Raw genomic sequence first — 261,679 nt, forward strand, 5'->3', positions numbered from 1 at the left:
AGTTAAAAGCTTCAACCCACTAAACACATGGATTGGTTTTTCTGGCAACCAGCCCCACCCTTTGAGGATCACTTTGGTTGGGGAAACTCGGGTATGATTAAAAGGGGTTGGTCATGAACAACAAATGCTCCTTTCTCCTCTACCACTTAGGAAATTACAAGGGATTTAGGAGTTCTGTGCCAGGAACATATAGTTCTTATTAAATCACAGTATCCCAGAGCATAAGTAAGGTTTCCTCACTTTGGGGAAGAAGTCACAATGCCTGCCTCACCTGAGGGTTCAAGTGGGAAAGGACTGGGGTTCAAAAGAGAGGGACAGGATTGCTACATGAGATCATGAAGGCTCCACTTTTGCTTGCATTTGAGACAATGGAAAATTCAGTGGGGCTGTCTCACCAGGTGGGGGTGGGGGACTTTGCTGACACTGAGAGAGTCAGTCACTGGTGTGCTGAAAAGTGAATGTTCTCATGGACTCAGACATCATCTTCAGATAGGTATGTAGGCCTTGGAGATGACCAGTCAAAGCAATGTTTCCAACCGGGAGCAACGTAGCTGCCAATACCTACTGGTCAGTCACTTCACACTGGAGGTTTCAGTGATAGATTTTCTGAAGCAAATAATTTGTGGGGTCTGAGAAATATTCACTAAGTTACATTATTAAAGGGGTTGAACTACTAATCACTGCCTTAATAATTTATTCGACACTGCTTTGACACTATACACTTTATATCTCAGTAATTTTGTATGAATAGCAAAAAACCCTTAAACCTGTGTTGGAACATTGTGTTCAAATAGAGAGGTTGTTTTCCTGTGTGGGACCAGCCCATGTTCCTGCAATGGTCCTGGAGCTCCTGTGAGTGTGACATTGTTCTCTTATGTGACATTGTTCTCTTAAGGTATGTAGGGTTCTTCTTTTTTTTTTTTTTTAATATATTTTATTGATTTTTAACAGAGAGAAAGGAAGAGAGATAGAGAGCTAGAAATGTCGATGAGAAACATCGACCAGCTGCCTCTTGCACACCCCCTACCGGGGATGTGCCTGCAACCAAGGTACATGTCCTTGACCGGAATCGAACCTGGGACCTTTCAGTCCACAGACTGATGCTCTACCACTGAGCCAAACCAGCTTCGGCGGTATGTAGGGTTCTTAATGGCATCAGCTTTAATATGTCAGAATTTGTCATAAAGGAGAGAATTTGTGTTGCATTTGCCAAGACCACTTATTTGAATAATTGAGCTCATTAACAAAAGGACAAATAAGGTCCATGTTTATTCTTCAATATAAGACATGTATATGACTGTGATACATTTTATAATACAATGAAATAGAGCTGAATGAAATGATATTCAGAAATAAAAATACACATGGTACACATAATCACCACATTATGAATCCATTTTTATTTGTTATCTACCTAGGTGCACCTCAGGACTCACTGACATCTACCAGCGGAGACAACTACAAACACATGTAGTCAGCATATAAACACTCAGATATCTGACATTTCCTGCTCTTCTGAATAAGTAGTATTATAGTTGAGTTATAAGCCTTCATGGACGGTGAAATTGCTTTTATAAAAACTTATTGTAAAAAACATTACCCTACTAAAATGGAGCTAGGAGAAATATCTAGAACTTTTAGTATGAGAAACTTCAGACTCATGCTATGCAAGGAAGTAATATTAGCCTAGACATTGAACATCTAGTAAGCCCAGCAGTAAGTTTTCTTTAATACAGAAATTAATTTGCCTGTGGGAAATATAATTTTTATCCTAAAAAGGCTTTTAGGGGAGCATGATGATGGATGAGAAGAAGGACTTTAACACTAAATTAAGAAAAAAAGAAAGAAGTGAAAAAATAAAAAAGAGCAAAAGCAAGCCTGGGAGCATTGTGACTCTGAGAACTGAGACGTGTGGTGATGTGCCCTAAACCCAAGACTGGATTGCCAGAGAGCTGGACTGAGTCTACAGACCAGGTTCAAATGAGGCTCCCTCACCTGGCCTACAACCAACTGAACAAGCACATGGATGCATGCTGGCTCCCTTGCCTAATCGCTGTGGTAGGGTAGTGGGGCAGGCGAGATAAGAAAAGAATGAAATATAGAACAAGACCCTCATTTCTCTAATATCAAATCCATATTTTTATTCTAAAACAAGAAAAAAATGCTATATTTATTGATTTTTATAAAAATGGTGAAAATATAAGTATTCACACATCTTTCAAAACACTCTCACACCAAAGTATGTGGTGACAATGGCAGCATGCCTAGTTACATCTTTGAGGAAAGAAAGCAAAATAATATAGTCAGACAAAAAAATAAACAACTTAAAAGAAACCCATGGTACTCAACAAACATGAGAATTAATCTGATTTTAATCTAGAAATCTATTCCCCAGATTAGCTCAGGTGAAAATCCATTTCAGGGATTTTTGTGCTACAAACTGGTGCATGAGCTCGTTCTCCCTGATTTTTAAATAGCAACAGGTTCTGTGTAAGTGATGGTATCTTATAAATTACAAATGTGGACATGCTTTTTCCTTAACAGTTTGTGAGATTTATTTCTCTCTAGGCAGTGGGAAGGGCCACATCCATGCTTAATTTCCTCCATTTACTAAAGGAATGGCAACTGCCTAATTCAAGTGAGCGAAGCCATATCACGTCATTAAGAGGGTGGAGAAGAAATACAGGCTCTCAAGTCCTAATGACTTCTTGGAAAAATCTATCACAATAGCCGCAGTCTAGCCAGACTTAGCTTCCATGGGTCATGCTGGTTGACTCCTTCGCTGTACAAAGCCTCTTTTCCAATCGGCAATCTGCCCATCAGGGCTCTGGCTGGAACAGCCTCACAGGGGTGCGGAGGAAGGCAACAGGATGAGCAGGGGGCTGAAATGCCCCCCTTTCATGTAACTCTAGACTGTGATCATCAATTGGACCATGCAAACTGCCCTCAGCTCTCCTGTGAAAGGTGCCTGCTGGCATGTGGAGGCTTCCTCATGCAAATGTGGAAATTTAATTACAAATTCAAAGGAGATCCAGTTTCAAAGGAGATTACCCTCTCTAAACCTTTTCTGGGGGAAAAAAAATCATACCCACTAAGTGCAGGGTCATCAGTGGATTAATTTTGCAAAAAATTTGGCCTATGCGTGCTCTTGCATGTGCGGTAGGGCCTGGGGAAAGTTTATCTGCCAACACAAGGCAGGGAGTGAATGCAAACTGTGCATCATGCAGAAGACCTCTGCTCTGCCTGGGACAGAACGCACACTACAGGACAGAAAAGCCTTCCATGCAGGCTTTCAAATCAGACCCTTGTGTCTTATTTAGCATTTGAGTAAAGGCCAGCTCTCTGTGGTCTGAGTATTAATGCCTGCACTGGCTTGTATTTTTCCAGACTCTATGAATACCATCAGCTAAAGATAGCACAGCAATATAACACTTCAGTCACGGGGCTTTTTTTCTAAGGAAACTAAATTAAACATTTTAAGCATAGTCACATATCAGGAACTGGAGAAGCCAACCTTAGGTAAATGCATGGGCCAAAGGAAAGAAAAAATGCAGCGTGGTGTAGGAGCCATGGGTAGGGAAGGTCTATTTTCTAGTACAACCACTAAATCGTCATGTGGTCTTAACTAAATTAAACATTTTCTTCTTTCTCTACTTCTTTGTTACCTTAAATGTGAAAACAAGGGCATTGCTCAAATAGTCATTCTTGGCATGCTATAAGGATTCACTGGGTGGATATGAGAAATAATAGAGAAAAACCAATGCAAGTTAAAACTGCCCTCCGTGATGCGGCCATCAAGTTATTCTTAGTTCATTCCATTGCTTTTGTGACAGCAAATGCCTAGAACAATTTACAGCCAACAATGAAGACATTTTCCTAGCTAATCTCAGCAGAGCAAATATTTGGACATGGAAAGTGTGAGGAAAGTGTAAGAAGCTGATGGTGAGCTCGGTGTTGGGTGTGTAACAAGAGTTAGTGTGGCTCCGCACCGCCTCTTCTTCATGATGAAACTGCGCCAGCTCATTCCTGAGAGGTCGTGGGCCTTTCTGTGCTGAAGGCAGTTGGTCTCATGACCCTTATTCAGCATCCATGATGAAATGGTGCAGGAGCTCAGGAACAAGAAGCGTCCACTGAAAATCATTCTCGTGTCCAAAAAATGAGGACTTTTGACTTCTGAATGCTTTTTCTTCCCAACCACTGAGCCTTGTGAGACTCCATGTAAGTGAGATCATGAGGATTTGAAAGTGTTTGTGTTACTTGAATACCATTTCCCAGTCTCTTCAACATGGCAAAGCACAGCATTGTTCTTCCACAGGCTGCCCAAGACCTATCTTTCCTTGTTGACAAGTGTAGCATGAGAAGAGCTCTCATCACTGTTGACATCATTCCAAAGGTTTGTAAGCACCACCCATAAACAGATGTCTCCTTCACCACCTCTCAAAACCGGCGGGCTGCATGCAGATGAATGTTCAATCAGAGGAAAGCGGGGAATGCACTAGGAAACTGTGTGTCACTCATTTGAAATAGAATCAGTTACTTGGGAGAAACTGATGCAATTGGGGGAAATGCAGATTAAACAGAAGATAGGATGTCTGAGGCCTCGTGCTGCAGGATTCAAAGAAAGCTTATGTTCCAAAATGCAAACTATTTATCAATTGCATTCACCTGATTTCAGAACAAATCAAAATAATAAAAACTAAGTGTTCAAGGGCACAAAAGACTTTGCATTTTTTTCTGGCCATATGATCATCCCTTTGAAAGGCATCATTTAATGATTAGAAGCAGTTTTCTTCCTCTAAATTCATCCTCCAGGTTTTAAAAGAAATCTCTAGTATGATGGTGTCAGTAAATTGATAAGGAGCAGACATAATGCATTTAGTCCATGACTAAAATCAAGAAATAAAAATAAAACATAAAAAATTCCAGATAACAGGGAAATAGCTTCCCAAGTGTGCACTACCAAAGGGCATGGGGAAGCGAGAGAGGAGTGTGAGGCTTGCCTGTGCCCCCTGGGCCAGAGTGCTGGGAGGCCCCTGGAACCAGTGGCTCTGAGTTCAAATGCAGTGGCCCCCACGTCCCCAAGGCCGCCAGTCATCATAGGGGTCAAGGTATCAGAACTGCTGATTTTTCAAAAAATCTCAAAGCTGCAGCAACCCCAGCAGTTTTCCTGCAAAGCAAACAAAATATGACTCTTGTTAATTCAACAGAGCTTTAAAATTGTAATTAGTTGGTTGTGCCCTTAGGAAAACCACACACGATTTTTTATAATATATGTGTGTATGTGAGAGGGAAAAAAAGGAACCCTTTGAAGGAGTCCAAATGCTTAGCAGAGTGGGGTTAGGTTTTTGGGTTTTTTTTTCAGTTTATGCAAGATATTTCAGTACTATGTGCCATATAGAAGGACAAGGCCTCTTTGTTCCTTCAGAAGCACAGCCAGCTCCCAAGGCTGCTGCCATCGTCCACTCTATCAGCTCAATCTGGCATCAAAGTGAGACTGCGGGTTGCTAGTAGGGAGACCTCCACTCACTCTAGGCCTGCGTCTGACCTGGCCCACACACCGTTTGCTGCCCTCCATCATTCCTATAGACCTGGGGTGTCCCAAATTTATGTCTCACAGCTCCAAAGAATGCAGTGGGAACAGTGAAATGCCGCTGTTTCTAGAGAGATTTTTAGGGTGTTTCCTCAATGCATCAAAAAACCTCTAACAAATTGCAGGAGATTTATATGCCACAATTTACGTTGTGGATTATGCCTTATTCATAGGGCCTGGAAGTCATACTTTTTCCACAGAAATAATCTCCAACCACCAGATTTCTAAAATCAATATTATCTCAAAGTTGGTTTTACTCATAATAGATCTTGCCAAAAACCCCATCTTAGCCTAGCAGGAAATACTGTGAAGAATGAGCTATTTTTTAAAAAACATGAGGCTGCTCCCAGAGTCCATATCTTAAGTTTACATTTTAATCTGAAAACAAAAAGTAAAAAAATAAACTTGGAAGTGACCACATTGTGTGGACCTGACACACTCGTCCTGCACCGACAGGGGCTAAGGTGACCTCTGTGGCCAGACAGAGCGGCGGGACCCAGGAAGGGATGATAAACAGCCCAAGTGACTGTCAGGAAGCAGACCAAGTACAGGGAGAGGGCTCCTCGAGCTGTTCCAGCAAAGATGGTTCTACATAACTGCGACAGTGTGACCGGTTCAGTGCTTTAGTCTTTGTCCCTGTGACTGTTCACAGATTTCAGGATAAGTGGTAGACTCCTAAGTAAGTGACATTTACTCCAAAGGCTAAAGACATTTCTAACACTGTTTTGTGAATTTTATTATGGCGTATTGATTTATTTCTACTCGGTCTTACTCTATAAAAGATTCAAGTCAGCTTACAAGAATATACTCAGTCCAATAGACGAACAAAAACCTCAAGAGCAGAATAAATACAAATCTGAATAACAGATTAAGAGCCCATGGATCTCTTTGGACTGGAGCAGTTGCCAGCAGCCTGGGAGGAACGGGGCAGTCCTTGGGCCACTTTGGGAGCTTGTGAGGTGCTGGGGCATCTGCCAGGCTGGCCTTGGTAGTCACCGAATTCCCAACCCCAGGCCAATCTGAAGCACTTGCAATCTTCTGCATACCCCACAATTTGCTAATTGCTGGAAATCCCAAGGACAGGATAGCCACATTTGTTTACAGGATAAAAGATTAATACCAGAAGACAGCAATAATGCAGGTTCACAAATTTTAAGTCCTACATAGTTATTTAAATTCAGCTACAAAAATACCTTGGACTCATTGCCCTAGGACTTATCCCCCAACAAGAACATAAATATTGGGGTTTCTATGAGCCTTCTATAATATAAAGTACTCTTGCTTGGGCTTCTCCTTTAGGGCACAAATTGGGCTAGCTTACTGATATAACAGAAGATATTCATATATAAAACTATCTCTTAAGAATTCCAACAAAATTCTAAAAAAGCACATGGCTGGGAGGAGGTAAGATAGCGGAAGAATAGATGGGCGGATTCTGAGCCCTCTCCCTAATCAGAAAGAGAGAGCAACTGAGGGTCTTGTGCTGTGAGTGTTTATCGGCAAGCTGAGAGACAGTGAACACCAGAAGAAACTGCTGGGGGGCTGCTGACAGAGGTGCCCCTCACAGGGAAGCACCCACGAGGGCTGTGTCCCTGCCCGGAGCTACCTACTGGCTTGGACAGGGAAACCTCGCCATCTTGAGAGGAAGATAGGATCGTGTTAGAGGCCTGAATATCCACAGCCGCAGCGACCACCAAGCACCTGTGACCCCCAGAACGCGGATCCCAGGCGGCGCGAACACCTGCCCTCACAGGATTGCCCCACTGCTCAGCGAAAAGGTCAGATTTCACGGGGAGAGGGTGGAGAGCACTCGCCATGAAAACAAAAAGCCTGCGCACACAGAGCGCGCTCGCAGAAGCTGGAGGACAAGGGCGGTGATTACAAGTAGGAGCCCCCCGCTGTTGGGCTGTTGTCACCCTTGAAAGTGGACGGGGCTCCTAACAGGGGAGATATCTAAAGAGCAACACATTTGGATCTGGCTCGGAGGGATATCGGAGAGTTGCGGGAGATTCCAGTTGCTCGGACCTGCCCCCTCCCCACCTCCCTAGTTCCAGCTTCAGAGAGGACAGGGAAAAAAAAAAAAAAAAAAAAAAAAAAAAAAGCTGGAGAGGCTCTAGACCAGCGTTTTTCAACTGCTGTTCCACGGCATGTTGCCTGGTGTGCCGTAGGTGCAGACAAGACAAGAATTTTATAATTTTTCACCATTTTGTTTACTTAATATTTCATAATAAAGTAATTATAAAATACTTTCTTTGTGTTTATTTGATTCCTATTCAAGAGAATTACTTTATATATAGTCAATATAGGCACAGAGTTAAATTTGTTAACATTTTCTAATGGTGGTGTGCCTCGTGATTTTTTTCATGAAACAAGTGTGCCTTTGCCCAAAAAAGGTTGAAAAACACTGCTCTAGACTGAGTCTGGAAGGCAACCTAGAAACACGGCCCCCAGAGGCTAATTCACAAATTGACTCTAGTGTAATAAAAACAAAGCAAAACCTGCCTAAAAATCAGGACTGGATCATAACAATAGAGGAAGCGAATGACCTTCATTACTGCAAATTTTAATTAATTTTTTTTAATTTTATTATTATTTTTTTAATTTTTTAATTTTTGTTTTTTATTTTTGTTTTCATTATTTGCAACGTTTACTAAGAAACTATTTTTTTTCTTTTCCCTCACTTGATTTTATCTTGATAATTATTACATTGTATATGTAATCAACATTATTACTACTACTAATTTACCTTTTTCATCGTATTTTCTTTTTTTATTTTTATTATTTTTATTTCATTTGATTATATATATATATTTTTTTTTAATTTCAGGATTACTGTTCTACAGTCTTTATCTATCCTTCTTTCTCCAACACTTTATTCTATCTCAACCCTACCTTTATGCCTTCACCCTCTTTCCAATCTTTTCCTTTGATACCCTGTTTATCTTAACCCTTTCCTGCTCTAGATTTCCCCCATTCCTTCTGTCTACCCCCTCCTAAAATTTCACCCTACTTGTATATATCTAATTTCCAACTACCTGCTCCAAACCCATTCACACCTCCCTCGCAGTTGTCCTAAAAACAAAACAAAACAAAAAAAAAACAAAACAGTCTTTCTCTGTAACTCTTTGAAGTTGTATGTTGAATGTTAACTTTACTGAAGTTGTATGCTTTTTTTTTATAAGATTGATTTGCCTATGCTTTTTGTTTGATTGTATGTTTTTGTTAGCTGGGTTCTAGTCACCCTTATTGGTGGTTATTAATATCGCAAACACATTTCTATTCAGTGCCTTGTGTGTTGTACCTGGTTGTGTTGTATTTTGTGCCTTTAAATCAAAGCAGGAGAGAGAGAACTACACAACCAGACATCCTAGATCATGGGGAGACCAAAAAACAGCCCGCATATGAAAGAAAAGCAGGCTTCACCAGAAAAGGAAGTAAACAATATAGAGGCAAGCAACCTACCAGAGCAAGAATTCAGAGTAACGATCTTAAGATGGCTAAAAAGAATGGAAGACAAATTTGACAATATGAGTAAGACCCAAGAGGAAATGAAAAGAACCCAAGAGGAAATGAAGATGACTCAAGATGAAATGAAAAATGACATCGCTACTATGAAGAACTCAATAGAAAGCATCAAGAGCAGACTAGAAGAAGCAGAGGATCGCATCAGTGAGCTAGAAGACAAGATGGAAAAAAATACCCAATTAGAGCAGCTTCTAGAAAAAAAAATAAAAAAGCAGGAGAGCCTACGGGAGCTTTGGGACAATGCAAAACAAAACAATATCCGAATAATAGGGGTTCCGGAAGGAAAGAAAACGGAGGTAGATATGGAAAACGTATTTCAAGAAATAATGTCAGAAAATTTTCCTGAGATAGAGAAAAACCCACACAAATCCAAGATGTTCGCAGAGTCCCAAGCAAAATGGATCCCAGAAGACTGACGCCAAGACATATTATAATTAAATTGGCAAACACCAATGACAAAGTTAGAATCTTAAAAGCAGCCAGAGAGAGACAGAAAGTTACATATAAAGGAACCCCCATCAGACTAACAACTGATTTCTCAACAGAAACTTATCAGGCCAGAAGGGAATGGGATGAAATATACAAAGTCATGCAAAGAAAGGGTCTGAATCCAAGAATACTATACCCAGCAAGTCTATCAATCAAAATTGAAGGGGAAATCAGGAGCTTCACAGACAAAAAAAGACCAAAGGAATTTATCTCCACCAAACCAGCAATGCAAGAAATGCTGAAGGGTCTACTGTAAAAATAAAGAAATAGGAAGCGAAGAAGGAACACAGAGGTATAGAACAAAAATGGCATCAAATGAGTACCTATCATTAATAACATTAAATGTAAATGGTTTAAATGCTCCAATCAAAAGACATAGGGTAACAGATTGGATAAGAAAACAAGACCAATACATCTGTTGTCTACAAGAAACCCACCTCAGAAAAAGAGATGCACACAGACTGAGGGTGAAGGATGGAAAAAGGTTTTCCAGGCAAATGGAAATGAAAAGAAAGCTGAGGTAGCAATACATATATCTGACAAATTAGATCTCAGAGTGAAGGACATAACAAGAGACAATGAAGGCCACTTCATAATACTAAAGGGAGCAATCAAACAAGAAGAAATAACCCTGGTAAATATATATGCACCCAATACGGGAGCACCCAAATACATAAAAAAAAAAAAACTGCCAGAGGACATTAAGGGAGAGATTAACAGCAATACAATCATAGTAGGAGATTTTAATACCCCACTGTCACCCTTCAACAAATCATCTAAACAAAAAATCAGCAAAGAAATATCAATCCTAAGTGACTCACTAGACCAGATGGAATTAATTGACATCTTCAGAACATTCCAACCCAAAGCCACAGAATATACATTCTTCTCAAATGCACATGGGACATTCTCAAAGATAGACCACATTTTGGGACATAGGCAAAGTCTCTTCAAATTCAAGAAGATAGAAATCATATCAAGCATCTTCTCAGACCATAATGGCATAAAACTGGAAATTAAATACAATAAAAATAATCCAAAGAAATCAAACACATGGAGACTAAACAACATGCTATTAAATGAGGACTGGGTTACCAGAAAAATCAAGGAAGAAATTAAAAACATCCTGGAAACAAATGACAATGAAAACACTACAATCCAAAATCTATGGGACACAGCAAAAGCAGTTTTGAGAGGGAAGTTCATACCCTTACAAGCCTATTGCAAAAAACTAGAAAAAAGTGTAACAAATGATCTAACTCTACAACTCAAAAAGTTAGAAAAAGAGCAACAAGAAAAGCCCAGTGTAAGTAGAAGGAAGGAAATAACAAAAATCAGAGCACAGATAAACGACATAGAGACCAAAGAAACAATACATAAGATCAACAAAACCAAGAGCTGGTTCTTTGAAAGGATAAACAAGATAGATGGACCTTTAGCCAGACTAACCAAGAAACAAAGAGAGAGGACCCAAATAAACAAAATCAGAAATGAAAGAGGTGAAATAACAACAGACCCCACCGAAATACAACAGATTGTTACGAAATACTATGAACAACTCTACTCCAACAAACTGAACAACCTGGAGGAAATGGACATATTCCTAGAAAAATATAATCTTCCAAAACTCAATCAGGAAGAATCTAAAAATCTCAATAAACCAGTGACTTGGGAAGAAATTGAAACAGTCATCCAAAAGCTTCCAGCAAACAAAAGCCCAGGGCCAGATGGCTTCACAGGAGAGTTTTACCAAACATTCAAGGAAGAACTAAAAACTATCCTCCTCAGACTATTCCAAAAAATCCAAGAGGAAGGAACACTTCCAAATTCCTTCTATGAAGCCGGCATCACCCTAATACCAAAACCAGATAAAGACAACTCAATGAAAGAGAATTACAGGCCAATATCCCTCATGAACATAGATGCCAAAATCCTCAACAAAATTCTAGCAAATCGACTCCAGAAGAACATCACAAAGATCATACACCACGACCAAGTAGGATTTATTCCAGGAATGCAAGGATGGTACAATATCCGCAAATCAATAAACATGATACATCACATAAACAAATTGAAAGATAAAAATCATATAGTCATATCAATTGATGCAGAAAAAGCATTCGATAAAATCCAACACCCTTTTCTGATAAAAACTCTTAACAAGGTGGGAGTACAAGGATCATACCTCAACATAATAAAAGCTATATATGATAAACCCACAACCAACATTATACTCAATGGGCAAAAACTAAAACCATTCCCTCTAAGAACAGGAATAAGACAGGGATGCCCACTCTCGCCACTCCTGTTTGACATAGTACTGGAAGTACTAGCCATTGCAATTAGACAAGAGGAGGAAATAAAAGGCATCCAAATTGGAAAAGAAGAAATAAAGTTATCCTTATTTGCAGATGACATGATATTGTACATAAAAAACCCAAAAGACTCCATTAAAAAACTAATTGACTTAATAAATGAATTTGGCAATGCAGCAGGATACAAAATTAATGCCAAGAAATCCATGGCTTTTCTATACACCAACAGAGAAACTGCAGAAACAGAGACTAAAAAAGCAATTCCATTTACCATCGCACCAAAAAAATTAAGATACCTAGGAATAAATTTAACTAAGGAAGTAAAGGACCTATTTGCGGAAAACTACACGACACTGAAAAAAGAGATAGAGGAAGATGTAAGGAGATGGAAGAACATACCATGTTCATGGATTGGTAGGATCAACATCATCAAAATGTCCATACTTCCTAAAGCAATCTATAGGTTCAATGCACTCCCCATTAAAATACCAACGACATATTTCACCAACCTAGAAAGAACTCTCCAAAAGTTCATTTGGAACAATAAAAGACCCCGAATAGCCACAGCAATCCTGAGAAAGAAGAGTAAGGTAGGAGGGATCTCAATACCAGACTTCAAACTATATTACAAAGCCACTGTTCTCAAAACAGCCTGGTACTGGCACAAGAACAGACATATAGGTCAATGGAATCGAATCGAGAACCCAGATATCAACCCAAATCACTATGCTCAATTAATATTTGACAAAGGAGGCACGAATATACAATGGAGTCAAGACAGTTTCTTCAATAAATGGTGTTGGGAAAATTGGACAGACACATGCAAAAGAATGAAACTAGATTACCAACTTACACCATTCACAAAAATAAACTCAAAATGGATGCAGGACTTAAACATCAGACGGGAAACCATAAAAATACTAGAAGCATCCACAGACAGCAAAATCTCAGACGTATGCCAAAAGAACTTCTTCACTGATACTACCCCTAGGGCAATGGAAGCAAAAGAGAAAATAAACAAATGGGACTACATCAAAATAAAAAGCTTTTTTACAGCAAAAGAAACCATCAACAAAACAACAAGAAAGCCCACGGTGTGGGAGAACATATTTGCAAATGATACCACTGATAAAGGTTTAAGCTCCAACATCTACAAACAGCTTATACAACTAAATAAAAGGAAGATAAATAATCCAATTAAAAAATGGGCAATGGACCTAAATAGAACATTTTCAAAAGAAGGCAGAAGGAAGGCCAAAAGGCACATGAAAACATGCTCAAAGTCACTAATTGTCTGAGAGATGCAAACCAAAACAACAATGCGGTACCATCTCACACCTGTCAGAATGGCCAACATCAACAAATCAACAAAAGACAAGTGTTGGCGAGGTTGCGGAGAAAAAGGAACCCGCGTGCACTGCTGGTGGGAATGCAGACTGGTGCAACCACTGTGGAGAACAGTGTGGAATTTCCTCAAAAAATTGAAAATGGAACTCCCATTTGACCCAGTAATCCCACTTCTAGGAATATATCCCAAGAAACTAGAAACACCAATCAGAAAGGATATATGCACCCCTATGTTCATAGCAGCACAATCTACAATAGCCAGAATTTGGAAACAGCCTAAGTGTCCGTCAGCAGATGATTGGATCCAAAAACCATGGTACATCTACACAATGGAATACTATGCTGCCATAAAAAAGAAGGAATTCTCATCATTTGCAGCAACCTGGATGGAATTGGAGAACATCATGCTGAGTGAAATAAGCCAATCAATGAAAGAGAAACACCACATGACCTCACTCATTTGTGGATAATAAAGAGCATTATAAACTGATGAACCAAAAGATAGATATAGAGACAGTATATCAACAAGTAGACTGTCAAATTACAGCGGGGAGGGGAGGAAGATCTGGGGGAGATAATAGATCAACCGAAGGACTTTTATACATGCATATAAGTACAACCAATGGACACAAAACTCTGGGGAGGGAGGGGATGTGTGGGAGGGAGGGTGGGGGGCAAAAAAAATCAATAAAATATATTTTAAATAAATAAATAAATAAATAAATAAATAAATAAATAAATAAAAGATTGCAAGGAAGAAAAAAAAAGAATTCCAACAAAATTCTAAGCAGGGTAGAGTCCATGGGGTCCAAGATTGGGTGACGACCAGGAAGCAGCTTAGGAGAGGAAAACAATGTGAATTTTAGATTCAGAGACCCTAAGAGGATGACATTCTACTACTGACCAGCTGTTCGGCTTTGGGTGAGTTACTGAGTCTTTGAGTCTCTAAGGCTTAGTTTACCTGTCTAGGTAAAAAAGTATATTACTTCCTCTGATCTAACACAGCTGTCGTAAGGACCACCAGAGGCAGTTTCTGTTCCATTACGGGCACCTATTGAGCACCTACTATGTGCCAGGCACTGGTCTCGAGATGTTGTTTGAATTATCTCAGTGGAGCCTTTTAGAAACTTAGGAAGTAAGACTCTTCCCAACTCCAAACCAGGAAACTGAGGTTTCTCAGCTAGAAAATGGCAGAGTCCAGGTGCAAATACTACAATCTTTGTCTCCCAGCCCACCTCAGCCAAAACCACCACTCTGCTTCCCACATAATGCAACAAACACTGGATTTCTCTTAAGGACTGCACACAGCTTTTCAGGAAAAGGACTACACACAGCTCAGCATTGAGACCAACCTTTCAAATGGGCCTCTTCTGGAGACTATTGGGTCACAAGGTCTTGAGCATCAGAGCAGCAATTTTTCTCCTAGGAAAACCAGAAGACATTTGGGGAAGGATAAGAACTTTTTTGCATCAGTTCCTGACTTATGAAAACACTTGAGTCAATTATTTTCTGCTGAGTAGAAAGTTCTTGAAACCTTGATGCTAATGATCCTTTGACAGATATGAGTCCAGCTCAGGCACAACCCCACTCTGCCCTGGAGCTCTTTTCATCACTACCCTCCCTCAGAGTCAGGGTCAAAGAACTCGGCACCTAACAACACCTAAATTTCACACATGTGTGTGCTGCCAAAACTTCCTTGGACATTCACTTAGACAAAGCACAAGAGTCAGAACTGAGACTTGGGTTGCAGTGACTACAAAGATGTGCTGGACACAGAAACTGCTTCATCCAAAAGTTTTCAAATCCAGTGGACAAGAGTCAAGTGCTACAAAAGAGGCTCAGGAAAACAGAGAAAGCACCTCCAATTGGGGGTTGAGAAGAGCCATCTTAAAGGAGGTGGCATTTAAAATAGGCCTTAGACAATTGCCATGATTTGGCCTGATCTGGAGGAATGAGAGGAAACAAGACTGGACCCGACCGAGGTCAGGGCATCTTGGAAGAGACCTGGACTGTTGGCTGTGCCTGCTGTGCACAATGGGAAGCACCTGAAACTATTTGATCAGAGTAATATGATCAGAGTTGTAATTAAAGAAATTATGATTGGTGAATTAGCGAAGAGAGCCAATGGAGGTTGAAAATCGGCTCATGGGTTGTTTTATTAGCTCCGTGAATCGGATGAATGTGCTAAGGAAGTAGTGTGGGAATGAAAAGGAAGGTAGAAGGCACTGGGAGATAAGGAAATGGCTCACATTGATTCACAGTTTTTCTTCCTTTGGTCCCAAAGCATGTACTGTCTGTAGTAGGTGCTGGTTGAGTTCTAATATACTTGTAGTTTGGGAATGCTTTGTTCCTACCCACAGAAAGCTATGTCTGATGCAGGATGGGTTATATATAGATGGTTGGGTCATAAGAAAAGCTTATGCCATCTCTTCAGCTTCCTCATCCACAGACTAAGGAGAACAGTGCCTGTTCCAGAGGATTGGTGTGAGGATTAAATGAGTTAATATTTGTATAGCAATTAGAAGAGTGCCAATAACTATAATTTTTATAATAATGAACTAGCTTTATCAATGGAATTTTTTAATCCTCACCATTCATGAAATATCTACCCACTTTAGGTACCAGCAGATAGAATAACAAAAAGTTGATTTTGTTGCTGTTACATCATTTAAAAAATATTTTTAAACACTTTCCAAATTGTATAATGTCATTAATTATCCACTGTGGTTTCCATATTGTCCTACCATGTCAAAGTGTATTTAGACACCAATAAGCTTGGATAAAAATACATTGGTGGAAAATTGGCCCAAAATAGGTTGGTAACTCTAATAAGCAGTTTATGTAGACTGAGTAAGGTACAGAATAGGTAATATGTCTATTTTTGCTTGCCATCAGTACCAATTATCAAGGAAAGGTATATTCAGACACAAATAAAATTGAGTACTGATGCTGAATTTAGAAGCAAAGCTAATTTCAATACAAACTGAATGTGGAAAAAATGAATACCTGAAGCATAGTCATTCCAAGGTTTGCTGGTCAGTGGAAAAGCTCCATTCTGAACCCCATGGAGTGGGTAGGATGAGGAGCAGAGATGGAAGAAGTGAAAGTGTGTCAGAGTCATGCTACCCAGGGGCCAGATGCTCACGTGACACCAATCCTCAGTGAGCCCGAAGACTTAGACTGCTGATTGTTCTGAATGTATCTTGTTCAGTTAAAAATTCTTAATGTTTAGTAAATTTATTTAAATGCTACACATCTGCTTCCATGTCATTGACTTGAATGGAGATAATCTAGAGGAGACTATCATGGTCGTTCAGATGAGGGTTGACCTGGACCAGAATAACTATGCCGTTAGAGAGGAGACAGATTCCAGAAGTAACTAGGGAAATAATGTGCAGAACTTGGGAATAAATTAAGCATGAAATGAGGGGATTGAGAAAGAAAGAGGTAAAAATGAAGATGTCCTTTAAGGTCATTAAGTGAAGTCACTCTGGGAGGGGTTGGGGATGGGGTGAGGTGGGGGGAGATGAGTTCAATTTAGGAGAAGATCCAAGTGGAAATGTCAGTACACATGTGGATTGTGTACCTGAAGTTCAGGAAACAAATCTGTGCTGAAGAGACAGATGGGTGAGTCAGAATATAAATGGTAATTAAGGCCATAAGAGTAGATAAGGAATTTATGACTTAATTATTACTTATTTATTAATAAGGGAGTGGGCTCAATTATTCACACTAAATCCTTCTGTCATCTTCATTTTGTCTCTGGTAAGAGTATCCTTTACATATATTTACATTAATAAATGCACCAAGATGAGTATAATAGTTTTTTGTGCCAAAGAAGACTAAACCAGGTAAGCATAGAAGTTAGAAACTGAGTTCTGTTTTAAGGAGACATAACATACAATGATATAGTCTCCCAAACTTTATATGTTCATTTGACCTACATTATATGTGTGTTTGTGTAAAGTATGCATAAGTACATATGCATAGCATAGTTTATAATAGATACAAATATTTAATAATAAACATAACACAACATTTATTTTAAAATCAAAAACTGCTCAATAAAAGCATTTTAAGCAATTTAACACTAGCATAGATTTGAAGGCTATGAGAAAAGGAATTAAATAGAACCTCTCTTAAGGCTAAAATTCTTCAAGCATCTGATCATCAAAAAAACTGAGGCTAAACAAAGAAGAGCCTTGGTTACCTGTGTTTTGAGTCTTGAGTGGAGCTTGTGGTCTGATAACCAAGGGTGCTTGAGAGCCTCACTTGCACTTATTCGCCAACTAAAGGGAAATTCAGAAGGTTATTAGAGGGAACATGCCCAATGAGGCCTGAACCTGCCATTCAAGCTCATCTCTGGCCACTGCCTTTGGGAGACGAATGCAGATGGTGAAGTTCCCAGGCCATTCTGACTGCTCTGAAAATGTCAGTGTCATGTAAGTTACCATCTAATTCAACCAGGGTAATAACATGGGTAAGACAAAGCAAGGCAACAATTCCAATGTCTTATTAATAAACGGACATCTACTTTCAAATAGTAGGCTAGAGGCCCGGTGCATGAATTGGTGCATAAGTGGAGTCCTGCCAGCCTGCCCCAATAGGGGTCAATCGGGTGGGGCCAGCTGGGAGGAGGGGCCACAGACAGTTGACTAGCCAGCTCCACCCCTTATCAAGCTCCTGGTCCAGAGGACAATTTGTATATTAGCCTTTTATTATACACTAGAAGACCAATGCATGAAATTTGTGCACAGGTAGAGTCCCTAGCAGCTGCCAGCCAGAAACTCCCTTTATTTTGTGCTGCCCTCTGGTGGTCAGCGCATGTCATAGTGAACAATCAAACTCCTGAGGGGACACTTTGCATATTAGGCTTTTATATAGAGAGAGGGTATTATATTCTTGATGTACTGTCTGAGCTTCATAAACTGTGCTCTTAGTCAATTGAAGAATAAACATACGTTTATTATTGTAAGGACAAAATGCTACAATGATTCTTGATTCTTGCAAAAGCAATTAATATATTAAAACTTTAATTATATGCATTACTAACTTTTTAATTAAAAAGTTTCAAAGAGTTAAGTAGAAAAATAAGTGAAAAGTTAATGTAAGTATTAAAAGAGAGTATTTTATATTCTGTCATGATAATATTTAACGTTGGCCTAGGTTTCATCAGGTATTGACATGAATACTTAACTAGTTGTCATTTTGCCCAAATGTGTATCTGCTGCTCCTTCAGTGTTAAAGAAACCAGCAGACAAAGGGAGCAGCAGAAACAGGGCTGAAGTGCAAAAGGCCCGGCTCAGAATCTGCCTTGAGGAGTCCTGACTGCTTCACTGCTCCCAGTAATAATATGATGGTGATGATAGCCACACACCTCAGGATCTCCATGTGGTCAAACCAGAGAACAGGTAAATGGATACAACAGGTCCTCAAATAATGTCATTTAGTTCAATGTCATTTCCTTATACGTTGATGAGGGGGGAAAAATCAATTTTAGCTGGGGACACTGTTTGTGCATGCGTACTCTGTCCTTTCTGCAAGGGTTTCTTTCCTCTGGACACTCCAGTTTCCTCCCACAACCCAGAGATATTCACGTGCATGCATTGGAGTGTCTGCACTGTCCTGTAGTGTGCCCTGCAATGGAAGGGCATCCTGACCAGCATGGGTTCCACCTTTGCCCTGAGCCACTTTCAAGCCTGAACTAAAATAAGTACGGCATGTCCTTGTTTTTAATTAATCTTTCTTAATGTATATTAGCTCACCTTCATTTTTTTTGGTGTTTTGGTCATTATTTAGAAGTTTGTTGGTGCTTTTGTGACCAGAAATATGCCATTTTTAATTGATAAAAGCAATGATATATCTTGCTTTTATCAATTAGCGCATAGTAAAATTGGTTTTGGTATGTCATTCGACTTAAAGTCAAGTTTCCAAGTGTCCAGGTTTTCTATGAACAACATTAAGTGAAGACTTACTATATCTCTAAATAGGTTTTCAGTAAATTTGTATTTCTCATCTATCAAAGATTTGATAGAGTTGATGTTTTCCCTTTGTTTACTGCTTGGCATTCAGTGTTATAAATAATGATAATAACATCAGCTTTTCATGAATGTGCCTTTCCATTCAAGATAGGGCCATATGACCAGTGACTATTCATTACCTCTCCTCTCAGACTGAGACCCCAGCCTGGCCAAGTCCTCCTCCCCTTTAGGACTTAGCTCTGGCCCTTGTCAATACACTCTATCTTTGCATTAGTCACATCCATTTTTTTTTTAATACCTATGGTATCTCTTCTACTAGATCATTAGTTACCTAAAGGCAGGGGCTGGGCTTTATACATCTGCCCTCAATGCCCAAGACACATTCCCTGGAAGACTATAGGCAATTCCCTACTTGTTTCAGGAAAAGAGCCTTCTGTGTGGCAGGCATTGTACCAGATCCTTTCCCATGTTGTGTGTTACCAGCCCCTCCACTGCTCCCTCCTCTGTATTGGTTCATAGTCATGCTTATTAATAACTTAAAAGCCAAAACTAAAATGAAACAATAAAGCAAGTATTGTTGGCCCTGAGAATCTTAAAAACTACCCACTGTACTGTGTTTTAGATATAAAACCATTTAAAACTGTGTTTGCAGAGTAATGACAATGTCCTTCCCCTGTCCATCATTCTAAAAGGCCAGCCTCCTCTTCTTCACAAACTGAAACTTACACGAATGTTGTCTCAGCATGGCAGGAAATAGAAGGCCATGGAGTACAATGGTTAAGTGTCTGGCCTTGGGGTAAGGTAAGCTTGTGTTTTATTATAAATTCTACCACACTAGCTGTATGATCTTGGGAAAACTCCTGAGAGTCTTATCCATAAAACAGTAATGATAATTTCCACTTCATGGAACTGAGTGGGGGTTGAAAGAGATAATGCCCTGGCACAGCCTGGCCCATTATAGGTTCTCAAATGAAATAATAGTTAAGTGTTCATCTACACAGAGCTGTATTTGTGCTTCATAAATGTGAAAGGTGTCATGGAAATAACTCATCCCAAAGCCTTCATTTGGAGGGTGAGTCACTGAGGTCCAGTGAGAACCTTTTATTTCAAGAGCCTCATTGCAAAAGACAAAGACTGAAGTTTTTGCAGCTCCATTCAAACGTCATGACCAAAGCAGTCATATATGTCAGTAAATTGGGTCAAGAGCATCAACTCTTCCTATTTACAACTTGGTGCAAGAATCGGTAAATATTTGAATTTACTTCTTTCACCCACAGCATGCAACAGAGCCTAGATATATTTTTATCTGTCATTAATTCTAATAGTCCTGGTGACATACTGATCCTCTATAGCCCCAACTTCTTCCAGAACCCTGGATGAGCTGGGGTTACCTTTTCTCCTTAATGAGAAGCTTAGAGATGAACTCCTTGGCCTCTTCTGAGATGTTTTGAAATTCTTCCTCCTCTAAGTCCCACCTGCAGGCCAGGATGTTGTTCAGGGTCTCAGCATCATTATCACCCAGGAAGGGGGACAAGCCACTAAGTCTACAAGACACAGGGTCCAGAGTGAGTATTTTTTTCAACTGCTTCAAACTCCTCATAAATAGGTTGCTTTTCGTGGTTCTCTCATTTTAAAAAATGAAAGAAAGCAAACAAACTAATACTTAAACATAATTTAAACATAAAAATATACATTTTACCTCCCCCAACCCATTTCTGTTAAAGAACTGCAGGGACCCAAGTGGCAGCCGCACCTAACTGTGCATCTCACAGACCAGCACAACCTCCTCTTACAGCACTTATGGCTGAGATGGTCTGTCACATGGCAAACACGGGGAGTGTCACCTCTAGGGAGTAAAGATAGTTTTTAAAATTATTTTTAAGGCATTGGGTGGTGTCTGAGGAGTTGAAATGACCAGCAAAGAAGATACCATTACTTTTTCAGATGATGGTCAGGGAAGGAATTTACTTTTTTCACCCACAGCATTCAACAGAGTCTATAAAGTAGTTGACTGTGTCATGGTGTTATTTATTCTTAAGATAGCTAAATTAAAGCTTTCATTCAAAATAGCAAAACCTCATAGAATAAGCATAATGACTGAGAATAAGTGTCAGGGAGATTAGTGATCTGCTTACAGCATATAGGCGATGACCCCCACACTCCACATGTCAGTGGGAAAGGAAACAAAATCATAGTTCACGACTTCAGGGGCAAGAAACTCTGGGGTTCCAAAGTTCACCTTCAGCTTATCTCTGGGTTTGTATCTGAAATTTAGAAGACAAGTGGAGAGATGGTGAGTGGCAATCAAAGATCATGGAAATTGAAAAGACACAGTCTATAAACAAAATTACTTCAGCCACACAACAAATTTAGAATAAACAGACTTTAAAGGAAATCACTTTAAAGTGTCAAAAACTTGTGAAGAAGTTCTAAGAGCTTTAAGTCATAATTCATACAATAAAACTTTAATAATCTAATAATCTAAAACAGTTATGAGAAAAGCTACTAGAATAATTAGAACACCTGAATTATAGAATATATATATTCAGGGAAGGGATTTATTTTTTTCACCCACAGCATCCAACAGAGCCTAGAAAGTAGTTGACTATGGCATGGTATATATATTTATATATATATATATATATATATATATATATATATATATATATATGTGTGTGTGTGTGTGTGTGTGTGTGTGTGTGTGTACCCCAACAGGAGCTCCAGAATGACTGAATGACTGGTTGCTATGATGTGCACTGCAGCAGCCAACCAGTCCAACTGGGGCACCCGATTGGCTTCCCAACCTCCTGTGGCCCCTCCCCCAGCCAGCTCCATCTCTGATCAGCCCCCTTCTGATTGGGGGCAGGGGTGGCCAACCTCCTGTGGTGGGCCCGGCCCTGATGGCCCCCATTGGGGCCTGGCTGGCCAGATGCCACCCATGCACAAATTTGTGCACCAGGCGTCTAGTGACCAAATAAAAACTTATGTGATTCTTGACATGTAGATGGATTCAATAAACCTTTATTAATTAATTAGGAGCCAGGTTCACAAATTCATGCACCAGTGGGGTCCCTCAGCCTGGCTTGCAGAATCAGGCTGAAGCTGGCTCTCCGACATCCCCTGAGGGGTCCTGAATTGCAAGAGGGCACAGGCGAGGCCAAGGGACCCCACCAGTGCACAAACAGGGCCAGGAAGGGACAATGGAAAGATTTCAGGGCATGTCCAGCCCATCTCACTCAGTCCTGATTGGCCAGACCCCAGCAGCAAACTAAACTACTGGTTGAAGCCTCTTGGTGGTCAGTGCATATCATAGTGAGCAGTTGAGTGGCCTTAGCATATCTTTAGCATATTACACTTTTATTGGTTGAACAGATGATTAAATGACTGGACACTTAACATATTAGGCTTTTATTATATAGAATACATTAATTGCAATAATTTACAACATCTATTTTATTTCTTTGTTAATGTGTTGAAGTGCATGTAAATTCTTTGTTCCCTTCAGAACCTTAGATGTTCCAGAACCTTGCTATCTTGTTTATACAACTATTTTTTTAAAGTAAATCTCATTACAGATGGAACAAATATAAAAAACAGACAAACTCTTACAAATTCTGAATTAATGTTTTTAAATTTAATAACTTCACTGTACAGGAGGTCCTCAGGTTACATCGAGATGTTCCTATGGTGCGATGTAATGCGAGTTTCACTGTAAGTCGGATCCCACCTCCATAAGCATCTACATCGCTACATGGAGCACATGCACAGCAGTAATGAAGTGAAACAGTAAAATAAAACTTAAAAGAAAGGTAACAAGCCGAAACGGTTTGGCTCAGTGGATAGAGCATCAGCCTGCGGACTGAAAGGTCCCACGTTCGATTCTGGTCAAGGGCATGTACCTGGGTTGTGGGCACATCCCCAGTCGGGGGTGTTCAAGAGGCAGCTGATCGATGTTTCTCTCTCATCGATGTTTCTAACTCTCTGTCCCTCTCCCTTCCTCTCTATAAAAAATCAATAAAATATATATTTTTTAAAGGAAAGATAACAATTTATGACCTTCACTTGTGGTAAGTAAATAATAAAAACATAAAGCACATGTGTACATACGTCGAAATGATGGAACTTTTCTTTTACATAAATAAATGGGAGATGGCGATGTAACCACAAAACAATGTACGTCATGTCCGACTTAACCCAAAGACTGCCTGTATTGGGTTTTAATTGTTTACCTTTTTCTTGCATGCACTGTAGAAAGTTCTAAACATTCAAATCCCAAAGTCAGCAAGGTAAAACTGAAACATAATTTTTGTTAAGGTAAATTTAAATAAGGGTATGAAGCTAAGGGATGTATCTATTAGATTTGTCTTTACAAAGAGCACTCATCGTGCTCCCTAACTCCATTCATACACCTATGTTCAAATAGACGTACCTTCTGGCCAATCCAAAATCAATAATTTTTATTTGTTTAGTATCCCGATTCACACACAGGATATTCTCAGGCTGCCAGGAGAAAGAGACACATTAGCAATGAAAACAACCATCATTCACTCAAATTGTCCTTGAACCACGACTAAAAATACAACGATGCTCAGGAAAAACATAACAGGCCTTTCACTTTGGGGCTGGCTTGTCTGTGTGGATATTTTCTCCTTTAATTATGTGGTAGACGAGGTTTTGGGTACCATGCCAAACTTGCATTACCCCGCCTGTTCTCTCCCCTGCTCCTGCAGTTTACCATGATGTGTGAGGTCAGGCAGGAGGCCTCCATGAGGGAAGGAAAAAGGGGACTGCTTCAGTACTTTCCAAATGTACTGTGGGGGCTGTCTCAGACCTGACATCTGCCCCCCCTAAAATTATGAAGTATGAATTTCCCTTTTTGGAGGAATATTTTACCCAAGGATTTATGAATTCTAAGAGAAATGGCCTGATTCATTTAAACAACCCCCCTGAATATGCAATAGAATATGAATCCTCCAACCTCCAGATTTTCCTTTATGCTTTGGTCTATGAGAAAGTCATGTGTCAAAGGAAGGCTTCCCCCATTTCATTCTTCATTCTCTGTAATTCCAAAGTTTTGCTGAGTTGGGTCTCAATGCCTAACACCTTTGACTAAGTGTTCCCTTGGAGTTTGATTCTGGGAACACTTAGCCCTGCTAATCCAACAGTCTTAGGGTGAAGAGGGAGAAACATAGATAGTAGCACTGTAATGGTTTACAGAATGTCTTACACATGTTAGGACAGAAAAGCTTAGGTCAAAGAAATATGAGAGATCTAATTTAAAGTTAAGGTTATCCATAAAAGAGAAAATTTTCAACAAATTGCCTGGATTCTCAAGTTCTAATCCATCCCAACTCTTTCCTTATTGCTGGAGGGGGGGGGGGGAGGAGGGGAGCATGAGCTGAATAATTGAATACTTAAGATCCCATGTCCAATCCTTTAGGAGGGATCCTGTCTGGGTGGAGAGGAGATTCAGATGAGATCAGAAACTCAGAAAACACATTATAAAATAACATAGTCCATAGATATTCCAATAACAATGTCTTTGGAAGATCTTTTCTAACATATTTCTAAAACAGATGTTTCTGAGAAAAAAACTTTTGAGAAGTGGGTGCCATCTAAGAACATGTGGTTTTATGCTTAAATAACTGATTGATCATGTATAAAGCTATCTAGTTGTCAGCCTACTATGACACCACACACAAAATTCTTGCAGAATGTAAAGAAGCAGTTTCAAGGGCACTTCAAAAGTTATTTTTTTTCTAATTATGGAATTAAAGCATATTCATTAAAATTTGTAAAACAGATTTATAAAAATATAAAGAAGAGCATTTTTTTAAGTCACCTCAAAACTCCTCTACACATGATAAGCACTCAATATTTTTGGCCTTTTTCCTTCCAAGGAGCTTTTTGAATGGATGACTGGTCTCTAATGGCCTGTCCAGCTGCTGCCTTTATTATATCTTTACGTATAAGTCGTAGACTAAATTATTCACTGCAAGTCCTCAGTCAACATTATGGAGCCACATATAAAGCCGCTTATGATAGGTCGGGTCCTAGTTCCAGTTGCCAATCAAATCCCTTTATGGATATCTGCAGAATATCCTACTCAATGAAATGCTCCGTGAAAATACACATTCTCAAACTCAGCTCATAACTGAGGGCTTTGTTAATGATTTTTAACCTTTGACTTTCCCATTTTTATATGCCACTTACTTCTGCCCTGTGAATGGGAGAGGTAGAGCACATAAATCAAAACACCGAGGGAAGACAAGATATAGGAGAGAGGCCCATGGGAAACTATTTAAGCAACTTAAGTGTATTTACTTCTACAAGCCTGGTGACTTACCATAAATGGCATGTTATATAGAATACTTTATCTCACTGCTAAGCTGTGTAAACAGGACAATGAGAAAAATGTGCCTCACAGAAGATACATTTCATGATGTTCAGTTGGAATATTAGAGCTGGTCAATTACTGGCCCTGGGTCTTTCATTGGTTGTAACTAGTTACAACCTAGGGACTTCATAATGGGAGAGAAATCAAAAGGGAAAGTTCATTGTCTGGACAGTGTTGCTCAATGGTTGAGCATCAATCTATGAACCAGGAGATTCTCAGTCAGGCCACATGCAGGAGGCAGCCGATCAATGATTCTCTCTCAACATTGATATTTCTATCTCTCTCTCCTTTTTCCTTCCTCTCTCTGAAATCAGTAAAAACATATTAAGAAAACAAAAACAAAAATGGAGGGGTCATTGAATAAGAGAAGTAAGGGAGGTATCTTAGATTCCTACTGCTTACAGAAACTTTCCACCATTTTCAGCATTTTTTCACTATTCTTCTGGCTGCCGTATCCCATCCTGCCATTGGCTTCTCTTTCAGTGCCCTAGCATGCCCGTCAAAAAACAAAGCCCTAAAGTCAAGAGCTGCCTGAGTGAATTTCAAAAGAATGCTAGAGACTCTTGTAGAGCTGAAAGACTTGGCTACTACAAGGGTATGTTGACCTAATAAAATCCTCCCACCTACTTAGCACATAATGATAGGAACACAACAAGGGCACCATGTTGGTGATGGTGGTGGTGGTTTTAATTCTAAACTTTTAAGAAAATGATTTCCATGTGGATTTCTTTAACACAGATAAGTTGCAAGAATCTAAATAGTAGTCTCTAAAGAATGAGAATGCAAATATTAGCAGGTGACAGAAGTTGGAAATGGAAAGGTAAGGTTAAGAATCTGAATTTTTATTAATTACTTAATATGTACTTAGTGAAAGTCTCAGAGTCCCAAGCTGGTATATAGTGTCTGACGGGGCCCTCTGATTCACACGAGAGGAAAGGTCAGGATACAAAACATGTTCTACCTTCAGGTCAAGATGAAGAATGTACATCTGATGCATGTGTCGTATTCCCTCACATATCTGCTTGATGAACAGGATGGTGTCCAACTCAGTCAGATTGTAGTTGTTGTCAATGATCCGATCAAACAGCTCCCCTCCGTCCACACTGCAGAAGGGAGAGGAGTGAAGTCCTGAGTCTTAATTCCTTCATGAACATGTTTCTCTTGCAGCAGGTTGGTGCATACACTCCTATAGCTCTTTCAATAAAGGTGCACACACAGTTCTTTCTTTGCTTTCTTTGCTATCTCAGTTAGATGACTCTTAGGTTGAAGGACTTTGTCTTACCTGTTTTACAAAGTTGCAAAGTCCCTTTCATGCAGTGGCTGCCACTCTGGAATAAGTCTACATCTACCATTTTCTAACAAACATGGAAAATAAAGAGGCCTCTAAGAAGGCAGGGAGTGAAATTATAAACACCAACTGAGGGTATGATAGAGTCTCCTCAGATTAATTTCAGTGATAAAGTGCTTTTATGTGGCTGATGATAAATATTTAGTATTCAAAATTTCTTATTAAACAATGATAAAGAAAATTTCAAATGAGGAGAAAATGAAGTGAAGAATGACTCATGAACAATACCGATTCACTTTCTAACTAAACACTAAGTTTTAGAAAGCTGATTTTAAATGGAAGTTTCTTAGCCCTAATTATTAAGAGTTTTACATGGACAGTAAAGTGTAGTTCAAACATCACTATTCTCCAGGTCAACCAGAATAATATTTAAGCTGGATTTTTTACAGTATAGCTTGCATATAAAGTTAGATCTATATTGCTTTTCTACTTCTTATTAATTAAATCATATATGGAAATAGCTATTTCTAATTAATGTCCTTTCTGAAACCGATGAGATTATCAGAACTAGTGGTACACTAAGCACCAAGCATAGATCTGGAAACTTCAGCAATAGGACAGAGCACCATGGTCACAGGTGTTGCAGGTCTCTCTCCACAGGGTGCACAGCTTTCCAGGGGAATGGAAGAGGAAGCAGAAAGGAACACATACTACTCCATGACCAGGACGATATCATTCTTAGACTCGAAGGCATCGTAGAGCTGAATGAGGTTCACGTGATCCAGCTGGTTCATGACAGTGATCTCATTCTTCACTTCATCCTGAGAAGAGGGACAGGCACTCAGTGAAGTGAGGATAACAGTAAGGAAACACCCACATGGCACAGCCTTTACCTTATCCTTCAGGCCTCTAGTCTTGATTATCTTGGCCGCCAGCTTTAAACCTGTTGCTTTCTCTTCACACTTGTGAACCTGGCCAAAGCGCCCCCTGCCAAAGAAGAGGACAAGATTGAGACTCTGTCCCCACCAGAACCTGGCTTTTGTCACTGCCAACAAGATGAGGCAGTTGCCCCAAGCATTTCTCCTTTTGAGTTGAACGAGCAAACCTGTTAGTGCATCTTTAGTAGCCAACAAACTTCTACAACAGTGTCAAGGGGTGGTTTGTGGGTCACTGGATCAGAATCCTCTGGGGGTAGAAATATGTTTCACAGCTCTATCCCAGACCTACTGAGACAGGAATTTGAGATGAGGCCTCAGGATCTGCATTTCACATTTCATGGGTAATTCATATGCACCCTAAAATTTGAGAACCTCTGTTATAGAGAAATTAAAATTGTTCTGAATTCATAGAAATATAATAAGCTAGGCTTTGTAAGAATGTGAACAATACAAGTTATGAACAGGCACATCATTGTTGTTGTTTTTGGAAATGCATATAAATAAAAAAGAAGTAATAACAATATTACATATAAACACATATACATATACATAATTGTTTCTGAGCTTTTTTAAAATATATTTTTCAGTTATTTTATAGAGGAAGAGAGAGAGAGAGAGAGATAGAAACATCAATGATGAGAGAGAATCATTGATTGATTGCTTCCTGCATGCCCCCTACTGGGGATGATCAAGCACACAACCTAGGCATGTGTCCTGATCAGTAATCAAACCGTGATCTCCTGGTTCATAGGTTGATGCTCAACCACTGAGCCACGCCAGCCAGAGCAGCATCTCTGAGCTTTTTGACACTTTAGCTTGGATATAAATATATATACTTTGTAAAACAGCTTCTTACAAAGGTAATAACAGACAGCAATGTACCCTCATGAATAATTTTCTAGTCTGACTTGCTTACTGTGATTCCTGATTTAGTAAAACAGACAGAACCCCAGTGCCTGCCTCTGCAATGATGGCTCTCACAGCAGGGCCACAGGAAGCTTCTTCCCTTACAGCATCGGGAGCCTAACGTCACTGCACTCTTAGAGGCCTGCAGAGGTGAGAGTCTTGGCAACAACCAAAAGAGGGAGGGTGATGACTATCACCACACCTCATGCAACTCAGCTACACAACCCTGGCAGAAGCATATGGGTCCATAAACAGCGAAGTGATAACTTGAATTCTAAGTGGCTGCTGATTATTAAAAAAAAAAAAATTTTCTCCTTCCCTAGATTAACAAAAGCCCCCAGGACTGCCTGGCTTAGCAGATGTGCCACATCACTTTTAACCTCAGAACTACTTCAACTTTCACATGATTTACTCTGCAAGTGCCTTGAATGGTGAGGCTGCCTTCAAGTACTCCTGCTGGCCCACGCACTGATTAACTCATGCTAGCTGAATATGCTAAATTGGAATTATAAATACTCTTATATTCTGAGATGAACCCCAGGAAAATTCAGGGGCCTGCCACCACCAGCATAGTGGGTGGGGGTGGGATTCAGTGATCCTCTACTAAAGGTGAAAAATAAATAAATATCTGCATCTGGAACCTTTAATTACCAAAAAGGAGATACAGCCATTGATTATCTCTGCACTTTGAGGCAACAATATACAACTGACTGTGGTCCTCTAACTTATTTGCCAAGTGAGATCTGACAGCCAGTTTTGAGTGAAGCCCAGACAATAGGTGACCAGCAGCTGGTGTAGATTGCAGAAACCAAGAAGATCCAATGAACTTATCAAGGAGCCATTGACAGCCTTCACCAGAAACATGACCCTGGGGATTGTTTCAAAGCCTCTTCTGCCCAATAATTCCTCTCCTTTAGAGAAGCAGTTGCTAGCTTGCTGCTAAAGACCCAGGCAAGCTGCTGCAGGCTCCAAGGCACCTACTCATGTTTCAGAACCCCTGCTCCTCCCTCAGCCCATCCTCACAGTCCTGAGGGGAGTTCTCCAGGATCAGGTTGCTGAGGAGGAAAGTTCAGGTGGTTTTGTGTAGTAGAGGGGAAAGAAAAAAGAAAAAAAAACAAAAAACAGAATGGGAAGAGAAAGAAGCGGCTTTATAAATGTCAATAATACCTCCAATGGCCAGTCACAGAAACATAAATTACAGTAGCTATAGTTATTTTCCAGTGTGCTGATAAGTAAATTTTGTATGTATTTGCACACATTTTCTGTTTTCCTCTTCCTATTTTATATAGATATGTTAATGATATTAAATTTTAGAATTTAGGCTTTAAATAACAAGATACCATAGGGGATTGTGACTGAAGTAGAAGAGGAAGGAAAGAATAATGACCTCGGGTCCCTGGTGGACTCCACTCTACCTTCTTCAGGGAAAGACTGTGCATTTAGATGTCCTTCCAACAAGTTATTCAGTGAAGAAAGTAATTGATTGAAATGGAGAAGAGTGGAAAACCAACAGCAAGCATAAATGGAAAAGCAACAGCAAGCATCAAAACGATTTAACACACATTGTTAAGAAATACAGTGTTCACTCATTTTCACCATTTGTTTCTCAGTTTTCACACTTTGGACAGCTTCTCAATCTTCTGGTGACTCACAGTGGCTCTCTCTCTTCTCCTCTCAGACAATGCAATATGGGAAGCAAAGTGGATAATTGATGTGGAATTTAATCCCCACATCAATGTCTGGCATCCGTGATGCTTAAAATCTCTTAAAATGTTTGTTGATGACATTTCTGATTCTCAGGTCAAGACTGGCAAATATTTAGAAACCCTCCGGATCTTTGAAAGTTCTCTTTTTTGTTGAAAGTGTGTTAAGATAGAGCATGACTTACCCTCCTAAAATTTCTGTTCTGCTCACAGTATAGAGACTATTGACTGCTGTCTGTTTGGCTGTTACAATCCGGTGATGAAAGGGTGCAGGAGGAGCCGGGCCGTCATCTAGAAGGTGAGAGGGAAAGGAGGGCCATCTGTTAAGCAGTCAGACTCTTTATAGCACCAAGCATTGGGCCTCAGAGTGAAATTTTGCTCATTTAATAATAAAATACAGCAGGCCATCTGTTTTATTCCTAATGACCCAGGGAGTACAACTTTTCATTTCATATTATGATCTGTGATTCATGAAGGTGACACCTGACATCTTTGAGAAAGAATGTCAGGACCACTAACCTCTGGTTCAAACCATCTTCAGGACAACTTTTAGAAATATCAACATAGTTGTAAATCTCCAATCCCAAGACAGTTCAAATAGGTTAGACTTCCAAGCCTATGGTCATTTAAGTTCAAACATGAGATATTGTTTGTTCCATTTTTTTTAATACCACAAATTTATTTTAATTATAGCAGGGAGGGGGAAAAGTGAAAAGTTTCTTCATATCATTAAAATATTTGAGATTATTACATATTACTTTCCAAAATATTTTAGCCTTTACTTAAGATACTTAAGGCACAAATATGAGTTTTTTCTGGCTGGAAATAAAATGCCTAGTAAAACTGGTTAAGTATATATTCCACAGCTCTCAAATTTCTCCAGCTTTCTAACTTCTAGCCTAAGGGTTTAAACTCTAGTCCACCTCAAGATTGATTCTGAAATACAAAATTTTATTTTCCCAATATTCTTTTCACTTTTCCATGATTGCTGCTGATAAAGCTTTCTTGCTACAAACCTATTCATTTCCTCATTTATTTATCTACTGCACTAACATGCTTACATGCATGCAAAATATACAAAAGAGGTAAATAGATAATAACTTTGCTTTCAAATATTTACATGTCTCAACAAATAATTCTTAAGTATTTATCTTGTTTTAGGCACTTTTCCAAGTATTAATATTTTAATTGAGATAATATAAGTCTGGGACTTTGATTTGAAATGGACATTTATCTCTCACACCATAAATATGCATAAAAAGTCATGAAAAAATTATCTGAATGGCATTCTTCTCTTCAGACTAGAAAAAGTGATAGAGTTACAAACATAAATGGCATCAACACAGCCTAATGTCTCCTTCAGGATGTTGGGCTAAATTAAATTTATTCGGAAATGCTTGCTAAAAAGGTTTAAAAAAGTTTAGAGGTTGAAACAAAAGTCGTTTCATACTGAGTGGAGTCACCAGATCTTGCTATGTGGAGGTCTTAAATCCAGGGGACTCCAAGTTCCCCTGGACTGGTCTCGTTTCCTGTGTCCTTCTCAGTGTGTATCCTTCACCTGACCCACTACATCTACTCTGCTCTTTTTATTGTCCTCTTCGCTGACGTGCTCCTCCACCACTTTCTGCTTCCTACTGCCACTGTGCTCTGTCTGCTCAGCACTCTGAAAAACAGGTCCTAGATTTTTTGAGGATTTGTACTGTGGAAATGGCTTTTACACTGCTGACACACTTGGAAAATAAAACTTAGCTGCAACTCTCAAAGTTTTGGGAAGGAAATTTTTAGGTAGCCAAATTTCTTAGAACTAAAGCTTCCTCAGAGTGGTGTTTTGGTGAAGAGACCTAAGCTTTGTGACAGATAGGCTGTGATGTCAGTTTTGGGGGTTAAAATGGAGCAATGTGCTTCTCCATCGTATCTGGGTGCCAGGATGATAGATTTAGGCAACTAGGATCCCAGAGAACCTCCCCAATTATTGGGACCCAACTTATTCCATTGAACCTTTACAAAATCAGTCATTTCATAAATATGTAACTAACTTGATCTTTATTTTTTCACTTCCTTCTTTTATAAAAGAGAGAAATGACTGAATTGAAGCATAATAAAATAAATAATAATCTTTGTGGACATTCACAGCAATGAGAGTAAACCCTTTATGGTGAAGGAATTGACCCAATTTCTATTTGCAACAGCTCCAGATCTTAAGAAGCACACCTTCCCAGCAATGGACTTTCTTAGTAAACATAACTATTTATGTTTAATTCTTGGAAAATTAGACTTCTCCATGATTAGATTTCAAATACAGTGTTTAAAATAAAATAAGAATTATATTTTAAACCAATTTTTTTAAAAAGACCACAGATGTTTGGATTCTTTTTGTTCCAAATAGATTCTGTGGGTGATTATAACACTAGAGGCCTAGTGCACAAAATTCGTGCTTAGGGGGGCGGTGTCCCTCAGCCCAGCCTGCACTCTCTCCAATATGGGACCCCTTGAGGGGATGTCCAACTGCCTGTTTAGGCCCGATCCTTCTGGGCAGTTGGACATCCCTCTCACAATTCAGGACTGCTGGCTCTCAACTGCTCACCTGCCTAGTGCCTAATTGCCCCTAACCACTTCTGCCTGCCAGACTGATCACCCCCTAACCACTCCCTGCCAGCCCGATCAACATCTAACTGCTCCCCTGCTGGCTCCATTGCCCCTAAACTGCCCTCCCCTGCCAGCCTGGTTGCCCCTAACTGCCCTCCCCTATAGGCTTGGTCCCCAACAACTGCCCTCCTCTGCTGGCCTAGTCACCCCTAACTGCCCTCCCCTGCTGGCCTGATTGCCCACAACTGCCCTCCCCTGAAGGCCATCTTGTGGTGACCATCTTGTGTCTACACGGGGGCAGCCATCTTTCACCACACTGGGGCGACCATCTTGTGTGTTGGAGTGATGGTCAATTTGTATATTATCTTTTGTTAGATAGGATAGGATAATTAATTGTAATTGGCTACATAGTGACCTGCATTTATTTGCAAAACTTTGCAGTTGAAGAGTGATTCAGTAATCTTATTTATTATTCAATCCTCATAATATTTGGAGGGAAATAGGCAACTTCTCAGATGTAAATGGCTAGGTAAACTTTTTGAGAATTAGATTTAACTTACAAATAAATCTGATCTTTATTCAATTCTTGATCTTAGGAAGGATGTGCTCTATATTGCTAAAAATAAGAAAATTTTACTTGAACTTTAAAAGATATTGATTGATGTGAGTGCTATTAATCATTATTTTGTCTTTCCATTGGCAGGAGACTTAGAAAATAACACAATGCATGAACATATCACAGTCATGAAGAAAGATTAATGGCAAAAAAAAGTGGCAAAAAAAATCTGCACAGGTGAATACTGGTTTTTAAACCATTGCTTTAAACTTATTTCAGCTATCCTTTTGCTATGGCCATAATTTACAATGGCACATGTATCTACAAAGAACATCAGAATATCAGAATAGATGTATAATGTTTTTACCCCTACCTTTCACAGAACTGATCATCATTAGTTTTGTCAACACGTGGCTTTTTATTTGAACACTTGTCCATCACTATCTCACTTGCAATAGATGATCCCCCTTTTTTTCTCAGGGTCTCTTTCATTAGTCTCTTTCTTATAATAAATTTCATTTTCCTCCCTTTTGAACACTAGACATTCACTTTTATTCACAGGGGCTTACTTATCACCTCCAGCACTGTTCTTTGCTTGTCGACACAATCTCTCTGTGTATAAAATGTCTCTTCCACCTGTATTTTCTCTTGGTTCTATGGACTTGCTTAGAGCAAACTCTTCTATCTTGTCTTGTGGTCTTTTTGCATGAAATGTGGACAAACTTCTCAGCATTTTCTCTGTGGGGTTTATTAACCTTTTCTTTGTCAGAGGAAGGCTGGCTCTTCTGAGAAGATCTTTCTAAAAGCCACCACAGGACACAAATACTTTAATGGAGGATGTATATGATCAGCATCAATTTGTCTTCCTATAATGGCATCTCTATTCAGCTTTGTCTTTATCAGCAGATAAGAGTTTTTGAAAAGCAAAAGTATACGTGACCATGACCAACTGACTAACCATTGGGTTCCCCAAGATTTTCTAGTTGGTAGCTAGTACCCAAAGCCAATCAAATAAAGGTATTCAATTGCACTTCTCCATGTGGCTTTATGAATGTGTAACTTCCTCTGAATAAGAACAACAGCAACCTGACGTTTATATCAGAACTTTCTTTATCCATAGATATCTGGTCTTCTGAAGCTGTTACCTGTGGGGACCAATGTCCTCTTGGCTTTGACAGGTGCCATTTCTTTCAGGTTGGGATATGACCACACCTTCTCCTTAGCCTGTGGGTACACAATTGAGTAATTGAGATTACACATCACATCAGGGTTTCTCAGCCTCAGCAGTACTGACATGTGGGCTGGATAATTCATTATGGGGAATGCCATGAGCATTGGAGGACATTCAGCAGCATCTCTGGCTTCTACACCACATGTCCATAGTATCCTTCCTCCCAGTTTCAACATTCAAAATGTCTTTAAAAATTGATAAATATACCTGGGGGTGAAATCACCCGATTGAGTACCATATATTATGTGATTAAAACACAGGAAAAAAATTAATAGTATTTAGAGGGCAGAACAGTCTGAATTAATAAAACTCTATCTAGACTGTAGTGTTAGAAGACTAATGAACTCCCTATTTTAAAAGAAATCCTGTAAAACTCTAGCACTGTTTATAGAAGAAGGCCAATTTTTGTGAACAGATTAAAGGATATTGATAATATTCAAGTCACCCTCGACCTCTGTTTATATTGTCTTGATGTGGTTCATATTTCAATCAAATAAAAAATGAGAGGACCTATGTGATTGGTTTTGTAAACCAGAAAGTAGAAGACTAAAGTAAGCTTTTATAAATGGACCTTTTACATTGCTTAGAACAGATGGCCCTTTTCCTAAGCAGATAAACATTCTTCTCACAGTCCTGGCTTCTCTGAATTAGCTTAGCAAACCCTTTTTAAATACCACATAAAAGGTAAACCAATCCATCCAAATTATCCCAAATTCTAAAGTTATACATTATAAATTAATGAAGTTGTACAGATATCCAAAGAACCAGTCTTTTTCCTTTGGGAAGAGAACAAGCTTTGCCTCAGGGTGAATTGAATGCACGAAACGCCATGTAAGTGCAGTTCACAGACATCGAGACAAACTGCAAATGCGCTTTTAAACAACCCAAAGGGCAACTCCGCAGGTCGAGCACCTCCATCTTTCTGACAGGGACATTGAAACACAGAGGCGTGCTTAGTAAATCTATTCTGAAACAAAATTAGACATTTCAGCCTAAATTGTAACTTTCTCTTTTAAGTCAAAGTGTAGAGATGATAGACGCATATTTCTTTCTTTGCACAAAAAATGCCCTTCAGCTTGCACAGCACTCAGCACCCCCCTCCCTCCCTAAGCCCCCAAGCCTGGTATCTCTTGCAGCATTTTATTAAACTTTTTTTTTTTCCTTTTTGACTCAAATGTGCAAAAAGACTGGTGTATCTTTGAATTCCTGATGTTTACCCCAGAGATTAAAACATAGTGATAATAATGATGCTAGTGGTGACTAATATAAACAATGATTGCATAACACGTGCTTTTTTACACTTATTAAATTATTTACTTGGTCCTCATAGAAACCTTTGGGATAGATACTATTAACTCTATTGCATAATTAAATTAGGTAATTCCCCAGGGTCATATAGTTCAGAAGTGGTATAACCAGGGTTCTAACTCAGTTATCTGCTCAATCTGTGTTCTCAAATACTAAATTGTCAAGGTAGATACCGTTAATATTTATTGAATATCCACCAAACAGCCAACACTACTGGAGATAAAAAAAAAAAAAAATAAGATTAAGAGAGAAGGGTACAAACAAAAACAAATTAGTAGAGTGAAGAAAAATTGATCAAATGATTAGAATTAACATGGAAGAGAGGCAAGAGAGAGAGAATTTAAGTCTAATTTTGAAAATATGTCCAAATTAGTAAAAATGGATAGTTTTAAAAAATTTTCTCTTAAGCTACTTTATAACTTTGCCTTCAAATGCTTCTCTTTTAAATTGAAAACTCCTGGTGGACAGGCTTTGTGCTTCTGGGTTTGTTCTGGATGGCAGGCACATGATTGCCAATGTCTAAGTGGACTCTAATGACAACCATTGTGTTTCAGTTCCTTTTGATCCATTCATGTGTAAAATTTAGAATTTGTTTGTAAGACCAGAGTGATGAGAGATCAGTGTTTGCCTCTGAGGCTGTCTACTGTGTCCGTGGCAAATGTCCACAAACTGGGCTAGCATTCTTGGGGTCCAGCAGCCTGACTCGAGTCACAGGAGAACCTAACATTCAATCCTGAGGAATATAAGCAACCAACTTCCAAATGAGGTTGGTTTTTCCACCAATTATATATCACATGTGTTTTACCATTTGAATAATGTAGGTCTTTATCCATTGCCTCTGCCTATTATACTTTCATTTCCCTATGTAATACTGACATCTAGAGGAACTTTCAACTGAAAAGAATCCACAAAAACAGGCTACATTTCTCCTTTTCTGTCTCTGGAAAACAACTTCAATATGAAGAGTTTTTACTTTGTGTTTCCCAGTTAGATGTGGAAGTCACTAAAATAGGAAGCACATCTGTGGATCCATCTTGTTAGTTGTCAAAAATTGAACCTATTTTCTACTGATTGCAGAGGACAGGATGATGCCGTTAAACATGATGTTTCTGCCAGCCTCTGTTCAATGATAAAAACCACGTCAGACTCAGTTTCCTCTGTTAAGTTCACACTGATAACCCAGACCAGCAGGGGGATCACAGTTCACTAAACTCACTCATTATTCACTCAGTCATCACAAATAGATTTGCATATGGATTCCTTTTGTAATCATTGATCCGTTCCTCTTACATATGTCTTACTATTTGAATAATCAGTGAATTTAGAATGACATGGAAAGGTGACTTGGCTCAAATGCCCAAGTATTTGAAATACAGTTCTGCTCCTTGCAGTCTATGCAGTTCCTTAGACTGGGATTCTCAGTGGGCTATATGTAGACAGAGTGTTCCAGGTCGGCTTTAGGGAGTGTGAAGGAAATGTTTGAAAACTTCTCTTCACCTTTGCCCCACCAGCTCCACACAGGGGCTCAGAGTTCTGAAATGCTTGCTGAACTCAAGAAGGGGAGAAGTGCTTTCCAAGTGGTGCCCTCATTGTGAGAGCACCTTTCAGCAGCTGCATCACAGAAAAGCTGCATTGGAAAAGCAGGGCTACCCAGGCACCATTAGACATGCATCCCTGTCACCGTCACCAGTGCTCACATTCTTTGTAACCACATCTCTTCATTGTGGGATTCTAGTTGCTGCAGAAATGTTTTCTTGACATCAGAACGGGACTTAATTAAAGTAACTACCTACCCTGAGCAGAGGGCTTTCCATGTGACTGTTTATGAAGATGCCAAGATGATCACCTCTTGGCTATTTCAGCCTAATGTCTATAAGTATGAACACAATTGTAACATTTTATAATGAGTTTGTTCAACTTTGATTAGGCTTCTCATGGGGAAGAGGAAAGCATAGAGCCTAAAACAATGCAAAGAGGAATTTTCATAAGAAATATTAAAACTACATTTCCTTGCCTGAGCAGGAAAGATAATTTTAGAGCTCACTTATAAAATAAAAACCTATGTCTCTTAATCTTCAGGACACACTCAAATTCTGTGTCAGTCCCTTTCTGAGGAAAGCAATTCTCACGCAGCATAAGCTGTGCTTTGGCCTGTGGGGACTGGCTTGGAAAGAGGCAGGACAGGAACCGCCTGACTGAATCCAGAAAGGGACAGGGTTAACCTTGACCTCCGACCTCAGTAAGTGGACCCTCCCCAGCTGCTGAAAGCAGAGAATAATCAAACAACCATTTTAGGAAAATAACCCTGGGGTGGGGGGGGCAAATGAAAGCCTTGGATGCCCCCACTATGACCCAGACCAGTGGTTGGCAAACTCATTAGTCAACAGAACCAAATATCAACAGCACAATGATTGAAATTTCCTTTTTTTTCTTTTTTTTTTCTTTTTAATTTGATCATTCCATTTTATTACTTTTTTTCATCATTGTTCTCTTAAAATATAAGAATCAAGTCATTCAGAAATATTACCATTTGAAGAAATATTCACATTAGGTAATTTTTTTTTAAAGATAGCTTCTTAAGAATACAATTTAATTAGTTGTTTACATTATTATGTAAAATTTATTTTCATGGGGATATTGAATAGGTTTCTTATGCCCAGGGTCTGTGAAATAAATTTTACCTGTTTGGAGCATTTCTAGAATATTGTCCTTCATATCTGAATCTTCATCATATATTTTCTCTGATTCTATTATATTCACCAGTTAATATTGTTCATCAGATTTTTTTTTAATTCCCTTGGTTTTTAGATTCACTTGTTGATAGTTACGTATTTGTTGTTCATAGTTTTTATCTTTATTTACTTTCTCTTCCGAAAGAACCCCCTTCAGCAATTCATATAATTCTGGTTTGATGGTGATGAACTCCTTTAGCTTTTTTTTTATTAGTGAAGCTCTTTATCTGGCCTTCGATTCTGAGTGATAGCTTTGCTGGGTAGATTATTTTTGGCTGTAGGTTCCTGCTATTCATCACCTTGAATATTTCTTGCCATTCCCGTCTGGCCTGCATGGTTTCTGTTGAGAAATCAGCTGACAATTGTATGGGTGCTCCTTTATAGGTAACTACCTGCTTTGCTCTTGCTGCTTTTAATACTCTCTTTGTCTTTTGCTCTTGGAATTTTAATTATGATGTGTCTTGGTGTGATCTTCTTTGGATTCCTTTTGTTAAGAGTTCTGTGTGCTTCCTGGACTTGTAAGTCTAATTCCTTCACGGGGGGGGGGGGGGGGGGGGGAGTTTTCTGTCACTATTTCTTTCAGTATGTTTTCGATATCTTGCTCTCTCTCATCTTCTGGGACCCCCATAATTCTGATGTTGGTTCGCTTGAAGTTGTCCCAGAGGTTTCTTACATTATCTTCCACTTTCTGGATTCTCTTGCCTTCTTGCTTCTGCGGAGGAGTGTCTTCTGGCTCACTATGCTCCAAATCTTTGACTTGATTCTTGCGATCTTCCATTCTGTTTTTAGGACTCTGTATAATATTTTTTATTTCAGACAATATAGTCTTTATTTCTTGTTGATCCCTTATTAGTTCTTGTTGATCCCTTTTCATCTCCTCATAGGTCTTGTCGACCTTTTCTAGGAAATTCTTGAAAAATCTTATAAGCGTGGTTTTGAACTCTATATCCAGTCTCTTCTTTTCCTCCATTTCTTTTGTTTGTGCTCTATTTCCTTGTCTTGGCATTTTCACAGCTTCCCTTAGTTGGTAGGGTGGCTTTGTGTGCTAAGGTGTCCTATATGTTTCAGTGATTCAGCCTCCCAGTTACCTGAGGTGGACAGTCTTGGTGTAGCCCTTTGTGGGCTGTGTGTGCAGTCTTGTTGTTAAGCCTTGCTTGTTGTTGGTATCACTGGGAAGCATTGATCTCCAAGCCAACTGGCCTGAAATTTCTTTTGAGAGCCAAATTTTTTAAACTTAAACTTCTTCTAACACCACTTCTTCAAAATAGACTAGTTCAGGCCGTGGTATTTTGCGGAAGAGCCACACTCAAGGGCCAAAGATCCACAGTTTGAATATGGCTTGAGAGCCACAGTTTGCCAATTACTGACCCAGACAGTTCATTCACGTACCAGGAAAATGGGATTCCTTAAGGAGACAGCACATCAAGGAAGGGCCTGAAACTGAAGGTATTGGTTCAGAAGAGCCTAATTTGACAATCTGCCAAGTGCAGACACATGGATAATTTTACTTTTATTTGATTATAAGAAGTATTGAACAGTACCATGAACAAAGCCTCCCCTAGCAAAACCAAAACAAACAGACAAAGAAACAAACAAAAAACACTGGGAAAGCAGTTCTGGTCAAATGGACTCTATCAGGTTATTTCTAACTGACTACAGACGTTTCTTCATTTAAATACATGTTTGGGTTTTCTTGTCCCGATAGCCTCCTGTTATAACCCACACCATTCAGGCTACAGGTTCTGTTCTGAGGAGGTGTGCGCGAGCTGAGAGTTATGGGAGTGACAGGATCCTAATGTTTGCCTGCCACCATCAGGGGACAGGCTGTGGAGCAGAACTACAAATATTTACAATACATGTTCTCCTCCATTCTTCTATCAAGCCTATCTTTGTTGATTTTAAAAATAACAAGTTAGAAATAACTTGGAACCAATTAAGAATCTTCACCTAAATATTTAGTCACATTAGGTCCTTTTATAATATCATACAGGTTTTATTTTTTTCCTCATCCTATGCTCATTGGATGAGCTTACATCAGACATCTACTAATGGATTCATATTTTTTTAAAATTTCCTTCTCACTATCACCTTTCCTATCTTCCTCAAAAAAAACACACACAAAAAAAAACCTCTGAGCCCTCTGCTGTGTAACCCTTCATTTTCCCACTCAAGCTGCCAATGTGACTGCTTGGCCTGCAGGCTTGTGCGCCAGGCACCTACCTTCCCTCAGACTCTCCTTTGCTCCAATTCAGGGTTCTTGGCACCTGGGAGGCAGCCGAGAACTGGTGATGCCTGAGTCCTTTCCTTAAAGATAGGGTGAGCTGGACGCTGGTATTTTTACTCTCTCTCCCTCTCCCCCCAAAGCCCTGCACAAACACCCTACTGACTCCAATGTGCTGCAAGGTTTGAGAGCCACTGCCCCTGTCAGCTACAGTTTCTATCATTCTTTTTTTTTCTTTTTTAGTCCTTACCACCCAGGCTGCTCTGTGGGCCACAGTTTTAAATGGTAGTGCTAACATTAGAGACTCTGTGTTTCTCTTAATCCCTGCTCCCCTCCCCCCAACCAGCAAGGGTCTTTAATCCGCTCCCAGATGGATTAACCACTGCCTCTTCCTCACTATCACCCAGGGACACCTATGTGGAATGAATCTGGGATACACTGGTATACTGCCCTAAAACACATGCCTCCCTTCTAAGGGATCTCAAGGGCATCCAGGGAGAGTAAGCCAATCAAAGAGCCAGCCTGGCTCAGCCTTAACTCCTTGGCTTTGCTTCCTGGTCAAATCTAGGAATTGAGCCCTGGCCAGGTCGCTCAGCTGGTTGGAGCATCCTCCCCTACACCAAAAGATCGCGGGTTCCATTCTGGTCAGGCACATGCCCAGGTTTCGAGCCTGATCCAGTTGAGGCATTTGCCCAGGTAGAGGGTCCAATTCCCATCAAGGTATGTGTGGAGGCAACCTATTGATGTACTCGGGAGGAGGATTAGAAACAAACTCTGATCACTGGAAATGGTTTAATTTAAGGTGACTCTTTCCAAAAATCGGGACTTTTTTAAACCCCGAGGGACGCGGGACAAATTGTTAAAAATCAGGACTGTCCCACCAAAAGCAGGACGTCTGGTCACCTTAGTTTAATTCCTCCACCAAAATGGAGGTGAGCAGATGAAGAGGACTCAAGAGCATCGCGTTATTTACAGCACCATGTGTCCTGGAAAGCTTTTGTCTTCTTGGGATTTGTCACCAGAATAGCACCTAAGGACTTCAAAAATTACGTGGAGGTTACTAAGAAAGTGCAGTGCGTGTGTGTGTGTGTGTGTGTGTGTGTGTGTGTGTGTGTGTAAACGCACGCGAATGTGCCTTAATAACAAATTTCATATGAAAGTATAAATAGGATTATAGCTCCTTGATGTTCATTTGATTAAAATGAATCTTACTTAGTAAAATTCCTCTTTTATGCTATACAACACCAAACCTTGGAATGTTTTCACAAGAAGTTTACAGTGGTTTTCATCACTTAATAAAACTGATTTCTTCCCACGGTGGCAGTTTAATGAGCATTCATTGCACTTGGTGTTCTCAGTGTGCTTTTTAATGTTTACATTAGGTTCCCTTTATTCCTCCATCTCCTTTTTCCTGCTCTAGTAACCAGTCAGCTCTCAGCTCCCTCCCCTTGCCTCGCCACACACACACACACACACACACACACACACACACACACTGAGGGTTGGTTCAGGAGCTGGCACAAGCTGGCTCAGGTTCACAGCTCAGTGTTCCCCAAGTGAGGTGAGGGGCAGTCTCGGGGGTTGTAAGGCGAGTTCAGAGATCTGAACTTAGATTCACTGAGCAAAACACTGAACTTCTTAATGGTTTACAGCTTCCCCTGCACAGCAAATTCCACAAACACACTACAAAGGGGTTTTAAAACGCTTTCTGAAAAGCCGTGAGAAGCTGCAAACCTCTTAAAAAGTCTCTGAATTGGAATATGTGATACAAACTTTGTAGCTCTAAAACAATTAGTTATGACTATGCCCAAACATTTAGTTGTCTAGTCCCTTCTTCTCAAAGTAGGTCCTTGAACAGCACAGTAGCATCCCCTGGGAGCTTGTTGGAAACTTTGCTCTCTCAGCCCCTCCCCCACTGACCACACCCTGAGTCTGAGCTTTAACCGATCCCTGGGGGTTCCCATGCACATGAAATGTTGAGAAGCATTGGCCTTGATAACATAACTAATGACTTGATATGAAAACTATATTTGACAAAATACTTGTCCTGGCCTAATATAGTTATTTAAATCTTGCTTCCATCAATGAAGAATTAATAATGTCATACTTGGGTAAGCTCAGAGGGAGGACAGTGGAGAAAGAAGGAAGGAGACGAGATGATGCTCAGCTGGCCTGGATGTCAGTTGCCTTCAGAAGAGTAGCCAGTGGAAGTCCAGCATCATGATATTAGTGAGCTTTAAAGAATGTCCAGAATCCTGACACTAACCTGGGAGACTTAGCAGGAGCTCAAAAGAGAAAGCAAGAATTATTATCATGTGCCTGGACTCTCCTAGTCTCTAGGTCTACTGAATGCCTGAGTTCAGGCCTCGGAGAAAAGCAATATCAAGGTATAAAGGCTCTGTTATGAACTGAATGTTTGTGTCCCTCCACAATTCACATATTGAAGCTTTAACTCCCAATATGATAGAATTAGGAGGTGGGGCCTTTGGGAGGTAATTAGGTTTAGATGAAGTCATGAGGTAGAGTTCTTAAGATGACATGAGTGTCTTTATAAGAGTCAGACCGAAGCTCGCTGTCTCTCTCTCTCTCTCTCTCTCTCTCTCTCTCTCTCTCTCTCTCTCTCTCTCTCTCTCTATTTCTCTCCCCCCCCACACATTCCTCTATTCCCCACCTCTGCCCCCCACCATGGGAGGACATGAGAAGTCTCCATCTGCAACTCAGGAAGAGGGTTTACACCAGAAACACACCATGGTGGCACCCTAATCTTGGACTTCAAGTTTCCAGAACTGTGAGAAAGAAACTGTTATTTAAGCTGCACAGCCTATGGTATTTTGTTATAGCAGCACGAACTAAGAAATGTTCAATGAAAACTGTGCCAATGGGCTCTAGCTGATTTGGCTCAGGGGATAAAGCATTCACCTATAGACCAAAGGGTCCTGGGTTTGATTCTAGTCAAGGGCACATACCGTGATTGCAGTCTCCAGGGTCTGTGCAGAAGGCAACCAATCAATATGTTTCTCTCACATCCATGTTTCTGTCTTTCCCTCTCTCTTCCACTATCCCTAAAAATCAGTGGAAAAATATCCTTGGGTGAGGATTAAACAACAACAACAAAACTGTGCCAACAGTAAGCTCTAGAGAATTAGAAATAAATTCTGATCAATGCCAAAATCAAAGAATACAGTTCATATTATTAATATAAGTGCTATAACATGGTTGCTATAAAGGTGACTATCAACTTTAAAGGGAACAAAAGTATTTTTATTTAGTCCAGTTCTTATGAACCAAAAATTTTAAAGTAAACCTCTAATGCCAAAGTACAAACATTTGTATAAAAGTATGTATATATTTTTGGGACACCTTATAGTTGTCTGTGCTTTTTTTCTTAAGATATTGTTAAATCCTTAGTTAATGGAGAACATAAACATCTACTGAACTCTTTGTATTTCTGTCTCATAGTCTTCTATTTTATTGTGTACATACAGGAAAATATTCAGCTGGTACACTGGTCCTATACCAATTATCAAAATAGAGTAGTACTTCATACTGCTGGTAAGTAGTAGGTGTCCTGAAACTTCCAGGAGCCTCATTTCCAATCCCTGGCCTAGCCACCCTGTCCAGCCTAAGGACCTTCATTAGATTCAGTAACTAAAGGGCCAGTGGTTAGCTTGGTGGGGGCCCCAGGACCCTGCTCCAATTCAGTCCATTCTGATAGGTGAGTGACTGTGGATACCCAGCTATTGAATTCTGTATTGTACCAGGGAACATTAATATAATATGAATGTACCTGGCCACAATATTAGGTTCCTGGCTGAGTAGTTTTTAACATTTGCTTAAAATCCTTTTATTTTACTTATACTATCCCTATGATGTAATTATGAGCAAGAAATTGGAAAATATACCTTCACAGTCAAAGAGAGAGCCATGGCTGATGAATGGAAAAGAGGCAGGGAGTTACTACCAGCCTTCGCCTACTTAGACTTAGGACAATGGTCCAGAAGTTTATCTTGCCTCAGAGACTTAATCAGTAGGTCTTAGTCTGAGCCCAAGAACTTTTTTCACAAGTTCTGGAAGTAGTCACAATGTAGGTAGTCCTAGGATCTTACATTGATAAAATGTATGGAATTCCTACTCATTATACAAGAACCTACTTAAGAATTTTTTCTACATGAATTCTTCCTTGGAACACTCCCTACCACCCCCATTCTTATACCAAAAGAGCAATCAATCTTTCCTCCACCTTCCTTAACCATTCATCTGCCAGGTAGTTTTCATAATGGGTTGGAATCATTTGCTTGCAAGTTTGACCCTCCTACACAAACACTGATTGATTGATTGATTGAGTGAGTGAGTGAATGCGTAAGGATTCGAGGAAGCTGATGCCAAGCAGAATTTACTGAGCATTTTAACCATCGATCCTCACATATAAAAAGCCAGGCCATCACAACCAAAACAACCCGATGGATGACTGAACAGCAAGCTGCGTGGGGTGACAAGGCCAGCAGGGGGGTTAGTGAGGGACAACCAAACAACTGAACAGCAGGCTGCATGGGGCAACCAGGCTGGAAGGGGGTGTTAGTGACAGATGACCAAATGATTGAATGGCAGGCTGTGTGAGTGACCAGGCCAGCAGGGGGTCAGTTGGGGGTGACAAGGTTGGCAAGGGGTATGTATAGTTGGAATTGACCAGGCTGGCAGGAGAGGGCAGTTAGGAGAGACCAGTCCAGCAGAGGGGGGCAGTTGGGGGAAACCAGGCCAGCAGAAGGGAGCAGGTGGGGGTGACCAGGCCAGCAAGGGGGGCAGTTGGGGGCAATCAGGGAAGCAGGCAGGGGAGACACGGGGGGGCGGGGAGAAGGGGGAGAGTTAAGGGCAATCAGGCTAGCAGGCAGGACAGTTAGAGGTGATAAGGCTAGTGGGAGTGGGACAGTTAGGGGCAATCAGGCAGGCAGGCAGGTGAGCAGTTAGGACCCAGCAGTCCCAGATTGTGAGAGGGATGTCCGGCAGTCAGACATCAGCCAAGGGGTCCTGGATTGGAGAGGATGCAGGCTTGGCTGAGGATTTCATGTATAGGGCCTCTAGTATAAAATATTTTCTTAAATGATGTCATAGTGTGTCCTTTACTATATCCTCTTCAATATCAGCCTTGATAGCTAGCATCCTGGCTTCTGTGGCACCTAAGAGTCCTCATTGTTATGAACAGCAATTTGTTGGTCTGGCCTAGGAAAAAGCCCATTGTCTTCTGAGACCTTTTCATAATTCAAATGTTTGTATTGTCCTGACTGGTTTGGCTCAGTGAATAGAGTGTTGGCCTGCGGACTGAAAGGACACAGGTTCAATTCCGGTCAAGGGCATGTACCTCGGTTGTGGGCACATCCCCAGTCAGGGGTGTGCAGAAAGCAGCTGATCAATGTTTCTGATTCTCTCCCTCTCCCTTCCTCTCTGTAAAAAATTGATAAGATACATTTTTAAAAAAATTTTGTGTCCCCAGTAACATTCAGCATGAATTATTGAAGTAATTTAGCACTTAACCACCTCTCAACATGTCTTATACTTAGTGAAAATCAGAACATATACTAGGAACATTCATTTGCTTAATGTATAATACATATTTAAGATCTTCCATTCATATATCTGCATTGATCATACAGTACCTTCTTTAACACGCTTTAACATATTAGCATGGAGAGATACTTAATGAATACTTTTGATTGTGGAAAATTAGAAGTTGAGTTAGGTTTTCTCGCTACCACATTTTACTTTATCATGATTCTGGAACTTAATTTTGACAAAAGGCAAGAACAAGCAGTAGCTATCTCCTTAAAAAGTCTGATTAAACTTATTTGGTACATCACCTAAAACAGGTACTAAATAAATGTCTTTGCATTTAACTGGTAAAGTCCTTTACAGTATTCCTAACAGTGATTAAGCAGTCAGTCTCACCATACATCAAATTCATTACTTAATTTTCTTTCAGCCCTAAGTTCTATGATGCCACAGAATCCAGAAGAACGCTTGGCACCATTAAAGAGCATGCTGTGAGGCTTTGTATGCCAGCAAGAAACCACCTCTCATGTGCTTTTCCAAGTAGCTTCCCCCAGAATCAATTTTCTATTGTGGTGATGACTTAGTAGTAACCAGATGCCTAGGTACAAACATCTCTATGGCAGATCTTAGGAAGAAGTGGTGTGCTTGTTGTTTCATTCTGTGCTGTTTATTTACCACTTCTCAGCAGGCAAGGACTTTGCTTCAGTACAATCATTATGGTCTCCCTACTGCATTTGTCCCTGTCAAAGAGGAAGGAGGTCTCTGGGGGACGTGGTCAACAAAGTTTCCCATTTGCCTCTTTCTGCAGAGAAGGGAGTGTGATGGGAGTAGCTCTGGGGATCTTCTAATATTTCTTTTCAAACACTGCTCAGGGGCAGCTCCCAGTGGTCTGGGGATGGGCTTCCAAGGTGTGTTCCTCCAGCTTCTTTCTCAACCCCTGGTTTCAGACAGCCATGGCAAAGAACCCTACCTCCCTGTTGAAACAGGGAGCTTCATTTGTTGATTCAAATAGAAATAACAATCTCCAAGATTATTTTCCAAGACAAGGTGAATTATCTCCCTCCTGTCGCCCCCCCCTCCCAGTTTACCCAACAACGCCTTAAACCACACCCTGGCCACACTCCCTAAGGGCACCTCAGCTTTGCTCAGAGCCTCTTCCACAATCTGGAGTGCCTGTGCCATAACTAGGCCCTACCCCTGCCCTCCGCCTGGGTTCAAACCTCCTTTTAGGACTTTCTCTGCAATGCCTCTAAGGCAGCAAAGCTACTCCCTATGGGCGGGTGCACTCTCACATTCAGGGTATGTATGTCCTTGAGTACACTATTCTGTGGTCCCTCCTCTCTATCGGTTCACCTCGTTCTGCTGAATCCACCTCTGTCCCTTGTGCCCATGTTCCTGCTTTTAATTCTAGTAATTCCTGTGCCTGAGTTTACCCCTATGGCAATCTCCTGGCTAGGCCAAGGCTATGCCCCACTCACCGGGCCAGCACCTGGGCTCCTTCCCATGGTTCCAGGCTCTGCCACTCCGATCTGAGTTCTGGAATGCCACCCCAATGTGGCCCGTTTGGCCTGTGTAGTGCAGGACACCCCTGAGTCCTGGAATGCCACCCCAATGCCCTGCCTCTGGGCAAATAGGGTCATGGAAGCCCCAGCAGAAACTGCACAAAACGGATGCCAGGACCCCTGTGGGGCCACAGGAACCCCGGCAGAATCTGTGCACTGGTAGCTCTCTGGGGACCTGGCCAGTCTTCACCCACTGCCCAGAGACTCTCCGCAGCCCAGAGGCATTCTGCCAAGTGGCTCATGCTGTCCACTCTCAGCAGCTGCCCTCCCCCTCAGACTGGGGAACTCCAGCAGGGCTGAGAGGACTGGGCATCACTATCTTGTGGCTATAGGTGCTGCCATCTTTGTAATGGAGTGATGGTTAATTTGGATAGTACCCTTTTATTAGATAGGATTGGCTGAAGACAGAATAAGAAAAAAAAATCTAAAATATCAGCTTAGATTAACATCACAGATTTCAAATGGATTTTAGAAAGAAATGAACAATGGTATAAGTTTGCCTCACAATCCAGTGGGTTATATATGTAAGTGTTCTGTATTCTCAACTCTACAATTTACCCCAAAAGAACACAATATTCTAAAGGTTCAAATCAAACTCTTTCTAAATCGTAAAATCTACTTTGAATTGAAGAGACCTTAAAGAGTATGTAGCCTTGCCAAGACCAGTTTGGTTCAATGGATAGAGCGTAGGCTTGGAGACTGAAGGGTCCCGGGTTTGATTCCGGTCAAGGGCATGTACCTTGGTTGTGGGCATACCCCCAGTAGGGGGTGTGCAAGAGGCAGCTGATCGATGACTCTCTCTCATCCATGTTTCTAACTCTCTATCTCTCTCCCTTCCTCTCTGTACAAAATCAATAAAATATATATTTTTTTAAAAAGAGTATGTAGCCTAGTCAGCTCAGCTGGAGATAACAAATGATATTCTACCCAATTTTACCTAATTATAGAAGGTTTTAGTAATTCTTAAAATGTTTCACTAAAAGGAATAGTTACTCCAAACACTGGTAATTTTCCCCACAACACCTTCATCTTTAAAAATGTAGTAATACATTGTGGCAGACAGTCTCAGTCTTTCTTTTCTCTCATCAGACCTCCACCAACCACAATGCAGCTTTCAAATGTACACATAGTTTTCAGCATGCCATTTCTCATTATGCCTCAGTTTTCTACAATGTTTAGAAAAAGTAGACAACTATAGATTGATTTATATTAGGGATTGGTATAAACATTGGATTGCTATAGTGTAGAGTACATAGTTAGGCCAAGTAAACTTTAAAGTCACTATTTTTATTTGAAGAAAAAACAATATCCTTCTGAAATAAGAGATAATAGACAGGATTAAATAAACCATTAGCACCTGCAGTAAGTATTGAACATGAATCTGTACTCTTAGGCTGGAAGGCACTGAGAACTAGGAGGGGTGGGCATGCTTTCCTTGGCTCGTGGAGAGCTCCATTTGGAATTCCCTGTGGGAAGAAAGGAAGCAATGCCATGCATGACATGCGTTCATTTCCATAGGAAGAAAAAATAGTGCAGACTTGTTCTTCTGCCTTTCTGTAAACTTTGCTAGCCTACAGCCAGAATAGCAATAAATGAAATGTCTACAATATGGTATTCCAAGAGCAGTATTAAAGCCTGTTTTCAGTTAGGAGCCTCCTATAAAACTGCTCCATCTGTGTTTACCACGTGCAGCTGCGCCTCTCCCGGAGTGCTTAATGAACTTTCCCTTTTTTGTGAATGCTGACCTACACACAAAGGTAGCACGCTTAAGTAAATATTTTGAGCAAAATACTTGTGTAAAGCAACATAGGATGATATATGTTTCCTTTTATTCTGTTAACTGAGACCTCATATTCATGTACTAAGCTATTTCATTAGATTAAAAAAATAAATAAATAAATCTAAACCGTGAATTGAGAAACAGAGAGAGAGAGAGAGAGAGAGAGAGAGAGAGGCAACTTTTTCAATTATTGTGATCATATCTCATTATTTTCATGTATTAAAATTTAGGCAGTAGGTTAAATATACTTGAATTTTGTATTTAATGAAATCAGTTCAATTTGGCACTTAACAATCACTATAACATTTTTCATTTTGATTTAATTCAGTCATAAGCAATATATTTTTCAAACTGACCTCATTATTGGTGGAGTACGTTTACACAAATATAAAATTTACTATATAGCAACATCAGTCAAATCTGAACATGAAAAGTTCTTCGTGTACTTTGCTGTTGCTCATTTTCTATTCATTTCCACAAAATTACGCATATTGCAAAAATTTTCCCATCTAATAGAGAACTAGTGTTATTTAAAAATAGTTCAGTTTTCAGGTAGATGTTATAAAAAGTGTTAAGTACATATTATGAATTCTACTTTAGTTATAATCACCTAAAATTTTTCTCTACTAAAGGTTGTTACACTAAGTATCAAAGTCCCATGCAGTTTTTCTTTTGAATTTTAAGGCAAATTAACCAGATGAGGATTACAACTTCTATGAAAAGTCACATTCTATAAAATGAGACTCCAGCTGCAAAAATTCCTCACCTAAAAATACTTAATTCTGTATTTTTCTTCAAGTAATTAAATAACTGAGACTAGTTTATTATATAACATAGGTGTATATTTTTAATGACATGGCAAACTATTCAGACATATTTTATAACCATCCATATTTTATTCAATAATGCCCCATCATTGCTAATTTAACCAAATCCATGTCTTCAGACTGTATATATTTTACCTTGGTGATCTAATAGCTTTAATAAATTTAAAAATATGAATTTTTATAAAATTAATCACAATCTTATATCTAAATATACTTGCTCTAAACAATTTTATTTTAATAATTAACTTATTATAATAAGTTTCCTCACAAAATTCAAGTTCTAATAAAAACACCAGCTCAGGGATTAAAAAATACAAATTTCTGGTTATAAAAGCAGTCATAGTGCCACACCTGAAACCTATATGTTTATTGACCAATGTTACCCCAATAAATTTAATTAATGAATTAATTAATTATTTAAAAAATTAGTCACAGAGGTATAAAGTACAGCATAAGAAATATAGTCAATAATATTGTAAATACAATGATTGGTTTCAGATGGAGACTAGACTTATCAGAGTGATCACTTAGAAGGCATATAAATGTCTAATCACTAGATTGTACACCTGAAACTTGTACAATGTTGTTTGTACACTGTAATTGGAAAATACGGTTAATTTTTTTAAAAACAGACCACCAGCTCCAAAATAAAAGTTGGAAAAGTGACAGTGAACCTATTTACATATCTGTATGTAGAAATAATAGAAATGTGTGCTTATATTCTTTTCATGAAAACACCGTTTTTAAAAAATTGCCATTAAGCCTTATATGTCATATTCTCCTTCAATGGTTTTGTGAATTATTTTTGTAGAAAATACCAAAGAACTGATCTTTACTTATCAAAGTTTAACTTCACAAATTTGCCATATGATGTCATCATTATCATGAATTTTGGCTTTGGGGAAAAAATTATGGCTTACCTTTCTATTTTCTCTGCTAACAAAACAGAAGGAATTGTTCAATCTCAAAAACTGTATTTGCTTTGACTTAAGCCATTAATCTCATAAGTCTTAGATAACCCAGGAGTAAATTGACTATTACTAATATGCTAGGGATTCTGTCAGCTCTCATCTTCTCATAAGAGTTGTTGTTGTGCTTATATCCAGGACTATATGTTCTAGTCCACTTAATCCTTTGGCTTATTACTTTGTACTTCAACTCATAACTAAATTCTGTTCTCCTGCCTACATGGCTCCTCGGTGCAAAAGGAAAGCCTGGGTTCATCTTCTGGCTTCTATACCTTAGTATATTTTCCAACACAAGTCATATCCTTGAAAACACTATCTGGTTTCTTTCTAAATGAGCAACTCTCATATGGCACTTTTAGAAATACCAAAAATGTTTGACCTCCCTTTATAATCCATGTACCTATCAGATTTCAGATGGTCTCATTCTCTTAAAAGATCCTTTGATGTCTTCAGCTTAGACCTAATCCCAATAGTGGTAGTCATTATTTATGCATAATCAGAAACTGATAGCTGTGTGACATTTCTTCCTCTTTGGCCATAATAACATTCTACCAGCTTCCTCATTTACTATGTATTTGACATCTATGAACACTGAGTCAAGATTTATTCCATTTAGAGAGCTTAGCAACCCTTTCAACTAAACTCTGTACAAATGAACTAAAAATTCTGTCTTTATTTTCATAATTCCAATGATGACTAGATCTTAACATTCAGTCATACTATAAGAATTTTGAACACATCTAAAGTAAAACGCAACATCTTACACCCCCACTGGCTTGCCTTTCTGTTGCTCCAGATTTTGTCTGGAGCCATGATGCTTGTGTCTATTTGTAGATCTTCCCATGGAGCACAGGATCCCATCCAAAGCAAGACAGGAAGGACTGGGCCTCTCACTAGAGTTCTTATCTTCCCATCGGGCATAGTTTACAAATGGGGTTCACTCACCTGAAGCCACAGCAAGCAACAGTGCCCAACTAAGTTTAAGTTTTAGATAAGCAACAAATACTTTTTTAGTATAAACATACCCATACAATATATGGGCCATTCATTATTTATCTCAAATTTCATTTTAACTGGTGCCTGTGCCTCAGGGTTGGCTGGCTAAGGTACCATCCCTCTAATTTGCAACTTATCTTAAGTGAAAAGTGAATTCTATTGCCCCAGTCAAGACCCCTCTTTCAGATTTGGTTTATAATACTAAGGTTTAGTTCACCAAAATTTAATAGTATGTGCTGAAGACACATTAGGATTTGACAACAAAGAAATAAACAAGATTTTTCCTGTCCTCAAGAAACTAAGTCTAAAGATGAAATCAAATAAAATCTTCCTGCCCTGGCCAGTTTTTATTAATGGTTAGAATGTCAGCCCAAGGACTGTAGGCTTGATTCCTGGTCAAGGGCACGAACCTCAGTTGCAGGTTCCTGGGCCCTTGTAGGGGCACATGCAGGAGGCAGACAATTGGTGTGACTCTCTCATGTTGATGTTTATCTCTCTCTCTCCCTTCCTCCCTACCTTCCACTCTCTCTAGAAATCAAAGGAAAAAACATCCTCGGGTGAGGATTTAAATAATAATAATATTATCTTCCATAGTTGAACATATATTTTATTAAAATAAGAAATAAGTTAATTAAACTATTTACCTAAACAGTAATTGATCATGTTGATATTTTTGTTTATAAGAGATGGTCGTTTGGAACAAGACTTAGAGAAATAAAACCTCTTTAAATGGAGATATCCAGAGTACAGTCTTAGAAAATTAACTTTTAAATACTGGTTACCGCTTCCCTAGTCTAGAGGTTTTCTGGCACTAAAAAGCACCTTCAGTTCTGAAAGTGCCTTCCTTGCTCTGAGGCTGCTTTTTGCTTCGGAGTTAGAAGCTCTTAAGCCACAAGGTTACTTAGGAGATTTGAAGCACAGTTTTCAGTGCTCTTTAAAGTTGGTTTTTAAAATGTTGAACAGGTGAGACTGAGCGACAAAGGGCTGAGTCACAGCTATATCTTATAGTGTCACAAATATTTGTTAATAATAATGTCCAAGGCACCAAAATTTGCAAGCCTTTCCTTTTCCAAATCACAGTGGTAAGTTTATTCTCCTAATGTCTCTTGCACTAACTCATGTCCAGGTGTGTTTTCTCGAGTGAAAGAAACAGAGTGGACCTTGGCCAGTCTGCTAGACTGTGCATAACTCTGCATACAACCATTGACACGAGTCTAGGATTAAAACTCACCATCCAATGGAGCCACACAGAAAATGTGTTGAAGCCTACAGGTCTAGGTTCATATTAATCCATCCATTACCACATATTGAATATGGCTCTTTAATTAACCATAACTTCACCAAGCTCATCTGTTATCCAGTTTACATGCCTCTGAATTTCCCACAAGACCTGGTAAGAAAATCAGGTGCAGTAATTAAACTAAATCATGGCATTCCCACATCAACTAGTTTAGTAACCCAGGAGAAGAGGGGGAGCAATGACTGTAGCATGACATTTTCTGGATGAATGCAAGTTACACAGTTTTGTTAGTGCTTTTGATGTGTTAGAAGCCCCTTAACTTTACCCCCAGATGGTTCTATAACCTAAAAATTGTTAGCTACCAGTTGCTTTCAAATTTTCTCATGAAAAAATAGTAAGGATGGTAAATGTTATGTACATTTTACCACAATTTTTAAGGAGTAATAAAAGCTAGTTTCATATGTTTTGTTTTTTTGTAAAGTGTCTGAGCAGAGAGTGTGCTGACGCAGACAATGGTGGGCAGAGAGCATGCTGCGCTGAGGTTCCTGGCTACATCACCGGAGCTTCACTTACCAAGGGGAAGGCGTGTGTCCCTGGTAGCCCCTGAATCAGAGCTCTCTGCTGACTTCCACGAATAAGCTAGACATACTTAAATGTTTGGTCTGTGGCTGAGGATCAAAATCATGAAATAATATGTTCCTCTCATGCTCATCTTTGCAGAAATTCTTGCTCTCCCTGAGCTAAGTACATATTTGTCTCATGTAAAAAAAATAAAGGTGTTTTCCCTGCTAGAGAAGGAGATGAAGTGTATGGATAGTAGAACTCAGAACATGTGTGTAACTAAAGTCCCTTGGAAAGTCCAAGGCTCCTGGAGCCTTTCTGTGCTGGTTGGGGGCGTGGTCGGTGATGCACCCCTACTGCGCAGGCAGGCGCCCAAGCCTGCAGCGCGTGGATTTTAGAGCCTTCTAGCTCTGCTCAGAGCCTCTGCACCCAGCTCCTTTATAAAAAATTAGTGAGGACTTCTGTATAAAACAAAAAGATTCTGAGCGAGAGATGCTGACTAGGACCTTGGCTAAAAAGTAAATAAATATAAGATAAATAATTATCTCTTTTCTTCTTTCCCTCATTCCCAACGGATTGAGGTGACTGCCATGTTGTTAGAACCTTTTAAAACTTAGAACTGGAACTATATGATCAGTCATTTTAAATGAGCACAGTTTTTAAGGTCAGAAAAACAATGTACAAGCAAGGGACATAGAGTGTTTAAGTGAGACCCTATTTGGACAAATCCTGCAAAGCATGTACATATATGCTGGTATGTGCATAAAAACTTCTAGGTTAAACCACAAGAGTATTGACACTGCTTACTGTGAAGAAAGAAACATGAATTAGGACCACTGAATAATCTCTCCGTTTAGAGTTTCTGCACAATTTAAATTTGCTACTCCACACTAGTATGTATGTACACATTCATTCATTCATCCACTCATTCAAGATAAAATTCTGGGTACACTCAGAGAAATAAGACAAAGCAGATGACAGAAATGTCCTCACAATCTAGTAAGGAAAACTGATAAGTACATTATTAAAATAATTTATATTTTCTGTAATTGTTTAAGAACTTGGGTTCAAATACTGACTTGGCCACTTTCCAGCTGTGTAATCTTGGGCAAAATGCTTAACCTCTTTGTGCCTCAATTGTCATCTGTAAAATGAGGATGAATAAGCAGATGTAAAGCACTTAGAACAGTGTCTGGTACATAGTAAGTTCTCAATAAGTGTGTGATATTATTACAGTAAAGATACAAGAAAGGTATTATAACAACATAGAAAAGAGAGAGATTTATTTCTTCTGCCTGGGTCCTGGGTTAACAAGGCTTTGAAGTGGAGATGTTCCGTAAGCCAGACCTTCAAGATAAATAGGTTTTTGCCAGATGAATAGGAGGAAAGGGGCATTTAGGGAAACAGAAACGTACAAGAAAAGGCAGGGAGGTAGGACTTTCTGGACAGCAGCCCAAAACAGGCAATGTGAACTCCTGAACTTTCCTTCCAGGAGTGTGTCAAGAAAGTGAAAAAGAAAGGGCAACTTTGTACATTTTTTAAAGTCCAGTACATAATTTGTATGAAGTCTGACCCTTCATATGGCATTTCAGACTCACTTGTTAAATTGCTTTTTATAGTCTTCTTGTTAGAAGTTCACACCTGATCAAACATCTATAAATAAGCTAGTATTAAAAAATTAAAATCCTAAAATATAGAACAGATACCTATGCAGACCTTCAGAGCATAGACACGCAGCATGGAGCTGGTTTTCAGCCTCCTGCAATCCAATTTACACCTGCTTCTGGTGTTAAGTTATTTACAATATGCTGGAGTTTAGTTATTTACAATATGCTGCTTGGCATCAAGAGATGACTTTATGACAGATCCATCAGCACCCACAGTTCTTTGGCTGTCCCCACATTTAAGGTTGACCATGATCTTGGGTTCCCCAACTTAAAGTCGCATTGAGGAAGCAATCATGTGTTTTGAGACTCTGCACTCAGAGGCTTTTGCAAACCTCATCTCATCCAGTTCTCACCAGGAACCTATGGGTAGACATTACTTCCTCCTTGAGGGGGGGTGGAGATTTAGATTCTGAGAAGTTAAGCAATTTTCCCAAGTTCCTGACCAATAGTCCAGGATTTATATCATGTCTTCTAACTACACGTGTGATACTCTTTTTTCACTGTTACATGCTGACTCCTCTGGGAAATGCCTTACAGCACCCAAGATGTCAGTGTCATAAAACAATAGCGTGTTAGAAATGTAAGAAATCCTGAATGTCTAGCCCTGCCTTCTCCAAACCACAAACTCATTGCCCGTGATTCCAAATACACTCTCAGCATCATCTACAGATGGCCCATGCTGGAGACTGCTATTCAATGCCCTTCTCCCTCCTTCTCTTCTAACACACACCTGGATCATGTGCTCTGCTGAAAACCATATTCTTCACCTCCTTCACAGATGAGATGGCCTCTGAGACATAATAATAAAAGAATAAAACTTTAAGGAAAACTCCTTGCTTTTCCATCGCCCTCCCCTCTTCAAGCTGCCGGGAAAGAGCAGTTCCAGCAACCACTGTGAGACCATGAGGAAAAGGTGAAACAGTTTCAGAGATCTTGGCTATCCACCAGCACCTCGAATTTCTTTCTCTTAAACCTTTATGGATTTAAACCACCGGAACTGGAATTCTGTTTCTAGACAACTCTGAGTGATGCACTTGCTGGACATTAGCATGTGCTGTTCAAATTATTATTTATCCTGGTGTAGTTAGTCAACTTCATACTTATTTGAAAGAGCCCAGCCAGTGTTGCTCAGTGGTTGAGCATTGACCTATGAACCAGGAAGTCATGGTTTGACTCTTGGTCAGGATGCATGCCCAGGTTACGAGCTCAATCCCCAGGGAGGGGGGGAGAAGGGGTCATGCAGGAGGCAGCTGATCAGTGATTCTCATCATTGATGTTTTTATCTCTCTCCCTCTCCCTTCCTCTCTGAAATCAATTAAAATATATTTTTAAAAAACGCCAACTGATTGGCACTGAAGTATATATGTAATCAGTATCCAACTTGCCTCTCTGATCTTGGAACATGTTTTCCCTGTCATTAAACAAAGTTTTAACAAAAAGAAAAAAAAAACTTACTTGAAAAAGTTGTTGAATAAAAATAGCTTTTAGTCCTAGCTGTTTAGCTCAGTGGTTAGAGAATTGGCCTGTGGACCTAAGGGTCCCAGATTCAGTTCTGGTCAAAGACACATACCTTGGGTTGCAGGTTCATCCCTAGCCCAGGCCCTGATTGGAGCACATGTAGGATGGGACAAATTTATTTATTTCTCTCACAAAGATATTTCTCTCTGATTTTCCCTCACTCTTCCACTCTCTCTAAAAATCAATTGGAAAATATCCTTGGGTGAGGATTTAAAAAAAATAATAACTTTTAGTTATATATTTTCTCAACAGGAAGTGACAGCAGTGTAGCTGCTAATATAAAGGAGAGTGGATGTTTGTTTTTGTTTCTTGGGGGGGGGGGGGGCGGGCAGGTACTTGGCTGGAAGTCACTAGTCTAATTTAATCCTTAAAGTGACTTCTTCAGGTGAGTTCTCTGGTCTCGTGATGTAGTTCTCTTGCTAGCATCCAGCTGACATTTTGTTGCAGACAGACCCTCTAGCAAGGACTGATCAAAACTGGGGGGCTTTTCTTAAAGAAAGTCAACATTCTTCCCAAAAACCAAATGCTTCAAAGTGCAGACTGAGCGGCTAAAGCTTGGGGTACATCCTTGAGTTATATCCAATCACAGTCACACATTGGAGAAAACACTTCAGTCAACTTCTTGCATAAAGACCAGCATATTGAATGTTTATCTATGATGGGAGAAGGAAAGCGGGGGGGGGGGGGGGGGGGGGGGGGGGGGAAGGAGGGAAGGAGGGAGAAGAGGGAGAAAGAGAAGGAAGAAAGGAAGGAAGGGGGGAGGGAGGGGGGAAGGGAGGAAGGGAGGGAAGAAGGGAGGGAGAGAGGGAGGGAGGGAAGAGTAATGGGTGTAATCAAAAGAGACAAACCAACAACACTTCTATAAACTAGAAGTCTGAGGCAAAATTTCCCTCATGTTTTATAATTTTCCCTGAGACTGGAAAGGACTGTCCATTTCACAGGTAAAATTGTAAATTTGAAAGCAATTAAATATAGTAATTTCTCACCTAGCCACAGAATTAAATGTTCAAATAATTTAGTATTAATTGACTGTGAAAATGTATGGCATTTTATAGGCCTTGAATTTTTTGCTTGTGTTTAATGATTTATTAATTATAAATGACATGTTATATTTCACAGTTTGTCTTTCTGTTATTTTCATTAGGGTAAGCCCTCAACAATTTCAAGTTCAGATAGATGGCAAGTCTGTAAAAAAAATAAATAAATAAATAAATATATATATATAAAATTCCATATATATATATATATATGGAATTTGCTAAAAAAAAAAAAAAGCACAACTTTTATTCCAGTTTTGTTAATTCAGTAATACAAATTAATAGCTAATAAAATGAGGTTCAAGTGTGTGTCATATCAAATTCATTTAAAGAAGCAGCATTTGTAATCTGAAGGACTAGTTTGTTCTACTACATATAAGCTCTATAATATCCTTGAATATTTTCTTTTTTTATTCAGGTTACCAATCTAAAATTTCATTTACACTAGTATTTTTCATATGTTTTTATTGATTTCAGAAAAAGGAAAGAAGAAGGAGGGAGAGATAGAAACATCAATGATGAGAGAGAATCATCAATCAGCTGCTTCCTACAGGACCCCTACTAGGGACAGAGCCCACAATCCAGGCATGTGCCTGGATAGAGAATCAAACTGTGACCTCCTGGCTCATGGGTTGACCTTCAACCACTGAGCCACACCAACTGAGCTACACTAGTATTTTTAATTGAATCCTCTCCCTGCCAAATAGAACAATGATAAACCTTTAAAAATACTATTATTGCTGCCGAAACAGGTTTGGCTCAATGGATATAGCATCGGCCTGCGGGCTGAAGGGTCCTGGGTCAAGGGCATGTACCTTGGTTGCGGACACATCCCCAGTAGGGGGTATGCAGGAGGCAGCTGATCAATGTTTCTCTCTCATTGATGTTTCTGACTTTCTGTGAAAAAGCAATAAAAAATAAATAAATAAATAAATAAATAGTTATCTTTAAAAAAATACTATTATTGATAATTATTATTTAGTAAAATAATTATAAATTAGGGAAGCTTGACTACATGAGGCTTTACTTTTTAAATGACCAGGATGCTAGTGTTTTCATATTTAAAGAAAATTTAAATTGTTCTTTTTGAATAAATAAAGTCAAAATTATTGCTGATATTTGTTTGTAGGTCAATAGGACCCTTTAAGTTCAAAACTCACCTCCTCAAAGTATCCTTTCTTACCTATTTGCACTCTCCACTCTCCACTCTGCTCTTTCTGTAAAGCCCATTAAAAATAACTGTAGAGGGACTTATGAAATGGCCAGGTACACACAAACACACAAGTAAGCATATGCAGGGTCAAAAACAAGAGAAAGTCCCAGCGAAGGAGATGAGTCGCAGCAGGGGAGGGCAGTTGGGGATGATCAGACTGGCAGGCAGAAGTGGTTAGGGGCAATCAGGCAAGCAGGCAGGTGAGTGGTTAGGAGCCAGTGGTCCCAGATTGTGAGAGGGATGTCCCAGATTGGAGAGGGTACAGGCCAGGCTGAGGGACCACCACCCCCACCACCCTATGCATGAATTTTGTGCACCAGGCCATTAGTTTTATATATATAATGGTTTAATTATCAGTTAATTGACTGCCCCAATTTTTAGCATGACAATTTGCGACCTTTTTATATCTCCTTAATGATTCACTTTAAAGGATCCAAGATGGCTGCGCCCACCTAGCCGCAGCACACACAACAATTTCAATAAAATACAACTAAAATATAAAATGGAGATTACCCAGAACTACAGGAAAGTCGACTGACTGGAAATTCTACAACGAGAAGCAAGGAGAAAACCAGAAGGAAGCGCGGAGGAGCTGGAAAAGCCAAAGGTAGGAGACACACGGCGCCCACAGAGAGGACAGAGCCGGAGAGGAGGGCGGCTGAGTGCCTGGTGGCGTTCACTAGCGGGAAGGAGATAAATGCTCTGACTGTATTGGGCCCCAGTTCTGACTGCTCTGAACCCCAGTTCTAGGCCAGACCCCGGGGACCCAGGCTCACACAGCGGGAGCTGGGCTGTAAGGCGGAACCCCAGGGGAGCGGCGAAAGGAGGTCCCAGCAGTGCGCACATTGCGTGCAGAGAAGGGACGGTCGGCTGTGCCGAGGAATTGTCCTGGGGGGAGGGAGACAGGGGCTCCAGACTGCTCTGAACGCCACCTCCAACTCCACTTCCAACTGAACTGAACCCCAATACCGGGCTCATTGGGGAGAGCATAGACTGTTTGGTAGCAGGCGAAAATCGAGGGCACCTTTCTCTCAGAGGTGCTGGCAGCGAGTACTGAAGGACCCGCATAGGGTGTGGCTGACGGAAGCCAAGGCTGTAGGCTCCATCCTGAAACCCCGCCCCATCTGTAGCTGCGAAATGCGACAATGAAATAGATCACAAACGGAAGAAATGGAGGACAAAAAGCGACTCGATATAGAGTTCAAATCTACGCTTATAAGGTTTTTCAAGAATTTCCTAGAAAAGATTGATAAGACCTATGAGGATATGAAAAGGGATCAACTAGAATTAATAAGGAATCAACAAGAAATGATAACGGATCTACAAGAAATAAAGAATACATTCTCTGAAATAAAAAATATTATACAGAGTCCTAAAAACAGAATGGAAGATCGCAAGAATCAAGTCAAAGATTTGGAACATAAAGAGCCAGAAGACACTCCTCCACAGAAGCTAGAAGGCAAGAGAATCCAAAAAATTGAAGATAATATAAGAAACCTCTGGGACAACTTCAAGCGAACCAAGATCAGAATTATGGGGGTCCCAGAAGATGAGAGAGAGCAAGATATCGAAAACATACTGAAAGAAATAGTGACAGAAAACTTTCCCCCACCTGGTGAAAGAATTAGACTTACAAGTCCAGGAAGCGCACAGAACTCCAAACAAAAGGAATCCAAAGAGGATCACACCAAGACAAATCATAATTAAAATTCCAAGAGCAAAAGACAAAGAGAAAATATTAAAAGCAGCAAGAGCAAAGAAGGTAGCTACCTATAAAGGAGCACCTATACGGTTGTCAGCTGAATTCTCAACAGAAACCATGCAGGCCAGATGGGAATCGCAAGAAATATTCAAGGTGATGAATAGTAAGAACCTACAGCCAAAGATAATCTATCCAGCAAAGCTATCACTCAGAATCGAAGGTCAGATAAAGAGCTTCACTAATAAAAAAAAAGCTAAAGGAGTTCAACACCAAACCAGAATTATATGAATTGCTGAAGGGGGTTCTTTCAGAAGAGAAAGTAAATAAAGATAAAAATTATGAACAACAAATACGTAACTATCAACAAGTGAATCTAAAAACCAAGGAAATTAAAAAAAAATCTGATGAACAATATTGACTGTTGAATATAATAGAATCAGAGGTATGGAAGGGGAGTGAACTGACGATTCTTGGGGAAAAGGGGAGAGGGGGATGGGGGAAGAGACTGAACATAAACTGTGCACCTATGGATGAGGACAATGGAGAGTGGGGAAAGGGCAGAGGGTGGGGTGGGAACCTGGTGGAGGAGAGCAATGGTGGGGGGGGGGGGAAAGGAACATTTGTAATAATATGAACAATAAAAACTTATTTAAAAAAAAAAAATCACACTCAAGGGGCCAAAGAGCCGCATGTGGCTCTCAAGCTGCAGTTTGCCAACCACGGTCCTAGGGTATAACACTTAAGTTTAATTTTATGGTTTTCCTTACCTAGACAAAATTTAGTGACCTTGAATGTCTATGACTTTTTTTTTTTTTTTTACTGAGAATCAGAAATCTGAGGATTTGGCTAAGCCAAGAAAGAAACAATAGGGAGAAAATCAGTAATAAATTTACTCTTATGATTAGAAAGAAAGAAAGAAAGAAAGAAAGAAAGAAAGAAAGAAAGAAATGATTCACTTTACATTTAAAAAATCACATTGTCAGTGATACACACTCTCATATTTTTACTTTTTTAATTGAAAGTTAGGTGGAGCTCTGATAATGATTAAGATGAAGTTTTAAATGTAACCTTTCCCACCCCAATGGAATATCAGAAAGCTGATTTTAAAAGCTTAAAGTTGAAACAAATATGCTCGAGCAGTTCATCGCTCAAGTATTTGGAAGTACACAAGATACAAAGGTCTATCAAAAAACAACCAACTGCCCTCATACTGGCCTCTCTGAAACTCTCTAGAGCTCACTGGCACCTCATGGTCTGCATTTGCCCTTTCATTTCGAATCCATTTTCCATGTTTTTTTCTCTTCACTTGTGCCCTCTTCAATTTGGGGGTCCCAACTGTCCTCCCCTGGGAATCCCAGATTGGAGGGGGTACAGGCTGGGCTGAGAGATCCCTCTGCCCTGTGCATGAATTTTGTGCACCAGGCCACTAGTTTTATAAATAAAATGGTTTAATTATCAGTTAATTGACTGCCCCAATTTTAACATGAAAAATGCTAAAAATTGAGCTTCTCATAAAGTTATGGTTTTGGCTTTTGCATCCTCAGTAAAAGCTCAGATGGAAGTGGTTGGGCTGTGGGTTGCTCGGGCTCCAGGCATTCCTGGCTAGACATGTTAGCACTTACAGCAGCCTTATCATTTCCAGGCTCTGAGACAACTTGATTGTCTCCTACACAGAGTTATTTTGTTGATTTCTGATACCCTTCATACTGGCTCTATGACTAATCATTTTGCAGATGCCCTTGTCCTTCTTCAGTCTCCCTGTAGCCAAGAATGTCCAGAACCTATTTGCATGAGCTAGACACGTAAAGGACATTCCAGTGGCTGCTTAGTCATCATCACCAAGACCCTGGACCCTGCTGTTCCTGCTTCTGAGGGTCACTCAGGGATGTGTTCTCAGTGGGGGAATATTAGGGAAAAAACAACAGGAATCCTGGAGGGTTCATATCCATAGGAGCTATGAAAGGGGTGCCCCAACTTTGATCAAGCTGAGAAGCCATGCTCTAATTCAAGCAGAAAGTCAGGCATGTAGAGTAGGGGTGTCGAACTCAATCAGAGAAGGGGCCAAAATCTAAAATCCAGCCTAAATCGCGGGCCGAATGGTTTACTGAACAGTCATAAACTGTCATTGTGATGGAAACGCAGCGGAGTGCAGTGATAACAGCGCGGTGCGGGCCACATTGCAAGGCCTGGCGGGACGGATTTGGCCCGCGGGCCTTGTGTTTGACACATGTGATGTAGAGACTCCTTGTCCCCCTGTCTAAGGGAATGAAAGTGTGGAGGGTCAGTGAGAGCTGTGGGGAAAATAGAGGAGGAAAGAAAAGAATACAGCCTTTTATTTTATTTTATTTTTTTTTTTTTTGCCAAGTGAAAATAACACTATGAAAATTCATCTTTTAGAACTTTATAGTCAGTTGCTAAATAGTCCAAAACATTTGAACCTACAGCTCATTGTTTCCTGGGTATCTGGGGGAGTCTGTTCCATTGTGATGGTGAACATGGAGAGCACAGCCTGGTGAGCACAGCCTGGTGAGTCTGTTCCATTGTGATGGTGAACATGGAGAGCGCAGCACAGCACCACACAGATGAAAAGCTGAAAATGCCTTTATGATGATAAAGAACATCTGACTGGGGGAACCGTAAGGAGATCCTCATGTTCTATTAACTCAAGAAAAAATTTCTCCATGAAAGCTCCTAAAGCAAACAACTCAAGCTCACTAAAACAATACATAATCAAGAATATGTTGTGTAGCTAAGTAGGAAGTTGGACTTAACACCTTTAAAATTAAATCTTGATATGCAGAGCATTGTTAAAAATAACCTCAAAGATACTGGGGGAATATGCCTCAGAATTCAGCATACACCAGGACTCAAGCATTTAAAAAATCAAGTTTGTAGAGTCCCAGGAGTTCATCTCCTTCAAACCCATGTATGATATCCTGACAAGTGGTCACCCAGCTTCAAGCTGATGACTGCAAGTATTAGGAAGGTCTGTTCTTATTTACCAATGTTAGTGCTCCTGGTCCCTTATCTTTAAGATGCTGACTTTGAGGAGTTTACCAAGGAGCAAGGGGTGGCCACTAGCACTGAGCTGTCTCTTCCCTTGGCAGTCTTCTCTCATTTTCAGTTGTGCACATTACCAAATGTCTCATGCTATTAAGAAGCCATTTCTAAACCATTTCTAAAAATGCTAGGAAATAATCAGCATCATCAATGAATTTATGGAATGAATACTGTTTGCAAGTCAAAAAATTGTGCTGCAACTCTGTCTGCAGAATTTAAAAAAAAAAAAAAGTAAACTGTGTCAAGTTACAGACTCACTCTTGTAATAAAGAGCAGAGAAGATGTAGTAGGTGAGAGAAAGGAAGGAATTCTGGGCACACAAAGCCTACCCATTTGCCAGGAAATGGTTTTATGTTTTGAGAATGTAGGTGAGTAATTTGCATGAAACCAGATCTCAGTGTGAGGTATCTGCTTAAGTAAATCCTATCCTTGATGCACTCTTCTCTTAGCCATTACTCTCCTCAAGTCAGAGAAGACAGAAGCCGAAAAGCCATGTTCCGAGTTGGTAGGCCATCACAATTCGTTTATACTAGTATTTTTCATAGGTTTCTATTGATTTCAGAAAAAGGAAAGAAGAGAGAAGGAGAGATAGAAACATCAATGATGAGAGAGAATTATCAAAACCATCACAAGAAAGGAGAATGCACAGGGAAGTGTAGGAGTAGTTCAGAGAAGGCCCAGACCAAACAGCCTCCAATTCCCTGGCTGAGTTACTGTACAATTAACCATGTGATACTCAGGCTCAAACAAATTTCTGGGTGATTACCTTACAGCAGGAAAAGACTGGCTTTGTGGTATGTCAGATTCTGTTATTATTTAAAAGGTGGTCGTAGGAAAGTTAACCATGGGGTGTCAGAGAATACAGATGCAGGTAGTTGAGCAGAAATGATGCAGGCATGGGAAATTTGCTTTTTTTCTGATCTCATTATCTTCACGAATCTTAAAGAACTGGCTCCATGAACTAAATTAAAGTCAAAAGCAGCTACCCTTTAAAACAGAATAGAACTCCTCCCTTCCTCAAACACAAAACTTTGGCTGCTTCTACTCTAAGATTCCATCTACAAGGAAGAAGAGAGACACTGGAATTTCAGGGTAAAAGTGGACTTTTAGAAGAGTGGAGGCAGGTCAGGCAGAGGGAGAATAGGAGCCTCCCGGAGTCTCAGCGGGACAACCTCCCCTCATAAGTGGGCAGGAAGTCCCCCAAGAATGGTTGTTCTAGGAAAGCTAAGGTTCGTGTTTCCAAAATTTCAGAAAGCCTAAGAATCACTGGGGGTTGTATTTAAACCTGAGGATCATAAATTTGATCTAATGGATCTGGAGGTAGCTCAGAAGTCAAATAAATAGTAACATGGTTGGTTCATATCTGTTGTTGTCATTGTTGTTGTTGTTGTTATTTATTATTATTATTATTATTATTATTATTATTATTATTATCTAGCACTTTCTGAGGACTTACAATGGCCTGGCACTACCCTCATTTAATCCTCCACCTTAGAAAGGTTCATTTTCCCTCCATTCTACACACAAGTAAATCAAGGCGTGGAAAGGTTAAGAAATGAGTCCAACCCTAACCGGTCTGGCTCAGTGGATACAGCGTCGGCCTGTGGACTAAAGGGTCCCAGGTTTGATTCCGGTCAAGGGCATGTACCTTGGTTGTGGGCACATCCCCAGTAGGTGTGTGCAGGAGGCAGCTGATTAATGGTTCTCCCTCATCAATGTTTCTAACTCTCTATCCCTCTCCCTTCCTCTCTGTAAAAAAAAAAAAAAAAAACAATAAAATATATTGGGGGGAAAAAAGAATTATAAGTCCAAGGTCACTTGAGTAGTAAGTGACAGAGCAGATATCTCAGTTTGTAAAGGTGACCCATGTTTCCACAGTTTGCAAAACAAAATCCCAAAAAGTCAGACACTGGGTAGCAAAACAGTTGGGGTAGTGAAAACTTACTGTTTCTGCAGAGCAAGACGTTGGCACCTCACCCTCTGGAGGTACCGCTTCTGCGTCTTTAACTATTATGTATTCCTTGAAGAAATAGTTTTTGTTGTTGTTGTTTTAAGTTTGATACTGCCCCACCTTCAGGAGATTCCACCTCTTCTATTGGCCTTGTGGTGGTCTTGAGCCTAACTACTGCTCCATCCTTCTGCCACTTCCCTTTTACTTCTGCCTGCTGGGCCCTGCTCACCAGTGCACTCTCTTCTAGTTGTGACTTTCCTCACTGCCCCCATGCCATTGGCTTCCTCACTGTCTGGTTCTACTGAGACTCAGGCCTGGTTCTACTAAGACTCCAGCTGAGGCTGACGCTGGGAACCAACTCAGGGTCCACAGAATGCATTTCTCTTCTGTTGTGGTTATCACCATGGCCAAAAGTCCTCTGTACCTGGCAAGTTTCTCTTTGCCAATGCAGAAATACGGTCAATTCATGTCTGCTTTCACCTGGTTTTCAAATTAACTCCTCATACCCTCACCTCCCAATCAGATCCCACTTCCTCCATCGAGAAGAGGAAGCTGGACAGTGCCCACTATCTGTGGTCTCATGTTTCTGCTGCTCTGCCCTCTGCTGCTGCCTCCCCAGTGGGCCACTACACTGCCTGGCACTACAAGGACATCTTTGCAGGACTTTACTGGTGTGCTCAAGCAATGGGTCACCTGTGCTCCCACTCCCTTCTGTGGGATAGCCCTACTGCACTCACACCTGCTTCCCCACTTTCTAGCTCATAGCCCTGGCCACAAAACACCTTCTGGGCAGTAACTCACAGGCCACTTTCTATTTCTGCACAAATAAAAATGCAGGACAGCCCTAGCCTGTTTGGTTTAGTGGATGGAGCATCTGCCTGAAGACTGAAGGTCCCAGGTTTGATTCGGGTCAAGGGCACATGCCTAGGTTGTGCTCTCAGTTCCCAGTGTGGCGTGTGCAGGAGACAGCCAATCAAAGATTCTCTCCCAGCATTGATGTTTCTATCTCTCTCCCTCTCTTCCTCTCTGAAATCAATAAAAATATATTAAAAATAAAACAAACAACAACAACAAAAACACAGGTTGCCCAGTAAAATTTGAATATCAAAAAGCAATGAGTACACCAAAGCCGGTTTGGCTCAGTGGTAGAGTGTCAGTCTGCAGACTGAAAGATCCCGGGTTCGATTCCGGTCAAGGGCATGTACATTGGTTGCGGGCACATCCCCAGTAGGGGGTGTGCAAGAGGCAGCTGATCGATGGCTCTCTCTCATCGATCTTTCTAACTCTCTATCTCTCTCCCTTCCTCTCTGTAAAAAATCAATAAAATATATTTTTTAAAAAAAGCAATGAGTAACTTTCTAATATAAGTATCTCCCAAGTATTACATGAACATATTTATACTAAAAATGATCCATTGTTTATCTGCAATTCACATTTTACTTGGCAGCTCTTCCCATGCCTGCCCCTCTGCAGCCAGGGTAGACACCTTGGGCCTCTGGCTGTGATTTCCAGACCAGATTTCAGCTCATAGATTCATTTAATGTCATTGAACCTCACTGGGGAGAAAGTGAAGGCCTCATTTTTTTTTCTTTCCAGAAGGCTCCTCCTCAAGGGCATTTTTCAACATTTACATAGCAAAACTGTTGTGAAAGGAGTTTTCAACAAAATACAGGATCATGTTAAAAATTAGATCCTAGAAGCAGTTTCTGTGATATTTTTCATGTATGTAACCCAAAAGGGTCAATGGAGCAATTTCTCTCAGCAGAAACACTGGGCTCAAGACCACTTTTTACCTCCGCCTAGAGGGATGTACAGTTGGCAGTCTGCAAATGCTACTGTAGCTTTTCTCCTCTCTAAAGCACCACCTCACTCAAAAACCCACTGCTCTTCTGCTACAAATGCATTATCTGGAGTCTTCTTAACCGATGGCAGCAGTTTGACAAGGAGAAATGGCAGCTCCCTAAGGAAAAGGGTCTGCATTCCCACAAGACACCCACATTTGGTGTATGGCCCACACACTGAATGCAAAAGCTCTTCCGGGGCAAATGGGCCGCAAGCCACTTGTGCTCCCTGGACCAACCCAAGGAAGGGATGTTGTTTCCTTCCCCTCGGAGCAGTCAGGATGTCAGCCCAAAGGGCATTCAGAAGGATGTCCCCACAAACCCACAGCCCTAGAGAGGACACTTTTGTAAACCGTGCACAAAGCTACCTTGCCAGCTTGGAGAGACCCTCTCACCCGAGGAGGATTGTACATGGGAAGAAAGGATGGGGAAACAGAGCCAAGAGCCAAGTCTCAAAACCCAGCTTTCCTTATCTGCAGCATTGAATAAAGAGCTCTAAATAGCCACCAGAGCAGGTCCCTCTGTGGGTAAAGGCTCTGGGTTCACTTAGGAGACTAATTTTCAGGCTACATTCTCTTACTCAGCACTTTAAGTCAAAATAATCAGTCCAGTGTCTGAAGAGAGAGAGGGAATGAATGGGGGCAGTGTAAGAACCCCTTGCTGCTAATTAAATATTTAGAAATCTGGGACTGGGATGTCCTATACCTCTTGTACAGAGAAGATGCTTACCATGACCCCCGCACCCAGGGTGCTTTTTATTTTATTTGCAAGAAGAAGAAAAAATAGAATTTATGTACCTTAAAAAAATATAAAGTGAAAAATTATTCATTAGCACAGCAAAGACCTATTTCCAGGAAACAGGTTTTAAAAGAAAATTCTTGACGTCCTGAGGTTAAACCAGGAGGTGTCGTGACTTTGGAAGTGAGCAATGAAAGGGCCTCTGTGTCCAGGTGCGGGGTCGGCTGGCCTCGCTTCATATGTGAAAGGAGGCTGGTTAAAGTCCTGGTCGTAGTCCAAAAATACCCTGGCAGTTAGCATCCTGCATTAAAATTTATAACCCATGAAAGGCCTTTTCTTACAGAAAAGTTAATTCAGGCTGGATAGCTTGGAAAAGAAACACACACACACACACACACACACACACACACACACACACCAGTATTTAAAAGGGGTAGTCATCAGAAGTGGTTATATGGAAAACTAGAGGTAAGTAATGTTTTTTGCTCTCCCAAAACATACTAAAAATATAGCAATAGTAATTTCAGAAGGAAAGGAAACAGCGCCATTTCTAAGACGTCCCAGGAATGAGCCCTGGAACTACCAGAATCAACTTTTAGGGGTGACAAAATAAAGGTAGGAATATTAGCAAGAAATCAGACCTGTCAAAGCGATGTAAGCAGGCTGCCCTTCCATATCTCCACTCAGGGGCAGCTATGAGGTGCTACTCTCTTCATTTGTAGCCAGACAGGTCTGAAAGGGCACGCAACCTAAGCCATGGCCATAGCCCCTGGCTGCTCTGGCCCTCTCTCTCTGCCTTGCCCCTCCTTCACTGCCCTGGTGATGAAACCTCATTGAGCATGTGCCCCCTCTGCTGCTCTGACTCTATTCCTGCTCATCCTTCAGGTGCAAACAGAAACATCACTGGTTCAAAGAGGCCCTTCTTAATCCCTACACATTAGGTGCACCCCTGCATCTGTTCTTCTCTTAACCTTCGGCACTCTTTTCCATTGCCTGGCTTCTCTGTAAGATGGGGGAGGGGGGGGGGGAGAGATTGCTGTTTCTTTTATTCATCACTGTATCCAACCTCTCCTACACACCCATTGGGTGCTCAACAAATATTGATGAAATAAATAAATGCCAGACTTTGTGATTCCACTTTCATATACCTATTTTATCTTTTATTCTAAAGGACTTGGAGACTTGACTCCAAAGTTAGAATTATAAGGTAATTGGTGGGGGAGAGTGAGAGAGAAAGAGGCAGAGAGAGAGAGAGAGAGAGAGAGAGAGAGAGAGAGAGAGAGGGAGGGGGAGGGAGAGAGAGAGAGAGAATGTCAGCAAGCAGAAAGGTTACACTAAAATAGATGGTCAAAGCATTATCCCTCCTACACGGCAGTGAGGTTATCTACAGGCAACCTGGCTGAGGGCCTGGGGGATGACTCCATTTGCACATAAACTTGAGTGAGAGAAGAAAAAGCACTAAACAGCATCCTCTGCAGGCCTGTCCCAGGAATTCAGCCTGGAGTAGGCTGCTGTATGCTCTTTGAAAGTCATAGCCCATAAGAATCACACTTGAATGTACTTGCTTTCTTTCTGATTCATATAATTAGACATTTTAACCTCGACTAAATGATAAGCTTCTAGAGCAGTGGTTCTCAACCTTTCTAATGCCACGACCCTTTAATACAGTTCCTCATGTTTTGGTGACCCTCAACCATAAAATTATTTTCATTGCTACTTCATAAGTGTAATTTTGCTACTGTTATGAATCATAATGTAAATATCTGTGTTTTATGATGGTCTTAGGCAACACTGCTAGCAGTTCTCAACCTTAGTAGGATAGCCTAAGATCATCAGAAAACACAGATATTTACATTACAATTCATAACAGACATTATGATTAATAACAGTAGCAAAATTACAGTTATGAAGTAGCAATGAAATTAATTTTATGGTTGAGGGGGTCACCACAACATGAGGAACTGTATTAAAGGGTCGTGGCATTAGAAAGGTTGAGAACCACTGTTCTAGAGAAACAGTAGCAATCATTTACTGCTAATGGTAGCTCCTGTTTATTGAGTCCTTACTTTGTACTAAGAGTAGTGCTAAGCATTTGATATATAGTCTCTATGGATTCTGTACTGCAGCCCACATGTCAGTGATATTATGCATCCCATCTTTCAAATACCTTTTTAGCAAGCCACAGGAATTGATGTAGGTCCTACAGCTAATCATAACAGGCACTGTAAATTCCATTTCTTTGGCCACATCTATATATCCTATCAGATACCTGGGCATTCAGAAAGAACCTAATAAATCTTTTCCATTTGGCCTGAGCAGAATGATGCAAGTCCTTATATTTCTAGTCACCACAGTTCTCACCTTGGCCCACATGGACAGCCCAAGTCTCTGACCCGGACCCTGATCTCGACAGAGTGATCCCAGGAATGCTGTGCTGTGCCAGGCCTTGCTGAGTAAACCCTGAAGCCACTGCAGACTAGGGAGAGTATGAGATCAGCATTCTGGGAGGTTAGCTGAGTCTCTTGTGAATACAGTAAAACTGAAACTCTACAAGATTTTGCAAGAATGACCAAAGGGACTGTGCTGGTGCCTCATCTGTGCTGAGAGCAACTCACATTGCAGAGAATTTTGGGCTCCACTCCATCTACTCTTGGCTGTTCCTCCAAAACATTCTTTCACGTCCAACCTTCCTTGACCCTCTGTCCCCAGCTATTTGTGGAAATATTTAGGGCTAAGAACACTGGGGTTGGATTTCAATCAATTTCACAAGTAGATTCAAGGAAGGTTTACTTTACTATAATTGTTCAGACAGAGGCAGATCCTTCTACTTTGGGCTTGCAAAACGATGCTCAGCTCAATTCTTCTTTGAATCTCTGTACTCTGTCCTACTTCTTTTAAAAGTATTTAAAGCTACTTATTTTATTCTGCATAAATCCTCTTTGGCTACTTCAACTAACATATCACATCTCTTCTACCAAAGTGTGAAAGAAGTCAGCCTTCTTTCTGGGAAAGTTTTTTGACTCTACCAAGTATGAGAGAACAAATATTAAATTCCACAAAGCATTTTTTTATTTTAATCTTGATGCAACTGATGCAAAAATAAAAGAGTTATGGCAGAAAATGAAGTATACACATAAAAACTATAGTTACCACCATTTTTTATGACTTACTTGAGGAGTGAGTAAGTTCCCCCTAATTAGGTTCCCCCAATCTCTAAAGATCAAAGAAACCTCAATGACAAAACAAGCAACAGAAGAGAAAATAAACTCAATAATATCAGTTGATTCATGTAGCAGTGACACAAAACAATATATGTGTGTTATTATATCAGCTAATATGTGTGTGTTATTATCAGCTTTATTGTATAGACAAGAAACCCCAAGTGGCCACAAGACAAACTTACTAACTTAACTATCGGGGGTAATGATATTCATCCTCTAAAGAAAGCAAATATTTCAAATTTTCATGTATTTTTTAATAGTCTAACCAAACCCCAGCACTGTTATTAATATCACATTCTTAGTTGCCAATTTTCATCTCCTTATATGAGCATATTTAAGGACAGAAGAAGGAAAATGAGCTGGATAGTAATCAAATGGCTTTATTAGAACAGTGCTAACCATACTTCTGATGAGAATCCCCTGGGACTGGCAGTCAAGATGGCAGAGTAGGTAAACACTGTGCTCACCTCCTCCTATGACCTGCCTGGACTCATGCTGCTAACTTTCCTCAAAGGTTCACAAACCCCAAATAAGCAGCCCCATAGCTCTTCCTAAGTGGCCCCAACCCAGGCACTAGTGACAGCCAGCCTCGGTTCCCAGTCTGGCCTCTACCTGATGCCCCCAAGCCTAGCACAGGTGACTTCTATCTTCAGATCATTCTGTAGCTCCTACCAGGTGGCTCCAGGCCAGGCAAAGGCAGCAACCTAATTTGATCAGCACCAGAATGCCACCCAAGAAGCCCCAGAACTAACATATCTAGTGGCTAGCTTCAGACTAAACTAGAGCACCACCCAACCAAGACTACAAACAATATACCCAAAGGATAGAGTCAGCAAGCACCAGAGCAGCACTAAAATAAATCCTGCCGAGCAAGACCAGCCTCTGCACAACAGCTCATTCTCTGTAGTCAAGGCTACTTCTCATAACCAGTCAGACTGAGAGTCAGTCTCTCACATGACATTACAATAGGAATCAAGGCTCAACTACAACCAAAAGGCACATACAACCCACACAAGAAACACAAGAGAGGACTCAGTTTAGGTGACCAGGGAGACTGCACCACTGGGACCCACTGGATAACTATGCTGCCAAGATGGGGAGACATACAGATTTACATAATATATAGAAACATACACAACCAAAATGAAGAGACAAAGACACACATCCCAAATAAAAGACTAGGACAAAACTTAAGAAAAAGAACTAAACAAAACTGAGACAAACAAGTACTTAAATGCAGAGTTCAAAACACTGGTTAAAAGGATGCTCAATAAATTTAGAGGAAGAGTAGATGATCTTTATGAGAACTTCAACAAACAGATAGGAAAGTTTAAGCATAACAAACATAGGATCTAATCAGTGGTTTGAAATACAAGGTAGCATAAAACACTCATTTTGAACAGCAAAAAGAAAAACTAATTTTAAAAATTAGGATAGTTTAAAGGACCTCTGGGATAGCATCAAGCATAACAACACTCACATCATAGGGGTGTCAGAAGGAAAAGAAAGAGAACGAAGGATTGAAAACCTATTTGAAAAAATACAGAAAATTTCCCTAACCTGGCCAAGGACATACACATAGAAGTCCCAGGAAGCACAGAGAGTCCCAAACGAGATGAACCCAAAAAGACCACAGCAAGACACATAATAATTAAAATGCCAGAAGTTAAAGACAAAGATAAAATCTTAAAAGCAATAAGAGAAAAGCAGTTTCTTACCTATAAGGGAGCTCCCAGAAGACTGTCGGATAATTTCTTAGCAGAAACTTTGCAGGCCAGAAGGGATTGACTGATGGTAAGTAAGGACTTACCATTAAGATTACTATACCCAGAAAGACAAGCATTTAGAATCAAAGGAGAGATTAAAGCCTTCCCAGACAAGAAAAAGCTAAAGGAGTTCATCACCACCAAACCGCTATTATAAGAAATGTCAAAAAGACTTTTTAAAAAATGTTCAAAAATATGAATGAGAAAATATTGCAAAAAAAATTCTCACTGACAAAAGGCAGACACAGAATAGAAGCAGTGGATACACTAACACTGTAACTAGTCAAAGGTTAAAAGGCAAAAATATGAAGATCATGTGTAATTGCAACAGTAAATTAAGGGATACACACAGACAAAAAGAAATAAAAAATAACAACAAAAACATAAATGTGGAGGGAGTGGTAAAATGGTAATGATTCTAGAATGTGTTCAATCTAAGAGACCATCTGCTTTAAAAGACTGCAAAACCATCGCTTGGTAAATATAAAGCACATGGCAACCATAAACAAAAAATCTACAAGAAATAAAGAGAAAGGAATTCAAACTCAACATTACAGAAAGTCATCAACATACAAGAGAAGAGAGCAAGAGTATAATGAATAAGAAACAACCTCAAAAACAACCAGAAAGCAATTCATAAAATGGCAAGATCTATCTATCTACCAATGATTACTTTAAATGTAAATGGGTTAAATATTCCAATCAAAAGACAAATGGGTAAAGAAGTGGTACATACATACAATGGAATACTACTTGGTCTTAAAAAAGAATGAAATCTTACCATTTGCAACAGCATGGGTGAACACAAAAAGTATTGAGCTAAGTGAAATAAGTCACACAGAGAAAGACAAATGCCTTATAATTTCACTTATATGTGGAATCTAAAAAAACAGAATAAACAAATAAATGAAACAGAAACAGACTCATAGATATAGAGAACAAACTGATGGTTACCAGATGGTAGGTAAGTAGAGAGCTGGGTGAAAAAGATGAAGGTGTTAATAAGTACTAATTGTTAATTACAAAATAGTCATGGGGATGTAAAGTACAAATCTTAGGACAAATCTTATATATAATAATAAAAGCCTAATATGCTAAGTGTCTGATCATCCATTCAACTAATCAAAGCATAATATGCTAAGGGTATGCTAAGGCCACTCAGCCACTAGCTATGACATGCACTAACCACCAGGGGCAGACACTCCAACCGGCAGGTTAGCTTGCTGCTGGGGTCCAGCTGATTGAGACTGAGCAAGACAGGCCAGACTTGCCCTGGAGCCCTCCCACAGTCCCTCCCCAGCTGGCCAACCTCCTGTGTCCCTCTCCAGTCCAGATTGTGTACCAATGAGTCCCTTGACCTGGCCTGCACCCTCTTGCAATCTGGGACTCCTCAGGGGATGTTGGAGAGTCAGAGTCAGTGTGGGCCCAATCCTGCAGTCCAGGCTTGAGGGACCCCCATTGGTGCAAGAATTTGTGTATCAGGCCTCTAGTAGTCAATAACGTTGTAATAACTATGTGTGATGTCAGGAAGGTGTAAGACTTATTGGAGGATCACTTCATAAGTTATAAAATGTCTAACCACTATGCTATGCACCTGAACTAATATAATATTGAATGTCAACTTTAATTGTAACATGAAAAATAAAATTAAAAAGAACAATAAAATAAAAGCTATCATTAATCCTCCCCCAAAAAATAAAGGAAATAAGTGAAACAAACAAAAAAGAAATAAACTCTTAGATACAGAGAACATTTTGGTGATTGCCAGGTAAGAGGAGACCTGGGGGGATGAATGAAAAGAGGAAAGGATTAAGATATACAAATTTCCAATTATAAAAACAGTTACAGAGATGCAAAGTACAACATAGAAAATTTAGTCAATAATACATGGTAAGGCAAAAGTAGGTTTACAGTTGTGAGTATATGAAACAGTTTATTCTTATGTTGATAGTTATTAATTTTTGTATTGTTTTCCATACAAATAACTAAAAACCTACTTTTGCCCCACCCTATATTGTACTGCATATGATTTTGGGTGGTTATTAGACTTATGTAATGATTATTAATATCTAATGACTATATTAATATCTAATGAGATTATTAATAATTAATGACTATGTTGTATTTCTGAAACTAATATAATATTGTATGTCAACTGTAATTGAAAACTAAAAGAAAATTTTTTTAGTGAATCCCCTGGAGGTTATTAAAAACAGATTCCTGGGCTCCATTCATGGAGATTCTGCTTTCGTAGTTTATTGGGTCTAGGGGGCCTCCCCTCATGATTCTCAACTTCAGGAGAGTTTGAGAAACACCGCCTTAGCACAGTAGTTCCCATCCCAGATAAACAAAGATCAGAGTCACATACAAAGTCAAGGTCATTTAACCAATGTGAGTGGCAAACTCACAGGTACCAGTGATCTTCCCACTTGACCCTGGGACCTTCTGAATTTAAAGTAATCCTAAAACTAGCAAGAATAGAATGCAAAGGATTCAGTCACTCTGCAAGGTATGTTCTCATTTTTACATACTAGAAAGCACCTGCAGAAGTAACTGAGTTGCGAGTTAGATTCTTACATACTATATTCCTTTACTCAGTACATATGTGGCTTTCATATGAACTGCCTTCTGCCATGTCGACAAGAGCAGACCAAGGAATTTCTATGACATAGCATCTCAACACAGGGCCACCACCTTCAGATGGGTGAGAATCTGCATGGCCAACATATCTCTGAGAATCAATGTGGCCCTCACAAGGAAGGCAGGTCATGCCCAGCTTTTCACGTGTTCTCTCACCCTTCTTATCTCACTGGCCACAGTGCAAGTTCTGCATTTTGTCTGCCTGGGAAATCTAATGGAAAGAACTATTATTAGACATATTTATTTTATCAAGGAAAATATGCTCTGAAAATGTTCAAGAAAGGATTTGGGATATTGTCTGGTTCCCAAGGATCAGCCTGAGAGACCCATGGGAGAACACACACACACACACACACACACACACACACACACACACACACACACATATATATATATATATATATATATATATATATATATATATATATATATATTATGGATATGGCTATACACACACACACATACTTAGGTAAACATTCACAATTGTAGTAGTAAATGTCTAGTTCTCTTTCAGCAATTTTTTTATAGCAAGCTTTAATTGACTTTCATCTTTCAATTGCAGAAGATAACGAATATTCTAGTGTTTCTCAAACTTTAATGTGCACATTAACCATCCAGGAATCTTATGAAAATGCAGGTTCCTATTCTGTAGATCTGGGTGGGACCAGGTGGTGCTGATGAGTCACTGACCACTCTCAGTGTAAGAGATTCTTATTGTTAGTGAATGACCACCATCATCACACATAAAATAGCAACTGTAAAAGATTAGAACATAAAAAAAGCAAGCAGACATATAAAAACTGTGTTAAAATTATCTCATTCTTTCTTGGATAACTCATTTCAAAAAGGGACTTCAGAATCTATGAATGCCCCTTGGCTATTCATTCAATTTTATTAGAGCTATTTCAGAGTGCAAGTTGATAGGCAAATTTTGACTTGAAAGAAAGAGGTAGCAGCTCGCCTTGTTCTTCAGAAGGGAGCAGAAAGCACCCAGAACTATATGCAGGTATCTCTTATTGAGAACAATTTAATCTGTGGGTAAATTGAGAAAGATGCTGAACACCAGATCACATCAACTTCTTTAAATTGATTCTGCCAGTCTAGAAATGATTACGATTTCATTCAAGTCAGCCTCCTGGAACTCTGGGGGAAAATGTTCAACACCAATATTACTCCAAATAACTATTTGGAGATTGCCCCTACTCATTACTTTGTTTAAATATTTGAAACAAGTATGTTAATAATTATGTTCACTTCTAAGACTAAAATATGAGATATTTTAGTAATAACTAGAACACACATGAAAATTTACTTTCATAGAACAGTTGTTACAAGGATACAAAGGACACAAGCAGTGATCCTCAGCTTTTTAGGGGGAGGCCCAACCATGAAATAAGAACACCAAATCCATCCCTACAAATGGTACATGGTATTTAAACAGGGTACTTAAAGGATGATGTAGTCAATGCAAACTCAGATGTCAGATTAGGATCAGCTGTGGAGGGACTTAAAATTGACCTTGAAGAATAGAAAGGATTTCTAAAGGCATAGAACTGGAGCAAGAGTGAGGACAAGGGTGGTGAAAAGTAAAAAGTGAGAACAGAAATTAAATTTGGGGTCACACTATTTGCTAACAGATAGGTCAACTAATTCAATCTTCCCAATTATCCTGAAAGGTTGCACTTTTACACCATTTTTGTGAACACAATACTGAGGCTCAGGTTAAATGATGAAGGCCACACAGCTGGTAATGGCTCCTACAGAGACTTGAATCTGGGTCTGTTTGATACCAAAGTCAATAACTGGTCATCTATCAACAAACCAGCATTCCCCAGGGCATATCGTAGGCACCCTAAGATGTGAATATAAATCAGGAAACAGAAGAGTTCAGTGGTCAAGTAAATTTTGAAAGTTCTTATGATAAAAACCAATGCTAACAATTTTTCAAGTAAATGTAATAAGTTAACATTTATTAAATGTTTCTCATGTGTGTGGTTTAAAATGGTTTTGCTTTTGTCACTTGAACAGGGGGACCTCTCAGAGCTTTTAATTTTTTTAAATATTTTTATTGATTTTTGAGAGAGAGAGAGAGAGAGAGAGAGAGAGAGAGGGAGAGAGAGAGAGAGAGAGAGAGAGAGAGAGAGACTCTGATGTGAGAGAAACATTGATTGGTTGCTTCCCATATGTTCCCCTGACCAAGGATCAAACCTGAAACCTAGGTATGTGCCCTGACCAGGAATCAAACCCTCAGCCTTTCAGTGTGCAGGACAATGTTCCAACCAACTGAGCCACACACGACAGGGCAGAGCTTTTAATATTTTAACATGCATTGAGAAGTTCCAATATTATGTGTTGAACAATAATATTAATAATCCCATATAAGATGTTACTGATCATGCATGCACATGATATTAAAGTAGAATAATTAGAAATGGATCAATAAGTTTCAACTATAAGTCATTATCTTCTGGTGGGCAAGCTTAAGTGTTAGACATTATGCCTGGTAACTTCCCATTCTTTCCTTTATCCCTAGTTAATTTTATTAGAATATACAATTCTGTAATAAATTGTGTGTGGCCATTTGAGCTCAGATCTAGGAATGGTTCTCAGGGAATGAGGACAGGAAGTTGGAGGTGGGAATGTAGCTTCTCCTATGGTATCCAACAGCTGGGAAAGTCAGTTCTGATTGTCCACCACTTGAAGTATTGAGACAAAGTATCTGGGCAGAACACCAGTGGAATTTCTCCCACCCGCTTTGTCATGACAGTGATAGCAATTGTTGCAATTTGTGAGTTTATAAATCTTTGTAAGCTGCACCACGCTTGAACAAACCACTCATTGTCCAATTCCCATGGCATGTTGGGTAATGTGTTCAATAAAATAATAGTCTCTGCCTTCTCTCATGTTCTACTAAGATCATGTGGCCAAATCCTCTGTATATTAAATAAGATGATCCCACCATTAAGCATTTCAACCTTTTTATTTTTAAAGTTATGTTCCCATTATCTTGTATGTAGTTGTACATCTTGAATGAGCATTGGTGCTGAACTGGATGCAGTGCCTTTCTCCCTCTGAAGAGAAGATAACTCATCTTATCTGTACACATCCTTAAGTGCCAGTGGGAGAAACAAACCCATTTTGCCATCATCCCAGTGGGAATGAAAAGGAGACACCTGAGAAAACTTGCAAGGTGTCACATACAGAATTTGTGTCTGATGTCCAATAGGATGTGACAGGGAACACAAAGGGTCAATATTGCAGGATGGCCAAGTGCCAAGATCACTAAAGTTTCCAGTCTAGTCGCTGTAAAATAGGGGAGGAAATTCAGGGTGGAAAGATGTTAAAGAAGAAGAGTCCTTCAGGAAACTAGACCTGTGGGACACACAGCAGGGCATCAAAAGATGCCCAGTGTTAATAAAGCTTCCTATTTGGTTTACGGAGCACTTTCTCCATGCCAAGCACGATGTTAACTGGATTATACAACAATCCTATGGAGTCAGTATCATTAAACCCAGATGAGGAGAAGGGTTGAGAGAGGCTCGATACTATGCTCAGTGTCCTAAAGATAGCAGGAGGCAGAAATGAAATTCAATTTGTAGTCTCACACTGAACATACCAGAAAGTAAACAATGTCTCATGTTGTAACTTCTAATTATTATGCAAACCACCCAAACATATTATCTATCTTTAGTGAAAAGGCAATTCCATTTAATAATCAAGACATAATTATGGTTAATAAAGTATGGGAAATATAAAAACTGTATAACAAAAAAAAAGTAAGTTTTTTTGAGCATGCTGACAAACAGCATTTAGTTTATAATCTCCCAAATGTATTATATGTTTTAAATAATCATCAGTCCCAGTGTATTCTTCCTGTGTTCATGAACCAACAGCTGAAAGAGGGTGCTGACTGCAGATCCATGACACCAATTCCAACAATTAGGTTCTCTGAAGTGCTTTGATTTCTCCACGGGGCTGCAGAAACTTTTGTAACTTTTGCCCACTAGAGGTCACTGTTACCTCATGGTCTCAGAGCCAAGCTCCGGTTTGTCAGTTTGCCTTGAAAAATGAACTAGCTCCTGTTACCCATTGGTCTGCCTGTATTTACATCTTTGTGCCTGTAGTATCTATTAAATTACCCGATAAAGAATTGAAACAAAAAGCCAAAACAATCATCAAATGTGAACTATGTTTCAGATCACGTGAAGATAATACAAACTGTCCTTAGAAAATTCATCAGAGATAATTTGTCTTCAAATTTGAATTTAAAACATCTTGTTTTAAAAAATACATTCTAGTTAAATCTTCTATAGAGAAGCTGAATTATCTGTATCATAATTCAAAATAGTGTTGGGCAAACTAATCCATTCAAAAAGAAATAACAGTATATAATTGCATAACTTTGGGCAAGTTCCTGACATCACTAAGCCTCAGTTTACTTATCTATAAAAAAAAAAGAGGTGATGATTATACCGAATTAATGGGGCCATTATGAGGATTAACTGAAGTGCTTGCTGTGTGCAAAGTGCTTGTCACAGTGCCTGGAACACAAGCAACACAACATAAATGTCAGAAATTGTTTGTATTATCTACAGAGCCCAGCAAGGTAGTGCCTGCAAGGTTTAGACGAGTTCATATTTGTAAAATGCTTAGTACAGGATCTGGCACACAGCAAAAACTATTTACATGTTTGCTAAATAAGTAAATAGATCTCTGTTTAAATCATAAATAGGTAAAATGCAAAAACAGCCTTAAGAATGTAGAAACTTACTCATATCATAATATCAATTCAACATGCTCATTCTAGAAGGTTGGGAAGAAGTGAGACCTAACACTTGTAATTATCCATTTTTAAATTGTTAAGCAACAAGAATTTTCCAAGGAGTTTAAAGAAAGACCTTAACATAAAACACCTCTATAAATACATTGAGCTGCAGACTGAAAGAGCCTTTTGCAATCCAAATGCATCTTCTATGCTTATCCTTAGCAAATGATCACGTTTTATCAGATTCTACCTCTTTTTGTAAATGAAATGCTTTGCATCTTTGAGTTCCAAGCATCTGCCCTGCAACCTGTGTCATATTTCGCAGTAATTATGGGAGAACCCCAGCAGGGCCAATGCTGTGCTTTGTGCAGCAGGGGGCTCAGCAATTCTTTATTGAGTAAATTAACCCAGAATCTAGGCACAAAGATCAAAATGAATATTTATACTGATATAGTCTAATTAAGTACATTTTTGTTCCTGCTTTATCAAAGACATTCTTAAGCAAGTCTGGCTTTTTATTTTTTTTATTTTTTTTAATATATTTTATTGATTTTTTTTTGCCCCCCTCCTTCCCTCCCACATATCCCCTCCCTCCCCAGAGTTTTGTGTCCATTGGTTGTACTTATATGCATGTATAAAAGTCCTTCGGTTGATCTGTTATCTCTCCCAGATCTTCCTCCCCTCCACGCTGTAATTTGACAGTCTACTTGTTGATATACTGTCTCTATATCTATCTTTTGGTTCATCAGTTTATAATGTTCTTTATCATCCACAAATGAGTGAGGTCATGTGGTGTTTCTCTTTCACTGATTGGCTTATTTAACTCAGCATGATGTTCTCCAATTCCATCCAGGTTGCTGCAAATGATGAGAATTCCCTCTTTTTTATGACAGTATAGTATTCCATTGTGTAGATGTACCAAAGTTTTTTGATCCAATCATCTGCTGACGGGCACCTAGGCTGTTTCCAAATTCTGGCTATTGTAGATTGTGCTGCTATGAACATAGGGGTGCATATATCCTTTCTGATTGATGTTTCTAGTTTCTTGGGATATATTCCTAGAAGTGGGATTACTGGGTCAAATGGGAGTTCCATTTTCAGTTTTTTGAGGAAACTCCACACTGTTCTCCACAGTGGTTGCACCAGTCTGCATTCCCACCAGCAATGCAAGAGGGTTCGTTTTTCTTCGCAACCTCACCAACACTTGTCGTTTGTTGACTTGTTGATGTTGGCCATTCTGACAGGTGTGAGATGGTACCGCATTGTTGTTTTGATTTGCATCTCTCGGACAATTAGTGACTTTGAGCATGTTTTCATGTGCCTTTTGACCTTTCTTCTGTCTTCTTTTAAAAATGTTCTATTTAGGTCCATTGCCCATTTTTTAATTGGATTATTCATCTTCCTTTTATTTAGTTGTATAAGCTGTTTGTAGATGTTAGAGATTAAACCTTTATCAGTGGTATCATTTGCAAATATGTTCTCCCACACCGTGGGCTTTCTTGTTGTTTTGTTGATGGTTTCTTTTGCTGTAAAAAAGCTTTTTATTTTGATGTAGTCCCATTTGTTTATTTTCTCTTTAGCTTCCATTGCCCTAGGGGTAGTATCAGTGAAGAAGTTCTTTTGGCATACGTCTGAGATTTTGCTGCCTGTGGATGCTTCTAGTGTTTTTATGGTTTCCCGTCTGATGTTTAAGTCCTGTATCCATTTTGAGTTTATTTTTGTGAATGGTGTAAGTTGGTAAACTAGTTTCATTCTTTTGCAAGTGTCTGTCCAATTTTCCCAACACCATTTATTGAAGAAACTGTCTTGACTCCATTGTATATTCGTGCCTCCTTTGTCAAATATTAATTGAGCATAGTGATTTGGGTTGATATCTGGGTTCTCAGTTCTATTCCATTGATCTATATGTCTGTTCTTGTGCCAGCACCAGGCTGTTTTGAGAACAGTGGCTTTGTAATATAGTTTGAAGTCTGGTATTGAGATCCCTCCTACCTTACTCTTCTTTCTCAGGATTGCTGTGGCTATTCGGGGTCTTTTATTGTTCCAAATGAACTTTTGGAGAGTTCTTTCTAGGTCGGTGAAATATGTCGTTGGTATTTTAATGGGGAGTGCATTGAACCTATAGATTGCTTTAGGAAGTATGGACATTTTGATGATGTTGATTCTACCAATCCATGAACATGGTATGTTCTTCCATCTCCTTACATCTTCCTCTATCTCTTTTTTCAGTGTCGTGTAGTTTTCCGCAAATAGGTCCTTTACTTCCTTAGTTAAATTTATTCGTAGGTATCTTAATTTTTTTGGTGCGATGGTAAATGGAATTGCTTTTTTAGTCTCTCTGCAGTTTCACTGTTGGTGTATAGAAATGCCATGGATTTCTTGGCATTAATTTTGTATCCTGCTACATTGCCAAAGTCATTTATTAAGTCAATTAGTTTTTTAATGGAGTCTTTTGGGTTTTTTATGTACAATATCATGTCATCTGCAAATAAGGATAACTTTACTTCTTCTTTTCCAATTTGGATGCTTTTTATTTCCTCCTCTTGTCTAATTGCAATGGCTAGTACTTCCAGTACTATGTCAAACAGGAGTGGTGAGAGTGGGCATCCCTGTCTTGTTCCTGTTCTTAAAGGGAATGGTTTTAGTTTTTGCCCATTGAGTATAATGTTGGCTGTGGGTTTATCATATATAGCTTTTATTATGTTGAGGTATGATCCTTGTACTCCCACCTTGTTAAGAGTTTTTATCAGAAAAGGGTGTTGGATTTTATCAAATGCTTTTCTGCATCAATTGATATGACTATATGATTTTTATCTTTCAATTTGTTTATGTGATGTATCACGTTTATTGATTTGCGGATATTGTACCATCCTTGCATTCCTGGAATAAATCCTACTTGGTCGTGGTGTATGATCTTTGTGATGTTCTTCTGGAGTCGATTTGCTAGAATTTTGTTGAGGATTTTGGCATCTATGTTCATGAGGGATATTGGCCTGTAATTCTCTTTCATTGAGTTGTCTTTATCTGGTTTTGGTATTAGGGTGATGCTGGCTTCATAGAAGGAGTTTGGAAGTGTTCCTTCCTCTTGGATTTTTTGGAATAGTCTGAGGAGGATAGGTTTTAGTTCTTCCTTGAATGTTTGGTAAAACTCTCCTGTGAAGCCATCTGGCCCTGGGCTTTTGTTTGCTGGAAGCTTTTGGATGACTGTTTCAATTTCTTCCCACGTCACTGGTCTATTGAGGTTTTTAGATTCTTCCTGATTGAGTTTTGGCAGTTTGTATTTTTCTAGGAATATGTCCATTTCCTCCAGGTTATTCAGTTTGTTGGAACAGAGTTGTTCGTAGTATTTTGTAACAATCCGTTGTATTTCGGTGGGGTCTGTTGTTATTTCACCTCTTTCATTTCTGATTTTGTTTATTTGGGTCCTCTCTCTTTGTTTCTTGGTCAGCCTGGCTAGAGGTCCATCTATCTTGTTTATCCTTTCAAAGAACCAGCTCTTGGTTTTGTTGATCTTACGTATTGTTTCTTTGGTCTCTATGTCGTTTATCTGTGCTCTGATTTTTGTTATTTCCTTCCTTCTGCTTACACTGGGCTTTTTTTGTTGCTCTTTTTCTAACTCTTTGAGTTGTAGAGTTAGATCATCTGTTACCATTTTTTCTAGTTTTTTGCAATAGGCTTGTAAGGATATGAACTTCCCTCTCAAAATTGCTTTTGCTGTGTCCCATAGATTTTGGATTGTTGTGTTTTCATTGTCATTTGTTTCCAGGATGTTTTTAATTTCTTCCTTGATTTCTCTGGTAACCCAGTCCTTGTTTAATAGCATGTTGTTTAGTCTCCATGTGTTTGATTTCTTTGGATTATTTTTATTGTAGTTAATTTCCAGTTTTATGCCATTATGATCTGAGAAGATGCTTGATATGATTTCTATCTTCTTGAATTTGAAAAGACTTTGCCTATGTCCCAAAATGTGGTCTATCTTTGAGAATGTCCCATGTGCACTTGAGAAGAATGTATATTCTGTGGCTTTGGGGTAGAATATTCTGAAGATGACCCTGGCATACCAAAAAACAATGGAGCAAAAGTTCCACTTATATTATTGTATATGGCTGGCAGTGAGAGGATGCTAATTTTTATATATCTTTTTATTGATTTCAGAAAGGAAAGGAAATGAAGTGAGAGAGAAACAATAATGACATGAGAGAACCATTGAGTAGCTGCCTCCTGCACTTCCCCCTACTGGAGATTAAGCCCAAAACCCATGAAACCCAGGCATGTGCCCCGACGGGGAATTGAACCCATGACCACCTGATTCATAGGTCACCTGGTTCAGGTAAAACACTGAACCATGCTGGCCAGGCAAGAGAGTGCTATTATCTAACATTTATATTATACAGAAGGTAAAGTCCTTTCCCAAGAACACACACAGACACACACACACAAATACATTATGAATTAAAATCTTATATTTATAACTAATTCTTATAGTTACCCTTTATCTTAAGTTAGCTCAGATAAGCATTGAATTGTATAAAAAGTGTAAGAACAGAACTTTACATCCTTGTTCACTGCTCACATTTGGAATGCAAAAACTAGAGGCTAACGGTCAACTAGACAAGCCAGAGGCTTGGCTCTCACACCTCTCATTTCTAGCCTGCTCACTGCCTTTTTTTAGGTTTCCTGACACCTGGTCTCTGACAAGAGCATTAAACATGAGCCTTGCCAGCTCCCAGAATGAAGCCTTGGGGAAATTATTCTTAGAAGAGGAGCCTGGGTCCAATGAAGAAATAGGATGTTCATACCTAGAAAGAGGTGGTGCCAAGGCAGGAGGTCAACAGGCCTGGCTGGTGGTCAGCCACCCTGCAAGGTGGGCTGGCTGGTCTGGAGTCTGCCTGATCTGTGCTGGGCCCCCATGGGAAAGGCCAATGGGGAACCTTGGCAGTGACCAGGCCAAGTACTGCCAACCTTTTTGTGAAGGAGCCTGGCTCTAACCAAAGAAAACATGGAAAGAGCATCAGAAAATGTGGTTGGAAGACAATTCTCATTTTAGGATAGTCCCTTGATGACACAAATAGTGAGCAAGTCCATTTGATCTCTTGGCCTTTAAGTCTCCCCTACAGAAAAGGATTTAGCTAAATTGACCTCTACAGTCTCTCAAGGCTGTGCTCCTAACGTACCTGACCTTTGAGTCACAGCCTACATGCAGAGCACAGGCCAGTGGTGTCCACTCATTATGGAAATACCACAACAGCTATGCCCATGAGAATCTCTGGCTGCATGAAGCCACGAGCCATGGATTATAAGCTAGTTTGTGCTAGTATCCAAATGAGCACCTGTCATTTTTACACAATCAGTGGATGGTAAATCAAATATTCTTCCCTAATTAAAAGTCGTAAATGAGGTGTAAGTACTACTGGGACCCCAATGGGAGCCAGCACTTACCCATAAACCACTGAAAATTCCCGGGGACAGCCCTCAACCAGTGGGGATGGTGCCAGCTGGATCAGAACCCCAATGGGTGAACAGCTCTGAGGTCACCAGCCAGCAGTGGTCAGCTTGGCAATGTGACTTCACTGGATCTTCTCTCCTTCCCTACTTCACACTCCTCAGGCCCTCACTCTATGCCCTACAGTCAATTCCCAAAACGATACATCGACAATACATGCTCTTGTCTCAGCTCTGCTTTCTGATGGGACCTCAAGACCACATGGAGAACTCTGGTCTAAGCACATAAAAAGCACTAAACAAACTTTACCTGCTCTTGATTTTCTAAATGTCTGCTATTTAGAAGCAAGACTTCAGTTCTCTCTTCTCTCCGCTGCTGACTGCTTCTCAATTTCTCTGGTCTTTGTTATTGTCGCTACAGGGCAGGCAGAAAATGAGAAACGAAGCTGGAAGTGCCAAATGGCACACACAGGGCAGAGACCTGGAAACTGCTTCCACAAGCTAACTTGGGAAAACCTCATTGCTAGGGATCCAGGGTTAACTCACACCATTTTTAAAATTCACGTGTTATTGCATATTTGAACATTTAGAATAAGCATATCAAAACCATGGCTTCACTCTGTTATTGATTCTGCTCATTTTTTAAATGACTTGGTATATGAAAATAATCAATAGGAGTAAAATGGGTATGCAAATTAGCAAAAGTCATGGAGGTGGTATGTGAAAAATGAATGTCTGGGAAACACTTAGAGATGAATGTGCTCTTTACAGCCATTGTGTTTAGGTAAGCCAATAGGAACATTCGGGAACTTTGTTCTCACGTATATTATACATTTTCTTATTTACAATAGAAACATAGACTTGATTTGCAATATTTTATATTTTGTATTATAATGCTTTAACTTGTAGAAAGAGTAAATAAAATATGTTTTCTTATATTACCCCCAAATAACAGAACTAGCAAGAATTTTAATTATTCTGAGAACCTGAATTGACACAAATATAAATATGACTTATCGCCATGTTTGGGACAGCACACCCAGATGACACGGGCAGGGATCTTACCCCGTATATTGAATAAACCTTTCAGCTGTTTCGTGTTCTAAACAGATACAGAGCACATTAATATTACAAAGAGGATTCTCTGATGGCCCTATAAACAACTTTTTAAAACTGCTATGCTTATAGAAATGTCTAAGCCCGCATTTCTGAATAATTGTTAGCAAAGGGGAAAAGTGCAAGGATATGTTGTAGAATCTGATTACAAAGACATTTTTTAACAGTTAAAATTTTCCAAAACTTTTTAAAATCCACACCAACAGCACTCATAACTAGGCCATATATCTTGCCAACCTTTTCACTGGGAAATAGTTTGAGGGCTACATTCTCATAGCTTAGGTGAATAACATTCTAGCATTTCCCACAGGAGATATGTTAAACAGCCAAAAATTATGACTGCTTGGACACCAGTGACCAAGTCTGAAAACACAATCCTAATCATGATGTTAGGTCAGATCTAAAGAGATTTACAATGTTTTATGATGTCTTATTTAAATAAAAGAAATCCATTCATGTCTATCCATTATTTTCCCATCTCTCTTACTTTGTCCCCAAGGACGACAGACCAGGTGATAAACCATCCCAAGGTTTGGCATTTCTCCTGAAAGTGTACATAGGATCCCAGAAATGCTTACTGTGTCAGGGTCCCCGGCAAATCTGAGGCATTCAGAAAGCCTGAATCCAGGGCCCTCAATCTTCTAAACACGACCAAGATGCTGAGTTAGTAGTTTCTTGTTAAATAAGATGTAAGTAAAGCATTTATATACAAGGAGGAGCAAAAAGTTTACATAGAAAAAATACAATAATTAGTAAGTAAAATTACAAGAATAAACTCTGTGTTTCCCATACTCATAACTGTAAATCTACTTTTGCCCCCCTATATAGTCATAGGAAAATATTACTCAACTGCTTGGGGGAGGGAAAAATTTTTAATTAAATCATGCATTCTCAGTGGGGGTAACATCACCCCCCAAGAGGTAAAAAAAAAAAAATGTATCCTTTTTATATATAAAACACAGATATATCTTTAAAACCTAACAGATATACAGTCTATCTATGGTATTAAGATTTCATAGAAAGCGTTCGATTAGGGGAAAAAGCCAAAACTCTCTGGATGTGAGGTATATGACAATGGGAAAAGCTCAGGACCACCACTATAAATTCACTTCCTGTAGGAACAGTGATTCAGACTGTCTTCTGTAGCATCTTCTAAACTCTTACATTGTTCTAAAAATAACTTATTCTGTGTTAACTGATTAAAATGAATTAAATATGTGGAAAGGGCTGCTTTTCCAGATGCAATACCATCTCTTGGAAAGTGCTAATATCCTTAGAATCTGAGTTATTTTTCTTTTTTCTGAGTCCTACTCTTTTCCTGGCTGGATTCCATTCCTGGAATTGCTATGGTATCAAATGAAAGGCATCATGGGGCCAGGGTTCAAGGGAATAGCACAGAAGACCGTGCTGAAGAGCGTCCTCAGCACAGCGGTCACTCTTTAGAGACTGCTTTTGCCAGAGACTTCTTAACAAGGGAAAGGGAGTTTTGCTTTTGTGCCATTTTATTTTCTAATTGCCATATAAGTAGGAGAATGAAGAAATGCTGACTTAATTTTTAGCTCCCACAGGCAAAAACAGGTCGCCAACTTTAACATGCCCCAGGAATAGCTGCTTTGAGGTTCCCAAAAGGCGGTGCAAGTGTTGGAAACTTCGAAATGTAGCACCTGCCTCTATTACGGTATCACTGAGAGGGCAGTCTGGGGCATGCACTCCTTCCCCTCTGGCAAGCACCGCTCCCTGATTGAAAACATTTAGACAAGAGAAAAATGGATCTGTCTTAATTAAAAGTGGCAATACTACCTGTGTGTCCTCAGGAGCAGGAGCCTGTCTGTGACCTCCCTGTGTCATCCCGGACCGCAGCACACGCCAGAGTAAGGGAGATGAGATGAGGCACACACTACCTACAATCCAGACGTCTTTCCTTCTAAGTGGTAGGTCCATTCTCTGGGAGCGGCTATAAAGAAGTCACTTGGCTTATATGTTTCTTCCCTTTCCCACTCTAACACCAGCACATGTCCCAGCACTGGTTTGTTAGCACTCTGCTCTGAGGAGTAGGCAGTCAGTGTGAGATCACAGAGAGTGCTTGCAGGGCCCTGCAATAGATGTTCCAGTTACACAATCCACAGATAATCGCCTCTTTAAAAGGAAAAATATGATGGTTTGTGTAACAGATCTGAAACAGGTGCAGGGTCAGAGAGAGACCTGTAGTGGCAACTGATACCAAGGAGAAGGAGCTTGTGCCCAGTTCAAAGAGATTAGCAAGGCAGAAACTGGCATTCGCCTGGATGTCTCTGCCACCCCTAGGCAGCTTCCTCCTGCCCCATAGGTGAGAAGTAAAGAAGTGGGGTTGGGAAATGTAACTTTGAAAAATTATAAAACTTCCACCCTCATTGACATTACTTGAGATCTAAGTTTTAATCTTTATGAATGCCACTGATGGTACATTTTCATAGCAGTTAGTCAGGAAATGCCACCTACTATTAAAAGCACCAACTGCAATCCAAATAGGCAGATCCAGGTTTTGCTCCAACCCACTCTATCCTATTCACATTCTGTTAATAAAAGTTTTTTCCTGTTTGATCTTTGGAGCATTTGTACCAAGCATTTAAATATTCCCAAGGCTGTGACAGCCTACCTCTGTTAGGGTCATCCTTATTTCATGCTCCCACCGCCACCACCCCCCACCCCCCAATACCTTACTTTCCTGAAAAGGACCATGCCATTTAGATGGAGGATAAGTAACTAGGGGTGTACAGGAAGGTGGGAGAAATCAAAGAACGAGGAGGTGAGTGTGGATAGCCTTGGGCATAAAATGTAGGGGTATGTATAGCAAACAGGGGAAGAAGACAGAACCCAATGGGAAAATGGAACTCTGGCTGCCTAAAAAAATAATTTGGCTCTTTTGTCTTTTATTAAGCAAACTAGAGGCCCAGTGCATGAAATTTGTGCACTTGGGGGGGAGTGGGGAGGTCCCCTCAGCCTGGCTTTTGCCCTCTCACAGTTTTTGGAGCCCTCCACCATCCCCCAAGGGGTCCCAAATTTGAGAGGGTGTAGGCCAGGCCAAGGGACCCTACAGGTGCATGAATGGGGCCAGGGAGGGATGCAGGAAGTTGGCTAGCTGGAGAGGGACCTGGAGGGCTCCAGGGAGTGTCCGGCCTGTCTTGCTCAGTCCTGATCGGCCAGACCCCAGCAGCAAGAGCTAACCTACAAGTCAGAATGTCTGCCCCCTGGTGGTCAGTGCACATGATAGCAATTGGTCAACTGCTCCCTGGTGGTCAGTAGATGTTATAGCAAGCGGTTGAACAGCCTTAGCATAATATTAGCATACTAGAGGCCCAGTGCATAAAATTCCTGTGCTTGCAGGCTTTGGGGAGGGGGAGGAGCGTCCCCTCAGACCAGCCTGCACCCTGTCACAGTTCGGGAACCCTTGGGGGATGTCTGCCTGCTGGATATTCTCGTGGTGGGGGCAACCGCTGCGCCCACCAGCTGTGAACCTGGCTTCTGGCTGAGCAGTGCTCCCTCTGTGGGAGTACACTGACCACAAGAGGGAAGCTCCTGCATTGAGAGTCTGCCCCTGGTGGTCAGTGCACATCATAGCAACCGGTCATTCCACTGTTTGGGCAATTTGTATATTGGCTTCTTATTATATAAAATTTATTATATAGGATTGTGCTTTGATTGGTTGAATGGATGACCAGACAACCAGACACTTAGCTTTTATTATATAGAATAGTGTGTGCCTGTATTTGTATTAAACAGTTAATTAAATCTGAGGGAAATGCAGAATGGGGCTATTTATACAAGATATAGAGAAGTAAGAGAAGGAGAAACCCTGGGTTTGATTGCACAAAAGTAATACTAATTAGCATTATGAGTCATTTATCATTTATGAATTCATGGTATATACACACAGTTATGAAACTCATCACTCATATGTGGCAGATTAATTTCCTTTAGGTTTTACTTGATAGTACATTTAGATCTAATTTATTATGGTATATCTGTTAAAAGTTTTTAAAATTCTACACTATTTAGGTGATTTTTGAACATCTTTTAAATATCATAGAATGAGAAAAGTCATTAGAAAACAGGATAAAAAGGAACATAGGAAAATAAAATGAACAAAACATGCTATAAAGATGAATATGTAGTATTTAATAAATTCAACAAAACATAGAGAATTTGAAAGAAAATAGTTTAAAATAAATCCAGTGGAGGAAATATAAATGGAATAGAAAAACCTGGTTAAGATCAGGAAAAGAAAAATAATCTGAACTTTACTAAACCATGTTAACAAATATACGTTGTTAAATTCACAGATAATTTGTTCTATTGAGACTGGAGAGTAAAGACTTTTCTACAGTAGGTATGTTCCTGAGTGGACACCTGCCACCTTTTGGTGCACAGGACAATGCTCCAACCAACTAAGCCACCTGGCTAGGGCTATGATATTTTTGAGGGAAAGACTAAGAATGTCATTCTTCAGAAACCCTAAGAGAACATCCTTCACAATTAATCTGATGTCCTTTGTGTAACCTGGGCCTCCTGGCTGGGTCCTGCAGTCAGTGCTATGCAGAAGGTGTGGAGGAATGGCGAGTAGCTCCATATGTCCCATTCAGCTTCTTCTTTGTAAATGGCGAGGGGCCCAGAAATGTCAGCAGTAAATTTCCCTGTCTCTCTTGCCTGATGGAGGACAGAAGGGCACACGAATGTGAAGCTCAGAGCTTTTCTCCTTTCTGTGGCTGCCAAGGCCCCTGTACTGGAGGCTCCTGCCTCCCGAGCCAGTGGGTGCCAGGGTAGCCAGGGGCCTTGACAGTGGGTGGATGGAGAAGGGCATTCCAGCAGCTCAGATGTCTTTGGGTATGCAGACAGAGCTAGATTGACATGTTTCCATATTCTGCTGGGGTCACAGTAAAGAACACTCTTTTCTCTCCAGGGATTATTTTTTTTTAAGCCATAATTTTCTCCACTTATTCTCCTTTCTCTTTTATCCCTTCTCTCTTTGAGAAGATTAGCACTGCTAATCATAGTAAAAATCTTCACTGTGGTGCACTGGAAAGAATGTACTCTGGCTTTCAGACACTGTGATGTGGAAGCTGTGCTTTGGAAAGTTTGGAGTACAATTCTTTCTATTGTAGATTGCAGGTTTGATTCCCAGTTAGGGAGCATTCGGGAGACAACCAATCAATGTTTCTCTATCATATCAATGTTTTTCTCTCTCTCCTTTCCTCTCTCTCAAGTCAATAAAATTATGCCCTTGAGTGAGGAGCAAATATGTATATTTGAAGTATTTGACTACCAAATCATTTGATTTCTAATATTCTGAAGAATTTCATCATAAAACAATTCTTCCTTAAAATGTCCATGTTTTAACTTAGCACCATCTCCCTCTGAAGACATTGCCTACACATAGAAATTTTATCAGAATGTGGGGGGGGGGGGGGGGAGAAAGTACTGTTAAAGTAATTAAATTCATATAAATTACTAAGACAGTTGGTAATTTCAAAGTTATCTGAGAAGAATATTTTGTCTTCTCTGTCTACAGAAATGAATGAACAGAGAAAGAAATCCTTCTGTTTGTTTGGCTATAAACAGCCCTCACGAGGAAGCCCTTCACATTTGACTGAAATTTCACCTGTGGAAATTTTTTCTTAGTGTATACTGAACAAGATATGAGCTCATAGTTTCAAGTAGAGATCTCAGAAAACCTAAGTTTTGACTTCATTCACTTCTCTTCAGTACATTTTACCATTCTGTATTCACTTACAGTTAAGACTCCTCTGCCCTTTACACCTAACAGATCTATTTCATTCTGTTGCTCATTAAAAATGCCCTTCCTGTCTGAAGAGTGTTTTGCAGAAAGTAGCTGGACAAAGAAAGAGGTTTCCCGAACCTGCTTAATAAGAGTCAGTTGCTCTGATTTTTAAGAACAATAACTTCTAGCCTCAGCCAAAAAGCGGATTGCACTTAAATAGAGCTGTTCCTCCCACGAACATTTTTGGTGCCTATTATGTGCCAGTTACTGGGAAAGCACTTGAAAAGCAAAGTGATATGAGTTCCCTACCTTGAGGAGTGACACTAGAGAACGATGACAAACACATTCAGAACAATTGTTTGTGCAGGAACTGCCTGTCTATGGATGGATGACTGGGAACTAACTGAGCTAAGCTAGGGGATGGGATTGTTGCTAGCTAACATGTAGTATATGCTTAGCATGGTGGCAGATAATATGCTAAGTGCTTTTACCTATTATCACACTTATTTCCACAACCACTATTATCCCATTACCCAGATAAGGTAGAGTTTAGTAACTTGCCGAAGATCAAGCAGCCACAATGGGCCCAGGGCCCATGTACTGCACAGATGAGGACACAATGTGCCATTGGGCAGGGCCTGCTTATCCCTGCCGCTGACCACCAGTGTCAACAGCTTTATCACCTATCTTGGGAGATTAATGTCTTGAGGAAATTGGCAACTTCTGCACAGCAATTGTACCCTTTGCGGCACTTCTCAAAATTTCATGTCCAACTTCATGCTTTTAAATGATCCTTCTTAAGAAATGTGTGTTTTCATACTAAGAAATGTGTGTTTCCATAAATTCTTATTTGTAACTTTAAAGCCATTAACTATAATGTAGCCTGGGGGGTAGAGATGCATAATCAAGGGCCTCCCAAGTACTGCCCAAACTCAGTTGTTTAATTTACAAATGCATAGTCCTCAGTGAAACAAAATTAAAGCTTTCCTACTTATAAATGTTCTCTAATTCTACACACAAATGACAAAATAGAATTTGAAAGAGGTCTGATGAGTGGCTATCTTTATTGATATATGTAAGAAAAGATAAGGTAGAACTAAGACTTTTCAGGAGACTAAATTAGCACACAATTACCTCATTATTTCCAGATCTTGAATTCTGTTCATTACAACTTTCTTCTAGAAAACACTTCATCTTCTCAACCTTTTCCATGCACTGAGAAAAGGTCGCTTTCTCCAGGCTGTTGCTGTTGTAACAAGTGGTGATTTCCTCCAGCCTCTTCACTTTTAACATCTTGGTGGTGAGTCCGATGAAGTGACTGTCTGGAGTGTTGTGTTCATCTCCCTCTGTCCCTGATTTGTAAATCAAGATGCATTTGTGACTTTTGATTGCACCTTCCTCCTGACTGCAAAGAAAGGAAACAGTTCTCGTCACTTATTCACTTATTTGACTTTTGGGAAAATGACAGAGAAAATTTTGAAGTACCTTCTGTAATAATTTTTTTAAAAGAGTAATTACCATTTATAGAAATATATCTAGGGTTTTGAGCACTCCAACTGCAGAGTCTGAGTTCCAGCAGGTAAAGGGAAGTTTTGCCGAATTCAAAATGACTACATGGTTTTCTGGTATAAGCCTTTACTGTCAGTCAGCATAAACCTTCCAAAAAGACAGCCTCCACCATGAAAATAAGTATCCTCTCTCTCAAATGCCACTTTGAGCCCCTGTTGATCTCATGTTACTCAGCTGTTGCCTTCTTAGTCAGATGGGGAAGTATATTAATTTTAGTCACCAGGCTTTTTAAGGCCAATGGCTCTATTTCAGAGTTCAGGTAAGGAAAGGACTGGGAGCAGTGGATAAAATATCACCTTCACCTTTCCCTGTCATCAGTGTGGCAACATGCTCAGAATTATAAAACTGCATTTGTCTTTGATGATCATACGTCCAGATATTCTGCCTCTTTTAGACTCATGATTATATAACTGCTCATTCTCAGCCAGGAGAATCCCACAGACACCTTTGTTTACCCATCTTATCCTGTGAACATGTCCAACTAGAATGGGAGAGATCTTCTGAAAGCACTTAGCCAGTTTTAATTTTTTAATCCTTAAACTTATTTGCAATGTCTCCAAATGTTGCAACTCTAGGGAAAGGTTGAAAGTGCAGGCATCCAGGGAGTTACAAAAAACAGCTACAGGCAATACCATGCATTTCCCCCAAGTTTTCCATCAAAGGCCAAGAAAAGAAAATCCAGCCAAATAAACCTGCCAGTCTGATTTTAACAGTAGTGAATTCCTAGCTTTATTTAAAACTTGGATTGCTTAGAAAATACAACTAGAAATACAGATAATCCTATAGCTTCTCAAGGTCCTGGTGATTTTCAGCTCTTTTTTTTTGGAGCCTTTGCTGATTCCTCCACTCCCCACTTTAACACCAACCCCTGGTGCTCTCTTGCTTTTCAAAAAAGAAAAACAAAGTTCTTATCTTTAATTCATATGAATGATGTATTCTATATAAAATAAAAATACATGTCTCTACTTAGTAAACAGCAATTTGGAGCCATCTAGTAAATCCTATCATCCCTAAACCAAGGACACTTATGAGTAAATGATTTGTATTTTGCCTCCCTAATCAGAGGGTATAACTAGATGGTAAATAGCTTACATCAATGTAATCAGGGAGACTGATAGCAAAAATCCAGTTAGTGTCATTTACTGACCACATCCAAGGACAAAGTCAGTTAGAGAATAAACCTCATTTTTATTAGTCCTTTTCTAGTCTATTAAAAGGGAAAAGATCTTTCCTGTTTTTCTACCCAGGAAGCAAAAGTTCTATAAATTATTAAAATGTTTATGTTTCATATTAATCAGGTATGTTTTACCAAAAAAAAATCTTCTAATCATGGAATTGAAGTTTACTAGCTCATGTTTGTGTCTAATATTCTTTGATATATCATCTTTTGGCAAAATAAGTTTGACAATCCTTCCAGAGTTTGAATCTTAAGAAACTTTTTCTTCATCTAAAATTGATTTTAGATCATTCTACTCTAGATGGAATGCCTCAAGTATTTGTTTTCTCTTTCATGAAGGAAAATTTTCTGCTTAAGGTACATGGGAAACATTGTCAAATTATAATAACCATATTATGCTTTTATTTATAGCTCTAATTGTTATTCTGGAAAATCGTGTTTTGCAAAAAAGAGACAAGATTCCATGTCATTTGCAAGTATTGCTGATTTTTAAATTTTCAGGAAGCATTTTTAATGCAAATTTGGTAAATCATATATATTCTCCCCACCTGTCCCTCCAGTATTTGGCATTTCTCAATAAGTGGCAATACTTTTTTTCATGAATTCAGTAAGATCTGTTGCCAATTATAGATATATTAACCAAGATAAACTGATAATATGCCTGCTTATAGCAGACATGGCTTTACCACATTTTGCAGAACTTGGTCCATCTATCATTCCATGGGGATCCCTTACAATCCACAAAGGCAGGCCATCATACAACACTGCTACCCTGAAGGGTATACTAGTAAAACAAAAAGGGGTGGTGGTGGAATGTGGGACTCAAGGATTCTTCTATAATACTATCTAAAGCACACTTTATCCTTAATTTTAAAAATCTGAATGGTCATTTTTAATCATCTGTACAACAGTTATTTACCTCAATAACCCCACCTCAGAAACCACAAGTTTTGAGGACGCTAATTAATAACTGGATGGGACCCAATGAGTTATTAACATGAGGGAGAGGTATGTATGTGTTTCTACCCCTTCAGGGCCATTATGGGTTCCAGATCACCAGATTGAACACTATCATGGCACAGGACCAACCCTCTTCCAGAAATGAATAATCTGAGCCTGGGGATTCTGTAGCACAGAACATTGCACCTTCCCTGGATCCAGATGACCCCCGAAATATCCTGGGGAATGATGAAGCGGATGGCAGAGGCTGAGCAATCATTTGAGCATACTAGCATTCCACGCATTCCAGATAAGTAACCATTGCTCTTTTTGTTTTTCTTATAGTCTATAAAATCAGAACTGGAACAGTATATGTGCTTTGCGGACCCCGACATTCCAAAGCAGAAAGTTCACCTCCTCTGTCTTCTACATTCAGCAAAACAAAAAAAGGGGAAGATGTTGGGAGCACAAGGGACTTGATTGAAAAGTTCTAAGGTGGACATTCTGAGAAAATGGGAGTGTGTGGAAGGCCGCCGACCTGTTTATCAGAATTCTGACTTAGGGGAGACTTAGGGGAGTGTCAAAGGCAGTGCCCCTAATTATTCCTTGACCTTTTCCAACAAATCTGTGCACATGCAGATCCCTGGTGTTTACTGGTATCCTAATGCTTATTTCTTGGATGCCCTTGCCTAGAGGATAATGTAAACACTTAAGTATTTAAAGTTTAAAAATCCCAATAAAAGCCCAACGAGACAGGCAATTGAGGCTGCCTGTCCTCTCCCCCATAGTGAAACTGTGTTGGAGTAATTTGTTCATCTGTTGTTCAGGGACTGCTGGTCAGCTCTGGCAAAAATAATAAAGGAATTAAGAGGAAGAGACAAAAGTGTTCTGACACCAAGTGAGTGGACTGCAACTTAATTCATTTCTGACATTAACTAACTGAAGTTAGTGTCATACTTCACAGATTAAGGGCAAAGTCCCTCATAAGACTACCCTCACATCAGACACCAGCCACAAGTCTTAGAGACCAGCTGCATTCCTGATCAACTGCCTACAATTTTGGGTGTTCCTACAATCTTCTAAAGTTTGATAATTCACTGGAATTAATCACAGAAATCACTGAAAGCACATTATTTTTTAGTTTTTAAATAATAGATGCACATAACATCTGGGAGGGTCCCAGACACAGAGCTGCCAAGCCCTCTGCCCTGAAGACAAAGCTCATCACTCTCCCTTCACACATGTGTTCACCAACCAAGAAGCTTCACTGAGCTTAGTGTTTTTATTGGGGTTTCACTAAGTAGGCAGATTGGTTAAATTACTGGATATGTAATGGAACTCAAACTTCAACCCTCCTTTTCACTCCCCAGAGATGGCTGGCCTGATATTCCAACCCTCTAATTATGTGGTTGTTCTTTCTGGTGATCAGCCACCATTCTGAAGCTATCCAGGGACTAAGGAGGAGTAACCTCATTGGCATAATAAAGACTCTTCTATTACTCAGAAAATTCCAAGGGTTCTTAACTCTGTGTCAAGAACCAGAGAAAAGTTCAGATATGTTCTTTTTATACAACAGGTATCAATTGAAAATCACCTAAAACTATTAAAAGTGTTCCCCAAAAGGTGAAATATTAAAAAAAAACCAAAAAAAAAAACCCTAGTGGCCCGATGCATAAAATTTGTGCACAAGGCGGGGAAGTGTCCCTCAGCCCAGCCTGCACCCTCTCCAGTATGGGACCCCTCAAAGGATGTCTACTGCCAGTGTACAGGGATTGGGCCTAAATCTGTAGCTGGACATCTCTCATGCAATCCAAGACTGCTGGCTGCTAACCACTCACCTGCCTGCCTGCCTGATTGCCCCTAACCACTCTGCCTGCCAGCCTGCTTACCCCCAATTGCCCCCACCACCACCACCAGCCTGCTTACCACCAAATGCCCTCCCGCCAGGCTAATCACCCCCAACTGCCCCTCCTGCCAGATTGCTCACTCCCAACTGCCCCCCCCCCATGCTGGCCTGCTTGCCCCCACCATCCCTCCCCACTGGCCTGCTTTCCCCCAACTACCCCCTAGCTGGCCTGCTCAGTCCAAACTGCCCCTTCTGCTGTCTTGATCACACCCATATTACCCCCATTGATGGCCTGCTCACCCCCAATTGCCCCCTACCACAAGCCTGATAACCCCCAACTGCCCCCCCCCCCCAACAGCCTGATCACCCACAACTGCCTTCCCTCTTGGCCTCTAATTGCCTCTACCTTGGCCCCACCACCATGGCTTTTACTGGAAGAACGTCCGGAAGGTCTCCTGGAAGATCTCCCAGTCTAATTAGCATATTACACTTTTATTAGTATAGAGGCCAGGTGCATGGGTGGGGGCTTGCTGGTTTGCCCTGAAGGGTGTCCCAAATGAGGGTGGGGGTTCCCTTAGGGTGTGGGGTGGCCTATGGTGGTTTTCAGGCTGGCCACACCCCCATGGGTTGGGGGTCCCCATTGGGGGGGTATGGCCGCCTGGGTGAGGAGCTGAGGGCTGTTTCAAGCTGGCCACACCTCCTTTAGTGTGGGGGTTATACCTGGGGTGCCTGGCCAGACTGGTTGAGGGGCTGATGGCTGTTTGCAGGCTGGCCATGTCCCCTGGTGACCCAGGCTTTCAGCCCCTCCTTCAGCAGCAGCCAGGGTGGGTGGGAAGCTTGGCTTCCTCCATCACCAGGAGCAACCCAAGCATCCTGCTCGCTCAAGCTCCATGGCCGCTGCCATCTTTGTTGTGTTAATTTGCATACTCACTCCTGATTGGCTGATGGGCCTAGCAGAGGGATGGTCAATTTGCATGTTTCTCTTTTATTAGTGTAGAATCTACACTGTAGATTAATATAAATCAATGCATTTCTTTTAAACCAATAAAATCAGTAAGAAAATAGAACAGTTAAGAGGTCTTATTAGAATAACAAGGAAATGTATACAGTTTACTAGAATAATGTGCCAAAGATTCCAAAGGACACAGGGGTAAGTCAGGAAGAGAAAGAAGCAGGAGGTTGGGTTAGGTGAGAGACATCACAAAGCAGGAAGAACAGATGATCATAAGGCTAACTTTCACGATGGTGACTAAACATGTCTGGGATGTGCATTATGGTGGGACTAACTGGACTCAAATTTTCTACTATATTCCAATATACCTTGGTCATGAATATTAGGGTACAAGATGATGCCTGGAAGTCTGATAATCCCAGAAGAAATTATATACTCGTTGGCACCATGTGTTACTAGTGGAGGTAGATGGACCTTGGTTCAACAACCTGGGTACTTGAGTTCTAAGAATGAATTCAGAGCCAAAACTCAAACTAGAAAAAGTTTATTTTTAATGTCACAGAGGTAGAAGAAATGAGCCTTAGAAGAAATACCGTAGGCTCAGGAAACAAGTTACAAGGCAAGAGAGGGCCCTTGGAGTTAGGAGAAAGAAAGGCAAGGAAAACATGCCTGGGGAAAATTGTGGGTGTGTTCCATAGTGAACACTACACAGGGTCCTTCCTCTTGAGGGTATTTATTTATAGATCTCAGGGGAGGATCCCAATAGAATATCCATCAGCTTTCTTTCAGGGTCAGGATCTCTGTTGATTAGTCAGCATCAGGGGGCTCATTAGGCATTGCAGCTGGTCCTGAGGTAGCCATGCCTTCACTTGCCTGGTTTTGTTGCTTTTCTGGGCCTGGAGCTGAAACAACTGAGGCCTAGGTGCTTGCAAAAGGAAAGGAAATCGTGCCTGGGGAAGTGGGGCATTGTCCTGGGGGCTTAATGCTTAAGCACTTAATTATCTGGCCCCCTTGTTCTTTCCCATCTAAGGGGTTCCAACCCCCAGGGCTAGCAACATACCAGGGGAGGAAAGATCAGGGGAGGGTCCGAACTGCAGGGCCAGTGATATGAAAGATTAGGGGCGAGGGTAGGAAATGTCATCTTGGGAGCAAGGTCCCAGCCCAGTTTGCCCATTACTATGTACCTGGGACTTTCTACCCTGGTGATTTTCTGTACCTGGCTGATGGTCCTTGCTCAGCTCATCTCATGTCTATCTAATTGCCACATATCTGCACATAAGCATTGAAGTCAGACTGAGACTTTTATTGTAGCCACTGAATAAAGGGCTTATTGAGACTCCCACGGAATACATCATCCCTATTCTGAGTCTAGGGAAGGATGACAGAGAAGATGGTTACAAGACCCAAAACAAACTGCCAAGGTCAGCTGAAAACAAGCAGTGAGGTCTTAAAGGAGAAAATTTAAGCAGGTTTTACTGCTTTACATTGACCTAATTTCCTGTGACCTTATAATGGATTTTAAGTTTATTTGTATTTGCTCATTTTAAAAGGAAGCTTAAATTTGGTTAGAAAGGCTGATATGATTTTTTTTTTTTCTACCATCACCGTCTAGTGGAGAGAACTTTGAACTATAGGCAAAATGATCTAGGACTCGCAAATAAAATGATAATCAAGGGCACTATACCAAAAGCATTTGCATTTATAAGGTAATTTAATTTCCTTTTTTAGATTTGAAAATTGAGCCTAAAGAGTTAAGAGTTTTGCCCAAGGTCTCTTTGTAGCCAACTCAAACCCAGATTCTTTAAGTCCAAGCCTAGTGCCATTTTGACCTCATCCTCTCTAATAAAGAAGGAATATGCAAATTCACTGTCACACCATATTAAGGTGGCTGGGCCCACAGCAGAGGAGGGGATCCCTTATTACAAGATGGTTGTGGCCACAGCAGAAGCCCAGTTCCTGTAACCAGCCTTAACGAGCAATCAGCAGGGACCTGAGGCTGCATGGCACTGGGCCAGGGCAGGGGACCTGAGGCTGTACTCCCCACCTGGTGGGGCTTGGCAGGGGACCTCAGGCAACACCCCCTGCCCCAGCGCCAGGCTGAGGAACCTTAGGTTGTGCCTCCCACCCTGCAGGGCTTGATAGGGTACCTCAGGCCGCGCACCCCTCCCGGGCACCAGGCCAAGTGACCTGAGGCCATGCCCCCCACCAGGCAGTGCTTGATGGGGGTAGGGCCAGCCAGGTCTGGATCTAGCCCAATGAGTGTAGGGTCGGCTGGGTCTGGGTATCACATGATTTTGAGGCGCACATGTGGGGGTGGGGACTTGACTCTGGTTCCCATGGTGCACCCCAGACTCTGACAGGAGGAAGACTTTCATATACATTTTACTAATTTTCTTTCATCTCAGACACTTCTATTATAGAGAAAGGTCAAATAGCAATATTAAAATATTTTCTTCTAATTAATTCCCTCTTAATGTGCATGAATTTCGTGTACCAGGTGTGCATATATATATATATATATATATATATATATCCAGCATAACACCAGAAAGACTGGTTGAGCAGAAACCAGTAGGTAGACGCTCAATGCAGGAGCTGCCTCCTGGTGGTCAGTGTGCTCCCACAGGAGAGCCACTCAGTCAGAAGCAGGGTGCTGGAGCCTCTCCTGCCTGTGGCAGGCACAATCTCCAGCAAACAGACTGCAGTCCCAATGCCTGGGTGGTGGGGGTGTAGCCCGAATAACCACAGAGCGGCCTTCCCCGCCCCTAGAATTCTCCCTTCAGACCCTGTGGCTGCACTGCACCCCTTATCTATTACCCTCTGGGTCTCCGGATGCAGGCTCGGGAAAAACCCACAGAAGCGCTTCACAAACATACTGCTTGGGCCGGCCCCCATCTCAAGAGCAAGTGCTGGTGAAGTCCAGCCCAATGATCAACACCCACGCGTGTCTGCAGGCGAGCCCTTCGCAATTTCTACCTACCACCCGGCCCCATCTCCGGAAAGGTCCGCGACCTGGCACCAGATACCCGCTCCTGGACCTCTGCAGAGGGCTGGCCAGCTCCGGTGGGTGGAAGGGCACCGGTAGGTGCTGGCCTGACCTGCTTGATTCAGGCATCCCCACACTTGGGCTGGGAGTTGCATGGAAAAATCACCCCCCTATACTCTACTGGTACAATCTACTGCGAACAAATGCAGCATGAAACATTTGCACAAGACTGGGATGACCTTGATACTGACACTTGCCCCCTGGAATTCCCCCTCAGGCATCAGGGCCATTTTCCACCCTTTAGCTGTTGCCATGTTCCTTCGGATGTGAAACTGAAATATTAAGAACGCGCCTTACCAGGGACCGCGATCCACCTCTCCCTCTTTACTTCCTACCACCCTCAGGTGCCACTTCCAAGCCGGACTAGTCCCCACCTCCCCTCCAAAGAGAGTCCTGGAAAAAGTGAGAAAAGCCCAATCTAATGAGCGGATCTCCCACGAGTGTCCGCAATGGAGTCCATTGCACCCTTCCCCCGCCTGGCCTGCATCTGGGCTCCCTCTGGGCTCCCACGTTCCCCACAGATCCCCGGTGACTCCTGTGGGCGGGCAGGTCTACAGATGGCAGCTCCTGTGGTGTGGATGGATACCTCGCCCCCTGCCCCTCCTGCCCGCCTCACTCTTGCGGTGCTGGTACCCCGCCCATGGATGCCCACTGCTCAGCCAGAACTTGCTGAGAGGCAAGCCTACAGGTACAATCACTGGGGAACAGATGAAGCGCGGACACTCAGAGTAACCAGGATGAGCCTGATAATACTGCCAGGCTCCTGGAACTCTGCTTTGAGCATACAGATAAAATCTCATCCCTTACAGATTGCCCCAGCACTACAGAGGGAGGCAGCAATTTAAAAATGGCCACAAGGTGGCGTCTAAAAATTAGTGTAAAAGTCAGAGAGAGGGATCTGAAGGGCCTGGCCTGGGAGAGAGAGCACCCCCTCACTCCAAGATCCCCAACTTTGTATTGTTCACCTCTGAGCATCTCTTACCTGACTCTGAGCAAGCAGCGGAAAGCATTCAGCCCGGCCCAAGGTGTTCACTGGGGACCTCCCAGCTAGCAAGGTGCAACCCGGGCCGCAGAAGGAACATTTGGAAATATTTTTTCAGGAAACTTTAGAGAGGAGGACAGACTCCCACACAACCTCTCAGCAGCTCAGGGAGTGTGGAAACTCCCCCAACACGCGGATGCTGGCTCCCAATTTCCTTTCAATGTGCACGAATCCATGCATTGGGGCACTAGTAGTATATTATTGAAAATACATATTAGGTAACAATAAAAACATAATCATATTTATATATGTAAGTACACAGTATTATATTGAAATGCATTTAAAAAGACTGAAATAGGGTGCTAAAATATTAATAATGATTGTCTCTGAGTAGATTTTCCATAAGCATGTATCATTTCTAAAGAAAAAATGTAAGCTTTTTATTTAAGAGACAAGACATTCAACAAATTTCACAATTGTCTCAGTTATTGTCATCACTTTAACGTATTTGCTTATGTTCATGATGACCAAATGTCAATATATTTCTATTAATGTTTAAAATAATGTATATTACATTTCCATATTTAGTAATACTTTCTTTTACAATCTGTTTTGAGAGCAGCCTTAGAACGTAAAGGACAGTGGAATAGGCCACACCAAAATGCCACTTTAGTATAAGGGTTATTGTGAATTGAAGGCAGTTGCGAAGCCGCAGATAGTTCTCTACTCTCTCCCAATTTACTTAAAAGCAGGACATACACTGTAAAGGTGCCCACTCCCACTCCCCTCTACCAGAAAGGCCAGAAACAACTCCAAATCCTTTTAACCAAGAGGAATCTACATAACAAACTAGCCTGTATCTTTCCTTAGTTTCCTTATATATTTACCTTCCTGCAAAACGAAAGTGAGGTACTATCTCACACCTGTCAGAATGGCTACCATCAACAAATGACAAGTGTTGGCGAGTATGTGGAGAAAAGGGAACCCCTTTCCCTTTAATTACAAGCTCAGGGCTCTTCTCATCCCTCCGCCCACTGCACACATCAGTTCAGCTCCGGGTGTAGAAAACCGCTTTCGAGGACGCGACCTAAGGGCATTTCAAGGGACACCACTCAGGTATCATGGGCCTCAAGTGCCCATTTGTCCAACACGCGCTCGTGCGCACGCGCAGTCCGCTGGCCTCGTTGACCTCAGGAGGCTCGCAGGCCGGCCAGAGAGGGTGCGCAGACTACAATTCCCGACAAGCAACGGGACACGTATCCCGCTGGCAGCGCCGGAAAAACGGTGCGGAAGACTCTCCGCGAGGCGTAGCGCGAGACGCCAGCTGAGGGCGGGCCGCCCCGAGCAACTTCGGGCGCGAAGCATGAGCGGCGCCCTCCCCCGGCCTGCTCGCTTCCTGCCGCCTCCCGGAGCTTGGGTCGCGCGGTGTGGGGCCTAGGGAAGGGCATCGCGAGCCCTGGGCGTGCGTAGGGGCGCTGCGAGCGCGCCAGCGAGGACAGCAGCCGCCATGGAGGTGAGCGGGCCGGAAGACGACCCTTTCCTGTCGCAGCTGCACCAGGTGCAGTGCCCCGTGTGCCAGCAAATGATGCCCGCCGCGCACATCAACTCACACCTGGACCGCTGTCTGCTGCTCAACCCCGCGGGGCACGCGGAGCCTGCGGCCGGGCCGCCCGGGCCCGGGGAGCGGCCCAAGGGGCTCTCGCCTCCCCGCACCAAGAGGCGGCGGCTCTCCGAGAGCTCGGCGCTGAAGCAGCCGGCCACCCCGACGGCGGCCGAGAGCAGCGAGGGCGAGGGCGAGGAGGGCGACGACGGCGGCGAGACCGAGAGCCGGGAGAGCTACGACGCGCCGCCCACGCCCAGCGGCGCCCGCCTCATCCCCGACTTCCCGGTGGCCCGCTCCAGCAGCCCGGCGAGGAAGGGCTCTGGGAAGAGGCCGGCCGCCGCGGCCGCCGTGGCGGGCAGCGCGTCTCCGCGGAGCTGGGACGAGGCGGAGGCGCCGGAGGAGGAAGAAGCGGTGGGCGATGGCGATGCGGACGCCGAAGGCGAGGACGACCCGGGCCACTGGGAAGCCGCCGCCGCCGCCGCCGCCCCCGCCTTCGGGGCCAGCGGCGCGGTCCGCGGGCACTCCCGGGCGCTGGCGGCCGAGGAGATCCGGCAGATGCTGGAGGGCAAGCCGCTGGCCGACAAGATGCGCCCCGACACGCTGCAGGACTACATCGGGCAGAGCAGAGCTGTGGGGCAGGAGACCCTGCTCAGGTCCCTCTTGGAGACGAATGTAATCCCCTCGCTCATCCTGTGGGGGCCGCCGGGCTGCGGTAAGGTGAGTGCCGCCTGGCCGGAAAGGCTTCGAGCCTGGATCTCCGCTGCGGGCATGGATCTACCGGCCTGAGAGCCCCGAAGAACCGCCCGGCTCTGGACACCGAGGCCTAAGAGCGCAGGGCGTCTGGTAGCCTCAGCCCGGGCGGTGCCTGCCCCGCAGGTGTTGTGATGGATGTGGAAAAGGCACACCCACCCAGATTCCTAAGACACGTGTTCTGTCGTTTTCAAAATGAGAATTGGGTGAATTCATAAATTTACAAGAATATATGGACAGTTAGATTTAATCTACTTTTGTGTTCCAACACCACATTAATGACCAAATTCTTAAGGAAACAGCATGCTTCATATTGCAGAGGATCATTTGTATGTTACATTTGTAGGTATATGGCATCAGTGTTTAAAAATTTTAATTTCTACTGTGCTTCCTCCTTTCTCTTCCATCTAGCTGTTAATTTATTTTCTCAGACTGATTTGTATTTATCTTTGAAACTATTTAACAAAACTAGTACGAACACTTTGCCCTATGCCAGTCATTTTCATCTAGAATTTCCATAACTGCCTTCATAATGCCATGTATTTAGAGGGGGAAAAAACAAAACGGTGCTGTATTTTGGTGTCCAGTTTTGCAATTACCACAAGTCCAAAGGAGGACAGTTAAGATATTGATGTCTAGAAAACATGTCATTGGAAGAGTGCTTGAAAAATAGTGGAGTGTTAAGACTGGGGGATGGGGGGTGAGTAGGCTGGGGTGTTTAAATATGTGATTAAAAAAAAAAAAATCCATAGGAAGAGGGAGAGGAATGAGCACCAGTGAATGAAAGGCAACATTTAGGTTCAGAGTAAAGGGGCTCAGAGCTTTCATGTTCAGACTCCTTAGTACACCAGAACTTTTATGATTTTTCTCCACTTTTTCTTTCCAGCTTCATCTCCCACAACTTAATTGCATCTCCCTTTACCCCAGTTTCTGAAATGCATGTTTCTTTTGTTGCCTTGTTTGCAGTCATACTTTCCCTTTGGCCGGGTATAAATCAGATGTAACCCAAATAATGTATTACCATTGTGGTGTATTTAGTTGTTATTCCTTAGGGGATTGAGCAGTAGTAGTTTTATTAATTGTCCATAATGATAAGCTGTCGATGGTCTCATATGACAAGAAAAGTCCCTAGGGAGATGATGAGTAGGATGAACTCAGAAGATGCTGGACAAAAGATGTAGCAGGCTATATTCCTCAACATAGTGGCTTGGGAGCCAACAGGCAGGAATTTGCTGAAGAAGCAGCCTCGTGTCTATTGGTGCTATACTTAGAAATTAAAATGCCACCTTTCCATTTAGGGACAAATTTGACTCTCAAGTTAAACAATCTTCTCTTTTGCTTTATTCCCATCCATATTACTATATTGCTAACAATAATGTTAATTAGCATATGCAGATTTGTAGAGCACTGTTAAATGCCTGGCACTGAGCAGTATTTTCCTTAGATCTTCATTGTTTTCTGGGAAGTACTGACGTGCTCAGAGTGCTGTTTCACCTCCTTCCAATGTAGACATTCAGAAGTATTATGCAGTCATATTAAATGCTAGCTAGTTGTCATTGGTCTCTCAATGAAAAGCTAACTTTCCTCTCCTAAGCTGTAAAAGGTTCCAAGTGTGGAATTGATGGAGTCTGTGGTCCCTACACTTGAGTCACACACCTAGTCCTTCCACAGTAATGTTTTCTTGGCTGGAAGAGATCACAGCTGTCACCCAAGCTCTACTAAATCAAAACAGCTGTTCTTTTTACTAGGATTCCAAATATCTTGGACTCCCCCGCCTCCCCACAAAAAAAAAAATCAAATGGGGTTAGGTTCAAAGGAGAAAAAATCAGTATTAGCCTAAGGTTTAGCTACTTTCCTGTTTGATTCAGACTTTTTAAATTTCTGATAATATGCTATGGTATTTCAGATTGTGTCTATGCTGCTAAGCATTTTTCAGAGGTCAAGTTGCTTGGTATATGCTTATGTTGATTGTGCTTGTACCCATGGGTGTTTTTTTCTCTGTGTCTGATCAGCTTTTCAAACTGTGTGTGTCATCTTTTCTAGACCACGTTGGCTCACATCATAGCCAACAACAGCAAGAAACATAGCATAAGATTTGTGACATTATCTGCAACAAATGCCAAGACAAATGATGTACGAGATGTCATAAAACAAGCTCAAAATGAAAAGAGCTTTTTCAAAAGGAAAACCATACTTTTTATCGATGAGATTCATCGGTTCAATAAATCTCAGCAGGTATATTAACTTTTCTTTGGTCATTGTAAACATTAATTAAATAGAATGTAAAGTATGTGAGATCACTTTGAAAAGCAGTAAGCACTGTACAAATGCTAGCAACTGTTGTTATTATTAACTGTCTACAAAGAAGCACGGGTTGCCAATCATCTCTTTAGCTAAACTTTTTTACCTGATTTGACTCTATCACTAATTAGACTCTTAGAGTTATAACTGGATGTTAGCACCACAGATTTTATATTGGATCATTGACTTAGCATTTCCCATTAGCAGCATCAGGTGGTTACACATTCACTAATATATAAAATATGTATATTTACTAAGTTTATTAGGAAGAATAACAATATGTCTTGAGTACTTGCAGTGGAAGAAGATTTTGGAAATACTGTTTTTGTGTTCTCTTAGACTTCTTTAATTACATAGCTGCTATATTTAAGTTATTTCAGTTTGGCCTTGGGATAGAAGATACTTTTCTAAGTAAATAAATCATTTATATTGAAACTAGAGTAGAAATCTACTTTGAGCTGTTAATTCTACCAGCAAGAGACTGAACCTGGGCATTGGCATTCCAGAAGATGTGTTTTAGGCTTAAAAAAGCATTAGTTGTGTTCTCTTGCTATTGCATCCATATTCAATATTCAATGACTATAAAGCTCCTATTCCTGAAATCAAAATTAGGAAAAGGAAGAAATAGTTGGCCAACTTACATAGGACTCCGCAGGTTGTCGCTGATTGGAATCAATGTCTTCTGCTTTCCTCCCATGATTAGGATACGTTCCTTCCTCACGTGGAATGTGGGACAATCACTCTAATTGGGGCGACCACGGAAAACCCTTCTTTCCAAGTCAATGCTGCTCTTCTGAGTCGCTGTAGGGTTATTGTTCTTGAGAAGCTTCCAGTAGAGGCAATGGTGACTATTTTAATGCGAGCAATCAACTCACTGGGCATCCACATCCTGGATTCCAGCCATCCCACAGATCCTCTGAGCCACAGCAGCAACAGCAGTTCTGAGTAAGTTGACTGCCGTATCCTGGAGTAACACACCTCCCAGAGAATCCCCTGGCAGGGGTCCAGAAAGGGCTGGACAGCAGTAAGGAGAGAGTGGGGACAGAAGAAATGTTGATCAAGTAATGAAAACAGGGAGAAGGGAGTGCAAGTATATCTCTGCAAATATTTCTTCCTTTTTAGATGTTTTGTAGTTTATAATGGCTGTATCTATAATTCTTCTAGCTTTAACATTGCTTGGTCCGATATTTTAGTTTTGGGGTGTTTGCTTTTGTGCTTAGAGATTTGGTTCTTTACTTAGCACACTTTTAAGTCTTGGAAAGCTATGGGAAGCCTTATTGATTATTTTCTTTTATGGAATAGATTTAATTTATAATTCTTTAGAGATTTATCATCAGATTCCATTTTTTTCTTGCAGTTTACTTCTTTTAAAAATATTAAGTAAAAAATAATGTAAATGGTACCATAAAATCACTTAAATCATTTTAGAATGATTTTTGCATTCTCTTAAAGTCAGACTCAATTTCATGGAAGTAAAGTGATTTTAACTGAAAAGACACATTAGAGGTTATTCCTTTCCTCTCAGTAATCTATAGTTGTATATGAGTGCTTCATGAGGTTCTTTATTCACAGGTCCTATATCATGGATAATCAATTAGATTACTTCAGTTACAGATTTTCATTTCTTAATTTTAGACTGTATTCTTCAGATGTCCCTGATTCATGTGTCAGTTGAAATATTGCAGTGGAGCTTAATCTGGTGTGATGAGAGGCTAATGCCTGCCTCTTCATGCTGGGGACCCCACAGCTGCTGATGCCTGCCCTGGGGCCAAGTTCTGGAGCCACTCTTCTGTGAGGATTAAGTACATGTCATAGGCTCAGGGTTTAGGTTTCAACAGTCTCTCCCTATATGTCTGGTCTCTCCCATTTGCCCCTATCTCAGATATAAGAGGAATTATGCTATATCTCATGAAAGACATAAAATGTGGCCAGGGACCCCCAATTGGAACAAAATCACATAATTTTAGAGTATAGTTGTGATGGGATAGCCATCAGAATTGTGACTAAGAAGATATATAGAATTGCTGGTATCAGTCGGGTGTACGCAGACTTAGGAGCCCTTTGTATGCTGGGCACTTGTTTTTCCCACTCCCAATCACTACCATGCCAATATTTAATGAGGACAGAAAAGCCATGGAGGTCATCTTAAAAAGGATTTCTGCGTTTTAACAGGATTCCCACGTCACTTGCATGCACACTAAAATCTGAGAGAAGCAAGTGAAACTAAGAACGGTATACAAAAGTGAGCTGGTGATCCTTTTCTTTAAAAAAAAATATTTTTTTTATTGATTTTAGAGAGGAAGGGAGAGGGAGAGAGAAACATCAATAATGAAAGAGAATCATGATCGGCTGCCTCTTGCACAACTCCTCCTAGGGATCAAGCCCTGCAGCCTGGGCATGTGTCCTGCCTGGGAAACAAACCATGACCTCCCGGTTCATAGGTCAGTTTGCCACTACCAAGTCACACTAGCTGGGCAAGCCAGTGAATCTTAGTCTGTTAAAGTTGCTTCCAGTTGGAAAACACCTTCTCTCTCCAGTAGATCATTTACTACTCTGTTACCACTCATTTAGAATTGGTCCTAACTATGACTTCTTTTCATTCTCCTGTTTACTTTCTTATATCCTTTACTTTCCTGAGAAGGCTAGGAGGACAGGAACTTTTCCTTCTTGTTCATTATCCCCAGCACAGCATATAATATCTAACCTAATAATAGAGTAATATGCAAATTAACCACTCTGCTACACAGACCACACCCACCAACCACGCCCACCAGCCTATCAGAGTGAGTATGCAAATTAACCGAAGGAAGATGGCAGTTAATTTGCACACATGGAGGGAGGGAGGAGTGAAAACTGAAGACAGCATAGAAGGAAGAGGGAGGGAAAGTGGAAAGCAAGATGGCTGCAGATGCTGGAGGGAAAGCACTGGGCCAAGCAAGGTATGCAGCGGCAGCGGGCAGTGGGCACAATGGGCCTGGCATGTGGGGCAAGGCACACAGCGGGGGTGGCAGCACGTGCAGCCACTGAGACAGTGGCGGACGTGGCCACAGGCGGGCAGGATGGGTGAGGCATGAGGGAAGCCCACCAGAAGTCTTACAGGAATATTCCTTCAACAGGTGCCTAGTATGTTTAATAAACGGTTTTTGAATGAATAAATAAATCATACCTTTTAACATGAGAGAAATAGTTTAATGGGTTTTTTTTGTTGTTGCTTTTTGTGTAATCCAGCATAAGGGATAATTGCCCAAGTATCAAGAACCCTTTAATACTACTGTCCAAGCATACTAGCAGCAAGCAAAATGAAATTAAAGATTATTGAGCTTAACTTATTGGTCTGCTTGTTAGAAATTCTGACAAGTTAAGTTGGGAGATGTCATAGGCCATAGGAAGAATTATTCCATTACTAGTGACTTCCTAACAGAAGTACCTGGCCACCCCAGTTGCCATGGATCATTAATAGTGGATGGTGTTCTCTTTCAGTTTTAGGTAAAATTTTACTTTCAAATCCCTGCTAACTGACATTATATATACAGTACTGTAGACATAAGTTAGATTTGGTTACACTAAAATCAAGTAGGAAGAAAAGACTTTTGACCCCAAATAATTACTTTATTTCTGGAAAGCTATGAGAGTACATTTGTATTCTTATATTTTGGTGTCCTAGATAACATCTACAACATTTTCAGAGAAATCCCAGACTGTTTAAGGTTGTGTATGAGAGGAGGTGAGCAGGTAATCAAATCTGGAAAGTAATCAAGCTGATTCTTACACCATCCTTTTTTTAAAATAAATTTTTACTAGAGGCCCTTTGCACGGATTTGTGCACTGGTGGGGTCCCTCAGCTTGGCCTGTGGAAACCGGCTCTCCAACATCCCCCAAGGGGTCCTGGATTGTGAGAGGGAGATTCTTGGGTGACGCCCCTTAGAATCAGACTCCCTCTTCTCTGGTTCAAGTCACGGCAGCTCAGCAGTTCCTGCATTGAGCATTTTCCCCACGGTGGTCAGTGCATGGCTAATTGGCCAGTTCCTTAGGCTTTTATGTATATAGACTAGAGGCCCGATGCACAAAGATTCGTGCAAGAAAGGGCCTTTCTTACCCTAGCTGCCAGTACTGCCTTCACTCCTGCCAGAGTTGCCTTTCCGCCTTCCCACACTGCCCAGAGGCCAGGAGCAGCTGGAATGGTGAGGAACTCCTGTGTCCCACCCTGCATATGCAAATTAACTCGCCAGCTTTGTTGGGTTAGTTTGCATACTCCTGATTGGCTGGTGGGCGTCGCAGTATGGACAATTTGCATCTTACTCTTTTATTAGTGTAGATTGATTTCAGAAAGGAAGGGAGAGAGAGATAGAAACATCAATGATGAGAATCCTGATTGGCTGCCTCCTGCACTTACCCCACTGGGGATCAAGCCCACCACCCGGCTTGTGCCCTGACTGGGAATTGAACCATGACCTCCTCCTTCATAGGTCAACACTCAAACACTGAGCCACGCTGGCCAGGCCCATTCTTGATTTTACTTGAGGAATTGTGAATTCTTATGCAGTATATACCTATAAAATATCAATTCTCAGCATGAGATGAAAGTGTTCTTTTTTTCTGTTTCCCGCCTATATTTAGTATGAAGGTATAAAAAGTGCAGCTTCTAGCCAGTTATCTTTCACAGTATTTTTAGGGACATGGGCTTATCTTTCTGCTCTACCATTTGAGCACAGGGCTTCTACCTCAAGCCCCAAGGTAACTTACTGGTTACTGGAAATCTAGCTGTTATATTTGCACTCCAGACAACAGGAAAGAAGAGCAGCCAAAAAATAGCATATCACTTCCTCTCACCCTTCAGCTTTAGTGTGACATCTGCAAAATAGTACTCTATGTATACTCATTTGTGTTTTGATTGTGAAGAGAGTTATGGAGATAAGTGGTAGTTTATGTTGAATTATCTATTCCATAGTGCCTTTGGTTTATCAGTTGTCATGTATTTGCTCTCTCAACATTTTTGTCATTTGGTACAGTAAAGCATGTTATCTGTGCTTTGAGTTTAGTTTGGAGGCCAAGAAAAAAATCCATGGTCTATTGTCTGATGAGCTTGCACTGTTGAAAATGAGAAGTAAAAACTCGTGTTACTTGCTGTTTTGAAGGATTGTAAATTCCAGGTCACAGGATACATGCATATTCAAAAACATCCATAAAGAATCAGAAGTTTGTAGGCCAGATAATAGCCCATAAATTTGTGGGCATGAAGAGAGTGATATGGAAGTCTGTAATTGCCGTATTACTGTCTAGGCACAGTTCCAAGAGTTGGTTGAAAGAGGTGAAGTGGCTTCTGTGCTGAAGGGAAGGTGTGCTGGCTTGACTTTGAGATGGGGGCTTTTCTCTGATCATCTTGAGAGGAGATCCCAAATGAGGTGGCCCAAAATAAGGTGGCTGTGAGATTGTTTTTGGTTCTTTTTGCTTTTAATAAAAGTTTGAACTATTCTACCTGCCCTTTAAAAATAATCTTTTCTAACATTGAATAGAAAGAACAGTAGAGCAACACAAGCATAGAAGTCCGAAGGAGTTGTGGATTTTAATAATTTTTCTTAAAAATGTTTTGATATAAAGAAAAATGTTACATTAATACACATTATTAAATGATGACATAAAAACACTGGCAACTAGAAAGAGATCTCGGGGACCTTGTATTCTCTTCCTGTGGTTGCTGTGCCAAATTATCACAAACTCTACATTAAAAGAATTGAATTTCTTCTCTCACAGTTAGGGAGGCTTGAAATCTGAAATCAGGCTGTTGACAGGTTCACATTTCCTTCAGAAACTCTAGGAGAGAGTCCTTCCTTTGAAATTCTGGTGATTTGTGGCATTCCTTGATTTGTGGCAGGATTGCTCCAATCTTTTCCTCCATCTTCACATGGCCGCCTCTGTGTACCATTATACTTCCTTTTACTGTTTTTTTATTAAGACATTTGTCATTTGTCATCCAGCTTGAAGAGAATAGAACCAGTTTTTGAAGTCATGTTTAACTACTAAACTATCTCAGATGTTAAAAGGGGTCTAGGTATAAAGTTAAAAGGCTTACTTACTATTTAATGTAAGTTAAAACTGCTGCTAGTTAGTATTAATATTCTTTTTCTGTTTCTTTGTGTAAGGACAACACTGTATTAATTTGTAAAGTAGTAGGGACTGCAAGATTTCCAGCTGTAATTTAGCAGGAGTGCCTCTTAACCAGATCTACACATCACAATGACCAGGGGGGCATCTTGACAAGATGTGCTCAGGGTCTGTCCCTGGAAATTTCAGAATCAGTACATGTGGGGTAAGATACACGGGCTGTACTTGGGAAAGTTCTCTGTAATCTGATGTACATTCCTGGTAGAGGACCACTGCATAGCAGTTGTTACCCTATCCATGGAATGTTTTCTTTAGTGAAAGAGATTCACAGAATATTGTTTTGTAATTTAGGGAGAGTTTACTGAGTCTTTTGTTTTGCCATGAAACAACAGATACATTTTTAGAATCTCACTCCTTCAACTTAAATATCCAGCCATCTCAATAGAAGCCTTCAGATCCCATGTTATTCACCAGAAAAACAATGGGCAGAAAGATTCACACCCTTGAAAGAAAAAAAGAAACGAAAGAGCTGTCTTTATAGCATGTACAGCATGCTTCCTATATTCCTGCTAAGTCCAAAGCATTTCACTTCAGTTAGAGAAAGTAGTCTATCTTTATTTCTAGGTCTTATTAACTAGAAATATGATCTTTTCCAAAGCATTTATTTCAGTCCCCCCTTTTTTTTTCTTATTGTGGAACAGTTGAGAATTTGGTGAGGTTTGTTTGTTTTTTAATCACATTATAACAATATAATTTACTATCTTGTTTCTTTCTTTATATTTTGCGATGGAATTGCAGGCACTCTAGCCCAAAGTAAATTGTGCCTCATTTAATCCTATGGTAACTTTGAAAAGTTCATTCCAAATGGAAAACATTTTATAAATTTATGCTTAAATTTGAAAATCCTGTTACATTCTCTGGAATAGGAACACTCTTTCAAGATATTTTGTGCAGTAATTACTATTTGCTGAGAAGTTTTGCAAATATAAATACAAATATCCCTTATTTGATCATTTTTGGCCCAGGTCATCTCATCTGCTCCCTCTCCTAAAATCTCAAAGTTTTTTCACACATTTTATTACTCCTCAGAACCCAGCTAGTATGAACTAGGTCTCAGGAAACACTGAGTGGTAGGTAGAACCCTTTGAACATCCTATACAGTGTTCTTAGTAGCACATTTTCACTTGGGGATTTATTTGACCATTGTGAGAGCCATCAGTAATCGCTTTTATTATTTGACCAGAACTGAAAGATTCATTTGTGTGGTGTGTTGTTTTTAAACTAACTCATTTTGAATGTTGGGCAAAATTTGGACTGTGGTTCATATTGGAGGGAGGAAGAATGGAGTGAGAGCTTAGTTGGAAGCACTCAGCTCTGGCTTTATTGTGACAGCACTCTCATTCTCCATGATTAACAAAGATAATGATGGAATAACTTGGACTTTGGTTAAGAGTTTAAAAATTGAAGGAAGGATCCTATTTTCCAGCCACATACAATACATGCCCATTCTCAAAGGCTTATTCACTGTGTGCTATCTATAAATCTATGAAACAGTCTATGAGTTGTCTTCTCTCATAAGTAAAAGGGCCTGCTTACTGATTCTATCAATATATGGGGATTCCATAGAAATTGGGCAGAATAGTAGACACTAGAGTATTAAAGGCCTCACACTTTTACTCTGTCCCCCGAGCATTCTTGTCTCTATACAAAGGACAAATTCATAGAAAGATTTCTACCAAAATACTAATGTTAAGGTAATAAGCAATAAGTGACTTTTACCCCTATTTTAAAAATCCTATATAATAAAAGGCTAATATGCAAATTGTCCTCTCAACCATTCAACTGGAAATTTGACCAGGGATCAGGGCCGGCCGGCCAACTGCCAGCAGCCCCTCCCCTCAGTGGCCCCGCCCCTGATAGCCCCCCCACTCCTCAGCCTTCGGTCCCATCTGCCCCAATTGGGGTGGGTGGGCCAGACCCCACTTGTGCACAAATTCATGCACCGGGAGAAATATGCAAATTGACCATCACTGCAACACAAGATGGCTGGTAGGGGAGGGCATGTGGGCAATCAGGTCAGCAGGGGAGGGCAGTTGGGAGGGACCAGGCCAGTAAAGGAGGGCAGTTGGAGGCAACCAGGCCTGCAGGGGAGGGCATTTGGGGAAACCAGTTCTGCAATGGAGGGCAGTTAAACATTGATCAGGCTGGCAGGGTGGTGGTTAGAGGTTGATCAGACTGGCAGGCAGAAGTAGTTAGGGGCAAGCAGTTGGAGCAATCAGGCTGGCAGGGAAGGCAGTTAGGGGTGACCAAACTGGCAAGGGAGAGAAGTTAGGGGTGACCAGGCCAGCAGGGGAGGGCAATTGGGGGTGACCATGCTAGTCAGGAAGGGAAGTTAGGGGTGATGGAGCCAGTGGGGGAGGGGAGTTGGGGGCAGTTGGGCTGGCAAAGGAGCAGTTAGGCATCAATCAGGCTGGCAGAGAAGTGGTTAGGGGGTGATTAGACTGGCAGGCAGAAGTGGTTAAGGGCAATCAGGCAGGCAGCCAGGTAAGTGGTTGAGAGCCAGCAGTCCTGGATTGTGAGAGGGATGTCCTAGATTGGAGAGGGTGCAGGCTGGGCTAAGGGACACCTCTCCCCCCTGCCTGTGCACAAATTTCATACTCTGGGCCTTTGGTCTACATAAAAGAGTAAGTGCAAATTAACCATACCGTCGCAATGCCCACCAGCCAATCAGGAGTGAGTATGCAAATTAACCCAACAAAGATGGTGGGCTAATTTGCATACACAGGCACTGAGTGGCCTGGGCGGGGCGGAACATAGGCATTATGCACCACCCCTGCCACTCAAAGCCTCTGGGCAATGTGGTAAAGCGAAAAGGCAGCTCCAGGCAGGAGCAAAAAGGCGGCTCCAGCTGGAGTGAAGGCGGTGCTGGCAACCAGAGGAAGGAAGGCACATTTTTGCATAAGTCTTCATGCATCAGGCCTCTAGTTTAATATAGTGTACATTTTATAAATAAGTAATATTTAGAGTTCTGAGTACATTGTTTTTCAAAAATGTATTTAATTGTTAAGGATACAAACTATACATACTGTGTTTCCCCGAAAATAAGACATAGCGCATGGAAAAATAAGACACCCCCTGAAAATAAGATCTAGCGCATCTTTGGGAGCAAAAATTAATATAAGACACTGTCTTATTTTCAGGGAAACAGGGTAGTATGATCCCAATTTTATTTTAAATTAGATGTAAGGTTTATGGTTGAAGGGGTGGATGGATCAAAAATGAAATTCAACAAAGGCCATAGTAACTATTGTTATTTCTAGATGGAAGAGATAATATCATATATTGGGGGGGGTTATACTTTCTATATTATAATTTAAAAGGAAATAAATGTCTCACTGAAATTGTGGGCAAATTAGTCTTATTTATTATTTTGCAGATATTGAATATCTATTTTAGAAACATCAATGAGAGAGAAACATTGATCAGCTGCCTCCTGCACGCACTCGCGCGCGCGCGCGCACACACACACACCGCCCAACTGGGAATGTGCCCGAAACCAAGGTACATGCCTTTGACTGGAATTAAACCTGGGACCTTTCAGTCTGAAGGCTGACGCACTATCCACCGAGCCAAACCAGTCAGGGCCTGGCAGAATCTTTTGTGATCTCTACTACTATACACACTTAAGGTGATTAATACCCACCTGGATGTGCACCCCAGGCCAGAATCCCAGAGACCTGCTTCCAAGGTGCTGCTCTGCCCAGCATAACTGGATACCTGGTTTGTTTTTTGTAAAATGAGAGAATTAAGCTGTGATGAGAAGCCTTTCAAAACTAGCTTTCTAATGTGTTGCCACCTCTCCCCTGTGTGGGGAGTGATCTGAGCATACCCATGTTATCAGGACGTGGCCTATGTGTGCGGCATGTTTTCTGTACATCATAATGAGGCACTAGTGTTTTTGTATTTTTCGCTGTTCTGTAGGATAGAACCATGGAGACCACATGTCCACGGTAACTTTCTAAAACTTCTATGTCTTTATACATGCTTCTGTGTACGTGCTTATCCAGTGACTTACCTTCATGACTCAAAGTCAGGTCAGTTTTCAGTCTCAACAGTATTTAACCATGTTAACAATGTAAGTTCAAAATAGAGCAGGAATCTTGAACAAGATAGTTTTTAGTGACCTTGCTAAGAGTTTGCTAGGAAATGCTAAAGCTGTGTCATATCAGTGTGACCAAAACTAACACTGGTTGTATTGCAGGCCCTCCGTATTCATAGAGGATAAAGCAGTGGACACTCTGGCTTATCTCAGTGATGGGGATGCCCGAACTGGACTGAATGGACTGCAGCTGGCGGTGCTGGCCAGGTTAAGCTCCAGGAAGATGCTTTGTAAGAAGAGTGGGCAAGCCTGTTCTCCCAGTAGAGTTCTGATCACAGAGAATGATGTGAAGGAAGGCCTCCAGAAGTCTCACATTTTATATGACCGAGCAGGTAAATAACTCTGAAATGTGGAAAAAATGAAACTTGAATGAAATAAGTTGTGTGCACACACCCTCACTTCCTGGCCTCTGACCTTCATCTGAGTCCAAAGCATGAATGTGTTTCTCAGTAGGATCTCCAAGTTGGTCATAGAACTAAACCTCACACTCAGAGTCTGATTTCAAAGATCCAGCTTCCTGAGCATTCTCAAGAGAATTGCAGAGCAGAAGCTGTCCTGATGAAAAGTGAGAGGGCTTTTGAGGTTTGAAATTGCAGGCTTCAAACTTATAGTTATTTTTCCATTGTTCGCTGATGGCACCTTTTAGAAGACAAGCATTTTTAAAACCCATACATTCAATTAACAGTAATTCGTCAGGTAATTTATAATGGCATTAAATAACAGTAGGACTCTTGAAATAAATGACTTACTTTATTTAATGAGAATTAAAATTCTTTAATTTCTAATGTTTGAACTAAACATTAAGTTTTATTTGGATCTTGATGCTTTGATTTTGAAATAGCTTTTTGAAAAATTTAATTTTGCTTTGTATAGTTACCTGTTTTTGTAGAACCACATTTACAGATATCAGTTCTGATACCAGCTCTTATTAAATCCTTGAGTTGGCAATATTAAATATCATAAGCACAGCACATTTGTATCTTTTTATAGAAGATGTGGGTGAGGAAGATAGCACACTGTAGATTAGCCTGGATGTTTCAGGCTTGAGTATCTGTGCGATTCTGGATATCCCAGTAACAGGAATAGAATTTCCACACCTTGGAAAGCTCTGCTGGAAAGGGAGCTGATGATTGAACATTCCAGAGATCATGGAGGCTGCACCATATCTTTAGTAATATTTCCAAATGCCTTTTGATGTTGGAGAGGACTTCTTATGTGTTAGAGAAGGGTGGGGAGTTTAAAAAGGACTTTGGTTCTAGGCACTGCCTCCTGGTGAGCAACCTGTGACCTTGGGGAAGTGACTGAAGCTTCTCAGCTAGTGGGGACAATGGGGTGAAATGGGGATAGGGTGGCTGACAAGCAGGCAGGACACATCAGAGGCCTTTAAAAACAGTCCTCTTTACTTTCTGATGTGAATGTGCCTCTCACCAGGTATTCCCTCATGTCCCGAAGGTCTCCAAAGGCCTTGAATGTCATGAATGCTTGGAAAATCTGAAAAGTAAATCATTCTGGATATAGAATTTCACATTGGAGATGTGAACAAAATTAAAAATTGTAAGAGGTAAAAATAGTCCCACATTCTGGACTCTCCATTGTTTCTTGGGAGTCCCAGCAACAGTGGTCTTTTTCTCTTCTTGGAGGTGTCATAAAAGTGACTTTATTTTGATTAGACCAACTAGAACTGTTCTCATACTTTATCAGTCCATTACCAAAATAACAGAAAGCTACCATTTAACATAACATTATCTAATATTGAATCTCAGTATTTTATATACATTGTCTTTGTTTTAATTCTTAAAATAACTTTAAGAGATCTTAATACTATCCTCATTTTACAGATGGCAAAACTTGCCTGAACTCACAAAACAACTGTTTAAATTCATCCTCAACTCCAGGTCTGACTGGTTAGGAGGACTGTGACTTCCCCACTGGCCGTGCTGCCTCCATGTCAGCCCCTCCCCACAGTCACCAGTCTCACTGCTAGAGCAGGTCACTCATGCTGCTCACACTCATGCACATTCACACATACCTACTCATGGATGCCATACATGTCCAGTCCTCGGGTCCTGCTCCTTGGGGATCACCTTCTCTATAGCTCTTTGCTGCCCTAGGATGGACTGGAGCCATGGAAGCCACTGGAGCCCCGTCTTGAGGACCCACACAGTCCACAAGTCTTATATCCCAACCTGCCTCATGTGAAATCACTGTGTATAGTCTGTCTGCTCCAAAGTGTATTCAGAGACTTACACAGTTCAGATCCTAGAGCATCAGGCTGCCCTATCAGAAAGGTGATTGAAGCACTGCCCTGGAAGTCTTCTGGCTTATACTTTGGGGTCTTTTGTAACTTGGGTGAAACAAAGACTCTTACCCCCAAGATCCTAATAATTTCTTTTACTGTCTTCTATTATTGTTGGACCCAATAACTAGCTCAGATAAATTTTGCATCAGAATGAAGAAATTTCCAAGTGAGAACACATTCCCTGTCATGCATTAAGTCAGAGTTCTGCATAAGTAATATGAAATTTTAACTTATAAAGCAGTATATATACACCGTATTTTCTGGCGTATAAGATGACTTTTGAAATGAAAAAAAGTCAACCGGGCTTTTTCAATGGTCTGAATTCAGGTCTCAGCAGAGGGAACAGAGAAAAGAGGATGGATAGAAAGCACCTCACTTGGAAATCTAGGATGGCACTATACCACCGCCCTAGCAGGCTTTTTACTAGAACACAGTCTAGCTTCGGGTACAGAACATGTATAATTTGCATGCATAAAAAACCTCCTTGGAGTGGCCAGAGTCAGAGAGGCAGTCTATTAAAAAAGAACTGGTGTTGCCTCGGAAGTGGGGGGTAGTCTTATACAGCAAATATAGGCCTAAACCTATGTTTTAACTATAAAATGTGGGGGTCGTCTTATACGCCGGAAAATACGGTTGTTTGTTTGTGTGTGTGTGTGTGTGTGTGTGTGTGTGTGTGTGTATATATATACTAAAAGCAAAAATGAAGCTAGCATAGAATAATGATCTAACACATGTTTCTATAGTGCTTACTCCATACCAGGCATTTATTATTTAATACAACCCTGTGAACTAGCTCAACTTATAATACCCACTTTACAGATATGAGAAACCCCAGGAGGTTATAGAGGGTCAATCACTTGCCCAGTTACATAGCTAATACATTTGGTGTTCAACTCAGGCAGCTTGGCTCCAGAGCCCAGGTCTTAACCATCTTGCTTTTTGTTGCTGACCCTCAGTAAAAATATAAGAAAGTGAAGAACCCCCGTGGCAAGGAGGTTCCTTATTTACATCGGACAGGGAGTGAAGTAGAGGTGGCTGCTGCCTTCTCCATGTCCATGAGTCATGCACTGTCTGGCCCCTTGCCGTGTCCAGGCTCAGCACTAGAAGGGCTCAGCACAGGGCCAGCGTCCAGGACTGAAGAAGGTGGTCAGAACCATGTGGGTTTCACCAGGACACTTTTCCAGACAGTTTCCATGCCACTGTGACCTAGTTGAGGAAGCCCTGGAACAGGCAACAACTCAGTTTGTCCACAGAAGTCTGGCAGCTCTGCTGAAACATGGATCTGCCTCGGTGCTCCTCTGAAAAGTAGGAGGGATTCGGTCACCCCTCTTAGCCCCCATTTGGCCTCACAGATCTTTCTCATTGTCCTGTGCTCTGCAACTGAAGGCTGTCACTTTATCAGCAGAGCCTGTGGCCCAGACTTCCCTGGGCCCAGATGCTGTATAGAACAGGTCATGATCTTGTTGGTCTTGGCTTGAGGAGCACAGACCAGATACTTATCTGGAAGGACTGTTTCTAATAACACTTCTCTCTCAGGAGCAGCATGCCCTCTTCTCAAATTTAGGGAAGAGATGAAGGTCAGAAAATAGTGAAATGTGTGTAGTTTAAATGTTTAGCCATAATTTTCTCTTAAATATGTTTTCCTAAAGCACATTGACTGACTTGTTGTCCTAGTTAAAAATAAAAATAAAAATAAATGGGTAAGACCAAGTGGTGAGGGAGAAGGGCTGCATGTTTTCAGGGTGAGAGCTGTTAGTCCCTGTGTCAGCCCTGGGATCCTGCCACTTGCACATGTGTCTCACACCAGATTCAATGACCACAGGCTTCAGATATCAGAAAGGCAACTGGACATGACACTGAGGAGCAAATGGTCTATAACAGCTGTTCTTGCCAGTTGGCTCTTCTTTTTATGGGCTACATCCAGGCCCAGGGTCAATTCCCCTCCAGTTGCCAGTGGGACACAAGAAGCCAGACCATCGCGATTGCCCTCTTCCCTTTCATGGCTCTGGCACATCCTCCAGTGTCTGTGAGGACCACCTTTCACAGTGAATGTCCCTGCCTTTACTTAGTGTGGGCTCCCATTCATTGTGAACAACCACAGGTGTCCGCAGCCCCCTGCTCTGATGGGCTGGGTTAGCCATGTTACTGCACAGGCCTGCTCCAACTCCCGCATTAGTGGCATGTGCCCTCGCACTGAGCAGTACGGAACAGCCTATGACACATGCTCCTCAGCTTTCCGAGGCACTGTGGGAGTTTAGGCTTTCCTAAGTCATCCAGTAAGAGCAATAAAGGGCTTGGTGGACCCTCCTCTGAACCCTGAGGAGTCCCTCTTTCTGCCAATAACTGAGCAGGTGCTTTCTGTGGTGTCCAGGAGAAGAGCACTACAACTGCATCTCTGCTCTTCATAAGTCGATGCGGGGCTCAGACCCCAGCGCCTCCCTCTACTGGCTGGCACGCATGCTCGAAGGAGGAGAGGATCCACTGTATGTGGCAAGGAGGCTGGTGAGGTTTGCCAGTGAAGACATAGGTGAGTGTGATAGGAGGGCCCAGAGCCTGGAGCCCATGAGGGCAGGGTGGGTGGAGGGCAGGGTGGGTTGCTGTTTGTACCATGTGGGACAGGTAAGAAGAAAAGAGTGAAGTATGAACTCTGTTTATTCCTTAAAGTGTTTGAGCTTTTGAGTGTCTGTTTCCTAAAGTCACCATTTTGTTCCCTCTTCAGTGGTGATTTTCATTACATGAGTATTGAAATCTAAGAAATATTTTAAATTTGCTTTCCAGAAAGTGTTCAGTTTTTTGTTTTTGTTTTTTAATATATTTTACTGATTTTTTACAGAGAGGAAGAGAGAAGGATACATAGTTAGAAACATCGATGAGAGAGTAACATCGACCAGCTGCCTCCTGCACACCCCCTACTGGGGATGTGCCCGCAACCAAGGTGCATGCCCTTGACCGGAATCAAACCTGGAATCTTTCAGACCGTAAGCCAACACTCTATTCACTGAGCCAAACTGGTTTCGCCAAGTGTTCAGGTTTTTATTGGATTGCTTCTGAGATAGAAACGGAAGATTCTGGGCACTGTTTAAAGGAAAAGATCAGAAAAATGTTTCCTTGATGTTAGTAAAGGTTTCGTTTTATTTTACTTTTTTTGTTGTTAATCCTGGAAGGATATTTTTCTATTGACTTTTTTTTTTTTTTTTTTTTAGAGTTGAAGGGAGGGGAAGAGACAGAAACATTGATGTGAGAGAGACACTTCGATTGGTTGCCTCCCACACGCACCCCAACCAGAGCTGGGGATTGAGCCTGCAACTGAGGTATATGCCCTTGATCTGAAACAAACCCGGATCCTTCAGTCTGTGGGTTGATTCTCTATTCACTGAGCTAAACCAGCTAGGGTGTAACTTTTATTTTTAATGTATCCATCCTTGTGACTATCTCCATGGTCTTACATATTATTTTTATATATTTTGTATTACTTATGTATTATTTTTCCTACTAGATAGAATGGAAATTTTATCCTTGAGGAAATAATTTTTGACACCACACAGTAACCATTCAGTAACTTTGTCTTGAATAAGCTAATGAGATCAGAGAAAAGTCTGTTCATTCTGCTAAGTGGGATTTTTCTGGTCAGCAGTGTACTAGCAGTGACAGTCCCAGGTCTCGGCAGCACATAGACAGGTCAGGGAAGGTGTGCATTGTGACTTACATCTCCCTTTCTCTCTGTGTGCAGGTCTGGCAGACCCATCCGCATTACCACAAGCAGTGGCTGCCTACCAGGGCTGTCACTTCATAGGCATGCCTGAATGTGAGGTAACATCTTCAGCTCTGCTCCTTTCTCTTGTATTGTGTCCCCTTGTGGATTTACATATATAGGGTATCCCAAAAAATGTATACACACTTTAACACTTGATAACTCACTTAATTTTCACTCCTTTGTAGGTTTAACTGCTTTGAAATAATTGGTGAAGTCAGACCAATCTTTGAACAAAGAAAAGTTATCCTAAAGTGCCACTAGACTTTTTTTTTTTTAATGGAGATACATAAAATATTAAGTTTACAGTATAAAACCAGCAGTAGTCAACAAATTGAGGATACACAAATACTGAACGAAATTATTCTTAATGTTATTATCAGGGCCCGGACCACAGCAGTCATCAGTATGAAAACAGGCATCTTCATTTCTATAGATTGTTTTAAATTTTGAAAATGAATTGTATGTTAATAAACACTGACTCTATAATCATCCAAAGTGTGTATACATTTTGAGGGGACATCCTTTATCTTCTGCCTTCACCATTAGTTAATGTGTGGGCGTACTGAAGAACTTCTTATTTAGCTCCCATCTTATAAGCTTAAACTGGAGAGAGAGGGGATCTTGGGTATTGACAGGTCATGGTTTCAAACTACTTCCTGTCGCCTGAGGTTCAGAGGAAGTGCTCAGAGTTTCCTGGGGGTAGAAGTGTTGAAGCTGAACAGGAAGTCTGTGCAAGTTCACCCACAAACACACCAGCTTCGTAGTTAATGTCTTATGTATTGGGGTTTTAAGAAAAACTTCACTTAATAAAAAATTCTTCAGTTTAAAAAAGAAAACCACAAGTCTGGTTCAGCCTCTCTCCTCATGTAAGAATTTCTTCTTTCTGTCTTAGGTGGTTGTCCAGACTAGAGGCAGAAAGAGGAGTGATAAAAGTGTGGTGGGAATCTTCTCAGAATTAGCTAAAGGCATAATGAGTCTTCTGCAAAACAAACTTTCTGGTACCTTCATAACAAAATGTTTCCTTTTCATCTAGGTGCTTCTGGCCCAGTGTGTAGTCTATTTTGCCAGAGCCCCAAAGTCTATTGAGGTGTACAGCGCCTATAATAACGTCAAAGCCTGCCTGCGGAACCACCAGGGGCCTCTGCCCCCCGTCCCACTGCACCTGAGGAACGCACCAACCCGGCTCATGAAAGACCTGGGCTATGGCAAGGGCTACAAATACAACCCCATGTACAGTGAGCCTGTGGACCAGGAATACCTGCCCGAAGAATTGAGAGGAGTGGATTTCTTCAAGCAAAGACGATGCTGACTCTTTGAGGCTATGGCAGCAGAAGGATGTTACTTTTTTTTTTTTTTTTCTTTTTTCTTCTTTTTTTAAATAGGAATGGCCAGAAAAAGAGTAAGTGGATTGTGAAAATGGTTTTCTGGTAAAAGTTAAAACAGCCCAACTTTTTGTGCCAGAAATTTGAGAGTTTCTTAAGTGGAGGCACAGCTACTTCAGCTAAGTGTGTACTGTTGAATTGTGTTCATTTGCTCTCTGCAATGATGATGCATATGGAAGCGTCTGGCAGCTTTGTGCAATGAGTTAATGTTATAAGGAATTATCTATTTTGTCATAGTATTTAAATCATGATGTCATTTCAGAATTTAGTTCTGTAGGATTTTTCCCCCTTTAAAAAAATGTATATTCTGGGTAGTTTTAATTGCTAAAAAAAAAAAAAATGTAATTGTGATTTAATATTGCATAGTGTTCTGGGGTATTTTTTTTATATGCAAAGGTCTTATGAGCCAATAAAACTATTTCAAAGTAGTCTTCAGTTCGCTCCTGTTTCTCTCACCTTGGATACCTAAGTTCCAACGTCTGGTTACCATCACATTGTGAGTAAATACTATAAAAGAAACATTATCCTAGGTGAAATTGAAAATTTTTGTATTTTTTTTTGAAAATTTTAATTTCTTAAAGGAAGACATAATTTTAAATTGCTTATAAAAATCCAGTCATTTGAGAAAAAAAAATCCAGTCACGTGTTCCATTTCTCCCTGCTTCCTCCAGTTTCTTCTTGCAATTCTGTGTTTCTAAATAATATAGGAATTTCACTTTTGTGTTTCCTAAAGTTCCTAATGTCTGACATAGAGAGAGAACTTGGTTTTCTTTGTGTCTGCTGCTAATTCTTTTTAAACTCCTTAATAGCTATTTTGCACACATTTCCACAGAGATGGCCCCATCAGTAACCCATAGGGTTCTGTTTCCGCCCTGGGTGTGATCCCTCCTGGGCATGCCAGGCTGGAGGGGAGTGCAGTGGCATTCCCCAGACCCTGTGTATGAACCTCCCTCTTCAGTCTGGACTGGCCATGCTTTAGTACCCACTTGTCCCTTTGCTGTCATCTTGGAAATATCCTTTGGTTCGACCTGTACCATATCTGATTGCAGAGTCCTATGCTTTCCTTCGTTATAGCAGCTTTAAGGCACGGGAGGCAAAATATTTTTAGACTTTGTCAAAATCTTCAGACTCATCTGATAATTTGGGAATAAATTCTAGGTCAGAAATTATTTGTCAGTTGTCTGTCTCTTCCCCACATTGCTGTTGAGAAGTGAGATGACATTCTGTTTTATGACCTCTGCAAGCTTATAGAATCCTCTCTGTTCCTCATGTTTGGAAAGTTTGGAATAATTTTACTGGTCATTTAGAGGCCCTTGCAGTCTGGAAATCCGTATCTAGTTCTAGGATAGTTTCTTTTTTTTTTTTTTAAATGTTTTTATTGATTTGAGAGAGGAAGTGGGGTGGTTAAAAACATCAATGATGAGAGAGAATATTGATTGGCTGCCTCCTGCATGCCCCGTACTGGGGATCAAACCTGAAACTCCATCATGTGCCCTGACTGGGAATACAACCATGGCCTCTAGTTCATGCTCAACCACTGAGCCTTACCAGCCAGGTGGATAGATTCTTTTTAATTCAATAATATTAAGTGCCTGCCTTATGCTGCTCACTCTTGTTGGGAATGTATCAGTGAACAAAAGAGATAAATCCTATGCTCATGAAACAACTGATAGGATAAATAGTATTTTAATATGTCGGTTAATATTAAGTGCTAAGGAGAAAATAATCAGGATGGCAATAGAAAGGGTCAGGAGGTGGCGTGGTTGCAGTTTTATTCGAGTAGCCTAGACAGGCCTCATCAGGAAGGTGGTTATTTGAATCAAGAATTAGAAAACATGAATGTGCCATTCAGATATCTAGGTCATTCCAGGCAAAGGGGGGCAACAAGCACAAAGCCCTGGGAGGAAGGTACCTGGCAGACAGTGTCCAGTAAGGAGACGAGTTATGGGGGGGGGGGGGGTCAGGAGATGATGGGGGTTTGGATTATGTGGAACCATTTTGTTCATGGGAAAATGTTTGGCTTTTATTCATGATTTCTAGCAAAAGAGTGCCACAGTGGGACTTGAATTTTATAAAGGTCACATTGCTACCATGTCAAGATAAGATGGTAGGGAGGACAGAGGTGGGAGATGGGAAATGAGAATTTGCTGTATTGAGGGAGAGGTGATGGAGGACGAGTGCTGGTAGTGTAGATTGTAAGACATGGTTTGATACAGTAAAATTTGGTGACAGATTGTAGTGTGAGAAAGAGGACTTAATGATGGCTGCCATTTACTGAGAATGTAACAAGTTAACAGCTTTGGCATGGACGAATTTGAATCCTCAATAACCTAATAAGCAAAATGCTATTATTTACATTTTTAGGGTAAGGACATGGGGGCACAGGAAGGTTTAATCTTTGCTCAGGATAGCCCAGCCAGCCGAGGTGTGAAGGTAGGCCATCTAATGTGGAGCCCACATTCTCACTTATGGATTCTTCTTACCTCTTTGTCCTTCTTTTTGTAACTCACGGTACTGAGGTTGGCCCTCCCTCAAATGGTCTCTGTATGTGTTTCCCATCCTTTTGTCTTTTTGTTCCAGTTCCTGGGAAATTTCCTCAACATTATATTTCATTACTTAATTTTGCCATCATGTTTTTAATTTCCAAGAGTTCACTTTTTTTTTAATTTTTTTAAAATATATTTTATTGATTTTTTTTTTACAGAGAGAAAGGGAGAGAGATAGAGAGCTAGAAACGTCGATGAGAGAGAAACATCGACCAGCTGCCTCTTGCACACCCCCTACCAGGGATGTGCCCGCAACCAACGTACATGCCCTTGACCAGAATCGAACCTGGGGCCTTTCAGTGCACAGACCGACGCTCTACAGCTGAGCCAAACCAATTTCGACCCAAGAGTTCACTTTTCTCTTAATGTTTCCTTTGTTGTTGTTTGGGTTTATTTACTTACTTATTTTGTGACTGCTTATCTCCCTGACAATACATTTGTTTTTCATTTTCTCACTATGTACTCTTCTTTCCTCTAATTGTTTTTTCTATTCATTTTGGTCTCTACCTTACATGTCATTTATTCTTCAGATGTCCAGTAATCTTGGGTGACATGACTGTGTTTAAGCACAAAGAACTGAAAAACGAAGTGGAAGCTCTGGGCCTGGGAATCTGGGGGTGGACTAAGATCCTTGCTGAGCCATTTGTTGGAAACCCTGCAAGTCCATGATTTTAGGGCTTTCCTCTTGGGCAGTGAGAGCCTCAGAAGAAACTTCTCTTCTCCTGCCAAGTAGTTACACCTGGCTCCCCACATCCTGGGTGCCACATAGGGAGGGAGGGCACTCAGCATACAGGAATCAGTGAGTGTGTCCCCTTGATTTCTTACAAAATGGTGCCAGGCCCCCAGTTCTGACTGGAGCCAGAGATCCTCCACTAGCCTGGCATAGGAGAGGGTACCTGCCCTTGGCCCAGCCTTGGAGATGTCTGCCACATAGATCAGGCAGGTTCTTGGCTTTCCCCACTGGGATCTGCCAAGTCAGTTACCACATGCCGATCACCTCCCCAATCTTCAACATTGTGTTGCCGTTAGATCACTTGTTCTCGCCACCTTAAGCGTTGATGGCTTTACTGTAGTTTTGGTGGGGCTTGGTAGGTGATGAAATTAGATGTGGGTTCAATCCATCACCTATACTAATGTTTAAGATACTTCATTTAGGATAATGCAGATATTAATAGCTCACAACCACAGGAAGCAGTTCCACCCTCAAGGCCTGGAGAGAGAAGGGGATGGAGCTGAGGGGGAACTCGGGGACTGCGATAGAAGAGTAGACTCAAGTACTGGACAAGAACTGGACTCAAGTACAGGTGGCTGATCTCAGCAACCAATGCACACTTGGCAGGAGTAGTAAGCCATGGGAAAGGAAACAAATGGCTTGAAATCTACCTATCTCTACCTGCCTCTGTCTTCCCCTCTGATCTTGTACTGCCATTGGCAGAAGCTACATAAGCTTCCCTGGCTAAAGAGCAGGTCAAGAAGAATGGAGAACTAGATTCAAAGGAGTAAGTGAAGAATATATAGTATGGCCAGATCTCTTGAAATAAGAGGTATATCTACTATAATTTAAAAGAAACAAAATTCTTTCTTAATGATGTCCAGTAACCTTGTAATAATAAAAAGTAATAATATAGCCTAGAAAAATAGTCAGATGGAAACAATATAAAAATTAGTAGCTTCTGGACTACTTGTAATCAGAAAAATGTACCCAAAAAAATATCCCATTCTCACCTGGCTAGTGTATCTCAGTGGTTGAGCATCGACCCATGAACAAGGAGGTCACAGTTTGATTCCAGATCAGGATATATGCTTGGGTTTCAAGTTCTATCCCTCTCTCTAACTCTCTCTGAAATCAATTAAAAATATTTTTAAAAATCCCATTCTCAGTAACAGCCTAGAATTAAACTTATTATCTGAGGAGTAGGACCTACATGAAGAAATTACCATACTGAGACCAAAAGAAAACCTGGGCAAAGTAGAAATCATCCATATTCCTAAACATGATTTTATTATAAACATAATGTATTATAAACATTAATTTGTGTTTATATTCCATTATGCTTAGCATGTAGAACGTGATCATTCATTGAATGACGAAATGAGTGAATAAATAAGCATGCATTGATATTTATGTACTAGATATCTTAAAATGGGTCTGTCCTTGTTGCTTCTGTCCATTAGAGGGCAGGCTTTAGCCGTGACAGAATGAGCCACTAGTTAAGTCTCCTCAGAGGTTCTAACTGAAACAGATGGCCACACAGCCAAATATTTTTTTCTCAGAGGTAATAACTGACCATTTTTACATATATCCTTTGTATATTTTTCTAATGTGTGTATGTGAAAATTGAAAACATGCATTATCTCTTTTACAGCTGGCTTTTTTTCATGTCTCCACAAGATTTCTTACATCCCGAAGTTTGTCTCTTAATGTGTGATTTAGCCACTGGAGGGGGAGGGCAGGGGCCTCAGATTCTGTATGCTGCACACCAGCTTGCCATTCACACAGGTTATGACAGGTGGATGAATATCTAAGAACTGGATTTAGTAATCATTAGAAAAACAGGGAAGAGATCTGACTTCTCCTGTCTCCTTTTCCAGCCCCTGTATGGATTATCTTTATCTCTTACCTGGACAACTGTCTGATCCTATACCAGAAGTCCCTCTTCCCCTGCTTAAACTCCTCATGTGGAGTTTTCCATTCTGCTCTCAGTGTAAGAACAGAAGTCCATAGTTTAGTCCTGAGACCCGCATGATCTGGCCCGACCACCTCTCTAGCATCACTTCACCCCACTCTCCTCCCTCCCTGGCCGTCAGCCCTCTATTCCCTCCCCCCATCCCTACCATGTTTCTTTCACCTCTTTCTGTCAACTAGGCACAATGAGCCACTTAGGTCCAGGGATCTGTCTGCTTGGATTCAAATCCTACCTGTGCCATTTCTCTACCACACGGCCTTGATCGAGTTATTATCTCCTACCCCAACCCACCCATCTGAAGAATGGGAGTCAAAATATTACCTAATCCCATGGGGATTGCCTGATTTGAAATATCTAATCTCTGAAAGTAATGCCTGGCACCTAGGAAGTGTCCCTAAAGAGTTAGTCATGACCATTACTCACTCTCCTGATCTCAACTCAAACTGCACTTTCTTAGGGAAGCCTTCTCTGACCCCCCTCAGGTCCAGTTAGGTCCCCACCCAGCCGAGCACCCAGCCCAGCATTTGCTCCCACCACCCATGCACTTCTGCTCTGAGCTCAAAGAGTACTTGGGGTTCCCCAGGGCTACAGGCTGGTTATTGCTCTGTCCCTCCCAATCGTGGTACAAGAGGCATGACAAGCCTGCATCCTCTCTCATTTGCTCTCTGAGGTCTGCCTGGGACAGTGGGGGAATGCAGTCTTCCAAGGATTCCTGATGCTTAAGTCATGCATGGCATCAAATAATTGCAAATGTGTGTGCTGCTTCTACCTATCAACAAAGAACAGTTATATTCTCAGTTTCCAAAATGACTCTCTGAAATAGTACTATTGTTTCATCTGTTATAGATATAGAAGAGGACTTTGGCACTCAGAATGCCTAAATGACTCCCCCAGAGTCACGGAGCTGGGCTTGGACCCACGCAGACCTGCTTACCACCTTGCCCAGTTCTCAGACTCTCATGTGCATCAGAGGTAGCTGGAGGCCCCAGAATTAAAACCCCAGAATTCCTAGAGCAGGCATTCTGTGATGGGACCTCAGAATTTGTGTTTCTGTGAGTTCTCAGGGGCTGCTGCTGGTCTGTGTAGACCACACTCAGAGAGCCACTGGCTGCCTGTCAGCATCACCCTAGAAGTTTTCAGTGGCACCTGAAGCATAGTGGTCTCTCCTTTGGAAAAACTGCTGTTTGAACGACTCTGTTATTCTTAGACGGTCTCTTACTCCATTATTTTTAGTCTGTAAAATAACTTTGTTTTTTGCTTGAATAGAAAAGATAAACTTAACTGTTTGACCTTGCAAGCTAGCCATCTAAAGGGGCTGATACACTATATTAATTCACATATTCTGCCAAGTGTTTGTTCATCCAAGGTTACAAATGTTTGATTAGATATAATATGTACTCAAGGTTACAAGCTAACACAGAGAATAGAAGGATATAAAAAGGAAATACTCCCTCCTGTGTTTGTTCAGCATTTGACAGAGATTATCTGCTCTGAACCTGTGCGTAATAAAGATGACTCCTAAGTGACTCATTAGGCGTCTTGTCCAGCGGATTTGCGATATAACACACCCAGGTGAAACTGCAAAGTATGTCTCCACTTCCCCTCTCCCCCTGCTCCCACCACTCCCCGCAACTGTCTCCCTGCCTAAGTACATTATTTATCTTTACTTTCTCACTGCAAGAACACTCAGTGACTTATGAAGCCACGAAGCCTGTCCAAAGTCCCCATGCTACCTGGCCCTGCCTCCCTTTCTTGCCCCATTTTTATCCCTTGGCATCTCAAATAGCAGCCGCTAGTTCTGTCTGCATGTAGCTGGATTAAGCCATCCACACTTGAGACGGATAAGGCAGTCGGGGAGCAGGATGTTGATGTGTGCCAGCCCGGCATACCCAGGGACGCGTCTGCTGAAATCAGAGGAAAGGCATGTTTTCTTATTCTCACAAAGGTACCCAGGCTGGCTGCACCCCCAGGAAAGAGGTTGCCGAGTAAATTGATCTTGGTGCTTCTTCCTAGCTCCATTGAAAATACCCCTTTTGGTCACTTAGCTCCTTACTGAGGAATGAAATATACGAACTCCGTATTTCAGCCTGCCAATTCTCTACCTGCCTAACCACTGCCTCACTGTCACAGTAAGAGCAAATAAGTCCAGCAAAAACAAAAACTATTCTTGAGCCAAGAGCCTGGAGAATCTGCTCAGACCTCACCATGAACCTCAGGGGCTTGAGACACAAGTGCATCGGGAAGGTTACTCAGGAGGGTGTGCTCTGGGTAAAGCGGGCTCTGAGGAAGCCAGAGTCCCTGTGCCCCTCTGCTCCGCAGCCTGCAGTAGCCCTGGGTGGGCTGTTTCTTCACTGTGCAGTGAGGCTATGCAACTGGCAGCTCAACTGTTTTATGCGACTATTCGCCTGGTCTAAGTATCTGGTTAGAACCCCACATTTCCTCCATTATCTTGCCCCGAGATCTCTCAAACATGTGAAGTATTCACTTAACCATCCTCTGCTCACATTTCACTGGTCGTTAATGGTACACAGATTCTCATTAGATCTTACAGATTTATAACCCTGGGGGCACTTGTGATAATGCTCATGTCAACCTCACAATGCCTGGCACCTGGAAGTTTCAGCCAGCAGTTGTTTAGTTGACTTTATTAGTATTTGCTGGAGAAGACTGTGGTATTTAAGAGTAGACATCTCCCAGTCTCAGCTTGTAAAAATCTGACCTACCCTGGGTTCAGGGCATTGGATCAGTACTGTCCTAACATCATTTTTCCAGCCTGGCTTGCTCTTCCTTTTGTGGATTGAGTGGAATGGCTGTGTAGTATAGGATTTGACATGGATAGTCTACTTCTGCAATAAAAACCGAGTCCAGGTCTGTTTACAGTACCTTTACTTAAACAATAACCTGATGGTATAGTCAGTTTTCTTTGCCTTCTTGTGACATAGTAATGGAGTAAAAATTGTATAATTTACATGCTTAATTCTGTGATGGATGCCAGAAGTTTAAATAGGCCCTCTAAGCATCAGTCTCCTTATCTCTTGAAGGAAGTTGGATTATAATCATCTCTAAGAATTCAATTGCAGTTTGAAGATACATGGTTATTACTCACATCATAAAACCACTTAAAGGAAACTCCCTATTTTTAAAAATATATATTTTATTGATTTTTTACAGAGAGGAAGAGAGAGGGATAGAGAGTTAGAAACATCGATGAGAGAATCATCAATCAGCTGCCTCTTGCACACCCCCTACTGGGGATGTGCCTACAACCAAGGTACATGCCCTTGACCGGAATCGAACCTGGGACCCCTCAGTCCGCAGGCGACATTCTATCCACTGAGCCAAACCGGTTTCGGTGGAAACTCCCTATTTTGCTGGTGAGTCATTCAGTAATATTCTTCAAGGTTGGGAAATTGCAATTTGAGACAAAGCCATTGCTCAGCCTCTGGAAATCCACTTTAACTTGTTCAGACCTCAATTTTATTTTTTATTTTTTTCAGCTGTAAAGTTAGAATAACAGTGGCTGATACACCCACTTTTACACTGGAAGTTTCTTATGAAAATCAAGATAACTAGGTGACAATATTAACCCTCCAGTGCCGTGCCAAGCAAGAGACTATCTTTTTCTCCCTCCCCTCCCCCATTTATATATGAAAGTGTTAAGAAATATTAGCAGTTTTAGAAGAATTAATGGTGTGGACCTCGGATTCTTTCAGTAGCTTGCTTGATGGTCACACAGGGGTAAAAGGAACTCCAATGGAAAACTGACCGGTTAGTCCTCGCTCTTTTCCTTTTCCTACAGCCCTGAGGGAGGGCAGCCTTGGGCAGCCACGACTAAAACTACCCTTGCTCTTTGTTCCTGTTTGACTGGGACCACTTTAGCCAGATCTCTCGAAGCCTGTCTGCCTCCAGGCCCCCATTCCGGGAATAGGAAACTGGGGGTGGTGTTGAAATCACAAAAGATCAAAGGATAGAACACCCCAGGCCAGTTCTCCTTTCTAATTTCTTCTGTCTGATGAAAGACACAGCAACATGAAGTGCAGAACTGGGAAGAGACTACAGAAGGTGTTACAACATCCAGGCTTAGGAAATCTTTGCAAACCTTTCCCCAAGTCACAATGTATTGTAACCGCTCAAAAACTTCATTTATTTCATGTGGTTTCATTTCTTTAATGTGACCTTTGTTCCTTTCTTTCCTCTGGATTTAAACTGACCTTGTTCACTCTAGTAGCACCATGATTCATCTGCCTGCCTCTTCCTTGCATGTCCACTCACTTCCTTAATCACTCAGCCCTCAAAATACCAGATTCTGGTCAGCATCAGTCTCAAGTACAAAGCCTGGGGTCTGTTGACCACAGAAACATAGTTTCAGTCAAGCTAAAAAAGCAATTTTGACTTCAGCTGTGTTTCAGCCCAGGTCCATGAAAGTGAAATGACTATGGACCACACCCTCATGAAACCAGACAGAACAATGCTATGGCTGACACAGGATGTGATACATTGATCAAATACTCGCTACCAATCAATAGATCCCACAATCCCACCTCCCTTGGTTACCATGATTAATGAGTTCCCCCTAAATAACTCATCCCCTGGAAGCCTATTATAGAGCACTAGCCCACCTGTGTCTCCAGGCTTGGCACCATTTCCTTTAAAAACACACACACACACACACACACACACACACACACAACCACAACCCTCTACTTTCTTTGTTGCAAACTCCTGTTCACATTTTATTGGGCTTTGATGAACATAGGCAAAAGAACCTTTTGTGTTTGGTTACAACATATGAAGCGGGAGTGTTTTCTGACTCTGGGGTGGACAACAAATTGCCTAGGATTCTGCAGGACAACCAGCTCTGTCTTCTAAGTCAGGGTACTCAGTGGGGTTCCCAGCCCAGCAGCAGCAGCAGCCCCCAGAGCTGTGGGATGCAGCCGGGAGGCCAAGCCCCAGCCCACTGAACCAGGAATCGGGGTTTTAATGAGGTCTGGAGGGGTTTGCACCCCCAATAAACTTTAAGAACCAAAGTTCTGTTATTCTAGAACACTTGATGCTAGAGAAATGGGTTGTGGTTCAGTAACAGGTATTATGAAACAGCTGCTCAGGTTCCCCAATTCTTCTCTTGTCTAGGGACCCTCACAGGGACTTCCCTTCTCTCTCACCTAGAAGACTTGCTTGTCTTCCCACTGTCCCAGGGCAGCACTGGATGTCCTAAAGACCAAGGAGGAAGAGGCAGACATCTCCTTTGCCTGCCCAGTGCCTGCCTCCAACCACCAGTCCAAAACTGGTCTCCAGAGAGCAAATCCACTCTCTTCTAACACCCCCTCTTTCTGAGCTTCAAATCTCTTCCTGTAAGGAAAGTCCAGGACACCCCAAAGCTGGATGTCTCTCAACAGAGAAGTATCTGACCTAACTCACTTGTTTGTATGTCCACAGCCTGCTATGTTCCTTACTTTTGGCCCTCCCATTCCTTCTGGATTTCTGAGGAAGGATCAGAGAGGGGCCTGGAAGAGGGAAGAAGTGTGTGGGACAATTCCGTGTGCTGCACAAGGCAGGGTGGGGTGGAGTATGCTGTCTGCAAGGACACACGGGGAGCCCAGTTGGAGCAATAAGTGGTGGTGTGCTGAGAAGATGAGGCTTCAGAGGAAAAGAATGGCAAGAGGGAGCTGGCCCATGGCTCTGTGGCCCAGAAGCTCAACACCAAATCCATTCCTACAGCTTTCCAGAGCTTGCATTACCCCTTCCTTGCTCCTTTTCACAGGAGTTTGAATTCTAGATGAAAGCAGCCCCTGAGAATCCCTAAATTGGTGAGGGTGGGAGAGAAGGGAGTGGTCCCAGTGATGAGGAGAGAGAGGTAAATCTTGTCCCTGAAACTTTAGGGTAGGACCAAGAATGAGTGTGTCCTCAGTAGTACTGCTCTTCCCTTTCCTCCTCTGCTCTCCTCGCATGCCTCCCAGCCAGGGCAGAGCACAGAGGCCCTTCACAGGAGCACCACACTGTGGCACAACTCCCTGCCAGCACACGCTGAAGGGCCTCAAGAAGACAATCGGTGGCCAGGGAAGCGAGCACCCAGGGATAAATTCACTCTAATTTGTACAAACCAAGCAGCTACCCACTTGAAAGCCAATGTGTGTGCGTGCTTCAGTCATTGTCTGCCTCCAACTGACAGAATGTTTTCTTCCAGTTCTCAACCTGCTGTTGGGTGGGAGCTGTTTTTCACTTTAAAAGCAGATGTCACTGTAACTTCAAGTTAATTCATCCCACTTTCTTCAAATGATTTCCTCCTTTATATCCAAATTTGTGTAGATGTCATTTTACCTTTTTTCAACAAAATAAAACCCTTTAAATAAATATTTGTTAAGACTTAAAAATAGGTTTGTGAGTTAGTGATTATAACTTCTAAATAAATGACGTTTTTTATATAAACTTCATGTAGAGTCCTTTACTGGACTGCAGTCCTTGCATAACCATGTTTGGGTAAGGAGAGCCACTGGCTGAACTTCCAACGATGTTCCCCTCCCACAGTGCAGGACGAACTTGCAGAGAATGGCTCAGATGGTGACAATGGATGTTCAGACTTTTGAGTACACATTTCAACAATCCCTTTCTTCAGGGACATTATGTTCCCCCTACTCTAAGTGTGTGTTGCCAGGGGGAGCTGTGAGCTTCTCTCTAGTCCGCTTAGCCCAGTACTGGGCTGGGAGGGAAACTTCATCCAGTCGGCTTTATTTGGTGCCCCACCTCAGACTCTGATCCTTGGGACGAGTACATTTCTGGAACAGAGATCAAGCCTCCTTAGTCACGGTGACCATGGTGACAATGCGTTTCCTGCTTTGTGAAGAAAACCAACTTGATGAAATAAGGCCGATCCTGGGAAGGAAACCAGCGAGAAAAGCCTGGGCTTATCTGAGGTCTTAGTGAAGAGTTTTGAGGCCAGCCACCCCACTACCATTTCTGTGGTAGTGTCAAGCTTTCAGTAACCTTACCCTTTCTTTCCACTTAACCCAGTTTAAATCAAGTTTCTATAACTTGCAACCAAGAGTTATAACTAACAAATAGCAAGGGCTAGATTAGAGATACTGCCCCTGGAGGACATTATTCAGCTGTGACTTCAGAGCAGCCTGAGTGTAGAGAATAAAGGCAGGTGAAGGGAGGCTATCAAAACCTCATACCATTGTTTATTGATTATTTGAGATTTCCTATTGGAAAAGCTCCAAATTTATTTTGCAATGCAGGCGTGTAACTTCACAAGAACTTGATGTTAGATTCTGATCAGCATCAAGCAGTCTTAAGAACAATGCCAGGGCTAACCTCAGGGCCTGATACAGTGACTAACTACTCTCTACCCTTGCCCCAGTCAATCAGTAGAGGCCACCACCCCAGCTCCCTTAGTCATCAAGGTTAATGACTTCCCCACTAGATAACCAGTTCCCTCCTGGAAGTCATCCAGGAGGGAGCTGGTTATCTAGTGGGGAACTCATTAACCTTGGTGATTAAGGGAGCCAGTTTTAGTGCGTCAGCTCACCTCTGTCTCTAGGTTTGGTGCTACTTCCTTAAATAAATCTTTAGCTCCTTTGCTGGAAACTCCTGTTTGTGTCTTACTGGACCTTTATGTGTGCAGACAAATGGACCCTTTTAGGCCAATAATAGGCAAAAAAGAAGATCTTTGTCTTCAAGAACTGCAGAACTCAGCTGGAACAACCTTCAACTCCATAATTTTTTGAGATTTCTATCAAAAGTGACCAGTGGTGCTGAAACTGGTTTGGCTCAGTGGCTAGAGCATTGGTCCCAGGTTCAATTCTAGTCCAGGGCATGTACCTTGGTTGTGGGCACATCCCCAGTATGGGTGTGTACGAGGCAGTTGATCGATTATTATCTCTCATTGATGTTTCTAACTCTCTATCCCTCTCTCTTCCTCTCTGTAAAAAATCAATGAAATTTAAAATAAAATAAAAAGTGACCAGTGGTGGCTGCTCCTCCTCTCTTAACATCAGTCCCTCTTCCCCGAGGGCCTGTCCTCTGTCCCCTTCCTGATACCGCAATGGCTCACTGAGGGGTGCAGAGAGATTATAACTAGAGCATGGGTTTGGAGTCAAGACTGGTTTGAGTGCTGGTTCATCATCTCCACACTGAACTTCAGCCTCTTCACTGCTAAAACTGAGCTACATTTACTTGTAGCTCGGTGGAGTCAAAATTGTTATTATAAAAATGCTTAGGACACAGAAGATATTCCATTATAAATCTTGAAAGACCCCTGTGAAATACCCATTTCTAATGATTTTTCTTTCTAATCCTGGGAATTTCCAGAAGTAGCCAACGTTTCAATGTGCTGGGAACAGTTCGGTGTGACTTTTTCTTTAACCTGTGAAGCCAGGTGTGCCAAACTTTTCTTCTGTGATTTACTTCTGGCTGTTTGTTTCCTTGTGTTGCTAAAACACAAATAAGTAAATCTTAGTGCTGGGTGACTGTCTCTGTCCCAGTATTAAGATTAGGTCACTTATAGATAGCCAATGTTGTCTCAGATAGTATCATAGGACTGAGTCACTGAATCCAGCTTCTATAGTAATCAGGTATCACCCACTGCTCATATGACAGAACTTAACCAGAGTGAGAAAGGAAAAGATAAAAATCACAGTAATTTTGATAGAGATATGTTTAATCATAAGGTTTTCTATTAATATGCCTAGTAAGCATTATTCCCTAATTTAATAATCTTTATAACATTGTCTGCAAACAAACAAATATAATAACACCCTAAAAATAACAGTAGCTTAACTATGTAATTTATAGACAAAGTTAACACTTCTGCAAACCCTGTGCAGTTAATCAAATTCCCATGACATAATGTACTTCCCTCAGACTTTCTATGGCGATTTTGAGTTCACTGGAAAAAGGTCTAAGAAGTTTCCTTTGAATTGGTTGTAGAAATTTAAGTGGGAGATCAGCATGTCATTTTAGAATCTTTACATCTCAGTACAACATCTCAATTTAGATCAATTTGGTCACTAGGCCTGGTTCTAAATTATATCCATCCATCTGTTCATCCATTCATTCTTTTGTTTCCTCCCTCACTTATTTAACAAAGACTCAATGTATGTGTCAAGAATATAAAAATCAGTAAAAAAAAAAAAAAAATTGTAAGTGAAGTTGTCAGAATAAGTACACACATAATTAAAATAATTTCACATGTAATTGTAAAAGAGTTGCTGAGATAATATATTTAATCATAACAGTCAGGATTGGTTCAATGCCATCTCCTAAGCGAAGTCCCTTAATCAGAATTTGTCTTTTATATATATATATTCCAGAAGGGCTGGTACAGAATCCTTTGTATTATAGTAATTTTCTGAACTGTGTCTGTGAAGGATTAAAGAAAACATACAAGAAAATACAGTTGGGGCCAAGTAGATCACTGTGCCTGAATGAGGAAAGAGTGACACAAGCTGAGTCTTTATTTTATAGTCAGATAACACAAAGCAAAACAAGGGCAAGATGTTTACAATGTTCTTACTAGTTTTTAAATCTGCTTCTTTCTTGTTGTTGCCATTCTCTGAACTCTACCAAACTTTGTTTAGGCAGCACTTGCTGCACTCCCTGCAATCTACATCCCTTAGCTACGTAGGACTTCATGTAGGCCTATAAGGTTAAGCCTACAACCATAGCCTTTTGGCTATAATTGTGCTGGGAGGGCTTTGCCCTTCAAGCTGGGACTTGTATGTGGCTTTGCCACAAGTCAGTCCGAGGCTTAAACCTGTCCAAATGCTGTGGGTGCTCTCTACACTTTTCATGATCTGTTTTATATTTTATTTAAATTACTAGGATCTGAAGAAGCTACAAAAATAAGTAAGAATTGGGTTTCACCCTCAAAGAGTTTATCATCTCTTAGCAGCTTTAAAATGGGACACCAGTGATAATACAAAGAAGTATCTGGTAATTGTTAAAGGAGGTATGAGCAAAGAGCAATAGAAGGTCAAAGATACAAAATGAAAATATCGCTTTTCTTGAGTAGCTCTAACAATTCGAATTCCAGGATATCTCAGAGGGGTCAAGTAGGGCTCAAAGTTTGCACTGTGAGAGCTAGTGCTGTTGAAAAAAAGAAAATATCTATTCAAGTGGAGAAGGCATATTTGATAAAGGATTTGAAAGCTAAGTGGTACTTCATCAGGTACAGATGGTATTAGTAGATATCAGCATTCTAGAAGGGAGAAAAGGCATGAATGGTTCTGCTTTAGTATAAGCAAACAAACAAAAATAGTAACAATCTTTATGTAGTTTTGCTGTCTGAAAGAGCTTGTATAGAATTACTATTATTTCTTCCTTAAGTATTTGATAAACTTCAACAATGAAAGCTATCTGGACCTGTAGTTTTCTCAATGGGAAGGTGTTTAACTATAAATTCAACTCCGGTGACTGAGATAGAATAGTCAGGTTATCAAGTTATTCTTGATGAGCTTCACTAGTTTTGTATTTCAATAAATATATTTATCTCATCAAAGTTGCTAAATGTTTTAATTTAAAGTTTTCCAGGAGAGGATCCAAGATGGCTGCTCGGGTAGACACCTAACCGCAGCAGCACACAACAATTTCAATGGAATATAACTAAAATGTAGAGTGGACATTGCCCAGAGCTACAGGTAGTCGACTGACTGAAAATTCTACAACAAGAAGGAAAGAGAAAACCAGAAGGAAAATCAGAGGAGCTGAAAAAGAGCCTAAGGTACGGAGACATGCTGTGTGCCCGCATGTGCTCACGCGAACACGGAGAGGACACAGCCAGAGAGGAGGAGAAGGCTGGGGGCCTGCCTGGTGTTCCCTAGCAGGAAGGAAATAAAACCCCTGGCCTGGGCTGAACCCCGGAACCAACAGCGCTGAGCCCCAGTTATGGGCCAGACCCTGGGGACCCAGACTCAGGCAGGGGGAGACGAGGCTGTGAGGCGGAATCCCAGGGGAGCAGCAAAAAGCAGGGCCCCCGGAGTCGCTCGCACATTGCGCGCAGAGGACTGAATGTTGACTCTGATGCTGTATTGCCCTGGCGGGAAGAAACAAAATCTCCGGCGGTGCTGAGCCCCACACCTGACTGCCCTGAACTCCAGTTCTAGGCCAATCCCTGGGGACCCAGGCTCAAGCAGAGGGAGACGGGGCTATGAGGTGGAGTTTTGGGGGAGCGGCGAAAAGCAGAGCCCCCAGAGTCGCGCACATTGCGCGCAGAGGACAGTCTGTTGACTCTGATCCTAGACTCCCCTAGCGGGAAGGAGAAAAAAAGCTCCAGACTGGAGGAACGCGACGAGGAGCAGGAGCCCCTGCCGGACACCAGCCAGCCGGGCACCAGCAAGGAGCCGGGCGACGGGGCCCCCAGGGGGGAGGGTGACCCTGAGCCTTCGACCGCTGAGCTTGGGCAATGGAGCCGAGGCTGGGGGCTGCTTCCTGGGCGGCACCGACCCCGGCAACAGGCTGAAGCAGCACAGGAGCCCGCGGAGAACAAAGGGGTGCCACAGGCTAACCTGCTGAGCTTCCAGGACAAGGAGGAAGAAACCAAAGAAGTTCTCAATGTGAAGAAATCAAGTGAGAGCAAAAGATAGTAAAATTACTTAAGAAAGAATACAAAGAAGATCTTGAAAAATCAAAGACTAAGTCAGAACTCAACTCACCAGCCAACATTGCAACATAAATGCGTTTAAAAAAAAAAAAAAAAGGACAGAATGTTGGAACAGCGGCGGCCAGGCCTAGAATGGCCAGGCACAAGGCAGTGGCAGCCGGGCCCGGAGCAGCAACAGCCAGGCCCCAGAGCAGCAGCAGCCAGAACCAGAGCATCAACAGCCAGCACTGGAGCAGCCAGACCTGGGGCAGTGGCAGCCAGGCCTGAGGCAGAGGCGGCCAAGCCCAGGGTGGCCAGTCCAGGAACACCCAGACCCGGAGTGGCCGGGCCCAGAGAAGCTGGGCCCAGAGCAGCTGGGTCGGGAGCAGCCAGGCCTAAAACAGCAGTAGCCAAGCCCGAAGCATCCAGGCCTGGAGCAGCCAGGCTCGGAGCGGCTGGGCCCGGAGCAGCCGGGCCCAGAGCAGCCGGGTCGGGTCTGGCCAGGACCAGAGCATCAGCTGCCAGGCTGGGAGCGGCCAGTCCCGGTGCAGCAGCTGCCAGGCTGGGAGCGTCCAGGCCTGGAGCAACCGGGCCCAGAGCAGCCGGGTCAGGTACGGCCAGGCCCGAAGCAGCAGCAGCCAAGTCCAGAGCAACTAGGTTGGGAGCGGCAGTGACCAGACCCGGAGCAGCTGGTTGTGGAACGAACCAGAGCAACAGAGGCCAGGCCTGGAGCAGCCAGGCCAGGAACAGCCCGCTCCTTGCCTGCCCCTGCCCCACGGCTGCCTCTCAGACATGGCTGGAAACTTTTATGGGAACTTGAGGGTCTGCTTAATCAAGTGATGAAGGCTTAGATCTGGATGTGTTGAGTTAGTATAGCGCTGGGGTGTTGATCTGTGAGTGCCTTGGGTGGGGCCTGGATGAGGCTGGTTGACCTATTTGGAAATGTCTTTTGTGTGAAGTGTATCATTGGGCATGTGGAGGTATTATTAATATGAGAAAATGCTAAGTAACTGATTTACTACCGGGGAAAGGGAGGGAGGAAGAGACTGAACATAAACTGTGCACCTATGAATGAGGACAATGGGGGATGGGGAGGGGGCGGAGGGTGGGGTGGGGTGGGAACCTGGTGGAGGGGGGAAGAAATGAGGAACCTTTGTAATAATATGAACAATAAAGATTGATAAAAAAAAATAATAAATAAATATAATAATAATAAAAAAATAAAGTTTTCCATATTTTCTTATTACCTGTAGAGTTTATTTGATATATTCTGTTGCATTCTTGATATTTGTAATTTGCACATTTTCTTTTTATTCTGATCAGTCTGGCTAGAGGTTTATCCTTTTTTTAAAAATATATATATTTATATTTTATTGATTTTTTACAGAGAGGAAGAGAGAGGGATAGAGAGTTAGAAACATCGATGAGAGAGAATCATTGATCAGCTGCCTCTTGCACACCCCTACTGGGGATGTGCCTGCAACCAAGGTACATGCCCTTGACCGGAATCGAACCTGGGACCTTTCAGTCCGCAGGCTGACGCTCTATTCACTGAGCCAAACCGGTTTTGACAAGGTTTATCCATTTTATTTATACCTCAGAAAACTAGTTCTTGGCTTTTAATTTTCTCTATTTATTGTTTTTTATTTTATTAATTTCAGCATATTTATTTTATTTTGCTTAATTTGGGCTAATTTTCTATTTCTCTTCTTCCTTGGGTCATCAATTTGAGACTTTTTTTCTATTTTTAATTTCTATCTAAGCACTACTTTAATTGCACACCAAACATTTTAATGTTATTTTTTATTTTAAAAATAAAATTTACCAAAATAAATAAATAAAATCCAGTTCAACATACTTCTTTAGTTCCCTTTTTATATTTATAGAGCTGGTGAGTTACTTTCCAGTGCATTGTTTACTTTCTAAATATTTGGAGATTTTTCAGATATTTTATTAATTTAATTATATTGAAGTCAGAAGAAAAAAACTTTGTCTGATTATATCATTTTTAATATATTGAGATTTGTTGTATGATTCCAAATATGGACTATGTTGGGGCCATAAAAGAACATGTCTCTGGAGGGGAATGACTATTCTCTTGTTGGGTGAATGTCCTGCAAAGGACAATTAGGTTGGTCTGATTTACGGTAGTGCGTTATTCTCACTGATCTTCTGTCTACCTGTTCTATCACTTACTGAGTGGTTCATGTTCAAACTTCTAACTATCATAGTGGGTTTATCTCTTCTTTCAGTTTTATCAGTTTTGCTCAATGTCTTTTGATCTGTTATGGGCATAAACAAAAATGAATCTGGGGGTGGGGGGAATCTATAATTCTTTACAACTGTGTGGTTAGTGAGGATGAGAGTGCTGGTGATATAGAAGGAAGAATGAAAATAAATCTGTACTTGTCTGATGTCTGTGCATTCAGGTATTTATGGAGGTCACCAGACCAAGTACCATAGTCAGGGCCAGCCTCCCGCCAGTGTTTTTTTCAAGTCTGTGTTAAGTGCTCGTTGTTTGTAATTTCCACAGAGCCCAGGGATCTCAAGATCTTTCTTCCACTCATGTCTTGTTCTCAGATCGTTAGTCCTACAAAGATCAAGTGACTGGTCTTCACTAAGATATAAATGATAACTAAGGACTATTATTCTGAGTAAGCATGATTATTTTAAAGAAGACAAAGTTTTAAATCTTAGATGTAGGTTAGCCATGGAGTTTCAGGCATTGGCCAGGGGATGAAGAGTCTCTGGAGGAGGTGGAGCTGGTATCCTCAGGAGCCACTGCAGACAATCAGCATTTCTATCTGGTTCAGACCAACCTGGTTTCAGATACAGGAGGTGCTTATGGTCCTCCAAATTTGCACTGCAGCTAGTTAAGCATCTTCCAAGATTTTTACTGTGTGGACGAAAGGGGTCACATGCTAACCTGACAAGCTCAGGGGAGGCCTGCCTGGCAGTCTTGCAAACTCAGAGACCTAAAGTAACCACAAAGGATAGTCTGAAATTAAATTTTAACTAAAAGCAGTTATGGTGGGTAATTATATCCTAGGCTCAGAATCTGCACTGAGGAGGTCAACCTTTATCTTAACTGAGCCTATCTGTCTTTTTGCATCTATCTATATATACAAAAACCTAATATGCAAAGTGTTCCCTCTGGAGTTCAACCAAGAGTTTGATTACTTGCTATGACATGCGCTGACCACCAGGGGGCAGCACAGAATGAAGGGAGGCCCAGGCTGGCAGCCAGCAGCCTGCAGCTGGGGAAGGGAGGCCTTGGCTGGCAGCTGATAACTGCTGAGGACCCTACAAATTTTGTGCACTGGACCTCTAGGGATAACATATCCTTGAAATGTATGGGTAACTTGTAAATTCCCCTTTTCTGGACCTTCATTGTTATTGTTATCATGTTAATTGTTAACTATTGACTATCCTGCACCCACCTAGCCTCACTACGTGTCTATCATTTTACTTTTTTATCCAATCCCAGGCGTACCCCCTCACCACTTTGCTTTCTCCTGCCTTTCTAATCTATCGCCAGTGGATTTCATGTATTCCACCTATGTCCCCTCCTTTGATTGCAATGTATAAAAATAAATGAGAAATTGCCATTCTCTGGAGCATCATCCCAGTCTATTGAGGTTCTGCTTCCTGGCAACAGTTGACAGTTTGGTTCAAATAAACTCACAAAAATTCTTTACAGGTTTTAATGTTTTTATGTTAACAACTGCTAGAAATATAAAACATGCCTTGCTGCTTTTTTCCCCCTGCTCTTCAGAAAAATTCAGTTCTGACCAAACTCCTTATAGCAAGCACATGAACCTGAACCTGAACATGAAATATCACCATTGCTTTCCCGCAGTATAAATGCATGCTCTGCCACAGACCTCATAGGTAGTATTTTTTTTAAAGTCAATGGGAATTTGTCCCATAATGCTTCAAATTCAAACCAAAGTTGAAATGCAATAATGCCAGTGAATGTCGACTTCCTAGTTTATAATTAAGCCTGATGAATCTGTTACCATATCTACTGCCTGATAATTGAAGAGCATAAAAGGACTTTATTCTGTGCAGGAGGAACAGAATTGGGAAGCTTTGCTGAAGTTACAAAAACAATTAAAAGAAAAGATATGAAGTCAATAAGAAAATTGTTTCCAGGCAACATGTTTGGTTGTTAAAGAGAAAGAGCTGCATTCGATAATAACCTTATATTATCTTTGATAATAACCCATAATTGTCTGAACTAGAAAATATTTGAGCCATGAGTGGGTTAAGGCAAATATTTTTCTAAATAACTCAAGGATACAGCTTTCCCATTTCATTCCATAAATATGGACCTTACTATAAATATAAGGGCTTCTGCATATTTGAGGAGTGTAGTATCCTTGCTAACTAGAACATTTTATGGCTTTTTTTTTTTTAAAGGGTTGTACCCCAGCTCTACATAATATTGTTACTTAGCACAATGAACTACCGTAACAGGAATTACCCAAATTTGCCAAATACCGTAACTTGTTTAACAAGCCTGGAAAAGTTTTGCAAGCTTGATGACTAACATGTAGCAATGTGTCTATAAACAAGACCATGTCCTATTCATAAACAAGACCATGTCCTATTCATAAACAAGACCATGACCAACATGAAGACTTCAGGATGTTAGGGTTTGAAGGAATTTACAGAACATTGAACTCACATTTTTCTTTTTCTCTCATGAAGAATGTGGCTTCCGTTATTGATATGCCAATGCCCATCTCTTTTTGCCTTTTGAGTCTGTTGTTCTAAATAGAACCTGATCCTTATGTTGAAAGTCCTCTGCAGCTGAGCTCATCCTGCCACTTTCTTCCATTAAAGGGTTCCCTGATTACAAAGACTTGCCATCCTCAGTCACTGCCATGTACATTAATACATTGGTACACAGGAATCTTCTTATATAAACCTGAGCAGTGGTCTTCAAGACAAGGAGTATATCTTGCCCAGAGGTTGTCTTGAACACATCCCTATCCCTCTATAGTAGGCAGTTAGACACACATGAGCACAGCAAGGACAATGGGCCAGTTACAGAAGTTCACCAGGGTCAAAAGCCCTGGGTACCTAGCAAAGGACAATTATAGGGTGAGACCTCACCATCAGGGTGACCTTTTCTCCCCTAGCATATTGTTGGTCATGTGGTTTGACCCTCTGACCTTTCCTCTTTAGGATAGCATCTAGGCCTCAGTTGTATCTCAGCTCCAGGGCCAGAAAAAAAAACACAACAACAACAGCAAAACCAAATAAATGACAAAGCTGACCTCAGAACCAGCTGAATTCAATAATGACCCCCTGCTCTAGCACTGACCAATCAATCCATGAGACCCCAACCCTGAAAGAGCACACCTGGAAAGCTGTAAATATTCTATTGAGATCTTCCCCTGGACCTAACACTTACACCCTTAAAAAACCTTCAGACAGAGGACCCAATGCCCTCTCCCTCCTGAAAGCACCCCGGGCATTCCCCTTCCCTCACCCCATCTCAGATGGGCTGAGCCTCCAAGCACCTTACCATTACCTTCTTCACTCTTAAGCTCCAAGGGACATTCCTTTACCTCTATCACTTCTTTCCTAAGCCCATTTCTTCTAAAAATTACTTCTTCTCCCACTATGATTCTCCAAATAAATGTTCTCTTATAGTTTGAGTCTTGGCTCTGAATTCTTTCTTTCTTTCTTTTTTAATTTAATAAATCTTTATTGTTTAGATTATTACAATTGTTTCTCCTTTTTCCTCCCATAGCTCCCCTCCACCCGGTTCCCACTCCACCCTCTGCCATTACCCCACCACCACGACCATCACCCTGTCCTCATCCATAGATGTATGATTTTTGTCCAGTCTCTTCCCACCCCTTTCTCTTTGAGAATTATCAGTCCACTCTCTTTCTATTATATATCCCTGATTTTATTATATTCACCAGTCCATTATGTTCTTCAGATTTTTTTATTCACTTGATTTTTAGATTCACTTGTTGGTAGGTATGTATTTAATGTCTTTTTGTTGTTCATAGTTTTTACCTTTACCTTTTTCTTCTTCCTCCTCGTCTTAAAGAATACCCTTCAACATTTCATGTAATCCTGGTTTTGTGGTGATGTACTCCTTTAGCTTTTTCTTATTTGTGAAGCTCTTTATCTGACCTTCGATTCTGAATGATAGCTTTGCTGGGTAGAGTAATCTTGGTTGTAGGTTCTTGCTGTTCATCACTTTGAATATTTCTTACCACTCCCTTCTGGCCTGCATAGTTTCTGTTGAGAAATCAGCTGACAGTTGTATGGGTACTCCCTTGTAGGTAACTAACTAACTGTTTTTCTCTTGCTGCTTTTAATATTCTCTCTTTGTCTTTTGCCCTTGGCATTTTAATTATGATGTGTCTTGGTGTGGTCCTTTTTGAATTTCTCTTGTTTGGGGTTCTGTGCACTTCCTAAACTTGTTAGTCTATTTCTTTCACTAGGTAGGGAAAGTTTTCTGTCATTATTTCTTCCAATAGGCTTTCGATATCATTCTCTCTCTTCTTCTTCTGGTACCCCCAAAATCTGGATGTTGGTATGCTTAAAGCTGTCCCAGAGGCTCCTTACAGTATCCTCACACTTTTGGATTCTTCTTTCTTTCTCCTTCTCTGGTTGGGTGTTTTTTGCTTCCTCATATTCCAGATCTTTGGTTTGACTCTTGGAGTACTTTGATCTACAGTTGAGTTTCTGTATATTCTTTATTTCAGAGAGTGTATGGTTAATTTCTGACTGGTTCTTTTCTTTTTCTTTTTCTTTTTTTTTTTTTTTTGGCATTCTCATTAATATCTTTGAAGGTCTCTTCAAGTTTATCAGAGGTTTTTAGAAGACTCTTGAGTAAGTTTATAAATATGGTTCTGAACTGTGTTATCTAGTAGTTTACTTTCCTCCATCTCTCCCATTCGTGAGATGTTTCTGTGTCTCCACATTTTGGCTGCCTCCCTGTGTTAATAGAGTGGCTTTGCGTGGTTGGTGACCTATAGAGGCCAGTAGCTCAGCTTCTCCAATCACCCAAGGTGGTTGCTCTTGATACATCCTTTTGTGGGCTGAGTGCAAAGTCTTGGTGTAGTTACGCCTTGATTGCTGTTGATACACTAGGAGGAATTGACCTCCAGGCCAATTGGCTGTGAGGACTGGATGTGTCTATAGTGGGAGAACTGCTGCGCTGGAGACACACTTATGGTGCAGGCCTTGTTTCAGTGAGGCTTTGGTGCTCACTGAGTCCACCTTCCGAATGTGTCACTTATGGATGTGAGGAGTTGAAATCTGGTGTCTCACTCTGATCACTAGGTACTGACTTCTGGATCTCCAATGGGGTACAGTTCAGCTACTGTCTGAGGCCAACCTGCAGGAGCTACAGTGAGAATCACAGTCCTATTCTCCGTGCTTGGAACTTGAAGGCTTTGGAACTGTCCACACTAGGTTACAAGTTTGCTAGGTTAAACTGCAATAGAGAAGGCCATTCATATGCAAATATCCACTGCTTGGAGCTTGAGCATGTTTGTAAATTGTGCAGGGCGTCACTAGACTAAGGCATGGCAAAGAGTGGTGGCTGGCAGTGAGCCATCTCTGCCTCTCCCACTGTGTCCCCACGCTAGCGCCCCAGCACAGCAAACAATTATTCTTGTGTGCAGCTCTGGAAGCAAGCCACCCTCACTTTCCAACCCTATGGCAGACAGTCCAGCTTCTCCCCAAAAACTGGATTTCAGAGAGATTGGGAGCTCAGGTTGAAGAAAGTAATGCTTGCCACCAGCCAGGATCTGCTGCCAGCCCATATTGCTTGTGCCCCCGTACCTCAGTTTTTCAGCACTTGTGCCCTGAATACTCTTTTCTCTTTCTGTCTAGTTGTAGAACTTCCACTCAGCCAGTTTTCCCATAGTTCTGGGTGATAGATGTTTTGTCTTTTAGTTGTAGTTTTGAAAATGTTGTGCACAGCAGCAGTTTAGATGTTTACCTATGCTGCCATATTGGATTTCCTCTTGCTGGAAGATTTTGATGACTGCTTCAATTTCTTCCATAGCTATTGGCCTATTGAGGTATTTAGAATCTTCCTGATAAGAGTTTTGGGAGGCTTTATTTTTCTAGGACTATATCCATTTCCTCCATGTTGTCCAGTTTGTTGAAATAGAGTTGTTCATAGTGTTTTCTTTTTTTAACCTTTGTATTTTGGTGGGGTCAGTTGTTACAACACCTCTTTCATTTCTGATTTTGTTTCTTTGGGTCCTCTCTCTTTGCATCTTGGTGAACCTGGCTAGAGGTTCATCAATTTTGTTTATCTTTTCAAAGAACTAGCTCTTGGTTTTGTTGATCTTTTTTGTATTGTTTCTTTGGTTTCCATGTTGTTTATCTCCACTCTGATCTTTATTATTTCTGTCCTTCTGCTTACACTGGGCTTTTCTTGTTGCTCTCTTTCTAACTCTGAGTTGTAGGGTTAGGTAACTTATTACCATTGTTTCTTGTTTTTTTTTTTTTTGCAGTATGTTGTAGAACTATGTACTTCCCTCTCAAGACTGCTTTCACTGTGTCACAAATATTTTGGATTGTTGTGTTTTCATTGTTCTTTGTTGCCATGATGTTTTTTATTTCTTCTTTGATCTCTCTGGTAACCCAGTCATTGTTTAATAGAATGCTATTTAGTCTCCAAGTGTTTAATTTTTTTGGATTGTTTTTATTGTAGTGATTTCCAGTTTTATGCCACTGTGATCTGAGAAGATGCTTGATACAATTTCTATCTTCTTGAATTTGAAGAGACTCTGCCTATGACCCAGTATATGGTCTATCTTTGAAAATGGTCTATCTATGTGCACTTGAGAAGAATATATATTCTGTGGCTTTGGAGTGAAATGTTCTGAAAATGTCGATTGAGTCACTTAGGATTGATATTCCTTTGCTGATTTTTGTTTAGAGGATTTGTCCAATGGTGATAGTGGAGTATTAAAGTCTCCTAATATGATTGTGTTGCTGTCAATCTTTCCCTTGATATCCTCCAAAAGGTTGTTTGTTTTTTTTATGCATTTGGGTGCTCCTGTTTTGGGTGCATATATGTTTACTTATTTCTTCTTATTGGATTGCTCCCTTTAGTATTATGAAATGGCTTTCCTTATCTCTTTTTATGTCCTTCACTTTGATATCTAATTTGTCAGATATAAATATTGCTACCCCAGCTTTTTTTTAATTTCCATTTGTCTTAAAAACCTTTTTTCATACCTTCACCCTCAGTCTGTGTGCATCTTTTTTTCTGAGGTGCGTTTCTTGTAGACAGCAGATATATGGGTCATGTTTTGTTATCCCAGTGGTTGGCAAACTGCGGCTCATGAGCCACAGGGAGCTCTCTGGCCCCTTGAATTTTTAGCAAAGTCTTGCTTAGGAGTACCCTAGTTAAGTTAATAAAAATGTACCTACCTATATAGTTTAAGTTTAAAAAAATTTGATTCTCAAAAGCAATTAAAATCATTGTACTATTGATATTTGGCTCTGTTAACTAATGTGTTTGCCAACCATTGTCTTATCCAATCCATTACCCTATGTCTTTGATTGGGGCATTTGATCCATCTACATTTAAAGTTATTATTGATGGATATTTGTTTGTTGCCATTTTTATTATTTTCTCCTGTGTTCCTTTTTTGCTTCCTATTCCTTTTTTTTTTTTTTTTTTTTTAACAGCAGACCCTTTAATATATTTTGCATTGCTGATTTGATGGTAATAAATTCCCTTAGTCCTTTTTTGTTTGTGAAGCTCCTAATTTCACCTTCACTTTTGATTGATAGCCTTGCTGGGTACAGTATTCTTGGATTCAGACCCTTCCTTTGCATGACTTTGTGTATTTCATTCCATTTCCTTTGGCCTGATGAGTTTCTGTTGAGAAATCAGTTGCTAGTCTGATGGGGGTTCCTTTGTAGGTAACTTTCTGTCTCTCTCTGGCTGCTTTTAAGATTCTTATTTTGTCATTGGTGTTTGCCAATTTAATTATAATGTGCCTTGGCATTGGTCTTTTGGAGTTTATTTTGCTTGGGACTCTGAGCTACTTGGATTTGTATGAGTTTTTTCTTCCCTATATCAGGGAAGTTTTCTGTCATTACTTCTTCTAACAGGTTTTCTATTCCTTGCTCAGTTTTCCTCTCCTTCTGGAACCCCTATTATATGGGTGCTGTTTTTGTTTTGTGTTGTCTCAAAGTTCCCCTAGGCTCTCCTCCTGCTTTTTAATTTTTTTATTTTATTTTTTTTTTTATTTTTTTTTTCCCTAGAAGCTGCTCTACTTGGGTGTTTTTTCCTAACTTGTCTTCTAGCTCACTGATGCGTTCCTCTGCTTCTTCTATTCTACTCTTGATGCTTTCTATTGAGTTCTTTATAGCAGCAATGTCATTTTTCATTTCTTCTTCTTGGTTCTTCTTCATTTTCTCTTGGTTCTTACTCATATTGTCAAATTTGTCTTCCATTCTTTTCAGCCACCTTGACCATTTCTCTGAATTCTTTCTCTGACAGGTTGCTTGCCTCCATTTCATTTACTTCCTTTTCTGGTGATGCCTGCTTTTCTTTCATATGCTAGCTCTTTCTTTGTCTCCCCATGACCTCTCTTTTCTGGGCATCTTGTTATTTAGTTTTTTCTCTCCACTTCTGGTTGCCCTCCAATCTGTCTTCACCTGACACGCAGAGGAAATACTTTTCATGTAAATTAGTTTATATCATTGTCTTCTTTAAAACATCTCCTTGTTCTTGTCTTCACTTATTATTATCTAATTACAAAAGGGTTTCTTAACCCTGTACCTTTGCACATACTCTTCCCTTTAGAGGAGAGACCCACCTTCTCTGGGTTAGCTGTGCCTGGGGATTCACAATTCTGTTTCATCAGCATACCCAGTGGAATAGATATCAGGAAATACACAGTAATATATAATAATAAAAGTTAATATGCTAATTAGACTGGACATCCTTCCAGATAACCTTCCAGATGAAGCCAAGGCTGCAAGGGAAGCCCAGGTCCCAGATGCCAGAGGGAAGCCGGTGCTGGCAGCTGGGAGAAGGAATACCTACTCTTGCACAAATTTCATGTATCAGATCTCTAGTAACTAGATAAATCTAATCACTGAGAAGGCTAGTATACCAAATACTGTAGGAGATGAAACTTTGGCACTCAGTATGACAGACAGCCCCTTGTATTACAACAAAAGGAAGGATGTCAGTAAAGGCATGGGGTTAAGGCGCCAGGTACCAAATTGTTATCATTCTATACAATGGTTCAATTAACCAGACTCATCATTGGAAAGCTCTTTAATGAACTAGACATAAACTAGAGCAGGAGTTTTGTTTGGTTCATTGTTGCATCCTTAAGGCCTAGTACAGAGCTTAACATGCAATACAGCTTCACCACGGAATCACCTGCCACTCCGTGCAGATCACTGGAGTAGCATTCAAATGCAAAGGAACACATTCTTTAGCTAAAGACTCCCGGCCATTCACCACCATTACCATCTAGTTTCCGCCTCATGGCGGGGAATTTCAAAAGCTGCTTACAATGACTTGGGAAACCAGTTTTTTTTTTTTTAATTTATTTATTTATTTATTTATTTTACATATTTTAATGATTTTTTTTTGCCCCCCTCCCTCCCTCCCCCGGAAACCAGTTTTAATTTATCTCCCAGTTATCTCCACCACTTTTAAAGCTCATTCTGTACACAGAAAAGCGTTTTAAGCACAGCCCAAAACTATGCGCACTTGTTTTGAACTGGCCTTTTCACTTTATAGAGCACAGAGATTCGCCCTTGAGCTCTTCTCCAGTACCAGATGTCACCAGGGACCGGATGCCTCCATGCCGGCCACTGCAGCCCCAGCCACACTACTCAGGTGGCCCCCCCCAGGAGGAAGCGCGGGTTGCCCCAGCGGCTTCCTGGCTCCGCCTCCCCTTCTCCAGGCAGCCAGCAAATTAACCCAGGTGCCTGCTCCCCGAGGGAGGCCACCACTGCCCAGCTGCACTCCAACATGCAGACTGAGCCCCGCAGGAGCCCCCCCTCCGACCCAACGCCGCCAGGGGGCCCCGCACTGCCACGTCGGCCACACTTCACCGGCTCCATCCTGGGGCGCCATGTTGCACACAGATACCAAACTCAGACCTGGGAAAGGTTCTGCAGGTGAGGCAACGACTCACGCTGCTCACCTCGTCCCCATACGAGGGTTCCTCTAGGGCCCTCCCGGGAGGTCAGAACGTCTTCTGATCCTCCTGCCCGTGGTCCTATGGCACGTCTGCCAGACGTCTTCTGGCACCAATTCCACGAGGGGTTTTACGTCCCTCCAGAGCGCGCACACACCTACTGCAGCCAGTTAGCTCTCCGGATCGGGGTCCCTCATGGTCCTGGCTAGGGATTCCGGATGAATTCCCCCATATGTTACGCCCAGACTTTGTGATCCCCAAGGACCACAAGGGAGCTGAGTCTGATGCAATAAAATAAAGAGCCTTCTCCATGCTAGCATGGGCTCCTCCCACTCACACCGGCAGCATGGTGGAAGAGAGCAAATTTCGCCCAGTCCAGGGGTTTTACTTCGGTCTGTAGTGATGTCACTGCCTCAGCTAACCCTGATTGGTTGGGTGAGGGCTAGAGATAAATCCACCCTGCGGGGCGGAGTTGGGAGCTCATCCTCGCCCCGCCGTGCCCTTTCAGGAAATGCTCTAGAATGGCAGTTGTGCCCTTGGGGGACATTGTCTCAGATGTCACCCTTCCTTGGGATGCTGGTCTACCTGGACTGTGCTGAAGCTCACCTTTCCATTCTCTTCATGATCTGTTCTGCATTACTGAAGTTCTTAAAAAATTTTTTTGGTTCAATTTACATAAAAAATGTCAAATGTTTAGGAACGAATCTAACAAAAAATGTGTGTGTGTGTGTGTGTGTGTGTGTGTATTGTATCCTGCTAAGAAATCATTCTCTCCACAAGTACATGATGATATATTTTCATATTTTCTTCTAAAAGTTTATTGTTTTGCTTTCACAATTAATTCTACTGGCCACCTGATTGGTTTAATGCAGAAATCAGCTTTAATATTTTTCCATATGATTCACAAATGTTACAGAACAATTTACTGAAAACTTTCTCCCTTCACTTCCAACTTTGAAGTACCACATTTGTGAGAAATATAATGAAGATACGATTATTCAAATTGATTACATTTTGAGAGTAAAAGAGGGCATTGCTAATTATTGCAGTAGATCAAGAGACTTAAAAAACAGGCTGTTGTGAGCAAACTGGGATGATGCTCATCATAAAGCAGGGTTCATATTTCTGGGCTTTCTGTTCTGTTCCATTTCTAACCATCTTTGCACAAGAACCCACTTTATCTTATTTCCACATCTCTAAAATAAGTTGTTATTCTATTGAGTATGTCATCTGATTCTTCAATATAGTCTTGGATATTCTTGGCTTTTACCTTGCTATATATTAGTACTAGAGGACTGCCCCAGCCAGCAGGACAGCAACGTGGAAGCGAAGAGACACCTGGAAGGGAATGAGGGAGGACAGGAGACGCGGAGAAATGGAGGTAAGACAGGGTTCTGATCAAGCTTCAAATTTTATTTGTTGCAGCTGCAATATATGTACACAGGTTGTAGGGGGAAGTTGCCGCGGAGACATTCCAGGGTGGGGAGGGTTGTGTATCAGCAGGATGTGTCTGCAGGGGAGGATACAGCAGAGATTCTCCGGGGAGGGGCGTGGTGAGTTATCACAACAGGTGTGCCTTGCTCAATGGCCAGAAATGCTGCTAGGCATTTAGATTGTTTCTAGTTAACTGCCACACCGCAGCTTGTCACATGAGTTTTGGTAAGTCAGAAACTCAGTGTCTAAGATGGAGGTGTCTTTTAAGATGTAGTCACTAATTCTTTTTCGGCTCCCTACATTTCCTCCCTTTAGTTTTTTAAAGGGTGGGCCTTAACCGTTTGAGGGAGTATTGACCTGGTTTGCTCCTTGAAGGGACTGTGCCTGTTGGGTCTTTGGGATACTTATACCTGGCCTCTATGCATGGTGGAGCCTCAACTAGGAGCTTGCCCCAATCATTGGGTCTGCCTAGTATATTAGGTGCTTGCCCCGGGTACCAGATGGGTCCAATATCTTTTAGGAGTTCGATCCGGTATCGGATCGGTCTAATATTTCTGACTTATGTGGAGGTCTTGGGACCGTCCTGTATATTTTTCAGGTATACTCCCATATGCCCATCTTTGACTACCAGTCTGCTCACCAAGGGTTTAAGCCAAGGATACAGGACGAGGAGAACTTGGCCAGAGAGAAACTTAGCCTTCAGACAGCGTCTGAGCAAGTTCCAACCTCTATGCAAACCAGGTTTACTCTCAGGGAAATCCAGAGGGGGTCGAAATATTTTTGACCTTCCCTTGCAATGTTTTGCTCTGCACTCAGATAGGTACCTATACCCTTCCCTCCTGAGTGGAGGGTAGGTAAGCATTCCTCTGGTCTTAATGCTGTCCCCGTGGGGAGGGAGCCATTACTAGGAATTTTTATTCTCGGTCGGCCATGACCAAGCGTTGGTAATGTATATGAATTGGTTTGGCAAGAGCATTATCAATTTGCTGTTTTACAAAATCTGTTAACCTCCGAAAAGCCCAGGGGCCAAAGGATAGGATTAATATAAAGCCTACAAGGGGTCCCAGGATGTGGAGAAGGTAGGGGAGAGTCCATTTAGTCTGCTCCAAAGGGGGTTCTCGAACAGTTCTTTCCTCCAGGTCTTCTTGTAGTTTCCTGATCTTGTCTCGAACGATTCTGGACTTGTTGGCGTAGAAACAGCAACGTTCCTGTAGGGCTAAGCATATCCCTCCCTGCTCTGCTGTGAGTAAGTCTAGGCCTCTTCGGTTTTGTAAGACTACCTCTGCTAGGGAGTCTACTTGGTCTTGGAGGTCATTTATGGTCCCAGAAAGAGTTTGAATCAATTGGTTAGAGAGTTTAGCATAAAAGTGGACTACTACTCCTAGGCCTGCTGAGCCGGTGGCTATGGCTCCTGAGACCCCTAGACCTATAAGTAGGGGGATGAACTGAATAGCTCGCTTACTGCGACCACCAATGTACTCAAAACTGGTCAGGGGAACAGGCTCATCCCCTGGAATAATATCAATATCGGGGAGGAGATTAGCTTGTATACATAACCCGGTCCAATTGATGGGCAAGGCCGTGAAGGCCATGTTTCCTCCGCATATGAAAACTTGCCCAGGAGCGGGACAAAGGGGCAAGGTATAATTGGTGATAGAGGAGCAATTTGAGAAGGTAACAAATCCTACATCTACATCATAGCTGTTATTTTGGGGAAGGCTTTGTAGGCACAATGTTGAGTTGAATCCTAGGGGTTGGATTCTAAAGGGAAGGCTAATGCTGCAGTTTCCTTCTGATAGGGAGTTGGTGGCGTTAGCTGGGATAGCGAGAGGCATAGGGGTACCAAGCGTCATGCATAGCCAGCAATTCTCTGCAAGGTTTGGGTTGGAAATATTGAGGGCTTTTAGGGTAGCTTCTAAAATATCTGAGGTTTGGGCGTCTAGGTCTATGCCTCGGGGTTTGGGTAGAGCCAAAGGGTGGTATTGAAGGGGGGATACTTAAGTTTGATAATTTCTTCAATTTGTTTTTGGACTTCGGCTTCTCTCACCCTATCTGATTGCCCGCCGCCGTCAGACACATGGATTGGAGCTCTCGGCGGCCAGCAAGTGGATTTGCCGATCGCACCACGGCAAGAGGCTTGGGCATATTTGGAGTGGCCTTTGGAGGTATAGTCGTACTCGCCTCCGAAGGAGCCAGAGTAAGTCTTTTCAAGAATGGCTGTTAGATATATTTTGCCATTTGCATGGGAACACTGCTGGACACTGCTGTAGCAGGTAGAGTGCAGTTCTGTGGCCAGTTGGCAGTCGCTGGGACAAAGCCCTGGCTTGCCTTTAACTGTGGGTATGGTTTTGGGCTTATTAAGACATTTCCAGCCTTGTTTAGATCCTCCCCCTATTTGGCTCTCATAGGTAAGATAGGCAGTTTTACTGGCACAATCAGCTGTGCGGGTGTAAGCGGAGGGGGCGCTATACTGACACCTCCACTGCAATTGCAAGGGGCCCCAAATAACTTTAAAAGCAGTTGTTCTTTATTTACCAGAGGTCCTAGTCCACCGTTGGTCATGGGTATCAGGATTGAAAGCAGGGTCAGGGTAGTTGTTGCCATGATCTGTAAAAAAGGGAGAAATCTTTCTCAGGGAGTAACTCCCTGGAGGAGAGATTATTATTTAGGGGGGGTCAATGGGTTTGATCAGGCGTTTGGGTAGCCATCGTGGTCCTTCTTCTTGTGTATCGTAGATACATGCGGATCCCCGTCTCCAAATGAGGACCGGATCAGGACCATGCCATTTGGAGGTTAAGGGATCTTTCCACATAACTTTTGCATAATGATTTTTTGTTTCTTGGTGCCATAAGCGGTCGGCAGCTGAGTTTCCTTTATTGTCTAATTGTAAAAAATTAAGTGTAAACAATGCATGATTTAGGATATTGCAGGGGGAGCCTTTTGTGGGATAAATGTCATTTGTTTTAAGTTTATTTATGGTATTCTTGAGGGTTTGATGAGCTCGTTCTATTATTCCTTGTCCCTGGGGATTATAGAGGATGCCAGTGACATGTTTAATGTGGAATTGATGGCAGAAGTTTTGGAATGCCTGTGAGGTATACACAGGCCCATTGTCTGTCTTAATTTTTTGAGGCTTCCCCATAACGGTGAGGCATTGGAGGACATGAGCTATGATGTTTTTAGAGGCTTCTCCGCTATGAAGGGTGGCGAAGATGAACCCACTGTAGGTGTCAATGGTGACATGAGCATATTTCAGGTTGCCAAATTCAGAGATGTGGGTAACATCCATTTGCCAAATTTCGTTGGGGAGTATGCCTCTAGGGTTGACTCCTAGGTGAGGGAGCGGTAAGAGGGTGACACATCCTGGGCAGTTTTTAACAATTTGTCTGGCTTGTTCTCTGGTAATTTTGAATAAAAGGCGGAGAGTATGGGCATTGAGGTGGTGGAGGGCATGGCTCTGTCTGGCCTTAGCAATAGGGTCTGTGGTAACAGAAAATACAAGACGGGTATTTTTGTCTGCCAGAGCATTGCCGCTAGAGAGAGGACCAGGAAGATCGGAGTGAGATCTCAAATGTCCAATATAAAAGGGGGGTTTGTCTTTTAACTATAAGAGATTGAAGTTGGTAAAAAAGGGGGACAGCGTTAGTGGATGGTTTAATGTGGGGTACTGTTTCTAACATGGGTACTGAGAATGCAATATACGCACTGTCAGTATATAGATTAAAAGGGGTATTGGCTAATTTGGTGACTACCTGGAGAATGGCATATAGTTCTACAAGCTGTGCAGATTTAAAGGGGGATTGAACAGAGTATTCTTGTGAATCAATGATGTAGGCTGCAATTCCACTAGAGGATCGATCAGTAAAGACTAAGGAAGCTTGTTTAATGGGTTCTTTGGAGGTGACCTTTGGGAATATAAGAGGGTGTAGGCGGGCAAATTGTATTAATTTATGAGAGGGGTAATGATTATCAATTTTACCTTGAAATGAGGATAGGGATATGACCCAATCATCATCATTTTGTATGAGCCAGTCTATTTGTTCTTTTGTATAAGGAAGAATGAGTTTGTCAGGGTCTCGGACAAAGTGCTGCCAGCTTTTTTCCCTTCCTAATCTTAGGAGTTTAGTGATTAAGAAGGGATATGGAATGAGGACCTTGGATGAGGAGGAGGGTAAATGGATCCATAAAAGTGGATTCTCCTGCCATAGTATGAGGTGTGGCACAGATAATAAGGACAAAGGGTTTATTGTACGATATGAATGTAACTTGCTGTTGTTGGATAGCAGTCTCTATTATCTGGAGAGCTTTGTTTGCTTCTGGGGTTAGTTCGTGAGGGGATAGAGCACACATGTCAAACACAAGGCCTGCAGGCCAAATCCGGCCCGCCAGGCCTTGCAATGCGGCCCGAACCGCTCTGTCATCACTGCACTCCGCTGCGTTCCATCACAATGACGCACGGTGACATAGGAGGCTTGTGATCTCGCCGGCCGCTGTACTTGCTATCTATTACGCATGCGCATAGATAACAAGTCACGCGAGATTCAGGAGGCATGACCTATAGTCTGGCATCCGATGTGGTTGTGCGGGTGGCAGAGCAGAGGAGAGAGTGAGTGTGCGGGCATAAAAATACACAGCAGAAGCTGCCAGTTCCTGGCATAAAGTGCAGGCATAAAAATCGTAACAGAATCTGCTATCTGTACCCAGCCAGGCATTTATTGACTGACTTTTTTTTTCTCCACTCCATCTGCCAAATCAAGCTATCCCTGTGCAGTTTTCAACTTTTTCCTTCTAACGTAGATTTCCAATAAACTACATCTTTTACTGCCAATATTGATCCCAAAATGTCCAAGAAAAGAAAAGTTGACGGTGAAGGCAGACAATTTAATGACAAATGGGAAAATGAATACATGTTTGTGCTTAGAGAGGGCAAACCAGTGTGTATATTGTGTTATGAGACAGTGTCGGTGATGAAAGAGTACAATATACGTCGTCATTTTGACACCAAACATAATGTTAAGTATGGCAAATATACTTTGGAAGAAAAGCATAAAATTGTTAAAGAACTAAAAGGCAAACTACAATCACAGCAGCAAATGTTTACAAAGGCTACAGCGAAAAATGATGCTGCAGTGAAAGCAAGCTTTATAGTGGCTGAAGAAATTGCCCGTACTTCAAGGTGTTTTTCAGAGGGTGCCTTTTTGAAGCAATGCATGCTAAAAGTGTGTGAGCAAGTATGCCCAGACCAGATACAGAGTTTTCAAAATGTCAGTTTGTCAAGAAACACCATTGCAGATAGAGTTCAAGAACTCTCAGGAAATCTATCATCACAGCTGGCCGAACAGGCATGCAGTTATCTCGCTTTTTCACTTGCTATCGATGAAAGCACAGACAACACTGATACAGCACAGCTGTCCATCTTTATATGTGCTACGAAGACCGACTTCTCTGTCACTGAGGAACTTTTGGATGTAGCTGCCATGCATGGGACGATGACTGGTAGAGATATATTTGAGGCTGTGGAGAAATCTATAAATAATTTTAAATTACCCTGGGAAAAGTTGGTGGGGCTAACTACCGATGGCGCACCTTCAATGTGCGGAGAAAAGAAAGGCTTGGTTGGACTAATGAAGGAAAGAATGCAAAAAAGTCACTGCCACACACCCTTGATTACTTATCATTGCATTATCCACCAAGAGGCTATGTGTGGAAAAGTTCTGGACATGAATGACATAATGACCACAGTCATTAAAACTATTAACTTTATATGGGCACGTGGCCTGAATCATCGCCAGTTCCAGCAGTTTTTACAGGAGGTGGGTGCAGAGCATGGAGACGTGCCATACCACACAGAAGTAAGATGGCTGAGCAAGAGCGCAGTCCTCAAAAGATTTTTTGAGCTCAGAGAACAAATTGCTCTTTTCATGGAAAGTAAAGGAAAGCCCTTGCCTGAACTTTCGGATCCCGCCTGGCTATGTGATTTTGCTATGATGTGTGACATATGCGAGCATCTTACCCAACTGAATCTGAAGCTGCAGGGACGCAAACAAGTCATCACGAAGATGTCTGACATGATCACAGCATTCCAGTGTAAACTTCAACTATGAAAGTCCCAACTGGAACAGGACAATCTTGCCCACTTTCCCGTTTGTTTGAGTATCTCAACCACTATTTCTGGTACTTTTCCTTGCAGTCGGCTGGCTACCAAAGTTAGCCGTTTACTAAGTGAATTTGAGCGGCGCTTCTCTGACTTTAGAACACAGCACTCAGGCTTTGACATCTTTGCCAATCCTTTTACAGTTGATGTCAACAATGTGCCCCATCACCTTCAGATGGAGATAATCGAGCTTCAGTCTGACAGTGGCCTGAAATCAAGGTTTCAGGATGTTGAAATTGAGGACTTCTACCCTCTACTGCCCCCTGACTCAATGCCAGAGCTCCGAGTTCATGCTGCCCGTATTCTCTCCATGTTCGGGAGCACCTGTCTTTGTGAACAGATGTTTTCAATAATGAATCTGAACAAAAACAAGCACAGATCACGCATTACCGATGACAACCTCCATGCTGTTTTGCGGGTTGCTACAGCCCAAGAAATAAAACCGAACATTGACTCATTGATCCGGGGAAAACGGTGTCAGATATCTAGCCAGAAAACAAAACAATGAGCATTTTAGGTACATTCCAATATTACTGTTTTGCTTGATACCAATATTACTGTTTTGCTTGATAGCATGTGAGTTGGTTAACAGCACTGTTAAGGAAAAGATTGTTCCACTCATTTTAAATTCACATTTCTGGTTAACATTGTCAGTTTATGACTGTTCAGTAAACCATTCGGCCCGCGATTTAGGCTGGATTTTAGATTTTGGCCCCTTCTCTGATTGAGTTCGACACCCCTAGGATAGAGGATCTGAGTCTCCTTGGAGTATATCAAAGAGAGGTTTTAATTCTCCGGTTGTGAGTTTAAGATAAGGTCTGAGCCAGTTAATGTCTCCTAGAAATTTTTGAAAGTCATTGAGGGTTTGTAAATGGGATGTTTTTAGTTGAATTTTCTGGGTGGTGATTTTATTTGAGTTTAATTCAAAGCTGAGATAATAGTAAGGGTCTTTGAGTTGTATTTTGTTGGGGGTGATTTGGAGCCCAAAAGAGGCAAGCCAATGGGTTAGTTCTTGACTGCATTTGAGAACCTCAGAAGTAGAGGCTCCAGCTAAGAGAATATATCCATGTAGTGAATGACATAGATAGAAGGCCACCGAGGCCTGAGGGGGTCTACAGCCTGAGCAACAAATTTTTGGCACAGTGTGGGGCTGTTTGCCATGCCCTGTGGGAGAACTTTCCATTGATAATGGTGCATAGGGCCTTTGAAGTTAATGACTGGAAGGCTGAAGGCAAAACGCTCTCTATCCTGGGGATGAAGGGGGATGGTAAAAAAGCAATCTTTAAGGTCAATGATGATTTTAAAATGATTAGCTGGAATAGCAATGGGGGAAGGGAGGCTGGGTTGGAGAGCTCCCATTGTAAACATGGTTTTATTAATTTCTCTAAGGTCCTGGAGAAGCCACCATGATCCAGACTTTTTCTTAATTACAAATATGGGAGTGTTCCAAGGAGAGGTGGTGGGCTCTAGATATCCAGCAGCCAGCTGTTCCTGTACTAACTCGGTGGCAGCTGTGAGTTTTTCTTTATTTAAGGGCCATTGGTCTACCCACATAGGGGAGTTTGATTTCCATTTAATTTTGTCTACGTGGGGTACAGGGAAGTCAATGGCCGTCATAAAAAAATTTTTACTTCCCAGCCTTAGGATTTACTAAGATTGGTTGTTTTATGCCTTTACTATCTTTGCCTAGCCCCTGTCCTGGGAGAAAGCCTTGGTTGAGCATCTGCTGAATTATAATTTCATTAGGGCTACACATGATGAGTTTTAACTGGGATAAGATGTCACGGCCCCATAAATTAATTGGTAGGCCAGGAATGATATAGGGCTGAACCTGTCCTGAGTTGCCTTCGCTATCAGTCCAGGTTAGGATTTTTGAACTTTGTTTAGGGTTGGTGGACTGGCCAATTCCCTTAAGGTGGGTTAGTGAGGTGGTGGTAGGCCAAGTGTCCGGCCAATAATGAGTGGAAATGACAGTAGTGTCCGCTCCTGTATCTACTAACCCTTCAAATGCTTTGCCATCTAATTTAAGAGTGAGTAAGGGCCTCTCAGGGATAATTTGTTGGATCCAATAAGCGTCGGAGGTACCAAAGGCGGAGTTTAACCTGGGATGCTGAATATTGCTTTTAGTGGAGGAATTTAAGGGAAGTAGTATAAGTTGTGCTATTCTTTGTCCTTTGGATATAGATATGGGCCCTGACGGGGCTGAGGCCAGAAGGGTGATTTGCGCTGTATAACCATTGTCAATGACCCCTGGGGTGATGTGGAGGCCTGCTAAGGAGGAACTGCAGCGCCCTAAGATTAGGCCGAATGTGCCGGGAGGCGTGGGCTTCGGTAAGGATGAGTTGAATTCCCTGATCTGGTATTAATACTGTGTTGGTGGCGGAACAGAGGTCCAGTCCTGCGCTCCCTGGGGTGGCGCGACAGAGGGAGCTGATACCTGCGCGGGGAGGATTTGATTCTGGGTCTGAGGAACAAACCTGATCGCCCTAGGTTCTGTTCCGAGGAAGGGGCCAGGAGCTGGCCCCTCTGGAAGTTTCCCTGTTTTTGAGGGATGGGTTTGCCTTCAATGTCTGTTCTTGAGCGGCATTCAATAGCCCAATGTTTATCGCGTCTGCATTTGGGACAGACTGATGAAAGGGCTGGCCGAGACTGTTTCCCTGTTGGACAGTCACGAATAAAATGTCCAGGCTGTTTGCAATTAAAGCAAGTTTTTTCTTGTTTATCTTTTGTAAAATCTTTAAGGGCAGCTCCTATGGCCAGTCCGATGGCGTGGGAGGTTCCTATTCCCGAGCAAAGTTTGATATAATCAGAGAGGCTATTGCAGCGGTGGGGTCTAATAGTTTCCTGGCAAGATGGGTTAGCATTTTCATAAGCAAGGTGTTTAATAAAGGCGCTCTCTGTTTCCCCTTCTCCGACTAAGCGTTCAGCGGCATCAGTTAGGCCGCTGACAAAAATCACTATAAGGCTCGTCGGGACCTTGGCGGATTTTGGCTAAAGAGGTGTAGCCGAGCCCTTAGGGGGCAGGCGTCGCCGAGCTTTAAGGCCAGCATTTTGTATCTGTTCTAGTAAACCAGGAGGGAAGGCTGCGTGCGCCTTATTGGTGTCATAAGGACTCCGTCCGAGCAGCTTGTCTCGCATCCACGAGGGGGCCATTTTACTTTAGCTATTGCGCTGTGCTGTTTCTCAGGCAGTTTTCTACAAAATCAGTACGCCAGAGGACATATTCACCTCCAGATAGTGTGGCTGGAGCTAAGGAAAGCCAGTCATTAGGAGTCAGCCATCGGTCGCTTAAGCTTTCAAGTAGAGTTAAGGTGAAGGGGTCTGTGGGACCATAACTGTTAACAGCCGCTTTTAGATCTTTAATGCTTAAGGTTTAAGCGGCGGTATTTCTGGCCTTTCGCCTGGGGCTGACCTGGGGTAGGGTCATCTGTGTCTGAAGCCTCATCGGCTGAAGTCTGGTCTTGGTTCTGGGGGGGGGGGGGGGGGTCTTCTTCTTCTTCCTCTTGCTCTTTTGAGGGGGCTACGGGGTTCTGACTGCGAGTAACAGGGAAAGCATGGACAGTGGGTTTGGGATTAGAAGTCATGGGAGGCCTTTTGTCGGTAGTCTTTTTAGGAGTGGGAGTTAAAGTGGTGAGCTCAGCCTCGAGGGCTTGGATTTCTTTAATGAGTTGGAGATGTTCACACTTTTGCTGGAGAATTTCTTTTAATGAAGAGACTTCTTGAGTTAAGGTAACTTTAGCTTGACGGATGTGATCCGAGCAAGCGGGAGGGGTGTGGAATGGCTCTAAAATCGGGGCTAGGAAGGGGCCTCCTGAGAAAGGGGGTTTGAGATAGGGAGGGGGCTGAAGAGGGGGGGCGGAGGTGAGGGGAGGCCAGTCGGGGTTGTGATATCTGGCGGCCTCTTCCTCTAGCGCAGCCTGATCCTCGGGGGGTAGCTTGTCATTGTGGCATCTCATGGAGAAGGGGGTAAGGGAGGGATAAATGTTAGAGGTGGGTGGAGGGGTTTTAGAGGTATCGGCATCTGAGGGAGAACTTTTTTGTTTAGGCTCCTCGGGAATGTCAATGGAAACTGAACTGCACACCGAGGGGGGACGGGAAACCTCCTTAAGGGCTGTCTCTCCTACGTTTCAATGACTTTTTGAATGTCTGGGTCATGGGAATGGACTTTTAGGACAACATTGATAAGATTCCAAAACGAAAAGGCGGAGACCGGAACTTTTTCCGGACCAAACAACTTAAATAATCTTGTAAGGTGCTGCCTACGCGGCTCCAACATTTAATGTCAATTTTCCCCTCTTGGGGAAACCAGGGACAGAGCTCAGTGAGGAAAATAAAGAAATCTCTAAGATCTTTTTTCTTAACCCTTACTCCTCGTGTCTTGAGGGATTCTTTAAGACTCTTAAAAAATATCTCATGGGAGCTTAATGCCTGACCAATGATCTTCCTCTCTTCCACGTGAGCCTCCAGGACGTATAAACCCAGTTCCAGGTCAGCCCAGGATTTTACCTCTTTATCAGATTTCTCCTACTTGGCTAGCCTCTGTCCACCTTAAAAAAGGCCCCTGTTCAGGTATCATAGGTTGGGATGTATAAGCCCCATGCCAGGAGGACGACCACTAAGATATAGTGAACTCAGGGTTTTCAAGAGGTTGCCTTTCGGTTCGGCTGATAATTAGGTTACTCTCCAGAGTGATTCGGAGTTTCCTCTCTTCCAAACTCGGGTACCCTTCACACTTCCCCTAGTGGTTGAGAGGATGCTCTTAGTGGACTAGAGAGTATAGAACATGAGGCCTTAAAAACTAAAACTAAAAATGCCTGTCCAAAAAAGATGCACTTGCTTACCTTTCTCGTCGATCTGTCTCACGGGCGGGCGAAAACCGTGGCGATCAGGGGAAGGAGTCTGACTCGTGAGTCAATACTGCAGGGCGACTCAGGGGGTGTCCCGTCGGACTTCTTAGCAAGTGTTCCCGGGACGGAGTCGTACCTCGATCCCCGTGTTGGGCGCCAATTGCCCTGGCCAGTGGGACAGAACGTGGGAGCGAGGAGCCACCTGGAAGGGAATGAGGGAGGACAGGAGACGCGGAGAAATGGAGGAAAGACAGGGTTCTGATCAAGCCTCAAATTTTATTTGTTGCAGCCGCAATATATGTACACAGGTTGTAGGGGGAAGTTGCCACGGAGACATTCCAGGGTGGGGAGGGTTGTGTATCAGCAGGATGTGTCTGCAGCGGAGGATACAGCAGAGATTCTCCGGGGAGGGGCGTGGCGAGTTATCACAACAGGTGGGCCTTGCTCAATGGCCAGATATGCTGCTAGGCATTTAGATTGTTTCTAGTTAACTGCCACACCTCAGCTTGTCACGTAAGTTCTGGTAAGTCAGAAACTCAGTGTCTAAGATGGAGGTGTCTTTTAAGATGTAGTCACTAATTCTTTTTCGGCTCCCAACAGAGGACCGGTGCATGAAATTTGTGCACAGGAGTTGGGGGTCCCCTTAGCCTAGCCTTCACCCTCTACAATCCAGGACCCCTTGGGGATGTCTGACTTCCTGGGGATCAGGCCTAAACTGGTAGTCAGACATCCCTCTCACAATACTGACCGCTATCTCCTAATTGCTCACCTGTCTGCCTGCCTGATCACCCCTTACTGTCCTCCCTGCCATCCTTGTTGTCCCTAACTGCCCCCCCCACCTGCCTCCTCACTGATCTTCCCAGCCTAATTGCCCCAAGTGCCTCCCCCCCTTCTGGCCTAGTATACTAGCCCCCAACTGACCCCCTGCCAGGCTGGTTGCCCCTCACAGCCCCTTTAAATGGCCTAGTCACGCCACGCAGCCTGCAGTTCAGTTGTTTAGTCATCCCTCACTAAGCCCTCTGCTGGCCTAGTTGTAGACAGCCATCTTATGAGGGCATAAGGGTCAATGTGTATATTATCTCTTTATCATATAGGATTAGAATCACTTGCCATGTTTCATCAAATACAAAACAAAACAAATAAAACCTGTGTGTGTGTGTTTTTTATTGAAATTGCCTTGATTATATAGGTCAATTGACATTTAAATAATAAATCACGATCAAGTTATAGCTTTCCATTTATTTAGAGCTTTTTTTATTTTCTCTCAATGATGATTATGATTTTCTGTATAGAATTTCTTAACATATTTTGTTGAATTTATTCCTCGGCATTTGAACATTTTTTACATCATTATAAATGCTTCTTAAAACATTTTTTAAAACTTTATAGCTCATATAAATACAAATTAGCTGTGTAAATTGCACTTGTAACCAGCAATACCTTATTTAACTCATTTTTAAATTCTAATAATTTAGACTTTAGATGAAAATATTCATCTGAAATATTAGAAGGTTTGCTCTTACTTTCAAATTTTTATATATTTTGTTTTTCTTGAGTTACCATATCAGCTAGGATTTTCCTTGAAATTTGAATAAGTGATGGCAACATACATTCTTGTCAAATAGCCAACTAATGTCTCCTTTAATTTTTTTCTATATTTTTTTGTATAATTTTGTCTCTATTTTATAGCTTCTGGAAGTCTATCTGTGACATAAATTACAGTATTATAATTTTTCTCATTGCTATCAAGAGGGTACAAGTTTCTTAGTTTACTACACTGTAAACAATCTGCATATCTGCTTGGTGCATTCAAAAGCAATCACTGAATTTTTGAATATAAAGAAAGGAAAAAAGATACCTATGCCAAAATAAATGGGTGTAAACAACCAACAGAGCTGACAATACAAAGGAAGTTAGAGATTTGTTTGGGATGGTAGATTTGTTGCAGAAGATATATGAAAACTATCACCATTGAAAGGGCCATTGATAAAGCTTTGAGCTTGGCCTTGGATTTCCACAGTCTCTATGGGGAAGAAAGTCTGCCTAAGAACAGGATGTTAGTTGAGGGATTGTGTCGAATGAAAAAAATGAATGGATGGTCTGCCACAAAATTTTGCTTTGGCTTTGGCTGAGGCATGCCGTTGAAAACAACTATGGCTGTGGCAGCCGCTGCCTCTGTGCCCTCCTCATTTACTTCCACAAAAGACTTGTGGACAATTTTTGATACAAAAAGATCTCCAGCTGTTGACATGCCAGACAGATCAGCCCTGCTAGTAAAGAGATCCTCTATACCCAGCCTGGCCAGGTGAGAGTTGAGGTTGTAGTTCTCTTCTAGCTTGAACTTGGGCAGGTGGACCTTGACTTCAATGGAATTCAGATTCTCAGGTTTGGTCCACTCATGCAGTTTTCCAAGGTCAACTGTTCTTCAATCTGAAATGAGAATGGGCAAAAGAAGAGGTGAGAACTGTTTCACATAAGCAAGGTAATACACATTATTTATATGAATGGATTCACATTACCAGTTGCTAATTTGTTTCTTTCATTTTTGTGCCAAAATAGATTCCATTTGGAGGATTTCATTTCTTTTCAGCAATTGGTGATAATAGAACAGAGCTGTGTTCCAAGTCATCAAGGGCCCAAGTAACCGGGACTTTGGACATCAGAAGCTTCTACTAGCCATCCATTCACCCACCCACCCATCCATCCACCCAGGGTTTCCTAAACCCCTACCACACTGGATTACTGTGATAGGTCATGATGGCTGTTATTTCTTTAACTGGTTGATTGGTGCAAGGTAAAATTCAAAAGTTTTCTTCTATTTCTTCTATTCTGAAGCCTTCTGATCATTGTGGTTTTCTGTGAACTCACTGTGTTGAAGTAATCTCTAATAGATTTAGTTTGTGGGTAAAAAAAAGAAAAGGGACTAGTTCCTCATCTAAAATTGGGAGAAGGTTAATAATAGTACCAACCTGATAGCATTGCTGTGAGCATTAAATGATTTAATGTGACACTGTAAGTGCCACAAGAATGTCAGCTATTATCCTTAGCATATTACTACTACTATTGGACTAGAATGGACCCCACATTCCACTTGTTCTACTGATGCTGATTATGTGTCTTATGAGGCTGGAAAATTTCTCTTTTTAATCAGAGAGAGACAAATATGAAAATACAATTAAAAGAAGGAACATACTGATTTTAATATAGGCTTTAGGCATGTAAATAATTAACATTGTACCTCTTCCTGATAACAGTTTCATTAGGGAGATGATAGAGAAACCACACAGCTAGTTAGACACTAAAGAAAAACCACAATCTTCACTGTTTTGTCTAATCCTAGCTTGACAAGAAATGTCTTCGCCTTTAACTGAAATAAAATAGAAACATCAAACAGAGTTCATATGAGAAAATAGGCTTAGATTTCTTATGGGTCTTCTCTACCATGTAGCTCTTAGAAATTTAATTCACAATCTATGTGAATTGTGATGAGAATGAGCAGTGTAATAATAGGATCTCATAGTAAAAGTTGAAACTACTTATTATAAATGTTTAGGGATTTTTAATTTTCATAAATTTGTTTCAATAAAACAATTCTAATTTTACTGTATTTTAAAGTACATTTAAGAAAATTCCTTTGAGCTGCCTCTAAATTTAACATAGATCCTTAGATGTCACCCACCACAACTGTTCACTGACAGTCACTGAAAAGGTAATCTTAGGCTTCAGAGTAGCAAACTGGATGGGCTACTACCACACAACATACACACAGGCAGAACCCATGTGTCAGACGGAAACATGAAGCATGAGCGTGGGAGCCGTTACCTTCTTCAGACCTGTGGCCTCGTCCTCGATGTCATCTGGCAGCAGGATGACCATGCTGAGCTCCCTGCCCTGGTAAGGCAGCTCCAGCACCCGGCACTTAAGGTCCTCGATGTAGCCAAATGGGAATTCACTCTCCTGATACATCATTTTCACTGTTTTTGTGTCTTTCTGAACAGTTGAAAAAACCAAGTCACTGACATTATTATCTGCATTCTCTTAGAGCAAAGAGCAATTTTGTAATTACATCATCTCACCTTATTCAATCTGAAAGGTGTATCGATTGTGGCCACTTTACTGAATTTCTCCTGCCAGTTTCCTTTGAAATAGATGGCATTAACTAGCACAAGTTTAGTCATATTATCAACCACGCCTGCAGCCAACAATTCTGGAATTTTACCTAAAGAAATAAAGTAAGTTTTAAAAAAAAATCTTCACATATCAGCATTCCATTTTTGAACTGCATTGAAATGGAATTCAAATTCATACTTTTTATTTAATTCCCATTAATGTATTAAGTTAGGGAAGCCCTTCCAGTGTGTTTCAACTGTAAATAAACCAACTAAAGGGTTTAAAATCTAAAAACAGGACAATCTTCTCTGCATTATATGAGAAAGAATGAGCCTTCTTGGTGAATGGCCATTCTTTGGCAGGCATAAAAAATATTTCTTAATGAAAATGATTTTTAAATAAGTCATTTCTTCAAAGCCTCCAAGTGGAAGCTGCTCCCACAGAAGTATTTAGCAGTACTTATCCGAAGGTGAGGACAGTCAGTCCTCTGAAACACCAGTTCCCCTGTGACTGCAGCGTTGCCATGAGGAACACTTTGGCTGGGAGACAGGTGTTGGGTAGGAGTCTTGTCTCAGACCTTGATGAGGTTAGAGAGAGTTGTGGTGGAGAAACAGCTGAGATGGAGCCACCCCTGACAGCTTGGACAATACATTTGCCAAATTACTTATGGCCACAGAAGTTTGTGTCACAAGTATGAGAATACTCGAGGCCTAATGCACAAAATTTGTGCAAGGGGCTCCGACTTCACTGGAGCAGCTGCCACTGCCCTGGCCACCACAGCTTCATTTGGAAGGTCATCCAGAAGGTCATATGGTTTAATTAGCATACTATGCTTTTATTATTATAGTGTCCAAAATTGTTGCACTAGGGGTGTGAAGGTTCCCTCAGCGTGGCCTGCACCTTCTCCCAGTGTGGGATTCCTTGGGGGATATCTTACTGCCGGCTTAGGGACCCCCAACTTTCCATGGGGAATGGGCCTCAGCAGTCAGTCTGACAATCCTAGCACTGTCATGGAGGCAGGAGAGGCTCCTACCACTGCTGTTGTGAGCCCTGAGCCCTGAGCCCTGTTGTGAGCCATGAGACCTGCTTCTGGCTGAGTGGCACTCCACATGTGGGGGCACACTGACCACCAAGGGGCAGCTTTTCCTTTGACAGGCACCAAATTGGCTCTGTGACATCCCTCAAGGAGTACCGGAATTGTGAGAGAGCCTAGGCCAGCACAATGGACCCCATGAGTGCAAGATTGAGGCCAGAGTGGGATGTGGGAGGTTGGCCAGCAAGGGAGGGACCTTGGAAGGGTACAGAGGGTGTCCAGCCAGTCTTGCTCAGTCCCAATCTGCCAGACCCCAGCAGCAAGCTAACCTACCAGACCCAGTGTCTGCCCCCTAGTGGTCAATGCACATCATAGCGAGTGATTGACTGGCCTTAGCTTATCATTTGATATTACACCTTGATTGCTAATCAGAGACTGGATGACTGGACACTTAGCATATTAAGTTGTTTGTTTTTTTTAAATAGCATTTTCCCCACCATAATCTGGGCAAGGATGCATTGTCCTCAAAGCTTTATCCTTTTTATCCTGCATTCAATGTTAGTTGTAATTTTAAAATGTGGTTTTCTGAATTTATGGGGGAAATACTTAGCTACTTCAGTAAAAGCATGTTGAAGTTCTCACTTTGAGGAATTTCCACATTTAAAAGCTATCTGGCAGTGGGCAGTGGCAGAGGTTAGCAGCGAGAGGGTGAGGGCAGAGGAAAAGGACAGGGAATCATCTGCAGGCTGGGAAAGTGGGAGGAGGAAAAGAACAGCCAGTGTGTAATGAATGACTACATTCGGCCCACTCTCTTACCTTCAGTCTGCCCTTTGACCCACTCATTTATCACCTTTCTTGCATCTTCAAAGGCTCGCTGAAAATCTACACTGGCCAGTTCAGCTCCATACATTTTCTGGGTTGAAGCTAAGAACTCCTTAAAAAAAAAAAAAAAAAAAAGGTAAAACAAATAAACGAACAAAATCAAGGATAATTCCAACTACATCCAGAATCCAGAACTGGTTTTATAAAATCCTTAAAAGCAATAGAAATTGTCCTAAAAGACATAAATTTCCTGTAACAAAAAAATTCTAACCCTTATACTGTTTGCATCATAGTAAAAAACAAATAACATTAAGTTTACCAGCTTGATCATTTTAAGTGTACATTTCAGTAGTTTTGGTATTGCATAAAATATTTCAATTCTTTTCTAACCTTTGGCTAACATTATCATAAATAAGTACACAATGATTGTTCTGGGAAGTGAATTATAGAATTCACACTTGCTTTAATAAAACAGCCAAGGTCAATCTTTTCCTGTGAAGACTATCAAATGTAATTGAATCATTAATGGAGATACTGCCATATGTTTAAATTCTGTATCTTTTTCTGAATGTTTATAAAATGAAAACTGATGTTGTGACTTGATTGTGCTGGAAAATGTCTGCACTGCTTCGTGAGTTTTAGAAAAGTGAAAGCAAAGTGCTCACAGGGAGGAACTCATAGGTTTTCTCTCCATATAACCTATTGGCAAGTTTCAGAAGATAGGGAGCTCCACGCTTGTTGATGTCAGCATTCAGACTCTGGAAACTGGAATGAATCTCCTTCACCGCATCAAAGTGAAGAGTCTAAAACAGAGAAAACATTCTTTCTGCAGCCATTTATTTTGAAATGGATTCCTTGACATTTGCTTCTATCAAATAAAATTAATGCTTATATTACTAATTATCAATAATCCCAGCCCAATACTTTATTAAAATTTCATTGGAGAACAAAAGAATGGAGAATCTAAAATGTATAGTTGTGAGACATAATCACATTAGAAGGTCTTTTTATATCACTGTTTTTATAATAATAGTCCCATGAATGTAAGTGGTTAATAGCCTAAATATTTACCTATGTCTGCTTTTCCTCCAAAGAAAATCATAACTGGTATATTGACATGTAAATTCTGTATCAAAGATAGTTTTACTGAAAGTTCTCAGAAATTAACTGTAAAATTAAGAATCATTTCCTATTTGGGAGCACAAAAGTATTAAAGAATTGAGGGGATCTTTAAACTACACTATTAGCATCAGTAACTTACAAATAAAGTCTATAAACAACATCCATCAAAAGTTTAATTTTCATGTTACAAATCAAAAACCCTTTATGGTTTTATGAGTCCTGGGCTGGTTCCTTATTTTACACACAAAGAATAAACCTACACAATGTACAGAGCCCAGTTACTCACCACGATAGTGAGTAACTGGCCTATGATATTCTGCTTTGATGGAAAAGCAGGGGAACCCTTAAAACTTTTTTCTGCAGAGGTAGTACAGTCCCTGGATAAACCTCAAAAGAGAAGCTGACATTACCCTGCAAGAAGCAACTAACCATTATTACCAGGGAGTAAAATAAAAAGTGGATTTTGGAAAATATAAAAATGCTTTTATGTCTGCAATGACCATTGGTTTTTCATAAAATGGAGAAATAAGAGATTTGGAGCTGGAACAGATGGATACACTTGAATCCAAGGCTGGACCTCCCCCAGTTACTGGCACCTTGTAATCTTCCCTACTTCAAGGAGCTGGAGTTCCCCTCTCAGAATTCACCAAAGACCACACAGCACAGTGTGCGCCCCACACCCAGGAAGGCAGGTGGAAGGCCAGGCAGTACTGCTTCTTCTCGCTGTGACAGGGACCTGCCTCCCACCCAGGGCCTGGCCCAGTCCCTGCAGCGGCCATACCTCCCTTCTTTCCTCTCCTTCACTCCCTCCCACCCACACTGGCCCTTGAGCCAGGCACGGGCTAGGCCTCAGCAGTATAGAACCCCACGGTGGCCTGTTCCCTCAAAAAGGCAACACCGCCAACATCTTCCCTTGGTGCGTTCCCTGTGCTATTTCGTGCTGAAAAGTAACATTAATAGCAGGTGTTTATTAATGAGGAGTGGGCTGCATGCAAAGCAGGAACTGAAAAGTCTGAATGGAGAGAAGCTGCCTTCAAAGATGTGCCCATGGCACCAGAAGCAGCACAGCACCGGCTTTGGCAGGTTTCTTCACCGCTGTGTCCTCAGCCAAACAAACACAGTGCCTGGCACACAGTATGTGCTCAGTAAAAGCTCAATCATGAGTGAAAGCCTGCATCTAAATGAACTGATCTTGGGGCTTTTCTGGAAGTCTGGCCTGGTCGTGTGTAGCTGTGGAACACACAAGCAGTGTTTAAAACTCCCTGTAGGAGCTCAAAGGCACACCTTATTAGCAGGGACTGGCAGGGAAGCCAGGCTGCTTGAGTTGGTTTCTGCTGACCTTGGACATCTGTGCGGCGGTAGTGCCTCTGGTCCCCAGAAAGACCATGGCCAGCGCTGAGGAAATGCTCATGGGGGAGAAGAAGATGTTCCCAGAGGGGTCGCTGTCCTTCAGGGTGCGGAAGAGGTCCAGTGCGAACCGGGTGTTGGCCAAGCTCAGCTGCTCCATGGTGAGGCTGCAACACAGGACAGAGGCCTAGCATCCCAGCTGATTAGGCAATGACAGGTCTCCAGGTCGTCCTCGCCCTGAAACCCCCGGAAACTTGTACTTCCTTTTCTTTTCTCAGGAGGCCAAGAGCACTGACTCATGAGCTCACAGGTGGGAACCGGACAAGGATCCAGCAGAGACCAGGCACAGGACCCAGGGTCCTAGAGGCTCTGATATGCAGACTCAGCAGCAGGACTGGGCCTTTCCTCCTCAGCAAGGAGCACACACATGTCCCACCCTTTACCCGAAATGATAATTTTCTACTGGAAAACCATAACTACCCACACTGCATTAAAGCAAATTTCAGCAAAGTGATCAAGTTTCTTCACTTTCAAAATTCAGTTGCTAATGTTTAGAGAGGTGAAGTGTCCCAAGGCTGGAGGCTGGTATAGGAAGTGAGAGATTGAAAACCCAGCACAGGCCTTAAGGTCGGGGTGCAGCCCCCCAGGAGCAGGGGACAAGCATCCTCTCTGACACCCTCAGGCGTGGTGACTGGCCTTCCTCCTCAGCCCAGAAGCCTGCTTACCAATCCTGACTTCTCTCCGAGCTTGTTTCCACAGAGATGGGCAAGGAAGGATAGCTGTGCTGGCTGCTTCCCTGTGACTAATATATTGAGTCATGACTGTTGTTATTGGAAAGTAGCCTCTAGGATCACATTGGCTCACCTCCCTTCCTCCCTCTCTCCCCTCCTTCCTTTGTCCCTCCCTTCCTCACTCCCTCCTTGTTTTCCTCCCTTCACAGCAATGAAATGCTATGCCTCCAGGGCTGCCTAAAAACTGTCACAAACTGCTCAGGGAGGCAGGGAGCTGAGAAAGAAATAAAAATATTATGATCTCAGGCTAGGCTCTGACTTCCAGCCACAAGGCTGAGTGCAGTCCATTGCACACCAGCTGGCCCTTGGGTCCCTAATTAGGGGGCCAGATGGAGGGTGTTTTCAGTGTTGCCTCCCACTCAGATAAGCAGTGCAGGCAGCAATCCCAGGGAAAGGGCAGGGCTGTGAGTACCCAGGGCACAGAAGGCCAGGGCTGACCCAGGAGTAAGCACCTGGCAGATCCCAGTCCTGCTCAGCCCCGACTGGCTCAGTCCCACTTCCCTAATGGGCCTGGTGCCCAGACCTCACCCGCTGCTGGCTTCTGCCTGGGAGGGACTCAGGATCTGAAGATGCCTGCAACTGCAAGCAAGGCCCTTATATATTCCCTGAGATGGGCGAAGCTCTTGGCCTGCAGGAGGAGGAATGCGGGGGTGGACGTGGGGGTTCGGATGAGGGGAGGGAGAAGGGTGGTGCGGGGGAAGAAAGGGGGGAGGGCAGGGTGCTGGGGCAGAGGGGCACAAGGAGCAGGGTGGGGCAGCAGGGCAGGCACAGCAGGAGTCTGGGCAGTGCCAGTAGAAACCTAGATGAGGGTGGACTACTCTGGATATTTACACCTTTTTGAGTCTGGGGAACGCAGATCTCTGGCAAGGATTTTCTGGCCTAGTTAAATGGGGAAAGCCTCAGTCTTAAAGACTGAAATCTATTCTGGGACTCCTTTCAAAGGGCTGGCTCAGATGCAGGAGCACAGTGCAGGCAGGCAGTCTTCTCCTTGAAGTGCCCTCCTGCTGAGCCCCCTTCTCCCATAGAAATGGCTGCAAGGGTCCGTCTTATACATTTGAGTCCATTTACCCATCAGGAGTCCTTCTTGGTAGATATCTTCTTTCTCGGGGTCCCCAGTTCCAACCAACAACCTTGGTGTCACTATCTTTAGGAACCAACATGAATGTAGCCACAATATTCTCCTCACAGTGATGGCTACACCACTATTTCTGTGGGTTGTTTGTTTGTTTCCCACTTTAAATGTCTGGTGATGTAATTCACCAAACTTTGTAGTGGTTGAGGGTCTGAAATAATTCTGCATTCATGAAAGTTGTCCCCTGTTTTCTTACAAATCTCAACATGAAACAGCAACAAAGAAAAAGTCCTAGTGTGTGTGTTTGTGTTTTAGTAAGGACAATATAGTGTAAAAGGGATTGTAGATTTTTGTTTGTTTGTTTTTACTCTGAGAACTTGTTTATTAAGGTCCAATAATGAGTGATAAAAATACTCTCTATAGATTTTCTTTTAAGCAGAGAAAGTTTAATAATAAAGATTTTAGACTGATTTATAGCTTATTAATTAAAGAAATTGTCGTAATATTACCACGAATCTCACAAAAGACACCTCAACCAAGAAGTTGAATTACGGAGTCATTTATTCAAAAGCCAGCGTTTATGAGGGAGGCAACAACACCCCAAATCTCACAACCCCGAAATGCTGGCTACAACAGGCTTATAAAGGCGGAAGAATATCACAAAGGTATTGATTACATCTTTGGGTTTGGAAGGAGGAATCTGGTTTGCACAAAGCAGTTGCAGAAGCAAAATTGAGCAAGTTAGTTATCAATAAAGATTAATTATAGTTTTGGTCCTTGAGACCACTGAGTCAACAGAAACACATTAGGCAATTTAGGGTAATTGTGTTGTCCTGGTCTCCAGGTACAAAAGAATATGCTGTGATAACCAGTGAGATCACAGTCAATGAGATATTTAAACAACCAACAATGGAATGTTCAATCAATTGGAATAGCATAAATAAGTTCAGAAAATCAAAGTAACTTTTCTATTGTTTTAGCAAGCAAATACTTACAGAAGTCAAAACAGCAGGGTTAAAGTTAAAGTTAAAATTAAAGTTAAATTGCAGTTTCTACCAAGATGATTGCCACCATGCTTCAAAACCAACACTTACTGAAAGCCACTTATTGCTAAATTCAGTGGTTTGATCAAATCTGGTAAGCTCTCCACCATTTCTCACAGAACCAGAGCACCACTCACTGGCTTCTACAGAGAGGTCAATATGAGAAAATCAAGAGAGAGAGGCTGCATGAGAAGTTGTTAAATTAAAATGTGAGACATGTTAATTGAAGAAAAGGATTTTCTGAATTTTATTTTTCCCCTTAGCATGTTGTGTTTGTTCTTACCTGGAGTTAGCAATTTGGGTAAAATAGAAAACAAAGCCATTTCCTAATTCAATATGTATACTGTATATAAGGTTAAGACAAAATTGATCATTTTACATCAATCAATCAATACATTTACTGTCTAGAGTTGAGGCAAAGTAATTCTTCTGTCAAATAACATTGGGTTAATTTGCATACTCACTCCTGATTGGCTGGAGGGCATAGCAGGGATGATCAATTTGCATGTTTATCTTATATTAGAGTAGATATATACAGAGTGGCCAGATTATTATTTGTTCAGAGATCATAATAATGTAGCCACTTAGTGTATATCAACATATAACTCCATCAATTAAAAAACATCCACATTATAAATTGGTACACTGAGTAGGTAACCTATGGCAGTGTTTCTGGTACAGTATTAGAATCACTTGCCATGTTTCACCAAATACAAAACAAATAAAGCCTTTTTTTTTTAATTGAAATTACATTAGCTATGTATATCATTTGAGATTTAAATAATGAATCATGACCATGGTATAATTTTTTTTTCCTTCCCCAAACCATGATATAATTTTTCATTTATTTAGAGCTTCTTTATTTTCTCTCAATGATGATTATAGTTTTCTGTATAGAATTTCTTAACATATTTTCTTGAATTTATTCCTAGACATTTGAAAATCTCTTACATCATTATAAAGGCTTTTTAAAACTTTATAACTCATTAAAATTCAAATTAGCTGTGTAAATTGCACTTGTAACCAGCAACACTTTACTTAATTCACTTTTAAATTCTAATAATTTAGACTTTAGATGAAAATATTTATCTGAAATATTATAAGGTTTGCTCTTACTTTCACATTTTTATATATTTTGTTTTTCTTGATCTTCATTAAATTTTGAATAAGTGGTGTCAACATACATTCTTATCTTGTAAAATTGACAACTAATTTCTCTTTTAATTTTTTTTTTTTGTATAATTGGAGGGCTTATTATTGGGTGCATACAAAATTAGAATTGTGATATTTTCTTAGTAATCTGAATCTTTTTACCATATGAAGTGTCTGTCTTTATCACTAGAACAGGGAAACCTACTTTACCTAATGTTCACAGCTATACGTACATTTATGTTAGTATTTGCGTCATTCTTTTTTTTTTTTCTAATTCTATTTTTTTATGTTTTAGATATATTTTCTGTAGACACCATACAATATTTTTTCTATCTAGCCTAACCATTTTTGTCTTTTAACTGGAATATTTAGTCATTTCACATTTCTTTCTTTCTTTCTTTCTTTCTTTCTTTCTTTCTTTATTTATTTTTTAAATAAATCTTTATTGTTCAGATTATTACAAATGTGATCCTCTTCCCCCCCTCAATTGCTCCCCTTCACCAGGTTCCCACCCCACCCTCTGTCCTTTCCCCATCCCCCATTGTCCTCATCCATAGGTGCACAGTTTTTGTTCAGTCTCTTCCCGCACCCCCACTCCCCTTTTCCCTGAGAATCGTCAGTCCACTCCCCTTCCATACCTCTGATTCTATTATATTCACCAGTTAATATTGTTCATCAGATTTTTAAATTCCCTTGGTTTTTAGATTCACTTGTTGATAGCTACGTATTTGTTGATCATAATTTTTATCTTTATCTTCTTCCTCTTCCTAAATAACCTCCTTCAGCAATTCATATAATTCTGGTTTGGTGGTGATGAACTCTTTTAGCTTTTTTTTATTTGTGAAGCTCTTTATCTGTCCTTTGATTCTGAGTGATAGCTTTGCTGGGTAGATTATTTTTGGCTGTAGGTTCTTGTTATTCATCACCTTGAATATTTCTTGCCATTCCCGTCTGGCCTGCATGGTTTCTGTTGAGAAATCAGCTGACAATCTTATGGGTGCTCCTTTATAGGTCACTACCTGCTTTTCTCTTGCTGCTTTTAATATTCTCTCTTTGTCTTTTGCTCTTGGAATTTTAATTATGATATGTCTTGGTGTGGTCCTCCTTGGATTCCTTTTGTTTGGGGTTCTGCGGGCTTCCTGGACTTGTAAGTCTATTTCTTTCACCAGGAGGGGGAAGTTTTCTGTCACTATTTCTTCTAGTACTCTTTCGGTATCTTGCTCTCTCTCTTCTGGAATCCCCATAATTCTGATGTTGGTTCGCTTGAAATTGTCCCAGAGGTTTCTTACACTATCTTCAACTTTCTGGATTCTTTTATCTTCTCCCTTCTGCAGAGGAGTGTCCTCTGGCTCTTTGTGTTCTAAATCTTTGTCTTGATTCTTGCGATCTTCCAGTCTGTTTTTAGGACTTTGTATAATATTTTTTATTTCAGACAATGTTTTTTTATTTCTTGTTGATCCCTTATTATTTCTTGTTGCTCCCTTTTCATATCCTCATAGGTCTCATTTATTTTATCAGCCTTTTTTAGGATATTGTTGAATAACCTTATAACTGTAGTTTTGAACTCAGTGTCCAATCTTTTCTTTTCCTCCATCTCCTTCCTTTGTGTCCTTCTTCTTGTCTGCATTTTAGTTGTTTCCCTGATTTGATGGAATAGCTTTGTGTGCTAGGTGTTCTGGTAGAGCCCAGTAGCACAGCCTTCCCAGTTACCTGCAGTGGACAGTCTTGGTGTAGCCCTTTGTGGGCTGTGTGTGCAGTCTTGTTGTTAAGCCTTGCTTATTGTTGGTATCACTGGGAAGTGTTGATCTCCAAGCCAATTGGCTGTGAGGATCAGCAGTGTCTCAGCTAGGAGGGTTTCTGTACTCTGCTTGAATAGGGCGGGGTATCGGGGTGGTGCAGACAATCTTTGGTTCCCTGTCAGTCTCGCCTTAGAAAAGTCCTGTTCGTGGAGAGTTTGGAAGATTGGTTGCAGGCACACACGCGCACCTCTTTGGTAAAGGCGCAGACAAGCTTTGGATTCCTGCAAGTCCCTCCTTAGAGAAAGCCAGCCTCTGGGAGAGCTTCTGTGCTCAGCCACAGGTAGGGCGGAGTCTCGGGTTGGTGCAGACAAACTTTGTTTTCCCTTCGATTCCTCCCCAAGTCCCGCAGTAATGGCCTCTGGCTTCACACACCTCCAAGAGATCTCTGCCCACTGCCTGACAGTCTGGCCTTTCCCTGTCTGGGGCCGTTTATCAGAGCAATAGGGTGATTCTGTTTTCCTCTCGGACAAGAAAGCCAGCCGCGTTAGCTGTTCGCCCTCTCCGCGCCAGGAGTAAGCCAGTAGCGAACTCAGCCCGGCCCGCCCTCTCTGCGTGCAGGGAGTAAGCCAGCAGCAATCTCGGTCCGGCCCTTCCTCTCCGCACCGGGATTAAGCCAGCGCCTTTTTGCGCACACAGTTCTCCGTACCTTCACAGTTCCTGAGGTTCAGCGTGCCTTCTCTCTCCTTCCCAGATGGTAGAGCTTCCTCTCAGCCAGCCGTCTGGCTCTTCAGGGCAATGCCTCCCCTGTTTTTCGGTTCTAAATTCAAATTTGTTGTGGTAGGCTGCATTCGGGTGTCTACCCTATACCACCATCTTGGTTTCTCCTCTTTTTTTTTTTTCTTTTTTTTTTAATATATCTTTATTCATTTCAGAGAGGAAGGAAGAGGAAGAGTGAGAGACAGAAACACCTATGATGAGAGAATCATTCATCAGCTGCCTCTGCATGCCCCGTACTGGGGATCAAGCCTACAACCTAGGCAAGTGCCCTTGACCAGAACCAAACCTGGCACCTTTCAGTCCACAGGCTAACACTCTATCCACCGAGCCAAACCAGCTAAGGCTAGTCATTTCACATTTAAATAATTACTTAAATATTTGGGCTTTAATGCGATATTTTGCTATTTGTCATTCCTGTTCTGAGTATCTTTTTTTCTGTCCCCTTTTTGTATTGATTGTGTAATTTTGTGTGTTTTTTCTCTTTGGTTTATTATGGAAGTTATAAACCCTTTCACTGTTCTTCTTTTGGTTATCTTAGACAGTACGGAATACATCCTTGACTTATAAAAAATATAATATAATTGTATAGATATGTACCACCTACCTTTGGCATATATTTTAAAAAACACATTGTTAGGCAAGTTTGTGGTGGTGCAAACATCATAAAGTGCCCTTACACAAACCTAGACAGTACAGTCTACTCTAGACCTGGGCAATGTGGTGTAGCCTCTTGTTTCTAGGCAAAAACTATGTATAGCATGTTACTGTAAAAAACAGCATGAGATTAGGTCCAGCACAAGAGAAAATGATTCCATCAAGAAGCACAATAAACACAAAACGTATGAGGCTGCTGCCATTATAACATTCCATACTGTTTTATAGCACATTGCTCTTTCATAAATAGAAAAATTACCCAGTCTAAAATAATGATAAAAGTTATATAATAATAATTACATTTGTATCATTATCAAATACCATGCACTATGCATAATTATATATGCTATACTTTCCTATGGCTGGCAGTACAGTAGGTTTGCTTACACCAGCGTCACCACAAACACATAAGTAATGCCTTGCTCTATAGTGTTATGGTGGCTACAACATCACCAGGCAATAGGAAATTTTCAGGTCCATTATGATCTTGTGGGATCATCATGGTAGATGCACTCTTGTTGATCAAAATGTCATTATGCAGCTAGTGATGGTAATTGTACTTTTATTCTCTTTCAGAAAATGCAAGGACTCCAGAAATGTTACCTCTATTTTTCTTCCCCATCATCTATGGTATCCTTTATTTTAATTTTCTGTATGTTTGAAATTCTGCACACATTATTATATTGTTTTATATAGTAATATATATGGTCAATATTTATTTAAATTTATATTTAAATTTTTTCTTGCTCTTGTTCTTTTGTTACAGCTATTATGTTCCTTTTGCATAAATAATATTCTCTAGAATATTTTTAAGTCTCTCAAATTTTGTTTGTCTGAATATATCATAAGGACTATTTTTCTAGGATATGGAATAATTCTGGATTGGTAGAAGTTTGGGGTGGTTAAATCAGCATGTTAAATCAGTCTATAATCTCTGGTCCTTATCATTTCAGTTGATTTATGTATTGTCCTTCTAACTGTGGCTCCTCTGAGGGTACTTGTCTTTTTCCTTGACCTTTTTTATTTCCCCCATGAACATCTCGTTGGTTTTCTGCAGTTTCACTGGGATGTGAGTAGAGATGGATTTCTTTGTAGTATCCTGTGTGGGGGGTGAATAGGATTTCTAAAATCTGTGAATTGATGTTTTTACATATAAGTTTTAGAATACACATTTTGAATGTTAGATCATTAAATATTATTCTGCACCATATTGTCTCTTGCCTTATCTTTTTCTATTAAACATTTTCACCATTCCTATCCTTCCTTTCATCTTTTCCATTCTTTTGTCCTTGTAGGCTTTACTCATTATAGTTGTCTTTCTAGAAGAAATTATGGGTAATTTTTTCTGGTCCGACAATTCACTTTTTTTCTGTTTAATTTGTTGATAAATTTATCTAGTCAGTTTTTCATGTGTTCTATTTTTGAGTTCTAGGTTTTCTATTTTTTTTTGTTCTATTTTAAAAAATATTTTAAATTAATTTCAGAAATAGAGGAGAGATAAATAGAAACATCAATAAGAGAGAATAATTTATTGGCTGCCTTCTGAACACCCCCAACTGAGGGTCCAGCCCATAACCCAAGCATGTGTCCTGACTGGAAATCGAACCGTGACCTCCTAATTCATAGGGCAACGCTCAAGCACTAACCCTTACCTGGCTGGACGCTATTTCATTTTTATTCAAATATGCGGTATCTTTTAAATTTTTAGCTATCTGCTGAAATGCTTAACCTTGGTTTTTATCAACTTGATAAAAGTGTTGTTTTATAATTTGTGTGTAATGAGCCCCTGTACTTCTGTTTGCATTATGTTTTTTCATGCTGATTTTTATTCATGTTGTCATAGCTCCTCTCCCATCCCAGTTATCTTTGACTATATGCTAAATAGTGTATTTTAAAAAGCTGATTATAAAAATGATTAGTGGCCCAGTGAACAGATTCGTGCACATTGGAAGGGAAATAATTAGAATAAATTTTTAAAAATATATTTTATTGATTTTTTTACAGAAAGGAAGGGATAGAGAGAGTGAGTTAGAAACATTGATGAGAGAGAAAGAAACATCAATAAGTTCCTTCCCGCACAACCCCTACTGGGGATGTGTCCACAACCAAGGTACATGTTCCTGACCAGAATTGAACCTGGGACCCTTCAGTCCATAGACCAAAGCTCTATCCACTGAGCCAAACCAGTTAGGGCAAGAAATATTGCTATTTGCCCTTTCTCCCTCAGCACCTGGAAACCAGGCAGAGGCTCCACTCCCCTCAACTTCAGCTGGTCACACCTGCCTTGGCCTGGTGCCTGCCACTCACCTGCTTCCCCATCTTGCAGTGGTCCTGCTCTCCTTTCCTAGGGGCCCATCAGAGCAGCAGTGCCTCAAACTGCTGTCTGTTACCAGTGCCACATGGCTGATGCCCATCATGTTCTGTGCTGCCCCCTCGTGGTCAGTGCACCTCAGCTAGCGGTCAAACTCCTGGTCTCCCAGGAGAACTGCTGGTGGAACCACCACCCAAGGGGACAATTTGCATATTAGACTTATATTATATGGAATTTGAGGTTTATAGACCATCTTCCCTAGGGATGATTTTTGTTTGCTTCTTCCATATGACTCTGGATAGTAGCAAACCAGAATAGATGTAATCCAATGCAACAGACTGGAATTTGGGGGACTGTCCAAGGACTTACATGAGGGCTACATACTAAGCTGCTTTAATCATAAACCTAGAGTGTAGTTCTTATGTTGCCAAATGAAAGCACGGGGTCACAATGGGGTCCCCATACTTGACAGGCCAAAATTTTGCCTGCCTGGCCTTAAACATCATCAAAGTTCCTGCTTCATGCCTTTTTACCCCTGTTGGATTGGAAAATGCCCCTGGAGTAAAAGTACCCGTTTCTATAGTCACCAATTTACCCCAGATTGCTGAGTACTTCATAATCATGGCAGCTCCCTTGCCTTTGGGCTCAGGCTTGCTTGGTTTGTTTTTTTGGTTGTGTTACAAGGTCTCAGTTACCTAATTCACCATTACAGTAAAAAATTAGATGTTCTCCACATCAAATATTTATTGAATTCTAGTTTCTGCTCTGAAATTTATTAGTTGTTTTAACATTCAATAATTTATTTATATTACACGAGCCTGTTCCCTCATATATAAAGAGAATGATTTGAGCAGAGTTACATGTGACCAGACAGTTCAGTTTCTATCTGACTAGCACAATTTACTCTAAATGATTGAGTAGATTTTATCATAAGAGCCCAAAGAGAAGAATTATAGAATGCAGTGACTTGCTTTTCTTGTTTTTCCTATAGCTAAGAGAACCTTGAATATTGCAGGAGGCAGTACTGTATTTTAAGAAAAAGAGAAAGAAAAGCTTGTCAACAGATTTGCTAAAATCTTTTTTTTTCTTTCATGAAGTCACTGACTATCATCTTGGATGTGAATATTGTCAGTCCAAGAACCTCATTAGTCATGTCTTTACTGAGATCAGATGGAAACAAGAAGAGGACTGAGATCAGTTTGGCTAGCAAAATCTTTGAAAGCATTATTAGCCAGCCCACCAGTTCACGGGAGCAAGAAAATGCAGCATTTGAAGCCCCATTCCAAGGAGTGCATTTGACTAAGTTTATAATGATCACAGAGCCCCTCCCCATCCCGCATTGCATAAAGCCATCCCATTGCTATCACAGTCTAAACTACCGTATATGATTAAAATCAGGAGCTCTTATCAGAAAACACACAAGAAGCTGGTAACAGTGTGTTCTTTGCACTCCTCTTCCTTAAGTACACTCTTACTACACTTCCCTTTTTATGGTTTCATGGCATCTTTTAAGATAAGACACTTCTTCACTCCTTGTGATCCCACACAAACTACAAACCATGTAGATAAAGGAAAATAAGCTCCTTACTAGTTTGAAATCAGAGGGCCTATAATATAATACTAATCCTATAGAACAAAGGGTCAGAAACACTGGCCAAGGCAAATTTATCTTCATAATCCAACCCTTAATTGGGCTGCTTTCCTATATTTCAATTGAATGTCTGTTTTTAAGCCTCCCTTCAACAATGAATGTCTCTCTACCATAGCTTCCAGAAGTATATCTATGAAATAAATTATAGTATTTAATTTTTCTCATGGCTTTCAAGAGAGTACAGCAGTTTCTTAGTTTACTACACTGTCAAGAATCTACATATCTGCTTGGTGCATTCAAAAGCAATCAATAAATTTTTCAATATAAAAAAGGAGAATAGATATCTATGCCAAAGTTAATGCGTATAAATAGCCAACAGACCTGACATTACAGAGGAAGTTAGAGACTTGTTTGGGGTGGTAGATTTGTTGCAGAAGATATATGAAAACTATCACCATTGAAAGGGCCATTGATAAAGCTTTGAGCTTGGCCTCGGATTTCCACAGTCTCTATGGGGAAGAAAGTCTGCCTAAGAACAGGATGTTAGTTGAGGGATTGTGTCGAATGAAAAAAATGAATGGATGGTCCGCCACAAAATTTTCCTCTGGCATAAGCATGCAGAAGGTGGCAATTCCTGTGGCAGCTGCTGCTTCTGTACCCTCCTCATTTACTTCCACAAAAGACTTGTGGACAATTTGTGATATAAAAAGATTTCCAGTACTCTTGACATGCCAGACAGATCAGCCCTGCTAGTAAAGAGATCCTCTATACCCAGGCTGGCCAGGTGAGAGTTGAGGTTGTAGTTCTCTTCCAGCTTGAACTTGGGCAGGTGGACGTTGACTTCGATGGAACTCAGATTCTCAGGTTTGGTCCACTCCTGCAGTTTTTCCAAGGTCAACTGTTCTTCAATCTGAAATGAGAATGGGCAAAAGAAGAGGTGAGAACTACTTCACATAAGCAAGGTAATACACAGTATTTACATGAATGGACTCATGTTATCAGTTGCTAATTTATTTCTTTCATTTTTTGTACCAAAATAGATTTCATTTGGAGGATTTCATCTTTTCAGCAATTGGTGATAATAGAACAGAGCTGTGTTCCAAGTCATCAAGGGCCCAAGTAATAGGGACTTCGGACATCAGAAGCTTCAACTACTCATCCATTCACCCAAACACCCATCCATCCACCCAGTCTTTCCTTAACCCCTACCCCACTGGATTACTGTGATAGGTCATGATGGCTGTTATTTCTTTAACTGGTTGACTGGTGCAAGGTAAAATTCTAAAGTTTTCTTCTATTTCTTCTATTCTGAACCCTACTGATTACTGTAGTTATCTGTGAACTCACTGTGCTGAAGTAATCTCTGATAGATTTAGTTTGTGGGTAAAAAAAAGAAAAGGGAGTATGCCTCATCTAAAATTGGGAGAGGGACCCCAGGTTTGGCTCAGCGGTTAGAGCATCAGCCTGAAGAGTGAAGGGTCCGAGGTTCGATTCTGGCCAATGGCACATGTCTGGAGTGTGGGCTCAATCCCCAGTGTGGGGTATGCAGAAGGCAGCCAATCAATGATTTTCTCTCATTATTGATGTTTCTATGTCTCTATCCCTCTCCCTTCCTTTCTAAAATCAATAAAAATATATTTTTTGAAATATAAATTAATTAATTAATTTAAAAAAAATTGGGAAAAGATTAATAATAGAACCTACCTTATAGCATTGCTGTGAGCATTAAATGATTTAATGTGACACTGTAAGTGCCACAAGAGTGTCAGCTATTATCATTAGCATATTACTACTACTATTGGACTATTATAAATGGACTCATCATTCCACTTGTTCTACTGATGCTGATTATCTGTTTCATGTAGCTGGAGAATTTCTCTTTATAATCAGAAAAGAGATAAATATGAAAATACAATTAAAAAGAAGATACTAATTTTAATACAGGCTTTATACATGCAAATAATTAATATTGGACCTCTTCCTGATAATAGTTTGGTTAGGGAGAAGGCAGAGAAACCATACAGCAGGTTAGAGACACTAAAGAAAAACCATAATCTTCACAGTTTTGCCTAATCCTAGCCTGACAAGAAATGTCTTCGCCTTTAACTGAACTAAAATAGAAACATCATACAGAGTTCATATGAGAAAATAGGCTTAGATTTCTTATGGGTTTTCTCTACCATGTAGCTCTTAGAAATTTAATTCACAATCTATGTGAATTGTGATGAGAATGAGCAGTGTAATAATAGGATCTCATAGTACAAGTTGAAACTACTTACTATAAATGTTTAGGGATTTTTAATTTTCATAAATTTGTTCCAATAAAACAATTCTAATTTTACTGTATTTTAAAGTACATTTAAAAAAATTCCTTTGAACTGCCTCTGACATGTTAAATTTAACATAGATCCTTAGATGTCACTCACCACAACTGTTCACTGACAGTCACTGAAAAGTTAAACTTAGGCTTCAGAGTAGCAAACTGGATGGGCTACTACCACACAACATACACACAGGCAGAACCCATGTGTCAGATGAAAACATGAAGCATGAGCGTGGGAGCCGTTACCTTCTTCAGACCCGTGGCCTCGTCCTCGATGTCATCTGGCAGCAGGATGACCATGCTGAGCTCCCTGCCCTGGTAAGGCAGCTCCAGCACCCGGCACTTAAGGTCCTTGATGTAGCCAAATGGGAATTTGCTCTTCTGATACATCATTTTCACTGTTTTTGTGTCTTTCTGAACAGTCAAAAAGACCAAGTCACTGACATTATTATCTGCATTCTCTGATTGAGTTCGACACCCCTATTAGAGCAAAGAGCAATTTTGTAATTACATCATCTCACCTTATTCAATCTGAAAGGTGTATCCGTTGTGGCATTTTGACTGAATTTCTCCTGCCAGTTTCCTTTGAAATAGATGGCATTAACTAGCACAAGTTTAGTCATATTATCAACCACGCCTGCAGCCAACAATTCTGGAATTTTACCTAAAGAAATGAAGAAAATATTTTTAAAAAATCACATATCAGTATTCCATTTTTGAACTGCATTGAAATGGAATTCAAATTCATATTTTTTATTTAATTACCATTAATGTATTAAGTTAGGGAAGCCCTTCCAGTGTGTTTCAACTGTAAATAAACCAACTAAAGGGTTTAAAAGCTATTGTAAAAACAGGACAATCTTCTCTGCATTATATGAGAAACAACGAGCCCTCTTGTTGAATGGCCATTCTTAGGCAGGCATAAAAATATTTCTAATGAAAATGATTTTTAAATAAGTCATTTTTTCGAGGCCTCCAAGTGGAAGCTGCTCCCACAGAAGTATTTAGCAGTACTTATCCGAAGGTGAGGATAGTCAGTCCTGTGACCGCAGCGCGGCCATGAGGAACGCTTTGGATGGGAGGCAGGTGTTGGGTAGGTGCCTTGTCTCAGACCTTGATGAGGTTAGAGAGAGTTGTGGTGGAGAAACAGCTGAGATGGAGCCACCCCTGACAGCTTAGACAAGACATTTGCCAAAATACTTATGGCCACAGCAGTTTGTATCATAAGTATGAGAATACTAGAGGCCATATATATGAAAATCGTGCAACTGGCTCACTCCGTCCACAACAGCTGCTTCAATCCCTACCACTGTGGCTTTGTCCAGAAAGTCATCTGGTCTAATTAGCATATTATGCTTTTATTATTATAGACTAGAGGCCCATTGTACAAAATTTGGGCACTCAGAGGGGAGCAGGGAGAGTCCCTCAGCCTGTCTTGCACCCTCTCGCAGTCCAGGAGCTCTTGGGGGATGTCCAACTGCTGCTTAGGGTCCCCTGACTCTCCATGGGGAATGGGCCTAAGTCATCAGTCAGACATCTCTAGCACTGCCATGGAGGTGGGAGAGGTTCCTGTCACTGCTGCTGTACTTACCAGCCATGAGCACAGCTTCTGGCTATGTGGTGTTCCCCATGTGGGAATGCACTGATCACCAAGGGCAGCCTCTTCATTGAGCAGGATCGAGCCAAAAACTGGCTCTTTGGGCATTAGACTAGGCCAAGGGACCCCAACAGTGCACAATTAGGGCTGGGAAGGGATGTGGGAGGTTTTCCTGCGAGGAAGGGACCGCAAGAGGGCAACAGGGTATGTCTGGCCCATATCACTCAGACCTGAAAGGCCAGACCCCAGCAGCAAGCTAACCTACCAGTCAGAGCTTCTGCCCCCCTGGTAGTCAGTGCATATCATAGCGAGAGGTTGAGTAACCTTAGTATATAATTAGCATATTATACTTTGATTGGTTGAACAGACAACTGACTGGATGACCTGGCACTTAGCATATTAGGCTTTTATTATATAGGACTAGTGGCGCCATACACAAAATTCATGCATGGAGAGGGACAGCCAAGCCTGCCCCCTCTCTAATTGGGAAAATATTGGGGGATGTCTGACTGCCAGTTTAGGCCTGAAACCGGCAGTTGGACATCCCTGTCACAATCTGGGACTTCTGGCTCCTAACTGCTCACCTGCCTGCCTGTCTGATCACCCCCAACTGCCTCTACCTGCCTGGCTGATTGCCCCTAAATCTCTTCCCTCCTGCCTGATCATCCCTTAATCTTTCTGCCTGCCTGCATGATCATCCTTATCTGCTTCTTCCTGTCTCCCTGGTCACCTCGAACTGCCCTCCCCTGCCAGCCTCATCTTGCCTTCAGTGGCCCTCCCCTGCTGGCCTTATCTTGCCCCCAACTGCACTCCCTTGCCAGTCTTGTTGCCCCCCAACTGCCCTTCCTGCCATCCTGATCACCCCTAACTGCCTCTTCCTACATGATCACCCCTTACTCCCCACAACTGCCAGTCTGATCTTACCCCCAACTGTCCTCCCCTACAAGCATAATCTTGTCCACAACTGCCCTCTTCTGCCAGCCAATTTGGTTCTGATTGTTCTGTTTCTGTACCCGTCATCATCAAAAGCTCTGCCTCTTAGGCAGTCATCGGTTCCTCAGAGTTCACCCAGATTTGGTTCAGATTGGTTGGTTTCTATGTCAGTCAGCATCTCAGGGCCTATTATTGTAACAGGGTCTGGTCAGAAAGGCAGGGCAATCAGCAGTCCTGGTGGAGGCATGGAGAGAAATGGAGGTGGGACTGCTGGCTAGACCCAGAGAGAAAGAGAGAGGCAAGTGCTGATCAACAGCTGCCAAAGTTCCAGGGGTCTTCAAACTACGGCCCGCGGGCCACATGCGGCCCGCAGAGGAGTCTGATCCGGCCCGCCAGGTTTTTTGGGCAGTGAGCACAGCCGAGGTGTTACAGTAGGAATTAGTAGTTCATATAGTCCGGCCCTCCAGCTCTCTGAGGGACCGTGATCTGGCCCCCACTTTAAAAAGTTTGAGGACCCCTGGATCAGACCTTGCTTCTCTCCTCAGGCCTCTCTTCAGGCGTGATTTGCAGCCCCATCAGCAGTCAGTGCTGGTTCACTGTGCCTGCAGCTATAGAAGTTGGTCACCTCGACAACAGTGCACTAACTGCAGGACTAACTTCTGGTTTGTTGAGCCTCCAGTCATTGTGGCTGTGACAGACCTAGGATTCTTTTCCATAATCCCCCCACCTGGGCCAGGATGCATTTTCATCAAAGTTTTATCCTTTTTATCCTACATTCAATGTTAGTTGTAATTTCAAAATGTGGTTTTCTGAATTTATGGGGGAAATACTTAGCTACTTCAGTAAAAGCATGTTGAAGTTCCCATTTTGAGGAATTTCCACATTTAAAAGCTGTCTAGTACTGGGCAGTGGCAGAGGTTAGCCCCACCCGCGAGAGGGTGAGGGCAGAGGAAAAGGGCAGGGAATCATCTGCAGGCTGGGAAAGTGGGAGGAGGAAAACAATGGCCAGTGTGTAATGAATGATTACATTCGGCCCACTCTCTTACCTTCAGTCTGGCCTTTGACCCACTCATTTATCACCTTTCTTGCATTTTCAGAGGCTTTCTGAAAATCTACATTGGCCAGTTCAGCTCCATACATTTTCTGGGTTGAAGCTAAGAACTCCTATTTAAGTAAAAAATATTTTTAAAAAAGAAAGAACAACACCCTCCACCTTCCACAAATAACTTCTGCTACATACAGAAATGGTTTTATAAAATCCTTAAAAGCAATAGAAATTGTCCTAAAAGACAAAAACTTCATTGTAACAAAAAAAATTCTAACCCTTATACTGTTTGCATCATAGTAAAAAACAAATAACATTAAGTTTACCAGCTTGATCATTTTAAGTGTACAGTTCAGTAGTTTTGGTATTGCATAAAATTTTCCAATTCTTTTCTAACCTTTGTATAACATTTTCATAAATTACTATATACTGATTGTTCCGGAAAATGAATTACAGAATTCACTCTTGTTTTAGTAAAACAGCCAGGGTCAATCTTTTCCTGTGATGACTATCAAATGTAATTGAATCATTAATAGAGATTCTGCCATATGTTTAAATTCTGTATCTTTTTCTGAATGTTTATAAAAATAAAAACTGACGTCTGTGACTTGATTGTGCTGGAAAATATATGCACTGTTTCGTGAGTTTTAGAAAAGTGAAAGCAAAGTGCTCACAGGGAGGAACTCATAGGTTTTCTCTCCATATAACCTATTGGCAAGTTTCAGAAGATAGGGAGCTCCGCGCTTGTTGATGTCAGCATTCAGACTCTGGAAACTGGAATGAATCTCCTTCACCGCATTGAAGTGAAGAGTCTAAAACAGAGAAAACATTCTTTCTGCAGCCATTTATTTTGAAATGGATTCCTTGACATTTGCTTCTATCAAATAAAATTAATGCTTATATTACTAATATCAATAATCCCAGCCCAATACTTTATTAAAATTTCATTGGAGAACAAAAGAATGGAGAATCTAAAATGTATAGCTTTGTGAGACATAATCACATTAGAAGGTCTTTTTATATCACTGTTTTTATAATTATAGATCCATGAATCTACGTGGTTAATAGACTAAATATTTACCTATATTTGCTTTTTCTCCAAAGAAAGTCATAACTGGCATATTCACATATAAATTCTGCATCAAAGAGAGTTTTACTGAAAGTTCTCAGAAATAAACAGTAAAATTAAGAATCATTGCCAAAACCGGTTTGGCTCAGTGGATAGAGTGTCGGTCTGTGGACTGAAAGGTCCCAGGTTCAATTCCAGTCAAGGGCATGTACATTGGTTGTGGGCATATTCCCGGTAGGGGATGTGCAGGAGGCAGCTGGTCGATGTTTCTCTCTCATCGATGTTTCTAACTCTCTATCCCTCTCCCTTCTTCTCTGTAAAAAATAAAATATATATTTAAAAAAAAAAAGAAGAATCATCCCCTATGTGGAAGCACAAAGATATTACAGAATTGAGGGGATTTTTAAACTACACTATCAGCATAAGTAACTTAAAAATAACATCTATAAACTTAACACTCAGCAAAAGTTTAATTTTCATGTTACAAATCAAAAACCCTTTATGGTTTTGAGTCCTGGGCTGGCTATTATTTTACACACAAAGAATAAACCTACACAATGTACAAAGTCCAGTTACTCACCAAGATATGGAATGTTTGCACAGTTGCTAAGATATTCTGCTTTAATGGAAAAGCAGGGGAACCCTTAAAACTATTTTTTGCTGAGCTAGTACAGTCCCTGAATAAACCTCAAAATAGAAGCTGACATTACCCTGCAAGAAGCAACTAACCATTATTACCAGGAGGTAAACTAAAAAGTGGGTTTTGGAAAATATAAAAATGCTTTCATGTCTGCAGTGGTAATGACCATTGGTTTTTCATAAAATGGAGAAATAAGAGATTTGGAGCTGGAACAGATGGATACACTTGAATCCAAGGCTGGACCTCCCCCAGTTACTGGCACCTTGTAATCTTCCCTACTTCAAGGAGCTGGAGTTCCCCTCTCAGAATTCACCAAAGACCACACAGCACAGTGTGCGCCCCACACCCAGGAAGGCAGGTGGAAGGCCAGGCAGTACTGCTTCTTCTCGCTGTGACAGGGACCTGCCTCCCACCCAGGGCCTCGCCTAGTCCCTGCAGCGGCCATACCTCCCTTCTTTCCTCTCCTTCACTCCCTCCCACCCACACCGGCCCTTGTGCCAGGCACGGGCTAGGCCTCAGCAGTATAGAACCCCACGGTGGCCTGTTCCCTCAAAAAGGCAACACCGCCAACATCTTCCCTTGGTGCGTTCCCTGTGCTATTTCATGTTGAAAAGTAACATTAATAGCAGGTGTTTATTAATGAGGAGCGGGCTGCATGCAAAGCAGGAAATGAAAAGTCTGAATGGAGAGGAGCTGCCTTCAAAGATGTGCCCACGGCACCAGAAGCAGCACTGCACCGGCTTTGGCAGGTTTCTTCACCGCTGTGTCCTCAGCCAAACAAACACAGTGCCTGGCACACAGTATGTGCTCAGTAAAAGCTCAATCATGAGTGAAAGCCTGCATCTAAATGAACTGTTCTTGGGGCTTTTCTGGAAGTCTGGCCTGGTCCTGTGTAGCTGTGGAACACACAAGCACAGTGTTTAAAACTCCCTGTAGGAGCTCAAAGGCACGCCTTCTTAGCAGGGACTGGCAGGGAAGCCAGGCAGCTTGTGTTGGTTTCTGCTGACCTTGGACATCTGTGCGGCGGTAGTGCCTCTGCTCCCCAGAAAGACCATGGCCAGCGCTGAGGAAATGCTCATGGGGGAGAAGAAGATGTTCCCAGAGGGGTCGCTGTCCTTCAGGGTGCGGAAGAGGTCCAGTGCGAACCGGGTGTTGGCCAAGCTCAGCTGCTCCATGGTGAGGCTGCAACACAGGACAGAGGCCTAGCACCCCAGCTCATTAGGCAATGACAGGTCTCCAGGTCGTCCTCGCCCTGAAACCCCCGGAAACTTGTACTTCCTTTTCTTTTCTCAGGAGGCCAAGAGCACTGACTCATGAGCTCACAGGTGGGAACCGGACAAGGATCCAGCAGAGACCAGGCACAGGGCCCAGGGTCCTAGAGGCTCTGATGTGCAGACTCAGCAGCAGGACTGGGCCTTTCCTCCTCAGCAAGGAGCACATACATGTCCCACCCTTTACCAGAAATGATAATTTTCTACTGGAAAACCATAGCTACCCACACTGCATTAAAGCAAATTTCAGCAAAGTGATCAATTTTCTTCACTTTCAAGATTCATTTGCTAATGTTTAGAAAGGTGAAGTGTCCCAAGGCTGGAGGCTGGTATAGGAAGTGAGAGATTGAAAACCCAGCACAGGCCTTAAGGTCGGGGTGCAGCCCCCCAAGAGCAGGGGACAAGCATCCTCTCTGACACCCTCAGGCGTGGTGACTGGCCTTCCTCCTCAGCCCGGAAGTCTGCTTACCAATCCTGACTTCTCTCCGAGCTTGTTTCCACAGAGATGGGCAAGGAAGGATAGCTGTGCTGGCTGCTTCCCTGTAAGTAATACATTGAGTTATTACCGTTGTTATTGGAAAAAAACCTCTTGGATCATTTGGCCTCCCCTTGTTTCCTCCCTTCCTCCCTTTCTCCTTTCCTTCCTCCCTGCCTCCCTCCCTATTTCACAGCAATGAAAAGCTATGCCTCCAGGGCTGCCTAAAAATTGTCACAAACTGCTCAGGGAGGCAGGGAGCTGAGAAAGAAATAAAAATATTATGATCTCAGGCTTGGCTCTGGCTTCCAGCCACAAGGTGGCGTCTATCACAGGCCAGCCAGCCCTGGCGCCTGTGATTAGAAGGTTGGGTGTGGGGTGTCCCCTCCCACTCAGATGAGCAGTGCAGGCAGCAATCCCAGGGAAAGGGCAGGGGCTGTGGGTACCCAGGGCACCTAAGGCCAGGGCTGAGAGAGGGGTAGGCAGCTGGCAGGTCCCAGCCCTGGGCAGTCCCCACCCACTCAGTCCCACTTCCCTAATGGGCCTGGTGCCCGACCTCACCCGCTGCTGGCTGCTTGGGAGGGACTGAAATCTCACAAATGCAGGCAGCTGCAAGCAGAGCCCTTATATAGTCCCTGAGGAGGGAGGGTGCAGCTCTGGGCCCGCAGGTGGAGGAAGGGGTGGGGTTAGGGGACAGTAGAGGAAGAGGCAGCAGGGTGGTGCAGGGGGGCGGGGTCATGGGGCGGAGCCGCAGAGGGAGCTGGGTGGGGCAGCAGGGCGGGCACTGATGCCAGTAGAAGCCTGGGAGGAGCCTGGGAGCTGACAATGCTCACAGGGCAAGCTTTCCCTGAAGTGAGTCAGCTCTGGGCCTGCAGGAAGAGGAGAAAGGTGGCTCTGGGGGGCAGGGTGCTGGGAAGGAGCAGGGTGGGGCAGCAGGATGACACAGCAGGAGCCTGGGCAGTGCCAGTAGAAGCCTAGATCAGGGTGAACTCTTCAGGAAATGACACCTTTTTGAGTCTAGGGAACTCAGATCTCTGGCAACTGATGCCCTAATGCTTGCCTAAGTGTGAATCACTGAGAGGACATAATGTATCACCTCTTAGAGGGCAAACTAGCTCCTCTGAATCTCATCTGTGTACTCCGAATTGGTTTTGTTTTTCTGTGCTTTTGTTTTTGTTTTGTGAGAAGGGGAGGAACCTCCAGTATAAGATAAAACAGTCCTGTCAGCTTTTGGTCATTGGTGCCAGTTCAATGCCACCAGGAACCCCCAATTTAGGGTGCAGTGAAGAAGGAAACTTTATTCAGTGCAAACAGTTCAATTGTGATGCAGCCCAGTTACTAGAATGAAGCAGCAGGTGGCAAGGTGGCCCTCTCTGACCAGCAAGCTCTGCTCTGCTCTGGTCAGCTCCACCTGCTCCATTCCATCTCCCTCTTCCTGTTTCTCCAGGAAACAATCTTGAGTGGAAATAGAAAGTGTGCTCCCAGAGCCAGAAAGAAGCTGGCTTAAATGGAGAGAAGTCCCCAACCCTGGTCTCTGATTGGTCCATCCTCATGCAAGACAAGACTCCAAGTCCTCAAAGTTTGGTTGTCCAAAAAGCACTGCCCTGATTGGTCAGAATGAAGCTGCTCTGATTGGTTAGTGAAAATTCTGTTAAGAAAATAGGTGCACATTTCCAAATGAATGGGGAAAGCCTCAGTCTTAAAGATTGAAGTATATTCTAGGGACCCCTTTCTAAGGGCTGGCTCAGATGCAGAGCACAGTGCAGGCAAGCAGTGCAGTGCAGTCTTCTCCTTGAAGTGCCCTCCTGCTGAGCCCGCTTCTCCCATAGAAATGGCTGCAAGGGTCTGTCTTATACATTTGAGTCCATTTACTCTTCAGGAGTCCTTCTTGGTAGGTACCTTCTTTCTCAGGGTCCCCAGTTCCAACCAACAACCTTGGTGTCACTATCTTTAGGAACCAACATGATTGTAGCCCCAGTATTCTCCTCACAGTGATGGCTACACCACTATTTCTGTGGGTCATTTGTTTGTTTCCCACTTAAATGTCTGGGAATGTAATTCACCAAACTTTGTAGTGGTTGAGGGTCTGAAATAATTCTGCATTCATGAAAATTGCCCCTTTTTCTTACATATCTCAACATGAAATAGCAACAACGAAAAAATCTTATTTTGTCTGTGTGTGTGTTTTAGTATGGACAAAATAGTGTGAAAGGGATTGTAGATTTTTGTTTGTTTGTTTTTTTACTCTAAGAAATTGTTTATCATGAGAAGGGTCAAGTAAAGTCCAATAATGAGTGATAAAATATCTCAATAGATTTTCTTTTAAGCAAAAAGAGTTTAATAATGAAGATTTAGAATGATTTACATCTTATTAAATAAAGAAACCAATACTTATTGAAAGCCACTTATTGCTAAATTCAAGTGGTTTGATCAAATCTGGTAAGCTCTCCACCATTTCTCACAGAACCAGAGCACCACACTGGCTTCTACAGAGAGGTCAACGTGAGAAAGTCAAGAGATAGAGGCTGCACTGAGATGTTGTTATATTAAAACGAGAGACACGTTAATTGAAGAAAAAAGTTTTCTGAATTTTATTTTTTCTCCTGACATGTTATATTTTGGTAAAATAAAACAAAGCCATTTCCTAAGTCAATATATATACTGTATATAAGATTCAGACAAAACTAATCACTATACGTCCGTCTATCAACACATTTACTATCTAGATTGAGGCAAAGTAACTGTTCTGTCAAATAACATTGGAGTGTTCCTGTAAACTTAAAATAGAAATGGCCACAATCAAAACTCAGAAATACTTACACCCTCAGGAAGGTAGAGTATATCTGCCAAATGAGCACATGCTTGCCTGAGCTCCCATCCAGGAATTTCCCCCAGAGTGAAATGTGTCTGACCTTGCTTGAACCTTTAGATGTGTACAAGAATATTCATAGCCACATGCTTTGTATTAGACCCGCATTTGGAAACCACTTAAATGCCCACCAGCAGAACAGTCTAGCTCAGTGGTCAGCAATCTCAGTCAACAAAACCAAATGTCAAAAGTACAATGATAAAATTTCTTTTGAGAACCAATTTTTTTTAACTTCTAACACCACTTCTTCAAAATAGATTCACCCAAGCCATGGTGTTTTTGTGGAAGAGCCACACTCAAGAGGCTAAAGAGCCACATGTGGCTCACAAGCTTCAGTTTGCAGTCCACGAGTCTAGTAAATATAACAGAATAATTTACAGTAATAAAAATGAGCAAACTACAGCAATGCACAGGACCATGGCTGCATCACACAGCTGCACTTTTTAATGAAAGAATAGCCACAAAAAGCTATGTGTTTTGGTTATAGATAGTTCAAAAGCAGGTAGAACTAACCCATATGGTGTGAAGTCAGGAGAGAGTTCTTTTCGGAGAGCAATGGGGATTGTACCGACTGTACTTTCTGTGTTCTTCGTGCTCTGCTAGTTGAGGCTTCAATAATGGTAGAGAGAACTTCTACCAGCGCTAATTCCTAGAGATAGCAAATGGCCCCCTGATGTCCCTGCGAGTATAACTTTGATATAAATTCAGTGACCACACACTCAAATATCTTCTTTATCAAACTTTTACAGACCAAATAAATAGTCCCCCTTCTCTAAACTACCCCTACAAAACCGCTAGAGACCGCCTTTGTAGCCAGCTCACAGCCCCCAAATTATTTATACTGTCTAATTTAAACCTGGTGTACCTGTCCTGCCCTGCCCATTTCGTCTTGTGAGAATTCCAGAAGGCTTTGCTTTCACTCCTGCATGCCTCCTTGTAGACTGGGTGCTTCCCAGGTCCATTGTGCTGTGGTGGTGAGTGCTTCCCAATTTCAGGGATCTGTGAATATACATTCTTCCTTTGTGACAACTATTTCCATATCAAATGTCCTACTATACCTGATCAGTACAAATTCTGGGTCTATTTTTAACAGTGGGAATGGCTTCCAGAGTACAGATAATGTGACATTTCTTTTCATCTGTGGTTATACAAGTGTATTAGTTTTGTCATAGTGCATTGAGCTGTGCATATAATTTATTTTTTTTGTAATTATTCAATTGTAGCAACAAAATATATCAAACATGTCTGGCCTGTGAGATTCAGTGTTTGATCATTGATCTGTTAACCAGAAAGGTCATGGTTTGATTCCCAATTAGAGAACATGCCTTGATTTGGGGCTCATTAACCAGTAGCAGCATGTAGGAGGCAGCTGATTGATGATGATCTCTCATCATTTATGTTTCTATCTCTCTCTCCCCCTCCAATCCTCTCTGAAATCTATAAAAATATATTTTTAAAAAACATTAAACATTAGTGATTGTTCTTTTTCTTGTCTCTCCTTTCTCCTCTTTGCATACACACCCAACAGGATTAATAAGTTGGAAGCTATTTGGGGCCCTTTGTGTCATCCAGCATGTCCACCCCTCACTCTGGTCAGTGGTTTGTGCTCGAATCCTTTCCTATCTACTCTCACTCTGTGACACATCAATCACTTGTTCAAGATACAAAATAAAGAAGATGCAGGATTAATTTGTCTTGATCCACAGCTGGATCCATAAAATCCATTAGAAGGAGAAATACCAAGCAGGCACTTAATGGGTGTTGCTACACTTCCTATTGTCAAAAGTCCTTTAAGTTATCCTTAGTTTTACTTCCTTGGTTAAGTTTATTGCTAAGTATTGCTGGGGGCTAATTTCAGCAGGTCATAAATGCAAGAAGTTCATCAAAAGGTTGGTGAATCTTGAGGCTTCAGCAGGGATAAGATACCTAATATTGCCTGCTGCCAGACAGCTGAGCGCATTTCCCCAAACCTAAAAATCTACTTGTTATTACCTAATGCTGGCCAAACAAATGAACAGCCAAAGGCAGTTCCCCCAACCTAATAATCTTACTGTTTACCAAACTTTACCTTTGATATGTACATCTGCTTTGCTATGGGCCAAAATGTGTGACTAAAAAGCCCTGGGTACAGAGATTCAGAAAGAACTTGGTTATCATAGCCAAGTCTCCTCTTTCTGCCCCCCAGAATACTTTCCAAATTTATATTTCATGCCTAGTCTCTTTATTAATTCACCACACCCCCTTCTCCAGATTCCTAAACCCTTCCAAGTGCAGGATAGCATCCTAGCATTAATGATGCCCAAGACAAAGATGTTTGTAGAAGAAGTTTTACCTGAGCAAAGAAAAGATATTAATCACTGGTAAAAGGTGGGTCAACTGGTGAATATGGTGGGGAGATTCACTGCATGTAAAGCTTGCACCAAACCTTGGAGGTCATGAATCAAGGTGGACAAGAAAAGTCTTATGTTTTAAGCCAGACTATAATGAGGAAGAATTTGATTCAACGGCAAAAATATAATTGTAAATTTTTAGCTTATATGCTCAAGGATAAAGAAATTAGAATGTCAAAAGTGTAAGGTTCCAGCTGAGAGGTTTGTGACACAGAAGCAAGACATGGAATCCAGGCTATTAAAAAGGGGGAAAGATTTTTATCTGCACTCCCGGGAGAAGCTCACTGGTCCGAGGGTGGGCCAGGGAAGTTCACACCAAAAAGCAGCATAGGTACTCCTTTTATACAGCTGTTTAGTGAGCAGAGGGTGGAGGGCTTGAGAGGTGTGGAATTTCTGCTTGGGCCAGGGGTCTCAGAAGGCCCTAGAAAGGTGTTAGCTAGAAAGCTATCTTTGTCACCATCCACCTTGCAGATGCTTGTATTGTCTCTGGGCTTCCCCTCCTAACTCGACCTAACAAAAAGATATATTCTAAAATCAGTCTCAAGCCGAAACCGGTTTGGCTCAGTGGTAGAGCGTCAGTCTGCGGACTGAAAGGTCCCAGGTTCGATTCTGGTTGGGGGCATGTGCCTGGGTTGCGGGCACATCCCCAGTAGGGGGTGTGCAAGAGGCGGCTGGTCGATGTTTCTCTCTCATCGACGTTTCTAGTTCTCTATCTCTCTCCCTTCCTCTCTGTGAAAAATCAATAAAATATATTTAAAAAATAAAATCAGGCTCAAGAGAAAAAAAATGCTGTTATCATTTTTAACCATGTGGATTCAAACTGTATTATGCCTAATTTGTATCGGGGATAAAAGGTCCATAATAAGAAGAAAGCCTTGCTAGATCCTCTGCTTCTGGTGTATAGAGCAGTTACAGAGGGTGGAGCTATCAACTCTCTCACAGGGAGACTCTAATGCTTTGTTTAAAAATCACCATAGGACACCTTAGGACAGGCAGATCTTAGCAAAAATTACTTTAAAAGCTAGTCAATGCCATGAAGAGTGGAATAGGAAAAAAATCAGAATCTTACATTTTATTTCATTTTATATGTTTATTGTTACCTATTAAACATGCCTTCAATTTAATAAGAAAAGAATTTGGCCAGGTTGCTAAACTTTACCAAAACAAACAGAATGTGGGGGAAGGGAGACCCATGGTGACCCTGTAAGATGGATGCCCACTCCCGAAAAATGCTATTTAAAAAGTCTCATATTCACCATTTTTTTCCTGGTTCATAATTTAAAAGTTTTACAAAATTCAGGAATGTGTCTGGGATTTCTGTACTCATAGAGAGAGAAAGCTGACTTAAGAAGAATGTGCACACTGTCTGATTTTGGATTTTAGGTGGTTTTGAGCTAAACTTAACTCTCTTTATGGACATTACAGAATAAAATCGAAAGCTATTTTTACTGCAAAATAAAGATAGCAGATATGACACAAAAGAAAGATACAGACTGGTTCTAAGCAACAAGATTGGTGTTTTCATAATAGAGGGCAGTTTTGAATAATATTAGACTTTATTCCAAAGTTAACATAAAGACTGCCAAAAAGTCAATAAATTATCTTTGTTACAGAATTTGCCAAAGTAAAGGCCTTAGATAGTAATAATTAACTTTAAAACCTCAAAAATTGTCAAAATATCCTATATAATAAAGGGGTAATATGCAAATTGACATCACTCCAAACAACAAGTTGTTTGGAGTGATGTCAATTTGCATATTATCCTATGTGGTCAAAGATGGCTTCCCCCATGTGGACACAAGATGCCCACCACAAGATGGTCATCAGAGGAAGGCAGTTGTGGGCCATCAGGCAAGTAGGGGAGGGCAGTTAGGGGTGACCAGGCCTGAAAGGGAGGGCAGTTGGTGATGATCAAGCCAGCAGGGAATGGCAGTTCGGGGTGACCTGTCTAGAAAGGTAGGGGGGACAAGGCATGCAGGGGAGGGCAGTTGAGGGCATTGGGGTTGGCAGGGGAACAGTTAGGCATCAATCAGGCTGGCAGGGGGTGATAAGGGATGATCAGGCTGACTGGCAGGCAAGCAGGCGAGTGGTTGGGAGCCAGCAGTCACAGATTGTGAGAGAGATGTCTGGCTGCTCAAAGGGTCCCGGATTGGAGAGGGAGCAGGTTGGGCTGCAGGGCACACCGCCTTCTCCTATACATGAATTTTGTGCACCGGGCTCCTAGTAGATACATAATATCCTATTTCATAAAAGGGTAACATGCAAATTGACCCTAAGGGTGGAACAAAGGAACAATTGTTTGCTTTTAATGCGTGCTGACCATCAGAGGGCAGATACATAATGCAGGCACTGTCCTCTGGTGGTTAGTGTCCTTCCACAAGAGTAGCACCGCTTAGCCAGAAGCTGGCTCATGGCTGGCCAGCACAGCGGCGCTGGTGGGAGCCTCTCCCGCCTACATGGCAGTGCTAATGATGTCTGACTGATGGCTTAGGCCACTTCCCCCTAGGAGTGGGCCTAAGCCATAAGTCAGACATTCCCCAAGGGGTCCCAGATTGTGAGAGGGTGCAAGCTGGGCTAAGAGATCAACTCCTGCCACACAAGTGCATAAATTTTCATGCACCTGGGCTCTAGTATTAATTATAAAGGTCTAAGTCACTTGGGGGTGGAAACTGGCTTCCCTCTTTGATAAAGGAGCTAGTTTCCCTTCCCCTAGCAGAAAGAATATGGCTATTACACATTTAAATATACCAGGCTAGGCCAAACCTATTTCACCAGCCAGTACATGCTTTTTACGTGCCAGAACCTTTTGCAATGTAAAACTTTGGAGTTTACTGAATTAAATAATAAAACTTGTTCAATATCTGAATATTTTGAAATGACAAAATACTGAAATATTAATCTGAATTTGTCTTGCATGAATAATCTAGAGAATAGAATTGAATCTATTAATTAAATATGTCTTGTATTTTTTTTAATGTAAAATTATTAATTTGAGAAATACTAAGCAATTAACTTACCACCTAAAATTTAAGGCTTCTAAGAATTTAAAGATCAAATTAAATCAGGAGAAATCATATAGTTGTGATAACAAAATGCATAAAGAATAGAAATTTCTTTTTGAGAAAAAAATTCTTGTATTTACTAGAGAAATTAGTAATTCAAAATATATTGTAGTACGTATGGTAAAATTTTAACCTCAGATATAATTCTATCTAATAAAAGAGTAATATGCAAATTGACTGTCACTCCAGCATACAAGATGGCTGCACCCATATGAACACAAGATAGCTGCCACAAGATGGCCAGCAGGGGAGGGTAGCTGGAAGGGACCAGGCCTGCAAGAGAGGGAGATTGGGAGCAATCAATTCTGCAGGGGATGGCAATTAGGGGTGACCAGACTGGCAGAGCAGGAAAATTGAGGGTGACCCTCAATTTTCCTGCTCTGCCAGTCTTTTCCTACAGGGAAGGGAAGTTGGGGGGACGCAGACCTGTAAGGGAGAGCAGTTGGGGGGACCAGGCCTGCAGGGGAGGGTAGTTAGGAGTGGCAAGACCTACAGGGGAGGATGCTTAAGGGCAATCATGCTGTCAGGGGAGCAGTTAGGCATCAATCACACTGTTAGGGGAGTGGTTAGGGGGTGATCAGACTGGCAGGCAGAAGTGGTTAGGGGCAATCAGGCAGGCAGGCAAGCTGTTGGGATTGTGCAAGGGATGCCCCAGATTGGAGAGGTGCTGGCTGGGCTGAGAGACACACCTCCCATGCACAAAATTCATGCACTGGGCAGCTAGTATTTTATAGTGTCTAATTAATTCTATGGTCTCAACAAAAATTTAATATAAAAACCAGTTTAAACTTAATTGATATCTTTTAGACTAATTATAAAAAGTATATAATACAATCTTTGGGATGTATATATTTGATGATGTTTCCAAGTTAAATGTCAAGGCTTTAACCAAGGTATAGCTTTTTTTTAAAAATTTTTTTTTATTTATTAAATTATTATCTGTGTAGATATTTTAACATTGCCCCCCCGCCACATACCCTCCCTCCCCAGAGTTTTGTGTCCATTAGTTGTACTTATATGCATGTATACAAGTCCTTCGGTTGATCTCTTATCTCCCCCAGTAACCAAGGTATAGCTTTTGAAACATTTCATGGGCCCTGGAGTGATTCAAAGAATTTATTCTCTCTTCTTAAAAGAAATATTTTTTAATTAGGCTGATCTAATATACTTTAAATCACATGGAAATCTTTATCAAATTAAAATTCATAAATATATTTTATTTATACACATATATTTAAATGTTATAAACTTTGAACATCTGAAAAAAAGGCAAAGTTGCAGAACCAGATTTCTTTAGCAGCAGAATTTAAAAAAAAAAAAAAAAAAAAAAAAAAAAAAAAAAAGGCAAAACAGGTTTGGCTCAGTGGATAGAGTGTCAGTCTGCAGACTGAAAGGTCCCAGGTTCGATTCAGGTCAAGGGCATGTACATTGGTTGTGGGCACATCCCCAATAGGGGGTATGCAGGAGGCAGCTGGTCAATGTTTCTCTCTCATCGATATTTCTAACTCTCTATCCCTCTTTCTTCCACGCTGTAAAAAAATCAATAAAATATATTTTTTTAAAAAGCAACAAATGTTAAAAAACAAAAGCCCTAGCATTCTGCACTTCAAATAGGCTGGGGGTGAGGCAGCATTTGTGTCTCATTGATCAGCCATATAAAATTGCTTGCTTTACTTTTTCTATAAAGATACCTACCTTTAATTACTTAACAAATTAGCTTTACAAAATATAATCAAGGTCTCATATATATTCAGTTATATGAGAAGCAAATATTTTTATAAGCAATTAGATTTAACAAAAGCCAAAGTAAAAATTTGCAGGCCACCAGTCCTCTGAAAGTTACTGGGACTTCCCATGATCCCTCTGTATATGCAAAATGATGAAAAAGAATGCTGTTTAAATTTAGATTTTAAGATTAATAAAAAAGGAAATTTTTTCTTTTAAATTTTTGGAATCTCTTCCACTAGTATTTACATGATAACCTGAAGGTTATTATTCAAGCTTTACATCTAATCAATAGTAGCCACCAAAACTAAGAAAGTCACTTAAATATAAGTATACGGCCACATCAGACAGCATCTGTGAAGCAGCCATGTAGGTTGCTTGATGTAAAAGAAAGAAAAATGTTTTCAAAAGATACTTTAGAAATGTGCCTCCATCTCCCAGAGAGACACAGGCGCAATGGCTGCTAGTTCTCCAGGATTATTCTGCTGTTGAACTGTACCTCATTGCCAGGAAGCGGGCGCCAGAAGGTTCAAAGACAAGATCCCGCTTCCTTAGGGCGACTTCTTCACCACCACAACCAAAGAATCACATGATATAAGGCGAGTGTACTTAACTCCTTTAGAACAAAGGAAATTAACTTTTGATACCCATGCATTGGTTCAGGACTTGGAAACTCATGGATTTGACAAAGCACAAGCAGAAACAATTGTATCAGCATTTACCACTTTATCAAATGTCAGCTTGGACACTATCTATAAGGAGATGGTCACGCAAGCTCAGCAGGAAATAACAGTACAACAGCTAATGGCCCATTTGGACTCTATCAGGAAAGACATGGTCATCCTAGAGAAAAGTGAATTTGCAAATCTGAGAGCAGACAATGAGAAAATGAAGAGTGAATTAGAACAAGTTAAGCAACAATTAATAAATGAAACCAGTCGAATCAGAGCAGATAATAAACTGGATATCAACCTAGAAAGGAGCAGAGTAACAGATATGTTTACAGATCAAGAAAAGAAACTTATGGAAGCAACCACAGAATTTACCAAAAAGGATACCATAACCAATAGTATTATTTCAGAAACCAGTAATAAAATTGACACTGAAATTGCTTCTTTAAAAACACTAATGGAATCTAACAAGCTTGAGACAATTCGTTATCTTGCAGCCTCAGTGTTCACTTGCCTGGCAATAGCATTGGGATTTTACAGATTCTGGAAATAGCAGTGGAACAACTATATTATGCTTCTACTACTGCTTCCATTGACTTCTTAAAGCACTGAACTAGGATAGATTTACTTTGAACATTGAAAGTTGTAGCAAAATTTAATACAACAAGATTATTCAAAGTACATATGGACTAAAAATGTTTTAGAATAAGAAAATGTAGTTTGTGTTTTTAATGTCTATTTTATTATGTTGAAAAGCTGCCACTCAAAACCTGGTTAATTTGAGATAGAAGGGCCTTTTGTCTTTACCTTCTTGATAGCTTATAAAATCTGAACTGGAGTTTTGTGTTTGCTTGAATAACTGTAAATCATATAGGATTTCTTTGGTATCTGCTGCCTACATACTTTGATATGCAACTTTCCTGGTAACTATTACACAATTACCTTTTCATATTTAATAAAATATTATTAAAAAGTTGAACAAAAAAAAGATACTTTAAAGCTGAACTAGAAATTACTCTGAAAAGAAAAAAAGAGAGGTTTCCTTCAAATGTCTGAAAAATTGTAATTAAAAATAAATATATTAGGCCTCAAAAAGAAAAATAAATAACTTGTGTTTTTGCCTTCCTAAACAAAGCTTATGTGAAAATACTCAAAGACTGATAGGAGAAATTAGTATTATTTATTGGTCACAGCGAAAAATGGGTAAAATTTAAAAATAAGCCTTATTTTAGACTAACTTAAGTTGGCAAATTAAAATAAGTGAATATTCAGGGAAACTTAGTTGAACTAGGCAGGAACCTGTTCCTGAAACATTAACTAATTTCTTTCTAGTGGCTTATCTTGTAGTAAAGCTGCTTACAATATAAGAAAAACAAAGCAGTCATATTTTTCTGCAGAAAATTAAAACTAAAAGCTATTAAGACTGCATTGAAAGATTTCCAAAAGCCTCCTAATAATATTTCAATTAAAAGGGTAGTGGAATAACTCCCTGTACAAAAATTACATCAAACCTTAATTGCTTTAAGTTTTTCACTTTGAAGTCTTTTTTTCACTTGGTGTCAGAATAAGCTAAAGGAAAAATAGTTTGGGCAAGAATGAAAGAATCCCACGACTAGTATATAGAAAGGATTCCTTTATTAACCTTTGGTTGAGAATATGCTTATATATTTCCAGAAAACTCCTCCAAGCCTATGTGGATTCCTGCAACAATGAATCAGAGAAAGAAATTAACCAGACTACTCCAGCCACAGATGACAAGATTGGAAAAACAGTCCAGAGATGGAGGATGTGAAGATGCCTTGCCATGGCTGCAGGTTGCCAAGAACAAGCCAAAGAATGTCAGACCTGCATTGTCCATCTAGAACTGGAATGTCATTGTTGTCATATCATAGGGGACAGTAATTGGGAAGGGTACCCATGAAAAAAAGTTGGACAATGATTGGAAAGAGTAGTAAAAAAACTGTTGACCCAGAAAGGATCTTACTGCAGACTGATTCCTTTGATGCCTGGCAGCAATTTAAAGGGACATGATAGAACTCTATCCTTTTCATTATTACATTTAAAAATCTTAAAAGGACCCAAGCTCTGCAAATGACATAAATTCTTGTTAAATTTATTAAAACAAAGAAGGGGGATATGCTGAGGGCTAACCCAGCAGATTGTAAATGCAAGAAGTTCATCAAAAGGTTGGTGAATCTTGAGGCTTCAGCAGGGATGAAGATACATGATATTGCCTGCTGCCAGACATCTGAGGGCATTTCCCCAAACCTAAAAATCTACTTGTTATTACCTGATGCTGGCCAAACAGCTGAGCAGCCAAAAGCAGTTCCCCCAACCTAATAATCTTACTGTTTACCATATTTTACCTTTGATATGTACATCTGCTTTGCTATGGGCCAAAATGTGTGACTAAAAAGCCCTCGGTACAGAGATTCAAGGAGAACTTGGTTGCTATAGCTAAGTCTCCTCTGTCTGCCCCCCAGAATACTTTCCAAATTTATATTTCATGTCTAGTCTCTTTATTAATTCACCACAGTCCCTTCTCCAGGTTCCTGAACGCTTCCAGATGCAGGATAACACCCTGGCAAAGTATCTTAATTTTTTTGTTGCTTTGGCAATGAGATTATTTGTTTAGTTGTCTTTCAGATAATTCATTATTGGTATATAAAAATGCCATTGACTTTTGGGTGTTAAGTTTGTAACCTGCTACAATGCTGAATTCCTTTTTGAAATCTAGTATTTTTTGTGTGACATCTTTAGGGTGTACAATATGATGTCATCTGCAAATAATGAGATTTTATTTTCTCCTTTACAATTTGGATGTCTTTTATTTCTCATTTTTGTCTGATCGCTGTGGTTAAGACTTCCAGTACTATGTTGAATAAGAGTGGTGAAAGAGGATATCTTATTTCTGTTCTTAGGGTTTTAGTTTTTATCCATTAATTATTATGTTGGCTGTAGGTTTGTCAAATATGGCCTTTATTATGTTGAGATATGATCTTTCTCTTTCCCTTTGCTGAGAGCTTTTCTCAAAAATGGATATTGGGACATTACCTATCTTTTCTTGCAAGCTGTCCACTTCTCCCTTACAGCTCTTAGCATATTAATTTCAGTTATTTTAAATTCCTGTTCTGGGGTTGGAAAATGGCAGCCAAATAGGCATACATGCCTTGCACCTCATCACAGAGCAAGACTAGAAATACAATTAAATTGGAGAACATTCACCTGGAATTACCAAATGAGGTCCAGCCAAAGAGGAGGCTTATTTTTTTTTTTTTTTTTTTTTGGGGGGGGGAGGATGGTTGCAATTTGAATCTGTGCCAGTAACCTAATGTACATCCTTGATAGCCTATATATAATTAAGTTACTCCCCCTTTCTCCATAATTTGGTCTTGTAAGACCTGTTACCTAAGTACTCCCATTTTACAGAGGCCACAAACCATGAACAATACATAACCCCCAGAGAGGGTTATCACTGCTGACACCAGGCCAGGCCTTTCGGTGAGGTCTCACAACCCCCATCCCAACACGTGCAGCTTTTTGCAAAGCCTGTGAAAGGTCTAGAAGGCCCATCCATATTTTGGAGACAAAAAAAAAAAGGAGTAGAAAGGGAGAGCTTCCTCCATACTGGGGGCTCAGGATTTGGTGAGAAACAGTCTCCCCTGAGTCACTCTACTAGTACATGTGGAATATTTGAAAATAAATCAGTTTTTCCTGTATCTTTGGTACTCCTATGTATTTTTGGTTGCTTGGTAAATTCTGTAACAACATAAAGAAACTAGAGGCTCGGTGCACAAAATTCAGGCACAGGTTGGGCAGTGACCTTTAGCCTAGCCTGCACCCTCTCCAATCTGGGACCCCTCAAGGGATGTCCAACTGCCCATTTAGGCCCAATCCCATATAAACGGGCAGTTGGACATCCCTCTCACAAGCCAGGACTGCTGGCTCCCAACTGCTCACCTGCCTTCTTGCCTGATTGCCCCTAACCTCTTCTGCTCACAGGCCTGATCACCCCCTAACAACTCCATTCCTAACCTAATGGATACCTACCTGCTCCCTTACTGGCCAATTGTCCCTAACTGCCCTCCCCTGCAGTCCTGGTTGTCCATACTGCCCTCCCATGCAGGCCCAGGCCTCCACAACTGCCCTCCCTTGCCAGCCTAGTCAACCCTAAATGCTCTCACCTGCTTGTCTGGTTCCTCACAAATGCCTCTCCTGCAGGCCTGCCCAACCCTCCCTTTCCCCCCTCAAAATAAACCTTCCCTGCAGGCCTGGTCACCACCAACTTCCCTCCTCTGCAGGCCTGGTACCCCACAACTGCTCTCCCCTGCAGGCCTGGTTCCCCCCCAACTGCCCTCCCCTGCAGGCCTGGTTACCCCAAACTGCCATCCCCTGCAGGCCTGATTGTCCACAACTGCTCTCCCTCACAGGCCTAGTACCTCCCAACTGCCACCCCTGATGGCATGATCACCCATAACCCCCCCCCCCCCCCCCTTCACCCTGCTGGCCATCTTGTGGTGGCCATCTTTGACCACATGGGGCAGCTATCTGTGTGTTGGAGGGTTAATCAATTTGCATATTACTCTTTTATTAGATAAGATAACAGAAAACACCTGGAAACCAGTAGAAGGGCCTAGATTGTGAGAGGAACCACCCCAGCTCTCAGACCTGGGAGACCAGCAGGTTGAGGGAGGAGGGAGCTCCTCTCACAACCTCCACGGCCCAGAGGACCACAGCCAAGAACCCTAGCACATATAACATCTAGTAGTGAAAGGCAAAAGGCTGCTGGCCACAGTGGAGTCTGGAGTCAGCAGAACAGAGTTGATGAGAAAGAAAGCTGCAGTTTCGGGGGGAAAGGGGATTGGTTGTTGTTTTATTTTTTGGTTTTTCCCCCCTCTAAACCCAGAACACAGGAATTTTCATTTGCAACTACTCACCTGAGGCTTTGGTGCAGGGAGGGAGGCATAGACATGAAATGTTTGAGGACAGGCTGGGATGGGAAGCAAGACAGGGAGATGTGGACAAGCAGTAGCAAGGAGTTCAGCATTTGACCATTCACATGCAGTTTCAAAATGACCATTTTTCTTGAGAGGAGCTATCCCTGCTCCCAGTAACCCCAAGGCAGGTAATACATCCTGCCTCACCTTCAGGAGCCCTGCATTCCACATCTTGCATTTTGAGCTTTTCAGAGGAAACAAAGGCAGCAGCCAAGCTTGTGGGTCTGGACTGTCTTAAATAGTCTTCAGTGACTGAATTGGAGGAGGGGCCATCTACCCTACTATTTTGAGAATCAGAATGATAAAAACTCCAATTTCCCAGCTGACCCCATTGATTTCCATACAATCTCTGTCCAGCCAAGCGCAGAGTAATAGTTTGGGCCACTTTCAGAGGAGTAGCTCTGACATAGGAAAAAGTACCTCTTATTCCCTGAATGGTAAACAGCACCTCCCCAACCCAAAGTCCTTTCAGAAACAGACTTTTGAGTAAGTTTGGTAGCTGGAAGACAGGCAAAGGTGGACAGAGATGGAGCATGGGGACCAGGGGAAGTTTGTGGGCCCAGCTCTGGGCTCCATGTTGCTAACAAACCTACTTTAGAGGACAGAATGGCACCTCCTGCTTACAGCCATGGCCTCTGCAGACAGACACAAGCAGTGGACTGGTGGGTTGCTTGGAGCTTCAAGCAGGTTGCTAAAAGACAGTGTCTGGCAGTGGTTAGCAGCTAAGTACCTAACAGGAAGCCCAGAATTGACAGAAGAGTGGGATCCAAAGCCAGTTCCCATGGAGCATTAAAATCATGGCTGAAACAAACACCCTTCACTTTCTTTATTTTTTTTACTTTTTTCTTTTCTCTTTTTTTTCTTCTATTTTATTTTTCTTTTATATATATATATATATATAAATTTATATAAATTTATATAAATTTATATAAATTTATATAATTTTATATAATGTTTTATAATTTTTGTATTTTCTGTACATCTTTTCAGTGTATCTATCTCTGTGATTTTACACATAATCTCATTAGAAATTAATTTCAGCAGTTTAACTTTGAGGCCCAAGATAAGTGGCCCCTACCCACCAGCTCTGTTGTCTGGTATCTCAAGACCTGGAAACTATACCAAGTCCCCAAGTTCCCTGCTGTAAGCTCCCATTAGCTACCTGGGCCCTACAGGCAGGTATTGAGTTGTAAGTTACATGTCAAAATGGAGTTAAAGTTAAAGAATATTTGAGTTTCTCATAACCCACAACTGGTTTAAGATGATGGCCAAGTTGATTTAAAGTAGTTGATTAGTTGTCCAGCCAGAATGGTCAGTGATTGAGCTTTGAGCTATAAACCAGGAGGTCATGGTTCAATCACCGGTCAAAGCATATGCCCAGATTGTGGGCTCTGTCCACAGTGGGGGCTGTGTCGAAGGCAGCCAGTCTTTCACCATTGATGTTTCTGGCTTTCTTTCCCTCTCTCATCCTCTCTGAAATTAATAAAAATATATTTGTAAAAAATAGTTGAGGAGGATCCAAGATGGTGGCTTAAGTAAGCACACCTTAACTGCAGCCATGCACAACAATTTCAAAACTACAACTAAAAGAGAAAACATCTATCACCCAGAACCACAAGAAAACTGGGCTGGAAGGAAGCTCTACAACTGAAAGAGAAAGGAGTATTCACACTGAAAGAGAAAGGAGCATTCAGGGCACAAGCACTGAAAAACTGAGGTACCTCTAGGCTGTAAGATGGAAACTCAGGGGAGCGGCCGAAAGCAGTCCTGGAGGTGTGCGCATTACACGCAGAGAAAGGAGTGTTGACTGTGCCATAGGAAGGAGACAAAAGCTCCAGACTGCTCTGAACCCCACTTCCAACCCCACTTTCAACTGCACTGAACCCCAGTTCTGGGCTTATTGGGGGAGAGCCTAGACTGTTTGGTAGCGAGCAAAACTCGAGGGCACCTTTCTCTCAGAGATGCTTGTAGCAAGTACCAAAGGACACTGAGGAACACTGAGACTCAGGAACCTCATAGGGCAGGGCTGACAGAAAGCCAAGGCTGTAGGCTCCACCCTGAAACTCCACCCCATCCAAGCTGAGCACAGAGGCTTTGCAATTTTCCAAGTCTAGTTGAATAAGGCTGTCTCCCGGCATAGACAGAGCTGATCCTCACAGCCAATTGGCCTGGAGGTCAGTTCCTCCCAGTGATACCAACAACAATTAAGACTTAACTACAACCAGGCTGTACACACAGTCCACAAAAGGAGGCACCAAGAGTGTCCACCTCAGGTAACTGGGAGGCTGACCCACTGAACCATATAGGACACCTTAGCACACAAAGCCACCCTACCAACTCAGGGAAGCAGCGAAAATGCCGAGACAAAGAAACAGATCACAAATGAAAGAAATGAAGGACAAAAAGTGACTGGATATAGAGTTCAAAACCACTCTTATAAGGTTTTTCAAGTATTTCCTAGACAAGGCTGATAAAATAAATGAGACCTATGAGGATATGAAAAGGGATCAACTAGAAATAAAAAGAGATCAACTGGAAATAAAGGATACATTGTCTGAAATAAAAAATATTATATAGAGTCCTAAAAACAGAATGGAAGATTGTAAGAATCAAGTCAAATATTTGGAACATAAAGAGCCAGAAGACACTCCTCTGCAGAAGCAAGAGACAAGAGAATCCAGAAAGTTGAAGATAGTACAAGAAACCTCTGGGACAACTTCAAGCATACCGACATCAGAATTATGGAAGTCCCAGAAGAAGAGAGAGAGCAAGATAACGAAAACATACTGGAAGAAATAATGACAGAAAACTTCCTTCACCTGGTGAAAGAATTAGACTTACAAGTCCAGGAAGTGCACAGAACCCCAAACAAAAGAAATCCAAAGAGGAGCACACCAAGACACATCATAATTAATTGTCAGCTGATTTCTCAACAGAAACCATGCAGGCCAGACAGGAATGGCAAGAAATATTCAAGGTGATGAATAGCAAGAACCTACAGCCAAAAATAATCTACCCAGCAAAGCTATCACTCAGAATCAAAGGCCAGATAAAGAGCTTCACAAATAAAAAAAAGCTAAAGGAGTTCATCATTGCCAAACCAGAATTATATGAATTGCTGAAGGGGGTTCTTTAGAAAGAGGAAGAAAATAAAGATAAAAATTATGAACAACAAATATGTAACTATCAACAAGTGAATCTAAAAACCAAGGGAAAAATCTGATGAACAATATTAACTATTGAATATAATAGAATCAGAGGTATGGAAAGGGAGTGAACTGACAATTCTCAGAGAAAAGGGGAGTGAGAGGGTGCGGGAAGAGACTGAACATAAACTGTGCACCTATGGATAAGGACAATGGGTGGTAGGGAAAAGGCAGAGGGTGGGGTGGAAACCTGGTGTAGGGGAGCAATGGAGGGGGAAAAATTAGGAACATTTGTAATAATATGAACAATAAAGATTTATTAAAAATAATGATAATAATTGTTTGTTGTGCTTGGGTGCGAGATGCAGGGATGTAGTCAGAGAGGCAGAGATGGCTGACAGGTAGTCAATGCTGTTGGCCATGCCTCAGCCTAGTGACACCCTGAGACTCTGCCCTGAGACTCCACCCCACACAATCTACAAACACACTCAAAATCCTAGCAGCTTCTTTTGCATATTAATGGCCTTCTCTACTGCAGTTTAACCTAGCAAACTTGCAACTTGGTGCAGACAGCTCTAAAGCTTCCAAGCTCCAAGCAGGGAAGAGAGGACTGTGTTTCTCACTGTAGCTCCTGCAGGGTGGCATCAGACAGTAGCTGAATTGCACCCCATTGGAGATCTAGAAACCAGTGTCCCTAGCGGTCAGTGTGAGATACCAGATTTCAACTCCTCACATCCATAAGTGACACATTCGGAAGGTGGACTCAGTGAACACCAAAGCCCCACTGAAACAAGGCCTGCACCATAAGCATGTCTCCAAGTGCAGCAGTTCTTCCATTATAGACATAGCGGGTTCTTACAGCCAATTGGCCAGGAGGGAGATTCCTCCCAGTGTACCAACATCAATCAAGGCTTAACTACACCAAGACTTTGCACTCAGCCCAGAAAGGGATGTACCAAGAGCAACCACATCGGGTGAGTGGGGAAGCTGAGCTACTGGACCCTCTAGTTCACCTTCCACACAAAGCCATTCCATCAACACAGGGAGGCAACCAAAATGCAGACACAGAAGCATGTCACAAATGGGAGAGGTGGAGGAAAGTAAACTACTGGATGACACAGAATTCAGAATCACATTTATTGTATAAGGATACTCAAGAATCTTCTAAAAATTGCTGAGAAACTTGAAGAGACCTTCAAAGACCTTAATGAGAATACCAAAAAAAAATTGGAAAAGCACCAGATAGAAATTAAGCATACACTTTCTGAAATAAAGAATGTAAAGAATGTAAAGAAACTCAACTGTAGGTCAACGTACCCCAAGAGTCAAACCAAAGATCTAGAATATGAGGAAGCCAAAAACACCTAACCAGAGAGGCAGAAAGAAAGAAGAATCCAAAAGTGTGAGGATAGTGTAAGGAGCCTCTGGGATGGCTTTAAGAGTAGCAACATCCAAATTTTGAGGATGCCAGAAGAAGAGAGAGAGCAGGATATTGAAGGCCTATTGAAAGAAATAATGACAGAAAACTTTACCCACCTGGTGAAAGAAATAGACTTATAAGTCCAGGAAGCTCACAGAATCCCAAACAAGAGGAATCCAATGAGGACCACACCAAGACACATCATAATTAAAATGCCAAGGGCAAAAGCTAGAGAGAGAACCTTGAAAGCAGCCAAAGAAAAACAGTTAGTTAGTTACCTACAAGGGAGTATCCATAGGACTGTCAGCTGATTTCTCAACAGAAACTATGCAGGCCAGAAGGGAGTGGCAAGAAATATTACAATAAAAGTGATGAACAGCAAGAACCTACAACCAATAGCTCTACCCAGCAAAGCTATCGTTCAGAATTGAAGGGCAGATAAAGAGCTTCACAGAAAAGAAAAAGCTAAAGGAGTTCATCACCACCAAACGAGGATTACATGAAATGCCAAAGGGTATTCTTTAAGAAGAAGAAAAAGGTAAAGGTAAAAACTATGAACAACAAAAAGACATCAAATACATACCTACCAACAAGCGAATCTAAAAATCTGAAGAACAGAATGGATTGGTGAATATAATAGAATCAGGGACATAAAAAGAGAGTGGACTGACAATTCTCAGGGGGAAAAGGGTCTGAGGGATGCAGGAAGAGATTGGACAAAAATCTTACACCTATGGATGAAGACAGTGGCAGGGGGTGAGGTGGGGAATCAGGTGGGGAGGAGCTATAGGGGGAAAAAAGAGAAACACCTGTAATAATCTGAACAATAAAGATTTATTATATAAAATTAAAAAAGTTTATTAGTTAGTAATTGCTGTATATCAGACAGTAAAGAATTCTTCATCTTCTTGAGCTTGTCACCAGTTTCTGTGACCTGCTATTTCAGTAGTGAATGCTCAACCACTGAGCCACATGGGCTGGGCTCAACAGATATGTTCTTTTTGAGGTTTACACTACTTTCTTGTTTCTTTGTGGCTTTTGGATATTCTGCCTTATAGCATTTTAAAGGTTTGAGGTTGTAAGACATGTGAGCCTCTGGGGTGTCCACTCCAACTCCATTTTAAAGTGGCTCTGTTTATTTATCTTTTACAAGGAGAAGTGTTAATTTAGTGTTATTGATAAAAACAAAAAACACATGTTGTGTCAAGCCCTTCTTCAGTTTTGGACAAAATAGGTGCTGTCTGCCTGTCCATCAGACAGTCCAGTGGGTTGGAATTTAAGTAACCTTGTCATTGGTACAGACCACTCACTGTAAGAAATGGGAGGGAGCCCTAACTGGTTTGGCTCAGTGGATAGAGTGTTGGCCTTCAGACTAAAGGGTCCCAGGTTCTATTCCAGTCAAGGACAAGTACCTTGGTTATGGGTATATCCCTAGTAGGGGGTGTGCAGGAGGCAGCTGTTTCTCTCTCATTGATGTTTCTAACTCTCTAACCTTCTCCCTTCATCTCTGTAAAAAATAAATAAGATATATTTAAAAAAAAAAAAAAAAAGAAAAGAAATAGAGGAAAAAGGGAGGATGTATAAATAAATTGTTTGGGGCCCAATTCAGCCAGGAAGTCTGTTGGGTCTTCCCAAAAATGTGTGTCAAGGAACAACAAATATAAACAAGAGGCTATAAACTACTTTTATGTTTGCATGAGGGGATGGACATAGACCAGAGTTCCATTCCTGAGGTGGGAGGAGAGATTACTGCTTAAGTGGAAGAAAGGAACATGAAAAATTCCCCTTTCTGGGTTATCTGTATTTAGTCAACAAACCAAGGGTGATAGTTGTAATTACTTCCTATCTTTCCCTCCCTCCTTCCTCCACATTTCTCCTTTTTCCTCCCTTTCTTTCCTTCCTTGCTCTCTCCTTGGCTTCTTCCCTTTCTTCCTATTTTATTTATTTATTTTTTAAATCATGAACTGAAAAAAAAAAATGTTCTGACTCAAGGTCTGCAAGAAATAGTTTGGTTAATTATGTTTTCTTCAATTGACCACAGGCAGCTTCCTGGTCAAAACACACTGTCTTCTTGAGCAAACAAAGTGTTGTCAGTGGAGGTGGGTCCTTGCTGCATCACAAGGAAAGCATTCCAGGGGACCCACAGGGAGGATTGTGAATGCAAATTAAAAGGCATTTGCCTGGGTCCCCAATGCCTCATCTCTATCCCTCTGTGGGAAAAGTTCAATCTTACCTTTCTCAGGCCCAGAAATAGGGCCAGGGTCCAGATATTTTGCACCAGGCCAAGGTTTCAGTCCAGTCCAGTCTTTTTCACCATCCGGCTAGCTTAGCCAGTGTTCTGAGCTGCACTTCATTCAGCTCAGGATTGAGTTCTGAGTCCCATAGCCATTGGGGCTGCTGGCAGCTGCTAGTCCTACATGGCTGCTATGGAGAAAACATGCGGACAAATGGGATAAGTGCATTATCGGGTGAGAGTGAGAAGTGGAAAGGCTTCTTTGTTAAGCTGATAATATTACCTCCAGTTTAGGATGGACCAGGTGCTTTTCCAAAATAACCAACTTCCTAAACTTTCCAGGTTTCTGATGGTCCATGCCCTAACCAGTCCACTCTTTCTAGACTGACAGGCTTCTCTAGGCACCATCTTAGCTCCTACTGCACATATGTTCACCTGTCCCACTAGAGGTGAACATATTGTTCTACTAGAGGCCTGATGCACGAAATTCACACACTCGGAGTGGGGGGGTCCCTCAGCATGGCCTGTGGCCTCTCACAGTCTGGGAGCCCTAAGGGGATGTACAGCTGCCATGGAGGTGGGAGAGGCTCTTGCCACTGTGCTGAGCTTGCCAGCTGTGAGCCTAGCTTTCCCTTGTGAGAGCACACTGAACACCAGGGAGGTAGAGCCTGCATTGAACGTCTGCCCCCTGGTGGTCAGTGTGCATCATAGTGACCATTTGTTCTATTCAGTCTATTTGCATATAAGTCTTTTATTATGTAAGATCCCTTCCCCAAGTGATATGTTGAATGACGGGCTTCCCTACGGAGTGTGTGAAGCTATAACTTCCTCAGGAACCAAGAAGGTTCTGCTCCTTAGGTTAATTGTTCTTAATAATGTCTGATTCCATTTGCTCCCTTTCTTTATTAATAACTAGCTACGTATGCTAACAAAAGCACTGTCAAATTGGCTTTCCACTTCAGGTTCAGGCCCTCCTTTCCTCTACACCCACACCCACACCCACACCAACCACTGTCCATTACTGGATCATCCTCTGAACCAGGGCCTCAGTGGTTTTTACAATAAACATTCATAGTGCACTTTTGACCAACATATCAGGAATCAGGTTAGGTTTGGAAAACAAGAATTAATAGTGATCCAGTCTTCAAGGTTATGTTTCACCTTTGACCATAAGCAAGGCCTGGAGTTACGTACAAAGGCAGTATGATTCCACTCCTTACACCTTGGTCCTCATCGCTTCTCTGTCCCTTTGACTACCATTTCCTGTTGTTGTGGGCGACCCACGAATGACAACCACCAGTCAGCCAAATTGGAATTTAGGAAGCCTTTATTACGAACTCGAGTCTGGGCTCACGTCTCAACTGACACAGCAGCGAGCAATGAGAGCCCCGGCCCACTCTAAGCATGCTACTTTTATCCCCGTCTTAGGGATGCCTGGCAGATTATGATTGGATAAAGTTTTAACAAAGAAAGATCAGTCATAAGTTATAGAAAAATTCCACTAGTACAGCAACATTTAAAGTTTATACAACACCTGGGGTGGGGGGTTATTTTCAGGTTAAGCAGTCTCTGTTTGACCTGGTTTGGTCTGTTTGTTCTGCCTTGCAGCTACTGGAAACAGGACTTGCCTGCCTGGGGGTTGAGCCTTGCAACATAACTATTTTATTTATTTATTATTATTTATTATTTTTTTAAAATGACCAACGTTTTTATTTATTTATTTAATTTTTTAAAATAAATTTTTTATTGTTCATATTATTACAAATGTTCCTTCCCCCCTTTCCCCCACCATTGCTCTCCTCCACCAGGTTCCCACCCCACCCTCTGCCCTTTCCCCACTCCCCATTGTCCTCATCCATAGGTGCACAGTTTATGTTCAGTCTCTTCCCACATCCCCTTCTCCCCTTTTCCCCAAGAATCGTCAGTTCACTCCCCTTCCATACCTCTGATTCTATTATATTCAACAGTTAATATTGTTCATCAGATTTTTTTTTAATTTCCTTGGTTTTTAGATTCACTTGTTGATAGTTACGTATTTGTTGTTCATAATTTTTATCTTTATTTACTTTCTCTTCTGAAAGAACCGCTTTCAGCAATTCATATTGTATAATTCTGGTTTGGTGGTGATGAATTCCTTTAACTTTTTTTTTTACTAGTGAAGCTCTTTATCTGACCTTCGATTCTGAGTGATAGCTTTGCTGGATAGATTATCTTTGGCTGTAAGTTCTTACTATTCATCACCTTGAATATTTCTTGCCATTCCTGTCTGGCCTGCATGGTTTCTGTTGAGAAATCAGCTGATAATCATATAGGTGCTCCTTTATAGGTAACTACCTTCTTTGCTCTTGCTGCTTTTAATATTCTCTCATTGTCTTTTGCTCTTGGAATTTTAATTATGATTTGTCTTGGTGTGGTCCTCTTCAGATTCCTTTTGTTTGGAGTTCTGTGCACTTCCTGGACTTGTAATTCTAATTCTTTCACCAGGTGGGGGAAGTTTTCTGTCACTATTTCTTTCAGTATGTTTTCGATATCTTGCTCTCTCTCACCTCTGGGACCCCCCTAATTCTGATGTTGGTTCGCTTGAAGTTGTCCCAGAGGTTTCTTACATTATCTTCAATTTTCTGGATTATCTTGCCTTCTAGCTTCTGTGGAGGAGTGTCTTCTGGCTCTTTATGTTCCAACTCTGACTTGATTCTTGCGATCTTCCATTCTGTTTTTAGGACTCTGTATAATATTTTTTATTTCAGACAATGTATTCTTTATTTCTTGTTGATCCCTTATCATTTCTTGTTGATTCCTTATTAATTCTAGTTGATTTCTTTTCATATCCTCATAGGTCTTATCCATCTTTTCTAGGAAATTCTTGAAAAACTTTATAAGTGTAGATTTGAACTCTATATCCAGTTGCTTTTTGTCCTCCATTTCTTTCGTTTGTGATCTATTTCATTGTCGCATTTTGCAGCTACAGATGGGACGGGGTTTCAGGGTGGAGCCTACAGCCTTGGCTTCCGTCAGCCCCGCCCTATGTGGTTCCTGGGTCTCAGTAATCCCCAGGGTCCTTCAGTACTCCGTTGCAAGCGCCTCTGAGAGAAAGGTACCCTCTATTTTCGCCTGCTACCAAACAATCTAGGCTTTCCTCCAATGAGCCCGGTATTGGGGTTCAGTTCAGTTGGAAGTGGAGTTGGAGGTGGTGTTCAGAGCAGACTGGAGCCCCAGTCTCCTTCCCACTGGGGCAATCCAGAGGCACAGCCAACCGTCCCTTCTCTGCGCGCAATGTGCGCCTCTGGGACCTCCTTTCGCTGCTCCCCCAGGGTTCTGCCTTGCAGCCCAGCTCCCTCTGTGTGAGCCTGGGTCCCCGGGGTCTGGCCTAGAACTGGGGTTCAGAGCAGTCAGTACTGGGGCCCAGCACAGTTGAAGCTTTTATCTCCTTCCTGCTAGGGAACACCAGCCAGGCACTCAGCTGCCCTCCTCTCTGGCTCCGTCCTCTCCGTGTGCCGCGTGTCTCTGTACCTCAGGCTTTTACAGCTCCTCCGCGCTTCCTTCTGGTTTTCTCCTTGCTTCTCGTTGTAGAATTTCCAGTCAGTCGACTTTCCTGTAGTTCTGGGTAATGTCCATTTTATATTTTAGTTGTATTTTATTGAAATTGTTGTGTGCAGCTGCTGCTAGGTGTCTACCTGAGCAGCCATCTTGGATTCTTCCCCAACGTTTTTTCCGCAACAGAACTATTTTATGACTAACAGTTATGCTTAGCTAAAGCATATCATGCTACATTCTTTGTTGTGGGTCTGGTTGCTCGTTCCTTCCCTGGTCTGGAGCCCTGCTTCAACAGGGTCTTGCTGGCCATCTTGATCCCTGCCTCAACCGGGTCTTGCCAGCCACAATACTGTTTTCCTTTCCACACCATTGTCTTAGAACACACTATTAGATTTTCAACTCCTTAGTCTTTTTTTCTGAGGTTTTCAGCTTACCCTCTATCTTCCTCTCTTGTTTGTCTCTTTCTGTAATCAAACACCTAAATCGACTGACTGGAAATCAAACACTTAATATCTGCAATTTTTAAAAATTTATCTTTATTGTTGAAAGTATAACAGATGCCCTCCTTTTCCACCATTAATCTCCTCCACCCAGCCCCCAGCCTCCCCAAGCCTTCACCACATTATTTTCTTAATCCATGAGTTATGCATATAAATTCTTAGGCAAGTTGCTAAACATTATTGTCCTGAATTCTTCTTTAAATTATTTATTTAATTATTTATTTCAGAGAGGAAGGGAGAAGGGAAGAGAGAGAAACATCAATGATAAGAGAAAATCATTGATCAGCTGCCTCCTGCACACCTCCCCACTGTGGATCGAGCAACCGGGCATGTGCACTGACTGGGAATCAAACTGTGATCTCCTGGCTCCTAGGTCAATGCTCAAGGACTGAGTCAGGTCAGGCAGGCCTGAATTCCTCATTTTTAAATAAAGATAATCGTTCCTGCTTTTCCTATGGCCTGGAGTTGTTATAAAAATCATATAAATCTGACTGACTTATATCACTTAGCATGATACTCTTCAGGTAACTCCATGTTGTCTCTCTCTCTTTTTCTTTTTCAAGGCAAACATACTTACTTCTATGTAGAATGGTGTACATACATGTTCTGGAAGTGCATGCACACCAAGCAGGTGGGCCGCTTGGGTTTATAATCCCTTATGCACCTGACCTATCCTTTGCTCTTGATTAGAACTCAAGTGTACCTGTACAGTCTTTCCTTCTTTTTTAAAATCAATTAATTTATTTTTATTTCTTTTAAAAAAATTTCATTGTTCAGATTATTATAGTTGTTCGTCTTTTGTACCCCTCAGAGCTCCCCTCCACCTGGTTCCCACCCCACCCCATGACCTTACACCCCCCTCACTGTTCTCATCTATAGGTGTATGATTTTTGTCCAGTCTCTTACCACACTCCCCACATCCCATTTCCCCCTGAGGATTGTCAGTCCACTCCCTTTTTATGCCCCTGATTTTATTATAGTCAACAGATTATTCTGTTCATTGGATTTTTTATTCACTTGATTTTTAGATTCACTTGTTGATAGATATGTATTTTTGGTTCATAATTTTTATTTTTACCTTTTTCTTCTTCCTCTTCTTAAAGAATATCCTTCAGCATTTCATATAATACTGGGCTGGTGGTGATAAACTCCTTTAGCTTTTTTTTTAAATCTGTGAACCTCTTTATTTGCAATTCAATTCTGAATGATAGCTTTGCTGGGTAGAGTAATCTTGGTTGTAGGTTCTTGCTATTAATCACTTTGAATATTTCTTGCCACCCCCTTCTGGCTTGCATAGTTTCTGTTGAGAAATCAGCTGACAGTCATATGGGTGCTCTCTTGTAGGTAACTACCTGTTTTCTCTTGCTGCTTTTAATATTCTCTCTTTGTCTTTTGCTCTTGGAATTTTAATCATGTTGTGTCTTACTATGGTCCTCTTTGGATTCCTTTTGTTTGGGGTTCTTTGCACTTCCTGAATTTGTAAGTCTATTTTTTTTTTTCACCAGGTAGAGGAAGTTTTCAGTCATTATTTCTTCAAATACATTTTCATTATCTTGCTTTCTCTCTTCTTCTGGCACCCCATTATTCTGATGTTGATATGCTTGAACTTGTCCCAGAGGCTTCTTACACTATCTTCCTACTTTTGGGTTCTTTTTTATTTTTGCTTTCTACTTGGGTGTTTTTTGCTTCTTCGTATTTCAAATCTTTGACTTGATTCTTGAGATCTTCTAGTCTGCTGTTGGATCTCTGTATATTATTCTTTTATTTCAGTCAGTGTATTCTTAATTTCTACTTGATCCTTTTTCATATCATCAAGGGTCTCATTAAATTTATCGACCTTTTCTAGAAAATTATTGAAAAACCTTATAACCTTGATTTTGAACTCTGTATCAAGTAGTTTGCTTTCCTCCATTTCTTTCATTTGTGATTTTTTTTCTCCACATTTTGGCTGCTTCCCTGTGTTGATAGAGTGGCTTTGTGTGTTAGGTGTTCTATAGGGTCCAGTGGCTCAGCCTCCCCAGTTACCTGAAGTGGACACTCTAGGACACATGTGTCAAACACAAGGCCCGCGGGCCAAATTCGTCCCGCCAGGCCTTGCAATGTGGCCCACACCGCGCTGTCATCACTGCACTCCGCTGCGTTTCCATCACAATGACAGTTTATGACTGTTCAGTAAACCATTTGGCCCGCGATTTAGGCTGGATTTTAGATTTTGGCCCCTTCTCTGATTGAGTTTGACACCCCTACTCTAGGACCTCCTAGATTCTAGGTGCACCTCTTTGTGGGCTGTGTGCACAGTCTTGTTGTAGTTAAGTCTTGATTGTTGTTGGTATCACTGGGAGGAATTGACCTCTAGGCCAATTGGCTGTGAGGATCAGCTGTGTCTACGATGGGAGAACTTCTGTGCTGGAGACACATTATGAGGCAAGACTTGCTTCAGTGGGGGTTTGGTGCTCACTGAATCTTCCCTCTGAGTGTGTCCCTTATGGATCTGGGGAATTATAATCTGGATGGTCCTATGCTCACCCCTAGGTACACTGGATATTGGATCTCTAAGGAGGTACTAATTTAGTCTGCCTGAGGCCATCCAGCAGGAGCTACAAAGAGATCTACAGATTCCTTTTGTTTGTTTGGATTTTGGAGGTGCCCAGATGAGGCCCAGCTGTGAAGTAATGCAAGCTGCTGTGGGGCCTTGGCCCATCTTTTGGATGTTCTGGGTCACTCTGACTCAGCTGCAGTTTGATAGGTAAGTTTAGATTTCAAAAGACCAGGCCATTCATATGCAAAAGCCTCTGTGATCAGCTTGGATGGGGTGGAGTCTCAGGGCAGAGCAAACAGCAATGGCTTCCCATCAGCCCTGCCCTAAGAGGCCCTTGGGTCTCAGTGTCCCTTGGTAATGGTTGTAAGGACCTCTGAGAGAAAGTCACCTTCAAGTTATGCCCACTGTCAGACAGTTCAGTTTCTTTTTGTATGAGTCTGGGTCCCCAGAGTCTTGCCAAGAACTGGAGTTCAGAGCAGTCGGGAGCTTGTATCTCCCTCCGGCTTGAAAAAGCCAGCTGCATATTCAGTTGCCAGCCCTCTCCATACGCATGCCTCCATACCTCTGCACTTTACTTCCGCAGCTCCTCTGAGTCTCAGTGTGCTTTTCTCTTTTCTTCTAGTTATAGAATTTCCACTTAGTCACCCTTCCTATGGTTCTAAATGATGTCTGTTTTGTCTTTTAGTTATAGTTTTGAAGTGGTTTTGCAAGGCGGCAAGTTTAGGTGTTTACCTATGCTGCCATCTTGGTTTCTATCTTCCATGCTGCCTCAAAGGGTAAAAGATTCTCCTTTTTTACTGCTGCATAATATTCCATGGTGTAAATAAACCACAACTTTTTCATCCACTCATCCATGATGGATACTTGGGCTGTTTCCAGATCTTAGTTACTGTAAATTGTGCTGCTATGAACATAGAGGTGCATACATTCTTTCTGATTGTTGTTTTGGATTGCTCAGGATATATTCCTAGAAGTGGAATCACTGGTTCAATAGAAGTTTCTTATTTATTTATTTATTTATTTATTTATTTATTTATTTGGAAACACCCTACTCTTTCCACAATGGCTGGACCAGTTTGAATTCCCACCAGCAGTATACTAGGATTCCCTTTTCTCCAAATCCTTGCCAGCACTTGTCATTTGTTGATTTGTTGATGGAAGCCATTCTGACAGGTGTGAATTGATACCGAATTGTAATTTTAATTTGCATCTGGTGATCAGTGACTTTAAGCATTTTTCATATGTCTCTTGGCCATCTGTATGTCTACTTTGGAGAAATGTCTATTTAGGTCCTTTGCCCATTTTAAAATTGGATTGTCTTCCTTTTGTTAAGTTGTAAGAGTTCCTTATGTATTTGTGATATTAAGCCTTTATCAGATTTATCATTACCAGAATTGCCAGATATGTTTTCACATGCAGTGGGCTCCCTTTTCATTTTGTAGGTGGTTTATTTTGCCTTGCAGAGCTTTTTTTTTTTTTTTACGTAATCCCATTTGTTTATTTTCTCTTTAGTTTCATGTGCATCCATAAACATATTACTATAGAAGATGTCTGAGATTTTGCTGCCTATGGCTTCTATGATTTGTATGGTTTCACAATTTACATTTAAGTATTTCATCCATTTTGGGTTTATTCTTGTGTTTGGTGTAAGTTGGGCGTCTAATGTACCTTTTTTGAAAGTATCTGTCCAATTTTCCAAACACCATTTATTGAAGAGACTGGCTTGACTGCATTGTATGCTCTTGCCTCCTTTGTCAAATATTAATTGAACATAATGGTTTGGTTTGATTTCTGGGGTCAGTGTTTTGTTGGTTTATATGTCTGTTCTTGTTTCAGTACCAGGCTGTTTTCAGTACAGTGGCTTTGTAGTATAATTGAGACCTGGTATTGTGATTCCTCAAACTTTGTTCTTCTTTATCAAATTTGCTGTGGCTATTCAGGGTCTTTTAAGCAGCTAGTGATTGTAACTGTACTTTTATTCTCTTCACAGAAAATGCAAAGACTCCAGAAATTTTTACCTCTATTTTTTTTCTCCAACACCAATGGTATCATTTCTTTTATTGTCATATGTATGTTTGAAATTCTGCAGACATTATTACTATTGTTTTATAATGGTTAATATTTATTTAAATGTATATTTAATCTAGAGGCACAGTGCATGAGAACTCATGTACTGAAATGAGTGAGGGGTCCCTCAGTCTGGCCTATCACAGTCTGGGAACCCTCAGGGGTGGGAGGTGATCCAGTGATCAGGGGAAGGCTATATGCCCCATCACACCTCTGCTATTGCCACTGCCAGCAACTCAATCCTCAGCATGCCTTGATTACCTGAGCCTCGGGTGGCCTTGGGTAGTTGAGTAGCTGCCATCCGGGGTTTGCCTACTCACTGGGTAGGCCTTGGGAGGCTACCATATTGCCCAGGGGATTGGGGAACTCTGGAGGCAGGGAACTCTGCGAGCCTGTCACTCCGGTGAGGCTGAGGGGACTGGGTGCCACCATTTTGTGTCTGTGGGCACTGCCATCCTTGAGGGCATGGCAGTCAATTAGCATATTCCTTTTTATTAGCTGTAGGTGCAGCCATCTTTGAGGGAGGGACAGTCAATTAACATATCCCTTTTTATTAGAGAGGAGGATTTTTTTGCTCTTGTTCTTTTCTTACAACTTGTATGTTTCTTTTGCATAAATAATATGCTCTGGAATCTTTTTAAGTCTGTCTCAGTTTTTGTTTGTCTGAATATATCTTAAGGACTATGTGTCCTGGGTATAGAATAATTTTGGATGGGCAGGAGATTTGGGATGTGTTTTCTCAGCATGTTAAATCAGTCTATAATCTCTGGTTCTCATAATTTCTGTTGATTTCTGTATTGTCCTTCTAGCTGTTTCTCCTCTGAGGGTATTTTGTCTTTTTTCTTTGGCTGTTTTTATTTCTTTCATGATCATCGCTTTGGTTGTCTGTAGTTTCACTGGAATGTGAGTAGAGATGGATTTCTTTGTAGTATCCTGCTTGGGGGGTGAGTAGGATTTCTAAAATCTATGAATTGAAATTTTTACATATAAGTTTTAGAATACACATTTTGAATGTTAGATCATTAAATGTTATCCTGCATCATATTATCTCTTGCCTTATATTTTTCTGTTAAATATCTTCTGTCTATTTTAACCATTCTTATCCTTTCTCTTATGCTTTTCATTTTTTTGTCTTTTTAAGCTTTACATTATAATTGTTTTTCTGGAAGAAATTATGGGTAACTCTTTTTGGTCTGACAATTTACTTTTTTATCTTGATAAATTGATAAATTTATCTATTTAGTTTTTCATGTGTTATATTTTTGAGTTCTAGGACTTGTATTTCATTTTTTTTCTTTTAAAAAACATTTTAAAATTAATTTCAGAGAGAAAAGGAGAAAGAGAGCAATAGAAACATCAATGATGAGAGATAATCATTGATTAGCTGCCTTTTGCACACATCAAGTGTGGGTCGAACCCATAACTCAAGCATGTGCCCTGATTGAGAATTGAACAGTGACCACCTTGTTTATAGGTCAACACTCAACCACTGAGCCATACCTGGCTGAGTTCTTTTTTATTTTTATTCAAATATGCAGTATCTTTTAAATTTTTAGTTACATGCTGAAATGCTTAACCTTGGTTTTTATCAACTTGATAAAACAGTGTTTAATGTTTTATAATTTGAGTGTGATTATTCCATTATTTAGAGGCCCTGTATTTGTTTACATTATCTGTTTTTTCATGCAGATTTTTATTCATGTTGTCATGAATAAAATCCCATTTATCTTTTATTATGTGCTAAATAGTGTAGTTTAAAAAGCTGATTATAAAAATAACTAGTGGCCCACTGCACAGATTCATGCACATTTGAAAAGGAAATAATTAGAATAAATATCTTAATATTGGTATTTGCCCTTTATTCCTCAGCACCTGGGAGCCTGCTGGCAGTCCCGCCCCCTGCCACCTCAGCTGGTCGCACCTGCCTTGGCCTGGAGCTGCCCACTCACCATCTCACCATGGTCCTGCTCTTGCTCCCTTTGGGGCCCATCTGGGCAGCAGCCCTTCCACTACTGCCAGCTGCTAGCACCACATGGCCGATGCTCACCATGTTCCATGTTTCTCCTCAGTGGTCAGCACACAGCATAGTGAGCAGTCAAACTCTCGATCTCCTGGTCAAACCACCACCAAAGAGAACAATTTGCATATTAGACTTTCATTATGTACAGTTTTGAGGTTTATGGGTAATCTTTCCCTATGGAATATTTTTTTTTCTTCTACCACATGCCTCCAGATAATAGCAAAATGGAATAGATATACTCCAATTTAAGAGATTGGAATTTGGGGGACTGTCCAAGGACTTACATGAGGGTTACTTTCTAAGCTGCTTTAGTCATACTCCTAGAGTGTAGTTATTATGTTATCAAATGAAAGCACAGGGTCATACTTGACAGGCCAAAATTCTGCCTGCCTGGCCTTGAATATCATAAAAGTCCCTGCTTCATGCCCTTTTACCCTGTTGGATTGGAAATGCCCCTGGAGTAAAAGTGCCCCAGTTTCCATAGTCACCAATTTACCCTGGATTGCTGAGTACTTCTTCATAATCATGGCAGATCCTTTGCCTTTGGGCTCATGCTTGCTTGGTTTGGTTTTCTTGGTTGTGTTAAAAGGTCTGTTACCTAGTTCACCATTGCAGTAAAGAATTAGATGTTCTCCCCATAAATTATTTATTGAATTCTAGTTTCTGCTCTGAAATTTACTAGTTGTTTTAACATTCAATAATTTATTTATAGTCTACAAGCCTGTTCCCTCATATATAAAAAGAAGGATTTGAGCAGAGTTGCACGGGATCAGGCAGTTTAGTTTCTATCTGAATAGTACATTTTACTGTCAACCAATGAATAGATTTCAGCATAAGAGCCCAAAGAGAAGGATTATAGAATGCAGGGACTTGCTTTTCTTATTTGCCCTATATCTAAGAGAACCTTGAATATTGTAGGAGACAGAACTGTAAGTATTTTAAGAAAAAAAGGAAGGAAAGCTTGTCAACAAATTTGATAAAATCTTTTTCTTTCATGGAGCCACTGACTATCATCATGGATGTCAGTAATTGTCAGTCCAAGAACCCCATTAGTCCTGTCTTTTCTGAGTTCAGATAGAAAGAAGCGGACTGAGAAGTGTGGCTAGCAGAATCTTAGGAAACTTTATTAGGAAACTTTATTAGCCAGCCCAACTGCTTTATGAGAGGCAAGAAAATGCAGCATGTGAAGCCCCATTCCAAGGAGTGCATTTGACTAAGTTTATAATGGTCACAGAGCCCCTCCCAATCAAGCATTGCATAAAGCCATCCCATTGCTATCACAGTCTAAACTACCGTATATGATTAAAATCAGGAGCCCTTATCAGAAAACACACAAGAAGCTGGTAACAGTGTGTTCTTTTACCCCCTCTTGCTTAACTACTCTACTACTACACTTCCCTTTTTGTAGTCATGACATATTTTAAGATAAGACACTTCTTCACTCCTTGTGATCCCACACAAACTACAAACCATGTAGATAAAGTAAAATAAGCTCCTTACTAGTTTGAAATCAGAGGGCCTATAATAAAATACTAACCCTGTAGAACAAAGGGTCAGAAACACTGGCCAAGGCAAATTAATCTTCATAATCCAACACTTAATTTGGCTGCTCTCCTATATTTCAATTGATAATGTGTTTTTAAGCCTCCCTTCAACAATGCATGTCTCTCTACCATAGTTTCCAGAAGTCCATCTGTGAAATAAATTATAGTATCATAATTTTTCTCATGGCTATCAAGAGAGTATAGCAGTTTCTTAGTTTACTACACTGTCAAGCATCTACATATCTGCTTGATGCATTAAAAGTAATCACTGAATTTTTCAATTTATAAAAGGAAAATAGATATCTATGCCAATGTTAATACATGAAAGCAGCAACTGAGCTGACATTATAAAAGGAGTTAGAGATTAGTTTTGGGATGGTAGATTTGTTGCAGAAGATATATGAAAACTATCACCATTGAAAGGGCTAGTGACAAAGCTCTGAGCTTTGCCTTGGATTTCCACAGTTTCTATGGGGAAGAAAGTCTGCCTAAGAACAGAATGTTAGTTGAGGCATTGTGTCGAATGAAAAAAATGAATGGATGGTCGGCCACAAAATTTTCCTCTTGCATAAGGCAGCAGTCGATGAACATTTCTGTGGCAGCTGCTGCTTCTGTACCCTCCTCATTTACTTCCACAAAAGACTTGTGGACAATTTGTGACATAAAAAGATTTCCAGTACTTGACATGCCAGACAGATCAGCTCGGCTAGTATAGAGATCCTCTATACCCAGGCTGGCCAGGTGAGAGTTGAGGTTGTAGTTCTCTTCCAGCTTGAACTTGGGCAGGTAGACATTGACTTCCATGGAACTCAGATTCTCAGGTTTGGTCCACTCATGCAGTTTTTCTAAGGTCAACTGTTCTTCGATCTGAAATGAGAATCGGCAAAAGAAGAAGTGAGAACTACTTATATAAGCAAGGTAATAAACAGTATTTAAATGAATGAACTCGTTATCAGTTGCTAATTAGTTTCTTTCATGTGTTGTGCCAAAATACAATAGATTCCATTTGAAGGATTTCATTTCTTTTCAGCAATTGGTGATAATAGAACAGAGCTGTGTTCCAAACAATCAAGGGCCCAAGTAACAGGGACTTTGGAAATCAGAAGCTTCAATTACTCATCCATCCACCCACCTACCCATCCATCCACCCAGGCTTTCCTAAACCCCTACCACACTGAATTACTGTGATAGGCCATGATGGCTGTTATTCCTTTAACTGGTTGATTGGTGCAAGGTAAAATTCTAAAGTTTTCTTCTATTTCTTCTATTCTGAACCCTATTGATCACTATGGTTATCTGTGAACTCACTGTGCTGAAGTAATCTCTAATAGATTTAGCTTGTGGGTAAAAAAAGAAAACGGACTAGCTCCTCATTGAAAATTGGGAGAAGATGCCGAAACCCGTTTGGCTCAGTGGAAAGAGCGTCGGTCTGCGGACTGAAAGGTCCAAGGTTCGATTCCGGTCAAGGGCATGTACCTGGGTGTGGGCACATCCCCAGTAGGGGGTGTGCAAGAGGCAGCTGGTCGATGTTTCTCTCTCATCGACGTTTCTACCTCTCTATCTCTCTCCCTTCCTCTCTGTAAAAAATCAATAAAATATATTTAAAAAAATAAATAAATAAATAAAATAAAATTGGGAGGAGAGCCCTAGCAGGTTTGGCTCAGCAGATAGAGTGTCCGACTGTGGACTGAAAGGTCTGAGGTTCAATTTTTGCCAAGGGCACATGTCTAGGCTGAGGCTCATTCCCCAGTGGGTGGTGTGCGGAAGGCAGCCAATAATTATTCTCTCTCACCATGGATGTTTTTGTCTCTATTCCTCTCCCTTCCTCTCTAAAATCATTAGAAATATATTTTAAAAATAAATAAATAAATAAATAAATAAATAAATAAATAAATAAAATTTGGAGAGGGTTAATAATATTACCTATCTTATAGCATTTCTGTGAACATTAAATGATTTAATGTGGCACAGTAAGTGCCACAAAAATGTTAATCATTATCATTAGCATATTACTATTACTATTGGACTAGAATGGACCCATCATTCCACTTGATCTACTGATGCTGATTATGTCTTTTATGAGGCTGAAGAATTTCTCTTTATAATCAGAGAAGAGACAAATATGAAAATACAATTAAAAGAAAGAACATACTGATTTTAATACAGACTTTATACATGCAAATAATTAACATTGGACCTCTTCCTGATAACAGTTTGGTTAGAGAGATGGTAGAGGAAAACGACACAGCAGCGTAGAGACACTAAAGAAAAACCATAATCTTCACTGTTTTGCCTAGTCCTAGGCTGACAAGAAATGTCTTTGTTTTTAACTGAAATAAGATAGAAACATCATACAGAGTTCACATGAGAAAATAAGCTTAGCTTTCTTATGAGTCTTCTCTACCATGTAACTCTTAGAAATTTAATTCACAATCTATATGAATTGTGATGAGATGAGCAGTGTAACAATAGGATCTCATAGTACATTTTGAAGCTGCCTACTATATAAATGTTTTGGAATTTGTAATTTTAATAAATTTGTCTCAATAAAACAATTCTAATCTACTGCACTTTCTTCTAAAGTTCATTTAAGAAAATTCCTGTGAGCTGCCACTGACATGTGTAGCGGTGTTTCTTTTCAGCATCTAGTACAGAAAAGGAAGGAGAGCAGTTGCTGAGTGGAGGAACTGGGAATTAAGAAATTAAAGAAAGAAAGAGAGCAAGATGCAGAAATAGAAGCAAGCTGGGAGCTAGATGGGACACCATTCTCTCTGATAGAGAGGCAGCGAATACCCTGAACCAGGCAGCATGTTTATTTTATATGATCAAAGGAGCTTATTTGCATTCTTAAGTAGGCCCTAGAATTACTGGATTTACATATCTAGACCCTTTCCTGCCTACACCTGGACAAAGGTAAGAAGTCAGAACTGAATAACACCCCCTTCCCCGCCTTTTTCCGGGGGGTTGGGGGAAGGGCGAGGGGAAGAGTGTAGCCATGACAAGGTTCTGCCAGTTGCCTAGGGCTCAGCTGACAATTTAAAGCATGTCCATGTGCCTTCCCAGGCGGCCCGCTACAGACATGTTAAATTTAACATAGATTCTTAGATGTCATCCACCAGAACTGTTCACTGACAGTCACTGAAAAGTTAATCTTAGGCTTCAGAGTAGCAAACATGGATGGGCTACTACCACACAACATACACACAGGCAGAACCCATGTGTCAGACGGAAACATGAAGCATGAGTGTGGGAGCCGTTACCTTCTTCAGACCCGTGGCCTCGTCCTCGATGTCATCTGGCAGCAGGATGACCATGCTGAGCTCCCTGCCCTGGTAAGGCAGCTCCAGCACCCGGCACTTAAGGTCCTCAATGTAGCCAAATGGGAATTCACTCATCTGATACATCATTTTCACTGTTTTTGTGTCTTTCTGAACAGTTAAAAAAACCAAGTCACTCATATTATTATCTGCATTTCTTTAGAGCAAAAAGCAATTTTGTAGTTACATCATCTCACCTTATTCAATCTGAAAGGTCTATCTGTTGTGTCCATTTCACTGAATTTCTCCTTCCAGTTTCCTTTGAAATAGATGGCATTAACTAGCACAAGTTTAGTCATATTATCAACCATGCCTACAGCCAACAACTCTGGAATTTTCCCTAAAGAAATAAAGTAAATTTGAAAAAAAAAAAAAGATCTTCACATATCAGTATTTTACTTTTGAATTGCATTGAAAGGCAATTCAAATTCATACTTTTTATTTAATTCCATTAATGTATTAAGTTAGGGAAGCCCTTCCAGTGTGTTTCAACTCTATAGAAAACCACTAAAGGGCCGAGACAGGTTTTGCTCAATGGATAGAGCGTCAGATTGGGGACTGAAGGGTCCCAGGTTCGATTCTGGTCAAGGGCATGTACCTTGGTTGCAGGCATATCCCCAGTAAAGGGTGTGCAAGAGGCAGCTGATCAATGACTCTCTCTCATCTATGTTTCTAACTCTCTATCTCTCTCCCTTCCTCTCTGTACAAAATCAATAAAATATATTAAAAGAAAGAAAGAAAGAAAGAGAGAAAGAAAGAAAGAGAGAAAGAAAGAAAGAAAGAGAGAAAGAAAGAAAGAAAGAAAACAACTAAAGGGTTTAAAAGCTAAAAACAGGACAATCTTCTCTGCATTCTATGAAAAACAATAAGCCTTCATGATGAATGGCCATTCTTTGGCAGCATAAAAATATTTCTTAATGAAAATGAATTTTAAATAAGTCATTTCTTCAAAGCTTCCAAGTGGAAGCTGCTCCCACAGAAGTATTTAGCAGTATTTATCCGAAGGCGAGGACAGTCAGTCCTCTGAAACACCAGTTCCCCTGTGACCGCAGCGCGGCCATGAGGAACGCTTTGGCTGGGAGACACGTGTTGGGTAGGTGCCTTGTCTCAGACCTTGATGAGGTTAGAGAGAGTTGCGGTGAAGAAACAACTGAGATGTAGCCATCCCTTACAGCTTGACAAGACATTTGCCAAAATATTTATGGCCACAGAACTTTGTGTCACAAGTATGAGAATACTAGAGGCCTAGTGCACAAAATTCGTGCAAGGGGCTTGGCCACCACCAGCAGAGCTGCCTCCACCCTGGCCACCATAGCTTAATTGTTAAGGTTGTCCAGTCTAATTAGCATATTATGCTTTTATTATTATAGACTAGAGGCCCAGTGCACAAAATTGGTGCACTCAGGGTGTGAGGGTCCCCTCAGCCCCGTCTGTGCCCTCTCTCAATCCGGGATCCCTGGGGTAAATCCGGCTCCCGGCTTAGGGACCCCCAACTTTCCATGGAGAGTGGGCATAAGCTGTAGGTCTGACATTCCTAGCGCTGTCATGGAGGCAGGAGAGGCTCCCACCACTGCTGCTGTGCTCACCAGGCATGAGACCTGCTTCTGGCTGAGTGGCACTCCACATGTGGGGGCACACTGACCACCAAGGGGCAGCTTTTGCTTTGACAGGCATCAGGCCAAAACCAGCTCTCTGACATCCACAAGGAGTACCGGAATTGTGAGAGAGCCTAGGCTAGGTCAATGGATCCCATGAGTGCAAGATCAAGGCCAGAGTGGGATGTGGGAGGTGGCCAGCAAGAGAGGGACCTTGAAAGGGTGCAGAGGGTGTCCAGCCAGTGTTGCTCAGTCCCAATCTGCCAGACTCCAGCAGCAAGCTAACCTACCAGACCTAGTGTCTGCCTCCTAGTGGTCAGTGCACATCATAGCGAGTGATTTAGTCGCATTAACATACATTTGCATATTACACTTCAATTGCTACACCAGGAGACTGGATGACCGGACACTTAGCATATTAAGATTTTTTCTATAGGATTTCCCCCCCCCCATAATCTGGGCCAGGATGCATTTTCCTCAAAGCTTTATCCTTTTTATCCTACATTTAATGTTAAGTTTTAATTTTAAAATGTGGTTTGGTGCATTTATGGGGGAAATATTTAGCTACTTCAATGAAAGCATGTTGAAGTTCCCATGTTGAGGAATTCCCACATTTAAAAGCTGTCTGGCACTGGGAAATGGCAGAGGTTAGCCCCAGTGAGAGGATGAGAGCAGAGGAAAAGGGTAGGGAATCATCTGCAGGCTGGGACAGTGGGAGGAGGAAAAGAAAGGCCAGTGTGTAATGAATGACTACATTTGGCCCACTCTCTTACCTTCAGTCTGCCCTTTGACCCACTCATTTATCACCTTCCTTGCATCTTCAGAAGCTCGCTGAAAATCTACACTGGCCAGTTCAGCTCCATACATTTTCTCGGTTGAAGCTAAGAACTCCTGTTTAAAATATAAAATGTTTAAAAAAAAAAAAAAAAAAGAAAAAAAATCAATAAATACAACAACCCACAAATAGCTTCTACTATATACAGAAATGGTTTTCTAAAATCCTTAAAAGCAATAGAAATTGTCTTAAAAGACAAAAATTTCATTGTAACAAAAGAATTCTAACCCTTATACTTATTGCATTATGGTAAAAAACACATAACTTTAAATTTACCACCTTAATCATTTTAAGTGTACAGTTCAGTAGTTTTGGTATTGCATAAAATTTACCAATTCTTTTCTAAACTTTGGTAAATTTATGGAAAATTAACCTTTCCATAAATAAGTATACACTGATTGTTCTTGGAAGTGAATTATGGAATTCACTATTGCTTTACTAAAACAGCCAGGATCAATCTTTTCCTGTGAAGACTATCAAATGAAATTGAATCTCTAATGGGGATACTGCCATATGTTTAAATTCTGTATTGCTTTCTGAATGTTTATAAAAATAAAAACTGATGTCTGTGACTTGATTGTGCTGGAAAATATCTGCACAAAGCTATTTGTAGGTTTTTTCATAGTGATGTTCTTTTTTTTTGTTTCGTGAGTTTTAGAAAAGTGAAAGCAGAGAAACCAAGATGGTGACCTAGGTAAGCACCTAAGCTGCCACCTCGCACAACAATTTCAAAACAACAACTAAAAGACAGAACAGACATCATCCAAAACCACTGGAAAGCTGGCAGACTGGGAATTCTACAACTAGAAAGAAGGAAAGAGGCTCACGGATCAAATTGGGAACCGCAAATTGCTGAGGTAGGGAGGTGCTCAGGCACAGAGTGGTAGAGTAGTCAAATGCCTGGCTGGCGGGAGGGGAAAGCAAGTCCCTGACTGCACTGAACCTTTTTAGACTGCACTGAATCCCAACCCCGGCCAAAACCCCGTGAACTCAGGCTCACATGGGTGGAGTCTGGACTATAGAGAAAGGCACCCAGAGACTCAGAGACTGTGAAACTGGAAGAGCCAGGAGCCACAGTGGGCAGGGTCTACATTCACGGGCAAGTGAGTGCACTCAGAGGGATCTGACCTCAGAGGTTGCCACAGCCTCTCCAGAGCAGAAGGAGTCTGAGCTTCAGACTACAGAGACCCAACCAATTCCGGGCAAGCCCCCTGGCACCCATGGTCTTGCACAGGAAATCTGGATGGTCAGGTGGAAACTCAGGAGAGCCACGGAAGGCAGAGGTCTGAGGCTTGTGCACAAGGGTAGGCTGATGGGAAACCAAGACTGTCAGCTCATCCCTGAGACTCTGCCCCATCCAAACTGAGCACAAAGGCTTTTGCAATTTTGCAAGTCTGATCCTATTAGACTGTCTCCAATACAGAAGGTATTCCAGAGTAGACACAGCTGATACTCACATCCAATGGGTCTGGAAGTCAATTCCTCCCAGTGATACCAACAACAATCAAGACTTAACTACAAGGCTGTACACGCAGTCCACAAAGGGGAGCACCAAGAGTGTCTACCTCCCATAATTGGGGAGGCTGACCCACTGGGCCATATAAGACAACAAACACACAAAGCTATCCTATGAACTCTGGGAAGCAGCAAAAATACTGAGTCAAGAAAATAGATCTCAAACAAAAGAGATGGAGAAGAACAAAAGACTGGACATAGAGTTCAAAACCACGGTTATAAAGTTTTTCAAGAATTTCCTAGAAAAGGCCTATAAATTTAATGAGACCCAACTAGAAATTAAACATACACTGACTGAAATAAAAAATACTATGCAGAGATACAACAGCAGACAGGAGGAACACAAGAATTAAGTCAAAGATTTGAAATACAAAGATCCAAAAGGGCACTCCTCTGGAGAAGCAGGAAGAAAATAGAAAGTAGAAGACAGTGTAAGGAGCCTCTGGGACAACTTCAAGCATACCGACATCAGAATTATGGGGGTGCCAGAAGAAGAGAGAGTACAAGATACCTATTTGAAAAAATAATGAAAACCTGAAAACCTATTTGAAGAAATAATGTCAGAAAACTTTCCCCACCTGGTGAAAGAAATAGACTTATAAGAAAAAAATAGACTTATAAGAAGCACACAAAACCCCAAACAAGAGGAATCCAAAGAGGACCACACCAAGACACATCATAACTAAAATGCCAAGGGCAAAAGACAAACAGAATCTTATAAGCAGCAAGAGAAAAGCAGTTGGTTACCTATAAGGGAGCACCCATATGACTATCGACTGATTTCTCAACAGAAACTATGCAGGTCAGAAGGGAGAATATTCGCAAGAAATATTCAAAGTGATGAATAGCAAAAACCTGCAACCAAGATTACTGTGTCCAGCAAAGTTATCATTTAGAATTGAAAGGTAGATAAAGAGCTTCACAGATTAAAAAAAAAAAAAGCTAAAGGTGTTCATCACCTCCAAACTAGTATTATAGAAAAAGCTGAAAAGTATTCTTGAAGATGAAGAAGAAGAAGAAGAAGAAGAAGAAGAAGAAGAAGAAGAAGAAGAAGAAGAAGAAGAAAGAGGAGGAGGAGGAGGAGGAGGAGGAAGAAGATAAAAATTATGATCTACAAATGCATATGTATGAACAAGTGAATCTAAAAATCAAGTGAATTAAAAATCTGAGGAACAGAATAAACTGGTGAATAGAATAGAATCAGGGGCAAAGAAATGGAGTGGATTGATCATTATCAGGGGTAAAGAGGTGAGGGGGTGCAGGAAGAGACTGGATTAAAATTGTACACCTATGGATGAGGACAGGGGTGGGGGGAGGGAGGTAAGGGCAGAGGGTGGGGCAGGAACCAGGTGGAAGGGAGCTATAGGGGGGAAAAGGAGAAACAATTGTAATAATCTGAGCAATAAAGATTTATTTAAAAAAAAGAAAAGAAAAAGAAAGTGAAAGCAAAGTACTCACAGGGCGGAACTCATAGGTTTTCTCTCCATATAACCTATTGGCAAGTTTCAGAAGATAGGGAGCTCCGCGCTTGTTGATGTCAGCATTCAGACTCTGGAAACTGGAATGAATCTCCTCCACGGCATCAAAGTGAAGAGTCTAAAACAGAGAAAATATTCTTTCTGCAGCCATTTACTTTGAAATAGATTCCTTGACATTTGATTCTATCAAATTAAATTAATGCTTATATTACTAATATCAATAATATCAGCCCAATATTTTATTAAAATTTCATTGGAGAACAAAAGAACAGAGAATTAGAGAATCAAAAATTTATAGCTTTGTGAGACATAATTACATTATAAGCTCTTTTTATATCACTTATTTTTATAATAATAGTCCCATGAATGTAAGTGGTTAATAGGCTAAATATTTACCTATGTCTGCTTTTTCTCCAAAGAAAATCACAACTGGTATATTCATATATAAATTCTGTATCAAAGAGAGTTTTACTGAAAGTTCTCAGAAATAAACAGTAAAATTAAGAATCATCCCCTATGTGGGAGCACAAAGATATTACAGAATTGAGGGGATTTTTAAACTACACTATCAGCATCAGTAACTTAAAAATAACATCTATAGCCAAAACCAGTTTGGCTCAGTGGAGAGAGTGTTGGCCTGCATAATGAAAGGTCTCAGGTTCTATTCTGGTCAAGGGCATGTACCTGGGTTGCAGGCAGATCCCCAGTAGAGGGAGTGCAAGAGGCAGTGGATCAATGATTCTCTCTCATCAATGTATCTAACTTTCTATCCCTCTCTCTTCCTCTCTGTGAAAAATCAATAAAATTTATATATTTTTAAAAATCTATAAACTTAACATTCAGCAAAAGTTTAATTTTCATGATAGAAATCATAAATCTTTTTATGGTTTTGAGTCCTGGGCTGGCTATTATTTTACACACAAAGAATAAACCTACACAATGTACAGAGCCCAGTTACTCACCAAGATGGGGAATGTTTGCACAGTTGCTGTGATAGATCTGCTTTGATGGAAAAGCAGGGGAACCTTTAAAACTATTTTCTGCAGAGGTAGTACAGTCCCTGCATAAACCTCAAAAGAGAAGCTGACATTACCTGGCAAGAAGCAACTAACCATTATCATCTGGGGATAAAATAAAAAGTGGGTTTTGGAAAATATAAAAATGCTTTCATGTCTGCAATGACCATTGGTTTTTTCATAAAATGGAGAAATAAAAGATTAGGAACAGATGGATACACTTGAATCCAAGGCTGGACCTGCCCCAGTTACTGGCACCTTGTAATCTTCCCTACTTCAAGGAGCTAGAGTTCCCCTCTCAGAATTCACCAAAGACCACACAGCATAGTGTGCGCCCCACACCCAGGAAGGCAGGTGGAAGGCCAGGCAGTACTGCTTCTTCTCGCTGTGACAGGGACCTGCCTCCCACCCAGGGCCTGGCCCAGTCCCTGCAGCAGCCATACCTCCCTTCTTTCCTCTCCTTCACTCCCTCCCACCCACACCGGCCCTTGTGCCAGGCACGGGCTAGGCCTCAGCAGTATAGAACCCCACGGTGGCCTGTTCCCTCAAAAAGGCAACACCGCCAACTTCTCCCCTTGGTGCATTCCCTGTGCTATTTCGTGCTAAAATGTAACATTAATAGCACGCGTTTATTAATGAGGAGCGGGCTGCATGCAAAGCAGGAACTGAAAAGTCTGAATGGAGAGGAGCTGCCTTCAAAGATGTGCCCACAGCACCAGAAGCAGCACAGCACAGGCTTTGGCAGCTTTCTTCACCGCTGTGTCCTCAGCCAAACAAACACAGTGCCTGGCACACAGTATGTGCTCAGTAAGAGCTCAATCATGAGTGAAAGCCTGCATGTAAGTGAACTGATCTTGGGGCTTTTCTGGAAGTCTGGCCTGGTCGTGTGTAGCTGTGGAACTCACAAGCACAGAGTTTAAAACTCCCTGTAGTAGCTCAAAGGCACGCCTTCTTAGCAGGGACTGGCAGGGAAGCCAGGCTGCTTGTGTTGGTTTCTGCTGACCTTGGACATCTGTGCAGAGGTAGTGCCTCTGGTCCCCAGAAAGACCATGGCCAGCGCTGAGGAAATGCTCATGGGGGAGAAGAAGATGTTCCCAGAGGGGTCGCTGTCCTTCAGGGTGCGGAAGAGGTCCAGTGCGAACCGGGTGTTGGCCAAGCTCAGCTGCTCCATGGTGAGGCTGCAACACAGGACAGAGGCCTAGCACCCCAGCTGATTAGGCAATGACAGGTCTTCATGTCATCCTTGCCCTAAAACTCCCGGAACTGGAAATCTGTACTTCCTTTTCTTTTCTCAGGAGGCCAAGAGCACTGTCTCATGAGCTCACAGATGGGAACCAGACAAGGATCCATCAGAGACCAGGCACAGGACCCAGGGTCCTAGAGGCTTTGACTAGCAGACTCAGCAAGGAGCACACACATATCCCACCCTTTACCTACTTCAAGGAGCTGGAGTTCCCCTCTCAGAATTCACCAAAGACCACACAGCACAGTGTGCGCCCCACACCCAGGAAGGCAGGTGGAAGGCCAGGCAGTACTGCTTCTTCTCGCTGTGACAGGGACCTGCCTCCCACCCAGGGCCTGGCCCAGTCCCTGCAGCAGCCATACCTCCCTTCTTTCCTCTCCTTCACTCCCTCCCACCCACACAGGCCCTTGTGCCAGGCAAGCACTGCCCTTATATAGCCCCTGAAGTGGGTGTAGCCTGGGAGTGGCACAGGATATGAAGATGGCCACAGAGCAATCATTGCCCTTATGTAGTTCCTGAGGTGAGTGGAGCCTGGAGGAGCTTTGGAGCTGACAATACCCAAAGGGCCAGCTTTCCCTGAAGTGAGTCAGCTCTGGGCCTGTAGGAAGAGGACAAGGGAACCTGGGGGAAGCAGGGGGGAGGTGGGGGGGGGGAGAGTGCTGGGAAGGAGCAGGGTGGGGCAGCAGGGCGGACATAGCAGGAGCCTGGGCAGTGCCAGTAGAAGCCTAGATGAGGGTGGACTATTCAGGAAATGAGCACCTTTTTGAGTCTAGGGAACTCAGATCTCTGGCAAGGACCTGATGGCCTAGTGCTTGCCTAAGGGTGAATCAGTGAGAGGACATAATGTATCACCTCTTAGAGGGAAAACTAGCCCCTCTGAATCTCATCTGTATACTCCAAAATGGTTTTGTTTTTCTGTGCTTTTGTTTTTGTTTTGTGAGATGGGGAGGGACCTCCAGTATAAGATAAAACAGTCCTGTCAGCTTTTGGTCATTGGTGCCAGTTCAATGCCACCAAGAATCCCCAATTTAAGGTGCAGTGAAGAAGAAAACTTTATTCAGTGCAAACAGTTCAATTGTGATGCAGCCCAGTTACTAGTATGAAGCAGCAGGTGGCAAGGTGCCCTCTCTGACAACAAGCTCTGCTCTGGTCTGGTCTGCTCCATCTGTTCCATTCCATCTCCCTCTTCCTGTTTCTCCAGGAAAACAATTTTGAGTGGAAATAGAAGGTGTGCTCCCAGAGCCAGAAAGAAGCTGGCTTAAATGGAGAGAAGTTCCCACCCCTGGTGTCTGATTGGTTCATCCTCATGCAAGACAGGACTCCAAGTCCTCAAAGTGATTGCACCAATCTGCCCTGTTTGTTAAGAATGGAGCTGCTCTGATTGGTTAGAGAAAATGCTGATAAGGATATGAGTGCACATATCCAAATGAATGGGAAAGCTTCAGGCTTAAATATTGAGTATATTCTAGGAACCTCTTTCTAAGGACTGGCTCAGATGCAGGAGCACAGTGCAGGTAGGCAGTGCAGTGCAGTCTTCTTCTTGAAGTGCCCTCCTGCTGAGTCCCCTTCTCCCATTAAAATGTCTCCAAGGGTCTGTCTTATACATTTGAGACCATTTACCCATCAGGAGTCCTTCTTGGTAGATATCTTCTTTCTCAGGGTCCCCAGTTCCAACCAACAACCTTGGTGTCACTATCTTTAGGAACCAACATGAATGTAGCCCCAGTATTCTCCTCACAGTGATGGCTACACCACTATTTCTGTGAGTCGTTTGTTTGTTTCCCACTTTAAATGTCTGATATTTGTTATTGCCTGCTGCCATACAGCTGAGGGCATTTCCCCAAACCTGAAAATTCACTTGTTATTACCTGATGCTGGCCAAACTGCTGAACAGCAAAAAGCAGTTCCCCCAACCTAATAATCTTACTGTTTACCAATGTTTCTCTCAGTCTTTGACTCTATCTATAAAAAAAAATAAAAAAAAAAATGTAAAAATACCCTTAAGTTAGGATTAATAAAACAAAACAAAAACATCTTGGTTTCACAAACAGATTTTATTTGGAAAGCCTATTCTGTCAGTGGTGAGAATTTATGAGACAGAGGAAATGACCAGGCTGGACTTGGAGAGATCACTCAAGAAGCGGTTAAAATGGTAGTGGAGAAGATATGGTGAGACTCTAAAACAGGCAATAGCAGGATAACTCAGAAGAGGGACGAAATTAAGAATCTTGAGAGGGAACCGACATCCAGAGAGGAGACCATGGAGGACCCAGGAGGGCTGATCTTCTGCCTCTGCATCATGATGGAAAGTTGGAAGACAATGGGCAGATGCAGGTTAGGGTGAAGCGAATGGACATATTGCGATTGACACAAGGGAGAAATCTTTCAGAAATAATAAAATGCAACATGATTATGAAGCATATTGAAATTCAAAATTATAAAACTGTATTTATAAGCCATTTATAAGGAGAGTTATAATTCACAGTCTTCCTTCCTGTAATTTTCCTTTTATTTTATTTTCTTCAGTGTGTTAATACTACTTAATTAAAGGAAATGCCACTTTTGTTCTCCAAGGGGTTTGTCAGCTCATCTAAGAATGCTATGTGCCATGTTTGTTAACTTTCTTGAGAAGAGACTGGAACCTTGGTAAACAGCCCACCTGTACTTACACAAAGTGCCTTTTAACAGAGAACAATATCCCCAACTTTGAACATTGCATTCTAATACCTCCAAACAAATGCCTGACTGAACATTATGGCTTGGAAAAAAGATGGCTGCAAATGGGAAGGCAGACTACAAGGTGTGTGAATGAGAGAAGGAAAGGAGACTGTGTGGACATGTGGTGAATGTATATTTGTGGGTGAGGAACACCTATACTTCAAGGGACTGCTGGGGACTGGTGGCCTGGGCTCCCTTGACAGGGCAGCCTCTACTGCTACTGAAATCTCTTCTGGAGTGCCCAGCTTTACTGCGGAGACTGCATCATCTTTAAGGGGAGAGTGGCTGTTATCAGAAGCCTGTATATCCTAGGACTCTCCATCCACACCAACCAGGGAACAGCTGCATACCCAGAAACACCAGATCTTAAGCAGCATGAATACGCGGACTTGGATGAGCTCTGCACCTTCTCACGGAAAGGTCAGATTTTGTCTAGGCCCTAGGGAAAGGTGAGGTCTGCAATCCAGGCTAGGGAGAGAAATGCATGGGATCTAGAAGTTCAGGGAAAGTCTGTGCCCCACAAAGTCTGTGGCCTTTGAGGCTAGTATGATCCACAAATTTGGAAGGGTGTCCACAAGGCTGCTGGCAGAAGGGAACTCTAAAAACCAACCCATAGCTGGACTGAACACAAAAAGGCAGCCTGAAATTTTACTAGTGTGCCAGCTGCTTAGTGCCAGGGGAAAAAAGATGTGCACAGAGAGGTTCAAAGAGTTGTTTGTAGTATTGGAGGAACCAGCTCTGGGGCAGTCCATTCTCCTAAACAAGTATTAAGTGCCATAAGGAAAAAAAAAAAACAAAAAAACAAAAAACACACCTAAATACTGGCTAAAGAGGACTTATAGCCCCAGAGGTCAAGCCAGAAACGCTGGCATTCAGGGGTTGAATCACAAATTGACTCTTGTGTAAACACAAGTAAAGGAGTCTAAAAAACAAAGAAATAACTGCCTGCTTAAAAATCAGGACTGTGGCTTACAATACAGGGGAGCAGTGGAACTCAGGGAACGTAAATACTGTCCTGACTACCTGAGAGGAAACAGGCATGCCAAACAGAACAATAGAGGAAGTGAATGACCTTTATAACTGCACATTTTTATTTTTTCATCTTTTACTTTTTTCCTCACTTGATTTTACCTTTTCAATTATTATATTTTTATTTTAATCAGTATTATTACTACTACTATTTTACCTTTTTTAAAGTGTAATTTTATTTTCTATTTATTTTATTTTGGAATTAGTGTTCTACATTCTATTTTCATTTTTCCTTTAGCATCATTTTACTCTATCTAATCTTTATCTTTATGCCAACACTCTCTTCCTCACTTTTCCTCTTTTGTTATCCTGTTTCTCTTACCGAATTCCTGCTTTAGATTTTTCCTATTACTTCATTTTACCTCCTATTAAAAATTTATCATACTTATATATCTAATTTCCAATTCCCTGCTCTAAGTTTATATACACCTCTCTCTTTTCTTTCTTCACTATCCATTTTTTTTTCTCTCTTTTCTTTGTTTTTTGTTGTGTTGTGGTTATTGGGTTTTGTTTTGTTTTGTTCTAGGTTTTTTTGTCTTATTTTGTTTTGTTTTGCCTTGTTTCCTTTCTGTCCTATTGTTTTTTGCTTGATTGTTGATTAGATTGTTTTTTGTGTATGTGCTTATTTGTGAGATTGTTTCTCTCTCTTTTTTCTTCTTCTGTTTTACCTCTCCTCATTTGTTATTAGTTGATGTTTGTAATTTGCATTCATCTCTGGATGTTTGTTGTTTGCATTTTTTGGGACTAGTGGTTGCTCTGTTGGAGTTTTCTACCCATATAAATAGTTTTACCCCCTTCTTTTATTTTTCTCTTCATTTTTTTCTCTTACTTTTCTCAAAATCATTGTTTCACTCCCCCCCTCCTTTTTTTTTTTTTTTTTTTTCTCTTAATCTCCTAATTCTCTTTTCTCTGGTGATCACCTTTATTTGAGTTATTAGTATTATGGATACATTTGTGCTCAGTGCCTTGTTCATTGTGCTTTCTTGTGTTTTACTTTGTGCCTTTAAATCAACGCAGGAGACAGTGCTAAATATCCAGTGACCTGGAGAAGAGAGATCATGGGGAGACAAAGAAACAGCCTTCGTATGAAAGAAAAGGAGGCATCACCAGAAAAGGAAGTAAATGAAATGGAGGCAAGAAACATGTCAGAGAAGAATTCAGAGAAATGGTCATAAGATTTCTGAAAAGAATGGAAGACAAATTCAAAAACCAAGAGAAAATGAAGAACCAAGAAGAAATGACAAATGATATTGCTGCTATAAAGAACTCAATAGAAAGCATCAATAGTAGACTAGAAGAAGCAGAAGACTACATCAAGGAAAAAAATACCAAAGTAGAGCAGCATCTAGAAAAAAAAGAAAAAAAAGAAAAAAAAGAAGAAAAAAAAAAAAAAGGAGGAGAGCCTAAGGGAATTTTGAGACAACATGAAAAGAAAAAACATCCACATAATAGAAGGAGAAGAAACTGAGCAAGGAATAGAAAACCTGTTTAAAGAAATAATGACAAAATTTTCCTGATATAGAGAAGAAAAAAAAACTCACACAAATCCAAGAAGCTCACAGAGTCCCAAACAAAATAAACCCCAAAGGACCAACACCAAGGCACATTATAATTAAATTGTCAAACACCAATGACAAAGTAAGAATCTTAATAGTGACTAGAGCCCTAAAAGGTTTGGCTCAGTGGATAGAGCATTGACCTGTGGTCTTAAAAGTCCCGGGTTCGATTCCTGTCAAGGGCATGTACCTTGGTTGCGGGCACATCCCAAGTAGGAGGTATGCAGGAGGCAGCTGATCAGTGTTTCTCTCTCATCAATGTTTCCAGCTCTCTATCCCTCTCCCTTCTTCTCTGTAAAAAGTCAATAAAATATATTAAAAAAATAAAATTAAAATTAAAAAATTAAAAGTGACTAGAGAGAGACAGGAAGTTACCTACAAAGAATCCCCCAGCAGACTAGCGACTGATTTCTCAACAGAAACACATCAGGCCAGAAGGGAATATATTGAATTATACAAAATCATCAAAGGAAGGGTCTGAATCCAAGAATACTGTAACTAGCAAGACTACCAATCAAAATTGAGGGGGAAATAAGGAGCTTCACAAATACAAAAGGACTAAGGGAGTTTATTACCACCAAACCAGTAGTGAAAGAAATGCTAAAGGGTCTGCTGTAAAAAGAAGAAATAGGAAGGGAAGAAGAAACACAGGTGTAAAGAATAAAAATGGTAACAAAGAAGTACCTATCAATAATAACTTTAAATGTAAATGAATTAAATGCCCCAATCAAAAGATATAGGGTAGCTGAGTGGATAAGAAAACATGATTCATATATCTGCTCTCTACCAAAGACCAACCTCAGAACAAAGAACTCACTCAAACTGATGCTGAAGGGATGGAAAAAGGTTTTTCAGGCAAATAAAAATGAAAAAAAAAAAAAAAAAAAAAAAAAGCTGGGGTAGCAATACTTGTATCTGACAAATTAGATCTCAAAGTTAAGGACATAACAAGAGATAAGTTAGGCCACTTCATAATACTAAAGGGAGTAATACAAGAAGAAGAAATAGCTTTGGTAAACATATATGCACCCAATACAGGAGTACACAAATACATTTTTACAATGTCTGGATGGAGAGAAACCAAGATGGCAGCATAGGTAAACATCTCACTGCAGCCTCGCACAACAATTTCAAAAAATACAACTAAAATTCAAAATGGACATTATCCAGAACTACAGGAAAGTTGACTGACTGGAAATTCTACTAGAAGGAAAGAGAAAACCAGAAGAAAAATTAGAGGAGCTGTAAAAGCCTCATTGCACTCCCTGGAGGAAGAATGCCTGCTGCTCTGCCAGCACCAGCCAGGGGCTACACAAGGACACCTTCCTCCTGTACAACTTCAACTGGGACCACTGTGGCAAGATGGAGCCCACCTGCAAGCGCTACTTCATCCAGGACACCTGTCTCTATGAGTGCTTGCCCAACCTGGGGCCCTGGATCCAGGAGGTAAACCAGAGCTGGCGCAGAGAGCATTTCCTGAACTTGCCCCTGTGCAAAGAGGGCTGTGAGAGCTGGTGCGAGCCTGCTGCAACTCCTACACCTGCAAGAGTAACTGGTAAAAGGGCTGGAACTGGACCTCAGGATCTAACAGTGTCCAGCTGGGGCCATCTGTCACACATTAAAGTCCTACTTACCCACTCCTGCAGCCTTGTGTGAGGGCCTCTGGAGTCACTCCTACCAGGTCAGCCAATACAGCCGAGGGAGAGGCCGCTGCATCCAGATGTGGTTTGAGCCTGCCCAGGGCAACCCCAATAAAGAGGTGGCAAGGTTCTATGCCTTGGCCATGACTTCTAGGACCATGCTCCATGGTATTGGGCCTCTCCTGCTCAGCCTGGCTCTGATGCTGCAACTCTGGCTCCTTGATTGAGTCCCCTCTGTCTGTCCCTAGCTTTGAGGCACAGGATCAGTTTTGGCTCATACTTCAGTACAGGTCCACAAATGAAGCCCTAAGCTTGCCTCCATGCATTACCCATCCCTCTATCAACCAGTTCCTTATATGGGGCTTGGGTTTCCTCTGGTAGCCAGTTCTAATAAATAGACATTTTTGTGTCTTATAAGTTAAATAATAATAATAATAAATAAAAATAAAAAAATAAAAAATGTCTGGATGATATCAAGGGAGAGATTGATAGCAATACAGTCATGGTAGGGGATTTTAATACCCCACTATCGCCATTAGACAAATTCTCTAAACAAAAAGTCAGCAAAGAAACATCAATTCTAAGTGATTCACTAGATCAGATGGAATTAATTGACATCTTTAGAACATTTCACCCAAAGCCTCAGAATATACATTCTTCTCAAGTGCATATGGGTCATTTTCAAAGATAAACCATATATTGGGTCACAGTGAGTGCAGGTGGCTCAGTTGATTAGAGCATCATCCCACACACTGAAAGATTTCAGGTTTGATCCCCAGTCAGGGCACATATATTGGGTCACAGGCAAGTCTCTTCAAATTCAAGAAGATAGAAATCATATCAAGCATCTTGTCAGATCACAATGGCATAAAATTAGAAATCAACTACAACAAAAACAATAAAAAAATCAAACACCTGGAGGCTAAATATCATTCTATTAAACAATGACTAGGTTACCAGAGAGATCAAAGAAGAAATAAAAAGCATCATGGCAACAAATTACAATGAAAGCACAACAATCCAAAATCTATAGGACAGTGAAAGCATTCTGAGAAGGAAGTTCAGAGTTCTACAAGACCACTGCAAAACACAAGAAACAATGGTAATAAATTACCTAACCCTACAACTCAGTTAGAAAGAGAGCAACAAGAAAAGCCCAGTGTAAGCAGAAGGAAGGAAATAATAAAAAATATATATATATACACACACACACACACACACACACACACACACACATATATATATATATATATATATATATATATATATATATATATATATACAATATATATATATATATATATATAGAGAGAGAGAGAGAGAGAGAGAAATAGAGATATATATATATATATATATATATATATATATATACACACAAAAAATATATATATATACTATATACACACACACACACACACACACACACACACACACACACAAAAGATCAACAAAACCAAGAGCTGATTCTTTGAAAGGATAAACAAAATTGATGAACATCTAGCCAGGCTCACCAAGAAGCAAAGAAAGAGGTCCCAAATAAACAAAATTAGAAATGAAAGAGGTGAAATAACAATCAATCCCACAAAAAATACAAACAATTATGAAAAAATACTATCAAGAACTCTATTCCAACAAAAAGGACAACCTAGATGAAATGGACATATTCTTAGAAAAATACAAGTTCCCAAAACTCAACCAAGAAGAATCAAGAAACCTGAATAGGCTGATAACTACTGAAGAAATTGAAACAGTGATTAAAAGTCTTCCAGCAAACAAAACCCCTGGTATGGGCAGCTTTACAGAGGAGTTCTATGGTCTTTTTATATACCAATAATGACCTCACATAAAGAGAAAAGAGAAAAAAAAAATCCTATTTACCGCACCAAAAAAATTAAGATACCTAGGATTAAACTTAACCAAGGACATAAAAGACCTGTATTCAGAAAACTACAGGATATTGAAAGAAAGAGATAGAGGAAGACATAAAGAAATTAAAGAACATACCATGTTCATGGATTTATAGAATCAACATTATTAAATTGTCCATACTACCTAAAGCACTCTATAGATTCAATGCAATACTTATTAAAATACCAATAGCACATTTCATAGATCTAGAACAAACTCCCCAAAAATTCATCTGGAATAAAAAAAAAGACCCTGAGTAGCCACAGCTGTCCTGAGAAAGAATAACAAAGTTGAAAGGATCACAATACCAGACTTCAAGCCACTGTTCTCAAAACTGCCTGGTACAGGCACAAGAACAGACATATAGACCAATGGAACAGAATAGAGAACCCAGAAAATGACCCAAGCCATTTATACTCAATTAATATTTGACAAAGGAGGCAAGAGCCCACAATGGAGTCAAAACAATAAATGATGCTGGGAAATTTGTTCAGATACATGCAAAAAAAATGAAACTAGATTACCAGCTTATGCCATATACAAAAACAAACTCAAAATGGCTAACGGGCTTGAATGTGAGATGGGAAACCATAAAAATCCTACAAGACTACATAGACAGCAAAATTGTAAACATATGTCATAGCAATATCTTTACAGACACAGATCCTAGGTCAAGAGAGACTAAGGAGAAAATAAACAAATGGGACTTCATCAAAATAAAAAGCTTCTGCACAGCAAAAGAAACCATCAACAAAACAACAAGAAAGCCCACTGCATGGGAAAACATATTTGCCAGTTATCTCCTATAAGGATTTAATCTCCAAAATTTTCAGGGAACTCATACAATTTAACAAAAGGAAGATAAACAACTCAATTTTAAAGAAATGGGCAAAGGACCTAAATAGACACTTTTCAAAAGACGACATTCAGAAAGCCAAGAGTTACATGAAAACTTGCTCAAAGTCACTAATCATCCGAGAGATGCAAATCAAAACGACAATCTCATACCTGTCAGAATGGCTATCATCAACAAATCAACAAAAAACAAGTGCTTTTGCGCATCCCCAGAAAAAGGAACCCTCCTTCACTGCTGGTGGGAATGCAGATTGGTGCAGCCATATGGAAAACAGTATGGCGTTTCCTCAAAAATTTAAAAATGGAACTGCCATTTGACCCAGCAACACCACTTCTAGGAATATATCCCAAGGAAATAGAAATACCAATCAGAAAGGATATATGCACCCCTTCATAGCAGCACAATTTACAATAGCTAAGATTTGGAAACAGCCAAAATGCCCATCAGCAGATGAGTGGATTAGAAAACTGTGATACAACTACACAATGGAATACTACACTGCTTTAAAAAGAAGAAATTCTTACCATTTGCAACAGCATGGATGGATCTGGAGAGCATTATGTTAAGTGAAATAAGCCAGGCAGTGAAAGAAAATACCACTCATTTATGGATAATAAAGAACATTATAACCTGATGAACAAAAAGATACAGAGGCAAAAAAGCATCGAAAAGACTGTCAAATTACCCTGGGAATTCTGGGGAGTGTTGGAGGAGGGTGTAAGAGATCAACCGAAGGACTTGTATGCATTCATATAAGCATAACCAATGGACACAAGACACTGGGGGGTGGGGGGTGGTGTGAGGGCATGTGCCTGGGTGTAAGGGAGGCTGGGGCAAGATCAATTGGGGGTGGGGGGAAGACATACATACTACTATTTGTAATACTTTTTAAAAAATACAATTTAAAAACAAATAAAATTAGCAAGGCAAAAAAATAAAAAATATTTATTTCTTGTTGGAAAAAAAGAAAATTATAAATTATATGGGTTCCACATGAAAAAGGAGTTTGATTTCATTCTAGCTTAGCGTTTTCCAACCACAGCACTGTTGACATTGAATCAGATTGCCCTTCTTTGAGGGGCTGTCCTATGATTGTAGGAGGATCAGATCAACAGCATCCCAGCTCCAGCCACCATCTCCCAATTTTTTAAACATATATTTTATTGATTTTTTACAGAGAGGAAGGGAGAGGAATAGAGAATTAGAAACATCGATGAGAAAGAAACATCTATTAGCTGCCTCCTGCACACCCCCTACTGGGAATGTGCCCGCAACCAAGGTACATGCCCTTGACTAGAATCGAACCTGGAACCTTTCAGTCCACACTCTATCCACTGAGCCAAACAGGTTTCGGCCCCCAAAATTTTTGATCCAGAGATGGTGGAGCTGCTGTAGGACCCCAGATACCGAGGGCTGACTGGGATGTTTACAGGGCGTAGCTCTACTATTGCAGAGTGTACCAGAGAAAGGGGGATTTAGAGCTGAGAGAGTACACTGATCACTGACAAAGCAGTGCAGAGTTCTCACTTTCCCCTGGGTTAACCTGAAAGGGAGCCCAGGAATTGGTTTCTCTTTTCCTGATCTTTGCAGAACCCTCCCTCTCAAGGACAGCATATAAGGAACTAAATTACTGAACAAACGACATGTGCTAGTTCCCAGCAGCCAGGGACAGCTAATTGTTGGCATCCCTATCTGTGGGAAAAGTATTTGATACTGCTTTCTCCAGCAGCCACTTGGTTATGTCATAGTCTGTGCTGAGTCTAGTAGAAGCCATCACTTGGCAGAATCAACTGAAAAGATATAAGATTTTTAAAAAGTTGTAAGATTATAATTTAGGCATATGTACAATATGTACAGGGAAACAGAGGATGGCGATTCATTAATAGAGGATTTTAGGAAAAAATCTAAACTCTTTGGCAACAGTGGATTCATCAGTCATTGTAGAATGAAAAATCAATAGACATTCATTTGTTTTAGTGTTTGGTTATACTTTTTTATTTTGCAAAAAGTCCTTTTAGCAAATATTAGCTCAAAATTAGGTACTGAATTTTCATATCTCAAAGAATAGAATGTGTAATGTGTATTAAATGTTTTTTGCCCCCTACTCTGGTAGCATAGTATTATCTCTCATCACGTGAAGACCAGAAGATGTAACTCCATAAGGGATCACTATCTCCTTCAAAAGTTAACAATTATTTTAAGAAAATTCTATGCAAAGACAACAATCTAACAAGTTTAGCTACAGGGGTGCATTTACACATGAACATGAAGCACAAAGTTCATTTCATTGTTATTCTAAGTTATTTTCTGTCATTTTCAAAAACTGAAGAAATGCATGAAAGTGTTGGCTCTATTAGCAGAAGGAAAACTTAACATTTTGCTAAATCCAGTTTCATCAAGTGTTTCAAATAAAAAGGTAATTAAGTTGTTCATTTAATTCATGGATAAAATTTAAGTTGAGCTTCTGTAAGTTGATTCTTCCAGAGGTGAAATATGTAATATTTAGTAAATTAAATTGTTATAAATTCAGTGAAAATGTGCATCTGAAGATTTTGAAATGACAATGAGTCCAATGTTGTTGGAACACAACCCTGTTTAATAGCAATATTCTTAGCAAATTAAAAACCTCTGGAGAGGAAGCAATGTTGAAGTTCGTTTTGATGTACACACAATTCAGATTGCATTCATTATTTGCATTATTATTCCACTCAAGATAGGATCCATAGTTGTCCAGATTTGTAAATATTCTTTATATAATTACAATCACAAAATATCTGTCATGAAACTGCTGATTAATAAAAAAAAATATGTCTACATGTCAGTATATGCTTTCCTTTCTGTTGCCCATGAACAAATAGAATTATGTTATATGTGCACTTTTGCAAAATTATTTGAAATTAGCCTAAATATTCTATGGTGATAAACCTTCTTTGAATTGAGTCCTTTAAATTGTAGGTGCATTTTATTAAAAATCAATGAAAATAATGAATCAAAATATTCAGAGTGAATTTTAATTTCTCAGTGATTTCTAAATCTTAAAAAACAAAATGTGGAAACATAAAGACAAAGTTATACCTACCAAAACAAGAGAGAAAGAAAACAAATTGAATAACATGAGCTCAATGGTATACAGGACTTAATCTAAAATTGTATCACTAAATTTTTTAATATCATGACTCTTTAGATAGAGTTTCTATTTATAACTGGGTAAATATACAGTCAATATTAGAATGCAATAAAACTAAAAAAGGAAAAAATAGCATATAAAGTTGGTGTAAATATCAAAAGAATTATATAGGAAAATTATTTTATATGTTTTTTCCCCATAAAAATATGTGGAAAACAAATATGCTGTGTGGAGGCAAAAAGACTACAACTATGAAAATATTCTGACAAATATTTATACATTTTAATATAAAAAATATACAACCAAGAAGAGCTTTCATTTCTCAGAATTTGCTGTGAGCTTCCCAGGTCCCTCGGCACCTAAAAAAGGAGTGCTTCCTCACTGAAAGGGGCTCTAGTTTGTGCAGGACTGGTGGCATAATTGGCAGGGTCTGTGCAAAAATGGAAACACAGGATCCTGTGTTCAAAATTTATTAAGAATTTCAAGACAATGAGAAAAGATAATTCAAACAAATGTAGCCCTACTGAGAGGGTCCTGAGTGGTGACTACAAAGGTCACATGCCTGGAAAGCCAAAAATTCTGGTCAACAGACAGGAGTCATTGATGATGATAACAGTGCAATGCATGAAATATTGTACAGGCAAATTTATTGTAAAATTTTAATAAGAACATATTGAAAAATATTTTTAAGAAAATACCAGTTATATTTATTACAAGCAGATTCAGCTAAGAAACAAATTAAAATATCTAAATGTGTACAAAAAATTATTCTGCTCATTTATAAACATTTAGAGAATTAATATACTTTAAATTTTTTTTTTTAAAGTTTATTATAAAGTTTTATTTTTTAACATATTGTATTGATTTTTTTTTTTTTTGGCCTTGCTATGTTCAAGATTTCCATTTTTTTTTAATAAGTTTTTATTGTTCATATTATTACAAATGTTCCTTTCCCCCCCCCCCCCCCCCACACCATTGCTCTCCTCCACCAGGTTCCCACCCCGCCCTCTGCCCTTTCCCCTCTCCCCATTGTCCTCATCCATAGGTGCACAGTTTATGTTCAGGCTCTTCCCCCGCCCCCCTCTCCCCTTTACCCCAAGAATCATCAGTTCACTCCCCTTCCATACCTCTGATTCTATTATATTCAACAGTTAATATTGTTCATCAGATTTTTTTAATTTCCTTGGTTTTTAGATTCACTTGTTGATAGTTATGTATTTGTTGTTCATAATTTTTATCTTTGTTTACTTTCTCTTCTGAAAGAACCTCCTTCAGCAATTCATATAATTCTGGTTTGGTGGTGATGAACTCCTTTAGCTTTTTTTTATTAGTGAAGCTCTTTATCTGGCCTTCGATTCTGAGTGATAGCTTTGCTGGGTAGATTATTTTTGGCTGTAGGTTCTTGCTATTCATCACCTTGAATATTTCTTGCCATTCCCTTCTGGCCTGCATGGTTTCTGTTGAGAAGTCAGCTGACAATCGTATAGGTGCTCCTTTGTAGGTTACTACCTTCTTTGCTCTTGCTTCTTTTAATATTCTCTCTTTGTCTTTTGCTCTTGGAATCTTAATAATGATGTGTCTCGGTGTGGTCCTCTTTGGATTCCTTTTGTTTGGAGTTCTGTGCGCTTCCTGGACTTGTAAGTCTAATTCTTTCACCAGGTAGGGGAAGTTTTCTGTCACTATTTCTTTCAGTATGTTTTTGATATCTTGCTCTCTCTCATCTTCTGGGACCCCCATAATTCTGATGTTGGTTCGCTTGAAGTTGTCCCAGAGGTTTCTTACATTATCTTCAATTTTCTGGATTCTCTTGCCTTCTAGCTTCTGTGGAGGAGTGTCTTCTGGCTCTTTATGTTCCAAATCTTTGACTTGATTCTTGCGATCTTCCCTTCTGTTTTTAGGACTCAGTAAAATATTTTTTATTTCAGACAATGTGTTCTTTATTTCTTGTTGATCCCTTATCATTTCTTGTTGACTCCTTATTAATTCTAGTTGATCTCTTTTCATATCCTCATAGGCCTTATCCATCTTTTCTAGGAAATTCTTGAAAAACCTTATAAGCGTAGATTTGAACTCTATATCCAGACGCTTTTTGTCCTCCATTTCTTTCGTTTGTGATCTATTTTGTTGTCGCATTTCGCAGTTACTGATGGGACGCGGTTTCAGGGTGGAGCCTGCAGCTTTGGCTTCCGTCAGCCCCGCCCTATGCGGGTCCTTCAGTGCTCGCTGCCGGCGCCTCTGAGAGAAAGGTGCCCTTGATTTTCGCCTGTTGCCAAACAGTCTATGCTCTCCCCTAATGAGCCCGGTATTGGGGTTCAGTTCAGTTGGAAGTGGAGTTGGAGGTGGTGTTCAGAGCAGTCTGGAGCCCCAGTCTCCTTCCCGTCAGGGCAATCCCGCGGCACAGCCGACTGTCCCTTCTCTGCACGCCGTGTGCGCGCCTCCGGGACCTCCTTTCGCCTCTCCCCGGGGTTCCGCCTTACAGCCCGGCTCCCTATGGCAGAGCCTGAGTCCCCGGGGTCTGGTCCAGAACCGGGTTCAGAGCAGTTGGGGGCCCAGCACAGTCGGAGCTTTTCTCTCCTTTCCGCTCGGGAACTCCCGCCAGGCACTCGGCCTCCCTCCTCTCTGGCTCCGTCCTCTCCGCGCGCCGCGTCTCCGTACCTTGGGCTTTTCCAGCTCCTCCGCGCCTCCTTCTGGTTTTCTCCTTGCTTCTCTCTGTAGACTTTCCAGTCAGTCAACCTTCCTGTAGTTCTGGGCAATGTCCGTTTTATATTTTAGTTGTATTTTATTGAAACTGTTGTGTGCGGCTGCGGCTAGGTGTTCACCTGGGCGCAGCCATCTTGGATCCTCTCTAGAGAATTAATATACTTTAAATTTTCAAAAATTTACACTAATATGTTAAACAGGGCCTTGTGAAAGGATAATTTTTAAAATGTTTTTATTGATTTTTTTTTTTTTTTTTTTTTTTTTTTTTTTTTTTTTTAGAGAGAGAGAGGAGAGGAATAAAAAGAGAGAATCAAACATCAATGGAAAGAAACATCTATCTGTTGCCTCCTGTACTCCCCCTACTGGGATTCCAGCCCACAATCCAGGCATGTGCCCTGACCAGGAATCCAAACTGTGGCCTCCTGGTTCATAGGTCAACACTCAAGCACAAAGCCATGCCAGCTCTGCACTTGTAAACATTCCTAGAGTAAAAGTTATGAAGAGTTCAAAAGGTGAGCAGCTTGAGTGTGAAAGGGAGGGAGTAGAGCCTTTCTATCGGGTCTAGTAATAATTAATGTCGTTTTCAACATTGGTTTAAAATCTTGCTTGGCGTTGACTTGTATTGACATAACCTTCAAACACGTGGTATCTACAGAACGTGTGAAGTGCAATTAACAAGTTTTGCTTGAAAAAGTTTGTGTTTGGTTTGGTTTTTGTTGCAAAACTAGGGCTAAGAAGATGGCAGATGAAGAGCATATTCGGCACTGCATGCTTTACGAGTTCCAATTAGGAAGAAAAGCAAGTGAGGCTGCAAAAAACATCTGTAGTGCTCTTGGTCAAGATGCAGTTAGTGCCAGAAAATGCCAGCGTTGGTTTGAGAAATTTTGCGAGGGAAATTTTTCGTTAGATGAGAAGAGTGGTCGAGGCCGTGTGTCCAATTTTGATCAAGAAGCTCTTCAAGCTCTTTTGGTGCAAAATCCTCAAATTACCCAACAAGAGCTTGCGACAACTTTAAATTGTTCACAAAAAACAATTTCCAATCAATTGCGTGCACTTGGAAAAGTCCAAACGTTTGGAAAATGGGTTCCTCATGAGTTGACTGACAACAACTGTAATCAAAGAGTCACAATTTGCAGTTCGCTCCTCTCTCATCAAAACCATTTGCCGTTTTTAGAGCAAATTGTTACCGGAGATGAAGAATGGGTGCTGCGTGTTAATTTGAAAAGGCGGCCTCAATGGTTGGACAAAAATGAGGCTCCGCAGCCCACGCCAAAACCTGACTTGCATGTGAAAAAAGTGATGTTGTGTGTTTGGTGGAATTTTAAAGGAATTCTTCATTATGAACTTTTACCATCTAACCAAACCATTACAAGTGCAGTGTATAGTGCCAGATTGGAAAGGTTAGCCCAAGCTTTAAGAGAAAAAGAACCCGCGCTGATTAATCGGAAGGGCGTAATTCTTCACCACGATAACGCACAACCGTATACTGCAAGAATCACTGCTGAAAAACTGCACCAGTTGGAATGGGAAGTTCTCCCTCAACCTGCATATTCTCCTGATATTGCCCCTTCTGATTATCATTTGTTTCGTTCTTTGCAAAACTTTCTTCTTGGAAAAAAATTTAATAATGAAGAATGCCTCAAAAATGCATTGACCGAATTTTTTGCATCAAAATCACAAGAATTTTACAACAGAGGGATTAAAATGCTTCCTGAGCGTTGGGCACAAGAAGTAGAAAACAACGGCAACTATATTGTTGATTAAATTTTGTTGTATTGTTTAAATAAATTCGATTTAAAAAGTATTAGAAAACGACATTAATTATTACTAGACCTAATACAAACAAGACAGCTATTTCCCGGAGTCATTAAGCCCAAAGGGAGGAGGAGTATGCAAGAATGTAGCCTTGAAAGTAGTTTATCTTGTCTTGCAGTTTGAACAGAAGGTCTGTTTGAACCAGAGGAGCTAACAATCTTGGAGTTTAATTACCAAGTGCTTCTCATAAATTGTGGAAGGCTACAGCAAGGAAGAAGGAAGGCCTTTTTTTTTCTTGTTCTCATATTCAGTGTTGGTGAGGTGAAGAAAAGGGAACCATTGTGCACTGTTGGTGCAAATGCACAATGGTGTTAGAACAACCATATCATCCAGCAATTTCATTTCTGAGTATTTATTTGAAGGAAATGAAATCACTATTTTTGAAAAGATATCTGGGACCCCCATGTTCATTGTAGCATTACTTACAACTAGAGGTCGGGTACACAAAATTATTTCACTTGGGGTGGGTCCCTCAGCCTGGTCTGTGCCCTCTTGCAGTTTGGGAATCCTCGGGGGATGTCTGACTGATGTCTTAGCACTGCCACAGAGTGGAAGAGGCTCCCACCACTACTGCTGCCAGTGAGAGCTCACTGACCACCATGGGGAAGCTCCTACATTGAGTGTCAGTGTGGTCAGTGTGGTCATTCGGCCATTCGGTTGATTTGCATATTAGCCTCTTATTAGATATCTTTTTATTATATCATGCACTCAATGGAGGGGGTGGGTTTCCTTAGCCTGGATTGTGTGAGGGTGCAGGCCAAGCCGAAGGACCCCACTGGTGCAGGATTTGTAGTATTGGGGCCGGGGAGGGATGCAGGAGCTTGGCCAGCCAGGGAAGGACTGCAGGAGGGCTCCAGGGCATGTCTGGCCCATCTTGCTCAGACTCGATCAGCTGGACCCCAACAGCAAGCTAAACTACTGGTTAGAGCATCTGCCTCCTGGTGGTCAGTGCGCTCTCATAGCCAGTGGTTAAGCAGCCCTAGCATATAATTAGCACATTATGCTTTGATTGGTTGAATGGCTGATTGGACAACTGGACACTTAGCATATTAGGCTTTTATTATATAGGACTAGAGGCCGAGTGCATGAAATTTGTGCATGATGGGGGGGGGGGGGCCCTCAGCCTGGACTGCACCCTTTTGCAATCTGGAACCCCTCAGGGGATGTCCAACTCCCTCTTGCTACCCAGGACCACTCACCTGCCTGACTGCCTGATCATCCCTAACCCCTCTGCCTGCCTGCCTCATTGCCCCCAACCACTCACCTGCCTTCCTGATTGCCCCTAACCACTTGCCTGCCTATCTGATCACCCCTAATTAATTGCCTGTCTGATTGCCCCTAACCCCTATGCTTGCCTGCCTGATTGCCCCTAAGTCCTTGCCTGCCTATCTGATCAC

The 261,679-nt window shown here is 41.3% G+C and overlaps 6 protein-coding genes, 2 long non-coding RNA genes and 1 pseudogene across 10 annotated transcripts; 5 read left to right on the forward strand and 4 right to left on the reverse strand.

Moving 5' to 3' along the window:
* Positions 1-1,240: 1,240 nt before the first annotated feature.
* MYLK4 (myosin light chain kinase family member 4) lies at positions 1,241-109,939 on the reverse strand. Of its 2 annotated transcripts, XM_036446537.2 has the most exons (13): positions 109,830-109,939; positions 95,158-95,428; positions 34,767-34,845; positions 30,665-30,770; positions 27,826-27,919; positions 27,644-27,753; positions 26,606-26,747; positions 23,677-23,747; positions 21,383-21,511; positions 20,639-20,791; positions 17,477-17,555; positions 14,619-14,688; positions 1,241-5,167 (listed from the first exon to the last, which is right to left on the reverse strand). In XM_036446537.2, the coding sequence occupies exons 1-12, from the start codon at positions 109,883-109,885 to the stop codon at positions 14,644-14,646; spliced, it is 1,335 nt and encodes a 444-aa protein (XP_036302430.2). In that variant the 5' UTR covers positions 109,886-109,939; the 3' UTR covers positions 1,241-5,167; positions 14,619-14,643. The 2 variants fall into 2 exon arrangements, with proteins under 2 accessions (XP_036302430.2, XP_036302431.1); XM_036446538.2 differs by lacking the exons at positions 95,158-95,428; positions 109,830-109,939 and adding an exon at positions 90,069-90,359.
* On the forward strand, positions 105,820-127,312 carry WRNIP1 (WRN helicase interacting protein 1). 2 transcript variants are annotated; one of them, XM_036446534.2, is made up of 7 exons: positions 105,822-106,854; positions 108,931-109,122; positions 109,892-110,133; positions 119,552-119,781; positions 124,120-124,275; positions 125,479-125,558; positions 126,536-127,312. In XM_036446534.2, the coding sequence occupies exons 1-7, from the start codon at positions 106,042-106,044 to the stop codon at positions 126,809-126,811; spliced, it is 1,989 nt and encodes a 662-aa protein (XP_036302427.1). In that variant the 5' UTR covers positions 105,822-106,041; the 3' UTR covers positions 126,812-127,312. The 2 variants fall into 2 exon arrangements, with proteins under 2 accessions (XP_036302428.1, XP_036302427.1); XM_036446535.2 differs by lacking the exon at positions 125,479-125,558 and having other exon boundaries at positions 105,820-106,854; positions 126,536-126,727.
* Positions 127,313-170,224: 42,912 nt separating this feature from the next.
* On the reverse strand, positions 170,225-178,148 carry LOC118723825 (leukocyte elastase inhibitor-like). The gene is given in 8 exon segments (XM_036446541.1): positions 170,225-170,709; positions 170,712-170,730; positions 172,123-172,290; positions 172,377-172,519; positions 174,260-174,377; positions 174,931-175,068; positions 176,727-176,901; positions 178,054-178,148. Coding segments are annotated over 7 exon segments (1,140 nt in total). The 5' UTR covers positions 176,895-176,901; positions 178,054-178,148; the 3' UTR covers positions 170,225-170,323.
* A 9,691-nt stretch (positions 178,149-187,839) lies between these two features.
* On the reverse strand, positions 187,840-197,367 carry LOC118723824 (leukocyte elastase inhibitor-like). The gene is given in 8 exon segments (XM_036446540.2): positions 187,840-188,571; positions 188,574-188,774; positions 190,434-190,601; positions 190,709-190,851; positions 193,764-193,881; positions 194,437-194,574; positions 196,479-196,653; positions 197,212-197,367. Coding segments are annotated over 8 exon segments (1,227 nt in total). The 5' UTR covers positions 197,298-197,367; the 3' UTR covers positions 187,840-188,373.
* LOC118723831 lies at positions 195,725-242,510 on the forward strand. The gene is made up of 3 exons (XR_004989390.2): positions 195,725-195,804; positions 206,912-206,916; positions 242,436-242,510. It is a non-coding gene; the product is annotated as an uncharacterized LOC118723831 (long non-coding RNA).
* LOC118723830 (coiled-coil domain-containing protein 90B, mitochondrial) lies at positions 207,693-208,717 on the forward strand. Its single transcript, XM_036446545.2, has one exon. The coding sequence runs from the start codon at positions 208,026-208,028 to the stop codon at positions 208,485-208,487; it is 462 nt and encodes a 153-aa protein (XP_036302438.1). The 5' UTR covers positions 207,693-208,025; the 3' UTR covers positions 208,488-208,717.
* On the forward strand, positions 222,599-231,826 carry LOC123652668. Its single transcript, XR_006742122.1, has 3 exons — positions 222,599-222,609; positions 228,262-228,266; positions 231,609-231,826. It is a non-coding gene; the product is annotated as an uncharacterized LOC123652668 (long non-coding RNA).
* LOC118723828 (leukocyte elastase inhibitor) lies at positions 232,292-243,099 on the reverse strand. Its single transcript, XM_036446544.2, has 6 exons — positions 242,694-243,099; positions 240,655-240,792; positions 237,620-237,737; positions 235,449-235,591; positions 235,195-235,362; positions 232,292-232,801 (listed from the first exon to the last, which is right to left on the reverse strand). The coding sequence occupies exons 1-6, from the start codon at positions 242,859-242,861 to the stop codon at positions 232,403-232,405; spliced, it is 1,134 nt and encodes a 377-aa protein (XP_036302437.1). The 5' UTR covers positions 242,862-243,099; the 3' UTR covers positions 232,292-232,402.
* Positions 243,100-249,525: 6,426 nt separating this feature from the next.
* Positions 249,526-250,288, forward strand: LOC118723829 (annotated as a pseudogene).
* The last annotated feature ends 11,391 nt before the right edge of the window (positions 250,289-261,679 follow it).

Source organism: Pipistrellus kuhlii, unplaced genomic scaffold, assembly GCF_014108245.1.
Source record: "Pipistrellus kuhlii isolate mPipKuh1 unplaced genomic scaffold, mPipKuh1.p scaffold_m20_p_2, whole genome shotgun sequence".
Lineage (NCBI taxonomy): Eukaryota > Metazoa > Chordata > Mammalia > Chiroptera > Vespertilionidae > Pipistrellus > Pipistrellus kuhlii.

Excerpts from the sequence above, each read along its gene's own strand:
- WRNIP1 (XM_036446534.2), top strand. The coding sequence starts at position 106,042 with ATGGAGGTGAGCGGGCCGGAAGACGACCCTTTCCTGTCGCAGCTGCAC. Across the intron at positions 109,123-109,891 it reads GGTTCAATAAATCTCAGCAG|GATACGTTCCTTCCTCACGT; the intron begins GTATATTAACTT and ends TCCCATGATTAG. Across the intron at positions 125,559-126,535 it reads TAGGCATGCCTGAATGTGAG|GTGCTTCTGGCCCAGTGTGT; the intron begins GTAACATCTTCA and ends CTTTTCATCTAG.
- MYLK4 (XM_036446537.2), bottom strand. The coding sequence starts at position 109,885 with ATGGGAGGAAAGCAGAAGACATTGATTCCAATCAGCGACAACCTGCGG. Across the intron at positions 95,429-109,829 it reads GACAACCTGCGGAGTCCTAT|TCAGGAGGAAGGTGCAATCA; the intron begins GTAAGTTGGCCA and ends CTTTCTTTGCAG. Across the intron at positions 14,689-17,476 it reads ACTCAAGACTCAAAACACAG|GAGAAAAATTGCTGCTCTGA; the intron begins GTAACCAAGGCT and ends TGGTTTTCCTAG.
- LOC118723830 (XM_036446545.2), top strand. The coding sequence starts at position 208,026 with ATGGTCACGCAAGCTCAGCAGGAAATAACAGTACAACAGCTAATGGCC.
- LOC118723828 (XM_036446544.2), bottom strand. The coding sequence starts at position 242,861 with ATGGAGCAGCTGAGCTTGGCCAACACCCGGTTCGCACTGGACCTCTTC. Across the intron at positions 237,738-240,654 it reads AAACCTATGAGTTCCGCCCT|GAGTTCTTAGCTTCAACCGA; the intron begins GTGAGTACTTTG and ends TATTTTAAACAG. Across the intron at positions 232,802-235,194 it reads AGGCCACGGGTCTGAAGAAG|ATCGAAGAACAGTTGACCTT; the intron begins GTAACGGCTCCC and ends TTCTCATTTCAG.